We start from the raw sequence: 211,298 nt of genomic DNA, 5'->3' as shown, positions 1-211,298 counted from the left end.
AGTTTTTTTCTCCGGATGAAGTGGGTTGCGCAATCAAAACTTTACTTTTATTTTGCAACACCAGAGTGCATGAGAGCAGGAGAATCCATTGATTCATTATGTCTCGCGGTTTCGCTCTCCAGCTCAGAATACCCATCATTCAATTTTCAATCTCTTCTCGCATGTCGCTGTTCATTTGTTGGTATGGCTGGAGGGCGTGACGTCATCACAAACATCAGTTAATTCCATTTCTCGATTATTGTAGTTTTTTTTGGATAGGTGAGGGTATAACTCAGCCAGAATAGGGTGCTTTCTCATCATTTTTTATCGCCTAAATCGAAATACTATTACCCCTAAAGTACGCATTTCACGCTTTCAAATTTTAAAATGACGATATCTATTTTTCGCGATTAAATGAAAAGTGAAAATTTTCAAGCGCGCGAAAACGCGACGGCTAAGTATGAATGCTGGGAAAAGCCCGTGTGTCGTCATTCTGGTTCCGGCTACTGCCGTGTGAGGTGACCTTGGGGAGAGAATATATGAACCGCTGCGATGCAGGCTGCTAACTAGTAGCAGAGTACCCAGCTAGCCGGTAGCGCTTGGCTTAAATTAGGATTATTAACCCTATCAAACGAAGGAAAATTTCCGTGCCTAGGCAATTTTAACAGGTGATTATTAAGACATGTTTCCCTGAGCTCTGTGACTCATGCATGCATTGGCAATCTCAGACGATGTAGAACTCCTATCGACTCGTATAGAAACAAGGTCCCTGTGACGTCACGTGGAGTGGCATTGCATGGGCGCCAATCTGGCCTTTTTCAAATGCGGTTAAAATTGACCATAAACATTCGTCTAATCTGGGATTTCTAAAACGAAATAATTTGTATATTATGAATAAACTAATGGTGGGTGACGAATCGCAATCAATGCCTTTCGTTTTCTTTAACGAAGGAAATTACCCTATTGAGCCACACACACACATCACATAAGGGACGTGGGGTCATTTTCTTTCCCTGACATGTCAACTCGCGCTCCGAGGATTTACTTTGATACTCACCCGGGAATTCAACCCGCGACTCATCGATCACAGTCAGCCCACACCCTCTAGGCCTCTTTGTTGTCGATTTTCCCGTCACATTCGGAGGGCGCTGTCGTCTGTAACGCGAGCGGCGACTTCAAGTATTCCTTCCTCCAGCCACGAACGTTGCAAACGAGGATTTTTCCTTTCTGCCTCGAGATGCGCAGTCACGGATTTCAATGTCTCCACAGAAGTCGCCACTTGCGTCTCTGATGGGCATGGCGATCCGAATGTATTGGGGAATAAGTTGCAATGAAGCCTCGTGACCGCAATGTATATTTCTGACATGGGCGTAATCAGCGTGGGGCAGGGGCTGGGGGGGCAGCTGCCCTACCCTGCCAAGAAGCAAAAATCGCAAAAGTCTTTAAGAAAAATCAGTACTGAATTGAAACGAAAGCATTCAACAAATTTTCTTAACACCCACGAAAAATGAAATGCAATAGTATGAGGTATGTAACTAAAATAAAATTATTTTTTCAAGGAAATAATCTCATAAACTATGTCACTAATTGGGTTGTATGTCACAACTTGGGTTGTCACGCCTAGACCTTGACATCGCCGCGCCGGCCGGTGGCCGTATAACCTTGGTGTTGCAGTGTGGCAGAATACCTTGTTTTGGTGACCAGTTAACTTATTATGTGTAAATTCTTTTAATGTAAATAGGCATAGTTGTAGTTGATTTAATAGATTCAGTGATTTTTAGTGTTTTAGTGAGCCATAACGGTCTTTAGATTGCCTTAAAAACTCACTAACGTACACAAAATATTAATAAATTTGCCCCTCCCTCCCCCCGGTGGAGTGCGCCCCTCCCAGCATTTGACTCACGAACCGCCACTGACCTCAACAAATTTGCTAACCGTCAATCTCTCGTTCACTTTAGATGTCAGCACTAGATGGCAGCACAGGTTTTAACCATCGTCGTGTGAATGCACGATAGTTCCGACAATCCTAATCTGAACGAGGCATTTATTTCTTCACCTTGCTTCCGACCAAGAGGGCCTTCCATATTGAGGAGACCCCTTCCCATCACGTGCATACAAGGTTCATTTCTGTTTCCACTCGTATGGTCTGGTATTGTGAGGAGGCGACCGACAGCTGAGGTCATTTTCACCATGGGGGAAGGGTAGGTGAGGAAGGGTGGAGAGAAACCCGGCGTAGGCATTAGCCTGCTCTTAACGAAAGGCGCAAAGGGGACCACGGCTTAACGTCCCATCCGACGCAGGGGCGCAGCTAGGAATTAAGGCTAGGGGAGGTTTTTAGGCGCAAATTGACCTGAGGTGTGTGGTATCACCGCCAGGATAATAGGAAGGTGCGGGGGCCGTCCCCCAGAAATTTTTTAAGATAAATGCTTCAAAATGGTGCGTTTTAAGGCTTTCTGAGGGATATTTTATTAATCCCTAACCTCTTCTATAAGTATATCAATCAAACGAAATAAAATGTATTAAACTTAAAAGTTTCTCTGAGTTCTGGGGGGGTTTAATCCCCCCAAAAGCCCCCCCCCCCCCCGTCGCTGCGCCACTGATCCGATGGACGGAGTATTATACGATTGAAATGTCCTCCATACAACATTGCAGCGGGTATCGGGCAGTCTCTGGAAATTCTCCGCCACCACCGGGATTTGAACCCGATTCCACAGGTAGTGAAGCCAACTCTCTAGCCACCACACCAACCATTTCTGCTTCCACTTCGGTAGGTTTTTAATCGGTTTTTAAAAAAATGTCCGCAGTGCAGCGCTGAGTACAAAGCGATCCACTTCGTTCCAGTATTTTGAAGAAAATTATTTGAGAGAAATAGCGCCGGAAATTTCTGAATTTGTCAGGTCACATCATGAGAAATATAAATGTTGTTAAACCCGCGTCATTATAGCTTGTCTCTCCGTGAAATTCGGATCGCTTTGACCGTAAGCGAAGCGAGTGGCGACTTTTGTGAACACATTTATGAGTGCGGTTGGTGAAAACATGAGCTGGAGGCCGACTGGAGTATATATCTAACTCACCTGTGCCTTTTCCAGCCCCCTTGCAAATCGGCTGCTCCGCCGCTGGTTGGCTGGCCCCAAATTCCTCCCTCGTTATTTAATTGTTTTAGTTCTTAACGGTGGCGCTGGGAGCATGTCGCGCGTCCAGTATCGCGTTGCTGTTTCATTCATTTCAACGGTGAACCAGTGAAGGTCGTCACTTGGAAGATGTCTCATATTGCTAAAAAGCTTTCAAATTTGAAGATGGTCCGTGCATCGCGCTTTTGTTATGTGCCTCATAGTTCTACAGGTTACAGGAAAACCAGGGAGGAAGGCTGAGCTTGGAATGAAAGCTTTTTCAAAGCAGTGGTAAGTAATCAAAATGCGGTAAGTCACCAATGTTAGTTTTATGGCTCCGGATATCGTTAATTTACCAATTGTTTCATGGTTTTAGATCTCAGTGACCTCGTTTTTTATTTGAAAATTTGTGTTATCCGCTAAGAATAAATTAGCGGTGGAAATAGGTAGATAGCGGAAATACTGCAGTATCTGCCATGGCGGCCTTATTCTTCCATGCATGCTCTTTCTCTTGTTTTTAAAGAGGTCAGTGCTGCAAAACATGCGATATTTATTCCCTTAAATTTTCTCGAGCTTATTATTTCACGCTGAATTCGTACGCACGCTGACGTTAAATTACGTTGCGTTTACGTGATGTGTGTGAATAACTAATATTCCATCTCACCTTTTCATTCCCATCTCGCCTGCTGTTCGTCATTTGTTGGTTTTATGCATGTCAAGAGAAAGAGGGCTCAGATTGCCAAGGGGGAGCAGTTTGTCACCGGGACAGTAAGGATCATAGATCTTTCATATAGGTAGATGGCGCATGACGTCACGCAAGCGTGGTCAACATAAGCGTGGTCGTGTTCACGTGACTCGGGTCAGCGAATACGCGTGGTGCCTTCGGTTGCGATGAGAGATTCCTGAAAGGAATTTGTCTTTCTTTTCACTGCTAAGTTTTTCCCTGTTAAAATTAAAGCCGTGTTAGCCATGGATATATTTATTACTGAGTAACGATACGTGTAATGCAATGCACGCGCTATTTAATAAGAAAATAAAAGCATTCAGGGTAGCTCAGGCATCCGGCAAGTCACGGAACAAGGATATTTTCCTTGTATTGACGATGGAAGTATTCACAGCTATTACTTCCCTATTTCTACATTTAGGGGACCATATTCTGGAGCAAGATTTTGTAGAAAATCTGACAAATAACTTAGTTCGTGAAATAATATTCGAACACCTAATTAATCAATCAAGATTGAGAACAAGTAAGATTTATTTTCAATCTATTTTCAACTTACTCGGCTACCTGAACGAAATGTATTTTACGGAATCTGTATGGCTTCCAATTACATGCATGTAACTGTAAACACTATTTTTGGGCTACATTATGCCTATTTGAGTGTGAGCTGAGGCTGAGCCCTCAATCAGTTCTTCAGGTTTCCCTTTTTGTTCTATTGCCTTATGCCAACTGAATCTCGTTTAGACTGTATGGTTTCTAATTACTATTATGTTATTTCTAAACCCTTTTTTTCTTGTAGATTCTGTTTGATGGATGCTCTCTATCCTCATTTTGGAATTCTATGAAATTGATGTATGGGGGAACACGGGGCGGAACGAGGTAAGCGGTTTTTTTTAACGCGAAAAAAGGTGCTGCGCAAGCGGGAATATCTATATCTAGCCCAGATTGGTGTTGCTTATATGTTAAAAATAACAATTTTGACCAGTTATATTTACTCCTGCTTTATTTCGCAATTAAAAATCGCTTACCCCGTTCCACCCCGCCACCCTGTTCCGCACCGGGTTCCCCTATGTTCTACCAAATATATGGAAATACACACTGTGGTCATTTAGAATGTAAAATTCATAGTCTTCTTTGATGGAGTGAAAATTGAGCTTCTCTTTTGTATTCAAGCCTTGTTTACCATTGTCGGCAATACATCTTTATTATCTGCGATGTTTTCATCACACCTCCAGCGGACGTATATTGTTAAAGGTTTCTTTAATAAACAAGGATTTATTACTAGTACATGTTGAAGGATATTTAATCATTTTATGCGAACTAAATTACGTACGAGAGATGTTCACGTATAAAATTTCATAAAATCAATGCTGGCTGCAACACTGTGACTATTGTGGGTACTTTTGTTAATTAACATTCTGAGGAATCTTAAAATATATTTTCATCAATTTGCCCCGAGCAACGAGAGATAATTACCAGATGGGAGGAATAATCACCTGGTTACAGCTCCTAATGTTCTTCTCTGGCTTTGAAAGTCATGCAACATTGGAAGTGTCTTTCCTTTAACGATGACATTCTATTAATGGCGTATTATTGAAAAAAAGATTGTACCTATCATTTGTGAAGGATTACTTATTAATGTACTGGATCGGTGGTTGAAATTCATAGCCTATGGTTGTGTATACATTTTTCTCAAACCGTGTAATCTACCTTTGTGCAATTGCTTACTTTATTTACGCATAAAAACGTGTTACTCTGTAAAGGACACAAACGAAACCAAACATGTATTCATGAAGGCTGCTTCAGTTGCGCATAATTAGGGAAACTAATTCAGTTTTACAATAGTTCTTCCTAAAACTGAATTGAAATAAACTCAATTTTGCTATCAGGTTCACATATAACACAGCAAAACGTAAATAAAAATAAATAGCAAAATAGGCACGAACTTCTCTAGCGCTGTAAGTAAAAGTAATATGTCTTTTGCCGAAGCGGGAACGATATTCACAACAGAGAATTCAAACGCCGCCATACATTTTGACCCGAACCACGTGACCGAGAGCGAAAGGGGGGGCGAAAGGGTATGTTGGCTACGCGCTCCGGCCGTAAGGGGCCTAGGGAAAGCGCCATCTACTGTATAAAAGATCTATGGTAAGGATGCCTTCACAGTTCGGCGTTGCGTTGACGCCGCGGCTAGCGAGCCAATCAGACCCAGTCTTTGATAATTGATGACTTGAAAAAATCAGATCACATTGTACAGTTTAAGTTTGTCGAATTAAAAAAAATTGAAAAAAAAAACTGACGAGTTGTGGATATAACCCTCCCACCATAATTATTTAAGAATCAAAATTCTCTCATGGACACTGCATTTATCATCCGAATTTTTACAGATACGTTTTAAAAAATTCTCATCACATTGAAGAGTTTCATTCTCCCGAATTAAAAAACATCGAATAAAACTTAGGATTTGTGGTTGTAACTCTCCTGGAAAATATTTTTAGATTAACAATTCCAGTGTTGAAACTTTATTTATCATGGTTTTTTAATTATTTACGTTTCGCATTGATCGTACAAAAAATTAAGATCACATAAAAATGTTTCAACGTTTCCAATAAAACTTCCGTAAAAGGCTTTCAATATGTGACTGTAATGCTCCCGGAAAATATTTTTAGGATCAAAATTCTAAAGCAGAAATTATAATTATCATCCGATTGCGTTCACATACGTTTTAAAATGTTTGCACAAAAACATGAACTCTTATTATAGTGTATCAGCCTTTCGAATTAAAAAGCTTCGAAAAAAGGCTACGATTTGTCATTGTTACACTCCCGGAAAAATATTTTATAATCTGTAATTGAAATGAAACTGTAATTGAATTCGAAGTAGTGCAGTCACGTTTTTAAATACAAAGAAAAAAATCGTATCACATTGTACACTTCCAGTGTGTCGAATTAAAAAACTTCCAAAAGAACAGCCGGGTTGTGAATGTAACTCTCCCAGACTAATTCTTCTAGAATCAAAATTCTAACGTAGACAGTGTATTTATCATCCAATTTTTTTCAGATGCATTTTAAAAATTTCAAAAATAAAATTCAAATCACACTAGAGTTTCAGCGCATCGAATTAAAATCCTTCGAAAACTTTACGATTTGTGCTCGTAACTCCCCCGGAAAAATATTTTTAGAATAATAATTCAAGTCATTAAAACAGTAATAGGTAATTAGTTACTATTCGTATTGTTCGTACAAAAAACTCAAATCACATAAAAACGTTTCAGCGTTTCCAATGAAATACCTTAGAATAAAGGTTAAGATATGTGATTATAACTCTCGTAGAAAAATATTTTTAGAATAAAAATTCCAAGGTAATATCTGTAAGTGTCACCCCATGGTGTTATGATACGTTTTTAAATGTTTCTATATAAAAATTTAAACATCAATTTAGGTTATCAGCGTGACGAATTAAAAACCTTCGAAAAAAGATAACGATTCGTGGTGTTAACAACCACGAAAAAATATTTATAGAATCGAAATCCTAAAGTATCATTAGTTATCATCCATTTGTGTTCACATAAGTTTTTTAATGTTCGAACAAAAACATCACCTCACATTATAGTGTTTCAGCCTGTAGAATTAAAAACCTTCGAAAAAAGGCAACGATTTGTCCTTGTAATACTCCCGGAAATTTATTTTTGTAATAAAATTTAAGCGTAGGAACTGTATTTACCAGTAGAATGTTTTCAGACACGATTTAAAATGTTCACATAAAAATCGGATCACATTGTAGAGTTTCAGTTTGTCGACTGAAAAATCTTCGTAAAAAATTAACGGGTTGTGGGTGTACCTCTCCCAGAATAATTCATTTAGAATCAATATTCCCTTTGAAAGCTGTGAAAATATTTTACTGATACTTACGGGCATAATGTGCTTTTGTGTTTAAAATATTTTAAAAGTTATCTGATTAAAATCCGACCATAATTATAGTATTTAAAAGCAGTGGCTGGGTTATTGAAAAGTAAAACAATACGAATGAATGGAAATATTTCAGCTATATTTTTGAAAGTTGAGAGAATATTATACTGATACTTACAGGCATAATGTGATTTTGTATTTCAAAAATATTTTAAAAGTTATGTGGTTATAATCCGACCATAATTATAATATTTACGAGCAGTGGCTGGGTTTTAAAAAAATAAAACAATACGAATTAATGGAAATATATCAGCTGCGTTTTTTAAAGTTGTGAAAATATTTTACTGATACTTTCAGGCATGATGTGATTGTGTATTTAAAATATTTTAAAAGTTATGTGGTTAAAATCCAACCAAAGTTATAGTATTTACGAGCAGTGGTTGGCTTTTTAAAAAATAAAACAATACGAATTAATGGAAATATTTCAGCTGTGTTTTTGAAAGTTGAGAGAATATTTTACTGTTACATACAGGCATAATGTGATTTTGTGTTTAAAATATTTTAAAGGTATCTGGTTAAAATCCGACCATAATTATAGTATTTACGAGCAGTGGCTGGGTTATTGAAAAATAAAACCATACGAATAAATGGAAATATTTCAGCTGGATTTTGAAATTTGTGAGAATAGTTTACTAACACTTACAGGCATAATGTGATGTTATGTTTAATATATTTTAAAAGTTATCCGGTTAAAATCAGAACATAATTATAGAATTTACGAGCAGTGGCTCGGTTATTAAAAAATAAATCAATACGAATAAATGGAAATATTTCAGATATATTTTTGAAAGTTGAGAGAATATTTTACTAACTATTACAGGCATAATGTGATTTTGTGTTTAAAATATTTTAAATTTATGTGGATAAAATCCGACTATAATAATAATATTTACGAGCAGTGGCTGCGTTATTAAAAAATAAAACAATACGAATAAATGGAAATATTTCAGCTGTATTTTTGAAAGTTGAGAGAATATTTTACTGATACTTACAGGCATAATGTGATTTTGTGTTTAAAATATTTAAGATTTATCTGGTTAAAATCCAACAATAATTACAGTATTTACGAGCAGTGGCTGGGTCTTTGAAAAATAAATGAATACGAATGAATGGAAATATTTCAGCTGTATTTTTTAAAGTTGAGAGAATATATTACTAATACTTACAGGCATAATATGAATTTGTGTTTAAAATATTTTAAAAGTTATCTGGTTAAAAACCGACCATAAATATAGTATTTACGAGCAGTATCTGGGTATTAAAAAATAAATAATACGAATAAATGGAAATATTTAAGCTGTATTTTTGAAATTTGCGAAAATAGTTTACTAACACTTACAGGCATAATGTGATTTTATGTTTAATATATGTTAAAAGTTATCTGGTTAAAATCTGACCATAATAATAATATTTACGAGCAGTGGCTGCGTTATTAAAAAATAAAACAATACGAATAAATGGAAATATTTCAGCTGCATTTTTGAAAGTTGAGAGAATATTTTACGAATACTTACAGGCATAATATGAATTTGTGTTTAAAATATTTTAAAAGTTATCTGGTTAAAATCCGACCATAATTATAGTATTTACGAAGAGTTTCTTGGTTATTAAAAAAAAATAATACGAATAAATGGAAAGTTTTCAGCTGTATTTTTGAAAGTTGAGATAATTTTTTAATAATACTTATAGGCATAATGTGATTATGTGTTTAAAATAAATAAAAAGTTATCTGGTTAATATCCAACCGAAATTATAGCATTTACTAGCAGTGGCTGGATTATTGAAAAATAAAATAATACGAATAAATGGAAATATTTCAGCTGTATTTTTGAAAGTTGAGAGAATGTTTTACTAATAGTTACAGGCATAATGTGATTTTGAGTTTTAAATATTTTAATAGTTACATGGTTAAAATCCGACCATAGTTATAGTATTTGCGAGCAGTGGCTGTGTTATTAAAAAAAAAAAATACAAATAAATGGAAATATTTCAGCTATATTTTTGAAATTTGCAAGAATATGTTACTGATACTTACAGACATTAAAGTTATCTGGTTAAAATCCGAAAATAATTATAGCATTTACTTGCAGTGTCTAGGTTATTAAAAAAAAAACAATACGAATAAATGGAAATATTTCACTTGTTTTTTTGATAGTTGGGAGAATATTTTACTAATAATTACAGGCATAATGTCATTTAGTGTTAAAAATATTTTAAAAGTTATCTAGTTAAAATCCGACCATAATTATAGTATTTACGAGCAGTGGCTGGGTCATTGAAAAATAAATGAATACGAATGAATGGAAATATTTCAGCTGTATTTTTGAAAGTTGAGTCTTATATTACTGATACTTATGAGGCGTAATGTGATTTTGTGTTTAAAAAATCATAAAAGTTATCTGGTTAAAATCCGACCATAATTATATTATTTTCGGGCCATGGCTGGGTTAATGAAAAATAAAACAATACGAATAAATGGAAATATTTCAGCTGTATTTTTGAAAATTGAGAGAATATTTTACTTATACTTACAGGCATAATGTGATATTGTGTTTTAAATATTTTAAAAGTTATTTGGTTAAAATCCGACCATAATTACAGAATTATCGAGCGGTGGCTGGGTTATTGAAAAATCAAATAATACGAATAGTGGAAATATTTCAGCTCTTATTTTGAAAGTTGAGATAATATTTTACTAATTCTTACAGGCATAATGTGATTTTGTGTTTAAAATATTTTAAAAGTTATCTGGTTAAAAACCGACCATAAATATAGTATTTACGAGCAGTATCTGGGTATTAAAAAATAAATAATACTAATAAATGGAAATATTTAAGCTGTATTTTTGAAATTTGCGAAAATAGTTTACTAACACTTACAGGCATAATGTGATTTTATGTTTAATATATGTTAAAAGTTATCTGGTTAAAATCTGACCATAATAATAATATTTACGAGTAGTGGCTGCGTTATTAAAAAATAAAACAATACGAATAAATGGAAATATTTCAGCTGCATTTTTGAAAGTTGAGAGAATATTTTACTAATACTTACAGGCATAATGTCATTTTGTGTTAAAAATATTTTAAAAGTTATTTAGTTAAAATCCGACAATAATTATAGTATTTACGAGCACTGGCTGGGTTATTAAAAAATAAACGAATACGCATGAATGGAAATATTTCAGCTGTATTTTTGAAAATTGAGAGAATATTTTACTAATACTTACAGGCATAATATGAATTTGTGTTTAAAATATTTTAAAAGTTATCTGGTTAAAATCCGACCATAATTATAGTATTTACGAAGAGTTTCTTGGTTATTAAAAAAAATAATACGAATAAATGGAAAGTTTTCAGCTGTATTTTTGAAAGTTGAGATAATTTTTTAATAATACTTATAGGCATAATGTGATTATGTGTTTAAAATAAATAAAAAGTTATCTGGTTAATATCCAACCGAAATTATAGCATTTACTAGCAGTGGCTGGATTATTGAAAAATAAAATAATACGAATAAATGGAAATATTTCAGCTGTATTTTTGAAAGTTGAGAGAATGTTTTACTATTAGTTACAGGCATAATGTGATTTTGAGTTTTAAATATTTTAATAGTTACATGGTTAAAATCCGACCATAATTATAGTATTTGCGAGCAGTGGCTGTGTTATTAAAAATAAAAAAATACAAATAAATGGAAATATTTCAGCTATATTTTTGAAATTTGCAAGAATATGTTACTGATACTTACAGACATTAAAGTTATCTGGTTAAAATCCGAAAATAATTATAGCATTTACTTGCAGTTTCTAGGTTATTAAAAAAAAAAACAATACGAATAAATGGAAATATTTCACTTGTTTTTTTGATAGTTGGGAGAATATTTCACTAATAATTACAGGCATAATGTCATTTAGTGTTAAAAATATTTTAAAAGTTATCTAGTTAAAATCCGACCATAATTATAGTATTTACGAGCAGTTGCTGGGTCATTGAAAAATAAATGAATACGAATGAATGGATATATTTCAGCTGTATTTTTGAAAGTTGAGTCTTATATTACTGATACTTATGAGGCGTAATGTGATTTTGTGTTTAAAAAATCATAAAAGTTATCTGGTTAAAATCCGACCATAATTATATTATTTTCGGGCCATGGCTGGGTTAATGAAAAATAAAACAATACGAATAAATGGAAATATTTCAGCTGTATTTTTGAAAATTGAGAGAATATTTTACTTATACTCACAGGCATAATGTGATATTGTGTTTTAAATATTTTAAAAGTTATTTGGTTAAAATCCGACCATAATTACAGAATTATCGAGCGGTGGCTGGGTTATTGAAAAATCAAATAATACGAATAGTGGAAATATTTCAGCTCTTATTTTGAAAGTTGAGATAATATTTTACTAATTCTTACAGGCATAATGTGATTTTGTGTTTCAAATATTTTAAAAGTTATCTGGTTAAAATCCGACCATAATTATAGTATTTACGAGCATTGGCTGGGTTATTGAAAAATAAAACAATACGAATGAATGGAAATATTTTAGCTGTTATTTTGAAAGTTGAGATAATATTTTACTAATAGTTACAGGTATAATGTGATTTTGTGTTCAAAATATTGTAGTAGTTATCTGGTTAAAATCCGACCATAATAATAGTATTTACGAGCAGTGGATGGGTTATTAAAAAATAAATGAATACGAATGAATATAAATATTTCAGCTGTATTCTTGATAGTAAAGACAATATTTTACTGATACTTACAGGCATAATGTGATTTTGTGTTTAAAATATTATAAAAGTTTTCTAGTTAAAATCCGACCATAATAATAGTATTTACGAGAAGTGGCTGGGTTATTGAAAAACAAAACAATACGAAAAAATGGAAATATTTCAGCGATATATTCTAAAATTGACAGATAATTTTACTGATACTTATAGGCATAATGTGATTTTGTGTTTAAAAAATTTCAAAAGTTATCTGGTTCAAATCCGACCATAATAATAGAATTTACGAGCAGTGGCTGGGTTATTGAAAAATAAATGAATACGAATGAATGGATATTTAAGCTATATTTTTGAAAGTTGTAAGAATATTTTAATGATACTTACATGCATAATGTTATTTTGTGTTAAAAATATTTTAAAAGTTATCTGGTTAAAATCCGAAAATAATTATAGTATTTACGAGCAGTGGCTGATTTATCGAATAATATATGAATAGGAATGAATGGAAATATTTCAGCTGTATTTTTGAAAGTTGAAAGAATATTTTACTGATACTTACAGGCATAATGTGATTTTGTGTTTAAAATATTATCAAAGTTATCTGGTTAAAATCCGACCATAATAAAAGTATTTACGAGCAGTGGCTGGGTTAATTAAAATTAGTGATTACGAATCAATGGATATATTTCAGCTGTATTTTTAAACGTTGAGATAATATTTTACTGATCCTTACAGGCATTATAAGATTATGAGTTTCAAATATTTTAAAAGTTATCAGGTTAAAATCGGCGCATTATTGTGGTTTTTACGAGCAGTGGCTGGGTTATTTAAAAATAAAACAATACGAATAAATGGAAATATTTCAGCTGTATTTTTGAAAGTTGAGAGAATATTTTACTAATACTTACAGGCGTAATGTGATTTTGTGTTTAATACATTTTAAATGTTATCTGGTTAAAATCCGACCATAATTATAGTATTAACGAGCAGTGGCTGGGTTATTGAAAAGTAAATGAATACTAATGAATGGAAATATTTCAGCTGTATTTTTGAAAGTTGAGACATTATTTCACTTATACTTGAATATACTAGGCATAATGTGAATTTTAGGTTTAAATGTGTTAAAGGTTTTTTGGTTTAAAACCGACCATAATTATAGTATTTTTGAGCAGTGGCTTGGTTAATGAAAAATAAATCAATACGAATGAATGGAAATATTTCAGCTGTATTTTTTAAAGTTGAGAGAATTTTTTTATTAATACTTACAGGCATAATGTGAATTTGTGTTTTAAATATTTTTAAAGTTATCTGGTGAAAATCCGACCATAATTATAGTATTTTCGTGCATTCGCTGGCTTATTGAAAAATAAACAATGCGAATAAATGGAAATATTTCAGCTGTATTTTTGAAAGTTGTAAGATAATTTCCCTGATACTTACAGGCATAATGATATTTTGTGTTTTCAATATATTTAATGTTATCTCGTTAACATCCGACCATAATTATAGTATTTACGGGCAGTGGCTTGGTTGATGAAAAATAAAACAATACGAATGAATGGAAATATTTCAGCTGTATTTATTAAAGTTGATAGAATATTTTTTTTAAACTTGCAGGCATAATGTGATTTTGTGTTGTAAATATTTTAAAAGTTCTCTGGTTAAACTCCAACCGTAATTATAGTATTTACGAGCAGTGGCTGGGTTATACAAAAATAAAACAATACGAATGAATGGAATTATTTCAGCTGTATTTTTGAAATTTGATGAAATATTTTACTAATACTTACAGGCATAATATGAATTTGTGTTTAAAATATTAGAAAAGTTATCTGGTTAAAATCCGACCATAATTATAGTATTTACGAACAGTGGCTGGTTTATTGAAAAAAAAATGAATACGAATGAATGGAAATATTTCAGCTGTATTTTTAAAAGTTGAGAAAATATTTTTCTAACACTTACAGGCATAGTTTGAATTTGTAATTAAAATATTTAAAAAGTTATCTGGGTAAAATCCGACCATAATTACACTATTTACGAGCAGTGGCTGGGTTATTTAAAAATAAATAAATAAGAATTAATTGAAATATATCAGCTGTATTTTTTAAAGTTGAGAGAATATTTTTCTATTATTTACAGACATAATTAATTTTGTGTTCAAAATATTTTAAAAATTATCTGATTAAAATCCGACAATAATTACAGTATTTACGAGCAGTGGCTGTTTTGTTGAAAAATAAAACACTTCGAATAAATGGAAATATTTCAGCTGTAATTTTGAAAGTTGAGAGAATATTTTACTGATACTTACTGGCATAATGTGATTTTGTGTTTTAAATATTTTAAAAATTATCTGGTGATAATCCGACAATAATTACAGTATTTACGAGCAGTGGCTGGTTTATTGAAAAATAAATGAATAAGAATGAATGGAAATATTTCAGCTGTATTTTTAAAAGTTGAGAGAATATTTTTCTAATACTTACAGGCATAGTTTGAATTTGTGTTTAAAATATTTAAAAAGTTATCTGGGTAAAATCCGACCATAATTACAGTATTTACGAGCAGTGGCTGGGTTATTAAAAAATAAAACAAAAAGAATGAATGGAAATATTTCAGCTGTGATTTTGAATGTTGAGAGGACAGTTTACTAATATTGACAGGCATAATGCGATTTTGTATTTTATATATTTTAAAAGTTATCTGGTTAAAATCCGTCCATAATTATAGTATTTACGAGCAGTGGCTGGGTTATTAAAAAAAATGAATACGAATGAAAGGAAATATTTCAGCTGTATTCTTGAAAGTTGAGAGAAAATTTTACTAATACTTATAGGCATAATATGAATTTGTGTTAAAAATATTTTAAAAGTTATCTGGATAATATCCGACCATAATTATAGTATTTACGAACCGTGGCTTGTTTATTGAAAAATAAATGAATACGAATGAAAGGAAATATTTCAGCTTTATTTTTGAAAGTTGAGAGGATGTTTTGCCAATACTTATAGGCATAATGTGAATTTGAGTTTAAAATAATTTAAGAGTTATCTGGTTAAAATCCGACCATAATTAGAGTATTAACGAGCAGTGGCTGGGTTATTGAAAAATAAAACAAAAAGAATGAATCGAAATATTTCAGCTGTATTTTTGAAAGTTGAGAGAATATTTTACTAATACTTACAGGCTTAGTTTGAATTTGTGTGTAAAATATAATAAACGTTATCTGGTTAAAGTCCAACAATAATTATAATATTTACGAGCAGTGGCTTGGCTATTAAAAAATAAAACAATACGTATGAATGGATATATTTCAGCTGTATTTTTGAAAGTTGAGACAATATTTTACTAATCCTATCAGGCATAATGTGAAATTTTGGTAAAAATATTTTAAGCATTTTCTGGTTAAAATCCGACCATTATTTTAGTATTTACGAGCAGTGGCTGGGTTATTGAAAAATAAAACAATACGAATGAATGGAAATATTTCTGCTGTATTTTTTTAGTTGAGAGAATATTCTTTTAATACTTACAGGCATATTGTGATTTTGTGTTTAAAATATTTTAAAAGTTATCTGATTAAAATCCGACCATTATTACAGTATTTGCGAGCAGTGGCTGTGTTTTTGAAAAATACAACAATACGAATGAATGGATATTTAAGCTATATTTTTGAAAGGTGAGAGAATATTTTACTAATACTTAATGCATAATGTGATTTTGTGTTAAAATATTTTAAAAGTTATCTGGTTAAAATCCGAAAGTAATTATAGTATTTACGAGCACTCGCTGGGTTATTGAAAAATAAAACAATACGAATAAATGGAAGGATTCCAGCTGTATTTTTCAAAGTTGAGAGAATATTTTACTAATTTTTACTGACATAATGTGATTTTGTGTTTAAAATATTTTAAAAGTTATCTATTTAAAATCCGACCATAATTATAGTATTTACGAGCAGTGCCTTGGTTATTGAAAAATAAAATAATACCAATAAATGTAAATATTTCAGCTGTATTTTTTTAAAGTTGAGAGAATAGTTAACTAATACTTACAGGCATAATGTGATTTTGTGTATAAAATATTTTAAAAGTTATCTATTTAATATCCGACCATAATTATAGTATTTACGAGCACTGCCTTGGTTATTGAAAAATAAAACAATACCAATAAATGGAAATATTTCACTTGTATTTTTGAAAGTTGGGAGAATGTTTTACTGATACCTACAGGTATAATGTGAGTTAAAAATTATCTGGTTAAAATCCAAACATAATTATAGTATTTACGAACTGTGGCTGGTTTATTGAAAAATAAATGACTACGAATGAATGAAAATATTATAGCTGTATTTTTTAGAGTTGAGAGAATATTTTAGTAATACTTACAGGCATAATTTGATTTTGTGTTTAAGATAATTTAAAAGTTACTTGGTTAAAATCCGACCATAATTATACTATTTACGAGCAGTGGCGGGTTACTGACAAATAAAACTATACGAATGAAGGGAAATATTTCATCTGTATTTTTGAAAGTTGAGACAATATTTTGCTTATACTTATAGGCATAATGTGAATTTGTAGGTTAAATGTTTTAAAAGCTTTTTGGTTAAAATCCGACCATAATTATAGTATTTACGAGCAGTGGCATGGTTAATGAAATATAAAACAATACGAATGAATGAAAATATTTCAGCTGTATTTTTTAAAGTTGAGAGAATATTTTTTTGATACTTACAGGCATAATGTGATTTTGTGTTTAAAATATTTTAAAAGTTATCTTGTTAAAATCCGACCTTAATTATAGTATTTACGAACAGTGGCTGGTTTATTGAAAAATAATTGACTACGAATGAATGGAAATATTTCAGCTGTATTTTTGAAAGTTGCTAGAATATTATTTTAATATTCAAAGGCATAATGTGACTTTGTATTCAAAATATTATAAAAGTTATCTGGTTAAATCCGACGAAAATAATAGTATTTACGAGCATTGGCTGGGTTATTGAAAAATAAAAATATACGAATGAATGGAATATATTTCAGCTGTATTTTTGAACGTTGAGACAATATTTTACTTATACTTATAGGCATAATGTGATTTTGTGTTTAAAATATTTAAAAAGTTTTCTGGGTAAAATCCGACAAAAATTAAAGTATTTACGAGCTGTGGCTGGGTTATTGAAAAATAAATGTCTACGAATGAATGAAAATATTCAAGCTGTATTTTTTAGAATTAAAATAATATTTTACTAATACTTATAGGCATAATGTGATTTATTGTTCAAAATATTTTAAAAGTTATCTGGTTAAAATCCGACGAAAATTATAGTATTTACGAGCATAGGCTGTTTTATTGAAAAATAAAAATACACGAAAAAATGGAAATATTTCAGCTGTATTTTTGAAAGTTGAGACAATATTTTACTTATATTTATAGGCATAATGTGAATTTTAGATTTAAATGTTTTAAAGGTTTTTGGTTAAAATCCGACCATAATTATAGTTTTACGAGCAGTGGCTTGGTTAATGAAAAATAAAACAATACAAATGAATGGAAATATTTCAGCTGTATTTTTTAAAGTTTAGAGAATTTTTATATTAATACTTACAGGCATAATGTGAATTCGTGTTTTAAATATTTTTAAAGTTATCTGGTGAAAATCCGACCATAATTATAGTATTTTCGTGCATTTGCTGGCTTATTAAAAATAAACAATACGAATAAATAGAAATATTTCAGCTGTATTTTTTAAAGTTGTGAGATAAACTCCCTGATACTTACAGGCATAATAATATTTTCTGTTTAAAATATATTGAAAGTTATTTTGTTAAATCCGACCATTATTATAGTATTTACGGGCAGTGGCTTGGTTAATGAAAAATAAAACAATACGAATGAATGGAAATATTTCAGCTGTATTTATTAAAGTTGAGAGAATATTTTTTTGATACTTAAAGGCATAATGAATTTTGTGTTTATAATATTTTAAAAGTTATATGGTATAATAACCATAATTATAGTATTTATGAGTAGTGGCTGGGTTATTGAAAAATAAAACAATACGAATGAATGGAAATATTTCAGCTGTTTTTTGGAAAGTTGAGAGAATATTTTACTGATACTCACAGGCATAATGTGATTTTGTGTTTAAAATATTTTTAAAGTTTTCTGGGTAAAATCCGACTATAATTAAAGTATTTACGAGCTGTGGCTGGGTTATTGAAAAATAAAATAATACGAATGAATGGAATATTTCAGCTGTATTTTTGAAAGTTGAGAGAATAGTTTACTGATACTTACAGGCATAATGTGAATTTGTGTGTAAAATATTTTAAAAGTTATCTGGATAAACTCGACCATAATTATAGTTTTTATGAGCAGTGGCTGGGATATTGAAAAATAAATAAAATACGAATGAATGGAATATTTCAGCTGTATTTTTAAAAATTGAGAGAATATTTTACTTATACTTATAGGCATAATGTGAATTTGTGGTTAAAATGTTTTAAATATTTTCTGGTTAATATCCGACCATAAATATAGTATTTTCGAGCAGTGGCTTTGTTAATGAAAAATAAAACAATACGAATGAATGGAAATATTTCAGCTGTATTTTTTAAGGTTGAGAGAATTTTTTACTAATAATTACAGGCATAATGTCAATTGGTGTTTAAAATATTTTTAAAGTTTTCTGGTGAAAATCCGACCATAATTATAGTATTTACGAGCATTCGTCGGCTTATTGAAATATAAACAATACGAATAAAGCGAAATATTTCAGCTGTATTTTTGAAAGTTGAGACAATATTTTACTTATACTTATAGGCATAATTTGAATTAGTGGTTAAAATATTTTAAAAAATTTTTGGTTAATATCCGACCATAATTATAGTATTTACGAGCAGTGGCTTGGTTAATGAAAAGTAAAACAATACGAAGGAATGGAAATATTTCAGCTGTTTTTTTTAAAGTTGAGAGAATTTTTTTTTTAATACTTACAGGCATAATGTGAATTTGTGTTTAAAATAATTTTAAAGTTATCTGGTAAAAATCCGACCATAATAATAGTATTTACGAGCATTCGCTGGCATATTGAAAAATAAACAATACGAATAAATAGAAATATTTAAGCTGTATTTTTGAAAGTTGTGAGATAATTTCCCTGATACTTACAGGCATTATGATATTTTGTGTTTTAAATATATTGAAAGTTATCTGGTTTAAATCCGACCATTATTATATTTTTTACAGGCAGTGGCTTGGTTATTGAAAAGTTAAACAATACGAATGGATGGAAATATTTCAGCTGTATTTTTTAAAGTTGAGAGAATATTTTTTTGATACTTACAGGCATAATGTGATTTTGTGTTTAAAATATTTTAAAAGTTATCTTGTTAAAATCCGACCTTAATTATAGTATTTACGAACAGTGGCTGGTTTATTGAAAAATAATTGACTACGAATGAATGGAAATATTTCAGCTGTATTTTTGAAAGTTGCTAGAATATTTTTTTAATATTCAAAGGCATAATGTGATTTTGTATTCAAAATATTATAAAAGTCATCTGGTTAAATCCGACGAAAATAATAGTATTTACGAGCATTGGCTGGGTTATTGAAAAATAAAAATATACGAATGAATGGAATATATTTCAGCTGTATTTTTGAACGTTGAGACAATATTTTACTTATACTTATAGGCATAATGTGATTTTGTGTTTAAAATATTTAAAAAGTTTTCTGGGTAAAATCCGACAAAAATTAAAGTATTTACGAGCTGTGGCTGGGTTATTGAAAAATAAATGAATTCGAATGAATGGAAATATTTCAGCTGTATTTTTGAAAGTTGAGAGAATATTCTACTGATACTTTCAGGGAGAATGTGATTTTGTGTTTAAAATATTTTAAAAGTTATGTGGTTAAAATCCGACCCTAATTACAGTATTTACGAGCATTCGCTGGGTTATTGAAAAATAAAACTTATTACCTACTTCATGCTGTTATCGCGGATTACGTCCCTTTGCGACGAGTGTCGAAGAGGCGGCCCATCTGGTTAACCCAAGAAACCTCTTTAGCGCTAAAAAATATACGTGCCGTTCGAAACAATGCAAGCGTCACCCCAGTCCTAAGACCCGTGAGACCTTTTCAAACCTTCGTCGCCACACCCGCTTCCTTCTTCGCCGTGAATACGCTAACTACGTGAAACGGATTTTGGACGATATTAATGTTAATTCTAAAAGGTTTTGGTCCCTCCTTAACGCGAAAAGAAGAATGGCTCGCATCCCTAGCACACTATCTGCTGGTGGTGTATCGTATACAGGGGACTCTAGGCCTTCAGCATTCAACAATTACTTTCATTCCAACTTCGCCCATTCTCTTCCGAACACCTATCTCCCTCCTTTCCAGCCTATTTCCACTCATTCCCTCGGATCTGTCTCCACCTTTTCTCCAGAAGTGTTATCTTATTTGTCCTCGTTGCCCACGGCGAAATTAACTGGTTCCGATGACATTAGTTCATTATTTTTCAATCGTACATCTACCAGTCTTTGCATTCCAATCTCAAAAATCTTCAACAGGTTCTTTTCATCTGGAATTTTTCCTACTCAATGGAAAAAATCGAAAACCCCCATTTTGAAATCTGGCCCTAGGGACATAGTTGAGAACTATCGACCCATTTCAATATTACCAATTTTATCTATTATCTTTGAACGCATTATCCATAACCGCATGCTTCATTTCACTCTCCCTTACATATCGCCTTCGCAGCATGGCCTTCTTCCTGGGGGGTCCTGCCAGACCAATCTCTCTATACTGCACCATCATATAATTTCTGCTTTCGAATACAGGTCCCAGCTGGATGTCTGTTACATTGACTTTTCTAAAGCTTTTGATTCTGTTAATCATACCCTCCTCATCCACAAACTCCAGTCGGGTTTTAATATCCATGGCACTCTCTTATGTTTAATCTCTAATTTCCTGAGTTCCCGCAGCCAAAGAGTTCTAATAGAAGGTATTTCGTCGAATTACTTACCCGTTTCTTCTGGCGTGCCTCAAGGCAGTGTATTAGGCCCACTTCTGTTTGCTCTTTACGTTGACGACATTGTTGATGACATTCTTCCCTCTAGTGGTGGTGATCTCCTCTATGCCGACGATTGTAAAATATTTAAAAGGGTTAACACCGCGGCTGATTCCCTGGTTTTACAAACTGCTCTTCAATCGCTAGAGAAATGGTGCAATAAATGGCAGTTGCGTGTGAATCCTGGAAAATCTACTGCGATGTCTTTCTCGCTGAAGAAGAACACTATCACCTCCACTTATACACTAAATAATCAACACATTCCCTCTGTCTTATCCCACTCCGATTTAGGCGTCACTTTTGACCAAAAGTTAACCTATAACGAACATATAAAAACCGTTGTTAACAAGGCTACGGCAGTGGTTGGGACCCTATATCGTCTGAGCGAGATATCCGAACCGAGTGCCTTAAAATCAGTCTTCATTGGATGTGTGCAACCCATCCTTGAATATTGCTCCCCCATTTGGTCAACTGCTTCTCCCACCACACTAAAATTAATCAACCGTCCACTCAATTTCTTCTCAGCAATAGTTCCACATCGCTTACCTCACCTCAGATTCTCTTCACGTGCCGAAATACTTCATTCACTTGGATTATTACACCCCAACCACCGCAGATTAACATTAGACATAAAATTTCTTCACCGCATCTTAAATGGGTCCTTCATATCCAGTGATCTCCTATCCTTCTTTTCACTACGCATTCCTGCTCGCAAAACCCGCAATACTGAACTTCTACACCAGCCCAACTTCCGTCCGGCAATATCTCAACGATCCCTCTTTTCCCGCCTAGCTTCTAATTTCAATTCAATCTCCAATACCTCTTCCTCTCTTGACATCTTCGCCTCCCGCTCTAATTTTAATAACCAAGTGAAAAGTCTTTCTTTCTAACACTGACCTTTTGTATCTGTTGTATAAGCTGAAAATGATTGTTACTTATGATATTATTATTTTTTATACATGTTCACTATTATATTTATATAATTTATTTGGTTTATAAGCCCAATGTAAAGGCATTAGTGCTGTTTTTGGTGTGACACAAATAAATAAATAAATAAAAATAAATAAATAAAACAATACGAATAAATGGAAATATTTCAGCTGTATTTTTGAAAGTTGAGAGAAATTTTATTGATACTTAGAGGCATAATGTGATTTTGTGTTTAAAATATTTTAAAAGTTATCTGGTGAAAATCCGACAATAATTATAGTATTTAAGAACAGTGGCTGGTTTATTGAAAAATAAATGAATACGAATGAATGGAAATATTTAAGCTGTAGTTTTTAGAGTTGAGAGAATATTTTACTGACACTTACAGTCATAATGTGAATTTGTGTTTAACATATTTTAAAAGTTATCTGGTTAAAATCCGACCATAATTATAGTATTTACGAGCAGTGGCGGGTTATTGAAAAATAAAACAACACGACTGAATGGAAATATTTCAGCTGTATTTTTTAAAATTGAGAGAATATTTTACTAATATTCACAGGCATTGTATAAATTTGTGTTCAAAATATTTTAAAAGTTTTCTGGTTAAAATCCGACCATAATTATAGTATTTACAAGCAGTGGCTGGGTTATTGAAAAATAAAACAATAAAAATGAATGGAAATATTTCAGCTGTATTTTTGAAAGTTTAGATAACATTTCAATGATACTTAAAGGCATAATGTGAATTTGTGATTTAAATATTATAAAAGTTATCTGGTTAAAATCCGACCATAATTATTGTATTTACGAGCAGTGGATGGGTATTTGAAAAATAAAACAATAAAAATGAATGGAAATATTTCAGCTGTATTTTTGAAAGTTTAGATAATATTTCAATGATACTTACAGACATAATGTGAATTTGTGTTTAAAATATTTTAAAGGTTATCAGGTTTAAAATCCGTCCATAATTATAGCATTTACGAGTAGTGGCTGGGTTATTGAAAAATAAAACAATACCAATGAAAGGAAATATTTCAGCTGTATTTAAGAAAGTTGAGAGAATATTTTACTAATACTTACAGGCATAATGTGGTTTTGTGTTTAAAATATTTTAAAAGTTATCTGGTAAATATCCGACCATAATTTATATTATTTACGTAGAGTGGCTGGGTTATTGAAAAATAAAACAATACGAATGAATGGAAATATTTAAGCTGTATTTTTGAAAGTAGAGAGACTTTTTTACTAATACATACAGGCATAATGTGAATTTGTGTTTAATATAATTTTAAAGTTATCTGGCTAAAATCCGGTCATAATTATAGTATTTGTGAGCAGTGGCTGGGATATTGAAAAATAAAACAATACGAATGAATGGATATATTTCAACTGTATTTTGGAAAGTTGAGAGAATATTTTACTAATACCAACATGCATAAGGTGATTTTAGGTTTAAAATATTTTAAATGTTATCTTGTTAAAATCCGACCATAATTATAGTATTTACCAGCAGTGGCTTGGTTAAAAAAAAACAATACGAATAAATGGAAATATTTCAGGTGCATTTTTGAAAGTTGAGAGAATATTTTACTTATACTTGCAGGCATAATGTGAAATTGTGTTTATATTATTTTAAAAGTTATCTGGTTTAAATCCGACCATAATTACAGTATTTACGAGCAGTGGCTGGGTTATTGAAAAAAAAAACAATACTAATGAATGGAAATATTTCAGCTTTGTTTTTGAATGTTGGGAAAATATTTAACGAATACTAACAGGGATAAAGTAAATTTGTGTTTAAAATATTTTCAAAGTTATTAGGTTAAAATCCGACAAAAATTATAGTATTTACGAGCAGTGCCTGGGTTATTAAAAAATAAAACAATACCAATGAATGGAAATATTGCAGCTGTATTTTTGAAAGTTGTGAAAATAGTTTACTAATACATACAGGCATAATGTATATTTGTGTTTTAAATATATTCAAAGCTATCTGGTCAAAACCCGACCGTAATTATAGTATTAACGAGCAGTGGTTGGGGCATTTAATAATAAAAAATACGAATGAATTGAAATATTTCAGCTGCATTTTTGAAAGTTGAGAGAATATTTTACTTATACTTATAGGCATAATGTGAATTTGTGTTTAAAATATTTTCAAAGTTATCTGGTCAAAATCCGGTAATAATTATAGTATTTATGAGCAGTGTATTGGATATTGAAAAATAAAACAATACGAATGAATGGAAATATTTCAGCTGTATTTATGAAGGTTGAGTGAATATTTTACCAATACTTACAGGCATAAGGTGAATTTGTGTTTAAATTATTTTAAAAGTTATCTCGTTTAAATCCGATCTTTATCATAGTATTAACGAGCTGTGCCTGGGTTATTAAAAAATAAAACATTACCAATGAATGGAAATATTTCAGCTGTATTTTTGAAAGTTGTGAAAATAGTTTACTAATACTTAAAGGCATAATGTAAATTAGTGTTTAAAATATTATAAAAGATATCAGGTAAAAATCCGACCATAATTATTGTATTTACGAGCAGTGGATGGGTATTTGAAAAATAAAACTATTCGAATGAATGGAAGTATTTCAGTTGTATTTCTGTTAGTTGTGAAAATATTTTACAAATACTTACAGCCATAAAGTTAATTTGAGTTTGAAATATTTAAAAAGTTATCCGGTTATTATCCGACCACAATTATCGTATTTACGTGCAGTGGCTGGGTTATTGAAAAATAAATGTATAAGAATGAATGGAAATATATCAGCTGTATTTTTAATAGTTGTGAAAATATTTTACTAATTCTTACAGGCATAAAGTGAATATTTGTTTAAAATATTATTAAAGTTATCTTGTCAAAATCCGACCGTAATTATAGAAGTTACGAGCAGTGGCTGGGTTATTTAAAAATAAAATAATACGAATGAAGGGAATTTTTCAGCTATATTTTTGAAAGTTGAGAAAATATTTTACTGATACATACAGGCGTAGTGTGTATTTGTGATTAAAATATTTTGAAAGTTATCTGGATAACATCCGACCATAATTATACTATTTACGAGAAGTGGCTTGGTTATTGAAATATAAAACAATACAAATGAATGGAAAAATATCAGCTGTATTTTTTAAGTTGAGATAATATTTCAATGATACTTTAAGGCATAATGTGAATTTGAGATTTAAATATTATAAAAGTTATCTGGTTAAAATCCGACCATAATTATTGTATTTACGAGCAGTGGCTAGGTTTTTGAAAAATAAAACAATACGAATGAATGGAAATATTTCAGCTGCATTTTTGTTAGTTGAGAAAATATTTTACATATACATACAGGCATAAAGTGAATTTGTGCTTAAAATATTTTCAAAGTTATCTGGTCAAAATCCGACCGTAATAATAGCATTTACGAGCAGTGCCTGGGTTATTAAAAAATAAAACAATACAAATGAATGCAAATATTTCAGCTGTATTTTTGAAAGTTGTCAAAATAGTTTACTAATACTTAAAGGCATAATGTAAATTTGTGTTTAAAATATTTTCAAAGATATCTGGTCAAAATCCGACCATAATAATAGTATTTACGAGAAGTGGCTTGGTTATTGAAAAATAAAACAATACAAATGAATGGAAATATTTCAGCTGTATTTTTGAAAGTTGAGATAATATTTCAATGATACTTAAAGGCATAATGTGAATTTGTGATTTAAATATTATAAAAGTTATATGGTAAAAATCCGACAATAATTATTGTATTAACGAGCAGTGGCCGCGTTTTTGAAAAATAAAACAATACAAATGAATGGAAATATATCAGCTCTATTTTTATTTAGTTGTGAAAATATTTTACAAATATATACAGGCATAAGGTGAATTTATGTTTAAAATATTTGCAAAGCTATCTGGTCAAAATCCAACCGTAATAATAGTATTTACGAGCAGTGGCTGGGTTATTTTAAAATAAAACAATACGAATAAATGGAAATTTTTCAGCTGCATTTCTGAATGTTAGGAAAATATTTTACTGATACATGCATGCACAGTGTGTATTTGTGTTTAAAATATTTGAAAAGTTATCTGGTTAAAATCCAACCATAATTATCGTATTTACAGGCAGTGGCTGGGTTATTGAAAAATAAATGTATAAGAATGAATGGAAATATATCAGCTGTATTTTTCATAGTTGTGAAAATATTTTACTTATACTTACAGGCATCATTAAATTTTTGCTTAAAATATTATGAAAGTTATCTTAAAAAAAATCCGACCGTAATTATAGTAGTTACGAGCAGTGGCTGGGTTATTTAAAAATAAAATAATAAAATGAAGGAAAATTTTCAGCTATACTTTTGAAAGTTGAGAAAATATCTTGCTGATACATACAGGCGTAGTGTGTATTTGTGTTTAAAATATTTTAAAAGTTATCTGGATAAAATGCGACCATAATTATAGTATTTACGAGAAGTGGCTTTGTTATTGAAAAATAAAACAATGCAAATGAATGGAAATATTTCAGCTGTATTTTTGAAAGTTGAGATAATATTTAAATGATACTTAAAGGCATAATGCGAATTTGTGATTTAAATATTATAAAAGTTATCTCGTTAAAATCCGACCATAATTATTGTCTATACGAGCAGTGGCTGGGTTATTGAAAAATAAAACAATACGAATGAATCGAAATATTCCAGCTGTATTTTTGAAAGTTGGGAAAACATTTTACAAGCATAAAGTAAATTTTATGTTTGAAATATTTTCAAAGTTATATGGTTAAAATCCGACCATAATTATAGTATTTACGATCAGTGCATGGGTTATTAAAAAATAAAACAATACCAATGAATGGAAAAATTACAACTGTATTTTTGAAAGTTGTGAAAATATTTTACTAATACTTACAGGAATAATGTAAATTTGTCTTTTAAATATTTTCAAATTAATCTGATCAAAATTCGACCTTAAATATGGTATTTACGAGCCGTGGTTTGGTTATTGAAAAATAAAATGAATGGCAATATTTAAGCTGTATTTTTGAAGTTTGTAAAATATTTTACTGATAATTACAGGCATTATTTGAGATTGTGTATAAAATATTTTAAAAGCTATCCCTATAATATTTGACCAAAGTTTTGGATGGGTTATGGAAAAATATAGAAAAAGGAATGAATGGAAATATTTCCGCTGTATTTTTGAAAGTTGTGAAACAATGTTACTGATACAACAGGCATATCGTGAATTTGTGTTTAAAATGATTAAACATTATCCGGTGAAAATCCGACTGAAACTAGTACTGAAATATACGAGTAGTGTCTGGGTTATTGAAAAATAAAACAATATGAATTAATGGATATTTCTCAGCTGTAATTTGAAAGTAGTGAAAAATTTTTACTGATACTTAGAAGCATAATGTGAATAGGTTTAAAATAATCTAAAAGTTATTTGTTTTAAATCGGACTATAATTATAAAATTTACGAGCAGTGGCTAAGTTATTGAAAAAAAAACTATACGAATGAATGGAAATATTTCAGCTGTATTTTTTAAAGTTGTGAAAATATTGTACTGAAACATACAGGCATAATGCGAATTCGTGGTTAAAAAATTATAAAAGTTATCTATTCAAAATCCGACCATAATTATAGTTTTTACTCGTAGTGGCGCTATTATTGAAAAAAAACCACAGCATTGAAAAGAAATATTTCAGTTAAATTTTGAAAGTTCTGAAAACATACTTACAGGCAAAATGCGAATTTGTGTTTTAAGAAATTAAAAATTATCTGGTTAAAATGCGACTAAAATATACTATTTACGAGCAGTGGCTGGGTTATTGAAAAATAAAACAATACGAATTAATGGAAATATTTTAGCAGTATTTTTGAAAGTTGAGAGGATATTTTTTAATACTTACAGGCATAATGTGAATTTGTGTTTAAAATATTTTAAAAAAATATCTGGTTATGTTGACATTTGTAATTTTCAGTTGTGTTTTGTCTCTGTTGGTTGGTTACCAAGATTGTTTATTGATCTGTATTTGTTAACAATCCTTATGTGTGTGAAGTTAAAATACGGTACTACTAAAACTTTTAAAATATGAAGAGTTATTGCATTTAATTCATTTACAACTACCAGTGCTTTCCAATAAAATACCAACAGAGGTTATGGGCCCAGCACTGGTAAATTATAAGAAGTAAGTGAAGTCTTCATAATGTCGTCTGACGCATCCGGTATATCGTCTCACATTAAGCCGTTGTGTGGGCGTGAAGGATATCCAACTTGGAAATTTAAGCTGAAGGCGTATTTAATAGATCAAAACTTGTGGCATGCTGTTGATGGATACCCAAATGATGATCATACTGATGCTGCTTCAAAGTCCAGGAAGGATGAGCGTGCCCTAGCTAAGATTTGTTTGTGCGTGGACGATTCCGCTATCATACATGTAAGAAGATGCAAAACAGCTGCTGAAGCATGGAAAGTTCTTGCCGATGCATATGAAGATAAGGGTTTTGCCCGGAGACTTAACCTTCAAAAGACTTTGTACCGGTTATCCCTCGGAGATTATACGTCCATTGAAGAGTACCTAACTGCCGTAATGGATACCGCTCAGAAGCTTGCTGATATTGGGAAGGAGATTCCTGATGAGGATTTAGTTGCTATTTTGCTTGGAGGTCTTCCTTCACATTACGACCCCCTAGTAATGGCACTCGAGAATTCAGGAGTTGAAGTAACGGTGAACATGGTGAAAACTAAACTCTTAAATGAAATGTCCAAAAATGATGGTGCAACTGAGACTGCATTTGCATCCAATGCGTCTCGAACTATTCCGAAGAAAAAGAAGTTCCCGAAACGCAACAACTCTCAAGATGGTATCGTCTGCTATGGATGCAACCAACCCGGCCATAAAAAACCAGACTGTCCAAACAAGACCAAGAAAACGGCACAGACATCGAGTTCAACCCACAAGCAGCTACACAAGAAACAATACACTTTATTCTCGGATTTAGGTGTTGGTGGTTGTGCTCAAAGCAATAAAAATGATTGGTTTGTGGATTCCGGGGCAACTGCCCATATGACTCCTCATAAAGATATTCTGTTCAATGTTAAAAGTAACTCTGGTTTGGAGATTGTGTGTGCTGATAAACGTAAGTTGCAGAGTGACAGTATAGGTGATGTCATGATTCACAAAAGTAATAACAACAACAGTATTAGTAGTATTTCTGAAGTTGTTCATGTGCCTAATCTTGCTACAAATCTTATATCTGTGTCAAAATGTGTTTCAAAAGGTTTTGTTGTAGTATTTACGAAAGAAGGTGCTAAATTTTTTCATGATAATGATTGTAGTATTTCAGGGAATGTTTTAATGACTGCTCTTCCCAGTAACGGGTTATATAAGATAGAGTCACAGGTATCAGAAAAGTCCCTGGCTGCTACAACTAACCCTTCTCAGCAAACTCTTTGGCATTGGAGGTTGGGACATCTCTGCCGCTATGGTATGAATCTACTGAGAAATGGATTAGCTGATGGAGTTGATTACGCCCCTGAGGAAAATAGAACTGTATGTACTGCATGTCTAGAAGGGAAACAGAGTCGAGAACCTTTTCTTAAAATCAAAAGTAAAAGGGCGACTAAATGCCTAGAGTTGATTCATTCTGACCTCTGTGGACCATTCAGTGTAAAATCATTAGAAGGAAATAAGTATTTACTTGTATTTATAGACGATTACTCTAGAATGATATTTACCTATTTCATTAAAACAAAAGATCAAGTTAGAGTAAAGTTTCAAGAGTTTAAAAACCTCATGGAAAAGCAAACTGGCCAGAAAATTAAAATTTTACGATCAGATAATGGTTCTGAGTATGTTAATAGGGAATTCTCAGATTATCTTAAGTCAGAAGGAATTATTCACCAGACTTCCATACCCCGTACTCCTCAGCAAAATGGTGTTGCTGAAAGGGGAAACAGAAGCATTGTGGAGAAGGCTCGTTCCATGTTGCATAGTGCCAGACTACCTAAGTCATTTTGGGAAGAAGCTGTGAGAACTGCTACGTATCTCAAGAATAAATCACCTCATAGATCCGTTACAGGAATGACTCCAGAAGAAAAATGGACAGGTGAGCGTCCCAACTTGACACACTTAAGAGTATTTGGCTGCCGAGCTTTTGTACATATTCCAAAGGAGGAACGCAAGAAGTGGGATAGCAAAAGCAAGGAACATATATTTGTAGGATATAGTGAGAATAAGAAAGCTTACAAATTTAGGGATCTTTCTAATTATATGAAGGTAGTCCATGCTAGAGATGTTGTGTTTTTAGAAAATAATTTTTCCGGTGAGAGCAGTACTGATGCTCAAATTCCTTTGGATTCTTACAATGAAAATGCAGATTCAACAAAAGATGAAGCTGCGGCTGCTGTTAAAATTCTTTTGGATTCTCCTAGTGAAAATGCAGACTCAACAGAAGATAAAGCTGGGACTAATGTTCAAGAAACTGCTAAGAGTCCTAGATATCCTCAAAGGGTACGTAACAAGAAACAATTTCCTGATCATGTTGTTTTACAAGCAAAAAATTTCTTTGACAAAGAACCTACCACATTTGAAGAGGCTATGCAAAGTGAAGACAAAGAGCATTGGATGAAAGCAATGATGGAGGAATTAGAGTGTCTTAGAAAAAATGAAACTTGGAAGCTAGTGCGAGTTGCAAATAAAAGTGTAATACCATGTAAATGGGTTTACAAATTGAAAAGAGACAATGGTGGTAAGATCATCAAGTACAAAGCTCGTTTAGTTGCTAAAGGTTTTGCTCAAACTCATGGTATAGACTTTGAAGAAACTTTTTCTCCGGTAGTCAGAGGTTCAACTATCCGTTTGCTGTTGGCTATGGCAGCAGAACTGAATCTTGATGTTGAACATCTGGATGTCGAAACTGCTTTTTTAAATGCCACTTTAGATGAAACCATCTATATGACACAACCAGAAGGTTTCATAGCTGTAGGTGAAGAGAAGAAGGTTTGTCTATTACAGAAGTCTATTTATGGACTCAAGCAGGCTAGTCGTGCTTGGAACAAAACAGTTCACAAGTTATTGTATGAGATAGGGTATATTAAATCAAAACATGAACCCTGTGTCTACTTTAAACATATTGGAACTAAAATAGTTATTATTACATTATATGTTGATGATTTCTTTATATTCTCCAATGATGAGAAAGAAAAGAAGAAATTGAAGGAAGAATTGAAGAAGAGATTTGTCATTAAGGATCTTGGCAAGATCAAACATGCCCTGGGAATGAATTTTACAAGAGATGAGAAGAGGGGAGTATTCAAGATAGACCAGAAACAATACATTAAAGATGCTTTAAAGAGTTTTGGCATGGAAGATTGTAAGATTGTTTCGACCCCAGTTGACGTTAGTCAAATGAAAGAGAAGGGTAAGGATATCATAGATGTCCCGTACCAGTCATTAATTGGAACTCTCATGTATCTCTCCGTCAACACGCGGCCAGATATTTCCTTCATTACTAGCTATCTCTCCCAGTTTAATAAGAAGCATACAGATATACACTGGAAGATGGCCAAGCGGGTACTTCGTTATCTAAAAGGTACTATGGAAATGGGACTCACATACAAATGCACTGGGAAGCCTATTTTTGGTTTTTCTGATGCAGATTTTGCAAATGATCTAAATGATAGGCATTCATACTCTGGATATGTTTTCACTTGTGCAGGTGGACCAGTCTCCTGGAGTAGTAGAAAACAAAATGTGTTGCCCAATCGTCTTGTGAGGCAGAATATATTGCTCTTTCCGAGGCTACTAGAGAGGCTATTCATCTAAAACATCTTATTTCCGAATTATTTCAGGAACAAGAAATTATTACTATTTTTGAGGACAATCAGAGCGCTCTCAAGTTAGCAGAAAATCCTGTTTTCCATGATAGAATGAAGCATGTAAATGTGAAATACCATTTTGTTAGAGAACAAGTAGAAAACGGTAATATAAACGTAGATTTTCTCTCCACTGAGGAAATGACAGCTGACATACTTACCAAGGGCTTAAATCGTATAAAACATGAAAAATGTATGAGAGGTTTAGGCATGGTTTAAAAATAATTTTAAAAAAAATTTGTAATTCATTTGATGGAAATGCTAAAGAGCTGTTTCAGCACATCTTCAATTACGGGGGGGTGTTGACATTTGTAATTTTCAGTTGTGTTTTGTCTCTGTTGGTTGGTTACTAAGATTGTTTATTGATCTGTATTTGTTAACAATCCTTATGTGTGTGAAGTTAAAATACGGTACTACTAAAACTTTTAAAATATGAAGAGTTATTGCATTTAATTCATTTACAACTACCAGTGCTTTCCAATAAAATACCAACAGTTAAAAGCCGACCATAAATATAGTTTTTACGAGCAGTGGCTGTGTAATTGAAAAATAAATGAATACGAATGAATGGAAATATTTCAGCTGTATTTTAGAAAGTTGTGAAATATTTTAGTGATACTTACAGGCATAAAGAGAATTTGTGTTTAAAATATTATAAATGTTTTCTGGTCATAATCCGACCATAGTTATAATTTTCACGAGCAGTGGCTGGGTTTTTGAAAAATAAAAAAATACGAATTAATGGAAATATTTCGGCTGTATTATTGAAAGTTGTACAAATATTTTACTCCTACTTACAGGCATTTAATAACTTTAAGTTTAAAATATTTAAAAAGTTACCTTGTTAAATTCCCACAATAATTATAGTATTTACGCGTAGTGACAATGTTATTTAAAAAATGAAAAAGTAAAAATGAATTGAAATATTTCAGCTGTATTTTTGAAAGTTGTGAAAATATTTCAGTGATACTTACAGGCATAAAGAGAATTTGTGTTTAAATATTACAAATGTTTTCTGGTCCAAATCCGACCATAGTTATAATTTTCACGAGCAGTGGCTGGGTTTTTGAAAAATAAAGCAATAAGAATGAATGGGAATATTTCAGATGTATTTTTGAAAGTTGTGAATATATTTTACTGATACTTACGGACACAGTGTGAATTTGTGTTAAAAATAATTGATAATTACCCGATTAAAATCCGACTGTAGTCATAGAATTTAGGAGCATTGTCTTGGTTATTGAAAAATAATACAGTACGAATCAATGAAATTTTTCAGCTGAATTTTTGAAAGTTGCGAAAATTAGTACTGATAATTAAAGGCATAATGTAAATTTGTGTTTAAAATATTGTACTACTTATCTGGTTTAAATCCGACCATAATAGTAGTATTTACGAGCAGTGACTGGGTCATTTAAAAATAAAACAATACGAATAAATGGAAATATTACAGCTGCATTTTTGAAAGTTGAAAAATATTTTATTGATACTTACAGGCATAATGTGATATATAGTTTTAATATTTTAATAGTTATCTGGTTAAATTCCGACCATTATTATAGTATTCACGATATTGGCTGGGATATTGAAAAATAAAACTATACAAATGAATGGATATATTTCGGTCGTATTTTTAAAAGTAATAAAATATTTATATGATTCTTACAGGCATAATGTGAATTTGTGTTTAAATATTTAAAGAGTTATTGAATAAAAATCATACCGTAATTATAGTATTTACGTGAAGTGGGTGTACGAATAAGTGTGAATATTTCAGCTGTATTTTTGTGGTTTTGTGAAAATATTATACTGAATCATAAAGGAATAATGCGAATTTGTGTTTAAAATTTTATAAAATTTATCTATTGAAAATCCGCCCATAATTATAGTAATCACGAGCAGTGGCTGGGTTATTAAAAATTAAGCAATAAGAATGAATGGGAATATTTCAGATGTATTTTTGAAAGTTGGGAAAATATTTTACTGATACTAACAGGGATAATGTGAATTTGTGTTTAAAATATTTTTAAAGTTAACTGGTAAAAATCCGACCATAATTTTAGTATTGACGAGCAGTGGCTTGGTTATTGAAAAATAAAACAATACGAATGAATGGAAACATTTTAGCAGTATTTTTGAAAGTTTTAAAATATTTTACTGATACTTACAGGCAAAATGTGAATTTCTGTTTAAAATATTATAAAAGTTTACTGGTTAAAATCCGACCTTAATTATAGTTTTAATGAGCAGTGACTGGGTTATTGAAAAATAAAACAATACGAATGAATGGAAATATTTCTGCTGTATTTTTGAAAGTAGTGAAAAACTTCACTGATACTTACAGGCATAATATACATTTGTGTTTTAAATATTTTAAAAGTTATCTTGTTGATATCCAACCATAATTATAGTATATACGAGCAGTGGCTGTGTTATTGAAAAGTAAAACAACACAAATGAATGGAAATATTTCAGCTGTATTTTTGAAAGTTGTAAAAATATTTTACTGATACTTACAGGCGTAATGTGAATTTCTGTTTAAAATATTTTAAAAGTTATCTGGTAAGAATCCGACCATAATTATAGTATTTACGAGCAGTGGCCGAGTTATTGATAAATAAAACAATACGAATGAAATGATATATTTCAGCTGTATTTGTGATAGTTGAGAAAATTATTGCTGATAATTATAGGCATAATGTGAATTTATGTTTCAAATATTGGTATAGTTATATGGTTTAAATCCGACCATAATAGTAGTATGTACGAGCAGTGGCTACTTTATTGAAAAATTAAACAAAACGAATAAATGGAAATATCACAGTTGCATTTGTGACAGTTGAAAAATATTTTACTGATACTTACAGGCATAATGTGAAATTGTGTTTTAAATATTTTAATAGTTATCTGGTTAAATTCCGACCATTATTATAGTATTCACGATATTGGCTGGGTTATTGAAAAATAAAACCATACGAATGAATGGATATATTTCAGTAATATTTTTAAAAGTTGTAAAATATTTTACTGATTCTTACAGCCATAATGTGAATTGTGTTTAAAATATTAAAAAAGTTATTAGGTAAAAATCATACCATAATTATAGTATTTACGTGCAGTGGGTGTGTTATTGAAAAATAAAACAATACGAATAAGTGAGAATATTTCAACTGTATTTTTGAGGTTTTGTGAAAACATTATATTGAAACACACAGGAATAATGAGAATTTGTGTTTAAAATATTATAAAATTTATCTTTATAAAATCCGACCATAATTATAGTATTCACGAGTAGTGGCTAGGTTATTTAAAAATAAAGCAATAAGAATGAAATGGAATATTTCAGATGTATTTTTGAAAGTTGGGAAAATATTTTACTGATACTAACAGGCATAATGTGAATTTTGGTTCAAAATATTTTAAAAGTTAACTGGTTAACATCTGACCATAATTATAGTATTGACGTGAAGTTTCTTGGTTTTGAAAAATATAACAATACGAATGAATGGAAACAGCTCAGCTTAATTTTTGTAGGTAATGAAAAAATTATACTGATACTTACAGGCTAAATGTGAATTTGTATTTTAAATTTTTTAAAAGTTATCTTGTTTATATCCGACCATAATTATAGTATATACGAGCAGTGCCTTGGTTATTGGAAAAAAAAACAATACGAATGAATGGAAATATTTCAGATTTTTTTTTAAAGAATGAAAATATGTTACTGATATTTACAGGTATAATGTAAATTTATGTTTAAAATATTATAAAAGCTTTTTGGGTAAGCTCCGACCATAACTATAGTATTTATCAGCAGTGCCTTGGCGATTTGAAAATAAAGCAGTACGAATGAATGGAAATATTTCATCTGTTTTTTTCAAAGTTGCGAAAGTATTTTACTGATATTTACAAGCGTAATGTGAAATTGTGTTTATAATATTTTAAAAGTTATCTGGTTAATATCCGACCAAAAATATAGTTTTTACGAGCAGTGGCTGGGTTATTGAAAAGTAAAATAATACGAATGAATTGAAATAATTCAGCATTATTTTTGAAAGTTGTGAAAATATGTTAATGATAGTTTCAGGCATAATGTGAAATTGCGTTTAAAATCTTTTAAAAGTAATCTGGTTAAAATGTGACCATAATTATAGTATTTACAAGCAGTGGCTTATTATTGAAAAATAAAACAATACGAATGCATGGAAATATTTCAGCTGTATTTTGGAAAGTTATGAAAATATGTTACTGATACTTTCATGCATAAGGTGAAATTGCGTTTAAAATATTTTAAAAGTAATCTGGTTAAAATGTGACATAATTATAGTATTTACGTGCAGTGGCTTGGTTATTGAAAAATAAAACAATACGAATGAATGGATATATTTCAGCTCTATTTTTGAAATTTGTGAAAACATTTTACGGTTACTTAGGGGCATAATGTGAATTTGTGTTTTAAATTTTTTAAAGTTATCTTGTTGATATCCGACTATAATTATTGTATTTACGAGCATTGCCTTGGTTATTGAAAATAAAGCAATACGAATGAATAGAAATATTTCCGCTTTATTTTTGAAATTTTAATCAATAGTTTACTGATACTTTCAAGCGTAATGTGAATTTGTGTTTAAAGTACACCCATGTTTCGTATAGCGCAAGGGATGCGTTCCTTGGGGTCCTTGCGCTATACGAATTTGCGTTATACGAGAGCGATTTAACATTGGGAAGATAGGGATGCGTTCCTGGTAGCATAGGTCTTGGGTATTGAATTTCCTCTAAAACATATATATTCCCATAAATAGCCTTAGAAAACATTATTTGTATAAATGTTTATAGTTTAAAACATCTTTAAAGATAGTATGCACGCATTTGAAGACTTATATTCACGTTAAAAAAAATTCTTACGAGCTTTTGAAATTCCCTCCTGTCGTGCGGGTGGGCTAGCATCTGCTATCTCAGGGGTTCGTAATGCATTGCCGGCAGTTGACGATTTTTCAACCTGTCTAAAAACAACTATTGTGTCACCCAGGCCCTTTTGTCGCTCATCGAAATGACAGGAAAATGCTACTTTGAATGCCATTTCATAGCTAGCGGAGTTTATGAATGATAAATCATTTTAATTTGAAGTCCTCCGAGTCATTAGCAGCTACGTGAAACAGTCTTTAAATGCCTTGAAACCTGACCCAGGTTTTCCTTCCCTGAAAATGAATGAACGAGAATGCATTCTTTTCCAAAAGAATATCGTCTCGTCAACACTAAAAACTAGTTGAGGGGGAAAGGAGCCACTTTCAATCACAGCTTGGAGTTCATCAGAAAATGTTGTGGTGACTGCGCTATCAGCACTTGCAGATTCACCTGATATCGTCGCACTGAAAATACCTGCTTGCCGTTTAAATTCTGGAACCAACCGGAGCTTTCACTAAATGTCTCGGAGCGATTACCACTCTCGTCTTTTTGTACTGATTCACTATGAACTTTCCGTATGTGTAGACCGCTTGGTTGAAGTTGGTGCGGCTGAGGTCACTGATGTTTTAACTTCGTCTTTATTCAGAATAAGGCATCGTGCGTTTAAAATTCCGCGCAATATCGCTTTGACGTTCTCCATTTTCAAAGCAATTGACCTATATCAATTTCTCTTCTAGGTTTATGGTTTTTCTTGATAAATTCTTGATTTTTCTACCCGCATTCCTATTTTTTGCCATTTTCCCTTGGTTTTTACTCTGCGTGGCTCTATCGAAATCACCTTCTACGGCTTAACTGTATTCTTGAGACGCAGAGGGCCTACGACTGCGGGGAGGGAACGAAGCTATTGTGTTTGAGACTCTATGGCGGACCCTTTTATGTGTTGATGCTATTCATACGCAACTCGGCCACCGCTCCATTTCTCCCCCGTGAATACCGATGACCTTGAAGGTTTTAGCGTAGTCAGTCAGTGGAAGTCAGTCGCCCGATAACCTATGACGGCAAAAATTACGTCTCAACCAGTATTGCTTAAAAAAAACCCATTTCCACTAGCCCCACGCTTAATTTATGATCTAAAATAACTCATTCTGTTACGGAGACGAGATAAATTACTTCGGTAGGCCGACTATCTGGACCCAATGACGAGTAATGCTTTTGGCCATTGCACAGCAATAGATTTCGATTAATACATAAACAAATTAGAAGATTTGAAGCAAGCAATACTATTAATATGCGTAAAAAGATAGCAATTTCGCGTGTACTTTGCGCAAGTTCACGTTTTATTACGAGAGCGTTTAAGATTTTTGATTAGGCGACACTGCGTTGCAATGTTTCCCCGAGGAACGTATTTGCGCTATATCGAAATTGCGCTAATCGAAATTGCGCTATACGAGACATGGGTGTATTTTGAAAGTTATCTGGTTAATATCCGAACACATTTAGAGATTTTACGAGCAGTGGCAGATGTTAATTGAAAGATAAAACAATACGAATGAATGGAAATATTTCGGCGGTATTTTTTAAGTTGTGAAAATATTTTACTGATACTTACAGGCATAGAGTCATTTTTGTATAAAATATTTTAAAAGTTATCCGGTTCGAATTCGACCATAATTAAAGCATTTACGGCCAGAGGCTTGGTTATTGAAAAATAAAGCAATACGAATGAATGGAAATATTTCAGCTGTATTTCGGAAACATATGACAATATGTTACTGATACTTTCAGGCATAATGTGAAATTGCGTTTAAAATATTTTAATAGTTATCTAATTAATATCCGACCATAATTATAGTATTAACGAGAAGTGGCTTGGTTATTGAAAAATAAAACAATACAAATGAATGGAACTACTTCAGCTGTATTTTTGAAAGTTTAGATAATATTTCAATGATACTTAAAGGCATAATGTGAATTTGTGATCCAAATATTATAAAAGTTATCTGGTTAAAATGCGACTAAAATTATACTATTTACGAGCAGTGGCTGGGTTTTTGAAAAATAAAACAATACGAATGAATGGAAATTTTTTAACTGTATTTTTGAGAGTTTTGAAAATATTTTACTGATACTTTCAGGCATAATGTGAATTTTTTTTTTAATTATGTAAACATTTTCTGGCTTAAATTTAACTATATTTATAGTACTAACGAGCAGTGGCTAGGTTATTGAAAAAGGAAACAATAAATATGAATGAAAATATTTCAGCTGTATTTTTGAAAGTTGTGAAAATATTTCAGTGATACTTACAGGCATAAAGAGAATTTGTGTTTAAATATTACAAATGTTTTCTGGTCCAAATCCGACCATAGTTATAATTTTCACGAGCAGTGGCTGGGTTTTTGAAAAATAAAGCAATAAGAATGAATGGGAATATTTCAGATGTATTTTGAAAGTTGTGAATATATTTTACTGATACTTACGGACACAGTGTGATTTTGTGTTAAAAAATAATTGATAATTACCCGATTAAAATCCGACTGTAGTCATAGAATTTAAGAGCATTGTCTTGGTTATTGAAAAATAATACAATACGAATCAATGAAAATATTTCAGCTGCATTTTTGAAAGTTGCGGAAATTATTACTGATAATTAAAGGCATAATGTGAATTTCTGTTTAAAATATTGAACTTCTTATCTGGTTTAAATCCGACCATAATAGTAGTATTTACGAGCAGTGACTGGGTCATTTAAAAATAAAACAAAACGAATGAATGGAAATATTACAGCTGCATTTTTGAAAGTTGAAAAATATTTTATTGATACTTACAGGCATAATATGAAATATAGTTTTTAATATTTTAATAGTTACCTGGTTAAATTCCGACCATTATTATAGTATTCACGATATTGGCTGGGATATTGAAAACTAAAACTATACAAATGAATGGATATATTTCGGTCGTATTTTTAAAAGTAATAAAATATTTATCTGATTCTTACAGGCATAATGTGAAATTGTGTTTCAAATATTTAAAAAGTTATTGAATAAAAATCATACCATAATTATAGTATTTACGTGAAGTGGGTGTGCTATTGTAAAATAACACAATACGAGTAAGTGTGAATATTTCAGCTGTATTTTTGTGGTTTTGTGAAAATATTATACTGAATCATAAAGGAATAATGCGAATTTGTGTTTAAAATATTATTAAATTTATCTATTGAAAATCCGCCCATAATTATAGTAATCACGAGCAGTTGCTGGGTTATTGAAAAATAAAGCAATAAGAATGAATGGGAATATTTCAGATGTATTTTTGAAAGTTGGGAAAATATTTTACTGATACTAACAGGGATAATGTGAATTTGTGTTTAAAATATTTTTAAAGTTAACTGGTAAAAGTCCGACCATAATTTTAGTATTGACGAGCAGTGGCTGGGTTATTGAAAAATAAAACAATACGAATGAATGGAAACATTTCAGCAGTATTTTTGAAAGTTTTAAAATATTTTACTGATACTTACAGGCAAAAAGTGAATTTCTGTTTAAAATATTATAAAAGTTTGCTGGTATAAATCCGACCTTAATTATAGTTTTAACGAGCAGTGCTGGGTTATTGAAAAATAAATTAATACGAATGAATGGAAATATTTCTGCTGTATTTTTGAAAGTTGTGAAAATTTTCACTGATTCTTACAGGCATAATATGAATTTGTATAATAAATATTTTAAAAATTATCTGTTAAAAATTCGACCATAACTTTAGTATTTACGAGCAGTGCCTTGGTTATTGAAAAAAAACAATACTAATGAATAGAAATATTTCAGCTGTATTTCTGGAAGAAATGAAAAAATTTTACTGATACTTACAGGCATAATATGCTTTTGCGTTTTAAATATTTTAAAAGTTATCTTGTTGATATCCAGCCATAATTATAGTATATACGAGCAGTGGCTGTGTTATTGAAAAGTAAAACAACACAAATGAATGGAAATATTTCAGCTGTATTTTTGAAAGTTGTAAAAATATTTTACTGATACTTACAGGCGTAATGTGAATTTCTGTATAAAATATTTTAAAAGTTATCTGGTAAGAATCCGACCATAATTATAGTATTTACGAGCAGTGGCCGAGGTATTGAAAAATAAAACAATACGAATGAAAGGATATATTTCCGCTGTATTTGTGAAAGTTGAGAAAATTATTACTGATAATTATAGGCATCATGTGAATTTATGTTTCAAATTTTGTACTAGTTATATGGTTTAAATCCGACCATAAGAGTAGTATGTACGAGAAGTGGCTACTTTATTGAAAAATAAAACAAAACGAATGAATGGAAAATTATACAGTTGCATTTTTGAAAGTTGAAAAATATTTTACTGATACTTACAGGCACAATGTGAAATTGTGTTTCAAATATTTAATAGTTATCTGGTTAAATTCCGACCATTATTATAGTATTCACGATATTGGCTGGGTTATTGAAAAATAAAACTATTCGAATGAATAAATATATTTCAGTAGCAATTTTAAAAGTTGTAAAATATTTTACTGATTCTTACATCCATAATGTGAAATGTGCTTAAAATATTAAAAAAGTTATTAGGTAAAAATCATACCATAATTATAGTATTTACGTGCAGTGGGTGTGTTATTGAAAAATAAAACAATACGAATAAGTGAGAATATTTCAACTGTAAATTTGAGGTTTTGTGAAAACATTAAATTGAAACATACAGGAATAATGCGAATTTGTGTTTAAAATATTATAAAATTTATCTTTATAAAATCCGACCATAATTATTGTATTCACGAGCAGTGGCTAGGTTATTTAAAAATAAAGCAATAAGAATGAATGGGAATATTTCAGATGTATTTTTGAAAGTTGGGAAAATATTTTACTGATACTAACAGGCATAATGTGAATTTTGGTTCAAAATATTTTAAAAGTTAACTGGTTAACATCCGACCATAATTATAGTATTGACGTGCAGTTTCTTGGTTATTGAAAAATATAACAATACGAATGAATGGAAACAGCTCAGCTTAATTTTTGTAGGTAATGAAAAAATTATACTGATACTTACAGGCAAAATGTAAATTTGTATTTTAAATTTTTTTAAAGTTATCTTGGTTATATCCGACCATAATTATAGTATATACGAGCAGTTCCTTGGTTATTGGAAAAGAAAACAATACGAATGAATGGAAATAATTCAGCTTTTTTTTAAAGAATGAAAATATGTTACTGATACTTTCAGGCATAATGTGAAATTGCGTTTAAAATATTTTAAAAGTAATCTGGTTAAAATGTGACATAATTATAGTATTTACAAGCAGTGGCTTGGTTATTGAAAAATAAATCAATACAAATGAATGGATATATTTCAGCTCTATTTTTGAAATTAGTGAAAACATTTTACGGTTACTTACGGGCATAATGTGAATTTGTGTTTTAAATTTTTTAAAATTATCTTGTTGATATCCGACTATAATTATAGTATTTACGAGCATTGCCTTGGTTATTGAAAAATAAAACAATACGAATGAATGGAAATATTTCGGCGGTATTTTTTAAGTTGTGAAAATAATTTACTGATACTTACAGGCATAGTGTCATTTTTGTATAAAATATTTTAATAGTTATCCGGGTCGAATTCGACCATAATTATAGCATTGACGGCCAGTGGCTTGGTTATCGAAAAATAAAGCAATACGAATGAATGGAAATATTTCAGCTGTATTTCGGAAACATATGAAAATATGTTACTGATACTTTCAGGCATAATGTGAATTTGCGTTTAAAATATTTTAAAAGTAATCTGGTTAAAATCCGACCATAATTATAGTATTTACGTGCAGTGGCTAGGTTATTGAAAAATAAAACAATACGAATGAATGGAAATATTTTAGCTGTTTTTCTGAAATTTGTGAAAATATTTACTAATACAGGCATAATGTGAATTTGTGTTTAAAATATTTTTAATTTTATCTGGTTAAAATCCGACCATAATTGTTAAGTTTTGTCTGATTATGGCATTCATATGACCGCTTAAACTCTACAGTGGATTTTAATTAGTTAACGAACATTTTAAAAGGTGTTTGAACAAAATGGGATTATAATTTCAGTTTCTATATTAGAATAATGATCCAAAAAAATATTTTTAGGGGAAATTACAACCTTACTCTTAACCTTTTTTCGCTTGTTCGCTTTCGATATCGATTTCGAATTCAACACGCTTAAACTTGAAAATGCGAATTTAAATTTTTTGTACGAACATTTTAATACGTATCTGAACACAATAGCATGATAATTACAGTTGCTACGTTAGAATGTTGATTCTAAAAATATTATTGCCGTACAGTTACAACTACAAATCCTAACCTTTTTTCGAAGGTTTTCTAATTCCACATGCTGAAACTCTTCAATGTGATTAGAATTTATTATATGATCATTCTAAAACGTATCCTGAAACTTTCGGGTGATAATTAGGGTATCTACCATAGTAATTTTTATCTAAAAATATTTTTCCGGGGGAGTAACAACCACAAATCGTAAACTTTTTCGAAGGTTTTTTATTCGTCTTGCAGAAATTCTACAATGTGATTTGGATTTTTTCTACGAGCATTAAAACAATATGAACACAATGGGATACTATTTACTTTTTTTACGCTAGAATTTTGATTCTAAAAATATTTTTCCGAGAGAAATATAACCACAAATCATAAACATTTTTTTCGACACGCTGAAACTAGACAATGTGATTTCAATGTTTTGAGCGAACATTTGTTAACATAATTGAAGGCTATCGGATAAAATTTTAGTTTCTACGCCAGAATTTTATGTTAAAATTTATAATTTGGGAGATTTAAAAACATAAATGGTAACTTTTTATCGGAGGTTTTTAATTCGACGCGTTGAAACCTACAATATGATATACATTTTTTGTGCGGACATTTTAAATCGTATTTGAACCTAATTGGATAATGTATTCTATGTCAGATTTTGATTCTCAAAATATTTTCCGGATAGTTACAACCACAAATCTTAAGCTTGTTTCGAAAGTTATTTATTTTCAGGCCGATTATCTACAACATGAAGTGAATTTTATGTGCGAACATATGTGTCTGCGATGTATCTGTACATAATTGAATTATATTACAATTTGAAAGCAAACATTTTTTTATAAAAATAATATTACAGGACAGTACCAACCACAAATCATAAACTTTTTTCGAAAGAGAAGATTATTGATTGGAGTACATTATGAAATGGATGAGGTGCTTACAAACCAATGATTGAAACTTAAAAGTGCTCAAAACTTAACTTACCTCAAATCGCATTAATTCAATGATCATTTCTGCAGGAGTATATCCATCACAATAATCGAAGATCGTATGCTTTGTTTTTATAACCCACCGGGAAAAATATTTTGAGATTGAAATTCTAACGTAGAAAGTATAATTATCATTCAATTGTGCTAAGATATGTTTTGAAATGTTTGCAGAAAAAATTTAAATCACATTGTATAGGTTAGTCGTGACGAATGAAAAAACATCGAATAAAGCTTACCATTCCTTGCGGAAAGAATCACGGAAAAATATTTTTAGAATCAAAATTCTGGTGCATAAACTGTAATTACAATGCAATTATGATTAGATATGTTATAAAATGTTCGTACAAAATATTTAAATACATCAATAAGTTTCAGCGTGTCAAATAAAAAAGCTTCGAAAAAATCTTAAGAATTGTGTTTGTAAGTCTCCCATTAATAATATTTTTAAAATGCAAATACTAGCGTAGAAACTTGAATTATCAACCAATTATGTTCAAATACGTTTCAAAATTTTCATATCAAAAATTCAAATCACATTGAAAAGTTTCAGCGAAGTAAAAGCCTTCTAATAAATCTTAGGATTTATGGTTGTAACTATCCAGGAAAAATGTTTATAGAATAATTTTCTATCGTAGAAACTGATATTATTATTCGATTTTTTCACCTAGGATATACAATTTCCAAAAAATATTCAAATCACGTTGTAATGTTCAAGCGTGTCTATTTAAATTCTTTCGATAAAAGCTTACGATTTTTTGTTGTAGCTCTCCCAAATAAATATATTTAGAAACAAATTTCTAACGCTGAAACTGTATAGAGCATTCCATTGTGTTCAGATGCGTTGTAAAATCGTTCAAATGCGTTATACAAGAAATCAATCCCATTGTAGAGTTTCAGCGTGTCGTATTAAATACCTTCCAAAAAAGCTTATGATTTGCAGTTGTAATCCTCCCGGTAAAAATATTTTAAAATCAAAATTCTAACGTAGAAGCTGTACTTACCAACTGACTGCGTTCAGATACGTTTAAAATTTTCGTGCCAAAATTAAAATCACATTCTAAAGTTTCAGCTTTTCGAGGTAAACACCTTCAAAAAAAGCTTAAGATTTGTTGTAACCCTGCGGGCAATGTACATTTCGAATGAAATCTAATGCCGAAAGTGTAATTTTCACTCGATGGTGTATAGATACGTTTTGAAATGTTCTTAGAAAAAATACAAATCACATTGCATAGTTTCATCGTGTCGAATTAAAAGCCTTCGAAAATAGCTTACGATTTGTGGTTATAACATCCCGGAAGAATATTTTAGGAATCAAGATTCTGGTGCAGAAATTGTTATTATCATCCGATTGTGTTCAGATTCGTTTTAAATGTTCGTACAAAAAATTCAAATGACATTGTAGTGTTTCGGGGTGACTAATAAAATCCTTCGAAAAAAGCATAAGATTTGTGGTTTTAAGTCTCCTATGAAAAATATTTTTATAATCAAAATTCTAACGTAGTCACTGTAATTATCATCCGATTGCGTTCAGATACGATTTGAATGTTCGCGCAAAAAATTCAAATTACATTGTAGAGTTTCAGCGTGCGGAATAAAAAGCCTTCGAAAAAAGCTTATGATTTGTGGTTTTAAGTCACCCATGAATAATATTTTAAAATAAAAATTCTAACGTATGTACTGTATTATCAACTGACTGATCAGCGTCGAAGTAAAAAACTTCGAAAAAATCTTATGATTTTTTTTGTTGCCTACGATTTAAATTTTCGTGAAAAAAAATCCAAATCACATTGTAGAGTTTCAGCCTGCCGAATAAAAAACCTTCGAAAAAAGCTTACGATTTGTGGTTATAAGTCCCACATGAATAATATTTTTAATATGAAAATTCTAGCTTAGACACTGTAACTTTAATCAGATTGTAATTATATACGTTATAAAATGTTCGTACATAAATTCAAATCATAATTAAAAATTACAGCGTTTCAGATATGAAACCTTCGGAAAAATCTAACGATTTGTGGTTGTAACTCTCCCGTAAAAATATTTTTAGAATCAACATTCTAACGTATAAACTGTTATTATCATCCGATTGTATTCAGATACTTGTTAAAAGGTTCGTTTAAATAATTTTAATCTCAAATCGGGGTTTTTCATTGTAATTCTGGTCTAATTGAGATTAATTAATTAATGATTTCTCCGATTGTGCGATGGTTACCAAGTTATTTTTTTGCTGCACAAAGAAAAGACTTAGCTGTTTCACAAAATAATATTTTCATAAAAAATATATTTTTATTTTGTGAAACAGCTAAGTCTTTTCTTAACCATTGCATCATGAAGGAGTTTTCTGATCGATAATGGTAAATACATCTATTATGTTTAGAATAAAATTCTAACGTAGAAACTGCATTTATCATCCGATTGTGTTCAGATACGTTTTGAAAATGTTCGTACAAAAAGTTCAAATCAAATTATGGAGTTTAAGCATGTCGAATTAAAATCCTCCAAAAAAAGCTTGCGTTTAGTTGTTATAACTCTCCCGAAAAAAATATTTTAAAAATAAAATTCCCGCGCAGAAGCTGCAATTAATATCCGATTGTGTTCACATACGTTTTAAAATGTTTGCACAAAAAATTCAATTCACATTGAATTGGTTTCAGCATGTCGAATTGAAAACCTTCAAAAAAGCCACGATTTGCGGTTGTAATTCTCTCAGAATAATATTTTCGAATCAAAATTCTAACGTAGAAACTGTAATTATCATTCGATTGCGTTAAGATACATTTAAAAATGTACGTAGAAAAAAATCAAATCACAATGTAGAGTTTCGCTGTTTCGAATTAAAAACCTTCGAAAATAGATTACGACTTGTGGTTGCAACTCTCCTGGAAAACACCTGGTAGGTTCATAATACAAGCGTAGAAACCTCATCTATCATCCGATTTTGTTTCGATACCTATTAAATGTTCGTTCGTAAAAATCACATTCTAGATTTTCTGCGTGTCAAATAAAAACTTTACTAACTAACATCAGTTATAATTTCGTTTGAAATATCCATTTGGTCAGCCAAAAAAGATGATCTCATTTCAAATATTGGATTTCACAAATATCCAACAAATACTTTTTTGGAAAATACCCTGCAAAAAGCAGTTAATGACCGCATGGAGAGCATAAGAAAGGGACGACCTGAGCCGGCGAAGAAGGCATTGGGATCGCGCTAACGCCAACCGCGAGGCGCGACATCATCCCTGGGTTTATTATATCCGCTATGGTCACTTTTCACCGCACCTGTTGGCATTCGCTCTTAAGGGATAAAAATCCTCGCCGCATGGTGCGGCGTTCGGCGCGAAATGCTTAAAAACCTTCGGAAAAAGCTTACGATTTGTGGATGAAGCTCTCCCGGAATGAACTTTTTAGAATCAAAGTTCTAGGAAAGAAACTGTAATTATAAACCGATTGTGTTCAGATACGTTTTAAGTGGTTCGTAATAAAAATTTAAATCACATTGTAAAGTTTCAGCGTGTCGAATTAAAAACCTTCGAAAAATGATTACGATTTGTGGTTGTAAATCTCCCGGAAAAATATTTTTAGAATCATAATTCCAGCATAGAAACTGTAATTATCATCCTATTTTGTACAGATACGTATTAAAATGTTCCTAAAAAATTAAAAACACTTTGGTATGTTTCAGCGTGTCGAATTGAATACCTGCGAAAAAAGCGTACCATTTGTGGTTGTAAATCTCCCTGAAAAATATTTTTAGAATAAAAATTGTACCATAAAAATTGTAATTATTATCCGATTGTAATTATATATGTTTTAAAATTTTCGTACAAAAATTCAAATCACATTGTGGAGTTTAAGCGTGTCGAATTTAAAACCTTTGAAAAAAGCTTACGATTTGTGGTTATAACGCTCCCGTATAAATATTTTTAAAAGCGAAATTCTCGCGTAGAAACAATATATAACATCCGATTGTGTTATGATACGTTTTAAAATGTTCCCACAAAAAAATTCAAATCTTATCAAAAAGTTTCATTGTGTCGAATAAAAAACCTTCAAAAAAAGGTTGCTGTTTGTGGTTGCAAAAACTCCGTAAAGATATTTTAAAATGAAAATTCTAACGTAGAATCTGTAATTATCATCCGATTGTGTTAAGATAGTTATGTTTTGATGGCCATGTCTTGTGACGTTGTTTGATATATTGTGTGGAATTTGAGGTCTTCGATGTGAAATTTTTACCGGAAAATTTTTATATCTGATTTTAAATAAATGTTTTAAAACTTCATAACTTTTTAATCTCCTGAAATACCGCGGCGAAAGGTGCTAGAAAATAACGCAATACTTTTAAACATTAATTTTTTAGGTTTTTCACAGAAGTGCATTTAGGGAGATGAAATGATGTTTATTTTAAAGCCGCTCTCTATTTCTAAAAATGACCAGCACTCTACGTGGTAGATAAAAGAAGTGGCTCATGTGGCTCATTTCACAAAAATTTATATCGCCGTGGTTTTTATCTATATGCCATGGCTTTATTGAAATTCCACGATATAAAATGAATTAACACGAGTACACTCGATTGCGCACCAATAATTTCGTCATCCATTATTTTATTGCGTACATTCCGGATCTGATATCAGAAACACGTGCAGCAGAATCTATCGATCTCTTGTAATAAAGGAGTTAATTTCCTGTTCACCCTTGACTTTGCTGTTCATATAAGCTCCACAGTTCGTATTACAAAAATTAAATAAGAACAAAGCACACATTTACTTGTGAAATGTCATTTTTTTATTCGTCCACCATTTATACAACAGGACTCCAAAAATACCTGCGTTTTAAAATGCAGGGAAGTTTGGGAGTTGATCCAAGCATCTTTGTATGCAGCATTGTTCAAGTAGTGCCACTTGTTTGGGTACACTTAGCCCTCCAAAAGAGTTTTAATCGGGCAGTCTATATATTTGGGCAATGCTTAAGAGTTGGAGTTGGATAAGGAGTACCTGAGGACATTATCCTGAGTCGGTGTGACATTTCTTCATGTGGTTCTTCAAATTGTGACTCTGCGTGTACTGTTTACCACAATTGTCGCATTTGTATTTCATTTCCCCCGCGTGTCTCTCCTTATGACGTGCCAAGGCACCCGGTGTGGACAACACAGCATCACAAACATCGCACTTGTAACTCTTCTCCTTTGTGTGAGAATTCACGTGCTTCTCCAGGAAAGCTTTCGTCCTGAATGCTTTATCACAAACGGAACATTTGAATGGTCGTTCGCCTGAATGAATCATACGATGACTCTTCAGCGCAGCTAGAGATGAACATTTCCTACCACACACTTCGCAAGAGTATTTGTACTTCGTTTGTTTCAAATGCACAGTTTGGATATGTTGAGTTACGTAACATTTTGTGGAAAATTTTCTCCCGCATTTCTCACATGGGTATATTTTATCTATGTTATGACACTCCAAATGACGATTCAAATTTGCCACATTTATAAACTTTTTCCCACATAACTCACAGACATAATTTTTTTCACCATGGGTTTTTTTATGGATATTCAGTATCTGGGATGATTTGAATGCCTTTCCGCACACATCACAGTGAAAATTCCTCTCCGTTTCGTGTACAGTCATGTGGCCCTTCAAATACGTTTTTACAGAAAATGCTTTTCCACACTCATTGCATTTGAAACGATTCCCAAACTCGTGTTGATCCATGTGGTAACTGTATGTCCTCCATTGAAAGTACCTCTTGCCACACAAACTGCAATCATAGACACCTTTTCCCTGGAAATACAAGGAAAACGAATTGTTATATGCTAATGATTCATTAAAAAAAACACTATCATTTAATGCAGGAGTAATACCTCCCTCTGCCAATTTTTGATCACGAAAAAGAAACCCAACCAAGCTCAAGGCTCTTATGTGACAATATGGAGACATTAATGTCGAAATAACTACTACCTGTGCTCAGTCCTCAAATCCATTCAAATCATTATTCGGGTTGAATGTGTTTGTCAAAGATGAGAAAAAACGCACGAATTTCCTTTTGTCACCAGCCGTAGGGTCATCGAATCCGACCACAAGCTAAGCATTTGCACGCTCTTCCAAAAGTCCTTGCCACGGGACGAGGCCCAGGTGTAAGGAGTGCCCTTAGAATAAATTTAAGGATGTCATTCTCCCGCTTCATGACAGGACTATACTCTACCATAATTTACACGGACCGAATTTTGGGGGCGCCGCTAATACAAGTACATTAGGCCGGCCCTTATTTTTCAGAATTGCGAAAAGTTATGTTTTCCTGGTCTCATGATGATCCAAATGAGGTTTATATTCAATTGTTAAAATTTGGTTACTTTAAAATAACGGCAACCCGTGCCCCGAGGGCCCTAAGTACTAAGGACCCTAAATTGAGTTTTTTGGGGTTGAAAAAGTGCTATTTCTATGTAAAACGTAAAAGTAAAGCCCTTTAGGGCCAATTTTCTGTTTGTTTTGACCTATCTCTAAGCGTTTAGGAGATATCGTCCGTCGTAATGCAATCCCCCCCAGGGCGCCACCCCGCACCGCGGCACCGCTGAGGTACGGCCCGCACCACTTACTACAGACTTCCCCTTAACCCCCTCCCCTCCCTTGGCAAAGACTTTGCTCACACTGGCAAGATCTAGCCTCTGAAGAAATGTGCTTACCTTAGAAAGAATTTAATTGCCATAACAATACTTCAATCCAAGAGATCAATTTATTTTCACTCTGTCCATGAATTTCGGTACATTAACCAAAATAAAATACATTTTCATTGTGTTTCTAATTTTTCACTGACATCCCATATTTGGCAATTAAATTGCCTTTCCGCACGTAAGGGTTGTATTGCGATGAAAAGTCACATTTAGTAATAAATTTTGAAAGCCCTCTTCCTTCGACGTGACTGCCTAAAAATCTTGAATTACTTTCACTCCTCTCGCTGCACTATCATTTCCCACTTGTGGACCCCGAATAATTTGCAAATCGTTCTTGTATGTTCATCGCATTCTCGCATGTGCATATTAAAGAATGCGATGCATATTAACAATGCATTAAATAGCTTTCTCGAATTAACAGTGACAAAATTTGGTATAGATACCTTAGTCATGTCTTTATGTTTATAGAATGCCTACTTCGGTGGATCATATTTTCCCTTAAATGACCACATACGGCGTATCACGTTTTTATTTTCACACCTATAAATGGATCCGTCAAAGAATGACAGGCCTACCAACTCCTCACTCATGTACCACAAGTGGTTTGAAAACCTCTTTTGTGCTGCTTTCGCTATGTCCAGGCTAACACTTTCGTAATTAACAAGTCTTTTTAGGAACTTCGGGTCACTGTTGGAAGCTAATGCAGCACAAGGAGCGGAGAACCACAACTTTTCCTTTCATCATGAATATATTGAAATCTATTCCACCAATAACTGCATTTCGTTCTCCTCTTTATTTGCGTAAGAACTTTATTTCTTCAGCCCAAGCACATTTATCCGAGATATTTACTGCACTTTCCTCCTCGCGCGTCAAAAATTCAATGGTACCGCTCCTCGCAATTTCAAACGAATCATCAAGTTTTGTTACGAAATATTCTCTTCTCTTCATCTCCACTGTAGTTCGCGTCTCTTTATGTCGTTGCACGTTCATCCATTCTTTGCGTCATTTTTCTAGCTTTTCAATCGCTTTATTTTCCGTAATAACATGAATTCTAGTTTTTTTTACCATGGATGAGACGCATGTCTCACGGTTTTTCTCGCATTAAGTATTACAAATTTCGAACCCATTAGGTAATAGAAAAAACACACAGTACTTCTCCCACTGTCGGTAAATTTGAGCCGAGTATTTCTTCACTTTCTTTACCAACCAGTTCAATTCCTGGATTTAGTCTTGATTGCATGCCTTTCCTTGTTCGTCTATTCTTAAAATGAACGTCACGTTCTTGATAAAGTTCACAACTTTTCTCCTTACATCCTAAAAAACTTAGCACCTTCTACCCTTTGCACACTATACACAAGAACTATCTCTTCACAGTGATCTACATCCGTGAACTGACTACCTCGTTTCTTCTGCCTTGAATATTTCTATCTACTGATGTAGCCCTGGAAGCCCTGCTCTTTCCCTTCATTCCTTTATAATTCCTAGACACAATTGTATAACATGCTTATAATACATAAAGAGCACTTAGGAACAAAGACTGCTGGAATTATTCGCGGCCTTATGGCGGCAAAAAATCAAGGTTTACGGCGTCGGTACCCAGTACATAGGACGGCGTTGAAGAGTTAAAATTGACATTAATTTAACAACATTAATCATGACACAAGAGGAACGACCTATTCAATACTGTACCACTAGCATGTAAATCTTGTCATCAGGAGCAATGTCTTTGCCGAGGGAGGGGAGGGGGTTGAGGCATGGCCAACTTTAAACAGGCCGGAACATGGAATTTTGGCAACGCTGTGCCGGGGTCCTATCGTGTTTGATCGTGTTTGTTTGAGAGCATGCGACTTATGCGTGAAGAGTATCCGTGTAACCGAAGAAGCATTAAATCTCTTGTTAAAAAGGCAGAACTGGACTTCTTTTGTGGATATCATATTGACTAAAGGTACGTACAATAGTTTTAAGATAATTTTTGGGAGCTGAAGGAGGAAAATCACGATTATTACTTCAAAAGTGTCGCGGTCACATGCCGGCCGGCCATAAATGGTGGGGAATTGAGAGTGCAACAATACTGGTTTAAAAGGGGGAACAAGAATTATTTTTCTGTACTTTGTTTTGCCTTACGGTAAGTAAAATAGTTTAAAGATATTCTCAGTGAGTTGTGAGTGGATATTCAACAGTATTTCATCCAAAGCATAGCGTCTGTTGGCGGCCGGCCACGAAGTAACCTTGAGAGTACACAAATGAAACGAGGCGTATTTGTCGGGATATAAATGCTGCGTTGTTTTTACAATTTTATTATTCTCGGGTTAACAGTGATTGCTATATTTGGTGTGCCTTATGGATAACTATGTGTAGTTGTGTTTATAATAACGTCGTATATTATTGAACGACGAATGGCTTCTCGTTTACTCTGTTAATATATGTCTCCAGGTACTGATGTTATTCATATTTTCCAAACTTATCATGAATGCACTGCTTTTTTTCTGTGATCAGCGAAACTATCTTTATTAATGCAACTTTCCATTGTTTTCATTAAAGGGGCCCAAGCGTTGTTGTGTGCATATTGCAGAAGCAACTACCTATCCACCAAAAACAAGGGGTATGTGACTGTGTTCCAGTTCACCAAAGATGAACGCAGTAGACAGAAGTGGCTGAAGAATATCCCTCGGAAGGATTGGAATCTTTCTTCAAGCGCAACAGTTTGCGTCAAGCATTTTGCTGAGCGGGATATCCTACACCGAATAACTTACATGAATAAGAACGGTGGAGTGAAAAGTTACGAGTTAGATCGCCTAAAGTTGTCCCCTGGTGCTACTCCCACAGTGTTTCAGGCCCTCTCCTCTTCTTAAAACTTCTTATTGTGATCAGTGAACCATGAAAATCTGTGAACATAAGTAGATGAGTTGTACTTCTAAGAAATGAAATCAGGAAATATTGTATGAATCAGTGGAACATGAAAAGACTGCTGATGAAATGACAATATATATCTTTATTTCCGAAAGACATGCTAATTTGACATCTGGCCGCCTTCTAATACTGAAGGTACATTGGAAAATCAATTGCTACTAAGTGATATGGAATATATAAGTGGTATTTTGAACTAATTCATCTTTCCCTTCCAGGTAAAACTTCTTGTTGTGATCAGTGATCTATGAAAACCTGTGAACATAAGTAGATAAGATCTTGGAAATGAGATCAACAAATATTTTATGAATCAGTGGAACATGAAAGAACATTGATGAAATGCCAATATTTGTTCTCGTATCGATAAGGGTACCTTAATTGATATTTATCTGCCGTACTATACTCTAGGTATGTTGAAAATCCAAGGGTACTGAGTGATATCATATATGCGTGGTATTTTTGAACTAATCCATCTTTGTATTGCAGGTAAAACTCCTTATTGTGATCAGTGAAGCATGAAAATCTGTGGAAATAATTAAATATGAATTATTTCTTGGAGATGAAATGAACGAATATTGTATGAATTAGTGAGAACATGAAAGAACTACCGAGGAAATGACGATACAAGTTCTCATATTGGAAAGACTTAGTAAATTGACGTCTAGCCGCCTTCCAATACAGTAAGTATATTGGAAAATCCATGAGTGCTGAGTGAAATTATGTATATATGTGGTATTTAGAACAACATAATAATTTTCTCTGCAGCTAAAACTTCCTTTAGAGTGAACTTTGAAAATTTGGTCTTATAATCAATTATTAAGAACCTGGTGTGGCTACCATTATCGAGATTAATTCAATAATTTCCTTTCGTTTGTAAAATTTTATTTGATTTTAATCAGTATTGAGTTATACGGTAGTATAATGTTATTTGTTGAGACATTTCTCCAATTCGGAAGTCATTATTATTTCATTATACTGGTCTTGGTGTTTAGAAATATTAGATTGACAATATATTTATCTTCCTTATGGCTTCATATTTTTTACACATTTTTGTCTAATACATAGAATGTTAAGACTAGTTTTTTTTGTTATATCACATAAAGTTTTCTAATTAGCCCTTACATTTGTACTAATCATGTTTTTTTCATCAAATGTTTCCATCAGATAATGTGGTGCCTGTGAAACTGATAGCTGTTGCTGGTGACGGTTCATCGGTGAACTTCAAATGGCACGATCTATGGAGGTTGTTTCCGGCTGAAATTGAAATTAAGAACCTGTGGCAGCTTTTATTTATTCCACTTTCTGGAGTAATATTTATGCTTTGATGGCCATGCCTTGTGACATTGTGAGGTTGTTTGACCTCTTCAATATGAAATGTTTACCGGAAAATTTATATATCTGATTTTTATTTTAAATAAATGTTGTTAAACGTCATACATTTTTTTCTCTCCTGAAATACCGTGGCGAAAGGTGCTATAAAATAACGCATTACTTTTTAACATGTTAATTTATTAGGTTATTCAGGGAGGTGAAATGATGTTTATTTTAAAGCCGCTCTTTATTTCTAAGTCAATAAATTTTATAGGGTGCTATTCTATATAAACAACCAATGGGTTAAGCGGTAATCTAAGCGGTATTTCCTTCTTGGTCTGAATTTCTGGGTCGTCGATCGCGGTACTTAAATATATTTCCGTGCATAATCTCGTATCCCTTGCCTTGTTATTAGTTCTCACGATTACTTTTAATAAACAGCTGTTATAATACGAAATACAACCACTCGAATAACTCAACCCTACCGTAGTTTTTATCTTAACTTTAGGGAGGGTGAACGGATGTCCATCCGTATTTACATCACACAACGTCAACAGCTGAGAGGCCGATCCACCGGACCCCAGGCAGTAGGACCCCTGACGTCACGTAAAGCGCTGTCGCCAAATTGCATGTTCCGGCCTGTATTAGAGTTGGCCATGGTTGAGGGGAAGTCTGTAGTAAGTGGTGCGGGCCGTACCTCAGCGGTGCCGCGGTGCGGGGTGGCGCCCTGGGGGGGATTGCATTACGACGGACGATATCTCCTAAACGCTTAGAGATAGGTCAAAACAAACAGAAAATCGGCCCTAAAGGGCTTTACTTTTACGTTTTACATAGAAATAGCACTTTTTCAACCCCAAAAAACTCAATTTAGGGTCCTTAGTACTTAGGGCCCTCGGGGCACGGGTTGCCGTTATTTTAAAGTAACCAAATTTTAACAATTGAATACGAACCTCATTTGGATCATTTTGAGACTAGGAAAACAACTTTTCTCAAATCTGAAAAATAAGGGCCGGCCTAATGTACATGGTACGTGTGGAATTTTGAATGTAACCTCCGAAGATCGTCAACTTATTGCAAATCCTGTGTTCACGGAGGAAGAGAGAATGAGGGATAGAACGCTTGTATATTGCTGTTTGAGGAAGGCTTTTAAGTGAACGGAGATTTGAAATCGTGGCTGGCAGAAAGGTGTATGTCTACGTCCAAAGAACGTGATATTAGTACTGGTATTCGTATAGTTACTAGGAGTAGTAATTCGAACCAGTCTTTTCTGTTGACATTTTTGGACTACACCAGAAAAGGATGTATGGACTAATGAACGCATGGTGTCACAATCAGTCCAAATTTTCAATTTTTGATTGTCTTAGATTCTAAATTATTCCCATGTATTTGGAATCCAATATTGCAATTCAATGACAATTATTTTCTGCGTTAATTGCTTACGAAATAGAAGGCTTAATTCTAATTAAGTCCTAGCGTTTCAATTTACCGAATAAACGGCTCACGACACACTGTCCGTGGCCCCGGGACATGGAGACCCATGGCCATGCATGTAAAACGGAAGCTGAAGCGCCTCTAGGGAGAGAAAAGGCAACTCCTCTCCCAACTTCGCCCTAGACAGCTCCTAGGAGAAATTTGATATTCATGATAAATTTGATACGGGTCGCCGGAACAAGGATCGCACTCGGAGTTGACGTGTAAAACCTACGGGGAGAGGCTGCAACTCCACGAAGCATTTAAATGCGTTGATAAAATAGGAATCACAATGCGACGCGACGGTCTTTTAGGATCTTTGCACCTTTTGTAAAATTGGCGGCGATAATATATTCATTACGTAAGCCGGCATTATGTCAATACACGTCCTCAATAGTAGCTTAAGTATTGCATTTTGGCTGATTATGATATTTTGACGAAATGAGTCTGCGTGCGTAATGAAGATATCATCGCTCGCACCTGTCGAAACAGATGGGGAGAAACGAGTGTCCATCGACAAATGGTGAGGATTCTCCTCTGATGTATACGCGAAACGTACTTACTAACATTAACATTAATAAATTATTAATAACATGCAACAATAAATGAAGGCTCTCTTGCTTGAAAGTCACAATTGGATGCGAAAAAGAATGGTTAAAAAACACGGCTAGAAATAATTTTTTATTAACAGCCATGAAAAGAAGCTATAAATTATAATACGATGAAAAAAAATCCTGGAGAGCCCTAACCAACGTTTAAAAAATTAGGTAAGTCAAGGAAAAACATTAAGAAGCACTTCAAGAGGACTAAGACCCCTTCTAACTCCTCAGATGTGTTGCTATCATAATATTAATGTACGAAACAACTGATCATTTTTATGCTAGTTAAACGATTCCCTAATACGCCCCAAATGGTTTGCAACCATTCACGTATAACCTTACATATTTACTGTAAATTTTCTGGTAAAAGTGACTCCACGTTAAGCCTATAGAATCATCTGAAATAAAAATGGAATAAAACGAAAGTTCTGGCATAAATTTATTGTCTATTTGTAATACATTTATTATAAAAGTTCTCTTTACGGCCCAACGGCTTTTGAAAACATTATTGAGCAAAAAAAAAACAGAAATAACAGGTCCACTGGGAATTAGTAAAATTCGGAGTGGGTAAATGGCGGCATCTGCAAATCTGCATCTGCAGATTCTGCATCCATCGTGTAAAAAAGAGTTTTCACATATCTCTTTTTTTCTATTGTAGCGTATTGACCAGTATTGAAAATAAAGAACTTAAAATCAAACTCTTGTATTTGTCCCTCTGCCTTCTGTTTATGCTTAATATGTTTCTCCAGTCTGGAAATAAACATGTTGAACAGGAATTCAGCATTTAGTGGACATTAACTGCTGCGGTGGTCGCCAACTTCGAAAGAAGCTACAACAATATTCACGCTTGGAATTCACGGAAATCCGGGCTCCGTGCCGATGCGCCAAGTATAATGGACGACTTCGATGTTTGTTACATTGTATAAAAGAAATGTATAACTTTGAGGATACCAAAACATTTCCTTTGTGTTCAGGGGCGGATCCAGGATTTCTTTTGGGGGGCACAAGTAAGGCCGTATCCAAGATTTTGTTCTGGGGGGGGCCGCAAGGATACCGCGTAATACAAAACGAACGCAATGATAATGGGACCGTATTAAAAATCTTACATATTTTTTAAGGGTGTGGGGGGGGGGGCACATGCCCCCAAAACCCCTCCCCCTGGATCAGCCTATGTCTGCGTTTGCTTCCTACGTAGTAGGAGAAAATCAGGCCCATTAACGTCCACCCATTGCTGAATAGTATTGAAATTATTAATTGACCACGATTCAAACAAGGGAATCGTTCAAATCGCCTCATTTATGAAGAAGATCTGAGGTTTTCCCGGCGTATGATGTTGTTGAAGTTTATTCGGGATTGCCACCGGATAAGGTTCTCCATCTCTGCCGACGTTTCGATGGCCGAGTCGTCCATCGTCATCAGTGCATGCCTCATTTATGTTCTTGCTTTCCAACGATATATGAAAAAGAGCAAAATACAGTATGGCGGATTGGAAAACTCGATTTCTTTTTTCAAATCCATCTGGCCCTATGAAAAAAAGAAGTTGTGGGACCGATCAAAAATAAGGCCTGCAATTTTTGAGGCCTCTACGTGAACCCCTGACCCTCGCTCAAATGCAATGTAAGGGGGAAGGGCCAAAATTTGTAAAAAATAAAATATTTTATGGTCATTTCCTATGGATTAACTTTTAGACAATTTTAAGGTCCGAGAAACTGATGAATCATGATGTCATGAAGAACCCTCAAGAAATATTTTTAGAACCGAGAACGCAGGAAAGGAGCCTACGGTCCATGGAAATAGGCCTCTCGAGCGGCTATAAAGCTGTGCGAATTTAGGATATGCGCTTTTATTCCGGTATTGCCCGACAGCTGTGACTGACAATAATTGTATTCTGGGTGATGGCCGCTGTCGTTCCCTCCCAACTTGCCTATCACACGCCCCAAATGCATTAAAATAACAACAAATTTTGTAACTTTTGCTAATCCTCCGACGGGGGAGGCAAACCCCCAAAAGTGGGACCCTGTTTATTTAACTAACAACACGCATTCCCCTCTGAACTTGGATTGATTAGTCTTATTGCCTTTTTTCATCAGGCAACAGTATAGTCATTCATTCCATCAAAATGGAGCTCTTTGCTGACACACTTTGATACCTCTCTTTTCGTATTTACAGTAATTAGCATCTTCTTTTGTCTAAGTAAGTAATTCTGGTACACTACCTTGGATGTATCTTACGAAGTTATTATTTTTGCGTCAGCGAAAGATGCTGGGACGATTATTGCTTGTTTCTTGCATATACCTCTATCAGTGGCGGATCTATGGGAGGGTATAAGGGGGCTATAGCCCCTCCCTTGGGTATCCCATTCACAGTACATAGAGTGGATATTTTTCCGACACCCACAACTGCTGAAATATTTAACCCCACTTAGCCCCCCTCTTCCCCTATCCTGGATCCGCCACTGACCTCTATCGCAGTTGGCGGACGCATTTTCACCGCAGAAGTTTCAGTTTGAGTTTTTAGACCGTAATGTTAATTTCATGAGGAACGTAGAGATAGTAATCGCGTGATTTCTCGTCAGTTTAATTTCCTTCGCATGAATGGATGAAGAAAATTTTTGATACTATATTCCCATACAAGAATTGACGATGTTGAATCAACGCTATCCGACGATTTCCTTTTTTTTCCTCGATTGCCGAGTTCCTTTAGGATTCAATCCAGCAGCCATCGTCTTTACTTTCGTCCGCTTGTCTCTCAAAATACTTCTTCATTAGAGCGAACCTTGTGCTCATTCTTGCACTTACGCGCAAAAATATCGCATTATTTCTAGTGCTCCTTTACAGGTGTTTGAGTTTTTAACTTCAATAATACCCTACTAAAGGCCCATTTGCATTTTCCGTAGGTTTTAGTACTTTCCGAGGTAGCGTTAAATCCATTTATTCAGATACGTTATGGAAGAGAAGTGCGTCGCCATAGTTTGCACGCCTATAAAGCCACTCAAGAGGCCTATTCATGGACCGTAGCACAGTGGGCGGAAATCGGAAAAAAAGCCGGACAAAATTCCAAAATGGCTTTTTTTGTTATAAACTTGAAACTTTGCGATTATACTAAAAAATTATTGAAATTTATAGATATATACTTCATTTGAAATAGATCCCACCCGTTACTGAGATACAGAGGCTCAAAGGTGAACAAATTTCCATAAAAACGCCCGTCTTCAATTTTCTCTGAAAATCTTCCGAAGTAAGGTGAAGTTATGGGTGGATTCTTGCGGAGGTGGTTATGCAGTTATCTTTGAAATAAACCTCCTACGTCTTCACCATAGACCATTTGAGAATCAATGTCTTGAAGCAAAACATAAAAACGGTGAATGCCGAGCGCTAAAACCCAAAAAGCTTCAACAACCTTACAGCGTCGCGGCTAATCCAACTCCCGACGCGCGGAGACGAACCCTGTCGCGCGATCGAAAAATCGATGTAATTTCCGGCGATGCAAACTTAATTCAAAGATAACTGCATAACCACCTCAAGAAATCTTCAAATAATGCTCTCATATAAGTTACTACGCGTGACTTTGCCGAAAACCCATTTCAAACTCTACCTCAATGTAAAATTTTGTCGAAAAAGTGTCCGCCATTTTGTAGCTGCACGGTAACAATTTATCGATGGTATTCTTTAAGATTACGGAATATTAAAGAAAAAATCCTATGCCAACAGATTATGTGTTTTTTTAATCCGCAGGAATCCACCCATAACTTCACCATCTACTTACTTTGGAAGATTTTCAGAGAAAATTGAAGACGGGCGTTTTTATGGAAATTTGCTCACGTTTGCGCCTCTGTATCTCAGTAACGGGTGGGAAATATGTCAAATGAAGTACATATCCATAAATTTCAATCGCTTTTGAGTATAATTTCAAAGTTTCAAGTTTATAGCTCAAAAACGCCATTTTGTGATTTTTTTGTCCGGCTTTTTCTGATTTCCGCCCACTGTGCGTAGGCTCCTTTCCTGTGTTCTCCGATCGAAAAATATGTCATCACGTCTCTAAAAGTTGGTTACATCGATTTGTTTAACGCCGACAAAAAGGGACGAGTCGTCTCACTACGCATCCTTTTTTACCTACTAGTATCTTCCGATTTATATTATCAAAGATGAACGCCCTCCTGGCAGCACACGCGGGATGAATTTTGCTGTATCCGAGGCGTGGGAGAAGCGAACGGGGAGGGGACGGGATCGGCCTGCCCCTATTGTATCCGCGACGCTGCGTGGGCGTTGGAATATTTTCTTCGCAGACTCAAATAAGAAATTTTGTGGCCCAATGGTGTAAAATACGTTAAAAAGCCCATTTTTGCCCTAAAAGTGCAGTAACTCGTCCAAATCTATAGGGAATGACCATAATATATTATATTTTTTTACTTTTGACCCTCCCCCCTGAATTGCATTTGATGTACGGTCAGGGGTTCACCTAGAGGTGTAAAAAATTTCAGGCCTTATTTTTGATCGGCCCCACAACTGTTTTTCATTAATCCAGATGGATTTTAATAAAAAAATCGATTTTTCCAATCCGCCCTACTACTTATACAAGTGATAATAAATTCACAGTTGACGGCGTCAACACGACCTGCTACAGCCGACAGAAGAAGCTCTCATTTTGCTCGTTTCACAACACTTTATATCGCCGTGGTTTTTATTTATATGCAATGGCTTTAGTGAAATTCCACGATATAAAATGAATTAACACGAGTCCACTCGTTTACGCACCAATAATTTCCGCATCCATTATTTTATTGCGTACATTCCGGATCTGATTTCAGGAACACGTGCAACCGAATATACCAATCCCTTGTAATAAAGGAGTTACTTTCCAGTTCATCCTTGACTTCGCTGTGCGAATATCCTCCACAGTTCGTATTACAAAAATTAAACAAGAACAAAGCACACATATGCTTGTGAAATGCCTTTTTTTACTCGTCCACCATTTATACAACAGGATTCTAAAAATACCTGCGTTATAAATTATCCTGAGTCGGTGTGACATTTCTTCATGTGGTTCTTCAAATTGTGACTCTGCGTGTACTGTTTACCACAATTGTCGCATTTGTATTTCATTTCCCCCGTGTGTCTTGCTTTATGACGTGCTAAGCTAGTCATTGTGGACAACACAGCATCACAGACATCGCACTTGTAACTCTTCTCCTTTGTGTGAGAATTCACATGCTTCTCCAGGATAGCTTTCGTCCTGAATGCTTTATCACAAACGGAACATTTGAATGGTCGTTCGCCTGAATGAATCATACGATGACTCTTCAGCGCAGCTGGTGTTTCACATTTCCTACCACATACTTCGCAAGAGTATTTGTACTTCGTTTGTTTCAAATGAACATCCTTTAGATGTTTTTGAACATACCGCACACTCGTAAAACGTTTCCCACACATTTCACATGGATATTTTTTCTCCCCATCATGATTGGACAAATGAAAATTCAATTTTGTTACAGTTAAAAACTTTCTACCACAAATATCACAGACATAATTTTTTTCACCATGGGTTTTTTTATGCAAATACAGTATCTGGGATGATTTGAATGCCTTTCCGCAAACATCACAGTGAAAATTCCTCTCCGTTTCATGCACAGTCATGTGACTTCTTAAATACTTTTTTACATTAAATGCTTTTCCACATATATCGCATTTGTAGCGATTCCCATACTCGTGTTGATCCATGTGGCAATGGAATGCCATCAACTGTAAGTATCTCTTGCCACATAAGCTGCAATCATAAACATCACGTCCCTGAAAATACAAGGAAAAAGAATTGTTATATGCTAAAGGTTCTTTAAAAAAAACTACTATTTAAAACAGAAGTAATACCTCCCTCTGCCAATTTTTGATCACGAAAAAGAAACCAAAGCAAGCTCAAGGCTCTTATGTGACAATATGGAGACATTAATGTCGAAATAACTACTACCTGTGCTCAGTCCTCAAATCCATTCAAATCATTATTCGGGTTGAATTTGTTTGTCAAAGATGAGAAAAAAACGCATGCATTTCCTTTTGCCACGAGCCGGAGCGTCATCGAATCCGACCACAAGCTAAGCATTTGCACACTCTTTCAAATGTCTTACCACAGGGGGAGGCCCTGGTGTAATAAGTGCCCCAGGAATAAATTAGAATAAATTTTAAGGTTTTCATTTACTAGCTTATTCATATTGCTGAAATCTACCATAGTGTAACTCAACCGCTATTGCTCACTTTACAAAGTCTCTCTTTACGGTAAAGTGAGACTTTACCTAAAGTTCGTTTCAAAGTCGTCCCAAGGATCTCACTTTATAAAGTGACACTTTAGCAAGTCAAGTTTCGATAAAGCTATGTGTAGACGTCGAATGTACGTAGATTCGATGATCCATTTCTCACTGAGAGTCCCCCACCTGTTCACTGGCTGTGGTCCAACAAGTCAGGTACACATAATGCGGCTTTCATAACAGGGAGAGAACAGACTAGTCACACTAGTCCATACTCACACAAAAGGAACAGACAAGGCGTTCTAATTTACAATCTACGAACAGTCGCCTCACTGTTGACAATCGGACAAGGATCAGGGAGCCAACAGCCTACAGAACAGACAACGAACAGGCATTATTGTTACAGAAATCGACAGGGCTATTGCCTTGTCTACACTACACACTTAACTTAAGTGACTTCACTTAAATATAATCTTAAATGTGGTGCGGTAGCTACACTTGAGCTTTAAGTCGACTTCAGCACCGTGATTGCCTATATCGGGAAACAGTTATGTTGACAGATGAAGGTCTAGAAGAGCAATTAGTGATTCTTTGATCCAAAGCGACTGTTATTTGAAATAAACTTCCAAACTCCGTGAATTAATCATTTTGGATTCAGAAGGTTAAAAGGAAAGACCGATTTCAGTTCCTGAGGGAACGCTATATGGCGAGAGGCGATGGAGTCAGAGGAATTTAGAATTACTGAGCGTGACTTCGTGGAATGACATATTCATAACGTAAACAAAAACACTTATTGCTAGTCAAATTCCACTGCTTTATTAAAACCATTGATGTTAAATTTCAACCATTAATTCCTCCCACGTCCAATGAAATCGCCACATCTTATCTCCCTCGGCATCCCTAGGACTAACATTAAAGCCCTATGCAATAGTTTCAATAACAGTGTGCGGGAAGTTACTGAGTGCATTCGTTTACGTTATTTTCGATTATGACACCATGGAAAATAAACTGTTTTACCGGATCCTCTGCCGTCGTCTCATTGTCAGTCTTAAAATTCCTTAAAACGTTTCTAAGTTTTATAAATCGAGTTTCGCCGTGAGCAACAGGCATAGCAATTAGTTTTCACGGAAATAAAACCAACAATTATATGAGAAACACTACAAAATAAATTAGTCGAATTAATATCCCCAACACTAGAAATTAACTAACGAAATAGAACGCTCAATAACCACATCATACAATACAGCACAACTTAGAACATAATCAACGGGATGATGTGAGATGGGTATTATGTGCGATTTACAACACATGAAGAGCTTCAACCGTGCGGAAACAGTTGCCTACGCAATTTAAGTTGGGTTCTAAGATGACTTAAGTGGAGGTGTACTTAAATGAAGCTGGTGACACCTACACTACCAACTTAAATACAGAGCCAACTTAAGTAGTCACTTAAGTTACTAGTGTAGACCCGGCATATGGGCCTTAGCACAATGTAACAGTAGCGCAGCGAGGGGGGTTTGAGAGGATGAACCCCCCCACAGCTAAGAGAATTTTTTTCTAAGTTTAAACCATTTTACTTAATTGGATTAGTATTGCTTATAGAATAGTGTTAAGATTGATCAAATATCCCTAAGAAATTCTTAAACTCAAACTTACTCGGTGTAACTTTGTGGTTACCACGTTTCTTTTATGATTGCTTTCTACGTATAAAAAAAGGTTTGATCGATTTTCCGTCACCCCTACCCTAATTACTATAAACATTACCAATTTACCACGATTCAAACAAGGGAATCCATCAAGTCGTCTCATTTATGATCTTGTTTTCTAACAATGTATGAAAAACGAGAGCTATACAGTTTGATATTAAATTCACAGTTGGCCGGGAAAACATGAACTGCTAAAGCCGATTTTATCGGAAGTTTAAGATATCATTTTAAAAATAAAATTGTCTCACAAAATTTTTGTTTGAGCGTATTAATTTTCTACAGTGGAATATATCATGAAACCGGACCCGGAACCACTACCTTATTGATGACCATTTCTGTTGATTTGATGACCATTTGGTTAAAATGATGTCATACGAAGACAGATTCAGGTGAAAAATCGTATGAAGTGACAATTCATTTTTTTTAACTTAAATCCGAAATACGATTAAAACAAGGGAATCAATCCTATCACTGCATTCACGAATTTGTTTGCTGACGACACATGAAAAATGACTAGCACTCTACATCGTAGATAGAAGAAGTTCCCATTTGGCTCATTTCACAAAACTATGATACACCGAGGTTTTTTTTATATGCCATGGCTTTATTGTAATTCGACGATTTAAAATGAATTAACACGAGTACACTCGTTTACGCACCAATAATTTCCCCATCCATTATTTTATTGCGTACATTCCGGGTCTAATTTCAAGAACATGTGGAACCGAATCTACCAATCTCTTGTAATAAAGGAGTTAATTTCAAGCTCACCCCTGACTTCGCTGTGCGAATATGCTCCACAGTTCGTATTACAAAAATTAAATAAGAACAAAGCACACATTTTCTAATGAAATACCATTTTTTTATTCGTCTACCATTTATACAACAGGACACCAAAAAAACCTGCGTTATAAATTATCCTGAGTCGGTGTGACATTTCTTCAGATGGTTCTTCAAATTGTGACTCTGCGTGTACTGTTTTCCACAAATGTCGCATTTGTATTTCATTTCCCCCGCGTGTCTCTCCTTATGACGTGCTAGGCTAGTCACTGTGGACAACACAGCATCACAAACATCGCACTTGTAACTCTTCTCCTTTGTGTGAGAATTCACATGCTTCTCCAGGATAGCTTTCGTCCTGAATGCTTTATCACAAACGGAACATTTGAATGGTCGTTCGCCTGAATGAATCATACGATGACTCTTAAGCGCAGCTGGAGATGAACATTTCCTACCACACACTTCGCAAGAGTAATTGTTCTTACTTTGTTTCAAATGCACAGTTTGGATATGTTGAGTTACGTAATATTTTGTGGAAAATTTTTTCCCGCATTTCTCACATGGGTATATTTTATCTCTGTTATGGCACTCCAAATGACGATTCAAATTTGCCACAGTCATAAACTTTTTCCCACATATATCACAGACATAATTTTTTTCACCATGAGTTTTTTTGTGATGATACAAAATATCATATGATTTAAATGCCTTTCCGCACACATCACAGTGAAAATTCCTCTCCGTTTCATGTACAGCCATGTGGACTATCAAATACTCCTTTCTATGGAATGCTTTTCCACACTCATTGCATTTGAAGCGATTCCCAAACTTGTGTTGATCCATGTGGTACCTGTATGTCCTCCATTGAAAGTACCTCTTTCCACACAAACTGCAATCATAAACACCTTTTCCCTGCAAATACAAGGAAAAAGAATAGTTACATGCTTAGGATGCATTAAAAAATACTTTCACTTAAAACTGAAGTAATATCTCGCTCTGGCAATTTTTGAACGATTTCAAGCAACTGCCATTTTAACGCTGCATGCTCCACGTATGAAGTAGTAAGGGAACGGGCATCCGACCCAGAAGGTCATTTGACTGTATTATACGCCACTTTACGTTCATTTAAACCCTCCACATCTTCGTGGGGTACCCAACATCGTTTTATCCAATCAGTGCTCGTTCCGAAAACTCATATCCTTTCCCTGAAATGGTTTGTATGCGTTAATCTCGTTAATTACCATTATTAACAATGATTTAATCCATCTAGCTCAATACTTAATAATAAAACGTTACTGTACTTTTCCACACGATTTAATTAATACGACCGGTTTCGTCGCAGAGGCGACATCATCAGGTACAGAAACCGTTATAATAACAGTTATTTTGTCGGTCGTATTAATTAAATCGTGTGGAAAAGTACAATAACGTTTTATTATTAAGAATGGATTTTCACAAAGTAAAGCCAGAAATAATCAAGTTTAGCTCAATACTTGTCTTGGTCCACGCATATGACAAGTTCATAGCTTCGACGCGTGACTTGAAGGGAAAGTTCTATTCGAAAATCCACTAGTTAAACCTGATGAAATATATTTTTGAAATGCGTATACATCGAAGCGACGACTAATGCATTCCGTCATCATGGAACGAATATCGTGAGCGAATCGACCTTATGTCCCGAATCCCGTTCACTTTCAACCAGACAAACGCGGTATTGCTGGCCAGTGAAAGAAATCGCATTGTACATCTGCCAAGTCCTCAGCTTGCACACCTGCAACGTCGACTTCACCCACAGCCATTTCGCATACAACTCACTCCTGAATGCATGATGGAGCTCTAAATATATTTCCTAGTAACCATACAAGCAATTCTAGTGATTGAAAGGAATCATTACTCACTTGCTACCAAAACAACGATGCTCTTTTTAACCTTGTTTCAATTCCTTATATAAAGGCTTGCATGCGTGTTTTTTCCTCACTTAGTAGTTCATTTCGATCAGTCTCCGCATCCAGTTATCGGGAATTGTGTTTAAATTTCTTTCACGGAGGGTTTTTTCTGCTAGTTTTCTACCAACCTCTGAGAAAGACATAAGTATTCTGAATAGAACCCCACTTTTTTATTTCTCCCCTTATTTTAAAAATAAGTGTTCATCGTTGGACTAGGTTTTAAATTTAATTTTTTTTTCAATTTCAGTTTTCATTATATCATCCCAAAACCTTGTCCTCATTACAAGAAATTCAACTCGATTTAAAATTTGGCGCATTTATACCACCTCTAATGAATTACAACAGGCTATATCTAATATTCACGAGCGCATTGCATTTAACAATGATATCGTAGATAATATGGAAATCTTTAGTTTATTGAATGATAATTTAGATCAACTAAACAGGACATATTTTTGTATATATAGTGAAAATTTCTATAGCTTGGACGAAGATTTGCCGAATGAGAATACAAACGAACATAGACGTCATATAACAATGCATGTAGGAAGAGATAAAAGATATGAATAAAACTTTCTCTTCAAGCCAAACGTCGAAGCTGTTTGACTTGTGTCATGCGTCGACAATGATAGGTAATGCGATAAATAGATTAAATAATTGTTAATAATAGTAATTAACGAGATTAACGCATACACATTATTTCAGGGAAGGGATACGGGTTCTCGAAACGAGAACTGATTCGATAAAAGTATGGAGGCGGTGAGGGTTACTACCCGAAGATTAGGAGGGTTTAAATTAACAAAAAGTGACTTATTATACAATCAATTTTCATTAACGTAAAATGACGTATTATACAATCAAATTCGCGGTACGACGCCCATAAAGTCACCATCATTTCACGGGTCTTTGTACCCGCTCTGATGAACAAAAAATCAATTTAATAGTGTATTTTTTAGACCATACCCTGTAGACTCCAAATACGAGATTCACAAATTCCCATGTTTAAAGAGAGTTTATGTGCGTCTTACGGTACAACAACTCCTTAACAGTTCGCTGTTGGAGCTGAGGGCGTGTGAATATCCGCGTGACCCTTCTTAACGAATGTCCTCTAAAAATGCTCCGTACCACGAGAAATAATTTGTCTTGGGGCTCAGTACAGCAGTCATACTAAGACGAAAACTCCGCCGACTCGAAAGGGTTAGGGAGGAATGGAGTAAATGCAAAACAGAACTACTAGACGCATATTTAGACGACATTTCTAAGGACTTCTGGTCTAACGTAAGGGAGGTAGGGGAGAATAGCTCTACAGTCTCTTCACCCTTAAATGTAGTAGGCGATTGAGCGACGAGCGATCGAGATGAAGCTGATCACTTAAATTACTTTTTTCAAAGCGCCTTCATTATAATTTCACGACGAATATATCAACACATCTACCTCGACTCACTGTACTTCCTTTTCTAGCAAAATATTGGAAAATATTATTTTCCGTTCGATAATGGGTCATCCAGACAGCCAGTATCTGTTAAAAAAAAAGAACAGCACGTTCGTAGAAAATGGAGGTGTTGTGAAATTGAACTCATTCTTTACGGGATCTTCAATCGAAGTTTATGCAAAATTCACTAATTAAATTTGGAGAATATGTTTCTCAGACGACGTGTAACACATTCCACGTTTACCGACGCACAATGACGTGATCACGAGAAGAAACTAAAAGAAATAGACTGCAAAACAGAGAGAATTAATACGTAATTCTTCACTCGTACTATTAAGTATATCAACGGTATCTCAGATTATAGAATTATTGGCGTCATCGCTAGGATGACTCACTGCATGTTTTTTTTTATTCCATAGCTCTAAACTTGATTGGATTCGCTGCTGGAATCACTAACGATTGGCAAGTTATCTCTTTGCATATGGTGAGCGTGCGGCGGTCCTCTTGCATGCTGCATGGTGAAGATTCATCATCCCCAGCCAAACACCATGAAATTACATATGTGTAGATGGAGAACTTACAACAGGTTTGTTGTAAGTTAGTTTTGGATCCTGCTGGCTTATGTATTCCTTTATTCCTGTTTCAGATATTTTCCTATGCCTTCTCATCATGGCTGCAACAGCAGTTGGCATATTTATCCTTCGCATTAATGTGGAAGCATAACCCAAATCCCAGTTCAGAGCAGGATTTTCAAGTCTTGATCGTCGAGTTCTTTGGGCCCGAAACGGCTGTCCTCTCCCACTCCACACGTTGATGGTTGCCAAGTCAAAAGGTGACTTTTACCGTTCAATGGAATATATTCCCCATACTCATCGTAGAAAGGCGATCAAGAAAGGGCCGTATATCTGGTACGTTCAAGAAGATGCTCCGAGAAGATTATTATCGTACCGAACGTAGCGCCCATGAACCGTGGCTCCGGAACACTACCGCCTGTAGCGAATGTGGAATTCCTTGAACCGCACCCCAAATGCCCGTGTTATCGAGCAACTCTCAAAAGAAAAAAAGGTGGACGTCATGCGATCGGATAATAATGTCTGCTTTTTTGAATATTTTTTTCACAGCCATTCACGGCAAATCAAATTATTACGATTAAGAATTAATTTCGGAGAAATTATTATCGCCGCCAGTTTACAATGCCATACTGGGTGAAATATATTACAAATTTTCATACGGTATTTGTCACATGTTGATAATAAAGGAAGCGCAGTGATTGCAGAAGCAAAGACGGAGTCTTGCTAACGTCAATGAAAAAATATTTCCACTGTTTCGCGTTTGCTCATGCAGTTTCGTCAAAGCGACCCATTAGAATGTTGAAAGTTAGCAGGTGTCAACCGCCGTAGCCTTCGCCGAAACTCAAAAAATGTTCGGCCGCTGCACTGGTCGTGGCAAGGGGGCGACATACCCATAAGGATAATGCGTATAGGTTTTGATACATCAGTGCCATCTATGCCAGTGGTCCAATGCTGCCGCGAAGTTTGAATGCACATCTCGGCGCGTGTTTCAATTTTTTTACGCGTCACGATAGAGCGTGCTATTCAGGCCTCATAATGATACTGCAATTGCGAGAAACTTAAAAGCAGCGAATGTAGGAAAATCTTCCTGAAGAACTTCCCCAGGTTACTGAAGCAGTAACCATAATACAAGATTAATGTACAAAGTCAACTGGCGATCTGGTGGTTGGTAAGAATAATGATCTCGGAAACTTACTTCAGTGGACATTAGTATTTATTGATACAATAACTGGCAAAAGAAATACAACAATAACAATTTCAATATGACATACTAGAGATGAAATCTGAGGAAGTTAACCATTCTACAAGCACATGAGATGCACAAGCAACAAATATCAATGACAACATGAGACGAGCAGCCTTTGCGTAATAGGAGAAAGATTCCATTACTTAAGTAAACACTCCACGCTCCACAGACAAAGAGGGTGACCCAATTTTCCTTGAGGTAGATGTATCTTGCAATAGCTCTGGTACAGGGAAAATAATGCTAATCCTGAAACCATAGACCATAACAATACTTCACTAGAAATAAGCATGCAAGTTTGGATATCATTTCATGGAAGATAATTATTTAATTATGAAAGGAGGACATTATTTCGTAGGAAGTTGTTCATGATGAGTACCCATTAAGATATACAACATATCTTGGATGAGGAGTCTTAAAATGAAAGGTTCTTATAAGTTAATATCCATCACTTATACGAAAGAAAGTATTCCAAAAGTAGAAAACGAGAAAAGTGAAGAATATTTTATACCAATGTGGTAGAAATTAAGTTCTTACTTCAAAATGAAAGAGATTAAAGTTTTAAGAAATGTAAACATCGTAGAACACTTAATGAATAATGCTCAATTAATGACAATTAAACAGTTGAAAGGACAGAGTTGAAATAGCAAATTACATACATAACCAACAAAATGATTAGCATTAAACAAACGAAAGCATAGCACTAGCGATTAACGAGTAGTTTGAACACTAGAAAAACTGCTAGTACAATGAAAAACATATTGAAATATAAGGAATACAAGACACCATAAAATTTTGAAAACATGAGAAAAGGTTAGCTAATCACAGGCTGAAATCAAAATGGAATAATGAAGGAAACAGAATTACTCACATTTTCATCACCAAATACATTTCATACCCACGCAATTTAGCAATAACCAAGATCATTGAGACTCGTATCCTTCATCGAGCACATTCCAAAATCGTAAGGGACACTGTGAGCAATAAAAAAAAGTCTGCAGTTAACACTAATGACTATCAATAAGCCTCAATATCACGTTTGTTTACATCGAGATTCAATATGGCAGCCCCCAGTTCATTACTGCTCAGAAAAACAGGCTACACCAGCGCCTCTATGTTGGGTAGGCCGTTGGACCACTGGGGCTCCGGAAAAATCGAATCGAAAGAGGTTTTCTATACGATATATCGCAGTTCTGTCGGCCCCTTGGTCGTGGTGCCACCAGTCATGGCGCACTCTAGTGCAAGGTGATGGAAACTGCTTTGTCACCTTGGGCGCACCGAGTACCAATTGCCATTTAACCGCGCACTGCGGCTGCTCAGATGTGTGGCGGCATTAAATGCGGTCTGATGACATCGTGAAATTGCAACAAGGACAAGGAGATTGAACATATAAAGGAGTTGGTAGAAGAAAAAGGTTTTTAGGTTTGCCTCCCCCTTCGGAGGACTAGCAAAAGTTATAAAATCTGCGATTTTCGATTTCTTTGTGAAAGAAATAGTAGAAACACCAAATTCAGAAGGAATTGGATATGATAGTACCAAGTGAATCCCCACAAATGGAGCCATCATTCTTCTGCTACAAGCATAATGCCAACATCCCTTGAAGTGTGGGTTAATTCTTCTGCGACATAAAAATTGGGAGGGCATCCAGGGGCCAAAATTTTAAGATCTGAACCTTCAAGAATGACGCACCAAGATGGTGTGGAGCTGGAGCCTTTTCCATCATAATTGTCTCCCCAAATAGACTTGAATACGCTGAGCACTGATTTCGGAAATTATCTATGAGTTATTTATAGGAATTCATTCCGAAAATTAGGAAAAAGCTGCGGGAAAAGTGGCCTATTCCCGCTGGCTTACAACGGCCAATGGCCTGCTGAGATTCAACGTGTCCACCAGAAATCCAAACGCCAATTTAATACATATGATAACTTCCATTATAGATTTTAGTACGCCCGTTTGGTTTTTCGTAAAGATTGTGCTGTGAATTTGCGGAGGCTCGCCAACTGGTTGAGAACCCTGCTGGAAGGGTTGAAAGCAGTTATATATTCGGTTATTCCAAGCAACGGATTAGTCGGCCACCCTGACTATGCACTACTTGCTATTTAACAGCTGAAGAGCGCGAGGATGTGGTACGGGGTGGACGGAAAAATATTAGAGGCACGCAAGAACATGCGTTTAGCGATCAATCCGAAATCTTTTCTAATTTCTTGATTTTAATATCTACGTGAAAGACTACCCGTTGGTGATATAACGGGGAAAGACCACGGTACCTCCGGTTACATCTGACCTTAGCACTGTGGAACATAAAAATTCGTTTGAGAAACGTTCTTCTTCGAAGATAAAAATTCCTTCTATTATAGATGCGGTCGAACGATTCGTGAAAGAAGTTACCCAAACTTCGTTGACATCAGGGAAAGACGAGGAACACCACTTACATAAGAAATACAGACTGGAAAGCAGGTAATTGAGTAATTCTTTCGTGATTTTCCTTCCTCGTACGATACTGAAACATCAACCATTAGTAAGACTTAAACATAAGAAAGACGCAAATTTTGGTGCATTTAGGGCGCAGGAGAGGTGAGCGGGGAGGGGACGCGAGCGGCCATCACCCAAAATCCATTAAGTCACAGCTGTCGGACAACACAAGGCTAGGAGCGCATAATCTAAGTTCGCACACACCACTGTAGAGTCCTATTCATGGACCGTAATCTCTTTTCCTGCGTTCTAAAGATCTAAAAATATGTCATCACTTCCCCAAAAGTTGGTAGCATCGTTTTTTTTTAACGCCGTCAAGGCGCCAAATAAGGGACAAGTCGTCTCTCTACGCATCCCTTTTTCCCTTCCGTCATCTTCCTATTTATGTTACCAAAGATAAATGCCCTCCTGGCAGCACATTATTGAAGTTTACAGTGGAGGTATTGTGGTTATTACCCCGTATTTTTCGTGTCATAGTTATTTCTCGATACGTCGAAGCGTAGCTTCAAGTACTCTATTGTGCGTAAGTGCAGAAATACGACTAGAAATGCTCCAAATAAATATTTTCATACGGTCTCCCAAGACGTAGAACGAAGATCGGTTTGGATGAGAAAGTGCCGAAAGATGTGAATGAATGAAGAAAATGAATCCTAATATTAACACAATGTTTATCAGATTTGACACAATCCTATACTCTCAGCGGAGAGATTTTTCACTTGCTTGCTTTATCCATTTCTAGGGTTCCCTGTCCAACACTTTTTGACTTTTATTCCTCAAGGAGAATAATTCAATAATATAGAGCAACATTTGAGAAGTGTTATTTAAAAAAATAATATATAAATATTTCTAAAACATACTTTTCTCATGTACTATTTGTAACTATCCTTAAGAGCAAAAACAGGTTAAATATTTTTTTAGATCTCTTAGTTTTCATGCACACGTATTTTTTATTTATAAAGGTATTTCAAATACTGTTTTCGATTTCAAACACCCAGCTATTGTGCATTTAAAAGACTCCTGGGCCTGTATTTTGCCCATCCCTGCTTGCATAATACTTGAACTGCTATCAGAACTTATCAGAACTAGCTATGCAATCATTGCAAGAAAGGCTCTTAACTTCCACCTCACCGTCCTCCTCAAAAACTCGTGCCTCCGCAGAATAGGTCTTATTTGTGCTCGGGGCACACACGAGCTCGACCGATACCACGGAGAATACGTCATATGTAAAGTATTAATCATGAATGATACACTCGTTTTGATTAATTTGCACTCAACCAAAGGGGTCGTCAGCGTAATCTTCTCGTCCGACTCTAATAAATGGAATTTCATTGTTTAATTTCATAAACACATTTAATATGTATTTTACAAGAGCCAGTAATATTATATTTCCATACCAATGCATCTTCACTCGCCGTTTTTCAGCATGTATGTAGCATTTGCTTATGTAAGTAAACATTGCCGCCGTTGTAATTTTCAGCAAGTTTATGGAGTCAGCTTCGGTGAAAGCAGGTTCCCGGGGCGTTTTTTTACGATAAAACCTCCAAAACCTTACTTAAAGTCATTAAATAAATTTGGTGACAATGCGTAACGCCACTTAAATATTTACCACACGATTGCATGAGCTGACGTCACTTTCCGGCTGGCCAATGAAATTACGATTTGAAGTGGGTGTGTTTGTGTAACTGTTACGGTCATTTCTTTTGCAAATTCGTAAGAAAATACGTCGATAAGTGCGTTAAAGAGGCGTTAATGACAATTTTACTATAGTTTACGATTTTTAATTAATATTTGAAGGGGTGTTAAAGTTTTGTCCACAGACCTTTTGGACGGTATTAAAAATCTTGCACATTTTTAAGGGTCTGGGGGGCAATTCCCCCCGTGCACCCTCCCCCCCCCCCCGCCCTAGATCCGTCTATGATAGCCTACGAACTATCTCGGGCCACACACAAACGCGAACAACTTAAGAACAGCCTTCCAACAGTTTGTACTCTTTTTGCAGCTTGTACCTTCCCAGGCGGGCAGCAAGCACTCAGGGGCCGGTTGGTTTTATGCTTCACCATACATGGAACGAACAGAAACTCAAGGGAGAGGGGCCGGTTGCTAGTATGTTTCACCGCACAGGATATGAACATAAAACAGTGAACAGGCAGGGGCCGGTTGATAGTCCGTTTCACACTACAGGGGAAGAATGGAAAACAGTGAACAGGTTCTCAACAGGAGGGCCTAGATAGTGGGCATGGTGCTGCCACCTACCTATAGTAGATATCAGACAGCAACGCCGATACCGTTATCTACATCTACATAATACCCCGCAAGCCACCTAAAAGTCGAATTGCAGGGGATGCCAGGACACCAGCCGTTTACAACTATAAAAAAAATGAAGGGCTCTAACGAGGTTGGGACTAGCGTTTATTGAAGTCCTTTGCGGCTCGGTGGAAATACGAATTCGACTATCTATCCGTTCGGCAAAACATCTCTCATAATTTATCGCTTCTATCAGACCTGGAAATATAGTGCGAAAGATCCAGAGAGAAAAAATATCATTCGCCTTGACCGGGATTCGAACCCGGATCCCCCGATTTCCGGTCGAGTGCTTCAGCCAGTTAAGCTACCGAGGCATCATTTTTCCCTGTGGATATTTTAGGACACTACCAGACAAGGTGTTCCAGGACTGCTTAGCATATGATGCCACAAGCAGTCCAAATCGTGCGGACTGCGCCACAACCAGAGAGCAGGCCCGGACATAGAACACAAAGAGGTGTTCGCTCTTGACTAGTTCAAAGTATACCGGGACTAGCCGCGGTGATAACTTTTACGGGAGTCACCCACAATGCACAATCGTGCGAAAGATCCACAAGAAAAAAAATCATTCGCCTTGACCGGGATTCGAACCCGGATCCCCCGGTTTCCAGTCGAGTGCTTTAGCCAGTTAAGCTACCACATAATACGCTGGAAATATAGTGTGGCTCTAATATTATGTTCTCTGTGACGCTCTTGAAGATATCCATTCTCAATTGTTCAAGCAATCTAAGCCTAGCGCGCAGCCTCCGAGTCTTCAACGGCTCCCACCCTAATTCGCCTAACATCTGGGTAACACTGTCTGTACGCCCATAACAGTTTTTGACGAAACGCGCAGCCTTCCTTTGAATTTTATTCAGTACGCGGATTAAGTCTTTCTGCACCGGATCCCATATGCTCGCTGAATATTCAAGGTGCGGTTGGACGAGAGCGAAATAGCACCTTCTCGTCCGAAAAACTTCCCACAATACGCTTGACGAATCCTAATTTCTTCAGGGCTATACCGCAAATATTCTTTATATGTGTTCCCCACGTGAGGTTCGAGGTTATCGTAACTCCCAGGTACTTCACTTCGTCTGTTGCCTTTATGTTAATGCCATCCACTGCATAAACATGGTTCGAGTTGGACGTATTCCCCAAGAAATGTACCGCCATGCATTTGCTTGGATTAATTTCGAGTCCCCACTCTTGACCCCACAAATGAACGTTGTGCGTATGGGTTTCCGGGCGCTCCAGCCGCGTTCGTCGGTTTTGGGTGACGACGGTTTCGAGAGCCATCCTGCTCCCGTCTTCAGGTCGAAGTGGAGAAGCTTAATTTTCCGCCGAGTTATATAGGCAGGCCCCTGGGCGCTGATTGGCCAGGACCCTCTTCCATGTCTTGTCGATTGGGTAGCCGTGGTCTCTATTGAAGTTCTTCGTTTTGTATATCTCCAGGGCTTCTCTTATTTGCCGTGGGTAGTAACGGCTCTCCTTTACCAGTATTCTTGCCTTATCGAACTCAATGGTATGTCCCGGCTCACTCCATGCGTGTTCTGCGATGGCCGACAAGTTGAACTGCTTCTGTCTCATGGCTCGGGCGTGTTCCTTCATCCTTGTGGCCATCCCTCGACACGTCTCTCCTACATATGATTTCCCACATGAGCAGGGCACTTGGTAGACACCCTCGTATTGCTCCTGTGGGATTTGGTCTTTCGGCCCGGGCACAGCGTCATGGATCTTGGTCACACAGTTGAATCGGGTGACCACGTCATGTTTTTTGAGAATTCTGGCGATCCTCCCCGAAGTCCCCGCGATATACGGGATAGTCAGTTTCGCTGCTGGTGTCACCGAATCCTCCTCAGTGGTGTGGCGTTCCATAGGTGGCCGGGCGTGAAGCTTTGCGACCTTTTCGGCCCTTTTAAGGACCATTTTCTCGTTGTATCCATTCTTGCGTAGAGCTGTGGTCAGGAGTCTTTTCTCGGATTCCAGGGAATCGGCGTCGGAGACAGTGAAGGCGCGGTGGAGTAGAGAGGATACCACAGAGGCCTTTTGGGCGGGATGGTGGTGTGACACTGCGTTTAGGTAGCGGTTGGTATGAGTGGCCTTTCTGTAGACGGCATGTCCAAGACTCCCATCACCTTTCCTCCTGACCATGACATCCGAGAATGGTAGCTTGCCATCTCTCTCCTTTTCCATGGTAAACCGGATGTTTTGGTGGCGACTGTTGAGGTGATTAAGGAATCGGTCCAGTTCTTCTGTTCCGTGGGGCCAGATAATGAATGTATCATCAACATACCGCAGCCATTTTTTAGGTTTCTTGTCGTAGGTGTTGATGGCCTCCGCTTCAAACCTCTCCATGAATAGATTGGCCACCACAGGTGAATGTGGCGATCCCATCGCTGCTCCGTCTGACTGGTCATAGAAATCACCGTTCCACAAGAAGAAGGAATTCCGAAGGCAGTGGTTGACTAGGTCAGGGAAGTCTTTTGGTATTCCTGAGTCAACGAGGGTTCTCACAATCCCCACTGATTCTGCATTGGGTACGTTGGTGAAGAGTGAGACAACATCGAAGCTGACCATGATGTCTTCATTTGCGATGGTCATGTCCCTTAACATTTCCACGAAATGGACGGAATTCTTTACGTGCGTAGTGGTCGTTCCTGTGTGGTCCTGCAGCGTTCTGGCCAGGTATTTTGCAAGACGATAGGTAGGCGCGTCGATTTGGCTTACGATGGGTCTTAGGAGTACACCCTCCTTGTGTACCTTTGGTAAGCCATACAGCCTTGGTGGTTTGGGCGCAGATGTTATCAGGCCTCTCTTTTCTTCAGGTGGAATGGAAGATTTCTTGATAATGGCTTTTGTCTCTCTCTCTGCTTTGGCCATGGGGTTCTTTCCTAGTTTCCGGTAGATGGTGTCAGATAGGAGTTCCGATATCTTCTTTTGGTACTCCTCCTTTTTCATGAGAACGGTGGCGTTTCCTTTGTCCGCAGGCAGAATTAAGATGTCTTGGTTCTCACGCAGAGCCTTGAGGGCAGTCCTTTCTCCTGCAGTCATGTTAGGCTTCGGTGGTTTTGCATTGCGGAGGACACGAGCCACGTCTTCTCTGATCTCGTCAGCCACAAGTCTAGGGAGTTTACGAATGCCAGTCTCCACTTCGGTGATGATCTTTTCCCGCGGTATGTCTCGAGGTGTTATAGCAAAATTCAGTCCCTTGGCCAGTACTGAGGTGGTGGCGTCGTCAATGTGCAGATCCGTCGGGTTCACTATGGAACGGTCTTTATCAGGGCCAGATTCCAGTTTTGGGTGTTGCCGAGAGTTAAGTTTTTCGTATTTCTTTATCTGCGATTCCCGGTGCGTCGTTTCCAAGGCTCTGGATGACTCGAAGGTAATCTTGTCAATCTTCTCCCAATCAGTGGCTATGAGAGTTGCTCCCAATTCCAAGTGAATGCGGTAGAGCTCCTCGGAACAAAGGTGGAGTTCCAGCCTCTTGTGGTGAATGCGTTCTCTCAAGAGTGCTTCGCTGGTACGGCGAAGGATCTTCTTGGCTGCATAGGTGTTCAGGTGATGTTTGACTTCAACACAGGTGGGCAGAGTGTTGTGACGCTGTGCCCGGGCCGAAAGACCAAATCCCACAGGAGCTATACGAGGGTGTCTACCAAGTGCCCTGCTCATGTGGGAAATCATATGTAGGAGAGACGTGTCGAGGGATGGCCACAAGGATGAAGGAACACGCCCGAGCCATGAGACAGAAGCAGTTCAACTTGTCGGCCATCGCAGAACACGCATGGAGTGAGCCGGGACATACCATTGAGTTCGATAAGGCAAGAATACTGGTAAAGGAGAGCCGTTACTACCCACGGCAAATAAGAGAAGCCCTGGAGATATACAAAACGAAGAACTTCAATAGAGACCACGGCTACCCAATCGACAAGACATGGAAGAGGGTCCTGGCCAATCAGCGCCCAGGGGCCTGCCTATATAACTCGGCGGAAAATTAAGCTTCTCCACTTCGACCTGAAGACGGGAGCAGGATGGCTCTCGAAACCGTCGTCACCCAAAACCGACGAACGCGGCTGGAGCGCCCGGAAACCCATACGCACCATGATCACCGCCACGGAAATCTACGCAGGAATTTCAAATGAACGTTGTTTAAGTCAGATGATAGAATTTCATAGTCAGTGATCACTAATTTCACGAAAGATGACAGCGTCGTCAGCAAATAAACGTATTTTACTGCTAAGGCGGGAGCAGAGATCATTGATGTATATAATGAACAACAGGGGGCCGATTACGCTTCCTTGTGGAACACCTGATGTAACTTTTACAACATCGGAGCTAATTCCGTCAAGAACAACTTTTTGTTTACGATCTCTGAGAAAGTCGCGTATCCAGTTTAAACTGTCTCGTTTAATCCGCATGACTGTAGTCTGTATAAAAGTTTGTTGTGAGGTACAGTGTCGAAAGCTTTCTTAAAATCTAGAAATGGTGCGTCAACTGGTCTTTTCGATTCACCAGATTTTATAACGTCGTGAAGAAAGAGCGCGAGCTGTGTTTCGCATGATCTACCTTTTTGGAATCCGTGCTGACAGTCATGGAGGAAGTTACGTCTGCGCAAGAAAGTCATGATATTGCTAACGACGAAATGCTGAAGTATCTTGCCTATAATCGATGTTAATGAAATTGGACGGTAGTTGCCTGGGTCATGTCTGTTTCCCTTTTTGAATATGGGTGTAGCGCTTGCAATTTTATTCGTTCATGTTTCGTGTACATGGTCGACTGTATTGTGGTGAAATTGTTAGTTGTGGAAAAAACATTGATTTATTTCATTATTATTTAACATGTGCTAAATTGCCTAAGTGTTATGAATTAAGTCATTCGTGCAGCCATTCAGTGAATGTGAAATCCTTGATGTGACATTTGTTCCTGAGTGTTTTCATTTAATAATTTAATGTGAGCCTTCAGTTTTTGAGCGATTACTGTATTTGTATTTAAAACGCATAATATGCGTTCGTGTACGTGTCACGTCGCCGATAAGAACCTACAAACAATGTCAGAGGACTGTGTTTCCTGTAGGTATTTTTGTGTGAAGAGAAATCATCGTGTTCAGGTGTAAACATTAACGACGAGTATCTCTAATGAATCGTTCGTATTATATTGGCATAGTGCATAACCGGATTTGTATTCATTCAAGGAATTCTTTCTTTTCATGAAGATCAGCGAATGAGGAACTTTTTAAAATTACTTGAATAAGAAGCTCCTTGCTGAAAATTTCGCGGATGAATAATGCTTTTTAGCTGAGTTATGAGTCTTTAAAAATAGACCTTCATCGGCTGCTTGAAAACACGACGTCATCGGAGCGTGACGTCACGGCACGGTATCCACTGATGACAGACTGAGGATGTGGATACAAAATGGATCTGTGGGGGCTCAAATACAAATCTGGCGAAAATAATTGCTGTTTTAACCGTCAAAATGCAGACTATGAATATTTTAGGTTGCCAAGGCCTTGTTGAAACAAATAAAGGGGATTGTTTGGGGAGATTTGGAAGGATTAAATGAAAATTAGTTGATTGCAGATTGTGATCTACCTTGGACACCCATATCATTTGGTTGGTGGAATAAGTGTATAGCAGCATGGATATTCAGCAGACAAACGTGTGAAAACCATGTATATAGTGCTTAGTGCCCCGCCGCACAAGTATCTCTATTTCTCGCCGGAGAAGATTTTTGCCTGTGCCCCAAAGGACAAAAATAAGCGAAGAAAGTGGTTGATGACCTACGGAATGGAGTTAAATACTTTATTTACATTGTCAACGGGATGTTTCTCAACGTAAGTACACTCTTGAATTAGGTTTGCCGTAGGTTTTTATCAAATCGCCAGTATTTCTCGGACGGCCACCAAATTTAGGATGTGCCACTCATTTCACCTTGTAAACAACTCCAGAAATGTACCTAATAGTCCACCGATTGTAGGATTATATATATATTTCTTTTTTGAAGGGGGCGAAAGGGGCTTTGCAGTCCCTTTGGCCCCCTTCAAAAATTGAATTCAGTCCCCACTACCCCACCCTCGCCATGCAACCGTCCTAGATGTAAAACCTGTAAAATTTTCTCTCCACCCCCAGTCTCTTTCGTCTCCAAACTAAAAATTCCTCCCAATATCTCCTTCCACCACCTGTACCTCTACAAACATCATATACCTCCTTCAATGCAACTTCTGCCCCGCTCTTTATATAGGCCAATGCACCACCCCCCTCAACCTTAGAATAAATAATCACCGCGCTTCCTGCTGTCCGTAACCCCACACGCATCTCTCCCGGTCCCCACACATTGTTTATCGCATGATTCCATCTTTAATCTATGTTTCAATCATTGCCTCCCTGTTACCCACTGACTCGCCCCTCTATCTCCACACCCTCGAATTGGCGTGCATCTGGCATTTGCAAGCCAACAAGCACCCGGGTTTGAATGTATCTTGTTGAGTTAGCCCCGCCCCAATACACCTCTCCCCTCTTCCCCCCCCTTTTCCCTTTTCCAACACACTCCTTCCCTACTCATTTTCTCCTTGGCTGAAGAAGTGGCTACGGCTACGAAAGTCTCTCAGTTGTATTATTCGTGTGTGTGTTTCCTTTTTTGTGTCTATGAGAAATATGGGTCTTTTGGTAAGGTGAATTAAGTATTTGTTTCTGCAATGCCCATAAAGTTCGCTGCATGTCAACGCAAAAACTAAAATTTCGAATATATTAAATCTACATGGACAATAAATAAATACGTAAAAACGTTCGTAAAATTATTTTCATTAATCGCATAAATATTTACCTGCCTTATTTTACTCCCGCATCTTGCTGACGAAGGAATCACTATTTTTCAGAAAATCAGCCGCCATAAGGAAGTCGACCAAAAGTAACCGGAGGTATTGTGCTTTTTTAAACCCCTCTTAAGTCAATTTGTCCTTTTAGGAACTACTACACAGCTCGACAAAGATTTTTACTTCGATATCCTGCATTGAAGGCTCTACCACTCTTCTCTCTTAGCGAAGTGAATGGTGCGATGACGTCAGAAGGCGTTTCAGGTCACGTGACTCCAAGCGATATTTTAGCATTTTTAAAAAGCATTTATTGACGTTTGTGGAGTACTAGGAGGGTTTTGGCTTACCAATTTGGACTCGTGAGAAAATATTCTGCTCAATGAGACTAAGTAGCATGATGAACAAATTTCATGCATGTTCCCCATTATTTTTTGGTGAAGTGGTTGTTTGTAGCTAGCTTTCCGGTAGCTTTACAAGGTTTTTATAACTGATGGAAGAGGTGGAAAAGCAAAATAAAATTTTTCTAATAATTCTTCACATGAATTTCAACTTTGGATTCTATTTTTACGTAAACTATATCATGTCAATTGCCTAATTAGCAACAGCAAACGGGTAAGGAACAAAGTTTGCGACAAGGGAGAGAGCAGGCAAGTCATCCATCCCACAGGCATGAAACAAACAAGGTGTTCCAATTTACATTCTACCAACAGTCTGCCTGCCTGCTGTAATTCGGACAGCAAACAGGGATCTAACAGCCTAATAAACAGGTGGCGAAACGACAGCGCACAGCCACCACCAGTGTTCACTGGCTGTGGTCCAACAAGGCAGGAACAGAGAATGCGGCTCCCATAACAGGGAGAGAACAGACAAGTAACCCTCTACATTCACGCACAAGGAGCAGACAAGGCGTGCCAATTTACAATCTACAAACAGTCGCCTCACTGTTGACTATAAGACAAGGATCAGGGAGCCAACAGCCTACAGAACAGACCACGAACAGGCATTATTGTTACAGAAATCGACAGGGTTATGGGTCTTGGTACAATGTACGACTTCGATGTTTGTTACATTGTACACAGACAGATGTACTATGAGTTTACCACAACGTTTCTTTTATTATTGCTTTCTACGTAGAAAGAGAAGATTGGATCCATTTTCCGTACCCCTACCCTAATTACTATAAAAATTACCAATTAACCACGATTCAAACAAGGGAGTCCATCAAGTCTCCTCATTTATGATCTTGTTTTCTAACGATGTATGAAAAACGACAACTATACTGTTGATATTAAATTCACAGTTGGCCGCGACAACCTGAACTACCAAAGCCGATTTTATCGGGAGTTTAAGATATCATTTTAAAAATAAAATTGCCATAGGCAATTTTTAATTGAGCGTATTAAACTGCTACAAAGGAAAATGTCACGATACCGTAAGCGCCAGCCTTTGCCTCCTTGAAGACTGTTTCTGTTGAATTAATGACCACTTGATTAAAATTGATGTCAAACGAAGACAGATTCAGGTGAAAAATAGTATGCAATTGACAATTTGTTTGCCAAAACCCTCAAATAAGAAATACGAGTCAAACAAAAAAATCGTTCCAATAACCACAATTACGATTTTTTTTTTGCTAACGATACATCAAAAATGACCATCACTCTACAATTGATAGAAGACGTTTTCATTTTGCTCGTTTCACAATGCTATGATACGCCGAGGTTTTCATTTATATGCCATGGCTTTATTGCAATTTCACAATTTAAATTAATTAACACAGGTCCACTCGTTTACGCGCCAATAATTTCCGTACCATTATTTTATTGAGTACATTCCGGATCTGATTTCAGGAACATGTGGAACCGAATCTATCAATCTCTTGTAATGAAGGAGTTAAATTCCAATTCATCCTTGACTTCGCTGTGCGAATATCCTCCACAGTTCGTATTACAAAAATTAAATAAAAACAAAGCACACATTTGCAAGTGAAATGTCATTTTTTTATTCGTCCACCATTTATACAACAGGACTCCAAAATACCTGCGTTATAAATTATCCTGAGTCGGTGTGACATTTTTTCATGTGGTTCTTCAAATTGTGACTCTGCGTGTACTGTTTACCACAATTGTCGCATTTGTATTTCATTTCACCCTTGTGTCTCGCCCTATGACGTGTCAAGGCACTTGGTGTGGACAACACAGCATCACAAACATCGCACTTGTAACTCTTCTCCTTTGTGTGAGAATTCACGTGCTGCTCCAGGAAAGCTTTCGTCCTGAATGCTTTATCACAAACGGAACATTCAAATGGCCGTTCACCTGAATGAATCATCCGATGTCTCTTCAGCGCAGCTGGAGTATCACATTTCCTACCACACACTTCGCAAGAGTGAACTTTGTTCTTCTTTTTTTTCAAATGCTCACTTCGGATATGTCGAGTCACGTAAACTTTTGTGGAAAATTTTTTCCCGCATTTCTCACATGGGTATATTTTATCTTTGTTATGGAAGGCCAAATGAAAATTTAATCTCGCTACAGTTATAAACTTTTTCCCACATAACTCACAGACATAATTTTTTTCACCATGGGCTTTTTTGTGACAATACAAAAGAGCAGATGATTTAAATGCCTTTTCGCACACATCACAGTGAAAATTCCTCTCTGTTTCATGTACATCCATGTGACTTATCAAATACACTTTTCTATGGAATGTTTTTCCACACTCATTGCACTTGAAGCGATTCCCAAACTTGTGTTGATCCATGTGGTACCTGTATGTCCTCCATTGAAAGTACCTCTTGCCACACAAACTGCAATCATAAACACCTTTTTCCTGCAAATACAAGGAAAAAGAATAGTTACATGCTTAGGATGCATTAAAAAACACTATCACGAGTACGTATTTTGGTATCCATCCTTGCATGCAATTCATTCGGCGGAAAACAATCAGTTTGGGTGGTGGTGGTGGAATATTTTTCCTTGGCTTTTGGACGTAGCTGTTTACAATCTGAAGCTGTTCATAAGCAAAATCTGGTCCTTACATGTCACAATTAGAGAGTGTAATAGTGCAAACATAACTGACCATACATCGATGCGAAGCCAAGTGTAGCCGCCGTACTACTTCATTTTCAACAGAGGCAGACAGTGAAATATTTTATGATGCTAATGATCAATTAGTCCCTGTTTTACTAAATAAAAGATGGCGTCGCCGTGATGGAGAATATTGCGCTTCCGTCAACTGCACTGCATGCGATGCATGTAATATGGACAAATGTTGCTTTACTACTTACCACTCAAAATGGTACGTATATGCCGGCATTGAACTCTAAATCAATCTATAGTTTATTTGAAACAAATTGATTCAAAATTCATTCAATTTTATACTTTACTAGCTGACCCGGCGAACTTCGTACCGCCTAACAATCAATGAACTTACAGTTTACTTACACCATTTATAAATCAAGAGCGGCTGTATCGTTTTTAATCATGTTTAATTTATAATAATAAAATAAGGATACAAATTCAATAAAACTACGTTAATGAGCACCAAAATTGCTTGTCAGAAAGACATTTTCTTTATTGAATCTGCATAGGGTGAATCGGAGCACGTTTACGCGGATTTTTTTCAACAAATTTTCTTACGTTTTAGATTAAGAAATTTTGGGCATTGTGGTTTAATAAAGCAGTTCATGAAATAAAAATTATACGCATTCAGTTGTTGGCTATTTGCGTTATTAGCTGTAAAAAAATGTTTTTAGGTCCAAGTCTGTTGCATACACTTGGCCCATTAAGGGGGCAAGTTGACGCGACCCCAGACCGAAGCTTGTCTGATGCTCAAAATCGTGTAAGAAAAGCCCCTATGAAGCAGCATTCGTATGAAATGACTATAGGCGCGCCATTTATAGTATCTCTGTTTGGAAAAAATGCACTGCGTAGACGTACTGCATGCGTAAACGCACCACGGTGAGCCCTACACATTCGGGTTTAATGTCTTGCGTCAAGCACCTTCTGAGAAACAACTATTTTTGTTTTGTTATCAGGCGCAAGATGAAGCGGATGAAGCTAAATAAATATAGCGAAGCAAAGCAGTGACGCAGCGAGGGGAGGTTTTGGGAGATAAACCCCCCCCCCCCCCAAGAGCTTAGAGAATTTTTTTATGAAAGATTTTGTTATTAATATTAGGGGGACGGATGACTAACAAACAAAACATATTTAACTATTCACACAGCCACAAAACCCACTATTTTGAACCATTTATCTTTAAAAATGCCTGGGGGAAGTGCCCCCACACTTCCCGCTTACCTTAGCGAGTTTTCTATACCCTACAGACCCGTGGTATTAGCTGCGCCCAAAACCCCCTATCCTAGCTACGCACTTGAAACGAAGGAAGAAATACAGAGGATGGTTTATCGACTCGTGAACATAGCACGCTAAATTGACCATGAGAAAATCATGGGTTTTCATAAGCACATGAGCACAAACAACAAAAAAACTGAAAGAATGACCATGCGATTTTTTAATCGTTATCACGAATGCAACACGAATTGTAAATTGAATACGTTTAAGCTCAAAAGGACATATGAGTTGAGATCATGGAATCTACGGAATGAGGACTTCCTAACCTTTGAATTTTCCTTTGAGTAAAGTTGCGTGAATCACATTCATCACCAATTTTGTTAATGATCAAACACGTTCCGTTGGATAGTTATGGTTGGTTTAGGCTTCGAAAGATCATGAGCACAGAAACTACATTTTTCTGTAAATCGTGCCTTGGTAAGCCAGGTACGTCCAAGGACTCCAAATATTCTGATAGAAAGTTGGTGATTTCGTCTTCGTTTGTTACACATTTAAAAGATTCGATTCCATGCAGAGTACGAATTATTTGAATTTACCTCGTTTTAGTCATCCACATCTTCGTTCTTGCTCGCTAAATCAACCATATTTGATTCTTTTGGAGATCAATCATATTCTGGAACTCTTTGTTGATGAGCTCACCTTCCTACTAATTTGCAATCATTCCAAGGAAATGAGTTAAAACTACTCGATTCCTCGACAGGAACACGGACATTACCGTTTGTCAATAATTGCTTGGAGATTTGTTTACGAACACGGTAGTGAAGTGTCAACTCGAGCTGGGCCTCGGCTGGGCTTACAATCAGCTCGAATTAAATTTTAAAAATGTAATTTCAATTTAATTAATATTTTGAATATATTTAGTAATTAAAGTGTTATATTGTTACTAAATTCAGTTATTAAAATGGTAAAAACAAAACAAATTATTAAATTTGTAGTTTTGACCGACTTATCAATTGTTGTGTTACTATAACTCCTAAAAGCATCTCCATAGGAAAGAGATGACATTTTTTGTGAAATTATCCTTTTTTTAATGGCCTATATGTTAACCCCGCCTGAGACGAATCCAAAGAACCAAATCTCATTGAAATCGGTGCAGCCGTTCTCGAGTTATAAGTGTTCTAACTAACACGATTTTCGACTTTCTTTTATATATATAGATTACACTCTAATGTGTAATAAAAAATAAAACTCACTTCCAAAATTGGGAAATGCATTTTCAACTGTTTTACTTATTAGCCATCTAAAAATATTATTTAAATGTACCTTCAACCAATCCATTGATTGTGTCAATTCGAGGTTCGGAAATATCATAACACTCCTGACGAAAACTATACATAAATTTAAAATAATTATTCTTGATGTTTATTTGACAATTTTATAATATAAACATTATAGGTAAATTTAAATATTCCAAATTTGTGAAATAACATTGAAAAATCCAGAAAATTTGTACATCTGAAAACACTTAACATTGCGGGGCATTTACAAATCATAAATAAAAATTTATAAATCGCGGGCAATGGAACTGAAAATTATTGCTAAATTTTTAAACAATTTAATTTAAATTTAAACAAAACCTTGAAAATAGTGTACGTAAATAATAATATGTTTTTCTAGTGTTTTTTTTATCATTTATAAGAACTTTGCAGCTCAAATGCGAAAAATATTTGCTTTTTCTGTGGAAATATTGCCTTGCACCAAAAGACAACAGATCCGCCGAATGTGACATTTATGTCACAGTCTGTATTTCAGAAACTACATAACCGATCAATGTAATATTTTCAGAATGTAGTAAAAATGAGACCCTAAGCATTCCCCTAGAATATCAATTATCAATCTCAAAAAAAATATTTTGGGAGGATCCAGGTTAATGCCAGCAAAATTTTACCAACGAAATCCGGTTAAAATCATTTTACGAATCATCATGCTACACATATTACGCAAGTGTATATTTTATTAGGACTGTGTATATACTCGCCGCGCTCCGCGCGCTCGTTAAGGGGCTCCGCCCCTTAACAACCCCCGTTCCGGCTTCGCCGTCCACATTTGTGGTCGTTCGAAGACTTTTGAAGTTCGAATAATCTCACCTCAGCTATTGGCTCAGGGGATAGGGAGGCGCCCCATTCATTCCTCGGAACGGCTTCGCCGTTCCTCGCTGAAGGGCGGCTTCGCCGCCCAGGGGTTTAGTGTGCCAGGGCTACCCCGCTTAACCATAGCCGCCCAGAGGGCGAGGGCATTTCGGAACTGTTTCACCGCTATTTTTTTATACTTGTGTTAAACCAGTGGTCACAAATCGTTCTCATGAATTCCGTGCCGATAAGTCCTAGGAGTCCGGAACAGTGGTCTGACGATTCTTTTACCTGGAGAGGCGATTTATTAGAAATTTTTTTCGGAGGTTTCACGGGGTTATCGGGGGTTTTAATAAGTAGTAGGGGCATCGGTTAAATTGTGACGAAAAATATTCGGAAAGGCGACTTTAAATTTTTTTTAATTTTTTTTCGGCGATGTTCCAGGAGGTGATCGGGAGGTTTCTGTTTTTTTTCCTGTATGGTTTACGTTGGCTCGCCCTCACCAAATATTCCGGATCTAGAGCTCAGAGGGGACGGGTAGTGCGGCGTATTGTTTGCGAGAAGTACCCAAATACGAGACTAAGTGACACATTTTACATTTGGGGGGATTTCATGGGGATATGGGGGTTTAAATGTGTGTACTCCTGGCGGTCACCATCCATTCACATAAATTCCGTGGGGATGAGTCGTTGGGGGCAATGGAATAGTCACGAAAATACCCAAAAAGTAGACTTATATGCAAAATTTTATTTTTTGGGGGGTTGTATGTGGGTTTACCGGGGGTTTATAGGTTTTTACTGCCAGCGATCATCAATCGTCCACATCAATTCCGTAGCGATGAGTGGTAAGGATTGGAAAAGCGGCGGAATTGTGACGAAAAGTACCTAAAAAGGCTACTTATATGCTAATTTTAATTTTTTAGGGGGTTTCGGGGGGTTTAAAGATGACGATACTATATGGTCACATTCATTTACTGTCATATCTAAAAGAAGTGTGCCCTATGACATCCATATTTCGAGAGTAATACAATAAAAAGCAAACCAGTCCCTGAAAAAATTGAGTAGTGCCCGCCATTTTTATTTTTTCGCCGTTAAATTCATTAAATCATTTATAAAGTGTTTATGTTTTCTGAAAGACAATGCATAGCTGTATGTAACTACAAGGTTTGAAAGAAATTGGTCGGGTTAAAATTGACAAAACCTTGTGTTAATCTTTTGGAAATCGTAATTTTCGGTGATTTTCGGAATACTTCAATTTTTTTCTGAGTAACCAAGCACGATGAAAGAAAATTGTTACCTACATTTCGCAGACGATCTTATGAGCATATATAATAATCATTTTCGTTATCAAACACCTTAAATTAGGTCGAGGGGAAGGTATGAAATTTTTTTCGAAAAATCAATTTTTGGACGCCATTTTGACTGCAATTTTCTCAAATGGAAACTAATAAATTTACTTAATTACGTGCCCACGTTTATCAGCTTTCAAAAAATGCATTAACGATCCGTCTGACACGCACAGTTCGCGTGCAGTAAAATTAAAACCGAAAGAGGGTCCCCGGAAAAAGCGCGATTTCGGCCTTAGAAGTTAATTAAAATTAAAACGGTAGAGCCGAAGAGGTTTCATCACGGTATTGTTTTAAACGCATATATAAGGCTGCAATTTCACTCACTGACTGACTGATTCATCACAATTCGCAGCCCAAACTGTGATAGGTGGGGGTATTTGGCTTATTGGACGTAAAAGTTAAAAAAAAATTCATCGGGAGAAGAAATCTGAAAACTTGAAAAAGTCGATCATTTTTCGAGATACATCGACTTGAATTAACATGGGAGCCTTATGGAACTAAAACTTTTTCGCTTTTATTTTGTGCTTTTAAATGTCTGAGGAACATGATATTCAATGGAAAAAGGTAGATTTTTTGGTCGATTTTTTGGTATGGTTGTTATGAAATTGATAGTATTTAGATTTTTTATTATTTTTTGAACGTTTTCTATGCTTTTCTTATGGAACAAGTTTAGGAATTTTTTTGACCAACTTGCAATAATCGCAGGACAAATTCCTTGAAATATAAGGTGTAGGATTTTTTGGTTGATTTTTTGGCTATCTTGAAATTTTCATACGTCGAAACAGTTTCCGAGGAATAAACGATTTCGATTTTACATTGTCGTGAAGGGCGAATTTTGAAACTCGGATTTCGGCGTCGAGACATGTGCTATATGAAAATTTGGTATCTCCTAGAAAAACGGTTTAGGGTTCTCCGAACCCTAACGTTTCAGCCTGCTTTCCCCGTAACCCTCTTAATTAATTCATAATTAAATTCCGAAAAATATCCTGCACGCGAAAAATCATTGTCGCCATTTTTTGTGGAGCATACAATCTGGAATATCTTAGCAACCGTTTCAGCTAGATGAATGAAATTTTCAGGGTATTACTTTTATCAAAAAAGTCAACTTTTACATTGATGACCATTCCGCTCGATCGAGTCATATGCTAGTTATATCGATACTAATCTCCTTAGTTACGCTTTATTCGCTAATAACTTTGTTGTTAATGAAGGTATGAATATGAAAGTCAGATATATAAAAGCTGATAATGTGTTTTATCCGACAAAAGTTAAATCAAGCGGATCGAATGATTAGAGCCGAAGTAATTATCGATCTTAGTGTGCATTCGATAGATCCCTTTTTTAGACTTATTTACATAGCTACGGGGATATAAATTTTAATATATTGGTAAGATAGAAAAGCTCTATGCACACATGCAAATAATTTTGATGGGTAACGATTCCTAATGAAAATATATTGATATGAAATTATACCCATAGGACTCATTTTCTCCTTTGCTATTGACCGTACCTCTCCGATATTTTCAGGGTAGTACCTGATCGGTAATATAGATGTTTCGTTATAATAAGGGCTCCATGGCAACTATAGTTATTATCATTTAATATCGACATTTCATTTCAATGTAAAGTAAATGGCGATACACTCATATCATTTTACGTACGATTTCATTCTGGATTTCGAAGTGGTTGCTAAGGCTGGAAGTGATTGTTGATGTCTGGTACCCCAACTCTACTACACGTAAGCGTAACCAATTCATTATTTTGGTTTAAGCATTGACTTCTTTTTTTACTTTCAATGACGTTTGCATGCATTACACCATTTCCAAATGCTAAACTGTATTTATGTATTTTTTATATTTGATTGTTTTTAACAGTTTTAATTTCTCTTTGATAATAAATCTCCTTTCCAAAATTACATACTATATTGTGCATCACTGAAATACGAAAAATTCAATATTCAAGGCGCATCCTTCCCCATTCTTTCATCAAATCATTTCAGCCGCATTATTGATTGCCTAATGTGCGGAATAATTTCAATCATAGTAACCGGTAATACTGACCATTATATACTAGGGTTGCTTTTTCCCGTGGTTATTTAACCACACGAAATTACGGATAGTTTGCTATTAAAATATTTACTTACGTTTTCCAGCATACGTAGGGCCTATATGTTATGCCTGTTGCATACTTCTTTACCAACGCTGAAATTTGGGGTTACGGAGACTATACCCTCACGTAATTCATCGTTTAAGAATGTTTTACATTATATGGGCTTCAAGTAGTCGGGAATCGATATCTAATAAAGCTCGCATAAGGCGTCACGACAAATGAATGCCATAACCATAAATTGAGTTAATTCGGCGAGGACAATTTGCTGTTAATATGTAATGATTATGAACAAATCTTGCGCGACCTGTTATGAAAGCCGTGTTACGCTGATTTGCGTTGGTTGCGCCATCTATACAGTGATAATAAATATATATTTTAGAATATCTATTTTCATGTGTATTGTTAATAAAAAAAACTTTCGTGCGTGGTGATACTTTTGTGTCCCGATAGTTCGCGTTCATATTGCCACCTCCCACCTCACAAATAAGAGCAGGTTTTAGAATAGCTAATTTTATGGCTGTTTGTGAAAATAATTTACAGGCCAGGCGATAGCTATCTTTCACAATATTCTGCGGTCATATATTTATAAATAGATGAACAGTTATGATGTGTATGAATTGTCGAATTTTTATAAATAAACCTCAAGGAATATGCGAATACTGGATTTTTGAGGACAGAGCGTTTGAGCTTCTCTCGGTTGAAAGGTGGTAACATTTAATATATCCGCGCTTTTTGGATTTCTGTCTTCGAAATTAACTTGATCGGCTGGGTATTGGTGCATTGAATTTTTCTCAGTCCGATAGTAAAAAAAATCTGTTATATTTTTTTTCAAGTATGTTGGGTTCAAATCTTCATAATCAGAAAGAGAAAAGCTACAATTCTAGGACAGGGGTCAAAATACGAAAAATCGGCGATATTTCACAAGTGCATCCGTCGTAATTTTTTTTTCTCCATTACGTTAATATTCTATTCAAAACGGTCTTAACGCTTATATCATCGTGGTTACTAAGACGACGTTAAGTATTGTTGAGAGCGAAAGAGCGTATCCTCCGTCTATTTCATTTATTAAAAGGATATTGTAAGTGTTTTCTTTCCCTTTTTAAGCAACTTATGGACCCAATACTCGAACACGCGTGACACAAACATGTTCCCACCCCCCTCTCGAACCCGCTTGATGTAATCAAGCGCCTATCGACTCGTTGACAGTATATATTGGTAGTTAAATTAGGTAAAATGTTTACTCATTAGCATAAAAGCGTGTTATTGAAGCATTCCTACTGTATTTTTATCTAATAATTAATGGTTATCATGATCCTATAGCCCTTTAAACATCAATAATTATTAATAATAAATGCGAACCGATAAGCAGACGAAACCCGGCGGCCATATTACTTTAAGCGAGTAGCATGCCTTGGACCTCACTAGACTCTGCAGCGGATGATCGTAGCGGTGTTCGCCGCTATAGCAGCTACGTCATCATCTGATGACGTATCTCGCAGTGGTAAGGTTTCTGGATACGGCCCTTTCACTTCCAGTGATTGAAAGGTATCCATCCTCACTTGCTACCAAAACAACGATGCTCTTTTTAACCTTGCTTCAATTCCTTATATAAAGGCTTGCATGCGTGTTTTTTCCTCAGTTAGTAGTTCACTTCGATCAGTCTCCGCATCCAGTTACCTGGAATTGTAAATTTCGTAGTTTTTCCCGGCGAATTGAATGAATAAAATCTTCTCGGGTTAAGCACCGGGTCAGGCTTTTTGAGGCCAACGTTTCGATGAGTACCTCACTCATCGTCTTCAGGGCTGAGACTGAATGCCGAGCTTGGTCAACGCCGGATATTTATTTATTTATTTTAGCTAGCCAACGGACGGTTGAGGCCCATTGTTGACCAGCCGATTGGAATTGTGTTTAAATTTCTTTCACGGAGGGTTTATTTCTGCTGGTTATCTACCAACCTCTGAGAAAGACATAAGTATTCTGAATAGAACCCCACTTTTTTATTTCTCCCCTTATTTTAAAAATAAGTGTTCATCGTTGGACTAGGTTTTAAATTTATTTTTTTTCAATTTCAGTTTTCATTGTATCATCCCAAAACCTTGTCCTCTTTAAAAGAAATTCAACTCGATTTCAAATTTGGCGCATTTATACCACCTCTAATGAATCACAACAGGCTATATATAATATTCACAAGCGCATTGATTTTAACAATGATATCGTAGATAATATGGAAATCTTTACTTTATTGAATGATAAATTCGATTAATTAAACAGGACATATTTTTGTATATATAGTGAAAATTTCTATAGCTAGGACGAAGATTTGCCGAATGAGAATACAAACGAACATAGACGTCATATAACAATGCATGTAGGAAGAGATAAAAGATATGAATAAAACTTTCTCTTCAAGCCAATCGTCGAAGCTGTTTGACTTGTGTCATGCGTGGACAATGATAGGTAATGCGATAAATAGATTAAATAATAGGGTAGTTTCCTTCATCAAAGAAAACAAAAGGCATTGATGGTGATTCGTTACCCACCATTAGTGTATTCATAATACACAAATTATTTGGTTTTTGAAATACCGGTTTAGACGAATGGCAAGGGTCAAATTTTATCCTCATTTGAAAAAGGCCAGATTGGCGCCCATGCGATTCCACTCCACGTGACGTCACAGGGACCTAGTTTCTACACGAGAGGATAGGAGTTATGCATCGTCAGAGGCTACCAATGCATGCATGAGTCACAGAGCTCAGGGAAACATGTCTTAATAATCACTTATTAAAACTGGCTAAGGTCGGAAAGTTTTCTTCGATTGATAAGGTATTAATAAACCTTTTTTAAGCCATGCGCTACCAGACAGGAAGGTACTCAGCTACCCGTTAGCATCCTGCGTCCTATCAGCGCTCAGAGCCTCGATCAAGGTCACCTACCAGGCGGGAGGGGGAACCAGAAATGCGTCGTACGGACTTTTTCCCTTCATTCCTACTTACGCGTCGCGTTTTCGCGCGCTTGAAATTTTTCACTTTTCATTTGATCGCGAAAAATAGATATCGTCATTTAAAAATCTAAAAGCGTGAAATACGTACTCCAGGAGTAATAATCTTTCGATTTAGGCAATAAAAAAATAATAGGAAACCACCCTATTGTTAATAATAGTAATTAACGAGATTAACGCATACACATTATTTCAGGGAAGGGATACGGGTTCTCGAAACGAGAACTGATTCGATAAAAGTATGGAGGCGGTGAGGGTTACTACCCGAAGATTAGGAGGGTTTAAATTAACAAAAAGTGACTTATTATACAATCAATTTTAATTAACGTAAAGTGACGTATTATACAATCAAATGACCTTCGCGGTACGAACCCCATACCGTCACCACCATTTCACGGGTCTTTGTACCCGCTCTGATGAACAAAAAACCAATTTAATAGTGTATTTTTTAGACCATACCCTGTAGACTCCCAATACCAGGTTCACAAATTCTCATGTTTAAAGAGAGTTTATGTGGGTTTTACGGTACAACAACTCCTTAACAGTTCGCTGTTGGAGCTGAGGGCGTGTGAATATCCGCGTGACCCTTCTTAACGAATGTCCTCGAAAAATGCTCCGTAACACGAGAAATAATTTGTCTTTGGGCTTGGATACAGCAGTCATACTAAGACAAAAACTCCGCCGACTCGAAAGGGTTAGGGAGGAATGGAGTGAATGCAAAACAGAACTACTAGACGAATATTTAGACGACATTTCTAAGGACTTCTGGTCTAACGTAAGGGAGGTAGGGGAGAATAGCTCTACAGTCTCTTCACCCTTAAATGTAGTAGGCGATTGAGTGACGAGCGATCGAGATGAAGCTGATCACTTAAATTACTTTTTTCAAAGCGCCTTCATTATAATTTCACGACGAATATATCAACACATCTACCTCGACTCACTGTACTTCCTTTTCTAGCAAAATATTGGAAAATATTATTTTCCGTTCGATAGTGGGTCATCCAGACAGCCAGTATCTGTTAAAAAAAAAAAGAACAGCACGTTCGTAGAAAATGGAGGTGTTGTGAAATTGAACTCATTCTTTACGGGATCTTCAATCGAAGTTTATGCAAAATTCACTAATTAAATTTGGAGAATATGTTTCTCAGACGACGTGTAATAGATTCCACGTTTACCGACGCACAATGACGTGATCACGAGAAGAAACTAAAAGAAATAGACTGCAAAACAGAGAGAATTAATACGTAATTCTTCACTCGTACTATTAAGTATATCAACGGTGTCTCAGATTATAGAATTATTGGCGTCATCGCTAGGATGACTCACTGCATGTTTTTCTTTATTCCATAGCTCTAAACTTGATTGGATTCGCTGCTGGAATCACTAACGATTGGCAAGTTATGTCTTTGCATATGGTGAGCGTGCGGCGGTCCTCTTGCATGCTGCATGGTGAAGATAGATCATCCCCAGCCAAATACCATGAAATTACATATGTGTAGATGGAGAACTTACAACAGGTTTGTTGTAAGTTTGTTTTGGATCCTGCTGGCTTATGTATTCCTTTATTCCTGTTTCAGATATTTTCCTATTTTCCTTTGCCTTCTCATCATGGCTGCAACAGCAGTTGGCATATTTATCCTTCGCATTAATGTGGAAGCATAACCCAAATCCCAGTTCAGAGCAGGATTTTCAAGTCTTGAGCGCCGAGTTCTTTGGGCCCGAAACGGCTGTCCTCTCCCACTCCACACGTTGATGGTTGCCAAGTCAAAAGGGAACTTTTACCGTTCAATGCAATATATTCCCCATACTCATCGTAGAAAGGCGATCAAGAAAGGGCCGTATATCTGGTACGTTCAAGAAGATGCTCCGAGAAGATTATTATCGTACCGAACGTAGCGCCTATGAACCGTGGCTCCGGAACACTACCGCCTGTAGCGAATGTGGAATTCCTTGAACCGCACCCCAAATGCCCGTGTTATCGAGCAACTCTCAAAAGAAAAAAAAGGTGGACGTCATGCGATCGGAAAATAATGTATGCTTTTTTAAATATTTTTTTTCACAGCCATTCACGGCAAATCAAATAATTACGATTAAGAATTAATTTCGGAGAAATTATTATCGCCGCCAATTTACAATGCCATACTGGGTGAAATTTATTACAAACTTTCATACGGTATTTGTCACATGTTGATAATAAAGGAAGCGCAGTGATTGCAGAAGGAAAGAAGAAGTCTTGCTAACGTCAATGAAAAAATATTTCCACTGTTTCGCGTTTGCTCATGCAGTTTCGTCAAAGCGACCCATTAGAATGTTGAAAGTTAGCAGGTGTCAACCGCCGTAGCCTTCGCCGAAACTCAAAAGGTGTTCGGCCGCTGCACTGGTCGTGGTGCCACCAGTCATGGCGCACTCTAGTGCAAGGTGATGGAAACTGCTTTGTCACCTTGGGCGCACCGAGTACCAATTGCCATTTAACCACGCACTGCGGCTGCTCAGATGTGTGGCGGCATTAAATGCGGTCTGATGACATCGTGAAATTGCAACAAGGACAAGGAGATTGAACATATAAGGGAATTGGTAGAAGAAACAGGGTCCCACTTTTAGGTTTGCCTCCCCCTTCGGAGGACTAGCAAAAGTTATAAAATCTTCGATTTTCGATTTCTTTGTGAAAGAAATAGTAGAAACACCAAATTCAGAAGGAATTGGATATGATAGTACCAAGTGAATCCCCCAAATGGAGCCATCATTCTTCTGCTACAAGCATAATGCCAACATCCCTTGAAGTGTGGGTTAATTCTTCTGCGACATAAAAATTGGGAGGGCATCCAGGGGCCAAAATTTTAAGATCTGAACCTTCAAGAATGACGCACCAAGATGGTGTGGAGCTGGAGCCTTTTCCATCATAATTGTCTCCCCAAATAGACTTGAATACGCTAAGCGCTGATTTCGGAAATTATCTATGAGTTATTTATAGGAATTCATTCCGAAAATTAGGAAAAAGCTGCGGGAAAAGTGGCCCATTCCCGCTGGCTTACAACGGCCAATGGCCTGCTGAGATTCAACGTGTCCACCAGAAATCCAAACGCCAATTGAATACATATGATAACTTCCATTATAGATTTTAGTACGCCCGTTTGGTTTTTCGTAAAGATTGTGCTGTGAATTTGCGGAGGCTCGCCAACTGGTTGAGAACCCTGCTGGAAGGGTTGAAAGCAGTTATATATTCGGTTATTCCAAGCAACGGATTAGTCGGCCACCCTGACTATGCACTACTTGCTATTTAACAGCTGAAGAGCGCGAGGATGTGGTACGGGGTGGACGGAAAAATATTAGAGGCACGCAAGAACATGCGTTTAGCGATCAATCCGAAATCTTTTCTAATTTCTTGATTTTAATATCTACGTGAAAGACTACCCGTTGGTGATATAACGGGGAAAGACCACGGTACCTCCGGTTACATCTGACCTTAGCACTGTGGAACATAAAAAATCGTTTGAGAAACGTTCTTCTTCGAAGATAAAAATTCCTTTTATTATAGATGCGGTCGAACGATTCGTGAAAGAAGTTACCCAAACTTCGTTGACATCAGGGAAAGACGAGGAACACCACTTACATAAGAAATACAGACTGGAAAGCAGTTAATTGAGTAATTCTTTCGTGATTTTCCTTCATCGTACGATACTGAAACATCAACCATTAGTAAGACTTAAACATAAGAAAGACGCAAATTTTGGTGCATTTAGGGCGCAGGAGAGGTGAGCGGGGAGGGGACGCGAGCGGCCATCACCCAAAATCCATAAGTCACAGCTGTCGGACAACACAAGGCTAGGAGCGCATAATCTAAGTTCGCACACCCCACTGTAGAGTCCTATTCATGGACCGTTATCTCTTTTCCTGCATTCTGAAGATCTAAAAATACGTCATGACTTCCCCAAAAGTTGGTAGCATCGTTTTGTTCAACGCCGTCAAGGCGCCAAATAAGGGACAGGTCGGTCGAGACGAGAATTTCATTTCCCGGCATTGTCGGGACGAGACTCTCGCCTGGGACGAGACTCTCGCCTGGGTCGAGATTTTATGGATTTTTTGGATTATTCACATTATAAAAATATTTTATTTAATGATTTACGCTATGCATCCAATTTTTTGAAGAGTGTCCATGATGCTCATAGTTCTCAACGAGGGATTTGGAAAAAAATGTTTCCTTTTCCTGACCTCAATATTTGATATAAAATTTGAATCTTGGAGAGTAGGTCTTTGAATTGAAATGTGAATTTTGCCGACTTTTCCGTTTATTTACAAACCATTATCATGGCTTGAAATGAAATTGAGCATATAATTTGGATACATAGGCATGTTAAAGAGTTACATCAATGTTTCATAATGAGAGTATTTGAGGAGAAGCCGTGTGTGTGTATGTGTAGTGAGTGTTGTAGGTGACGTTGTTCGCACATAAATCTTGTAGTTTGTTAAATGTTATCATAGAAATCACAAGAGTGTTCATGATTCAAAGGCTAACATCGCTGATTTCCCATCCTTCGAGCGCATTACTAAAGACATCAACGCGATTATCACGGAACCTGAGTCAACCCTATCCATGCCCTTTCGATTCAATTAAAAGTCTGATTCCAGGGGCATCACTAGTCAGTCGACGGCCCGGCTTCTTTAAGCTGAGACAGCCGCCTACCAAACTCAGTTGTGCATGGGAATCCGGATCATTCATTCTAAAAGAAATCCCGGTGAAAATCGGGAGGGATCGTGTGATGGGACCAATACAATATAATATAGCAAAATAAAAAACACTAATCATTCAACACATTCACATGCTAAAATACAATAAATATAATGCCTTCCTTTACCACTTAAAAGCAATATGAATTAGGAATGTTCATCAATGTAAGATAATAATATAATATGTACATCAATGAAAGATATTCGGCATGTCGTTTTAGTTTATACTCCACATTCCAACCATTCCATGAGCATGGCTCCATACAATTCTTTGTGTTATCAATTATCCTGAGTCGGTGTGACATTTCTTCATGTGGTTCTTCAAATTGTGACTCTGCGTGTACTGTTTACCACAATTGTCGCATTTGTATTTCATTTCACCCTTGTGTCTCGCCCTATGACGTGCCAATGCACTCGGTGCGGACAACACAGCATCGCAAACTTCGCACTTGTAACTCTTCTCCTTTGTGTGAGAATTCACGTGCTGCTCCAGGAAAGCTTTCGTCCTGAATGCTTTATCACAAACGGAACATTTAAATGGTCGTTCGCCTGAATGAATCATACGATGACTCTTCAGCGCAGCTGGAGTTTCACATTTCCTACCACATACTTCGCAAGAGTATTTGTACTTCGTTTGTTTCAAATGAACATCCTTTAGATGTTTTTGAACATACCGCACACTCGTAAAACGTTTCCCACACATTTCACATGGATATTTTTTCTCCCCATCATGATTGGACAAATGAAAATTCAATTTTGTTACAGTTAAAAACTTTCTACCACAAATATCACAGACATAATTTTTTTCACAGTGGGTTTTTTTATGGACATACAGTATCTGGGATGATTTGAATGCCTTTCCGCAAACATCACAGTGAAAATTCCTCTCTGTTTCATGCACAGCCATGTGGACTATCAAATACTCCTTTCTATGGAATGCTTTTCCACACTCATTGCATTTGAAGCGATTCCCAAACTTGTGTTGGTCCATGTGGTACCTGTATGTCCTCCATTGAAAGTACCTCTTGCCACACAAACTGCAATCATAAACACCTTTTTCCTGCAAATACAAGGAAAAAGAATGGTTACACGCTAAGTACTACGTCATAACACAGGAGTAATATCTTGTTCTGCCAATTCCTCAACTCTAAGAAGAATCCAAAGCAAGATCAAGCTCATTTTGGGACCACGTGGAGAAAAGAATGTGGATGAAATAACCATGCACCGCCTGTGCTACACCAAAAAACGTACAAATGATTCCTTTGTTCAATCACTTCAACGGTGAGGGAGAATAAATGGACTTTCTCTTAGTATAAGAATACATGATTAATGAGATAATTTCAATGGGAAAATATTCAATATATTTTGTTGATTTTGTATAATTGCAATTTATTGAAATCCCACTTGGCTCAATTTTGATAAAATTTTTGCAAACCTACCATAAAAGTAGAGTTTTATGTATAAATATTATGCATTGTTCTGTTGCTGTTAAATGTAAATTTTAACAATAACAACCTAAATAGAGAATCACACCAGTCTCCCCAACTTATTTGCAAATCACATAGTCCTTGAGGTAGGCCAGCTTCTGCCCGTGCTTAGCAGGGGACGGGAGGAGGCTACTAGCTGAAGGAGACATGGTCAGTAGGGTCATATCTGGCTGTCATAACTCCTTAGAAAGTAATGCTGGTCTCCCATGGACTCTCCTTCAAAAGGCTTTGCTTGGCACTAAAAATAATAGCTTTTTAAGTGACAAGTACCTCTTATAGCATGAATTTCTTTTTTCTATGAAACAAACTTTTTCGTTACAAAAAATATGGTTTGAAAAAGGTATCAACCACTTAAGGCATAATATCAAAAATGAACAAATGGGATTTAAAAGAACTATTGTCTGCATGGTGTTCTTAAGGTTTTCCTGTTGAAATTTTTCCCCTAATCTAATAACCACTCGCATCCCTGATGCTAAAGAGAAGTTCATGTGTTTTCCTCACTTATGCACTAATTAAACCAAAGAATTGATTTGCATAATTTAGGGTGTAGTGCAGGTAGTGGTTATTACAAAGATATCTATTTCTCCATATGTGTTGTCCCAAAAACTTCTTGAATTTGTCTCGCTTTCTCTTTCATGTTCAAACATTGGAAGTACAAGATTTTATGCCTGCTGCATGAGATAGTATTTTTTAAACGCATCTTTAGCATGTAACTACAGCAAACTCGGGATTATCAGAGCTAATGATGGGGAGATTTCCTTGTTGAGAGTCAGTGGGAGGGAGGGAGGCAATGACTGAAACTTTAAAGCATTGATTGAAGACGGAGTCGTGCGACAAACAATGTGTAGGCAATGGTAAAGATGCGTGGGGGGATGATGGACAACAGGAGGCGGTGATTATTGATTCTGAGATTGAGGGGGTTGGTGCATTGGCCGACATAGAAAGCGGGGCAGAAATTGCAATGAAGGAGGTAAATGATATTGGTGTAAGTACAAGTAGTGGAGGGGAAAATTGGTAGGCATTTAAGTTTGGGGAGGAAAAGAGGCAGGGGGTGGAGAGAATATCTTGCAGGTTTTACACCTGGGGCGATTACAAGGTGAGGGTGTGGAAGCAGTGACTGACTGCGACTTTTGAAGAGGGCGGGCGGCTTTAAATATGGTATTTAAATTCTGTGGTCTCTTAAATGTGATCCGAGGAGTGGAGGAGAAAATCTGAGAGGTGGACTTGTGTTTAGAAAGGATGGGGTACAAGTCCTTCAATATGTTCCGTAGAATGTGAGCACCAGGAAAGTAGGTGGTGAGCAGATGAGAGCAATATTTGTCCGTGCAGGGTTTAATGGAAATACGCGGCTTTTTTCTAATTTTATTCATCAAAAGTTTTTCGGGGTAGCCGCGGTGAAGAAGAGAGTTGTGAAGTTTGGAGAGGAACTTTTGAAGGTCTTCAGGATTGTTTCAAATTCTGTGTCTCCGGACAGAGAGGGAGTAAGGGATGGACCGTTTGTGTGTGGTGGATGGCAACTGCTGTAGTGGAGGTATTGCTGCTTGTTTGTGGCTTTGATGTGAACCGATGTTTTGAATTTGTTGTTATCCGAAAGGTGTACGTCCACATCTAAGAAAGTGATATTAGTTTTGGAGATGGAAGAGGTGAAAGAAACTGAGGCAGAAGCGTTGAGTGAAGAAAATTGGCCTGTTTGAGGAAAATTTCCTCACCAATTACCCTCTAAAACTTCTCCTTTGGCTTAGGTACATTGACGACATTTTCATTCTCTGGCCTCATGTCATTGACTCTCTTAACACCTTTGTGTTCATCATTCTCAGCCACTCATGGCATACATCGCAAAGATAGGCTCTCCAGAGGGGGAGGAGTGCTTGTTGCTATCAATAATAAATTTCCCTCTAAACGTCGCTTGGACCTAGAGACTGACTGTGAAATTGTGTGGACTGAAGTCTCTATACCCTCTGATAAACATTCAAAACCTATCAAAACTTATGTGGGCTGCTTCGTTAAAACTTTCGCTGGTGCTCGTCATTATGACTAAAAACTTTTGGGCTATGTCGCCGCGTCACTATTTTTGGGTGGCCCCAACGTTTCCCGGCCGATGCTGGTCGCTTTTTCAAGGGATTATGAAGAGTTGGGAATTTAAATTCTTTCATATAGGTATCTGTGTCAGGTGGTGGGGGGAGGGGAGCGTGAGGTTGGAGGAGTGGGTTGCTGCTCCATTTGGACCAAACTGCAAACAATTGGACCAAAAGCCAGTTGGATGAAATTTTGACCGTGGGAGACGGTGAGCGTCCATTGTATCAAAATTTCATACAAATATTTTCATGCAAATTTGACTTTGGGACACCACCTTTACTTCCGCATTTGCGATATAAAATTGCAATTAAATATAGATAATATTTCTCTTAATTTACGATTGGTTAACCATCGAAGAATCTTCTAAAATAAATCAAGAGTTTATTTCCCACCACTGATTGTCGTCTGGAATGCTAGATAAGATGTCCAAGTAAACTAGAAACATTCCTATTCAGCGAGGAAATAAAATAATTCCATTTTACAAAGGGGATTCTGATGGAAATAATATGCCCACTGCAGCCTTATATTTAAGTGCAAATATCCCAATGTTTTTGCCTCCAATTTTATTTTTTATTAAGATCGAGGAAAACTTCAAAGTAGTGTGAACTCGTGCAAGGCAATCCGCTGTATTAATTTCCCTTGTATTTTCAGCAAAAAGGTGTTTTTGATTACAGGATAAAATATCTGTTGCCACACAAACTGCAGTCATGCTGCACCATTAAGATAAGTAATGCTGACTTGGACACTCTCCTTCCACTAGGGATCCAAATCAATCATTTATTTCCTTCGTTAATGAAGAGAGCACTGGTTTCTTGCATTGGTAATGAATAATTCATTTACTTACTACACACCCACAATTATGAGGCAATCATGGAAAAGATAGCAATCCACCACCACATGGGTCAACATAAGTTGGGGATTCACTTTGTATGACAAACATTTCGAAGGACATAGTATTGGGGGATCCAGGTTCGAATATTGGTCAAGGCAAATTGGTTATACATATGTGATTTTTTTCTCAGGGAAATTTTAGTACAGTTGGTGGATTGCGGGTGACTGCATGAAGATATCAACGTGGACAGTCTCAGTATAATTAAATAAAACATTATTAGTGCAAATATAAGAATTCTCGGACATCCTTGACCTTGATATTCCAAAAATCCCCACCACACATCACCTGGCACATGCTCCACCCAACCTGAGCCATGCCTTGACAATTGAAACCAGGAGAACCACAATGAGGTTACTTCCGTGTTGGAGTACATAATACAGTTTAAATTGAAAAGTTGATCAGTGAACCACTGTTTACCCACTGCATATAAAATCAATCATCTCACTCCAAGGGTGCAGCACCTACACTCTAGGACAAGGGCCTTCCTTCACCCTGCTTCCTTCCCACCAGCTTATTTCTTGCGGACCCCAACAGGCTATTGAACATATTGTATCGAGGATCAAATATCGACACACTCGTCAAAATTAAACACTGTCAAAAATCACATAGATTGATTGATCTTTGGGCCAGATGTTTACGTTTCTAAGAAGATGAATATTGTTGCTCTCGATCGATAAATCTCTTGATGTGGTGTCCTCCAGAAACCTCTATACGTACATGCAGACTGCTCTCGTGGGAATAACTATGGAGATTGCAGCTGGCATCCCCACAGACATCACTTACGTCAGTTGTGCTTTCCATTGGCTTCCTTCCGTCAATGAAGTTACTTACATGAAGTTTTCTGGATCTGGGGATGAGAGAGCACTGCCTGTATCACCGAAAAGATTCGTGCGACCAAATCCTACACTTTTCTTGAGTACAGCACGATGATTTCCCTCAAGGCTGTTTGCTGTAGGGTCCTCAGGGTTGTGCGTCATCTCTCTGTTGTTGTTCAATTTCCTCACAGGGGAAACATTTGGTTCAGTTTTCACATTTGAAGTAAATAAGTTTTCTTTTTATGTGGGCCCTATTTTCCTAACACGGCTGGGTAACACTATTGTTCATCTTAAGCTTATCAGCAAAAGTAACCTTCTTAGAGCAGTTTCAATGTCACACGAATCTCCACTCCTTTTCAAACTTGCAGGTTCTTTCTTCAAGTACTTGATATCATCTTGCCCACTAGCGTTACCTTGCAGGATGAGAAGGAGAAATATTATTTCCAGTATTTTTCAAAGTCCTCCAATAAGGCTCTCTGATATTTCATTAACACTGGAATGCCGGGAAATTGGCATATCCCAAGAATGTCAGGAGGGTGTCATCTTGACACCCATGTTCTTACAACTGTGTTATTTTCCTGTTCACTGACTAGGGTTGAAGTGCCATCTTCATTGTAATATTTATTTATGGCTCCTTAATATTTTCAAAAAAATGTTTCTTAAGAGATTTCCACTGAAGTAAAAAAATATTACGCAAACAATTCTGTCCTCTTGGACTGCGGTATCTTTTTCTGGCATCTGGTTTTCGTCTTCGAATGTGGAAATTTGCTTTTAAAGATGAAAAATTGAAAACAATAAAATCAATTACGACTATTTAACTGCAAAATTGTATAAAAGAAAAACAAACACTTTGTAAAAAACACAAAAAAAATCGAATACTTTTTTGTACAGACTTACAAAAAATTTCCAAAAACTTCCAAAACTACTCTAAATTGCAGATTCTTTACATTTCTGGCACTTTCACACTGTTTTGGCAATACATACTGGTTTTTTACACAGCTTACAAAAAACCAACATTTCTTTTTTATAGCATTTTGTCTTTACTCGACAGTTACTAGTCCGTTCTTGTTCAGTTTCGGGCGATTTCTTAAGAGTTCTCACTAATGACAACATAAGGGCAAAGAGACCTTAGAACAAGAACACATTTTGTCGGTTTGTCCTGATAAACAGAAAGTGTAACATGACCATTTTTGTACAATTTATTTGAATACAACTCTTCCGAGAAGCTTTTATTCCAGCAGAGATATCCTTCTTTCTTTTAAGGGTCATTCTCCTACAACGTACAAAATTATGTTCATGGATTGCCATAAAAAAAGATACCTACACTATGACTATTTACAGAATGTCCAATGACAAATTTAAAAAAATTCTCGTGAGCAAACACAATATGCATTCCTCTTCTGCTATGCCCGTGGACAAATATATCGTGTCCGTAGACAGCACAAAAGTAAAAATTAAAAAAAATTGTAAAAATCGTGTGTACATGCTTAGATGTTTTTCCTTCGTAACTGAAGTACTACAATGCCATTACCATAGTCTGGACCACACATAGCCATTGACAAACAGCTGTTTCCAAACAAAGCTAGATGTCCATTCACGCAATTCATGGCATCAAAGACAGAAATATCATTTAGTATTGCAATAATTTTCTTTGGCGTAACACGTCTATACAGTGCCTATATCAAGACCAAACTGCTGATGCAAGTCGAGAAGCATGTCTTGACGCTAGCAAGCCAGTCTGCCAAACTCCACACCAGGCAGCCGAACACAGAGGCTCGGCAGAAGCCAACTGCATTGTTGCACACGTCGCTACACTCATGTTTCAAGGGAAATAAGTGTCGTCGCGGTAAAATTTGGCCGGTTTCAAGGAAAATCATCCGCGAATAAAATAAAATATACTTACCTCACGGGCTAATAAATTTTCAAAAAAATGATTAACAGCTGAAATTTATTGAAATTGTGTAAAACATAAACAATCATGAAGGTAATTTACTACTCTAAAGTACTAATTTGGCTAGTAATAATCAAACTGCATCCCATGAAACACCTATGTTCGGGCTGAAACAGTCTTATGTTTTTCTTTTCTTTTAAGCTAAATTTCCCTCCTTTCTTCTTTTTTCCCGCCTGCCTTGGTTTTTGTTTTTTTGTCTTTCCTTTTCGCCTATAGAGGGCTCTAGAAGCCCAAGAAGAACAGTGCATGCCTTGCACCAGCGCATTCGTTTGCCTGTGTCAAGGCAAAGAGGAAGGTCTGGTTGTCTCGCCAAAGCTCAGGCGAGGAACAGGACGCACGACGGACGCACAGTTTGGCGGAAGCCAAGGTAAGGAGGGAATCCCTTCCTATTTTCTTTTCCACCCCCTTCACTTCTTCCCTTTTTCCATTCTCAACATTTGGTTTCCACTCCCTCATATTTCCTTTTGTTATTTCGTCGTAAACGCAAGGCTAAGTTCCGGCCCCGCATGGATTGCATTTCCGGCGGGACACAATGGCCCCGTGACACGACAACCCCAACCAAACAGAGAAATGATAAAATAAACTGGGTGTCAGAATGACACCTTCCCTCCGGCATTCAAGGTAAATTTGAATTTTTAAGACGGAGAAAAGAGAGGGGGGTATCCATAACACTGTCGTCTTATTAAGTCCTAAAAATGATTAAAAGTCACGAAATATTTTGTCCTGCAACACTCTTTAACCCCTTAACCCTTTAAGCCTGTGCGACACAGCATATGCATCCTCGCTATTCCGTCCATATACGGTGCTTTAATCGTAGGCATTTAAACCACCCAGGGTGCTTTAATTTAGAGGCACTTCAGATTTTGTGCAGACATGAAGTAAAATATTTTTATGAATCTTATCACTATGCAAAAAAAATCCAAAAAAATATATTATATAAACAATTGTTTCAATTTTATAATTATGAATACGTACTTACAATTTTCGGACCCATTAACTTTTTCCTGCTCCTCTTATCCGATGGTTAATAGTTGACCTGTGTGTGATACTGCTCAAAACAGGGTTCTAAGCAGAGTGAGGGTGTTCCTGGGCAGTTTTTGCATCTATATCTTGTCTCTTTTCTCTTTCCGTTTTTTGTGCACACAACACACTTTCTTCTTCCAACCTTAAATGTCTCAGTTTTCGGGTTTTGTTGAACAAAATGCTGCCCGGTCAATCGCGTACATTCCGTATCGGTATCAGAGGGCCTTCCTTTGCGCTGTTCTAAATTCTGTCCGTGATACTAAGCAATTATTTTGTTCACTAAGCTTATTCTGAATGCTAGGTGATCTTTGTCATTACCAGCCTTACGGTATAAAATGTACGCGTTTAACACAGCCGTATTAACTAACAAGGAACATTAACGGAGTGTAACGCCCACTTTTTCTTCAAACTTTGCACATTTGTAGATTAATGCATAAAAATGGAATTTGTGAAATTTCCCGTGCCCTCATGACCTGTGAGTCGAGATATCAGCGATCAAAGATGCCTGATTCGTCAATTCGCCGCCCGTCAGGGGGAAGGCATGCCGGCAATTGGCCCACTCCTCGCCGGGGCCTCGACCAGCCGCCCGGTGAGCGGCCAGCGATGCGATGCGAGCTATCTCTTCTCCCAAAGCGTCAAGCACTTGCTCATCGCACAACTCACGCGAGCTAGAAGCCATGGTCAACTAAAGAGGGGTACAGATATGGAGTGGATTCAGGGCCAAAAAAAAAAATTTAAAAAAATCACCAAAGCAAGCGTAGGGATGAAAACACCCCAACCCTTAGCCTCAAACGTCGTAAATAAGATACCAAGATCTTCAAGGCTCCGTGAGGCATTGAGTGACAATGCCTGGACGGACCATGCCTTCACTATCATTGCCTCGATGAAAGAGAAAGGAAACGATGAGGCAGAGAAGCAGATGATAATGAACCAGAGACGAAAGCATTCAGCATCCCCACATGTCACACACAATCGCTAAGAAAGCAAATAACCAGAGCTTGAGTGGAAGGATATCTTTCATTAGCATCCACCAGACGCTGACCCTAGAGGAAGCGTTTCTTTCCTGACATCGGCTAGAAAAAAATATTCTAAAAAATACGAGAACGCAAACACAGACCACACAGAACGATAGCAGGCAGATGTGTCTCACATATATACTCACTAAAAGTACATACATGGAAGCTTCAGAGATAGGAATACCTAATGAAACATTCAGACGCATAGGGTGTGTCACGCACGCTTGAGGCATGGCAATCGGACGACACAAACGCTGTGTCGCACACGCTCAGAGAACGACCCTGGGCATTTAAAGTCACGCTTGAGGGGTTAAAGGCCAGCTTTGAAAAAAGTGTTCGCGTAGGGTGTCAAAATGATTGCATTCTGGTGCTAAGCCCTGTACCATGGAATAAGCGTGAACATTGGTCACAGGTAAACTAAGATGAATAGTAACATAAAAACAAAACACAACATAAAAATAAAAACAATGAAATATGCAGCACTAACAACTTAATCAGCCCTTATGAATCAGAATATCACCTCCACATTAATGATGGAAATGAAATTAATATTTGGTGAAAATTGCCTTGGCACATCCACCCATGGGTGAGCAATTGGCGTGCCCACCAAGGGGTTAGTTGGATGACCACAGCAAATCAAAAGCATGCAGGAGTAAAGCAGAAAAGAAATCTCTTTCTTACCGATGAATGAACTGGTTTCACATTTCTCCTCTTTGATTCCAACTCATCATCATCATCATCATTATCATCTTCATCACTGTCCTCAGTTTCCGAACTTGAAGAGAGTGAAGAAATTCCGTGATCCTCCATTTCAGGATGATCAGGCCCCTTGGCTTCATTCTGAAAGAAAGCAGGCTGTTTTAATCCAATGAGCCATTAGCTATGTACCCATTGGTGCAATAAAAGCATGTGTCTTTTGGTATGCAGCAGAAATCCAGCATTTACAAATAGCAGAAAACATCAGCACAAGAAGACAACAAGAAAGATAATTATTTTTTATAATTAAAGTTCTTTTCAAAGTGAAAAATCATATTTTTTGATATTGATATTAATTGTTTTCAACTAGTAATGTTAATACCAAGACACATTGTCTTCATATCCCAGCACATGGCACTGAAGCAGAAGAAATCAGAAATATTTACACACAGTTGTCGCTCTCAAGTTACCTTTTGCTGCTAATCCCAAGTTAAAAGAGACCTTCTTCTTTAGCCAGATTATTTATTTACAAAAAATGCTCCAATTCTTGACTAATGCATGATGGCTAAAAGGTTCAGCTGATATTTCGCTAATTGGATCTCCACAAAACACAAGAAGGACCTTCAATCCTTCAACATAGGCAAATTAAAAGTTTTTACACAATGTAGCGCTCCTAAGTTTACTAAAGGTAGAAAAATGACAAAATTATTCTGCGGACATGGACATCATACTCAAATATACATGACGAAAATGTCTGTTTACCAATTATAACCCACTTTCAGAATTCTAATGGAAATTATTCCATCGAAAAAGAACTTTCCATACTTTTATCGTCAATTTCAAGATGGTTGCTGATGAGATTTCTGGCATCGTTAACTATGAGTAAGTGCTTTTGCTTCCAGTTTAATGCCTTTAAACCGCATAGTCAGTGACTTCATGAGTAAATGAACCACAAATGTGCTAAGTAAATAAACAGTTGAGACAAATACACATCTTTGCCAATTAATCCGCTTGACGCATGCAAAAGCAAATAAATGTACCTCAATTATTAAATATATTTCAATGCTTTTATCTTCATTTTTGGAATGTTGCCAACATGACCAAAGCATTGTAAACAGCAAAATAAAGGTGCATTTAGTTTATTACTTGTCTTTCAATGATTTATTGAGTGAATTTTTTGCTATTTTTACTACTTATGGACAGAATTATTGAACATGTGACACAACAACATCTCTTCATCAGTTAGGTATAACCCGCTTGAAGAACTCATATGCAAAAATACTTGCATACAGATCAACCTCAATAAAAAGAGACCCCACGGTGCTCTAATAAACACTCGCTATAGCGAATTGTCGCTTTACCGGAGGTGGAGCAAATAATAATCAAGACACCTATTTTCAATACTTGCAAAGGATCAGGATTGGTGTGGCGACGGAGGCATTTCTGTCCACTACACTTAAGCATAAATCTAGACGAAAGGCAAAATTTTTTACATCACTACATTTCCTTACTTTAATAACAAACTAGCCATTCAATTTATAAGTGTCATATGTACTAAATAAAAATCAAGCAAAGCATTGCTTTGTCAATATTGTCCCAATGCATAACCGATGAAGCCAATTTCGTGTGTACATACGTCGAGCATTTACGTCATCAAGCAATTATTTTGATATTTTCCACTGAAAATTTAAACTATTGCTGATAAAACCGTATCGTGGTTATTTAATACCTCAATCCTTCCATTGGTGTATGTTTTTTTCCCCGTACATTTCGCGAAAGTTATGTGAAATAAAGTATTGCATTTGTTTCTGCAGACGAAAACAGTGGGAGGTGGTGGAACAATCCTGCCTCCCCATAAAGCACAGCTGGAGAATTTTACTCATGTGTATTAAGTCAAAAATTTGGTGTGAGGAATAAGTCGAGAATTCGCCCATTTTTACACGTGTACTTGCTGCGTAAATTTGGTCCAACTCCCTTGACCCTTATATACAAAAAATATGAAGCAAAATTTGGTAATGCATACATATATGTACTGTGGTCAGCAGTAATATGAAAATGATGAAAGTTTCAAGATAGATAATTCAATTAAGTCGTCTACCTTAATGCCAGCAAAATTTTCCCAACGAAATCCGGTTAAAATCATTTTACGAATCATCATGCTACACATATATTACGCAAGTGTATTTTTTATTAGGACTATATATACATTCCTGTCAAGATATGAACGAGTTAATCATCAATTACAACTAGAATGATGCAGTCCAACAATTTTAAATTCTGAGTAAATTTTGAATTATTTCCGTCATAGCCTCATCCCACGCAAATTGAACACCGAGAAAACAATCACGAAATGATATAACTCATGCAACTGAAACTGGAAGCATCAACTATTCAGTCATTCTCTTTTCCCTCAAGTGCTTGCGCTCAGTGAAACAATTTGCGGTTTTACCAAGATTTTGTGGTTTTTTAAACTATTCAACAGTACTTTTAAGACTCTCCATCCATCATCTCATATTCGCTATCATCCTGTCCACTTTCATTTTTCACATCATCACCACTTTTTTGTCACATCATCACCACTTGTGTTTTGCCCTGTACATATTTCCTGACCAATTATTCTATACCGAGGAACCTTTTTCTGAGGCAATAAATGAAATTTTTTGAACGAATAAGTTGCCTATGTCTTTTTACCCGTTTGGTATCAGTGAAGTGCCACCGTTTGCGTGGTTACTGCCATTTTCCGCTCATCCTATGCTATTCCTAGAATTCCTAGAAACAGACTTTCAATAGAAATTAGTTTTATGCTTTGTCCTTTCCATGCTAATACTTATTTTACTTTAATGGTGCAACTAATTTTTAGTGCTAACATAAAAAATCTTTTTTCTATATTTCTTTCGTCGGCCTCGGTGGCGGTGGGGCAAAGTCCTCGCCTGCCAATCCGTGGGTCGCGGGTTCGAATCCCACCTCGGTAGGTGGTCCCTTTACGGAGCATGGATGTTTATGTCATGCTTTGTTCGTTCCTCTGTTGCCTGCTTGTGCTGTTTACGAGGAAATCGAAAAACAAGTAAATACATACATGATACTTTGCATAGTTTTCAATGCGATGGAGAAAGAAAAACTAGAGATGTGCGAATAGTATCCACGAATACTCGAATACCTCGAATAATAGGAAGTATTCGATATTCGAGATCTCAAATAGTTATGCCAAAGGTACTGTCTCGAATACCTCGAATACTTTGAATTTCGCGTCATACACTGTCGCACGCACATCGCTGGTAGTTGACTCAGAAAAATGTAGAGAACTGTAGTCGTTTAGTGCATGCAGCGCCATTTTAGGCAAGTTGATGAATTACATCGAATTCGTGGATTAGAGCTGTGAATAGAGTTCGACGTGGGGAAATGAAATTGTAAAAGGCGCACCCCTATTTTGAGCATTAGAGCTAAAGAAAATAAAACTTTTCGGCATTTTTTTATCCTATCGCGCAGTGTTGCAGACTTAAGCCTGGACTTTCAACAGTTATCAAATGAACAATAAAAAGTTATGATACCTTTTCACACGATTTATTCAATACGACCGGTTTTGTCATAGAGGTGACATCATCAGGTACAGAAATCATTACAATAACAGTTATTTTATTGTTGTTTATTTGGTTGCTATTACGCGTTGGTAGGGGAGGGTTGCGTTGGGGTTGGAGCGTTACTCAGCTTCAGGTGAATTTCCAAGATGGGGGAATAGTTGATAAAAATATTTTCATTCGCTAAAATTCCATTCTTGATATGCTTCCTAATCCCCAACTCCTCCAAGCAGTCCATCCTTCTTCCCCTTTTTCTCAAGGTGGAGAACTTCCGGAACAAAATCGCTCCTGTGGTCACTCTCCCATAGATGTTTCGCGAAGTGTGATTTTTCTAACTCCCCGTTTCTCAAATGCCTTCCATGTCCCTCTGTTCTTAATCGGAACGAGCAGAAGGAAGAAATGATGAAAATCGCATCTGAGTTGGTGAAAATCGCGCATGAATTGGAGAAAACTCATGATTTCCACAAAGAAACACATTTGAGGAAATAAGGCGACTTGCTTGTCAGGAGGATGTCTAAACCGCATTCACTAAGTATCTACAAAGTAGCCAAAATGCTATGAAAATCTGATGGTTGACTTAATTAAATTACTGAAGGGTTCAAACTATCCAAGTGCTCACATTCTATAAAGAGTTAACCCTTTCGCTGCTAATGACGAAAATATGTGGCAGGGTGTTTCTTGACCCAGGAGACGGAAGGCAAAAATTTTCGTCTGAGATTTTCCTACGCAGGCCTAGTTCCGAAAATACACATTTCCTTGCTCTCCTCCTTTTATGACATTCGTGGGTTTGCAAAGTCTTAGTTTAGGGACCCAACACAGGCCGTAACTGCCAAAATCCGGGAGCATTGACCTAGACCCTCATCTCATATTACCCCTCTTTGTGGCAAGGGACCACAGTCATACAATTTTTCATTCAGTTAGTTTGCGAAATAAATATATGCTTCTTTCTGAAAACAATATGAACTAAGAATTGAATTCTTTTTCTCTTGAGCAGCGTTTACAATTTTTAAACGAGATTCTACCATAACTATTAACTTTTATCTCGATTTTAGTATAAAATCAACTATCTCGATTTCAGTATAAAATGGAAATTGTTAATGCATTGAATTCGTTAATGCTGAACGCAGAGCTTCATTCGAACTTTTAAAATTCTCAGAATAAAACGAGGAATTCAATTGGAATTCTGCAATTTACGTGCAAGCAACAATCATCCATATAGCTAATTCATATGTGTAAACAAAGCATGAGTTGACAGCAAACCAATGCTGCTGGTAGGGTTATAAACCGCGAAAGGAAGGAGACCAACTACCCTCAGAGTCCAAGATAATGCGAAATCCCCACTAGGAAAGATCAGACAAGGTTGGTGTTGAGAGTGCTTGATTACTTACATCTGATACAATTTATGAAGGGAAAACTGAGCTCCATCATAAACACCTGCACCTCTGCAAAAGTAACCCAATACTGAAAGGTAATTTGATAAGATTATCAAGTGAAAATGTTAGCGGGAAAGGGCCATGATGAGCCAAGCAATAGTTGGAGCTGCGTAAAGTGTCGCTTGGGCTTTCCTTGCACGTCCCACTTTGGTCAAAACGTAACCATAGCATTCCCAGGTTACAACAATTCAACAAAAAATATTAAATCCTCCGAGCTATGTCGCAGTGTGACAAACCAGCAGCTTGCTCTGATATTCCCTTTCAATACATAAATATCTATAAATATACATGATCGAGCATACTATTTGCTATTCTATTTGCACCTACGATATCATGGAAGCTGGGATTCCATGAGGCTACATCATTGTGGCCTTTCAATTTTCATTACGTCGGAATGTGCAAAACAATAAGACACAGCACAAACTCCAGGCACATTATTAACTTAAAAAGTTGTCAGGAAAATTTATTTATGATAACGAATGTTGAAACAGATTGACCTAATCCTATTGTTGTAGTATTGCTGACCAGCTGATGACTTTGCACTGACCTCCACAGCGTATGCTCCACCCTTCCCGTCCACGCCGAGAAGTGCCTTTGCCTCAGTTGCCATTCCTTTGCCACCCACCTCCTCCCCTGCGTTTCTGTACCTCCCTATCACAAACACAATCAGCAGTGCACTCTGCAACAAGATGCGCATTGCACTGGCAACATCGGGAGCCAATGATGGCTTTGCATGAATTCACAAGGGGTTCGACGAGACAGTCGTGCATGAGATGTAATCATGTGAGCATAATAAATGCCATTTACCATTTCTCTTATTCTAGACTTCTACTTACTTCTAGACTATCTACATAACTTCAATGAATCACCTCAAGATGATACATAACGAATTGAAATCTGTTTTGAGTGTGATTTGAAGTATTTGTCAAAAATTGCCATAAAATTTAAGAAAACTTCAATAATTTCAACACTACTCACCCTTGTAGACGTTCTCCCAGGTACCTCAGTTCCTTCACGAGGCTGGCAGCTAGAGCTCTCAGTCACAGGTGTACTTTTGGATGGAGTCTCCCCTTTGCTACCATCACTCCCTTTCTCCACTGTCCCAAGAAGCAGGTCCTGATGACACAATTATGCATTGCCATTTAATTTATAATTAATTAATGGTGGATGCTTAGATCATCAAAAATAATGAACGTCAAAGCTGATAAAGGCAAAGTACACCATAATTGGACCTACTTTATCCACTGCCAAAAAAATTCACGTTTTTGTACATGAAAAACTACCGAAATATTAACTGATGAACAAAATTTAGGATACATTGGTTTCAAATTGGAAATGGGTTAAGAGAAATAAGAATCTCCTGCGTCACATAACAAATGCAATGTTTTTACACTGGCAGATATTCCTGTTCAACACAACCTGGTAATACTGAGCTTTTTTCTCAATGCAAATTTATTAAAACTCAAGTTGATGCGTAGTTTTCCACGGCGTTGTCTAGATGATGTCTCCATGTTCCTGGGTTTCACCGCGTGGATTTTCTTTGTGACGACAGTTTTGCCGGTATTCCAACCGGCGTCTTCAGGTCGATGGTGTCGTCACAAAGAAAATCCATGCGGTGAAACCCAGGAACATGGAGACATCATCTTATTAAAACTCACTTTGATGTCGATGATGAGATTTCTGATGCTATCGCTTCTCATATTGCAATTTGCTATTCACTGAAGTACATATTCGTATTCTAAACGTCTCTTTTGACAGGTTCAATACAGACTAAAATCTCAATATACACAAAAACCTGTTGCATATCACTTCAGCAGCAATAAGAGCTTGCTTCTCAGTCTCATTACTCTTTGTGCTTCCTTCCAGCACTCACAGTGAACAAGGCAAGGAGACAGACCATCCTCACATAATTTCATCCCACATGAGGATACTAATCAGAAAATAACTCCTTTAATCTTGTAAATTGTGTTAAATGAGTGCTAAATTAAGAATCAGAACCAACAACTGAAGACGAGAACCGCAAAGAAAAGAGGAACTGACCAATCCCTTGATTCAGGTAATACTAAAAGAAATCAAAGCATTTAGAAAAGTGTTTGAAGATGCCAACATCACTCACCATAAGTAATGATCTCTTAGACGCTTCAGTTCCATCACTAGGCTTGCCACCAGAGATCTCAGCCACGAGTGTACTTTTAGATGGTCTCTCCTCACTGCTATCCTTCTTCCCTTTATAAACAGCCGGGAAACGCTGAAGCACAAAACATAGACAAAAATATTCACGTCAAAGCTGGTAAGGGTTAAGTGCCCAGTTATTGACAATAAGCATGAAGAGTGAGTTTCACACTAAGATGGGGTCGGGGAAATTTCAAACTTCAGGGTTGCTACATTCCTTGACTTCTTCCAAACAAAAATCTTCATCTCCCTAGACTTTTCTCTCCTCTCCTTTTAACCAATGCATAACAAATTTTCTCAGCTCGTCCAATGACAGCCAACCTCACTCACAAAAGAAGGGGCCAGTGAAACACCAGGGTTTCTACCAGATACCCATTTTAAAAATTCAAGCTATAAACCCTACAAAATCTTCATTACAGCTGAGAATGTGTCACGCTCCCATTCTAATCACTCTCACCTTATCACCCAAGCCAATTTCACACTTGATGCAAATTTTTCCATCAAATACTTAGACACTGTACATTCAAATTATCGTATAAGCACGTGTAAGAGGCACACCTTTTTTCCCACAAATTGCAGCCGAAAATGGGGGTGCGCCTCTTACACAAACTTCTTCTCTTCCCCTCCTCCCTTTGCCGGTTGCAAGTCCAAGGGGAATTGAGTGGCCTTGGTTTTCTCGGTGAGTCAGTCATCTGAAACCCTGGGTCAAAATCAAGCGGCAGGCAGGGGAGTTTCTCCCTTAGTGACGTATTTTTAAAATTATCCTGTTTGCATTTATTGTAAGCATCACGCCGTCACGTCGGTACCCCAGAGGTGAGCATGGAAAAGATCGCACGGGGTATTTCACTCTGGTGGGCGCACTAAATTTACTGCTACGAGTGGGGATACTGTGGCATTTATACTGCAAATAGTACTCGCTTATCAAGCGTAGAGAAAAGCGCAGTTTTGAAGCACAATACCTGGTCAATATTCAAAATCTGTCTTGCCGAGTTATTTCCATTACGCTAAGGGCCTGCTTTTTCAAAAATCATCTTCAGACGCTATTATAAGGGTTATTGCGTTTGAAAATTATATTGGTGTCAAAACCTGCTGTTTAAAAAATTCAAAAGAGTGTGTACATTGTTTGACTGAATGGCGGATAGAAGAAATCAGAAATGCTTGTAAGTGAAGAGCGGTGAAGGAGATGTAGACGGGAAGGAGCTCGCACCCTCCGCCTTTCCTCCGCAACGAGGCTGAGGGCGAAGGAGAAAGGGAAGAACATGCCCGATCTTGCATGTGACGTCGTTGCCTTCAAAGCAAAGGGGCGAAGGCGCAGCAATGTGATATACACAGTTTGCGTTGCCTGAAGTTTCCAGTCCGTCTTGTCTTGTTTGAATGCGCTTATGCTACACTTGTTTCTTCCGAAATTGTGCTGTTTGGACTAAGTTGAATATCAGAAGCCTTGTTTTAGCTATAAATCTTCGTGTCAATCAATTAGAGCTCAAAAAACATAAATGCTGTCAGATATACGTCGCGTTAGGTCTAATTCTTTTTAGAACCTCGTGCGTGTCATACAATTGCTGAAAGATATCAAGATGTATTTTCGAGCTCAGAAGAATCTCACCTAGCATTTGACCTCCAGAAACTCGGAGAATTGAACCTGGTAGACCGAAAATGGCCAGTTGGTGAGATGGGGTAGGGATGAAACACGAATCCATTGTTCCCCTGTAACTTGATATTTTCCTATTTTCCTGTGGGGTCTCGGAAAGGATTATAAAAATGGAAGAGGCATTAGCTGATGGAGGGCCGAGTGTAGCTCCATTAAATCTACGACGTGGTTATTATCCTACGGCGCTGAGACTGCCCCGATTGTTGTCCAATCTCTTGGGAAGGTTCATACTATGTGCCTGTCGTGTTTTGACTTAAAATTTTCCACGGCTGCAATTCTATTTCAGTACTCGTGCAAGAGCTTCTAAACAAAATTGTTCGTGAGTAGGACTAGCTTCATAGAGTATTGGCGTATGCGAAGAGAGGGTCGGAACTCTTTTTACTTCCTCTTATGCCGCTATCACCGCCGCAGTTATCAAAATTTTCTCTTTCAATTAGCGTTGAAAGAGGAAATTTCGATAACTGTCGAAATTCCAGGCATACATCTGCAACACCGCGCGATAGGATAAAAAAATGCCGCAAATTTGTTTTTTCTTTATAACTTCAATGCTCAAAATAGGGGTGCACCTCTTACACATGCTTATACGGTAGTTTTTACATCGTTTTTTCCTATACAACAACTAGGTATTACCTATTGTTCTCATTTGGTTTAAGTAATCATTTTGCTTTACCTCAGCCACAAAACTAGCGAATATTCTCTCATTGCCTTTAAATAAACAAGGAAGAAGCAAAGTAGAAAAATATTCATGAATTCATTGAGTCTTCAAATGATAACAATTTTTTCAATCGATTGATTACACAGCCACATCAACCACAGTGAAGCACAAGGACAGTTATTAATTTACAACTTCAAACTGAAAAATAGGCTTTCTTTTGCAGATCTAACTAAAGTGCATACAACATTTTACAGCCTCTGAAGCCTACGAAGAAGTAACATCGATGAAAATTGTATCACACAAAAAGTAGAAATAATTTATATACTTCGTTCACGCTAGGCATTAACAATAATTTTTATCTACCCCTTGAAAAGTGGTGAAAATGTGATTAATGAATTCAAGCTGCATTAGGCAATGTGAACAAATGTATCCCCAGGGAGTCAGCCAATGTAAAGCACATCACCAGAGACACACCCCTCGCTTCAAAAGAATTTTGTTTTGCATAATTCTATTTAGGAACATGTTGGTAGTCCAAAGCAAGGGATACTTGTAGTTCATGCAGGTAAATTGGAGTACCTAGATTTGCGGCCAAATTTTCTACAAAAGAAACTAAGTAAAGCTGAAAGTAGAACAGAGGAGATTAGATTAGTTTTAGCTGAGGACACAGAGTCACTGCAGATATTGATTAGAGGGTTGGAGGAAGGAATGGAAACATATGGAACGAAAATAAACGTTATGAAGACTAAAGTGATGAAAGTGAGCAATGAAGATGGTAAGAGGGTGAAGACAAAAGAAGGTGAAATACAGAATGTGAGAACCAACAGCTACTAGGGAACTTTGATAACCGAGGACTGGAAAAGTGTAGGAGAAATAAAAATGAGGACAGGAATGGCGAAAGAAGTTTTTAAGAAGAAGAAAAGAGTGTTGTGTAACAAGGGAGCTGGACTTAACATTGAGGAAGAGACTGGCGAGGTCTTGTGGGTGGAGTTTGTTTATGTATGGGGAATGATGAATGTTTATACAGTAGACTCTCGTTAATACGAACAACGCTATTACGAAGTCTTCGTTTTTACGAAGCAAATCATTGGTCCCGACGAAAAGGCCTATCCAAGCTATAGGAAAAGAAACGTTATCACGAAATTTTCATTTTTATGAAATTACGAATCTCAATCCCGGTCCCAGCGGTTACAAAATGAACTTAATTAAGAAGTTCCATGCATCAGCTATGGCATCTAGATGTATATTCACTACGCTAAATTTTAATAATCACGCCACGTTTAAGTTCTCCTCGTGTACTGTGACCAAGAGCTTCATTTATGTTCTTTCTTCACCATACGAGCAACGTCATATAATAAGCTTCATTCCTGGGGAATCATGGTGACAGACTCATTACAGCTCGTAAATTTGATGTACAGTCAGTTCTCTTCCCACGCATATTCGATTTACGAACTTTCAAAGATGCAAGCATTCAAAAATTTCAAGTTTCGATATTAGGCGCCTTTTGATTTGGCCGTTGCTACGCCGTGTGGCATAGAGGAGATCGTACTCTGGGCATAATATGAACAAAGTATCATTGAATCCGGTGTGAAGTTAGGGACTGTTCAGCGTTTCGCCCATTCTTCCTTGCCGTGGAGAGCGATTTTTTTCGCCTTCAGCTGCGTTGCACGCCCAGCCAGATCAGTTCGTCACAATCGTGAGTTAGCGCACAATTGATATGAAGTGTTGCATTCTGCAGGATAACCATAATCCTCGATTCCTTGCATACAGTCCGGCCAGCAAGAGTCGTCCGATGACGGCACAATAGGAGGTGCGGATAACCCTTCGCCAGCACGGTTTGCAGCCAATCGCTGTCCCCCAAACGCACCTCACACCATCGCCTAGTCATACAACGTAGTGAAATGCACACAGAGCAGCGAAATAAGCCTGATCCACTGAAACATGCCCTTTCTTCGAATCCCCAAAACAAGTGATTCTTCCACTGGGTCCTTCACGCTCGCCGTCCTTTCCGTCTCCTTTCTTCACGGAGCCCTTTATAGGCATTTCACTTTCTTACCTGGCAACGCTGCCCCAACCTAGACTACTCTGCCTGTCATCGGACAACTCTCGGTAGGTTTATCAACTTAGGTACAAGGTCTTGGAAAGCATCTACTGTCGGCGTCACAACAATGTTCTGCTGTACTTTGAAAATTTATATCTGGACTTCAGTGCATGCAATAATAATGAATAATATGTCATTTTAAAGGAAATTTTATTCTCAATTTTGATTTATTTTTAATTTTATGAAAATTTAAAAACGTAGACACGCGAATGCAATAAATGACTCCGCGCATCATAAAATCAGCCATTTTGTCAACTTCATGAACTTTGTAACTCAACCTAGGGAAAACTACTTCGTCTACAACATTCATCTTCGACAAAAAGTTTCAAACATTAATGTAGATTAATAATGTGGCCTTTGTGTATTTTTAAAATGAATATTTTGTTGTAAAATAACGAAAATGTTTAAACGTTATCTAGTCCTACAGTTTACCCCAAAAGAAAAAAGAAAATTGATAGAGGTAAAAAAGTCAACAATACGGATCTATGAACTGCCTAACCGACTTTGGCACCCTTCAAAACCTATGGTTTGACACGTTGGTTGTCATGATGGCCCGACGTTTAACTCTATGACCTTTGACCCCCATTGTGACCCTCGGAGGTCAATTAGTGAAAAATACGGGTATTTGGACTATACCAATGGCTTGGGCACCCTATAAAACCCATGGATCGACACCTTTGTTGGTATGCTATTCTTTTTGCCACCCTCATGACCTTGACAGTGACCTTACAGGGTCAACGGTTGAATTTTCGTAAATAAAAGTGTTATTTTCGGGTTTCTTGTGTCCGAAACTAAGAATTGACATCTTGGTCAATGAAATTCAGACTTTTTTCTATCTCGAATTTTTTAACATTGAAACCCCATAAGGCAAATTCAAATTTTTGGTTTGGACCCACATTGTGAGGTCAAAAGGTCAAAATTGTAAAATTTTGCTCACACCCAACAAAACTTAGGACCTTTCCCCTTAAGTATGCCAATTTTCATGAATATTGCTCGATGCAAAGTTACTAAAATTACAGGTCAAAAATGACACACGACCCTTGGGAAAGTCTGTATATATTTCCACGTAATTTAATCGTGTTTATCAAATATGGTTTTTTTCGACGATTCCTAAACGAAAAGTTCATATGAACTTCATTACTACGAACCTCTGGTTTTTCGGTCCCGTGAACTTCACAATAACGAGAGTCTACTGTATCTATGCCCAAAAGGTGAGTTGGTTTTGAGAATTGAGGTTCATGTAAACCCCTATCATTCTTTAAATTTTGCAGCCAATCCATTTTTAATTTCCAAAGAGTATAAAATGGCCTCATTTTAGCAAATATGTGTATGGATTTACAAGATATTTGCAAGTAGGCAAAAAATTGGTGAATATTTGAACAATGAGTACATACCTCTGACCTCCAAGCCTGATGGTAAGAATCCTCAACTGTTTGAACAACACAGCCAATGTACCATCAGATTTCATACACTGCAGCGACATAAGTTCTAGTGTTTTTAATAATGTTGTTACAGATGACAGATGTTGACTATTAACCAGGTATTGTCCTTCAAAAACTACGCGTTTATCTACACTTGATATGCGATTACTATTTGCAGAATAAATGCCGCGGGATGCTTACTCGTGGCAGTAAATTTAGCGTGCCCTCCGGAGCGAAAAACCACGCGTGACCTTTTCCATATTCACTTCTGAGGTACCGACGTAAAGGTGCGATGCTTACAAGTAAGAAAAGCAAACAGAAGCATTTTAAAAATACATCACTAAGGGATAAACTCCCCTGCCTGCCGCTTGTTTTTGACCTAGGGGTTCAGATGACTGACTCACGCTGAAAACCAAGGCCATGCAGTTCCCCTTGGACTTGCAACCAGCGAAGGGGATGGGGTAAGATAAGAAGTTTGTGTAAGAGGCGTGTTGTATTTGTGCTGGAAATAAATGAGGCTCGATTGACTCGACCGGCACGCCGCCTACCCCGGCTTATCAGCGGCAGTTGTGAGCTCTTGCAGTTGCTACCCTACCTGCCGCCGAGCCAGTCGGACTCGCTGAACTGAAAACCACGTTGTCTTGAGTCATTGAGCGGTACACCACAAATGGCGACGAGGATAAACTATGTGGAAACTAGCGTTATGTAACAGATCGATAACGGCTAGGATAAAGGAAGTAATTCTGTGTGATCCAGTAATTCTGAAATGGCTGGAGTAATAGGCTCGGTTGGCGAGTTTGATAGTACGATAGACACGTGGTCGTCGTATGTCGAACGATTTGAATTGTTCGTGGAATGTAACGAGATAAATGCGAGTAAGAAAGTAAGTACTCTCTTAACCGTTGTGGGAGTTAAAACATTTAATTTGATTCGTGATTTGTGCACGCCGAACAAACCATCGTCAAAGACGTATGGCGAGTTAGTAAAGCTGGTAGAGGACCATCTTTACCCGGCACCATCATTTATAGCTGAGCGCTACAAATTCAGCAAGAGAAATCAAAATGAGGGGGAGACGGTAGCTGATTACATCGCAAACCTCAAAAAGCTGTCAATATACTGCCAGTTCGGGTCTTCCTTAAATGACTATTTAAGGGATCGCCTAGTAAGTGGCATCAGGAATGAGTCGACGAAACAGCGACTACTTGCAGAGGCCAGCTTGAGTTTCAAGCAGGCAGTCAAGATTGCCAGCTCAGTGGAGGCAGCAGAGAAAAACGCAGCAGCCTTGGCTGTCCAAGGAGTCGACAACGGCGGCCGAGTACAGCACATCGCATCATGGAGAGCAACGCAAAGGATCAACAACCCTACATCGACCAGGTCAAACTCAGTGTCCAGGGATGGTGGTGTGAAGTGTTTCTGTTGTGGGCAAATTGGGCATGTAAAGAATCAGTGCAAATTGTATGGTGTTACTTGCCATAAGTGTGGGAAGAAAAACCACATTGCCAAGGTTTGTCGATCGACGAGTGCGTTGACAAGTGCGACAACTGTGCGTAATAATAGTTACGGCCATTCCAGACCACCAAAATGTAAGTCTTTTAATAAGTCTATGTTAAAGCCAAAACACAATTTCGTGGGTTCGGAAAAATGTTCCGATACGCCAAGTGCTTTTTGTGTGGGAAATCAAGCTGACGATTTGCACATTGAAGATATTCAGCATATGTTTGTCATGTATGAGGAACATACCGAGAAAGTCAAAGTTGACCCAATAAGGGTAGATATTGTCGTTCAGGGTGAAATGACTACGTTCGAAGTAGACACAGGAGCAAGTGTGACTGTTATTAGTGATACATTTTACAAGAATAATCTAAGTTCTTGTACGCTTTACCCTAGCGAGTTAAAGCTATGTTCCTATACCAATCAACCGATTGTTCCAATTGGTAAAATCAAAGTCAAGGTCAGCTATCAGAATGTAAATAAACTTCTTGATATGTATGTAATCCAAGGGGGATCACATCCGTTAATAGGACGTGATTGGCTTAAAATATTGGGCATTGACATTTCCTTCAAAAATAAATCCGATCTGTACGGAATTAGCGATTCAAGTAAAATATTTGATAACTTTGATTTAATGGTTAACCATTTAGTAAAAAGGTTCCCTGAAGTTTTTACCAATAAATTAGGCCAGTACAAAGGCGAACCAGTAGAATTAATTCTGAAAGAGAGTGCTAAGCCGAAATATTTCAAGCCAAGACCCATTCCCTTTTCCTTAAAGTCAAAGGTTGAGAGTGAATTGCAACGTCTAGTGGACGAAAAAGTGCTAATGCCTGTACGTAGCTGCAATTGGGGTACGCCAATTGTGCCCGTGTTAAAAGCTAATGGTGACATCAGAATCTGTGGGGATTTTAAGGTCACACTAAACCAGTATTTGGAGGTTGATAAATACCCCATACCTCGCATTGAGGATTTATTTGTAAGCATGCATAAAGGTCGGCATTTTAGCAAAATTGATTTAAGCAATGCATTTATGCAATTGACCTTAGATTCTGAGTCACAAAAGCTTTGTACTATTAGCACACACAAGGGTCTCTTCTCTTATTGCAGAGTGCCCTATGGTATTTCGAGTGCTCCAGGAGTATTTCAAAAGGCCATTGAACAAACCTTAGCAGGGTTAGAAGGTACTGTTGTGTTTTTAGATGACATTTTGGTTAGTGCACCGGATACTAAAACTCATTATAAGCGATTGGAGGCTGTGTGTAAACGTCTTAGTGAATGTGGTCTAACAGTCAAAAAGGAAAAATGTAAATTTTTTGCAAGTTAGGTTGAATATTTAGGGTTTAAAATTGATAAAGACGGATTGCACACATCCCAAGATAAAGTAGCTGCGATTGTGAATGCACCCATACCAAAATCAGTCAATGAAGTTCGAGCATTTATTGGTCTTGTGAATTATTATTCTAAGTTTATTAAAAACATGTCAACCATTTTAAATCCTATGTATAAACTTCTACGTAAAGATGTTCCGTTCAAATTTGGCAAAGACTGTCTTTATGCATTCAATGAAGTGAAGAAAATCTTGACGCAAGCACCTGTGTTGGCACACTATGATCCAACACTGCCCGTGAAATTGGCAGTTGACGCCAGCTCCACCGGACTTGGTGCTGTTTTAAGCATAGTCACTCAGGAGGGTGTCGAAAGGCCAGTTGCATTTCATTCGCGAACCTTATCTCCTGCCGAGTGTGGGTACTCACAGATAGATAAGGAGGCATTAGCAGTTGTTTTTGGCGTCAAGAAGTTCAACCAATATTTGTACGGACGGAAGTTTACTTTATGTACCGATCACAGACCCTTAGTAAGCATTTTCGGCCCAAAAAGGGGATTACCTGTTTTTGCCGCGAGTAGACTGCAGAGATATGCTTTGTTTTTATCAGGGTATAATTTTGATGTTCAGTACGTTAAATCTGAAAAACATGGTAATGCTGACGCTCTTTCACGTATGCCATTACCTGACTTACACTCTGTTAATGAAATTAATTGTTTGAGGCGTAACTTGGTGAAAGCGATTCATAATTAAATTAAGAAAGAAGAACTTTGTACTTTCACATTAATATTTAATCACGACCATGGTTTCAACGTTAGACGTCATCATCAGGTGAACTCTACAGAGGTCCATCGCATCCCCTCCTAGCCTGGTATAAAAGGATGCGATGGACCTCTGTAGAGTTCACCTGATGATGACGTCTAACGTTGAAACCATGGTCGTGATTAAATATTAATGTGAAAGTACAAAGTTCTTCTTTCTTAATTTAACTCTGTTAATGAAGAAACAAAATTGGTAGGAACTTATTTGCATTGTATAGCTGAGAGTTCCGTACCACTAAATTTTGAACATGTAAGAAAAGAAACACAGAGTGATCCTATCTTAAAGAAGGTGTATAATTATGTAATGAATGGGTGGCCTAACTTTATCTCAGAGGAAAATAGTGAGTTACAGCCATATTTCTTAAGGAAAGAGGAACTGACTGTAGAGCATGGTATTATTATGTGGGGGTACAAAATTGTTCTTCCAAGTAAATTGCGTGACTATGTTCTGAACGAATTGCATTCGGGTCATCTAGGTATTGTAAAGATGAAATCTGTGGCTAGAAATTATGTTTGGTTCCCTAATATTGATAGACGAATAGAAGACCTAGCTAACAATTGCTCGCCTTGCCTTAGAGAACGTTCTAGCCCTCCCAAGAGTGAACTTCATGTGTGGCATTATCCCGCTTCTCCTTGGGAGAGGTTACATGTGGATTACTTGGGCCCTTTTAAAGGAAAGATGTATTTAGTGGTGATTGATGCTCATACTAAGTGGCTTGAGGTATTTGAAGTTAGCTCTACCTCGGCTAAGGTAACCATAGAAAAGCTCAGAGAGCTATTTTCAAGATTTGGACTACCTGTTTCCTTACATTCCGATAATGGCCCACCTTTCACTTCATTAGAATTTAGAAATTTTATGGTATCAAATGGTGTGAAGCACTCATTTTCGCCGCCATACCACCCTCGATCTAATGGGCAGGCGGAGAGTTCTATTAAGTATGCTAAGCATAAGTTAAGTTGCGCTTTTGTAGAAAATGCAGATGTAAATATTGCCCTGAGTAATATATTGTTTAGTTACAGAAACTCTATTCATAGTACTACGAATGAAACCCCTGCTAAACTAATGTTTGGTAGACCTTTAAGATCCAGACTAGATCTATTGAGGCCTAATGTGGTCAAGAGAGTGGAACTTAAGCAAGAAAAACAAAAAGAGTATTTTGGTGTTAAGAAAACAAGGATTTTGTTTGAAAATCAACCTGTTCTAATTAGGGATTATCGCTGTAAAGACAAATGGGTTGAAGGGATCGTATTAAAACAATTAAGTGGTGTAATGTATTCTGTAATGTTCAAGTCTGGTTTTGTTTGTAACAGACATATTGATCAGCTCATTGGGATGAATTCCAGCTCAGTGTATGCCAATTCTGATGATGTTAAAACGGGTGATTTCAATGTCAATAATGACGCAGTAGCGGAGAGGTTCCCAAACAAAAACAACCTTTTCCCCTCACTCCTCACCCACCTCTAGCATTCCCAGTACGCCACGTTTGCCTCACGCATCCCCATCGCTGCAATCCCCGGTTCCTTCTCACTCTGACACTCAGTCAAATGCAAGTGTTCCATCTCCAAACGAGGGATCAGCTGTTGATAAAAGATACCCTCAGCGCATTAGGAAGCCGGTTGATAGATTTCAATCGCAATGATCTTGTTTATTTGGTTATATTTGAGAGTTTAGTTGGTGTTTATATTAGTTTTTATAGTTTATGCATTGTTACACTGCTATTGTTATTGCCTTATATTTCCAAATATGTGTTTCCAAGGAGTTGTTAAATTTTTGTTTATTGAAACAAATTTATTTTTTTTGTTATTAAGTTTTGTTCTATGATGTAACCATTTTTGAAAGGGAGGAATTGTTGTATTTGTGCTGGAAATAAATGAGGCTCGATTGGCTCGACCGGCACGCCGCCTACCCCGGCTTATCAGCGGCAGTTGTGAGCTCTTGCAGTTGCTACCCTACCTGCCGCCGAGCCAGTCGGACTCGCTGAACTGAAAACCACGTTGTCTTGAGTCATTGAGCGGTACACCACAAGGCGCATCCCCATTTTCGGCTGCAATTTGTGGGAAAAAAGGTGTGCCTCTTGCACGAGCTTATATAGTATCTTAGAGAGCCACATCATAGGAGCCATTTTTTCTTCTCTTTAGCAGGAGTAAACGCCATGCCCCGTGTAACCTGGGAATAATTTGTGTATAAATGCATACACAGAAATTTTCCCCTTCCTTTAAAAATCCTGTGTATCCCAGATAATTAACAACCCTGTAGTATAAATACATACCTTGGACCTTTTAGGCGGTGTAGGAAGGAATTCATTGTCAGAGCTGTCGGAAATGTCAGAATCCACCTTATCTTCTGGCTGGAAATCGCTCTCCGAGTCCTCAAGATCATCCAATGGTACAATGGCATCACCATCCTACAAAATGCGAATGAAAAAAACACATTTCATACATTCGCACATGAAACGGATCTCGAGCCTCATACATGATGACACGTGGCACTGACAAGGGGTCACCACGTATCTTGCTCCGCCTTTTTCAATGCCGTATTTTTTATGGCCTTTGGAATGGTGAAAACATCTCTGAACTATTAGTGGTTCCGTTGAATGGGCCTTAGTTTGGCTGTAATTACCATATATGTACGTCCGAACATAGTCCCCCGTTTTTATACAAAAACGCCTGTGGCAAAAGTAAAAGGGGGGGACTATATTCAAATGCATTTTTTTTTTATTTTCCCAAAACTGAAGCCTCAAAATTATGGGGGGGGGGGGGCTATATTCAGAGGGGTTCTATAATCGGAGAAGGTAATTAATTTTCATGCGGTACTTTTCACAAGCCGTATATAATTCCTATATATCACAACCTCAACAGACTGGTCAGGTGGGGTAGTGGTAGCAAGTGTGACTCCTACCCAGGGGGCCAGGGTTGGGGGCTACGTCATGGAAGTATATTTTGCTGTCTTCATTGTGATCATACAGCATCAAGTTTTTCATTGATTGTCATTGCAGCAAGCATGGACATGGGACAACTTTTTTAATCATCATGATGGCTTTTAGGTATTTAAACAGTGTCATTTCAAACACGGAGAAATGAAGGCTGCACTTGCTACTCTTCAAAAACTTACCGAAATATCAACGGCTATAACAGTGGCTTCTTTTCGAAGAAATGACATTTGTCGGTGGGCCTCTTGTTATTATACTGAAAGGGCTATGGACGATTTTGGGAAGCGGCGAGCACAAGACATATGTATTTGGCATAATTGTTGCTTTTAACCGTGAAGCGGGTGTGAGTGTTATTTTTACACGACCGGGCAAATGGCGTGTACGCTACACTTTGCCCATGATATGTGCATATATGATAACACTCGATTTTTGTTAAACTTAATTTTTATTTGTAGAAATTACTTCAATCTTGTACATTTATAAGAGATACAGATATAAAGGTACACAGGTGGTACACTGCAGGTCGCGCGGCGTAATTTATATGTCAAGGGTGAAGGATTGCTCTTGCTGATCTAAAAAAATTAGCTACAATACCTCGAACTTTGAAAACTCACAATATAGACAGCAAAAGTACATTGTAGGAATACATGAGACCATTCCAGCCCAGAATGTGCGTACAATGTTTAGTACGTTTCTGAAGGGACCACAAAAAATGAACGTACTAACCAGGAAAACGTGCTAACGAGGAAAGTAAATAATAGCAGTCGGGGTAATTGCAATCTGTGGAAAAGTCGTCATAATTACAATTACTGTCGGTAGTTCTCGTAGGATTGCCTTCCTGAACTCTTTTCACCATTAAAATCACGAAAATGAGAGCTACATTGAAAAACAATACCATGTGAATAAAAATCACAATGTTTCATAGGATTCCCGAAGACAATTACATGAAAACGGCGTCTTTCTCCCGTGATTTATCCTATATTTATTTATAGAAAGAGGAAAGTAAAGCTAAGTCATTTCTTCTTTCGCACAGCATACTTGGAGAATATAACAACAACCCTGATTAAGTCCACTGGTTGTTTTTAAATATCATAAAAATGGGACAAAATTGTATTAACCTTAAATTACGGCAACAGCCGTACACATTCGCGTCTGGAATAAAACCATATCGATCGTTATATCCATCGATATATCGATTAATAACACGCAAGATTATTATATTATCACATAATTACAAGAAGATGTTATATTATACAGTTGAAATTTACTTCAGAAATTTGTATAATGTCGTCTGCTTACGTGCCGAGACAACGTATTTTTAAGCTAAGCTTCGCTTGGGGATCCAGAGCATCGTCTGCTCCCGCAGCAGTAGTCAAATACGCTACACCTAATCTAGACCATTTAAAAGGAGGCAGTATAATACTAATTGTAGAATGTTATCTCATTTATTTCTGCTGTTCCTTGGAAGGAGAAGCAACACAATGCTTCCATAGCCTTGACGTTGAGTTTATGGAGTACATGCAGTACTGCTTTAGATAAAGTGGGAATTGGATAAGACTCATTTCTTCATCATGATAACTCGTGCACTAGCGAAAATTGCCCACTCGCGAAATTTGTGCGCAGTGGGCACTCCAGAGGCAACAGAAGGTTAGGAGCTCGGGGTGGGGAAAATTGGGGCTTCTCATTGGCTGCAGTTTTCCTTAGTCTGACATTCCTGATAAATGGCCGCATTTTATCATTCATCACGTCACTGGAATTGAGAAATGCATTTGGATAAATCACGGTCAAAGAAAGAGATGTGGAACGAATTCAAGAATGTCAATGGCTAATAATAATAAGTTATATCATGAGTTCGGAGGTTTACGACCCTTAAAAAGATACTAGAGAACGAATTGCGGGTTACGTCACGGCAAGCAATTGAGCGTACTAACCAGGAAAGCGCAATTTTTTCGAACGTACTAACCAAATACTTTTACCTGTATTTTGTTCGGATTGTACCGGGACCGAGAGAAATCGTCGTACTAAGGAGGAAAACGTACTAACGAGGAACGTACTAACCAAGTTCCACTGTACTCCTTCAACAAATGATATACAGCATTGGAAAGGTAAACTAACAAACACGTAATCCTCAACAAAAGTTCAATTTTGCGCTAATGAAAAGTTTTATTGCATTGAAAGAATGTAGAAAATAAATCATGTAAATTATTTATTTGCTTCTAATCACTGCAAACTTTCTGCAAATGTGTACCATGCCTTAGTTTCTAACACAGTTCACAGTATTTTTTTTTACATCTATTGGAAAAAAACACATCTTCCAACTTTTTTTCTTGTTTTCTCCTCATCCTTTTCTCAGGCTCATGTTACGCATCATCCTCTATTTTTTTAAGTCTCTGGAGATCGTGTTCATTATCGATTTAATTTTACTGTATGGAAAAGTTAAGGATCGAGTTATCTCACAAAGAAAACTTCTTTGCAATATTGATTGTGAATTGGAATACTTAGGTATAACAAATGCACTCATGTCAGCAGTATTTGGCAAATGAAAGAAAATGGCCGTGGACCATCTCCTGATGTTATGTTTGTATAGTGCTGCCTATTTTGTCTAATGTGGCTACAACTCCTTTAGCGCAGTTATAAAAGGTCAATATTTCCAGTTTTCTTTTATTATCTGTTCGTCTTGGATACGTTGATTAAAATAGCTGTGTGAATTGTTGGCGAAAGAATTAGATTCTCTGACCATTTTACGACACAGGAAGCTAGAGATCTTTCTTCCTAAACCAGAATAAGTTGCTATTTTCTTCTTTCTCATCCATATTCGACTTTCAGCGCTAAATCTCTTTTATTTTTTGTGCACTGTTCCTGCAACCGTCAAATTATTGCTTACAATTTCATCTGCTTGTGGAATATTATTGGACCAGTAGTTCAAATTATGTTCCTCCCGTTTCTGATTACAAAAGAAAACATTCGCTTTACCACCTCTTTTGCTGTTATCTACAAAAGATGGACCCTCTGGTTGCCAAACTGAGTAGGTACATCTCTGAGTTCAAATGCAATCGAATTTGCCAATACAAAAATTTTGATGCTATATTTTGCGGGGTTGGAAGGTAAATATTGCTTATATGAACATCTTCTTAGAAAGGAATCAATTGCTCATCAGCTTTTTCTCTTGGCCCAATTCTATAATGTTGCCATGTATTGCGAGCAAACATCTCAAATACATCTCTACTTGGTGCTAATTTGTCACTTTTCATTTTCTCTACTCTAGTAGTCACGTTGTCCAAACAAAGAGATAAAGGGGAAAAGAGAAATATGTTATGGCTCATGGGGGAATAGCATATTTCCAATCCTAATCCATTGAGGTTCCAAAATAATAAAAAATTCTGTTACTCAGTTTTATTTGCCCTGGCTAAAAGTGCAATACTATTCAGGAATTCTAAGTCTTTCTTGTCTGTTTCACTATCTCTTTTACCAGAATAATTTTCAGTGACTTTCTCTACCTGAATATTAGTGTAATTTACAATTTTCTCTACCATTATTTCAATGAACATCATACAAAAACAAACCATCCGTGTTTTGAATCCAATTTTTTTTTTGCCAATAAGTCCACTCCTCCCAGTAACACTGCTACTTTTATGTTCTTTTGTTTGGTCTTGATCCCTGCGTATTACACGTTGCAACTCCATACTTCCCAACGTACATAAGCTCCCTTCCCTTTTACAAAAGTTCATCATCTCTGCACTGTTGTTCAGTGTAAGTGTCATGCGCAGCTATATGCCACCCATCTTTTTCATCAGAATCAATCTTCTTCCCTTAAAGATTCATTCAAAAGACAAAGGCTTTTTCTTCTACACTAGAGGTAGCTGACATCTAGTATGAATTGAAACGATAAATGTAAGTATTATAAGGCGAATCTTCAATGATAAATTCACAGAAATACAGTGGAACCTCGTTAAAGCGAGTACGGGCTATAGCGACACCCCCGCTATTACGAGATATAGCCGATGCACCGTCAATTGACCCTATAATGAGCGTGTTAAAAAATTCGTTTTTACGAGACCCTTTCGGTGTTGGCTCTCGCCATAGCGAGGGTTTCACCGCCGGAAGACTTTCATCAAGACTCCTTAACCTCTGTAATTGCTAGCGATCTGTAAGAAATGAAGTTAATGGAGTGCTCAGTCTCAAATTTATGTGGTAAACTGTCGTTCGATAAATATAATGATTGACGAAACAATGCTTTGCATGATTTTTATTCAGTGCGGCGCTTATAAATTGTTTGAATAGTTAGTCGTTATTTGAGTAAGGAAATTTATTGATGCAAAAAAACATCGCCTTTCGTCTGGATTTATGCTTACGTTTATTGGATAGATGTTTATCTGTCGCCGCACCACTCCTGTTCCTGTTTATCTGTTCGCAACTGGTATATTGGCTATTATTTGCTCCACCTCCGGTAAAGCGACAATTCGCTATAGCGAGTGTTTATTAGTGCACCGTGGGGTGTCGTTATATCGAGGTTGCACTGTATGTAAATAATGATTTTTGTGAATAAGTACTGCACAAACGTAATTGAACGAAGTCTTCAAAAATCACTTCTAAAACATCACATTTTCTACAAAGGTTGACATCAGAAACAAATAATTCCTCCTCCAAATTTTCAGTCAAAATTCAAAGTATATCAGCTTTTTCCTTTTTTCAGAAAGACTGCAGGAATCCATAGTGTACTCAATAAACGTGCTGTAAGTATTACATGATCGATTTTTCGAGGCTAACTTCGAGAAAAATCACGGTAACATTATTATAAATTACTAACTTTCTATTTGTTTACTTGAATTTAGGCAAAAAAATATACGTACCAATACATAAATATTTATTGATGTAAACGTAAAAAGACTACTTTCATGGTAAGTTTCAGTAAGAGTATCTATCAAATCTGATGAAAATGGATGAAAAACATTCAAGACGACTATAAATACTAGGCAGCAAACCGTAACGAGAACGGTCGCGCGGGGTGTCAGGCGCACCCCACTCTGCAGAGTTTTGCAAAAGTAATTTTTCTTTAAACTTGCACTGATTTTATAATAATATTTTACATATATCCTCAGAATGCTTAAAAAATCAGCTAGAGGGGGTTACTGAGCATTGCAGTCACAACTGCAAGAAAAAGTAGTGCTTATATAAGGCCGGGGTGTCTGGGACGCCCCATGCCGGGTTAATGGTATCTGCTATCGCAAGAGTGATTTTCATTTTTAATGTGGAAGGTGATAAGAATAAGCAAAGAAATAAATAACATTTTAGCGCACACTAACCATTGTATCGTCGTATCGTATGCTGGTCATCGTTATCTCTGCGTTTGAAATGACACTGCTTAAATGGCTAAACGCCATTATGATGATAAAAAAATTGTCTCATGTCCATGCTTGCTGCAATGAAAATTAATGAAAAACTTGACCCCGTAAGATCACAATGAACACAGCAAAATAAACTTCCATGACGTAGCCCCGAACCCTGGCCCCCTGGGTGGGAGTCACACACGCTACCACTACCCCACCTGACCAGTCTGTTGAGGTTGTGATATTTAGGAATTATATACGGCTTGTGAAAAGTATCACATGAAAATTAATTAATTACAGCCAAACTAAGGCCCATTCAACGGAACCACTACGTACCAGTTAAGAGATGTTTTCACCATTTCGAAGGCAATAAAAAATACAGGATTGAAAAAGGCGGAGCAAGGCACGTTGTCTCCCCTTGTAAGTGGTAAATATTCCTAATATTGATCAAATGAGACATGGAACCATTTTCTACAAATTAGTTTATGCATAATTTCTTTACACACTAATCACCCAAAGCATAATAAGGCCAGTAAGACAAAAATGGGAGAATAATATCTGACCTGTGAATGAGCGACTGACGACCCAGCAGTCATCACCTTTTTCTTCTCTTTAGCAAACACCTTACTCCTCGTGACCTGGGAATAAATTGCAGAGGAAGAATGTCCATCAGAAAAACCAGATAAACCAACATTCAACGGGAACAATGATAAAACTAAGGATTAGATGATCATAATCATAATTTATTCAACATTAAACAAAATACAATGTAATAGTCTTTGTCAAAGAAAAACTAAAGCTAGAATATACAATTTAGAGTATTGCTCTCCAGAAATTCATTGAGTGAATAGAAAGCTTGCGTCACTATCCACGAGTGAAGAACACCTTTAAACTTTCTTAAAGTACAATTTCTTGCCTCTTGAGGTAAGTGGTTGAACATGCAAAGTTTAACATGGTCAAAAGAATTTTTTGTAGTTGACAGCCTACAGTGGGGCTGTAACAGATTATTTTTGAGCCTTGTGTTGTAATGGTGGACATCAGCACCAGTTTTATGGCTGTCAATGTTCACTTTTACATTTATTAAACATTTAAATATATATAGACCGCAAAATGTCATAATCCCTTGCTGCCTGAATAGTGGTTTGCAGTGTTCCCTTACGTTAGAATTGGTAATAATCCTAATGGCTCTTTTCTGTAGAATGAATAACTCTTTAGAGGAGGAAGAATGGCCCCAAACCTCAATGCCATAGGAGAGGTGGCAGTGAAAAATGGCAAAGTAAACTGCTCGAAGATGTTCAGTGGGAATGAGTGTTTTCAGTTTTCTAAGAAGGAATAAGGCTTTTGATAACTTAGCAGTTGTAGAGGATGTATGACAATCCCATATTAGTTTGCAGTCAAGGTTTGCAGTAGCTTTAAATTTCTAGCGTGGTACAGAGTAGGGCTTAAGGAGAACACCATTTGTTGGGTTTTGTTTGTGCTAAGGGCAAGCCTGTTTGGTGAGAACCATTCTTCGGCTACTGAAAGGATAACATCCGAAGGATAGGTGGGGTCATTTAGATCATGTATCAGAGTAGTGTCGTCAGCATATAAAACTGACATGCAAGGAAGATGGTGTGGGAGATCATTTATCAAAATTAAAAATAAAAGAGGACCAAGGACTGATCCTTGTGGTACACCATGTGTAACATTAAGAGGGGTAGACAGTGAATTATTCACTTGAACACATTGCGAGCGGTTTGTTAAGAAGGACTCCATGAGTTTTAATTCAGTATTGTTGATACATAATATTGTATTATAGCATATTATAATAAGAGACACAATATTGGAGGCAGTCAGATATGAGGGTGGCTTGATAAGTCCACGACTTTTTCAACAAGGATTTTTTTCAGAAAAAAGGGTATTTTTTCCACCTTTTAGCTTGCAACAATCAGGCCCGTATCATAAAAGTCCCCTCGAAGCCGGCCTCCACCTCATTGTCGTCAGGAGGAGGAGATGCGATATCATAAAACCGACCTCAACCTCAAAAACGTCGAATTTTGAAGCCAGCCTCGACTCAAACTTTGAGGTTAGATTGTTGTCGGCTCAAAGCGTTTGAGGTGTCTTCCGCCATTGTGAGAAGATGGATGCTTTCCCGAATGTGAAGGATTAATACGATCTGGAAGAGTTTTTGGGTCATATTGAGGAAGATGCCTTCGTATATGCACCCAGAATCCGTCTAGCGGATGGAGACAATCCACTAGATTGGTACACGAACGAGGAATTCTTCGTCAGGTACAGGTTTCAAAAAGTAAATATAACCGACGTGTTACTTCCGATGCTACGGCCGGGATAACGCCGACTTGAGAGGCGTTCCTGACCCAAGGTTATTATAATTGCTTGCTTTCCTAAGGTTTTATTCCACGGACAGTTTTCAGGTGAGTGATTTAAATACTTTTCCTAACATATTTGTAGTGGTGTAGTAGTGCATTGATATTTTTTGTTACGTACATCATTGCTTTTATTCTTCTCGCGGTCACTGTATAACTAATAATCATGAAACACCAGGCGCAAATTATATTAGTTGACGAAAGCATTTATATATTAACTTATTATAAGCTAAAGGTGTTACATACGTGCAACTCTCTACGAATTTCAGATAAATGTTTACATAGTATATCATTTATATTCTTCGAAACGCCATAGATAATTATCATGTGTTTCTGTCATTGTTGTAGATAGTCTCTGGCGATTTCCACGAACTGGCTCAGTCGACAATGTCGAAGTTAATTAAGGCATGCGGTTTTGTTTATTTAAGCTCAATCATGGGCGTACCCAGCGAGGGGCAGCTTCCCCCCCCCCCCCCCCCAGAAGAAAAAATCGCAAGTCTTTAAACAAAATCTATTCTGAATTTAAACGAAAGCATTCAACAAATTTTATTTAAACCGGTGAAAAATTATACGCACAATACATGTAACTAAAGTAAAACTATTTTTTCATGGAAATAATCTCATACACTAATATTACATCTTGGTTCCCCCCCATTTAGACCATGGCTTGCCCCCCTAGTCATTATCCTGGGTACGCCCTTGTGCACAAATCTGAATCATCTCTCTACATTTACCTTTTGCCTTGGTCAAAGAGAACAATAGAGTTGGAAACCTAATTAAATTTAACTTGTGTTACTACGTCGTAAATGTAATGATTAATACTTCTTTAAAAATATACAATACATTGGTTTGATGATTTGACCCAATTAAATTGCAGGTTATTAGTACAGAAATTACTGGGAAGCTGCCAAAGGTAGTGAAGATTCTTCAATCACACGAGGAATTAGCCACTGCAAGAAGACTTTTGTATCGAGTGGCACACTTTCCTGGGGTTGATTTGATATGATTATTTACCTTAGTATTAGAACAAATACAAGTGATATTTGCTTTGCTCTGCATGTAACAGGTGGTTGCTGGTCCCAGGCTGGAGATTTTGGATATTGTTTGTCGATGGCCTGGGTCTACACACGATGCTGGGATCTTCCACAACAGCTGACTGTGTCTCCGCTTCAACAGAGATGAAGTCAATGGCTTATTGCTGGGAGATAGCATAGCTAAGATACCTTTACACACCAGTGCGCAACCCAGCCACACCAGCTGAGCATAGGTTGGTTAGAGGAAAAAATAAATTGTCTAACTTTTATTGAAAAGGGTGATGTGCAGTGACAAAATGATTTCATGGAAATGATAGCGGTTGTATACATATTATTTATTTTTTTCAGGTACAATGCATCACACATTGCAACCAGATCTGCAGTGGAGAGGGCATTTGGGATATGGAAGAGGCGTTTTCCCTGCCTCTCAATGAAAATGAGAACAGCCACTCAAACATCAGCTAAAATAATACTGGCTTGAGCTGTGCTCCACAACGTGGCCATCAGCCAGAGGGAGCCAGTTCCAGAGCACATACAATTGCAAGATCCCCATGCTGATGTTCCAATACCTGCCGTGCAAAATAGAAATCTCAGTGCCATAGTTGAAAGAAGGGCTTTCACTAATCGCTACTTTACCTTCATCCAAGGATAACTGCATGCTGTAAGGTGAAAGAGGGAGGTGGGGAAACTTCTCACAACATGATTGAAAATAGGAGAATGGGATGTCTGGGCTCTGAATAGGAAATGAAATTGTCAGGAGGGTAATGAAGCAATGCAATGTATGCAAGACATCAAGAGACCGCAAAAGCATAGCATAGAGTGCACAATGTCACGCCATGATCATTTTGTTACATATATACATGAAAACAGAGATAAATCAGGTTTTAAATTATGACAAATAATGGTTGGCTGATGATAGTGGTAAATGATATTTTTGAGGGGTTAAACAATATTAGCATGTCTATATTGTGGTGCATGTAAACTTTTGAGATCCAGTTTCAAATTAAATTGGCTTTTGGTAGCATAATCCCTGATATACTATATCATGTTCCACAAAACCTTATAATAGTCTGACCTAGGTTTCGACTTGGTACAATATGTCATTCTCAAAAGATAAAATACATGTTTTATGTTCTTATACTGTTTTGGAAAGGTGAAGGGGGGTAAAGACAAGTCATTTGAAGGTATAAGATCAAACAGTATAAGGTATAAGAAAACAGTATAAGATCACCAAACATGTATTTTAACTTTTGAGAATGACATATTGTACCAAGTCGAAACCTAGGTCAGATTATTAAAAGGTTTTGTGGAACATGAAATAGTGTATCAGTGATTATGTTTCAGCTGTCACACACCTCCACCACCCACCAATATCACCACCCACCCTTGGATTGGAAATTGGTTTTTACTTAAAATACTCCCAAGTACAGTGTTTGTTTAAATAAATGTTGTGACTAATTACAGCTTTTCTTATTATAACTAGGTGATGCTGCCTTTGACATTAGTGGACATGCTGCACCGTCTGCTCCTTGGCACATAATAATTATCACTGGATATTAACTGATTAGATTATGCAATTATTTTAACAAAAGAAAATTCTCTAAAATCATATGCTTTCCTACTACCTGTAACTGTGTATTACATCATATTCTTTTCCAGATAATATGTTATTGTTAACTTGTTATACCTGCTAAAGTATATGATTACTGAGGTTTCTGCCAAAATTTATGTATTTTATCTCTGCTCTTGCAATTATTAAAAAAATATCAAGCAACTGATGCCTTTTTTTTCTAATATATTATTGAATAAAATCTTAGGTGATTACTTTCCAGATAAATTTAAATTCTAACCAAAAAATAATTTTATTACTAACTATATTGTAAAAATCAAAGAGTGCAGATAGTGATGCAAGCAATGATTTAGTTAGATAATGATTCAAAATTTCCCATTTAGCTTTGCATGAAAATGTATATTTTTTCCAAGGTCACTACTTGACAATGTTTACTGTGGTTTTTACCAACTAATGACAAATTAATTGATTGAATGACCCAGAGGAAAATTCTGCAAATTCCATACCCCCGAAATTAATAACTTTCTTAAATAAATACAGTTAAAAGAAGCAACACCAATTGACCAGCATGCATATTAAGGGATAAACAGGCATTGTAAAGAAAACAATTTCATGCCATATCAGATAAATATATTTCAGGCCATGCAGGCAGAAGCAGATTATTTTGTGCAATTTGGTAGTACAAGGACATAATTGAGTGTATGCAGTCCGTCATAAGCAATGCAAGATGTTGGCAGAAATAATCATGGACATGCAGCAATTGAGGAAGGCGTTGGAGTGAGGAAAAGGGTGCTTGGAGCGAAAGCAAGCGACAAGCACCACCCAGAGCTATAGGCACATGGAGTGAATCACAGCAGTGGAGGTAAACCAACAGCACCAACGGCACTCAGGAGAGATGGATGCAAGGTTGTAGCACTCGAGGAATTGCAAGTAGAATATAAGCAGCACCTTTCACTTACTATATTGTTGCTAGAAAGAAAAGAAAATTAACAATTAATCATCTAAAATTCCAAGGCACTCTTCCACTATGCCCCTGCAAGTACAAATTGTCATTATTAAATGTAACTAAAAATACAGCCTGTTATTTATATTATTCAAGTATTATCATGAATTTGTGTAGGTACATGAATGCCATTTTATGAATTATAAGTTACTCAGGAATCAGTCAAATCCACATGGAAGACAGGAGAGATAAAAAACATACTATTATTTAAATGATGCAAGTAAGATATAAAAACAATAAGCATACATTAACATAAGAGTTCCTAAAGTGACTAAGTTATATAAGGATCTACAAACAGAGATACCATACCCGCTTATGTTCTACTTCCATTGCATGCAATGTTCTTTGATGCTCCAATTCCTCGAGTGCTGCCTGAATCCTTATCTGCCGCAGAAGAGCTTCATCCTCTGCGGCAGCCTGCCTCATCTTCGCTTCATCATCTGAGGCAGTATGGATTCTGGCTAACCTTGCATCCAACTCCCTTTGATGAGCTTCAGCTCTTGTAAGAGCCCTTGGTGCTGTGGTGTTTCTGGTTCCCCCCACACAGTCTGTTGGCTGCTGTGGAGAGGGACCAGGTCCCATAGGGGACTGTAGGGTATCCACAGCCTGCCTTGGCTCCGAAGCAGAGCCAGAGACAACAGCTGTGGATCCCACAGCTTCCACTATGGGTGTCTCCTCCAACTGGTGGGGTTCACTCCATGACCCAGCGGCATCTTCATTTTGAAAAATAAAATGGATAAACGAATTTAATTTTTAGTGGTGAATACTTCTGATGAATATTTCTCGGGCTTGCAACCAGGTTAAATCTTGAAATTGGACTTCCATTAAATAACACAGCCTTGAGGATGGGAGACAAATAGTCTTCCGAAACGTTGGCTTGCATAAAAGCTTTAACCTGGTTGCAAACATGAGAAATAATTGTCATAAAATGGATACTTTCAGATATGACTACATGGAATTATTACTTATGAAAGTTATGTTACAAGTTTCATAGTATCATGGAAAATCTTTGAAAATCAATAACTGATTATTTTAAAGGCCATTGCACAGCACAACACCCAAGATCCCCAGCAAAAATATCCATTGACCTAGGCAGTGGCAGCCTGTGACTTAGCCAGTGATTCTTGATTTTAAAACAAATCACTGGTCATGTTCAAATAAGGCGAGATAAACTATTCTTAAATTGACTGATTTGTTCAATTTTTGACTTAATATATCTATGTTTTAACTTAAAATATCAATTACATATTGATCACTGTCAAGCCCACTGGCCCAATGTCACTGGGCAAATCACGGTCTCACTGAGTAGTCACTGAATTCACTGTGTACATCACTGAAAAGTCACTGTATATTTTTGCCAGGGATAAGAAAAATAGTGCATGGGTATTTAGGTATCCTTGAACATTACTTCCACTCATTAGTGCAATCTAATTATGTCTTGATAAACTTTGAGGTGTACAGTTGACAGAATTTTGTTCGACAAAAATATTAAATAAGTAATCAACATTATTAATGAATACATTTCAATGACCCGTTGAACTTACCTTCTCCTCCGAGGTCTCCATCAATGATAACAAAGTCTTCAGGGCCGCTGGGTGCTTCCATCAATCGATCACTATCCCCAACTGACAACAGATGGTGATCGATCGATGGAATTGCCACTTCCAACTCTGGGATGGTGCTGTCTTTCGACGTGGATGGGCAAGGTCCTCCGCCTGTACCCATCCGACGTCGTGCTTCCTCTGCTAGCACCCTTTTCCTCCTCATTTTTATATTATCCCACGCCTTCCTCAGTTGTCTACAGTTTCGCTAAATAAATGGAAAACAAAGAAACATTTCGTGAAAGATATAACGGCTAAGTAATAACAAATTATAAGTTACACGAATAAAATAAAACCGAAATACATCATAAGATAAGCACAGTTGAACTGATTTACATATATATTCCAGAACCGATCTCGAAAGCGTTATATATCAAAAACTATTTGATTATTAGATCATTCTATATGATGTCGACTTACCTGTCTTACACATCCGTGATTATTAAATTCTTCAGTTAATTTCTGCCAACATCTTGCCTTACTCAAAACGGACTCCGCATCCGTGCGCTTGCACTCAATTACGTCCTTGTACTTGACCACCAAATTGCACAAAATTTCCTGCTCCTGCCTGGCCATCCGCTCCGACATAGCCATTTATGTTTATATTGTTGATATTGGCAGGTATATCCCCGGTCGCATTCGGTGTATCGCTACTGCGCATGTCTGCGAAATTACGATTCGAAAAATTTAACGTGGAACAATACTGGAAGACTGTCAACTCTGAAACCCGAAACATCGTCGACAACAATGCGTCATTTCCGCTGGCTCAAACCCCTCCTCCTATGAACCGAGCTGGAGGAGGGTTTTATGATATGATGCGATCGAGGGATCTCCTCGTCGAGCTAGGCCGGCTTCAAACGAGGCCCTCCTCAGCTCAAACTTCGAGGGGACTTTTATGATACGGGCCTCAGTACAACATTTTTCCAATTTTTTATTTCTTCTACATAAAATCTTTTATCAAGGCCCTCCAAACAGGGGTTTGTTTCAATGATAACCTCTTTGTTCAACCAAAATCCCTCACCGTCCAGCCATTTCTTAAGATTTGGCAAAAGGAAGTAGTCATAGGAGGCTACATCTGAAGAATAAGCTGGATGGGGTAACAGTTCATAGCCTTATTTATAGACTTATTCATTCATCATGTTGACCACACTCGTAAGCGCCCATAAATTGTCTTGATGGAACAGAACATTTCAGATAATCATCTTTTGCTAAGGAGGTAAGTGTATTGAACATTTTATTATTGCTTGAGATTTCCAAGTTTTCAAGAGAGAATTTTTAGTTTTCCAGAGAATCTATTTCTTTAAGATTGTTAATGAAAAAAGAGTGTATGTATTGTCTACTCTTTGTATGGTAAACTTATTATCATTACGTAATTATTATGTTGGAGAGAAAATTAACTAACCACCTTTTTCTTACAAACTAATACAATTTAAATCTGATGCTCAGGAAAAATGTTACCCTAGCTGGACTTTTCTACAAGAATCCAAAACTGGATGCTTGAAGTAAAGGAATTGACTCCTCCAGGGTAATGTTAAGGGTAGAAAAAATAAAAAAAACAAACAACAATACAAGAACACCAATAAAATGACAGTTCCAGGTTTAACCCCCACACCCTCAACATGGCACTATCAAACTAAGCATAGGCAACATAAACAACTGCTCTTATGATATATATGTAATGATTGTCGTTTTGCCACCGACCAATGCTCAACTGCCACCATCGTGAAACCACTTGCTCTTACCCTCCCAACGGCACCCGAGTCCATAGTGCCCTCCACTTCACAAGCGTTTTCTTTACGGTCTGCATGGCTCCCTGCTACAATATGGTGCACAGCACACTTCTCAGAGTTCTCCACTACAGCAAGGACTTCAGAAGAGTCACGGCGATTCTTCGCATCCACAAGGTTTTCATTTGCGTCTGAATGGCTATCCAATTCAGTAACGTATTTCGTTGTATCCGCATCAGTCACGGTTTCAGTGGAATTCTCCACATTTGTGACATTTTCTTCTTTCACAACATCACGGCTAGGCAAAGAGGCTACCTGCAAAATGCAAAGTGGTCATCGTCACTAAAAATTGGCCAACTAAAAAATACACATCTAAACTCAATCATAGGCTTTGAAAGTTTATATATTGGAACCCCGATCTATCATTCCCGCATGGATCGTTTTCCCGCATTCATCGTTTGCCCTTCCTGGTCCCAAATAAAGTTCCATAAAGGCATTGTAATGTTTTCCCTTAAGGTGGGTCGAATAGCAGATTTCTCGAACTCGAATATTAATTCATTGCTGCAATATTTGAATACTTTGAATTTCGAATACCTCGAATACTAAACGATATATGCCGGAATGTTTGACTCGGTTGCCTATGCAGCGGGAGACAAGATTTTGGGGAGTACCGTATAAGCGTGTGTAAGAGGCGCACACATGTAAGAGGCGCACCCCCATTTTGAGCATCGGAGCTATGAAGAAAAAAATTTTGCGGCATTTTTTTAATACTATCGCGCGGTGTTGCAGACATACGCCTGGAATTTCGACAGTTATCAAACTTTCCTCTTTCAATATTAATCGAAAGAGGAAATTTTGATAATTGCGGCGGTAATAGCGGCACAAGAGGGAGTAGAAAGAGTCCCGATCCTCTCTTCGCATATGCCGTTGCTCTACGACGCTTGTCCTATTCTCGAACAATTTTGTTTAAATGCTCTCGCAGGAGTATTGCAATAGAATTGCAGCCGTGGAAAATTTTAAGGCAAAACACGACAGGCACATGGCATGAACCTTCCCAAGAGCTTGGAGAACAATCAGGGCAATCTCAGCGCCGTAGGATAATAACCACGTCGTAGATTTAACGGAGCCACACTCGGCCCTCCATCAGCCAATGCCTCTGCCGCTTTTTTTCCTTTCCGAGACCCCACAGGAAAATAGGAAAACATCAAGTTACAGGGGAACAATGGAAACGTATTTCATCCCTACCCCGTCTCACCAACTGACCTTGATCGATCTCCCAATTTATGGAGGCCAAATGCTAGGCGAGTCATCTACTGAGCCCGAAGATATCTCGATAGCTTTCAATAATTGTATGACACGCACGAGGTTCAAAAAAAGATAGAGATCTAACGCGACGCATATCTGACAGAATTTAAGTTTTTTTAAGCCCTAATTGTTTGACACAAAGATTTATAGTTACAACAAGGCTAATAATATCCAAAATAGTCCAAACAGGACAATTTCGGAAGAAACAAGCGTAGCATAAGCGCATTCAAACAAGACGAGACGGACTGGAAACTTTTCAAACTGCGTATATCACATTGCTGCTCCTTCGCCCCTTCGCTTTGAAGGCAACGACGTCACATCGAAGGCAAGATCGGACGTGTTCTTCCCGTGTATTTCGTTGCTTGCTTCGAAGACGGAGGGATCGCGCTCCTTCCCCTGGACCTCTCCTTCCCCGCTCTTCACTTATAAGCATTTCTGATTTCTTCCATCCACAATTTAGTCCAACAATGAACACACACTACTTCGAATTTTTTAAAGCGCAGGTTTTGACACCAATATAATTATCAGTTGCATTCATCCTCATATTAGCGTCTGAAGATGATTTTTGGAAAATCAGGTCCTCAGCGTGATGGAAATTACTTGGCAAGACAGATATTGACTATTAACCAGGTATGTCCTTCAAAAATACGCGTTTATTTACGTTTGATAACCGATTACTATATGCAGTATAAATGCCGCGGGATGCCCACTCGTGGCAGTAAATTTAGCGCGCCCTCCGGAGCGAAAAACCCCGCGCGATCTTTTCCATGTTCACCTCTGGGGTACCGACGTGACGGCGCGATGCTTACAAGAAAAGCAAACAGGAGCATTTTAAAAATACGTCACTAAGGGAGAAACTCCCCTGCCGGCCGCTTGTTTTTAACCTAGGATTACAGATGACTCACACTGAAAACCAAGGCCACTCGGTTCCCCTTAGACTTGCGACCAGTGAAGGGGAGGGGGAAAGAAAAGAAGTTTGTGTAAGAGGCGCACCCTCATTTTCAGCTGCAATTTCTGGGAAAAAAGGTGCGCCTCTTACACGCGCTTATACGGTAATTTTGATTTCCTTTAAAGGATTCGAACACGAATTTATCCTATTGATGGAATATTTAAATTTTATGGAAACAATTTGGGCTTATAGTTGATTCAACTAACATCCCTTTCAAATATTCTAAGGGGACACACCACCTCGCAAAAAATGATTGCATGCCATCTTGGCATTTACACTGCTACGATGGATTTCTGTCTGATGCATATATTCTTATCTACCAAACGCCATTTCAGCGGCACGCCCACATGATACTCGGCTTCATCCAACTTCTTATTTTCAACAGTTAGCTCGTTTTACCCCCACTCCTGCTGTCAAGTGCTAGCGGACAATCTGAGGCATTTTGCAAAATAAACGCGCTTCTCCACCGGATTTTCTTCAATTCTTTTCTGTCCATCTTTGGAAGTACTCACGAGATAAGAAGATGAATTCGAATTGCTATCAGGTAGACACCAAATATCATGTGAAAATATCCCTTTGTCTGTGACTGTAACAATAGAGATTTATAGCACAACTCATAAATTGTAACTTGACATATGGTTTCCGAAAAAAATACGACGTATTTCTAACATTATTGAAGCATTTAAAACAAGGAAATACAGTGGAACTTGTTTAGTATGTTTCTGAAGGGACCACAAAAAATAAACTTACTAACCAGGAAAACGTGCTAACGAGGAAAGTAAATAATAGCAGTCGGGGTAATAGCAATCTGTGGAAAAGTCTTCATAATTACAATTAATATCGGTAGTTCTCGTAGGATCACCTTCCTGAACTCTTTTCACCTTTAAAATAAAGAAAATGGGCGCTACATTGAAAAACAATACCATGTGAATAAAAATCACAATGTTTCATAGATTTCCCGAAGACAATTACATAAAAACGGCGTCTTTCTCCCATGATTTATCCTATATGTATTTATAGAAAGAGGGCAAGTAAAGCTAAGTCATGTCTTCTTTTTCAAAGCGTACTCTGAGAATATAACAACAACCCTGAGTATGTCAACTGGTTGTTTTTAAATATCATAACAATTGGACAAAATTATATTAACCTTAAATTATGGCAACAGCCGTACACATTCACTTCTGGAATAAAGCCATATCGATTGTTATATCGATCGATATATCGAATAATAACACGCAAGATTATTAGATTACGATGTAATTACAAGAAGATTTTATATTATACTGTTGAAATTTATTTTAAAAATTTATTAAATGTCGTCTGCATTCGTGCCAAGATCAAGTATTTTTAAGCTAAGCTTCGCGTGGAGATCCAGAGCATCGTCTGCTCCCGCAGCAGTAGTCAAATACACACGTACTCCGTAGCATTGATGTCGTGCAGTACTGCTTTAGCTAAAGTGGGAATTGGATAAGGCTCATTTCCTCATCATGATAACTCATGCAATAGCAACAATTGCACACTGGTGAAATTTGTGGGCACTCCAGAGGTAACAGACGGTGAGGAGCTCGGGGTGGGGAAATTCGGGGCTTCTCATTGGCTACAGTTTAGTCAGTCAGGCATTCCTGATAAATGGCCGCATTTTATTATTCATCACGTTACAAGAATTGAGAAATGCATTTGCATTAATCACGGTCAAAGAAAGAGATGTGGAATGAATGCAAGAATGTCAATGGCTAATAATAATAATAAATTAAATCATGAATTCGGAGGTTTACGACCCTTAAGAAGATACTGGAGAACGAATTGCGGGTTGTGTCACGGCAAGCAATTGAGCGTACTAACCAGGAAAGCGCAATTTTTTCAAACGTACTAACCAAATACTTTTACCTGTATTTTGTTCCGATGGTACCGGGACCGAGAGAAATCACTGTACTAAGGAGGAAAACGTACTAAGGAGGAACGTACTAACCAAGTTCCACTGTAGTTGGAAAAATATAATGGTGTTTTCTGGCGAAACTCAATATCCTTGTAGCTGAGCGTCTCGGCAGGTAATGTGGCATTTTTCCAAAAACAGGATAGCAGGTTATTATCAGTTATCAATTTACGAGTTATACTATAAGTCTCAGTTGTAGGATTTACTGAGGAAGGGATAACTTCTCAGGATATTTTGTTTCTCCTTACTAACAATCTGAATTCATCTACTCATCTGGCGTTATGCTAATTAGAAAAGAATGTCTAAGTTGCCTTCTCTTTAGGACAAGAAATTTCATGGCGCATTCGTATGTTTATGCTTCACCCTCTGCAGTATGTTCTGCGTACAACATACGCGATAGCATCAGTTCCGAACTTCACCTTGCACGAGTGGTTCCGTACTTTCCAGGGTGGGAAGACTTCAAACTGGCCAGTGTTTTCCGTGTGGGCTTAACAAAGAGAGGTTTCATTTTCATTGGTTTTATTTTTATCCGTCTTCGGATAAATATAAAACTACTATAATATAATGAACAGATTTCATCGCCCTTCCAAAGAAACAAGTGAGTACTATAAAATATGGACTAAAAATAATTGAATATGAAGAAAAAGCATCCGGAATATTGGAGAACACCTCAGGCTGTCAGCTAGCTCATGACGGTAGGGGTGGGGGTAGAGCGAGCTACCAGGAGAAAACAAGAAGTGGGATGAAGCCGAGGCTCAGGCGGGCGTGCCGCTGACGATTAACGCAACATTGTTCACGCTTTACAAATGGCCTAAATTACATGAAAATATAATTATTAGACAGGAACATTACAAATAATTGACTATTTTTTGCCTATATGATCCATCTCACAACCAATCACTGCGCCGGCAAAAGCGGTTCTTTTAGGCATAACATGCACATTGCTCTCGTGAATACGTGTACTGGAAATGGCGTTACATCGATTTTTACATCAGAAAGACATCCATATTAGCAGGGTAAATGCCGAGTGGAGAGCAAACATTTTTTTAGCGAGGTGGCGTGTTCCTTTAGAATATTTGAAAGAGATATTATTCGAATCAATATTATGACATAAGTGTCTCGATAAAGTACAAGTATACCTGAAATTTACTATAATCTCATACGAATCCTTTAAAGAATATCATAATTGTTCGCCAAAATCCTGCGTTTCCTGGGACAAAGGCAACATAGCCAAGCATTCCCGCACTCATCGTTTTTTTTGCCCATCCCCCTGTAAAACGATAGATCGAGGTTCCACTATAACAGGAACAAAACAGAGGATTTCCTATTTGGTACCTAGATATGTTATCAACCAGCACACTTTAAAATGCGTACACCAGAGTCACGAATGGCACTATTCGCAACACTTATGGCAAAAGAATCTGAATGTCAAGTGGAAATAAACAATAATGAGGACTGCTTAGTGGCAAAAATGTGATTGTATTCCTGTTCCTAAAGCTCCACATAAAACCTGATTTCTGAAAACCACACATCTGTGGCTGTGTGATGTGTGGTGGCATGATCGTGGATTCAGAAAAGTGGTTTGCCCAAATGGTTGAAAACCACTGGACGACGTCAGAAACTACATAGTCAATCACTGCACTATGGAGTCACGTCACGTGCAAATTGCTCACGATGGAACTGCATTGGGACTAGGATTTGTGATCACTGAGCATGATTTTGGACTGCAATGCTGGAAAACAGGAACACGGAGCTTCTCCGAAGGCAACTGGCACACGATCATGCCATCATAGCAGTTTATTCCACGACAGCATTGAGGCTTTAACATTACAGTTTAGGTAAATTGTAACCAATCACACCAACATTTTGTGAATCGATCGACCTTTAACTTGAATGGAGCTGAACCCAGGTTAAAGCAGGCAAGGACACGGCAGAAGTGCACCCGGCAACTGATCGGCACGCACCAAATCTTTGCCTTATGCCCAAAAGTGGAAAATGTTTTTTTTTTACTTGAACGCAAAATTAAATATGCTAAATTACAGCTCAGCTATTCTTGACATTGATTTTTTGTTGCATAGCTATCAGGTGGCAAACTCAGGTGTCCATAATTTTTCCCACGTAAATTATGCAACCCGATTGACTTTGAGAATTTTGTATTCGATTGAGGGATGAACCCTCCTTTCTGCAGGAGTTAGGAGGGAAAAAAACCTCGTCTTAGATTCGTGCAAATACGGTAATCTTGATGGAACAGAACATTCTAGAGAATCACCTTCTACTAAGGAGGTAAGTGTATTGAACATTTTATTATTGCTTGAGATTTCCAAGTTTTCAAGAGAAAATTTTTAATTTTCCAGAGAATCTATTTCTTTAAGATTGTTAATGAAAAGAGTGTATGTATTGTCTACTCTTTGTATGGTAAACTTATTATCATTACGTAATTATTATGTTGGAGAGAAAATTAACTAACCACCTTTTTCTTACAAACTAATACAATTTAAATCTGATGCTCAGGAAAAATGTTACCCTAGCTGGACTTTTCTACAAGAATCCAAAACTGGATGCTTGAAGTAAAGGAATTGACTCCTCCAGGGTAATGTTAAGGGTAGAAAAAATAAAAAAACAAGCAACATTACAAGAACACCAATAAAATGACAGTTCCAGGTTTACCCCCGAACCCTCAACATGGCACTATCAAACTAAGCATAAGCAACATAAGCAACTGCTCTTACGATATACAGTGGAACTTGTTTAGTACGTTTCTGAAGGGACCACAAAAAATGAACGTACAAACCAGGCAAACGTGCTAACGAGGAAAGTAAATAATAGCAGTCGGGGTAATTGCAATCTGTGGAAAAGTCGTCATAATTACAATTATTATCGGTAGTTCTCATAGGATTGCCTTCCTGAACTCTTTTCACCCTTAAAATAAAGAAAATGGGCACTAATTTGAATAAAAATACCATGTGAATAAAAATCACAATGTTTCATAGATTTTCCGAAGACAATTACATGAAAACGGTGTCTTTCTCCCGTGATTTATCCTATATGTACTTACAGAAAGAGGACAAGTATAGCTAAGTCATTTCTTTTTTGTCACAGCATACTTGGAGAATATAACAAGAACCCTGAGTATGTCAACGGGTTGTTTTTAAACATCATAAAAATTGGACAAAATTATATTAACCTTAAATTACGGCTACAGCCGTACACATTCGCTTCTGGAATAAAGCCATATCGATTGTTATATCGATCAATATATCGAATAATAACACGCAAGATTATTAGATTACGACGTAATTACAAGAAGATTTTATACAGTTGAAATTTACTTTAAAAATTTGTTTAATGCCGTCTGCTTTCGTGCCAAGATCAAGTATTTTTAAGCTAAGCTTCGCGTGGAGATCCAGAACATCGTCTGCTCCCGCAGCAGTAGTCAAATACGCACGTACGCCGTAGCATTGACGTCGTGCAGTACTGCTTTAGATAAAGTGGGAATTGGATAAGACTCATTTCCTCATCATGATAACTCGTGCAATAGCAACAATTGCCCACTCGTGAAATTTGTGCGCAGTGGGTACTCCAGAGGCAACAGAAGGTGAGGAGCTCGGGGTGGGGAAAATTGGGGCTTCTCATTGGCTGCAGTTTTGCATAGTCAGACATTCCTGATAAAATCATCACGTCATAAGAATTGAGAAATGCATTTGCATTAATCACGGTCGAAGAAAGATACGTAGAATGAATGCAAGAATGTCAATGGCTAATAATAACAAATTAAATCATGAATTCGGAGCTTTATGACCCTTAAGAAGATACTGGAGAACGAATTGCGGGTTGCGTCATGGCTAGCAATTGAGCGTACTAACCAGGAAAGCGCAATTTTTTCAAACATACTAACCAAATACTTTTGCCTGTATTTTGTTCCGATGGTACCGGGACCAAGAGAAATCGTCGTACTAAGGAGGAAAAATTACTAAGGAGGAACGTACTTACCAAGTTCCACTGTATATATGTAATGATTGTCGTTTTCGCAACCACCAATGCTCAACTGCCACCATTGTGAAACCATTTGCTCTTACCCTCCCAACGGCACCCGAGTCCATGGTGCCCTCCACTTCACAAGCGTTTTCTTTACGGTCTGCATGGCTCCCTGCTACAATATGGTGCACAGCACACTTCTCAGAGTTCTCCACTACAGCAAGGACTTCAGAAGAGTCACGGCGATTCTTCGCATCCACAAGGTTTTCATTTGCGTCTGAATGGCTATCCAATTCAGTAACGTATTTCGTTGTATCCACATCAGTCACCGTTTCAGTGGGATTCTCCACATTCGTGACATTTTCTTCTTTCACAACATCACGGATAGGCAAAGTGGATACCTGGAAAATGCAAAGTGGTCAAGGTCACTACAAATTGCCCCACAAAAAAATACACATCTAAACTCAATCATAGGCTTTGAAAGTTAATAACAAGAATATTACACAACGGAGGATTCCCCATTTGGTCACTAGATATGTTATCAACCAGCACATTCTAAAATGCATACACCAGAGTCACGAGTGGCACTATTCGCAACACCGATGGCAAATGAATATGAATGTCAAGTGAAAATTAACAATAATGAGTGGCAAAAATGCGATTGTACTCCTGCTCCTGATGCTCCATATAAGACCTGATTTCTGAAAACCACACATTTGTGGCTGTGGTTTGCCCAAATGGTTCAAAACCACTGGACGACGTCAGAAACTACATAGTCAATCACTGCACTATGGAGTCACGTCACGTGCAAATTGCTCACGATGGAACTGCATTGGGACTAGGATTTGTGATCACTGAGCATGATTTTGGACTGCAATGCTGGGAAACAGGAACACGGAGCTTCTCTGAAGGCAACTGGCACACGATCATGCCATCGCGCAACAGCAACGCAGGAAACCAGGCCTTACGGCAAGCAGTGTACACAGGCGAGTGGCTGGCTGTGACTCATGCAAACTCTCCGTCCATTGTCTCCACTCGCCTCACTTCCACTGCTCCCTTCATCTCTACTTTGACCTCGACTGGACGGGACGGCATAAACACACTTTGGGTACTACGAAATCTCCGGTTCCCTAGTGCTATATCTAAACACATGTGAGGCAACTGCAATAATTGCCCATTAACAGTATGAAAAATACACCTAACGGTCATAGATAGAATTTTCCTTAATTTACAATTGATTAACCATAAGAGTCTTCTAAATATTAGCTTTTTTCCCGCAGCTCAAGGTCTTCTGCAATGCTAGAGCAGACGTCCAGGTAAATTAGAAACACTCCTCCTCAACATGCAAATGAAGTTACCGTAAACTATAGACTATACAAAGCAGGATATTATGAAATTTTCGATAATATGAAGTGAAATTATGGTCCCAGCTGAAACCTTATGGTAAATACGTGGTACTATTCGATAATATGAAGTTTTGACGGTATAAATGCTATGAAATAATGAGCATCGGGCTCAATCCTGAGGAGTTAATGGAATTCGTTTATGCAAACTATGGCAAAAAATTTGTCAACAAAGTATATAGTCATTCCGGTGAAAGCAGCAAAAATCAGTGCTTCTGACTGTGGTGCATCAAAATGTGAAATCGTAAATGACAGTGCAACTTTGGAGGGAAAGGGTTCACCTATAACTTACGGTAGGAATAAGGAGAAGTAAGAGTTCAAAGAAATATTGGGGCTGACACAATTTCCCTTTTTAGATGCATACACATGAACATTGCATCAGTTAGTTATGGCAAAATATTTCCATTGTCAACGACTCGGTGCGGAGATGTAGTAAGGATATCACAGATGATATCATACTTGACACACGAGCCCATATTGAGGGCGAAATTGCTCCTCTCTTACCAATTGCAACGGAGATTTGACAATTCTGTGCATTAAGTGTTCAATTAATTACTGTATAAGCACGTGTAAGAGGTGCACTCCTAATTTGAGCATCAGAGCTAAAGAAAAAAACCAATTCAGCATTTTTTTAATCCTATCACGCAGTGTTGCAGACTTATGCTTGGACTTTCGACAGTCATCCAAATTTCCACTTTCAATACTAATAATTCACACGGCGTTTTTCAGCTATATTTACACGATATGTATGGCGCTCAAGGATGAGTAGGTATTCACTTGTTGTCTTAACCTTATGGTGATTACTATGGACAGTGGGATCGGATACCTCAGATCCAAATATCCATGAATAATGCCCTTCACGTTAATGTACTTTGGATCCAAATTCATCTAAGAAATAGAATCTGAATCCGAAATTTTCAATCATTGCTTTCATGAATGCAACGTCCCATTAGAGGAAGTAGAAAGAGTTCCGATCATCTCTTCGCATATGCCGTTGCACTACGATGCTTGTCCTACTCACGAAAATTTTTTTTTAAAAAGCTCTTGTAGAAGTACAGTAGACTCCCGATTATCCCAATGGCTAATGATGGGGAGAGAGGGACGGCACGAATAATCGGAAAATACGGATAACCCAAACATCAAATCCAATGTCTTGTAATGATCATAATTTACGTAAAACAAACAATATATTATTATTTATGCCATTATTCTGCTTTATTAGCGTGCTTCCTGGACTCAATGAGAGCTTTCTTCGCCAGTTCGCGATCTTTTTTGCGGCAATAACATGGTTGTACTCGTATTATTAATGCTCCATGTAAGGCCTGGTTTCGAAAACCACACTATCGTTGCTGTGTGATCGCGGATACAGAAAAGTGATTTGCACAAACGCTTCAAAACAACTGCTCGACGTCGGAAACTACATCGTCAGGCACCACGCCACGCAGTCGCGTCTCGCACAAGTTGCCCGGGTTGCAACTGCTGCCGGACGTGTATCCGTGATCACGGAGTGCGTTCGCGCACTGCTAGGCTTGGAAAACACGAACTCGGTGATCCCTTGAATGCAGCTAGCGCGCGATCGCTTCCGTTTTACGAACGGGATTCTGACGGAAATGATAAGCCTGGTGTATCCTAGCATTAATGCAGTAATTCCGATAATTTTGGGTCCAATTTTATTTTTTTATAAGATCGCGGGAAAAATTGAGCGAGAGTTAAAATCATGCACGGATAATCCGCAACCCGGATAAACCGCAGCCGGATAATCGGGAGTCTGCTGTATTGCAATAGAATATCAGCCGTGAAAAATTTTAAAGCAAAACATAACAGGAACATAGCGTGAGAGCTAGATTCTTCCCAAGAGATTGGACAACAATCGGAGGAATCTCAGTGCTGTAAGAAAATAACCACAGCGTAGATTTCACAAAATCATCCCCGGCCCTCCATTAGCCCATGCCTGTGACGTTTTTTTTTCCTTTCTGATAACTCACAGGCCATTAATCACTTGCATCAAAGGAAAATATGTATCAACTTATGAGGGAACAATCGAAACTTGTTTCATCCCTATCCCGTCTCACCAACTGACCTTTTTCAGTCTCCCTCCTTTAATTCTCCCAGTTTCTGCATCCCAAATTCTAGGCGAGTCACCTACTCAGCTTGAAAATATCTCGAAAGCTTTCAGCAATTGTATGATTGTATTAAATGCACGAGGTTCAAAAAAGAATGAGACCTAAAAGGACACATATCTGACAGCATTTAATTTTTTTAAGCTCGAATTTATTGACACAAAGATTTATACTCACTACAAGGTTACTTATATTCAACATAGTCCAAACAGCACAATTTCAAAAGAAACAAGCTTAGCATGAGCGCATTTAAACAAGACAAGACGGACTGGAAATTTCAGGCAACTCAAACTGCATATACCACATTGCTGCGTCTTCGCCCCTTCGCTTTGAAGGCACCGACGTCACATGCAAGATCGGACGTGTTCTTCCCTTTCTCCTTCTCCCATAGTCTTGTTGCGTGAAAGGCAGTGGGAGCGAGCTCCTTCCCCTCTACCTCTCCTTCAGTGCTCTTCACTTAAAGCATTTCCGATTTCTTCCATCCGCCTTTTAGTCAAACAATGAACATACTCGTTTGAATTTTTTAAGCAGCAGTTTTGACACCAATATAATTTTCAATTGCAATAACCCAAATAATAATGTCTGAAGATGATTTTTGAAAAATCAGGCCCTCAGCTTAATTGAATTACTCGGCAAGACAGATGTTGATTATTGACCAGGAATTGCCCTTCAAAACTGTGAGTTTCTCTACGTTTGATAAGCGATTACTATATGCAGTATAAATGCCGTGGTATGCCCACTCGTAGCACTTAGCAGTAAATTAAGTGCGCCCACCGGAGCGAAATACCACGCGCGATCTCTACCATGTTCAAATCGCAGGTACCGACGAGATGCTTACGAGTAAGAAACGCAAGCAGGAGCATTGTAAATATACGTCACTAAGGGAGAAACTCCCCTGCCTTCCGCTTGTTTTTGACCTTGGTTTTTAGATGACTGATTCATGCTGAAAACCAAGGCCACTCACTTCCTCTTGAGCTTGTGACTGAGGAAAGGGAGGAGGGGAAGATAAGAAGTTTGTGTAAGAGGCGCACCCCCATTTTCGGGTGCAATTTCTGGGAAAAAAGGTGCGCCTCTTACACGCGCTTATACGGTACCTTGCTATCTATCCACGAGGCAGCCGGTGTCTGCCTGTCTTTCGTCCTGGAAGCACTGAATTGTAAGGCGTGGGCTTGAACTAAATTAATGAGAGAATGTGCAAAGGGCTTCAGTTGGTGCCTACAAGAGTCTAAGCAGAAAAATGTGGAGAAGAAGCAGCGGACATACATGATAGCAGTGAAGATGAAGATGAAAGTGAGGAGTATCTTAAATATTGGGTACATCATAACAAACACGGCCCCCAAACGTAGCCTCAGGCAAGGCCCTTTTTCCACCCCCCCTCTCCTCCTCTCCCATGTGCTGCACCTCTCTTTAAATTGCCCCCACTTCCTCAACCACCAGCCACCACCCATCCCACTCTTATTCACCCCACCCCCTTGGAATGCTCTCTGGCTGTGGAAGCGCATGGTTCATCTCTACCGGCAACGGGGCCAAGTTTCTAACGGGAGAGAGGCTGGAGAAGTATTTTTCATAATCAAGGAGAAGAAGAGGAAAACATTATTAACCACATTCAGTACATTGGCTACAACACGTGTTTTGTCATTTCTCGGCATATTTTTAGTCTGTCTTTGCTCCCGTGAGACCTGGTGGATTAGCATGCCCTCCCAATCTGTTTAGGCAAAGATACCTGCCTCAATATCCTCGTAACTGATCCTAATCATTTTAGTCAAGTTAGGAAGCAGGAAGCGCGTATTGGGGAAAACCAAGCAAAACACCAACTTTTTAAATTCAATTCCTTTATACCAGGACTAGCCTCAGTGATAACTTTACAGGTGTCACCCACAATGCACAATTGTGTGAAAAACCCACAGAGGAAAAATCATTTACCTTGACCAGGATTCGAGCCCAAAAACCTTGATTTCTGGCCGATTGTTTTCGCCAGTTAAGCTACCGAGGCGTCATTTGCCCCTGTTGAAGTTTGTGGACAATAGTAGTTATTTTATGTTCATGGGATTTAAAAATTAGCAATCTGCTTAATATTTGAAAAGATTGAGCTAAAGCCTAATGCCAATTTGAAATTATGAGCTTATTTTTTGGTTTTGTAAACCTATTATAAACATGATCAGCAAACTTTAAAGATGCTGAAAATATGCCTCTTGAAAACTGTACCTAAATATGTTGCCCTTCTTTAGTTTTTGGGATTCATTCTTCACTATATTTCAATGATGCTATGTAACGCTGATCTAGAAAAAAATGTTTTTAAAGTTTTAGCGCTAGAAATAGTTGTGCCATAAACAGAAATGAATATTATAGTGGAAGGGAGAAAGGAAAAACTAAATAATAATCAAATTAAGTTCTCCTCGGATGTCTGTCCAGGAAAGGCACTCATTCTACCTCTCTGCCAACAATTCAATTACCGAGGCGTCATTCATCCCTGTGGAAATTTGTGGACTATACCGGACAAGGTGGTATGGACTGCTGAGCATATTATGCGACGAGCAGTCCAAATCGTGCGCACGGCGCCACAGCCGGAGAGTAAAGTCCGAACTTTGAACACATATAGGTGTTCTCTCTTTGACGAATTTAAGTATACCGGGACTAGCCACGGTGATAACTTTTACGGGAGTCACCCGCAATGCACAATTGTGCGAAAAATCCACAGAGAAAAAATCATTCGCCTTGACCGGGATTCGATCGAGGGATCCGGGTTCGAATCCCGGTCAAGGCGAATGATTTTTTCTCTGTGGATTTTTCGCACAATTGTGCATTGCGGGTGACTCCCGTAAAAGTTATCACCGTGGCTAGTCCCGGTATACTTAAATTCGAATTCAATTACATACTTTTTCAGCGTAATCAATGCCGTTGATACCTACCGGGTAAGAAGTGTCTGTGTAATTATAAACTTGTCTCTCTTCTTCCCTGCAGACTTTTCAATTGAAATTAGTTATTTGCTTTGTCCTATCCACGCTTCTATTTATTTACAATTATGGTACGACTAAATTTAGTGCTAAAACTAAGAAAATCTTTTTTCAATATCAATGATACTTTGCATAATTTTCAACACGCTGGAGAAAGAAACACGAAAATTAAATGAGGTTAAGGTACACGTTTTGGAGAATTATTTTTGGGAATTCACTCGAGTGAGCCAATACTTCAACTAAATATGTTGAGAAATGATAACAAGTACATTTTAAAAGTACCTATTTTCCAGTCCCGCTGACATAGTATAATTGAGAATTTACTGCACACGTGCTGTTTCTTGAAGGGAATTCTAAAGGTAATAATAAGCCCAGTGTTGCTATGCATTAAAATAAAATAATACTGGTGCCTCAGCGTTTGAAAACATCGAGGAAATGTGAAACTCATATGCAGCTCGGCAATCAGGAGCTAATTTACAATATTTTTTCACATTCTCAGATTCGGAGGTGACACACAAAATTGCCTCCATCCACAACTAGGAACACTACTAACGATCAGAAAAAAATAACCTTCAGGGCCTCTAGCTCTATTTTAGTGTAGTCTCTAGCAGCCGTGGGCTAGAATGTTGGCTGCGCCACATTCCTCCGCTTCCTTTCCACCAGGAGCTGAAGGAGGGGAGTGCAGCACCACCGCTAGGCAGTGGCTAAAAGACGAACCTCGGCATGGCTCACCACTGGGTGGGTCACACCACTCAAGTAGGTACACCGAATGGAGGGTGCAAAGGCCGTTTGGGAAAACACGTTCAACTGCTTTAGAAATGCATTCGATTCATTGACTTCTCATCAATTGGCAAGATGCAGAGCCACCCATCCCTCCACACTGAACTTACTGATGAGTTGACTGCATAATTACGAAGACATTTGTATAATTAAATAAAAAGATTTTACAAAATTAATTGTATGGAACTGTGTTGGAGTTGACCTTTATTTGTAAGATTAGCATTGGAGACAAAATGATAATGATTTCAACTTCAAAAATTTGATGAAGAATTGTCATTCCATTACAGTTACAAGCTTACATCCATTCTAGAGAATCATCCCTTGCTATGGAGGTAAGTGCATTGAACATTTTGTAATTGCCTGAGATTCCTCAGAGAGAATTTTTAATTTTTCAGTGAATCTATTGCTTTAAGCTAGTCAAAAAAAAGAGAATGTATCCTCTATTCCTTGTATGATTAACTTCTTAGCATCATAGAATTATTTTCAATGCATGATTGGAATGCAATAAAAAAGCAGCAAAATTTAAAATTATCAAGTTGGTGGGAATATAAACTGACTACCCTTTTCTTATAACCTAATACAATATACAGTGAAACCTCGATATAACGACACCCCACGGTGCACTAATAAACACTCGCTATAGCGAATTGTCGCTTTACCGGAGGTGGAGCAAATAATAGCCAATATACCTTTTGCGAACAGATATATAGGAACAGGAATGGTGCGGCGACAGATATCCGATAAACGTAAGCATTAATCCAGACGAAAGGCGATGTTTTTTTGCATCACTAAATTTCCTTACTCAAATAATGACTAACTATTCAAACAATTTATAAGCGCCGCACTGAATAAAAATCATGCAAAGCATTGTTTCGTCATCATTATATTTATCGAACGACAGTTTACCAAATAAATTTGAGACTGAGCACTCCATTAACTACATTTCTAACAGATCGCTAGCAATTACAGAGGTTAAGGAGTCTTGATGAAAGTCTTCCGGCGGTGAAACCCTCGCTATGGCGAGAGCCAACACCGAAAGGGTCTCGTAAAAACGAATTTTTTAACACGCTTATTATAGGGTCAATTGAAGGTGCATCGGCTATCTCTCGTAATAGCGGGGGTGTCGCTATAGCCCGTACTCGCTTTAACGAGGTTCCACTGTATGTAATGCTGATGCTCATGTAAAATTTTATCCTAGCCAGACTTTTCTATCAAAATCCAAAACTGAAAACTTGAACTAAAGGAATTGACTCATCCAGGGTAAAGTTAAGGGCACAAAATAAAATAAACAAGCAACAATACAAGAACATCAATAAAATGACGATAGGGTGGTTTCCTATTATCTTTTTATTGCCTAAATCGAAAAATACTCCTGGAGTATGCATTTCACGCTTTTAGATTTTTAAATGACGATATCTATTTTTCGCGATTAAATGAAAATTGAAAATTTTCAAGTGCGCGATAACGCGACGGCTAAGTATGAATGCCAGGAAATCTCCGTGTGACATCGTTCTGGTTCCCGCTGCCGCAAGTGAGGTGACCTTGGGCGAGAGCTTTGAGCGCTGATGATGCAGGACGCTAGCAGATAGCCAGGTGCCCTGCTAGCTGGTAGTGCTTGGCTTGAATAAGGATTATTAATACCTAGAGGTCCGTGAATTTCGCGAGACGCGATATCACGAAATAACACGAAATAACGCGAAATCGGTTATTTAAAACGAAATTTTGCGTTATTTGCGATTTTAGGTGGATTAGCGAAAAAATCATATGTAATGAGTCGTAATCTATTAAAACATAAGCCTTTATTGTTTAACGCTGCCGACGTTCATTTGCTCTATCTCATTACGATTCCAAGGTCAATAGGCTCGTTTAGTCTCGCGCATCCGCGTAATATCGCGCACTGTGGTGATTTATCCGCCAGAATTTGCCGTTAAACTTATCACTGCCTCTTTCTTACCTGAAGAATTAGATATTATGAATTAAAAATGCGCGGAAAGAAATTTAGCGCGGCCGCGGAGGACCGGAAATACAAGCTCACACGCCCGATACGCGTCAATGCCGAGCAGTAATTCCGGCGACTCACCGCTCTCCACTGCTCAGCTCTCCACTGAGCTACAATGCAAAAAAATCATTTCGACATTGGCCAAATCTAAGACCTAATTCTTCAGGTGAGAAAGCGTCTCATTCTAGATGTTTAAGGATCCATAAATGGGAAATAATGTTTCAAGTTTCTTTGAATCCGATTATGTTTTGTTATGTGCGCTTCTTTCTCTGCCTTTCCTGACTGATTGGCAACAGCTGTAATCAAAACTAAGCGACTTTGTTGTATCTAGCTGCTGTCCCATCTTCCCTCAACACCTGGGTGAGGGGTATCGAAAGGGAACCCACGACATGAAACATTTCAGACAATTTGTAAGTTATACAGTACTGCAGCTACCCAGCACTCAGTTTGAAAACACCACCGTGATAGGTTGTGTTTTGGGGTTAGACTGTTTTTTTTATCGTAGTTCCAGCTTTCAATATTGAACGAAGGATAGGAATTTTAAAATGCCAAAAGCTAGTGATACTCTTCACACCAGGGTAAGTGAATTTAGTTGAGAAGGATGTTATGTGAAAGACAGAGTATTACTGTGCAAAGTTTGTGATAAAAGATTTTAATTCAAAAGATGTGACACTTTGTTAAAGCACATCAGTAGCGATACACATAAACATGCAAAAGAAAGGGGACCCACAAAACAACAGCTATCATTTGAACACACAGTCACTCACTCAAAGAAAGGAAAGGAGGAGCTTGTTGTTGCTACTACAGAAGCATTTTTAAAGGCTTTATTTAGTGTAGAGAAACTTGACAATGCAAAAATCCCGGAATGGCTCTCGAAGTATACACATATAAGGTAGTGGGGATTTTGCCGTTTGCTGATTGTATTAGCTAAGACTACATACTTGAACCATTCATATACCTTGAACCAATATAAATTGAACCACTTCTTCATGTTCTTTTATCAGAAATTTTGTGCTATCGAAATTGTTTTAAATGTTAAGTAAAATGCTTAATAAAAGTATAGGTATTAATGAAACAAGTACCATAAAATAATAAAACGCCTATACACCGGGAAAAATGTAACATTATAATAACACCGCCAAGATTTTCTACAACACCGAAATCACATGGTTTTAAAACGAATTTTAGCAAAAAATAAAACCACTTTCACGGACCTCTATTAATACCTTATCAAACGAAGAAAACTTTCCGACCCTAGCCAGTTTTAATAGGTGATTATTAAGACATGTTTCCCTGAGCTCTGTGCCTCATGCATGCATTGGTAATCTCAGACGATGTAAATCTCCTATCTACTCATATAGAAAGTAGGTCCCTGTGACGTCACGTGGAGTGGAATCGCATGGGCGCCAATCTTGCCTTTTTCAAATGCGGTTAAAATTGACCATTGCCATTCGTCTAAAGCGGTATTTCTAAAACCAAATAATTTGTATGTTATGAATACACTAATGGTGGGTAACGAATCGCTATCAACGCCTTTCATTTTCTTTGATAAAGGAAACTCCCCTATTCCAGGTTTACCCCCACACCCTCAACATGGCACTATCAAACTAAGCATAGACAACATAAATAACACCTCTTACGATATACAGTGATACCTCGATTTTACATTCCCCCATTATACATTTTACCTGATTTTGCACAGTTTTTATCAGGTCCCAAACAATACCGCCTTTAAACAATGATACTCTATTTTACAATATCCTCAATTTTGCACTTTTTGTAAGTGGTCCATTCAAAAGTGTAAAATAGAGGTTTCACTGTATGTAATGATTGCCGTTTTGTTACCAACCAATGCTCAACTGCCACCATGGTGAAACCACTTGCTCTTACCCTCCCAACGGCACCCGAGTCCATAGTGCCCTCCACTTCACAAGCGTTTTCTTTACGGTCTGCATGGCTCCCTGCTACAATATGGTGCACAGCACAATTCTCAGAGTTCTCCACTACAGCAAGGACTTCAGAAGAGTCACGGCGATTCTTCACATCCACAAGGTTTTCATTTGCGTCTGAATGGCTATCCAATTCAGTAACGTATTTCGTTGTATCCGCATCAGTCACCGTTTCAGTGGAATTCTCCACATTCGTGACATTTTCTTCTTTCACAACATCACGGATAGGCAAAGTGGATACCTGCAAAATGCAAAGTGGTCAAGGTCACTACAAATTAGCCCACTAAAAAATACACATCTAAAGTCAATCATAGGCTTGGAAAGTTTATAACAAGAATATTACAAAACTGAGGATTCCCCATTTGGTCACTAGATATGTTATCAACCAGCACACTTTAAAATGTGTACATCAGAGTCACGAGTGGCACTATTCGCAACACTGATGGCAAAAGAATCTGAATGTCAAGTGGAAATTAACAATAATGAGTGGCAAAAATGCGATTGTAGTCCTGTTCCTAATGCTCCATATATATGACCTGATTTCTGAAAACCACACTTCTGTGGCTGTGTGATGTGTGGATTCAGAAAAGTGGTTTGCACAAATGGTTGAAAACCACTGGACGACGTCAGAAACTACACAGTCAATCACTGCACTATGGAGTCACGTCACGTGCAAATTGCTCACGATGGAACTGCATTGGGACTAGGATTTGTGATCACTGAGCATGATTTTGGACTGCAATGCTGGAAAACAGGAACACGGAGCTTCTCCGAAGGCAACTGGCACACGATCATGCCATCATAGCAGTTTATTCCACGACAGCATTGAGGCTTTAACATTACAGTTTAGGTAAATTGTAACCAATCACACCAACATTTTGTGAATCGATCGACCTTTAACTTGAATGGAGCTGAACCCAGGTTAAAGCAGGCAAGGACACGGCAGAAGTGCACCCGGCAACTGATCGGCACGCACCAAATCTTTGCCTTATGCCCAAAAATGGAAAATGTTTTTTTTTTACTTGAACGCAAAATTAAATATGCTAAATTACAGCTCAGCTATTCTTGACATTGATTTTTTGTTGCATAGCTATCAGGTGGCAAACTCAGGTGTCCATAATTTTTCCCACGTAAATTATGCAACCCGATTGACTTTGAGAATTTTGTATTCGATTGAGGGATGAACCCTCCTTTCTGCAGGAGTTAGGAGGGAAAAAAACCTCGTCTTAGATTCGTGCAAATACGGTAATCTTGATGGAACAGAACATTCTAGAGAATCACCTTCTACTAAGGTGGTAAGTGTATTGAACATTTTATTATTGCTTGAGATTTCCAGAGTTTTCAAGAGAGAATTTTTAATTTTCCAGAGAATCTATTTCTTTAAGATTGTTAATGAAAAGAGTGTGTATGTATTGTCTACTCTTCATATAGTAAACTTATTAGCATTACATAATTATTATGTTGGAGAGAAAATTAACTAACCACCTTTTTCTTACAACCTAATACAATATAAATCTGATGATCAGGAAAAATGTTGCCCTAGCTAGACTTTTCTATCAAAATCCAAAACTGGATACTTGAAGTAAAGGAATTGACTCTTCCAGGGTAATGTTAAGGGTAGAAAAAATAAAAAAAAGCAACAATACAAGAACACCAATAAAATGACAGTTCCAGGTTTACCCCCACACCCTCAACATTAGGGCGGATCGCAAAAATCGATTTATTTCAAATCCATCTGGCCCAATGAAAAAAAGTTGTGGGACCGATGAAAAATAAGGCCTGAAAAATTTGAGACCTATACGTGAACCCCTGACCCTCGCTCAAATGCAATTTAGGGGGGGAGGGTCAAAATTCGAAAAATATAATATTTAATGGTCATTCCCTATAGATTTTGCCGAGTTACTGCCCTTCTATGGTAAAAATTTCGTGCATTTTGACGTATCTGCCACCGTTTAGCCACATGATGCCTAATTTGAGTCCGCGTCCGCGAAGAAAATATTCCAACGCCCACGCAGCGTCGCGGATACCAGAGCCGCAGGCCGATCCCTTCCCCTCCACGCTCGCTTCTCCCCCTCCCACGCCTCTAATGCAGCAAAATTCATCCCGCGCATGCTGCTAGGAGGTAGTTCATCTTTGATAATATAAATCAGAAGATGGTAAAAGGTAAAAAACGATGCGTAGTGAGACGACTTGTCCCTTATTTGGCGCCTCGTCGGCATTAAACAAATCGATGTTACCAACTTTTAGAGAATTGATGAAATATTTTTAGATCTGCGCACGCAGGAAAGGAGACTACGGTCTATGAAGACGCCTCTCGAGTGGCTATGAAGGTTTGGGAACTTAGGTTATGCACTTCTATTCCGGTATTGTCCGACAGCTGTGACTAAATGGATTAATAAGGGTGAAGGCCGCCGGCGTACCCTCCCCGCTACCCTCTCGAACGCCCATCGAAAGAGTATTACACAATGGAGGATTCCCCATTTGGTACCTAGATATGCTATCAACCAGCACACTTTAAAATGCGTACATCAGAGTCACGAGTGGCACTATTCGCAACACTGATGACAAAAGAATCTGAATGTCAAGTGGAAATAAACAATAATGAGGGCTGCTTACCAAAACAAATGTACCAACAGAGTGAGTCATGAAGGATCGCTAAGAATAGAGGCAGAGGAGAGAGAAGCCTCCGAAACACCTCAACAATAGAGGGGACCTCATTTGAATTGGTCGCAAAAAGAGATATGATGGCCTCGTGAAGGCAATCCTCAAAGAGCAAGTTGAAGCGAAGATAGGTCCACTTTTTGGTCCATTTTAGTATTGAATCCGTGAGAGGAGTTGTTGCACTAATATGCCTTGCCTCCTTCCTTTTGCAAACCCTTTTCCATTCAGGAATTCCACGATTGCCTTCAATTCCAGGGGCACTCACGCTCTACTCTTCACAAGTTTACGACGTTCCCAGCAGTGAGGGTGTGTGGTCAATTAATTGTCTAAATGTCGATTTCATGATGCTCGCACACTTGTTACTCCCTCTTGAAATTATTTCATTTGAATTGTATTTCACATTCTTTTCTGAGCATTTGAAATGTCTAAACAAAGCTCTAGCATTTTTATCAAAGGATATACCTACCGTGGAACCTTGTTAAAGCGAGTATGGGCTATTGCAAGACCCCCACCATTACGAGAGATAGCCAAGGCACCATCAATTGATCCTATGGTTAGCGTGTAAAAAAATCGTTTTTACAAGGCCCTTTTGGGGTTGGCAAGTTTCCATCGCCAGAAAACCTTCACCCAGAGTCCCTAATCTCTGTAATTGCTAGCGATCTGTTAGAAATGACGTTAACATGGAGAGGTCAGTCTCAAATTCATGTAGTAAACTGTCGTTCGATAAATAAATAGTTCGTTTTGGTGAAAATATTGTGGCATTAACATTCGCAAATGCTCTATCTTCATTTGTTCCTTGGATGGCAGAAAACAGTCAGCATAATGCCCACATGTCCAAGAGTTGTGTGACTAGAGAGCATTTGAAGGTAGACACGATGGTTAAAAAACACAAAACACACCTATGCAAGAAAATAAAAATAATAATATGTAAGAGTAATATGAGAGTGGTGTAATTAATTTGTCTTCCTATTTGCTCTTCACAATAAAAAAAACAAACAAAAGTGCCCGAGGATTGCAGATCATGAAGAATAAGAAGGAGCTTCGTTCGGGTGGTTTTGACCACTTCAATCTGTGGGAACTACTGAGACAGGCTTATGGCTTAAGGCTTCGCTAATGGCTATGTTTAAGCCTAAAGCGGTGTATTTCAGTGATAGATTGAGCATCGAAAACTTCGATAGTTCAGAAAGTTGGTTATAATAAATCAAAGCAGTAAAGCATTACCTCCCTTCTTAATTGCTGGTGATGCCTGCAGTGTAAACCCGAAGTCGTGGAAGAAAGGACTCAGATCCTAGCGGAATATCTTAAGAAGTATTCCCCGCGTGATATAACGCAGACGAAACAGAACTCTTTATACAACCTATTCGCTGAAAAAAACCTTGCAGTATGAGGTATTTCTTGCAATGATGCTTCTAGAGGCAGGTAATGTGCGTTAGCGATGGATTATGTGAAGAGCTGATTTCGCACTTTTAGTTTACATATTTAATTAAAGAAATTCTGTATTCCTTCATCATATTTCTCAGTCATTTTTGAGAATGTTAAATCAATAAATTCATACTCATAAGTTTTGTTGGCCAAAGGGTCCATCAGATGCGTATTCCTTTTTGTTTCTTTGTTGAAAAATGTCACTTTTTTATGTTGAATTGATGTGGAATTACCCTATGATGAACTCCCCAGTCCACATGAAAGTGTTAAGATCGATTACATTTTCATCCTTTAGTATTGATATTTTATGTATTCTATGCCCAAAAATAATTTTAAGAATTAATATTAATATGATTACTTTATAAAGAAATTTAATAATAATAATCTACCAAATGAGTTACTAATTTGTTAATTACAAATTCCATATTATTAGCGAGGTTTCCTAAACTAAAGTTTATATATCAGCAGCATAGATAAACATTTTATAAGAATTTAAATTATTAAATTAAAATTCGCACCTATCCATGATGTTGACTCAAGAACTATTGAATAAATGTCACTGATGGTCGTGCTAATTGCTTGCCCTACTCTTCTCTTCCGTGTCGTGAACGACGACTGGCGGAAAGCTGTCTCGTCTGAAACCTGCTGCTTTTCACGGCCTCGTGCCGTGGACAGAAGCTTAGAGGGTTCTGGCCGTAATGTTGGCGTTGTCACTTCATTTTTTTTGTACTCAAGCCAAAGACTGATTAGAAGTGAAGATACTTGTTCCATTTTTTTAATTTATCTAATAGTCATTTGATCTGGGTAAAAGCTGATTAATTTTGGTTCTTTTCACTGGCCAGTAGTGTGCTTAAAGTGAAGACGATTGATCAATAATTTCATGTATTTCTGTGTATTTTTCCTGGTTGTTTTTTTTCATTGCACTGAATTTTCTATCATACTCATAATCTGAGTAGCAAGCTCTTGTTCTTTTTGTGAACGCCAGCCATCGGCAAAGAGCCCCGCCCACAACAACACTTCCCCTTTCTTCCCCCCAACTGACCCATGCCCCACGACAACCTGTCCAACCACCAACCCTCCCAGCAAACCCTCCTCCCTCACCCACCACGTCACAATATGGAGTAAGGAATGTCGACTAAGGGTAAATTTAACCCTTAGAGTGCAGAAATGTTTTTATACGTTTTGCACACTGACTCCAGCATTTATCCAAAATTTTTATTGTTACCTGGATATCTAGCACTAATAATAATAATAATATCTTTACTCATCTGTAGCACAATAATGAGTGTGGTAGATGTTGTCAATTAATACACCTCATGTGAGGACACAGTAATAAGTAATACCAGAGAGAAATCATACAATTTGGAACAAAGTACAAAAGAACATTTAAAAGCTGATAGCGGAGAAATCAATTTCCTCCAGTGAGTACATATATGGGTTTAGATGTGAAGAATTTTTTCAGGGCCCTGCGGAAGACATTGTTGTCAACCGTTCTTGCTGAGTTGGGCAACATGTTGAAGTACTTTATTGCCTGGTTTTCATAGTTAAAAGATTTAACCAGCCTACATTGAGTCATATCTAATTTACTCTTTGCTCTGCTGTCATGGTTACGTACATCAGCTCTTGTGGAGTACAATTGCAAATTTCCCTTGATGAACAATCGAGTAAGACATACATATAGGCTGTAAACAGTCATAATGCTTAATTCGACAAACTTATAGGCACTTTCTATCTTTTCCCCTGATTATCATGATCTGTAACAACCTTGGTATGAGAGGGAATGCTGATGCATAGGGTAACATTTCTCGAGACAGGATGTCCATCATAGTGGAATTTTACAAAAAAGGATAACACTCCTTAACTCACAGAAACAGGTACATACACATGATTACCATTGACTGCAATACTATTTGGATATGACATAAAAATGGCACATCAATTTCAGATTCTTGGAGGGTATGCTTTGCGAATGATTTGCGATTGGTTCCCATACTAAATACATAATCATCACTTCATGATCTCTGACTCCATGGTTAAACACCATAAATCATCTGAAACCATTCCAACACAATTCCCCAACCAAAGAATCAAATTTACCCATTCCAACGATCTGGACTATAAAAAATCATACACAGATAAAAAATGCCTTCCTGCAATTAGCTAAAATTTACTAATCAAATTGATGAAACTTCTTACCAATACATGGGAATTGAAGTCGTCTGGGACTATTACTTCCTCTTCATCTTCATTAGGAATGGTATGCTTCAGATGTGACACATATTGTTCCTAGAATAAAAATTAATAAAGGTGTAATTCAATATGTTAGCTAAATTACTAAAGGCGTAAAAGGCACCCACAAAATAATGGCCTTGAGAAATCAACAGTAGAAAGGAATTCACAATGCCCAAGAGGCAGCCATCTTGGATGCAATATTCAATTCCTCAACAATGGTCAGTGATACGAGGGTCGTTTGATAAGTCTGTGACTTCTTGAATTTCCCACATAGTTAATATAAAAGTAAAACAAACTCCTGTTAGTTACCATCTATTAGTAAACAGCTGTGAAATTTTGAGCTGATTCCATCGTTTAGTTTGCTTTTGACAGCCATTGAAAGCAGACAACCTTGTGAATTTTAACAATAATGGAAAAAGTGAATTTGGCTTGCTAACTAAACATTATTTTTTGCATGAAAAAACTATCACTGACACCAAGGAAAGAATTTGTAAATACTAGGGAAACTCTGCAGCATCAATTTCAATGGTGAAGAAGGGGTCCACTGAATTACTTTGTGGTCGTACAAGCTCAAGTAACGTCGAACGTTAAGGATGCCCGAAAGAGGTGGTCACCCAAGAAATCACGAATAAAATCCATGGAAATACTGGGCCATTTAATAATCAGTGTGTGAGATGACTGATGATGTAGGCATCACGTATGAGCATGTACATCACATTATACATGAATATTTGGACATGAAAACTCAACCCGCGCAATGAGTGCCACGATTGCTCACACTCGAGCACAAGCACAACAGTCTGACCACTTCAAAAGAGTGATTGGCAATGTGAAGTTGCAATTCGAGTGAGTTTTCGTGCCGTATTTTAACCATGGATGAAACATGGATCCATCACAACACACCAGAAACCAAAGAGCCATCAAGACCATTGGTTTCTGTGGATGAACGTACATCAAGGAAGGCTGAGGTGGTCACTCTGCCAACAAGGTCATGGCCACAGCTTTTTGGGTGTGATTCTCAACGAATACCTTGATATCAAAAAAATTCAAATTGAAAAAATCATTGGAAGTTTGTTAAATTAGGGAATTTAGTTGCCACTTGGTCAAACTGTAATTCTAACAACACTTATCTTTGAGTGTGTACAATGTTTTTCAGTGAGGCCAGTTGCTTCAAGGGAGCAGCTGTTTGCTTTTAGGTATGTACTTTAGAGGATATGTTAAAACAGTTCTTAGTTTATTGCTAAATGAACAAAATGTAATTCAAATAATAGTTTAACAGTTAAATATTAGGCTGAACATTCCTATTTTTGATGATAATAAACGATGAAACAAACTCCTTAAATACGTGTTGTTATAACTTAGTTTTTCTATTTTCAGGCTTAAGATACGTGGGGTTATGATGTAAACTCTTTTGCCATGGATGAACCAAATGGGGAGGAAGATTTGGTGGAAGATATTTTAACTACTTTATGGAAGGAACAAGCAGTTCGTAAGTTTCTGTATTATTTTAATGCTAAGGCCTAAGTTTTTACATGTCTGAGGTCATTAGCTGAAAATTCAAACACAATAGATACTCAAGATATATGTAATATCATCAGATAATATTCCAGATGGATTCCTTTGAATCGTACATAAACTCTGTTGAAGTGGTCCAGGAAGACGGAAGTACCGTATAAGCGCGTGTAAGAGGCGCACCTTTTTTCCCAGAAATTGCACCCGAAAATGGGGGTGCGCCTCTTACACAAACGTCTTATCTTCCCCCCTCCCCTTCCCTGGTCGCAAGTCCAAGGGGAACTGAGTGGCCTTGGTTTTTAGCGTGAGTCAGTCATATGAAACCCTGGGTCAAAAACAAGCGGCAGGCAGTAGAGTTTCTCCCTTAGTGACGTATTTTTAAAATGCTCCTGTTTGCTTTTTTTGTAAGCATCGCACCATCACGTGGGTACCTCAGAGGTGAACACCGAAAAGATCGCGCGGGGTCTTTTGCTCCGGAGGGCGCGCTAAATTTATTGCCACGAGTGGGCATCCCGCGGCATTTATACTGCATATAGTAATCACTTATCAAACGTAGAGAAACGCGTAGTTTTGAAGGTCATACCTGGTTAATAGTCAACATCTGTCTTGTCGAGCAATTTCCATTACGCAGAGGACCTGATTTTTCAAAAATCATAGTCAGACATTAATGTGAGGATTTTTGCAACTGAAAATTATATTGGTGTCAAAACCTGCGGTTTAAAAAATTCGAACATGTGTGTTCATTGTTGGACTAAATGGTGGATAGAAGAAATCGGAAATGCTTATAAGTGAAGAGGAGTGGTCGAGGGGAAGGAGCGCGCTCCCTCCCCTCCGTATTTCAAGCTAAGAGGCTATGAGCGAAGGAGCAAGGAAAGAACACGTCCGATCTTGCATGTGATGTCGTTGCCTTCAGAGCGAAGGGGCGATGGCGCAGCAATGTGATATACGCAGTTTGCGTTGCCTGAAGTTTCCAGTCCGTCTCGTCATGTTTGAATGCGCTTATGCTACGCTTGTTTCTTCCGAAATTGTGCTGTTTAGACTATGCTGAATATTAGTAGCCTTGTTTTAACTATAAATCTACGTATCATTCAATTAGAGCTTTAAAAAACTTAAATGATGTCAGATATATGTCGCGTTACATCTCATTCTTTTTAGAACCTCGTGCGTGTCATACAATTTCTGAAAGATATCGAGATATCTTCGAGCTCAGTAGGTGACTCACCTAGCATTTGGCCTCCAAAAACTCGGAGAATTGAACCTGAGACCGAAAAAAGGTCAGTTGGTGAGATGGGGTAGGGATGAAACACGTTTCCATTGTTCCCCTGTAACTTGATATTTTCCTATTTTCCTGTGGGGCCTCGGAAAGGGAAAAAAAACGGCAGAGGCATTGGCTGATGGAGGGCCGAGTGTGATTCCGTAAATCTACAACGTGGTTATTATCCTACGGCGCTGAGACTGCCCCGATTGTTGTCCAATCTCTTGGGAAGGTTCATACTATGTGCCTGTCGTGTTTTGACTTAAAATTTTCCACGGCTGCAATTCTATTGCAATACTCCTGCGAGAGCTTTTAAACAAAATTGTTCGTCAGTGGGACTAGCATCGTAGATCTACGGCGCATGCGAAGAGAGGATCGGAACTCTTTCTACTCCCTCTTATGCTGCTATTACCGCCGCAGTTATCAAAAATTTCTCTTTCCATTAGCATTGAAAGAAGAAATTTCGATAATTGTCGAAATTCCAGGCATACGTCTGCAACACCGCACGATAAGATTAAAAAATGCCGCAAAATTTTATTTCTTTATAGCTTCGATGCTCAAAGTAGGGGTGCGCCTCTTACACGTGTGTGCTTCTTACACATGCTTATACGGTACTCTTAGTGGTTATGAGCAAAGACGTGGTCCTCTGTGATGTAACTAATGATGAACATGTAAACCAATGAACATATTATGTATAATGTAGGTCTCCCACTCTCACAAAATGATAAAATTCACGGTTTAAATGTCGTCACATCCATGGTCTGTTGAAAAGCCATTTTTGTTAAAAATATTGATGACATATCAATCACAGGTCCGTGTCATACGTCACCCATCACTGGCAAAATTCAGGGTTGGCTACAGGTTAAGAGTGGGGAAATAGAGGGATGGCAGGGAAGTGAAGAAGAAGTGACTGATTTTTTGCCAGGGCTAATGAACATTTTGGCTACCGTCTTCCAATTACAGGATTAAGGTCAATGTATTGTCATGGCACACGGAGCAATTACAGTGCTTCGAATATACCTGTGCAGATAGGTGTGCAGACAGTGTCCGCCCATGTCTCACCCTAATACATGATCAACAAACCAATTTTTCTTTAGCAACAATGAAAACACTTTGTTACTTCCACAAAATACACAGTCTCTATTTATTACCGGTTTCGACTATTACACCATTGTGTATGTAATGATTGTGATTCATGCTACATCGGCCAAACGGGACGAGACTTCAACACCAGGGCATGTTGGAAAAACAAGGACGACACGTCAGCTTTCGCCCGGCATCTCCTGGAAATGGGGCACGGAAGTAGTTTCGACCCCGAAATACTCCATTTTACTGGTAAAGGAAGGAGGATGGATGCCTTGGAAATACGAGAAGTAGTTATAAGTGAATACCTTGTCAACGACATAACCTCTCCCAACCCATCCCCCTTATTACTCATCACCCTCCCAAATCCTCCACCCCAACAACCCACCTGACAAACTGTGTCCCCCCCCCTATTCTTTTCCACAAACTACCAATCCCAGCTTGATTCCAAAACTTTTCCCCCCACCCCCAAATCAACAACCACTGCCCCTGCCCCTACCATATATTGTTTGTATTTGAAAATGGTGTAATAGCCGAAACCGGTAATAAATAGAAACTGTGTATTTTGTGGAAGTAACAAAGTGTTTTCATTGTTAATATGGAACCCTTCCACCACGTAAATGCTTCAATTTTTGATTTAATTTTTCTTTAGATCTATCAATCGTAGTTTTACAATCAACTTTGAAAGATTTTTAAGGTTTTATGACGAAATTCACGGTTTTTCCCGTGTTATTTCACGATACTCAAAATTCACAGTTGATTCACGGTTTTAAGGTTTTCACGGTTGAGTGCGAGCACTGATAATGAGACCGGTTGTTCTATTGAAAATGATACCGACGATCCAGATTTTGTCTTTTCAGAAAATGAATCACCTGAAGTCACTGATAAAAAAAATGTTTCCCATTGATAAAGAAAACAGTAATTCTCCTAACAAAGATAGACAGAACCTACATTCTAATGAACAAAGTAGTGATAATGATAATGTTTTGAAAAGAAAGAGGCAAATGCGTCATGAAAAAGGGACATGGAATGTGAATGTGCGTGAGAAATTAGGGATGGAAGGAAAAAAATATAGGGGTTATAAAAAAGTTAAAGATGATGACAAAATATAGGTAACAAGAAGTGACTATGATCTTGAAGAGAGAAAGATAGGCCCTCAATGCAATTCTAACGCGTGTAAGGCAAACAAAAAAGAAAGTGCATAGAAATTACTGAAGAAGAAAGAAAACTACTTTTTACCAAATTTTGGTCTATGTCTTGGGTAGAAAAACAGGGTTTTGTTTGAAATCGTGAAAAAAAATTAAACTAAACACAAAACAAAAAATGTTGAGGGCACTAAAAGTAGAAGAGAGGGTACATTCAAGTACTACTTAAGTCCTAGCAGCAGTGAATACAAACCAATCTGCAAGGTAATGCTTTTGAACTCGTTGGGGCTTCGAGAGTGGATGGTTCAGAATTGGGTAAATAGTAAAGAAGCCACAGAACAATATGAAGAAGCAATTGGAAATGATACTCCAATTAGACAAAGAAAGAGGAAAGTGTCAGAGAAAAAAAAGGTATTTTCCGAATGGTTTAACAAATAGGGTGGTTTCCTTCATCAAAGAAAACGAAAGGCATTGATTGTGATTCGTTACCCACGATTAGTGTATTCATAATATACAAATTACAGTGGAACTTGGTTCTCAGGGAAAAATTTCTGATGTGTAAGTCATTTGGAACTGTCATTTATCTGCTTTGTACTACTGATTTGTATGTGCTTTTGAACTACTGTGGAATTGAAACACGGTACACAGCAGTTCATGACGTCATAGCATCCTACCATGTCATCAACTCATTTGTAACACATTTTGAACTGCCTTGGATTTCCATTGGAAATTGCTATGGGACTCATTTGGATTTAAATTTGGAACTCGTTTGTACCACTCGTTCATCCGTTTTGAAACTGATTTGTACCAGTTGGAACACCCATTTGGAACTCATTTGTACACCATGCCACCTGCTTTGTAGCAGTTCAAGATGGCGTACTCAATTTTATTGAAGTTTATTTTAGTCTGATTCGGATATTAAGGCAAAATGAGTATTACGAATTGAAGTGCGGCAGTGCCGCCATTTCGCAATAGCTCCATTGCTTTGAAAAGCATTAGTCATTAACGAAAGACCTTCATGCTCGACAAACTTAACACAAGGTTCATGTTTTCCTATTGCGTAGTGAGGGGTAAGTCACTTTGGTGGTCAAGAAAGTCCTTATCGAGAGCTTAATTCCGATCTTACGTGGTTGATGTGGATCATTCAGTGTCCATTTTTGAGTGAAATGCCTTCGTTTCTAGAAATTTTTTCTTGAAAACCGTCATGTTAAATATCTGAAAATGCAATGGGAAATGCGAAAAAAGGCCTTTCCGGGTAATCGAACTTGTCAACCTCGACATAGAAATATATTTTCGAAGGAGGGATTCATGGCGAAAAAATTCAGCCCTAAAATACGGATCCAAATATGGACATAAACCATTTCCTAGGGATCGCGAAGACAATTAATACATCGGTATGTTTTATCATAGAGTAAGTATATTATATACTTACTCTATGGTTTTATGTATATTAATCTATGGAAAATACTACTTTTCCGGTAATATCAAAGAACGAAAGCAATGAAAGAAAAGGTTGCAAAAATGCCGTAAAATTCGCAATATTTATAATTGCGACGTATACTTTGAAAGTATAGACATTGAATTTTTACGATAATAATATACTTGGAAACGCAAAAAAAACGCGAGCGCTATGAATTTGTTATTGAATACCTTTATTATACGCAACCAAAATTCTCGGTACGTAGTGAAGATAATCTTGTCGCATTTCAAATCGGACCCAAAAATACGATTTAAGCCACAAGGAAAATAGAATAATTTTTAAACTAATTCGAGTGATTATTTGGGAGTTCCGTTTCTATTAACTGACTTGCGATTATTTCTTAAACCACTTATGCATTTTTATTGCATATATTAAAGAATTTTCGTTTTCTCGACCAAACGTATCAGACTGAACCTGGACATGGTATGTTGGAGCGTAGAAGACAGTTCCAAAACAAATGATGACGTATATAAATCGCATGGATTTGTTCACAAAGAATTACAAACGTATGGAAAGCCGTTATACATTAATCTTCTCAGTACACAACAGTTACAACACGAATGATGACGCCCGGAAATCCTGTCATCTCGTTCAAAGGGAGTTCCAAATGAATTTTCTCCGTACACAGCAGTTACAATACGAATGATGACGTCTGGAAATCCTGCCGAATCGTTCAAAAGTAGTTCCAAATGAGTAGAAAGCAGTTCCAAACGAACACACTCTGTACAAAGGAGTTCCAAAGGGGATCACAAATGAGTTACAAACGTCTTCGTATTTCTAATTTTTGGTACAAATGAGTAAAAATTAGTTACACAGCAGTTCCAATGCAGATTTTGGTGTTCCAAAGCAGTTTCAAAAGGGTTCCAAAGCAGTTGCAAAGCAAAAATTTTTCCCTGAGTTAGTACGTTTCTGAAGGGACCACGAAAAATGAACGTACTAACCAGGAAAACGTACTAACGAGGAAAGTAAATAATAGCAGTCGGGGTTATTGCAATCAGTGAAAAAGTCGTCATAATTACAATTACTATCGGTAGTTCTCATAGGATCGCCTTCCTGAACTCTTTTCACATTTAAAATCAAGAAAATGAGCGCTACCATGAAAAACAATACCATGTGAATAAAAATCGCAATTTTTCATGGACATCCCGGAGACGATTTCATGATTACGGCGTCTATCTCCCGTGATTTATCCTATATATATTTACAGAACGAGGACGAGTGAAGCTCAGACAAGCGAAGACAAGTCATTTTTCTTTCTCACGGCGTACTCGGAGAATATAACAACAACCCGGAGTAAGTCAACTGGTTTTTTAAACATCATAAAAATTGGGCAAAATTATATTATGACTTTCAAATTACGGCAACAGCCGTAGACATTCGCTTCTGGAATGATACCATTTCGATTGTAAAATCGATCGATATATCGACTGATGACACGCAAGATTATTAGATTACGACGTAATTACAAGAAAATTTTATATTAAACAGTTGAAATTTACTTTCAAAATTTGTCTAATGTCGTCTGCTTTCGTTCCGAGATCAATTATTTTTAAGCTAAGCTTCGCGTGGAGATCCTGAGGATCGTCTGCTCCCGCAACAGTAGTCAAGTAAATACGCACGACGTCGAGTTTATGGAACAGTACTGCTTTAGATAATGTGGAAATTGTCTGACTCATTTCTTCATCATGATAACTCGTGCAATAGCAACAATTGCCCACTCACGAACTTTGTGCGCAGCAGTGGGCACTAACAAGCGCTCCAAAGGCAACAGAAGGTGAGGAGCTCGGGGTGGGGAAAATTGGGGCTTCTTATTGGTTGCAGTTTTTCATAGTCAGACATTCCCGAAAAATGGCCGCATTTTATTTTTCATCACGTCACAAGTATTCAGAAATGCATTTGGATAAATTACGGTAGAAGAAAGAGATGTGGAATGAATGGAAGAATGTAAATGACTAATGATAATAAATTAAATCATGAATTCAGACGTTTGCGACCCTTAAGAAGACACTAGAGAACGAATTGCGGGTTGCGTCACGGCAGGTTGCGTCACGGCAAGCAATTGAGCGTACTAACCACGAAAGCGCAATTTTTTCAAACGTGCTAACCAAATTCTTTTACCTGTATTTTGTTCGGATGGTACCGGGACCGAGGGAAATCGCCGTACTAAGGAGGAAAACGTACTAAGGAGGAACGTACTAACCAAGTTCCACTGTATTTAGTTTTACAAATCCCAGTTTAGATGAATGTTAATGGCAGGGTGTCCAACGAAGTCAAAATAAAAAATTCAAGCATAATTCCAGGTCTTCAAGGCTAAATTTTGAAAATTTCCAGGTTGTATTATCACAGTTTATATAAGAGACAAAGCAATATTTTTCACATTTTACAAAGAATATGTATTATCTTAGCCAAACACAACCTAATGAAAATTATCAGTCACTGCCCAGACGGCACAGGAAGTTTTCGTACCTAAATACGAGGGTGGACAATCAAGATACAAAAATCGCGCTTAGGAAGTTACTTAGAAGGTTTTGTTTCTTTATTTCCTTTAATGACGAAAAAAGATGCAAGAGGACTGGCAAATTCATATGCATCGATAAAATTGTATCTCATCGATAAAACTGTATTCGGTCTGGGACTATTTTCTTTCGCGGGTGGTGCCATCTGGTGCCATCGTGCCATATCCTCCTAGAAAGATCACATGTCTTCACAAGCTAGCACAAGGCGTTGGAGATCGTGTCGTTTACGTAACGTCTTACCACATTTCAGGGATTTTTGTGGTTAAGTTTGTGAAAAATAGAGTGTCTGGTAATAGTGAAGTTTCCCTTATTCTTTAATTTCATTCACTGGGCTTCAGAAACGTGTTTGTGAGATATTTTTGTTAAAAATGCCTTTCGTGTGTTTATTGTCGGGATGACGTAATGGAAACTCCGGGACATGGTTCAAGGTTTTAGCTTTCCAAAAGATCCTGAGTTGAAGAAGAAGTGCATTTGGGCGATAAGAAGAAAACATTTCACCCCTACGAAAAGCTGTGAGGTATGTACTCTTTCTCGCTGTAATTATTTGGATGTAATTTTAAGTTAGAAGTGGCTTCGGGATGTTGATGCATCAACATCCCGAACTATTCAGTACTGAAGTACTATAGTACTATTCAGTACTAAAAATGGTGATTCAAAATATTGTAGCAGCAATTCTTTTGAAAATTCTTGCATTTTAGTTGTCTTTTTTGTATTAATTCATTCGGTAAACGTGTGGTTAAAGGAGAAACTAGGAATAAGCTGCCAAGTTTATAGGTTCGAATATTGCTTCTTAGCTTGCCCTATGGTGTATTACACATCGGCTTTCATCATTTCAAATTATCTTATGCTATAGTTTAAAACAATAAAAATATCAGGCATAAAAATATTTACTATATTTACGAGCCTAGTAATTTGATTTCTCATGCAGAAATACCAAAAATTGGAAATGATTTGACCTAATAAGTTACATGGTATTTTATTTTAGTTTTAAGGTTTTCGCAGCGATTAGATGCACTATTATAATTCATTTTCGGGAATACGTCTGCGTGCTATTAATATTTAACTCAACGTTTCGTTCCACTTACTGGGAACGTCGTCAGGAGAATGAAAATATAAACACCTATCATACCGTTGGAAAAACTGGTCCATTGTTGTTAAGGTATTTAAAAAAAAAAAGTAAATAAAAATAAAAATAAAATAAAAGCCAACTTCTTTAAAACATCTAATATAAAAAAAAAAGGAAGATGAAAGGTGGAATATTGTAATTAAATTTTCGAAATGTATCTCTTCCACACATGGCTTAAATTATATCCATCATCCCTGTTAAAATTCATTGGTCTTTTAGAAATTTCTATCGCCTCTCTAATAAGCCGTGGATAATATGCAGATTTTCTTGCAATGGCTTTGGCCTCATCCAGGAGGATCTTGTGTCCTGGCCCCGACATAAAATGATCGGCGACAGCTGAAGTTTCCCATTGCCTTGCCTTCAGCGCCCTTTCATGCTCTTTCAGCCTTGTCACTATCTTCCGTTTGGTCTGTCCGATGTAACTAGACCCACATGAACACGGAATCTCATATATGCCTTCCATTTGTAATGGGGGAACAGCATCAATGACGGATGGAAGTAGGTCTCTGATCTTCCTCAACGTGCCAAACCTGGTTTCAACGTTGGCTTTTCCAAGGATGCGAGCAATCCGGTCCGTTGTTCCTGATACGTAAGGCAGAACTGCAAAAGCACTTGGTTTTGTTTTCTCCATCGGGGCCTTGACTTCCCTTAAAGCTCTCCTAATGAATGAATTAGCATATCCGTTTCCTTTTAAAATAGAAATAAGATGTTCCATTTCACTTTCTACGCTATCTTCATCAGAAACGGCAAGGGCTCTATGTCTTAAGGTCTTGATAACGCAGGACTTCTGACGCGGGTGATGGTGTGATGCCGCGTTTAAGTACCTATCTGTGTGGGTCTTCTTCCTAAAGACCGAATGTCCCAAGCTTCCGTCTTGCCTTTTCCTTACTAGAACATCAAGAAACGGTAAGGAGCCATCTTCTTCGATTTCTTTGGTGAACTTGATGTTATCATGAATATTATTCAGGTGTTCATGGAAATATTCAAGAGCCTCTTTCCCGTGTGGCCAAATAACAAAAGTGTCATCAACGTATCGGAGCCAGCATACCGGTTGATATTCACTTGATGAAAGAGCATCGGCTTCAAACTTCTCCATGAAGAGGTTAGCTATGACCGGAGAGAGAGGGGATCCCATAGCAGCTCCCTCTACTTGGGAATATATTTCTCCGTCGTAGCGAAGATAGCTGTTTTTGAGGCATAATTCTGCGAGATCGGGTACATAATTAGGGAGCCCTTTCTGAGTTAGTTCCCTTAAAATCAGAACTGAATCATTAACCGGAACTTTAGTAAAAAGACTCACAACGTCAAAACTGACCAGAATATCATTCTCTGATGTTCTTAAATCCTTTAGTAGCTCGATGAAATGGCTTGAGTTTTTAACGTAGGATTCGGTACTCCCAATAAAGGACTGAATGTCTCTAGATATATAGCGGGCCAAATTATACGTCGGTGAGTCGATAGTGTTCACAATCGGTCGCAGAGGTATTCCTGCTTTATGTATTTTGGGAAGTCCATACAGTCGTGGAGTTTTAGAGGCATGAGGAATAACTTTCCAATGATCTTCTTTTGGAATGGAGGATAGCTTGATTTCTTTCTTCACTCGATTTTCTAAGGCAGCTGTCGGGTCCTTGTTAAGTTTAACATACGTCTTATCATCCAAGAGAGAACGGATTTTAAGATCATAATCATGCTTATACATTATAACTGTTGAATTTCCTTTGTCGGCTGGTAATACGAGACAATTCTTTTGTACCTTGAGTTCTTTGATGGCTTTTCTCTCAGAAATAGACAGGTTAGGAGAAGGCAGCTTACTTTTTCTTAGGGTTTGCACAACTTCATGGCGAATATCCTCAGCTAGTCCAAATGGAAGTACGCGAATAGCAGATTCTACTCCAGTTATTATTTCTTAAACCGGCAATGTTTTTGGTGTAACAGCAAAGTTAAGTCCTCTGGATAACACTGAGATGGTATCATTGCTAAACACTTCAGCAGTAAGGTTGTGTACCGCCAAAGGAAGGGAACACTTCTGCACCGGCTTCTTCTTTTGAAGAAATTCAAATTTTTTCTTCTGTTTGACTTGCGTATTATAGAAAACATTTGAAGCCGAAAAAGTAGTGATACGATCTATTAAATTCCAATCATCTAAAGAAAGAACACTTGATAATTCCAAATGAAGCTCATACAATTCCTGTGAGTTATTCAAGAGAGAAAAACGCGTGAAACGAACCCGTTCTCTTAGCAGAGCTCGGCCAGCATTCTTCAATATATTCTTGGCTTTACTTGTTTGAATATGATGCTTTATCTTCACACAACCAGGAAGAGTATCCGAGTCTCGGCATCGTTGTAGGAAGGCGAGAGAAGTCAGAAGGGTGGCTTTCTTCTTCCTAAGGTTTTCCAACTTTCTTATTTTCTTGAAAATATCCTCCCCGTAGAGGTTCCAAATTTTAGTTTTAAGGTTTTCGCAGCGATTAGATGCACTATTATAATTCATTTTCGGGAATACGTCTGCGTGCTATTAATATTTAACTCAACGTTTCGTTCCACTTACTGGGAACGTCGTCAGGAGAATGAAAATATAAACACCTATCATACCGTTGGAAAAACTGGTCCATTGTTGTTAAGGTATTTAAAAAAAAAGTAAATAAAAATAAAAATAAAATAAAAGCCAACTTCTTTAAAACATCTAATATAAAAAAAAAGGAAGATGAAAGGTGGAATATTGTAATTAAATTTTCGAAATGTATCTCTTCCACACATGGCTTAAATTATATCCATCATCCCTGTTAAAATTCATTGGTCTTTTAGAAATTTCTATCGCCTCTCTAATAAGCCGTGGATAATATGCAGATTTTCTTGCAATGGCTTTGGCCTCATCCAGGAGGATCTTGTGTCCTGGCCCCGACATAAAATGATCGGCGACAGCTGAAGTTTCCCATTGCCTTGCCTTCAGCGCCCTTTCATGCTCTTTCAGCCTTGTCACTATCTTCCGTTTGGTCTGTCCGATGTAACTAGACCCACATGAACACGGAATCTCATATATGCCTTCCATTTGTAATGGGGGAACAGCATCAATGACGGATGGAAGTAGGTCTCTGATCTTCCTCAACGTGCCAAACCTGGTTTCAACGTTGGCTTTTCCAAGGATGCGAGCAATCCGGTCCGTTGTTCCTGATACGTAAGGCAGAACTGCAAAAGCACTTGGTTTTGTTTTCTCCATCGGGGCCTTGACTTCCCTTAAAGCTCTCCTAATGAATGAATTAGCATATCCGTTTCCTTTTAAAATAGAAATAAGAATCCTTTTAAATATAATAATTTATATATATTAATATATATATATTTTAATAAGTTTCCTTTTAAAATGGAACATCTTATTTCTATTTTAAAAGGAAACGGATATGCTAATTCATTCATTAGGAGAGCTTTAAGGGAAGTCAAGGCCCCGATGGAGAAAACAAAACCAAGTGCTTTTGCAGTTCTGCCTTACGTATCAGGAACAACGGACCGGATTGCTCGCATCCTTGGAAAAGCCAACGTTGAAACCAGGTTTGGCACGTTGAGGAAGATCAGAGACCTACTTCCATCCGTCATTGATGCTGTTCCCCCATTACAAATGGAAGGCATATATGAGATTCCGTGTTCATGTGGGTCTAGTTACATCGGACAGACCAAACGGAAGATAGTGACAAGGCTGAAAGAGCATGAAAGGGCGCTGAAGGCAAGGCAATGGGAAACTTCAGCTGTCGCCGATCATTTTATGTCGGGGCCAGGACACAAGATCCTCCTGGATGAGGCCAAAGCCATTGCAAGAAAATCTGCATATTATCCACGGCTTATTAGAGAGGCGATAGAAATTTCTAAAAGACCAATGAATTTTAACAGGGATGATGGATATAATTTAAGCCATGTGTGGAAGAGATACATTTCGAAAATTTAATTACAATATTCCACCTTTCATCTTCCTTTTTTTTTTTTTTTTTATATTAGATGTTTTAAAGAAGTTGGCTTTTATTTTATTTTTATTTTTATTTACTTTTTTTTAAATACCTTAACAACAATGGACCAGTTTTTCCAACGGTATGATAGGTGTTTATATTTTCATTCTCCTGACGACGTTCCCAGTAAGTGGAACGAAACGTTGAGTTAAATATTAATAGCACGCAGACGTATTCCCGAAAATGAATTATAATAGTGCATCTAATCGCTGCGAAAACCTTAAAACTAAAATTTGGAACCTCTACGGGGAGGATATTTTCAAGAAAATAAGAAAGTTGGAAAACCTTAGGAAGAAGAAAGCCACCCTTCTGACTTCTCTCGCCTTCCTACAACGATGCCGAGACTCGGATACTCTTCCTGGTTGTGTGAAGATAAAGCATCATATTCAAACAAGTAAAGCCAAGAATATATTGAAGAATGCTGGCCGAGCTCTGCTAAGAGAACGGGTTCGTTTCACGCGTTTTTCTCTCTTGAATAACTCACAGGAATTGTATGAGCTTCATTTGGAATTATCAAGTGTTCTTTCTTTAGATGATTGGAATTTAATAGATCGTATCACTACTTTTTCGGCTTCAAATGTTTTCTATAATACGCAAGTCAAACAGAAGAAAAAATTTGAATTTCTTCAAAAGAAGAAGCCGGTGCAGAAGTGTTCCCTTCCTTTGGCGGTACACAACCTTACTGCTGAAGTGTTTAGCAATGATACCATCTCAGTGTTATCCAGAGGACTTAACTTTGCTGTTACACCAAAAACATTGCCGGTTTAAGAAATAATAACTGGAGTAGAATCTGCTATTCGCGTACTTCCATTTGGACTAGCTGAGGATATTCGCCATGAAGTTGTGCAAACCCTAAGAAAAAGTAAGCTGCCTTCTCCTAACCTGTCTATTTCTGAGAGAAAAGCCATCAAAGAACTCAAGGTACAAAAGAATTGTCTCGTATTACCAGCCGACAAAGGAAATTCAACAGTTATAATGTATAAGCATGATTATGATCTTAAAATCCGTTCTCTCTTGGATGATAAGACGTATGTTAAACTTAACAAGGACCCGACAGCTGCCTTAGAAAATCGAGTGAAGAAAGAAATCAAGCTATCCTCCATTCCAAAAGAAGATCATTGGAAAGTTATTCCTCATGCCTCTAAAACTCCACGACTGTATGGACTTCCCAAAATACATAAAGCAGGAATACCTCTGCGACCGATTGTGAACACTATCGACTCACCGACGTATAATTTGGCCCGCTATATATCTAGAGACATTCAGTCCTTTATTGGGAGTACCGAATCCTACGTTAAAAACTCAAGCCATTTCATCGAGCTACTAAAGGATTTAAGAACATCAGAGAATGATATTCTGGTCAGTTTTGACGTTGTGAGTCTTTTTACTAAAGTTCCGGTTAATGATTCAGTTCTGATTTTAAGGGAACTAACTCAGAAAGGGCTCCCTAATTATGTACCCGATCTCGCAGAATTATGCCTCAAAAACAGCTATCTTCGCTACGACGGAGAAATATATTCCCAAGTAGAGGGAGCTGCTATGGGATCCCCTCTCTCTCCGGTCATAGCTAACCTCTTCATGGAGAAGTTTGAAGCCGATGCTCTTTCATCAAGTGAATATCAACCGGTATGCTGGCTCCGATACGTTGATGACACTTTTGTTATTTGGCCACACGGGAAAGAGGCTCTTGAATATTTCCATGAACACCTGAATAATATTCATGATAACATCAAGTTCACCAAAGAAATCGAAGAAGATGGCTCCTTACCGTTTCTTGATGTTCTAGTAAGGAAAAGGCAAGACGGAAGCTTGGGACATTCGGTCTTTAGGAAGAAGACCCACACAGATAGGTACTTAAACGCGGCATCACACCATCACCCGCGTCAGAAGTCCTGCGTTATCAAGACCTTAAGACATAGAGCCCTTGCCGTTTCTGATGAAGATAGCGTAGAAAGTGAAATGGAACATCTTATTTCTATTTTAAAAGGAAACGGATATGCTAATTCATTCATTAGGAGAGCTTTAAGGGAAGTCAAGGCCCCGATGGAGAAAACAAAACCAAGTGCTTTTGCAGTTCTGCCTTACGTATCAGGAACAACGGACCGGATTGCTCGCATCCTTGGAAAAGCCAACGTTGAAACCAGGTTTGGCACGTTGAGGAAGATCAGAGACCTACTTCCATCCGTCATTGATGCTGTTCCCCCATTACAAATGGAAGGCATATATGAGATTCCGTGTTCATGTGGGTCTAGTTACATCGGACAGACCAAACGGAAGATAGTGACAAGGCTGAAAGAGCATGAAAGGGCGCTGAAGGCAAGGCAATGGGAAACTTCAGCTGTCGCCGATCATTTTATGTCGGGGCCAGGACACAAGATCCTCCTGGATGAGGCCAAAGCCATTGCAAGAAAATCTGCATATTATCCACGGCTTATTAGAGAGGCGATAGAAATTTCTAAAAGACCAATGAATTTTAACAGGGATGATGGATATAATTTAAGCCATGTGTGGAAGAGATACATTTCGAAAATTTAATTACAATATTCCACCTTTCATCTTCCTTTTTTTTTTTTTTTTTTTATATTAGATGTTTTAAAGAAGTTGGCTTTTATTTTATTTTTATTTTTATTTACTTTTTTTTTTTAAATACCTTAACAACAATGGACCAGTTTTTCCAACGGTATGATAGGTGTTTATATTTTCATTCTCCTGACGACGTTCCCAGTAAGTGGAACGAAACGTTGAGTTAAATATTAATAGCACGCAGACGTATTCCCGAAAATGAATTATAATAGTGCATGGTATTTTATTATTTATTAATTTTAGGTGTCTGAGCTTCACATCGCACCTTGTGATATCAGAAAATAATCTGTGGCCTTGGACGAGAAGACGAGGAGAAAATTCTTGCTGAATTGGAGGTGCCCAGATTGGAGGAAGGTACCATTGCTTCACTGTTACCTGTCGCCAAGAAGACAGACATTGTGGCAGAAGTGACATATTTGTGGATGTGGATTTGATTTGTGCAAGTTGGTGCAGTTATAGTGGACGTTCATCGGAGAAAGTATTGACGATAGTTTGTATGTATCGACCAGTCCTCTTTTAAATAATTTTCTATTCGAAAGAGAATAAGAGTAATTGTTTCGCTAAATTAGATGTGGGATAGAAGAGAAAATTGGAAATATTATTGTGGTTGACAATAGAAAATACATAATATATGTATTGTATTTCTGTGGGTTTTTTCTTTCCTGCCTCTTTAAAATTTCTTGCGGTGGTGACTTCATGCAAAGTAAGTATAAAATCGGAGGTGTGATCTAAGAGATAACATGTTTTATTTTACAAGTGTTTATGCTGGTGATTTGGCAGGACTTTCATATTTTTAATAGGGTGATACATTTACTGCAGTGACCTAGGGACTTTTACTCATCCCAAATAATTTTTCAAATACTTTAGCGCCTGATATGGGTAAGTTTTAGTAGCTGAGAATGAACTATACGTTAATTTTTGCTTGCATTTTGATGAATTCGATCATACTAATAGCAGATGTGTCAGCAATCCTGTTTCATCGGCAATTTTTATTTAAAAATTTTATTTCGTCAGGCTTTAGGGTAAGCTTTTTAATGCTCGTGGGCTATGTGATGTCTTATTTAGTGTCAAAATTAATAAGAATTTACTCTCATTAACATCTCAAGGTTTCCAAGTAAGTACGAGCCACTTAACAATGCTGGATGCTGGGGGTGCGTGAATTAGCCATGAGAATCTCATTTTTCGCAGAGTTATTTAAGTGGCCGAGTAAGTTTTGTAAGTTCTCAATGGGTAAATAATACTATATCATGAATTCTAATTACCATGAAAAACTCACAACCGACAAAACTTTGTCGGTCGTGAGTCTTTCATGGTAATTAGAATTCATGATATGGTGTTATTTACCTATTGAGAACTTACAATTCATAATGATTCGTATCAAGGTTCTCGCTACGGTCGGTAGCTATCGATTGTGTTGCGTTCGATACATTTTTCGATCGTGCGAGTTACGATATATCTAATGTCGACCTAATCGATTGAGATTAGCCTGAGTGCCGTGTTCCTGCGCGCTTCGTATCCAATCGTACGTGCTTAGTAGCGGACATTCACATGCTGCGTACGCGCTTCGTCGACAGGCCGCGAACGGAAATTATCCATTGACGAAAAGCGACGAAGCGGCATAGTATCCCCTTAGTCAATGGGTACTATGTACATACGAATTAGATACGGAGGGTTCTGTGCCGTCTGGGTGTGATAGCCTAACAGAACATTATTTTGTAGTTTGGTCTGACCCGGTGACCAGGTTGATACTTTGAGAGCAGGCTGAGCACAAAGAAAAGTCTCCCAAGGTGCGATCTATAATTGCTGACAATTGATACATGGCAGCTATCTAAAAGTGAGTCTTGGAATTTGATACAATGTGAAGCAAATTTTGGCAATCTGTATGGCCGTATTCCTCACAATGAGTGAAAGGAATGTTTACACGATTCAGGCACTCCCGCAATAGGGTGGTTCCCTATTATTTTTTATTGCCTAAAACGAAAGATTCGTCAAAAAAAGAAAAGAATATTACTCCTGGAGTACGCATTTCACGCTTTTAGATTTTTAAATGAGGATATCTATTATTTGCGATTAAATGAAAAGTGAAAATTTTCAAGCACGCGAAAACGCGACGGGTAAGTATGAATGCCGGGAAAACTCCCACGTGACGTCGTTCTGGTTCCCGCTGCCGCAAGTGAGGTGACCTTGGGGCGAGGCTCTGAGCTCTGATACAACGCAGGATGCTAGCAGGTAGCAGAGTACCATGCTAGCTGGTAGCGCATGGCTTAAATACGGATTATTAATACCTTATCAAACGAGGAAATCTTTCCCACCTTAGCCAGTTTTAATAGGTGATTATTAAGACATGTTTCCCTGAGCTCTGTGCCTCATGCATGCATTGGTAATCTCAGACGTTGTATAACTCCTATCTACTCGTATAGAAACTAGATACTACATTTATATCGTCGAACACTGACAACTCAGGGCGACATGCGTCAGTAGGATCGCCCTGAAAGAGCACATTCCACAACATCATGACCCCGCGAAAAACACGAGCAGAGACATCCATTGGGTAAACAACACTCCATATGCTTCAGTTTTTTACTTAAATGTTTACTTACGGCTTCTGAACAGAAATGATGATCAAACACCTCAAGCAGGCATAATTACAGTTGCGGGAATACATTGGAATGGAACTGAAGGTGCATAAGTGAATAAGGTTCACCTCCGAATGATCTATAAATTGAGCATTTTTACTGCGCGCAGGATATAGACAATTATATTGGATGGCAAAATTTTTCAAAGAAATAAATGGAATAGGAGTAGAAACTACATGGGCTTAGATTAACGCATGAATGTACTAACATTCCATTATAAGGTTTTTTTCGACTTGGAATAATAAGTTTAAAAATTCCAGGATTTATCCAGAAATTCCCGCATAATTCACGGAAATTTCAAGGTTCGGAAAATTCCCGAATAATTCCAGGTTTTCAAGGGCCGGTGGACACCCTGAATGGTCAATTTTAACCTCATTTGAAAAAGTCCAGATTGGCGCCCATGCAATGCCACTCCACGTGACGTCACAAGGACCTAGACACTATACAAGTAGTCAGGAGTTCTACATCGTCTAAGATTACCAATGCATGCATGGGCTTCATAGGTGAGCATTTTTTCAGTACTATAGAAAAGTAAGTAACTGTGAACTTTTAACTTTAAGTACGGAATGAATTCTGTTCAAAATATTATTTACATGAAAACCATGCAATAAGTTAATTCAATGAAATCGATTCATTTCTTTCATTAATTTTTCACTCACAGCAAGGGTATTCACAAGTACTGTAGCGGTACGGACCGGAGCCGGCCCGACGCATCATATAAAACATCGCGGCTGAGGGGGGTTACGTCTGCGCGCACACTCACATTTTTAGAATTTTTTTCACGGAGTTCTATCCTGAATTTATGTAAAGGGTTTATTTTGTTTTTTCCTTTGTAGTATATTTTTTTTTGGATGTGACATGGTGTGAGAGTGGATTTCCGGGAGAGGCGACGCAGTGGTTCTCTCCCGGAATACGTTTGAAAACCCGCCTTACGGCCGGGGAAAAAAGAGGGCGTTGAGGTGCACCAGAGGTGATTATGGGTAGTGCAGAGTTTATAAAAGAGAGAGACGAGAAGGATAGCTCTCTCTCTCTTACGGTGCGACACAAAGATAAGTCATAGTGGCGTGCGGTGACAAGCAGCAGCAGCCAAGCTACGGCACGTGGTGGAAGCCGATACGCGGACAGCTCTTCAGGGGTGGCGAGAACATCGGATAAAGGAAGTAAGCTTGGAAATTACCAAAGCCCAAATAGATCCTTTGGTGTCCAGATGGTTCCCCCCTTTGAAAGTCCCAAGTGTGCTCCCCACAATAAGGCCCTAGTGAATTTACTGTTGGCTGGTTTTAGTCACGGCCCTGCAAGACTTAAGTGCGGCACGTGGTGAAGTTTGAGCATACTTTCTGAATGTTAGTGTCACTTGGCGGATCATTGAGCCCGAGTTCAAAACGGGTGGCCATTTGAACAGTAACACCCAATTTATAATTGCTTTGCACGGAAAGTTCTTTTTGTAAGTTTGATGTCACTATTTTTACGTTGCTTATTCGCTAAAGAGCGTGGGTACATTTTGTTGTTGGAAACATCAATTTTTTATAATCATTGAGAAAGTGCTATTGTCATTTTTGGAAGGAGAAGCCGAAGGTGAATATTTCATGTTGGAGGTGACGCCGATGGATTTTGGAACGGGGATTTATTGTGTGTGTTGGGAATGCTTTAGTGTCAGTGTAAATTTTGGAACCTATGGTAGTTCAATTATTAAAATCAATTGTAAAAGGGATATCATTGAAGTTATTTGTTTTGCTATTGCCACGATTTCCTTAGATCCTGTTGTAAGTGAGTGTGCGTGCAGGCACGAACAATTGGGGAACTTGATTTTAAGCCCGGATTCGGTAAGTCTCCGTCGGGGCAATTTTCTATTTTTTGGGGAGTGGAGAGTTAACAATCACATGTACGGGGAGATATCGAACGGGAGGCGAGCGGGCGGCTCTCGCGGTTTGAACCGTTACATATGAAAAATGGCGCTGCGGACAGGATCCCAATTCATTCATTCACTTTTAAAAGGACAGGATCCCAATTCATTCATTCACTTTTAAAAGGACAGGATCCCAATTCATTCATTCACTTTTAAAAGGGCAATTGAGGAAATATTTTCTGGCAGAGTTGATTCGTTATGGCAAGCGAATAGTTCTTGTATAAAAATTTTTGTTTCAGTTACGGAAAGACTAATTGTCAAGTGTGGAGTGCTGGGCTCATTCAGGTTCCTAAACCACGGATGCGTCGTCGGCGCGGAGGGTTCTTTGGTGAGGCCTGGGCACGCTTTGTAGGGGGTGTATTTGTGATTAGTGTGGGGGAGAAGTTGGTTTTCGACGGGGACGTTTTGAGAAAGAACCATATCGTGTTAAGATGGCCGAGAAGAGTCAAAGGGAGGAAAGGTTCATGCTCAATCGTAATATAGGGGATTTGACTGGGTTGGCCATTATGGAGGAAGTGGAACGGGACGCAGAGTCACCGGTTGGTCAAACGGAGTCCACTATAGAGTCGATTTACCAAACGCCGATCGCGTTGAACCCGGTGCGTGAGTTATTGGAGGAAATGCGAAGGGAAAGGGAGAAGGAGAAAGAGGAAATGCGGGAGAGGGAACTCCTACGGGAGAAGGAGAAGCAGGAAAGACGTAAGGAGAAGGAACGAGAGAGGGAACTCTTACGGGAGGAGGAGAAAGAGAAGGAACGGGAGAGGGAACTCTTACGGGAGAAGGAGAAAGAGGAAAGACGAAGGGAGAAGGAGCAGGAGAAGGAGGAATTGCGTAAAGAAAGGCAATCCCTTCAGAGCGAATTTTTGAAAATGATGGGGGCGGTCAATAACCGACTTTCCCAACAGGAATCTACATTAGTAGAAGTTAAGGAAGTGACGATCAATCTCGGGGAGCGGATGAACAGAATAGAGGGTGAGGTTGAAGTTACGAGGGAACAAATAAGGGAGTCGACGAAAACAAAATTTGAAGTGTTGAAGGGGCGCTTGGAGCGTCTAGAGCAACAGGGGCCTACCTCGGTATTGGGTGGAATCGCATGGGCGAAAGACGCAATTGTAATGCCTACGTTCCGAGGATGTACTTACGAGAATCCGATTACTTTTGTGAAGGAAGCAGAAAGGTATTTTACAGCGGTATCTTGTGGGGAAAATCAAAAAAGTATAATTTTTGTTAACATGTTACGAGAAAAAGCAAGTCTGTGGGTAAAGACATTGGAATCCATCGATGAGGGATACGAGGACTTGAAAGGGAAGTTTTTGGGTCGATATTGGGACTTGAAGGCCAGGTGTCGATCTCGAGAAAATGTAAGTAAAGGGAGATATTATCCCGGGGGAAGGGAGACAATGGAAGAATATGCGATGAAAAAAATCGTATTAGCAAAAGATTGCGAGCCACCACTAAGTGAGGAGGAAATTATTTATTTTTTGAGCCGCCAATATCCCATTGGGATACAGAATTTGTTGGGGAGTGCGAAGGTAGCGTCGACCCATGAATTACTGAGTATGTTAAGAATCTACGACTCAGTGAATGACGAGGAGAGTAGGTCGGGGCCCCAGGCAGCCCAACAAAACAGGCGAGTGGCGTCCATAAACGTTTCAGAGGGAAGAAGGGGAGCCGTAGAAAGGAAGGGTGAGGGGGAGTTGAGAGGGTCTGAGGCGAGAACTCCGGTTTTGCCCACTTTTACGATCCCACCGCCTGCATTAGGTAATCCCCAGAGAACGAGAAGGGAAGCCGAGAAGGAGGGAGCAATTAGTAAGGTTGTAGGTGAGACGACCCAAGGTGAAGGCGCGGGGGTTAGAAGCATTGAGACGATACCGTTAAACTGGTAAGGTCCGAGGCGAGTGATTCCGTCGGCTCGGAAGAAAAAAAAGGGGAATCACGAGAAATAATAGCTACGTGCATCCTAGAGGGTAATCCATTAGACGACTTATTGTATGAGGAAGAGAGACCGGTTATGAGGAGAGAATGTCCGGAGATTCAAGTGGAGTGTGGAGGTCATAGGGTAGGGGCTCTGATAGATACGGGTAGCGAAGTCTCAGCGATAGACGAAGGGTTATTTGAGCAGCTGTTAGCTAAAGACCCCAAACTTCCAATATTTCCGATGAAAAAGTGTTTTTTGGTATGTGCTAATAGAAAGAAATCGCACGCAATTACCAAGCAAGCGTTAATTACGGTGCAAGTGGGAATAAGAGAAGTTGACGTAGTGTGTCTCGTTGTGCAGAATTTAATTCGTCAAGTCATCTTAGGGACAGACTGGTTGGCGGAAGTCGGCGCTACGATTGATTTTAAGGAGGGAAAGGTACAATTTAAGGTGGGAAAAGAGGGTGAAGTAGAGGCTGAGTTTCCCGTGTGTACGTTGACTTTGGGCGAAGAAAAAGGGAGAAAGGGCGCCACTGTCACGGACAGCGAAATTAAAGAAACAGTCCAAAGCCTCAATCATTTAGATATTGATCAAAGACGATCATTGGGTGCTTTATTAAGTAAATTTCAAGGGATTTTTTCTGAGGAACCGGGGTTGGTTAAAGGATTTACGCATAGGATTCAGTTGACGGAGGAAACGCCTTTCGTAATGAAGTCTTACCCCATTCCTCGCGTGTATGAACCCTTGGTAGATGCCCAGATTAATGAGATGGTGGAAATGGGAAATGGGTTACAGTACTGTACCGCATATTGATACCTTGAAGGTTTCAAAGCACATGGAGATGGAATGCATCCCCTATAGAATGAGAAGGTACCAAGTATGTACCTTGTTTGGGTAAGGAGGGATATTGCAGTCGAATGTCCCTATCAAGATCAAAAACGTTAGGGCCATTCAGATAAGAAAGGCTCAGGAGCAGCCTCAGGTAAAACGAAAGGGTCAAATGTACAAGAATGTTTCTTCAGCAGTTGAAGGCTCACAAATACTTTACATACTTCTTTACATGCCCCTTCCTCTGAGATAATTCTTTCAATTTTGCTAGGCACAGGAGTCTGTCGAATCTAGAAGAGAGATAGAGAATGCATTTCAGTTCTAGGACATGGATGTCCCTATGAACGTTCACACAGTAGCAAAGAAAGAAAATATCAACACTCTCATTTTTAATTACTGCTTGCATAAAACATTCAGACATGAAAATAGTGCTCAGAGCAGTCATAATTGCCCATTTATGTAGGCCACTGATGAAATAAATTTCTCACACATACCAGATTTACAAAAGGAACACATTGCAATTATTAATTAATATTAGGTTTCATTACATCATGTTACTAATGAGGTATTCTTTAACAGATAAATATCCACAGAGGATCTGATTTCCTTTGATAAAGAATTACACAGAAGAAAAGTAACACAGAAACATGGGGACCTCTATATTCCTCGTTAACATTCATTGCGTGTGGGAGAGAAGTGATTCTGGATGAGGACGGATAGGTGGAATGAGGATGGGATCTCACTACAAATCATCTACTGCAATTTCTTATTTTAACTATCTTTTCGCAGGATTACACTCCTTGACCTATGATATTAAGAGGTACAGTAAAACTTTGATTTTACGCAGTTGGAGGGACCAAAATATGGGCACTGTGTAAAATCAAAAATTGGCATTGAGGAGGAGTATAGTTTTCAGGATAACACTTGGTACTTGTTTTTAGAAGGATTAGTCGTACCTTTTTGTACATATAGTTCTGATTTAAGCCAGAAGTGGAACCAGTAAAAGTCTCATATGTGAGGTTTTACGGTAAATGAGCATGAAATCCTTTTCAATCGCATCAGATGTATGTTTCCCGGATTCAATTACTCATATAGAGGCAAGAAAATGAAGCCTAATAATCTTATTTACTCACAAGCAACACCACAGATGACTTGTTACCTTAAGAGAAACAACGTTGCATTCTTGAACAATGTTTCCCATGGTTGAACAAAATGGTTGAATTGCCAGATTTTCTGGCACTAAGTTTACTTCTGTTACCCAGGAGAAATTTTGGAATGGTGATACTAAATGCTCACAGAGAAGCTAATTTTCGAAAATATTCTCATTTAAAGCAGTTTTCAGGATATCCATTTAACCATCTGCAGACAAACAAAGATTGGATATTGAAGAAATCTGAGGATAGTCATCCAAATTAACCCCATTAACAGGGAGCAAAGTTTTGCTAATACATCACAAAGGCTTTACACCATGTGGGCCCGGGTTCAAGTCCTAGCAGTAGCAGAAACTTATCAGAGATGGCCCTATCCCTACTTGAGTGTAATGTGGAGGGAACTTCCAGTGCACCACTCTGGCCATCAGATGGGACGTTGAGTCCTGGTCCCTTTTGAGCTTGTCATTACAACCTGGCTTATGCCAACATAGACCATGCAGAATGAGACAATGCATGCTGCTTTTACCATCGTGTCGAATCACCATAGACTTACGTCCATACTAGAAGTACGACTATCTTTTTTGGATCACCTTGAAAGTCAAAATTTTGGCGCGGAAGGATTTTTAACGACTCATTTCACCGTTATATTTTGCTGAGGCGACGGAAAACATAGCATTGGCAAAATTCTAGAAAACCTTCTGTCAGGGAAAGATATTCCGTAGTTCATAATTCCGGATTAACGACCATTTATTGTACAGTAAAACTTCAATTTTACGCACTTTGATTTTACATCAAGTCTCATTTTTACGCTGCGACACTCAAATCCGGCCGGAAAGCATAGGGAATTGCAATGGTGAAACTCCGATTTTGCATCTTTTCTTGATTTTACGCAGTTTTTCGATTTTGCGCAGAATAACCCCAGCCCCAAAGAGGTCGCTAATCTTGATTTTACGCAACTGTCTTTCGGCTTGTTTTGAAAATCCGACTGGAGCAATATGAAGTTAGGTTGTTATTTCGTCTCAATGAGTTGCAAAAATGAATACAGCAACGGTTGAAATGACATCGCGCTGTTGAGCGTGAAACTAAAAACATCGCGAATCTAATTATTGCTTCCCCCTGCGCCCTCTCAGTAATATTTCAGGCTCCTTTACGAACGCGAATATCGCTCTTAGTTCAAATTTGCCGTAGAAGGATATCGAAACCTAAAAATTATGGCAATCGCCGTGAATGTGTAACTACTTTTGATTAAGACAGATGATCGCCGGAGATATTAACATTATCACCTTTCGTTTATTATTCGATTTATTGATCAACGCTGTTTATAGCATATTTATTGTAATTACAGTAGGTGGTCGTACTACGGAATATATATCCCCAACGGAAGGTTTTCTAGAATTTAGCCAACACTATGTTTTCCGTCGCCTCAGCGAAATATAACGGCGAAATGAGCCGTTAAAAATCCTCCCGTGCCAAAATTTTGGCTTCCAAGGTGATCCAAAAAAGATAGTTGTACTTCTAGTATGCATGGAAGTCGATGGTGATTCAAAACGATGGTAAAAGCAGCATGCGTTGTCTCATTCCGTGGGCTAACCCCACATCTGCGGGACGAATGGAGGCGAGGGAAAGTTGCTTGCGTGGCGCACTTATCAGAACTTACTCAACTTGTATCTCATTTTCAGTGGGCTTAGATGAAATACGATTGGAACTTGAATAGCCATTAGCTTAACTCTGCTTGGTGGCAAGCATTTATTTTTTAACGGAACGGGAGTTAATGCCCTCGGAGAATAACTCGCGTCGTCAATCGTCATGTAATCATTGAATTCAAATTCAAGACGTGAGTGATAAGGCAGTCCTTTTAAACTCAGGAATGGCTTAGCACCATTAAATCGAAATACAAAAAGTGTCCGGTGTTGTTATCAGATATGGGGAAGCAAAATATTACGTGAATATTAGTCACACGGATTGTAAGTCGAAGGTCCCGGCGCTGAATTCGCGGAAGAATGCCGACAGAGAAGCTATACCCGGTAGATTCAATCTACTAATGCTAAAATTTCATTGGAAAATGCTTTTTTAATGCATAAAAATTATAAAGAGGGAAAATTGTTCATCATTTTTTTTATTCATCACTGGCGGCATGACAGCAGTTGCATGGTTATTTAAATAACTCACTTAAAAAAAGTGATCTAAACACTGGAAAAATCTAAATTTCCGAATATCCCGGGTCCTGTATGCTCCGTATTATCTATGGTATGCTAATTGGAAGGAGGTAACCGACAGCTGGGGTCATTAGCGCCATGAAGTAAGGGCTGGGGTGATAAGAACCCTATGTTGGCATTAACCAGGTTGTAATGATAGGCTCAAAAGGGACAGGACTTAATGTCCCATCTGCTGGACAGAGTGGTGCACTGGAAGTGCCCTCCACATTACACTCAAGTAGGGATAGGGCCATCTCTGATAAATTTCTGCTACTTCCAGGACTTGAACCCAGGCCCACAGGGTGTAAAGCCTTTGTGATGTGTTGGCAAAATTTTGCTCCCTGTTCATGAGGTTAATTTGGATGACTATCCTCAGATACCTCATTTCTTCAATCTTTGTTTGTCTGCAGGTGGTTAAACAGATTTCCTGAAAACTGCTTATAATGAGAATATTTAGTGTAACAATTCCAAAATTTCTCCTGGGTAATAAGTAATCTTAGTGCCAGAAATGCTAGCTAGCTAGCTAAAGCAATTCAACCATGTTGTTCAACCATGGAAAGCATAGTTCAGGAATGCAATGTTGTTTCTCCTAAGGTAACACGTTATCTGTAGTGTTGCTTGTGAGTAAATAAGATTATTAGGCTTCATTTTCTTGCCTCAAAATGAGTAATTGAATCCGGGAAACATATATTTGTCGCAATTGAAAAGGATTTCATGCTCTTTTACCATAAAACCTCACATACGAGACCTTTTCTGGTTCCGGTTCTGGCTTAAATCAGAACTATACAAAAGTGTACGACTAAGCCTTCTAAAAATAATGAGCTAGTGTTATCCTGAAAAGTATACTCCTCCTCAATACCAACTCTTGATTTTACACACTTTGATTTTACACAGTGCCCATATTTCGGTCCCTCCTACTGCGTAAAATCAAAGTTTAACTGTAATTACAATAAATATGTTATAAACAGCGGCGATCAATAAGTCGAATAATAAACGAAAGGTGATAATGTTAATATCTCCGGCGATCATCTGTCTTAATCAGAAGTAGTTACGCATACACAGCGATTGCCGTATGTTTTAGGTTTCGATATACTTCTACGGCGAATTTGAACTAAGAGCGACATTCGCATTGGTAAAGGAGCCTGAAATATTACTGAGAGGGCGCAGGGGGAAGCAATGATTTGATTCGCGATGCTTTTAGTTTCACGCTCAACAGCGCTACATCATTTCAACCGTTCCTGTATTAATTTTTGCAACTCAATGAGACGAAATAATAACCTAACTTCAAATTGCTCCAGTCGGATTTTCAAAACAAGCCAAAAGACAACTGCGTAAAATCAAGATTAGCGACCTCTTTGGGGCTGAGGTTATGCTGCGCAAAATCAAAAAACTGCATAAAATCAAGAAAAGATGTAAAATCGAAGTTTCACCATTGCAATTCCCTATGCTTTCCGGCCGGACTTGAGTGTTGCTGTGTAAAAACGAGACTTGATGTAAAATCAAAGAGCGTAAAATTGAAGTTTTACTGTATGTCAAAATTGAAACGTTGGCTGAAACTTGTTTTAAAATTGACCTAAACTCCAGGAAATATTATATCGTATATTAAACAAGGTCAAGAAAAGGAAAATATAATAAAAATAAAAAAATCCACTACCTACATTTCTGGGATTGCTGGTGGAAATATTGATGCCAAAGCAGACAAGTAGCTAGAAATTAGCTTTGGGGGACCTTGGGTGGTATATATGGAAATGATAAATATACCTTGATAAGGAAGTGCCTATACTGATAGTTTATTTCTAATTTCCACAATGGAAAACCATACATTTCATTAAAGGACATACACATTTTATTTTCATAATGCTGAATGCTCAATTAATCATTTATTACTAGCAAACATTAGAAAAGGAACTATTTCTGGGCCATTTCATCTCAAATCAGGCAGATAGTGCAAAAACATGTCAGGTGACCATCACCGATTTCTCTGAAATTTGTATATGTGAAAGCAGTATCCTTATGATGAATAATGATGACTTTATTTCAGCTCAGAACTTAAACGTTATAAAGTTACCGTCCTTTGAACATTGCAGTGTCAGGCCTCAGAGTAAAAGATGAAAAATCGCATAAATGCTGATTACTAAGGAACCATGGCCTGTAATGCAGTACTTATGGTTTCATTTTGAAGAGAATTCATTTATGCACATTATGACATAACTTGCAAGTCATTTGAAGCAATAATAAACAAATAGGACTTGTTTAAACAATAAAAATTAGTCATTATTTAACAATTTATTACTAAAAAAGGCCACCTTTTATTTTCTTTAAAATTTCTCAGGGGGTAGTTTAAATGTTCTGCTTTCAAATAAAAAAATAAAAAAAGGTAGTATTTTTATACTTTTTGTTTTAAGGCATGTCAAAGTTAGGCATGTTTTCGACTCTTTTACACCAAGATTGCATACCTTCAAGGGGATAAAAATGGAGTTTCATTCTACATAGCATTCATAACAGTGAAAAATTCCTATGTGAATGATTGGTTACATCTATTGAGTGAAAGCAAGTTCAATCTTGTTTACTTCCATGGCATCCAATGTGTGCAAACACCTTATTCATCCTTTCACCTAATTATTTTTTGTCTAAATTGAGCTAATTAGAATGTGTAAAATGCAAGTTTCATAGTAGGCAAGAATATACTTACTTAAAGAAAGTGATAAATATCAAACATGTACTTCATGGGAAAATAATGTCTCAGCAGCTTTTGAAGAAATGTCTATGAGTGACCATGTTCAAATTATATCATTCTTTACACAAGTTAATCTAAACAACATAATATAGCTGGTTTTCCAGTTTCAACCAAACATACAATTGCCATATCATGCAGAGCTAAAAAAACAACTAGGACTCGGGGCCAATGCTGATGTATGCTGTTGGCATCCTCTTCCTCATAGTGTTCAATCAGCATTGTGCTCTCATTTTACTTGCATGATGATAAAGATTGTTCTTGTAATAAGCAAGATGTGTTCACTGCCATTGAGAATTATTCAGACGAAAGATTCGTTCAGACAAATTCATGGCTGAAGTTTAGGATTGAACCAAGAAAGGTGTGTATCACCGCTATATCCGTAAAATAGAAAGGGAAGCTATTCAAAAAGAGAAGTTGGTAACACTAATTGGTGTGGCATTGATGCTTCATTTTGACTTTTCCGAGAATTAGAGTGTGATTCTTCCAGATTAAGTACAACCCTATCGTTGGCAAAAAGTACAGATATCAATATTTACCTGTATGGAACATAATAATAACTAAGGTATGCAGGCACTTCAGATGATTTCTCTTATGACACTGCACATGCTTTTTTTAAGATGAATCATATAGAAGAACAATAGTGTAAAAAGATATCATATGGAGAAATAAATTATGTATATTTTATAAAAGCCAGCTGCTAATAAAAAAAACAGATAGCAGATATTTGACTTGGGGAAAGGTCTTAAACGGGAAAAAGTCATAGATGGTTGTTCAGTGCAACTGGTCATGGGTAGGGGCCATCTGATGGAGTTGTATAAATTGGTCAAAAATTATGCCACAAACTAAAACCTGAGATATTTCAACTGTGGCAAGTAAATTCAAAAAAGTCCTTTGTTGAACATGTGAGTATTTCCTTGCCTAATATTAAACTTTTGCATTTAACACATGTTAAACTAGCCTAGTAGGGTAATTTCCTGCATCAAAGAAAATGAAAGCCATTGATTGCGATTCGTTACCCACCTTTAGTGCATTCACAATACGTTTACAATATATTTGATTTTTAGAAATCCCTGTTTAGACGAATGTCAATGGTCAATTTTAACCTCATTTGAAAAAGGTCAGATTGGCGGCGATGCGATGCCACTCCACATGACGTCACAGGGACCTAGATGTTATACGAGTATATAGGAGTTCTATATCGTCTGAGATTACCAATGTATACATGAGGCACAGAGCTGCGGGAAACATCCCTTAACAATCACCTATTAAAAATGTCTTTGGGTCAGGGAGTTTCCTTTGTTTGATAGGGTTTTAATAATCCTTATTTAAACCAAGCTCTACCTGATAGAAGGGAACTCTACGCTACCGCCATGCTCGGCAGCAAGCAGCCAGAGTTAACACGGGCTTTTTGCAGCATTCATACTCAGGCGTCGCGTTTTCGTACGCTTGAAAATTTTCACTTTTCATTTAATTGCAAAAACAGATATCATCATTTAAAAATCTAAAAGCGTGAAATATGCACTCCAGGAGTAATAATCGTTCGATTTAGGCAATAAACAATAATAGGAAACCACCCTATGTAGACAAAAAAATGATTGGGTGAAAGGAGCACCTGTACATGACATCAACAGTTTCATGTCTTGGTGGTTAACAGACACGGGACAACTATAGCTCTCTCTGTAATCCACACAATCAAACATGCTGTGACACTGACAAAATCAGATATAAAGACATACAGTACTCAAAATCTCACCATTAATGACTTCATCGTGTGCTTCCGAAAAACCTGTTGAATTTCTAAAATCACTGCAGTGTGTTTAGAAGAGAATGGCATTAGTGTCTTGCTTATACATCCATAAGGTCCATCGAATTGTTCCACATGGCCCAAAGTAGAAGACTTACGTAAAGTGCCATTGAAAAATACTCTGTGCAAATTGCGGCTCATTCACCATTTCCAGCCAGTAGCAGTGGGTGTTTGCACACATTGGATGCCATGGAAGTAAACAAGATTGAACTTGCTTTCACTCAATAGATGTAACCAATCATTCACATAGGAATTTTTCACTGTTATGAATGCTATGTAGAATGAAACTCCATTTTTATCCCCTTGAAGGTATGCAATCTTGGTGTAAAAGAGTCGAAAACATGCCTAACTTTGACATGCCTTAAAACAAAAAGTATAAAAATACTACCTTTTTTTATTTTTTTATTTGAAAGCAGAACATTTAAACTACCCCCTGAGAAATTTTAAAGAAAATAAAAGGTGGCCTTTTTTAGTAATAAATTGTTAAATAATGACTAATTTTTATTGTTTAAACAAGTCCTATTTGTTTATTATTGCTTCAAATGACTTGCAAGTTATGTCATAATGTGCATAAATGAATTCTCTTCAAAATGAAACCATAAGTACTGCATTACAGGCCATGGTTCCTTAGTAATCAGCATTTATGCGATTTTTCATCTTTTACTCTGAGGCCTGACACTGCAATGTTCAAAGGACGGTAACTTTATAACGTTTAAGTTCTGAGCTGAAATAAAGTCATCATTATTCATCATAAGGATACTGCTTTCACATATATAAATTTCAGAGAAATCGGTGATGGTCACCTGACACCCCTCTGCCTGATTTGAGATGAAATCCCCCTTCTATCAAAAATGGATTGCCAGAGGATATGTACCCCAGGGGTAGTGGTGTTCTCAGCAAATGCATTGCAGGCAACCGCCAGAAGGACAAAAAAATTTTGCTGGGAAATGAACACAATCTAGCATCACAAAAAATTTAAGTGTCAATTCCATATTTCCCTGATGTTTCCAGAGAAAATAAAATACCCTGGTTCTTCCCAGCATTCCAGAATGCTGAACACACACCAGAGATTGTAATCTTCCAGAAACTTACTGGAAATGAGGTTATTCCAAAGGTGACACCACCATATTTAGTACAATATGCACGATCAAATGATGCCTTGAACACACAGCAGAGTTCTTTGAACTTCTTGAAGTCAGTCAGTTTCTTCACACATGTGCTACAAACACACTGAGGATATATATCCGTAGATGACACCTGAAATGATATGAAACAAAATGAAGTCATGGGAATGAGTACTTTTGTGAAAATATTCTGGTGAGATGTTTTCAGAGGCATAGATAATAAATATTTTATGAGGAAAGTGCGAGCGAAAAGTGCTGCAAGATCATAGAATCCATATTCCCAGGCTCTTCCCTGAAAAAAATCATCATCTTCCCTTCTTCTTTAAATCACTTGGTAACATATTCACTTGGCTCAGGAAAACAAGGCCAACTTCACCCATGATTCAAGTTTGCCTGGGAAGAACATAATGTAGTTCTTATGGGTAATTTGGACTAAGTTCCATTGCAGTCCAATTTTCTTATAGAGAAACATGGGTAAGCTGAATGCAGAGTGGAGGAATTTTTTCATAGAACTTGTTGGGGGCAGGTACACAATAGATATACATTTGGTGAAAAGCTGACATTGCTATGAAATCAAATGTTATTAGAACCTAAATTACACCAAAACATTGATAAAAATGGTTTTATACAGAGTTAGCAAAAGGTGCCAATTGGATTTTATCGGGGAGGAAAGACTGAAATATGGCTGACTAGTACAAGAGCCGGAGAATACAGTTTCCTGCAGGATAAGAAAAAGTTTCCATTTTGTGTATCTTTCAAATGTGTGTTTACTCCTGGTTTCTGCAATTGATTATTGTTCATGAGACGAAATATAAATGTGTTAAATATATTTGGATCTAAAAATACAATGACCAAAGAAAAATGAAGTCCATACATACATAGAAAAATGGAACCAAAGCAAAAACTACAGCCAACCTGCCAACCAGCCAGTGGACAATAAGTTCAACAGATCCAGGTTATATTTGGTGGAAGTTTGACATATTTAAATAAAAGATGGTAGCACTTTAACATAATATTTTACTGCGTACGACCCGTTTCGGCTCAAAGAGCCATCGTCTGGTACAAGACAATGTCTTACATAAAAACATCACCTTTATACCTTTCAGAAAGGGGTAGGGGAGGATTTGAAATGTTTGAAGAAGGGGTGGGAAACAGGCTTACTGAGTGGAGGCACTGAGAAAAGATAGAACTAAAGAGATATGGGAAACCCAAGGTGGAAGGAGAACTCTAGTCATCACTGCAGAATAACGACACGTGGGAAGAACCACAGAAATCGGAAAGGCCAGGGGAGGGGGGGATAGTAAAAAGGGGGTGTAGGGTAAAAGAGAGGATGTGCGTCGTCATAAGTGGATAGGCAGCAGTAAGCAGCAAAGATGCAGGGGAGTGGAGTCCCTGAAGGGAAGCAGAGAAAGGAGTGAGAATTAGCAGGGGGTCCGGGAAGGGAATGCAGGCTGAAGAATATGGTCAACACAACAGGGAGAGGGGATATGCAGATGGAAAAACCCTGTGGAGGTTGGGGTCGGTTAAGGAGTGGGTGAAGAAATATTTTGGAAATTTGCTTTCGGGAGGGGGATCTCAAGGAGATGAGAGTGGGTGACAAACACTTCTTCATTCATGAGCATATTTATATCACTTTGTACTACATATTTCAAACTTCCTTCATAAGAATCGATATCAATAATATCAAGCCTTGTTCCCTTACTTTCGAAATGGAGACCTTTTCACCCTTGCCTGTTTCAACCAGAAGTTCTCCATTTCAAAAGTAAGAGCACCTCTTTTTCTCATATCTCTGACCCATTTCAAATCCCCTGCCTTTTCTTTGATCCGTGACAATGCTGCGTAAAATGGAATACTTTTCTCACCAATATCTCATTTAAATCCTTCATTATACTCTTCAGTTAACTGTCTGAAATAACCTAGAGAGGCTTGAAAATAACATTCTTAGGCACTTCGTGTCAAAATTCATAAATCATAAGGAAGTTCCTGTGGCAAGTAAAGCCAAGAATAGGCATTTGAAAGAACTATACAAGACCTTTCTGGTAAAAGATTAAGAAACTAGGCAGTGATTTATGAGAGTACATAGCTGCTACTGAAACTTCACAAGAATTCCATGAAATGCTTCAGGTCAAACTGAGAAATTGCTTTCACACTTATCATGAGTTAGTGATATGATTAGAGGTCTGATTCATAGGCGGATTCAGGGGGGGGGCACGGGGGCACGTGCCCCCCCCAGACCCTCAAAAATATGCAAGATTTTTAATACGGTCCCATTATCATTGCGTTCGTTTTGTATTACGAGGTATCCTTGTGCCCCACCCAGAACAAAATCCTGGATACGGCCTTGCTTGTGCCCCTCCCAGAAAAAAATCCTGGATCCGCCCCTGGTCTGATTCATTAATTTGTTTAGGGAGAGCCATTTATTGATGGAAACTAGAGATGGGTTGGTTCCGGTATCTGGTTCTCAGTTCTGCTGGTTCTTGCTAGGCCTGTGGAACTGGTATTGAGAACCGATCATGTCAAGTGGGCACTCTAGAACCTGCTAAGAATGGCAGCGAGGATTTGAATTTATCACACCAATCCTAAATGGTCAGCAACGTATTCGCGGCCATGGCCATTGTCTGATCAAGATTCTTTCAGTTTTCATTCACATCATAAAATACCATATTGTAAAAGAACATTATCAGCAATTCTTTATAACTCTTTTATATGTTCAATCTACTTTTCGTTGTTGCATTTTAACAATGTCATCAGAAGGGAATGAAGGCCGTCACACACCTGAGCAGCCGTGGTGCACGGCTAAATAACAATGTAGTCTTCGGTGCATCCGCATGCACCAGAATGATATGACTGGTAGCAGTGCGGCATGTGCACTGGTCCTCAAAAGGTGTTGGCCGTGGTTGGCAGCCGAACACCTTTTGAGTTTTGCAGTAGGCCACGACGAATGACGCCCACTAAGTTTCAACTTTCTAATGGGTTGCTTTGGCAAAACTGGGCTATGCAAACACAAAAGAGTTGCAATATATTTTTATTAACGTTGGCAAGAGGTGGTCTTTGCTTCAGCAATCACCATACTTTTTTTGCAATCATCATATGGCAATTACTTAATGAAAATTTTGAATATACATATTTCAACCCATTGCAGCTCCAAAAATTGGTGGTCCTTATAATTATGTTCTCTGATACAAACTCATAACTGTAATTATTTGATTTACCGCAACCGGCAGTGAATAAAAGATTTTTTTTAAATGCATATACATATCACTTTCCAATCGCATGACGTCCAACTCTTTTTCTTTTGAAAGTTGCTCGCCCATTATGGATTCTTCGGTTTGTTGCTCTTGCCAGCATTGTAACATTTCCATAACCGCAATGTGTGCACATCATTGCCCTCTCATCGGACATATCTATCGTGCAGGCAAAGCTGCGGCCTCTAAGTCTATCAGTGGTGTCACTGTACCGGGGTGTTGAGCAGTTTAGTGTTAAGGTTATAACAACTGTGACAGTGAGGTATGCAAACAAGTCTTGATAAAAGTAAGACTTAAATCTACATCACAGAATACAGAATATATTTTGAATTAACTCACAAGTTACAACAAATAATGCTGTCAGAAGTTGGGGTCAAGACAATTGCATTTTAAAAAAGATAATGAAAATACAGAGTAATACCTGTATTGAGAAGAGACTGTTGGAAAAGGATATCCCTGTGATGCTCTTCACCATCATCAGTAAACGAGAGTTTAGCATATTCTCCACCTGAGAATGTGCATGGAAGGGATTTATGGTTACCTCTGAAATTATTATTTGAAATGGGGAAAAAGGGATGTACTCATGAGACTCAAACACCAGTAGTGGACTGAGTATAACGCATTAGTAATCGTATTTACAAGATTGCTGTTGATCAGCGAGAGGAAGTGGATCAGAAAATGAAGAAATGGCATGACAAGCATGCCGCACTGCAAAGTTTCCAACCTGGAGACCAAATGTTGATACTAACGCTGCTCAAGGATAATAGATTGTCAATGAACTGGAAGGGGCCCCAACTTTGAAAGTGAATTCCTAATACAGACAGATGCAAATGGATTAGATATTGTTCCCTCACAGATGGAGAGGAGCACCCCATACTATTTCTAAGAAAAAAAAAAGACATGGGACCACAGAAAAAGAATGTTCAGTGCTATTACATGAGAATCACAAAACTACACTAACATTTGGATGGTGATAGCATTTTTTTCTATCAGAATACGGTTTTTTTACATTGTACTCCTTAAATTTAAGTCTTATTTTTCACAAGGGTACATATTCTTGCCTTATTCTTAAAGATCCTGTTGTTCTACTATGCGTTAGATGATTCGGATTCCGTTTCCCGACCATGAACCCTCATTCAATGTAGTGGTTTTTTTTTAAGAGGAGAGGGCTCATTTGGCGGTATTTGGGCTATACATGATAGAATGAACATGGGATAGTGAGAAATATGGGCATTGGTTTGATGATGGAAGGATATGTATCTTATTTTCATGATTTTTCACGCAGGGAAATTTTATTTTCATGTTGGGTTATCTGCCATGTACATTCCCTAACAATCCTAATTAATATAAATCCCCTACAATTCAACTTCTCTAATTGTAGGGGATTCAAATCGATTAGGTTCCGAATGTGACATTTTCTATTGAGCGGGGTTAGGTGCTTTAGGAGATATTTTCTAACCTACTTATGTGAAAACCTCGACTATTTCTTCTGACAACCCCTTTAAATAGTTAATTACACGTTATCGTGTAGAGGGTATGATGGGTAAATGAATTTCATTTAAGTAATTTTATGAAAGAGAAGATTATTGATTGGAGTACATTATGGAATGGATGAGGTGCTTACAAACCAATGATTGAAACTTAAAAGTGCTCAAAACTTAACTTACCTCAAATCGCATTAATTCAATGATCATTTCTGCAGGAGTATATCCATCACAATAATCGAAGACACCCGAAAAGTTTTCACTCTGACATAAACAAAGCCGACATACGGCAAAACTTTTGCCTCCTTCCATCACGGGTATTTAGAAATACTAAAAATTAGCTGTCCACAACTACCGAAATGACGTACAACAGTAAAAAGCCCCGAAAGTCAAATCTCTTAGCATTCCATGTTTTTAGTCAACAACGACTAACAATAAGACAGACGATTCAATTTCACCTTTGAGCATGAAGATTTGCCAAAAAATACACACCAATTTTATTGAAGCACGTTAGAAAACCTAACGGATCAGTGAAGTCCGTAATATCTTAGTTCATGACCTACATATTGTAATGCGTAAAGAAAACGAACTCGATGGTCACCATTCCATCAATGACCTCATCCAGCATTCGTGAGCTTCGTTACCATGAATACAGGTTTTATTCGACATAAAAAAAAACAGAGGTTAAACGAAATAAGAAACGTTTTTCCACTGATCCCTAACAATTTTCACCGATGAACAAAACTTCCACAAACCCAACCCAACGAAGTCCAAGATGCATTGCTCCCATTGCTCATTGCGCTAATTGCCGCGTCGCCTGGTTGCCCCCTTACCACCACCAGGTTCCTTTTTTCGTTATTGTTTTGTTCTGCTCCGCTCTTCTCACGATTTAAAGAAATGGAGGGGTGCATGAACATCAAAGTTGTCGGAATATATCAACCTCCTTGATAAACATATTAATTTATATGTATGTTCATGGGAGGGAAGACTCAAGGTGATAATGCAGGAGACTCAACTACGATACGGATACTTTCTAACACCATGGGGGTGATTAACATGCGAAATAATTCCCACCGGTCGTCGTCAATAGTAGGCATGGGCGGTACTTAAAAAGTACCGGTATTTTTGTGATGAGTATTAACAAACAAGAATAGTACTCCCGCGGTATTACCGGCGAAAAAATACCGGTACTTTCGTCTTCAATAAAATGTCATGAAATATGTTAATTAGTTGAAAATAAACGTTCGCTTTACCCTAATTATCCTGTATTTCGGTAAATTATAATACGAGGCAGAAATAATACATTGAAGGAAAATCCAAAGGCATTTTATACGGAAATTCGTCAGAAAAAATTATTTTGGGCCATATTGTCTACAGTGAGGAGGGTATGATAGCGACGTAGCTGTGGAAGGCAACGCGTAACGTTAACGTTCATTATAACGGCATATGCAAACGATTTTGGTTTCAACCCTCGTGTTCAGCCATCTTTTGTTCTTCACTAGAAAAAGGGATACGGTGTTGTTACTTTTTTGCCACCTCTCCTTAAATTTTGACAGGAGCTATCTTACCTGTCTCTTCTCTTGATCGCTCAGCGTACGTTTTACATTGCATTTGGACATTATTGCCCTCTCTAACAGCAATTGTGATGGGCTGGGGCTTCAGCAGCTTGATTCTGTAAATGTCATACGGCCGTCACAAGCGGATTTCGTCAATTTATTGACGGCTACGACGCTGGAGAGATTCTGAAACTTTTTAGTGGCGTCACTCTGACTGTCGCGTCCGTGGAAGTATTCACAGCCAAGAGGGCCCGTGGTAGCTTCGTCGCGGCAATGCGCTCACATTTTTCATTATGAATTTACGCTATGATTGTTTATTAATAGCACATTGTTCATTAATTACGATGTTGCCTATTTTGTATTGTCACATCCCATAAATGAAATGCATTAAAAATGAATAGAATAAATGCGTAAAGTTAAAATTACCTCCGCGTACTATTTGAATTGATTCGCCTTTATAGTGTGATTGAAGTTGGTGAAAAATTAAACCTTGCGCTGAGGGTTTGACAATTATCTGAGCATCTACTAGAATATACAAGTCAAATACTCACAAATAAATGTTCATTATAATTTGGAGTCGAACCAATGTTACTGCGCTAAACAAGGTGCTGTTTAAAAAGTACTGTACGGTATGGAATGTTAACAGAAGCATTCAATATTTCTTTCGTAAGTTCGAGCCTTCGATTTGTTTTTACTAAGGAGAATGGAGGCTCTTTACATAGTTCCGGTACTGTTGCATGAGCATCAATGTCGACGGAGGCAACAGATGCACATACTTCGGCTGCAGATACGCGATATTAACAATCCCTTCGAGATGCGGGAAGAGGATTTTAGAGTTTTGTTCCGCGTATCTCGAGGATTGGCGATGGATATTGTCACAGAGCTCACACCACGATTAATTCGTAGACGTTCAAGTGGCTAATTACCGGGGCATGCTTTAGTACGTTTAGTAGGGATGGACGGATCCAGGATATTTTTCGGATCCAGGATATTTTTCGGATCCGGATTTGAATCGGATCCTTGATTTTCTGAGCTGGATCTCTCGGATCGGATATTTTCGGATCCAAATGCATTTTCAAATTCCTGGTATTAAACGAAGTAATTATTCAAGTTTATTCTGGGTACATACGATCAAAGGAATGCTTTTTAACTTTGTATACACATTTTAATATTTTCATAAATTAAAAATCATTTTTATAGATTTCATTTTTTTAAACATCTTCACATGCTCAGGACATAAACTGTTACGCTTGGGTTGGGAAATTAAAATAGGAAAAATCTTCGGATAATCCACTGACCAGTGGAGTGGCGAGAGGGGGAAGTCCGGGGGGTCCGGAACCCCCGAAATATAAAAACACAATTACTTTCCTTCATAAACGGAAACAAAATAATGATAGATCATAAATTTACAATGGATTTCCTTGAAAAATAAAGTTTTTTTTATTATGAAGGGTGTTTAAATTAGTTTAAAACCCTCCTCTTTGTACCCTGCTG

The 211,298-nt window shown here is 37.4% G+C and overlaps 1 protein-coding gene and 1 long non-coding RNA gene across 8 annotated transcripts; one reads left to right on the top strand and one right to left on the bottom strand.

The window, feature by feature from the left end:
- Positions 1–49,430: 49,430 nt before the first annotated feature.
- Positions 49,431–209,092, bottom strand: LOC124155400 (zinc finger protein 37-like). 7 transcript variants are annotated; one of them, XM_046529189.1, is made up of 15 exons: positions 208,432–209,091; positions 207,186–207,272; positions 203,488–203,652; positions 194,733–194,798; positions 170,493–170,582; positions 164,155–164,454; positions 153,110–153,409; positions 144,862–145,161; positions 136,109–136,183; positions 129,559–129,693; positions 117,775–117,906; positions 116,637–116,774; positions 110,636–110,794; positions 101,528–101,754; positions 85,509–85,922 (listed from the first exon to the last, which is right to left on the bottom strand). In XM_046529189.1, the coding sequence occupies exons 1-15, from the start codon at positions 208,558–208,560 to the stop codon at positions 85,778–85,780; spliced, it is 2,448 nt and encodes an 815-aa protein (XP_046385145.1). In that variant the 5' UTR covers positions 208,561–209,091; the 3' UTR covers positions 85,509–85,777. The 7 variants fall into 7 exon arrangements, with proteins under 7 accessions (XP_046385139.1, XP_046385140.1, XP_046385145.1 ...); XM_046529183.1 differs by lacking the exons at positions 85,509–85,922; positions 101,528–101,754 and adding an exon at positions 49,431–50,448 and having other exon boundaries at positions 208,432–209,092; XM_046529184.1 differs by lacking the exons at positions 85,509–85,922; positions 101,528–101,754 and adding an exon at positions 66,404–67,255 and having other exon boundaries at positions 208,432–209,092.
- Positions 54,587–55,508, top strand: LOC124155402. Its single transcript, XR_006864182.1, has 3 exons — positions 54,587–54,650; positions 54,729–54,922; positions 55,407–55,508. It is a non-coding gene; the product is annotated as an uncharacterized LOC124155402 (long non-coding RNA).
- Positions 209,093–211,298: the final 2,206 nt, after the last annotated feature.

The sequence above is a fragment of the Ischnura elegans genome, chromosome 3, assembly GCF_921293095.1.
Source record: "Ischnura elegans chromosome 3, ioIscEleg1.1, whole genome shotgun sequence".
Classification (NCBI taxonomy): domain Eukaryota; kingdom Metazoa; phylum Arthropoda; class Insecta; order Odonata; family Coenagrionidae; genus Ischnura; species Ischnura elegans.
The sequence above is the reverse complement of the archived record's forward strand: the minus strand, read 5'-3'. Positions and strand labels throughout refer to the sequence as shown.

Bases quoted from the DNA above. Each gene is read 5' to 3' on its own strand.
- LOC124155400 (XM_046529183.1), bottom strand. From the start codon at position 208,560: ATGGAAGGAGGCAAAAGTTTTGCCGTATGTCGGCTTTGTTTATGTCAG. The intron at 194,799-203,487 runs GTAAGTTTCTGG...TCTCTCTTCTAG, and splicing joins TTGGAATAACCTCATTTCCA to ATTCGACAGACTCCTGTGCC. The intron at 50,449-110,635 runs GTAAGAAAGAGA...TTGTATTTCCAG, and splicing joins TGAAACCAGTTCATTCATCG to GGAAAAGGTGTCTATGATTG.